Below are 285447 nucleotides of genomic sequence, written 5' to 3' on the forward strand. Positions count from 1 at the left end.
TTGTATCTCTTGACATGCACAATTTTACTCCTAGCAAAGCTATTCTTGTGTCACCTCTCTTAGATAAATTTGAAGGTGTTCTCTTGACATAAGCTCAATGCAATGTACTGTAGCTCCTTCCAAGAGCTACAAACTAAACTGAAATCTACCTCTGGGTAGAACTTCTGACCTGTGGGATGGTTTGGGCCCAGGCTGTGCAGATAGCTCTCCCTTTCATAGCATGCTAAACTGAAGCTTGAAGTAAGATGCTTCATTTGAATCTGGAGTCCAATTTAGTTACCAGAGTATCTTTTTTTGTATGGATCCATTTATTATCTTTCTTCACGCTATAAAATCTTACTAAGCCATGGTATGTGCATGGGTCTTCCCCATCTGGATTAGCTGTAAAGTACAAGTGCTCGCAGTGCTGCTGTTGACTAGTGCTATGAACTTCCTTGGCTCACCTGGCAGGCTCTCAGGCTTTAGCTTTGGAGTTTGATTTTTCAAAGTGTACTTTGGATAAAGCAGAAAGAAGTGAAGAAATGTTCAGAGATGCTGAAGCATTGTGTCACTTGCTGAGGTGCTTGTATGCCTGATTAATTATTGCCTAATTATAAACCCTCGGGATCATACTTTTCACCAGTGAGAAGAAAATGTTACACAGACTGCCAAGAAAAATCACATTTTCCATCCCAGCTGTTTTCTGATTAAATGGATACACCATGAGTTTAAAAGAGCTGTTCAGCTCTGCTTTGGGATGTTTTGCCTTTTGTTTATTCCTTTAGCGCCATGCCAAACAGAACCTCTGCTTCACCTCTCTCTCAGCAGAGGATTTTTGGTATCTAGCAGCAGAGGATAGGTACAAAGGACAGGCTTGGCATTCACTTTTTCCATCTTGGGTGTTGCTGTGTCCACTCCAGGGGAAGGGGTTCAGAGATTCAATAATGCTCATACTATGTAGCTAGGCAAAGGAACAGTGAATTTGTTGCACTTCAGAACCTTTTTTTTTTTTTTTTTTTTTGCATTTTTTTTCCATTTAAAGCAAAAAAACACTATTCTGAAAACTTGGAAATAGTTCAGATGGTTAAACTAGTCTGTAGTTCTCCTTTTCTTCATTTCATGTGTCTTTTCAAAAAGGAAGAAATCCAGTTCTTGGCATCATTGTTTACAAGCATCCTGAAGTCTTTTTTTGATGCATGTGTGGTTCAGGGAGCACCATTTTGGAACCACCAGCAAGAGAGCAGCTAAGTTACGATTATCTGCTTGAAATATGGATGCCTGCTGTGGTTGTGGTCAATACCTATGTGTGCTTGGGACTGTGGGTGAATGTGGCCTTCTGTGAGTAATGAGCAAACTGCATAAGACTTGTGTGGACTTTAAATATAGAAGCTTGATTTGCAGTTCTTGTTTTCACTGCAGTCTGTTAGCAAGAACTGTCAGAGCTTTTGAAGATAGAGAGCAAGTAAAGGTTATTGTGAAATGATTTCATGATAGACAGGAGGAAGAAGGAGTAACTTTTAAGAGAGTAGAGCTCAGAAAAGCTCAGAATTCTCAACTTACATAAATCTCAACTTATTGCTGATCTGTTATCTTGCATTTCATGCAAAAGAAAAAAAAAAGTTAATTGATCTGTTTTTTAAGCTTTGCCAAAAGTTAGGTGACTACTTGAACTGGGACTGTAACTGTGGTGGGTGTGGTATTGTGTACCTCTGTCCTAGCAGTGCAGTTTGCTATGAACATATCTATAGTCTTCAGACTGAGGAGGTGACCTGCCCTTCTGCATTGTGAGACCCCACCTGGAGTGCTGCATCCAGATGTGGAATCCTCAGTACAGGAGAGACGTGGAGCTGTTGGAGTGCATCCAGAGGAGGGCCACAAAAGTGATCCCACGGATGGAAAACCTCCCTGCATGGCAGGCTGAGAGCTGGGGCTGTGCAGCATGGAGAAGGGAAGGCTCTGGGAGACCTGAGAGTGGCCTTTTAGTATCTGATAAAGAAGGGGACAGATTCTTTAGCAGAGTCTGTTGTGATAGGACAAGAGGAAATGGTTTCAAATTAAAAGAAGGGATGTAGATTCTATATATGGAAGTTTTTTACAAGAAGGGCAGTGAGGCACTGGCACAGGTTGCCCAGGGAGGTGGTGGTGTCCCATCCCTGGAGATGCTCAAGGTCAGGCTGGATGGACTCTGAGCACCTGATGGAGGCATAGGTGTCCCTGCTCATTGCAGGGGGTTGGAGCAGATGGCTTTTAAGGAGCCTTTCCAATTCAGATAATTTTATGATTACTTGAATGATGACTGTAAATGTGTGGTTGTCATGTTTGACATCAGGTGTGTATGTCATGGCACTACAACTTTCTACAAATATATAGAAGTTGCGACTAAATGTTCTTAAAATTTGACCTTTTCTATAATGCATATTCTCAGTGACAAGTAGAACGTGTAGCTCAAGTGGGTGTTTCTGAAGGAAAATGCTGCTGGGTTTGCTTGATCAAGTCAAATAAAAGTGAGTTGCATGTTATTTGGTAATTTTTCTTTAGTAAGCAAAAACAGTGCAAACAAACAGGTGGAGAGAAAGACGAAAAAAGGAAAAAAACCCACCCAAAAACAACACACAGGAAAATGGGAAAAATAAGTATTTTTCTCATACTAAAAATAAATTAACTAATTTTATTATTAGATAGCGTGTGATACCTCAAATGAATTTTAAATTTGTGGTTTATGATCGTAGAGGACTTGTAAACTTTGAAATACAGGCGTGTTCTTCTGAGGAGTAACTGCTAGAAATAAAATGCCAGCATAACCATCCACGCAACTGCTCTTTCTTTATGGCAGCAATTTGGTATTTCTTCCTCAGAATGATTTGATTTTCTGAACCTGCTCCTTGACATCTGATTTGAAATACATAGCCTCCCTGTTTACCTTCCTTGTGATCATGATACTGAAAGAAGCTTTGGACTCCTGTACCTTCTATGCAGAAGAGCAACCAAAATGCTGCTGCTACGTTGTACCCTGGTGCTCCCTCCCTAGATTTTATGTAGCTTGTGGCATTTGATAATCACTGTTCCCTTCTGTACGTGACAGAGTAGAGCAAAAGGCAGAATGTCTCTGTGGCAGACTACTGCCATAGATTCAGCAAGTTTTGATCTCAGCTTTGCTCTTGGTCTGGAAGACAAGTTACCACCATGTGAGAGGAGCAGTTAAGGGGGGTTGTTATGGGACTGATGGATCTGTTCATGTTACTGTCATCGCTGGATCCCTCAGAGGCAGTGAAAGAAGCAAAAGGCTGCTTGTGTGCATGATAGGACAGTAGATTTTGGCAGGTTTTCTCCTTTTCACCAGCAAGGTGAAGGTTTTTGTTTTTTGGCTGGTATGCTGATTTTGCCAATTTCCTGTCAGTTCTGTGTATTATCACTTAGAATCACTTGGCCGAGCACCTTCTTTCTTGCATTTAAATCTGGTAAGCTCTTCAAGCAGAAATATTCTCTCAGTACTTTAAAATGAGCCTTTGCTCATTTATTTGTTTTTTGCCTGTGGGAGTGTTGTATATTCACTCCAGAGAGAAGAACATCTCCCTGTGTGTGCGCTCTGGGGTTTGTTGCTGAGTGTTAAACGTTTGCAGGGAGCAGTGACAGCAATGCCTCATCTTTTGGAAGGTGTTTATATATGCTAGATCGTTTCTTTATAGCTATTTTCCTCTTATAGACAAACTGTAGACACTCAAAGGATCCTTTTCCTGCTATTTAACGTGTAGAAAGAGCGTAGCGTTGACTCTAGTATCCGCACTTAGTTACCTCTCTGTTCCTTGCATCCTGTGCTCAATTCAGTCTCAGTGTTTCAGTGCCTTTTACCATAGCATCAGATTTAATAGAATATACCTGGGTATATCAGCACAGGTGGGTCATTATTCCTGGATGGAGACTGATTATGTTTAATTTCAAAAGTGGTGCAAAGGAAAGTAAATCCCTAAAATGAACACTGGCATGGCTGATGCTTGTTCTTTGTTTGGCCAGCGTACTTAACACACGCCATGGCTGAAATGAATCTGTTGCAACACCCTCATTTTCCTTTTCCTTCTTTTTTCCTCCCCTTTTTTGGTAATATTTCAATGAAAATTTTTCTTCCTGAAAAGAATAGTATTTTTGTGTTAAAAGATTTTAAATTGACCTGCACCCAAAGGTATGAGCAATAGGCTCGTGGTTTCTTCCACATGAATTTGATACTGCGAGCTGAGCTCATCTAGAGCAAGTCCTTAGTCACAGAACAGTCTGTTTTGACAGTCCTAATGATCCATACAAGTCACCCTTGCTGTACAAGAATTAAGTAATGTCTCTGTGTCAACACTTTGTAAGAGTATGCTGAAGTTAATTTGCACCACAGGTCAGAGCCCAGATTCTTTCAAAAGAGTGACACTGAGCACAACTTTTTGGATTTCTGTAGACCTTGGCTAAGTTCTATATTAAGATCTTGGCAGCACACTGCATGAGTGTCCTATATGAGACCAATGAGAAATCATAGCAGTGAGCTGTTTGCAGACATTGTATTTTGACTTATGACTCGTCACAGAAATTGTCCAAATTCATTTTACTGCTGTACAAATCATTAAGTTGAGATTTACTAAATTACCAGTGGTAATTGCCATTGCTTGTTTCTGACACTCTATTCAAAAAATAAAATAAAAATCTTTACCCAGAACTTCGTTCTTTCCTATGTGCTATGACAGTAGAGATCCACGTTTATTCCTGCAGATTTTGCTTTCAGACACGTGACACCAAAGGCTTCATATGATGAACTGAATCACATTCTCCATGAAAAGTAAAAATCTATGACAAACATCTCTGTTGTAGCTTTAGTGTCTTTCATGTCATTTGCCCCTTTATAATGATACTTTGAACTAGTATGTGTAATTTTTAAGAGAGAAGATCACTGTATATTCTGATCTTTTATAAAAATCCTTTTTTAATTGCTTGCATTAGATGAAGGACGATTCATTTTGTATGGAAATATTCAGAGAGAGAAAGGGTTGACATGCATAATTTCATGTTTAGAATGATACTGTTTTAGGTGTGTTTCCATCACGGAAATGCTGTTTGTGATATATGAAAATAAGGTGGAGAGTGCTACTCCGGGCAATATATCATCGCTTACATGTAGGCTGCATTCTAGAGGCACAACCAACTAAAAACTTTAGTAATCAAACCAAAATTTAAACTTTTCTAGCATTTTAGATCAGTAGGCTCTATTTTTTGGTTAACCCATGAGAAGATACATTAATAACAAAACCTTTGATTGCCAGATCTTGCAGAATAGGTGTTTCCACAACTATTTCTGATAGATCACAGAATCACAGAATTGTAGGGGTTGGAAGGGACCTCCAGAGATCATCGAGTCCAACCCCCCTGCCAAAGCAGGATCCCTACACCAGGTCACACAGGTAGGCGTCCAGGCGGGTCTTGAATATCTCCAGAGAAGGAGACTCCACAACCTCCCTGGGCAGCCTGTTCCAGTGCTCCGTCACCTCACCATAAAGAAGTTCTTGCGCACATTTGTTAGATATCATCATTATTAGATAAATATCTAATAAATAATATTAGTAACCAGTAATATTAACAGTATGTTATGGCATTTGGTGAATATTCTTTAAAATTTGTTTCCCAAAAGACCTGAAAAAAGTTATCGTTATCATCTGTAAGACATAAAACTGAAAAGGGACTTTCTGCAGCCACAGTGAATCGTCACTGAAATCCTACTATAGATAGTAATTCCCTTTCAGTTATGCAAAGCTTGAAGGGCTCTGAGGTCTGTTCCCAAATAACTGATTGTTAGGACGCTGTAATTTGGAGCTAACCACATAAACGTGCAAAAAGAAAGCAGAGGAGCTTTGAGATGTTTTGGTGTTTATATGTGCTTCTTTTCTTTCTCCTACTCTTCGCTATTCTTTTGAGAATTTGTAGCTCTGGATGCTGAAATGCTGAAATGGCATTGCAACTGAACGTGAACAAAAAACAGAGATGATTTGTGTTTGTTTCCTCGTGATCATATATCCACCACTCAGACCTGGTTGCTGATGAAGTTTAGGACAAAGCGGTTCAGATGTTGTCAATGCCAAAACTCTGGAGAAGCAGATAAGATTTTCCAAGTTCAGATGTTTGGTGTTTTGTGTAATTTAACATTCTTACATCTCCTAAATGAATGTAATTAACTTACATCTCAAGTGAATAATTTTTTTTTAATTACAAAATATTTCTTAATACGTTTAGTATGTTTTCTGCCTTGTATGCTTTGGAATTATTCATACCCTACAAAACAAGTTTATAGAATTCTAATGCACTAATACTTAGGGAAAATATCAGAACAAAGTGAATACTGAGTTTCCAGTGCAGGGCAGCAGCAGGTTCCAGTAGAATCCACCTTTTACCTTGGAGGACACTGGTGGACTTTATATACAGTATTTTCAGGAACCCCATCAACTAGTGCTGTCCTTGGACTTGGTCATGGTAGGATGAGACAAGTTTAAAAAATATTTAGTGGAGACTATGAGGGAGGAAAAAAAGGAGTTTGGTTGTGCTAGGATGTATAGGATGTCACTTTGGCCATTTGTGAGGATGGCTGTTAGACCATAAAAAAAAAAAACAACAATGCAAATGCTACTGCTAGTTAGGTGGGCTGTTGTACTTTGTTGTACTTTTCCTCTATGACCATCCACAGAGCTTTAATTCCTAGAGGGACGGGCAGGCTTTGTTAAGAGAAGCAATCGCAGAGCCTCACTTTTTCCAAAAGGTATATTGTGCTTGCTTGCAGATTGTTACGCTGCGTGGTGATGAATAACACTTGGAAGCAGATGTCAAAGGCATCAGTGCTCAGTGGAAATAGTACATTTTTTCCATTTTATGTCTAGTTTAGACTATATTAAAGAGGAGGGAAAAAATTTAAAAGCTGAAAACATGTTGAAACACGTTATGGTTGTGACAGAATTGACGACAGCCAGGAAATTCCAAGTTAGGGTCCTCACTCCATACTTTGTGTGCTCAGACAAGAAGTTTAACATCCAAGCCCTTGGGTTAGTGTTGGTCACAGAAGTTTTATCCTTGTTGTTATTGCATGAATGCCTTTTTGAGGCTGGTTGCTTTCCTCTTCTTTTAATCTTTCATAAAAACATATAAAGTCCATTTCTGTATCGTGTGCCTTCATACCTACTTAAAGTGGTTGGGTAACGAGGAATTTTTAAAAAATTAATCTTAAATAGTCTGCATCCCAGAAAGGTCACAGAAAATTTATTCAACAGACAAGAATGCATACAAACATGAAAACTTGTATCGCTGTTTATAAAAGCATGTGTTATTCACATAAACCTCACATTAAAATATTCTCTCTGCATGTAGTAGTAATAAAATCATCTTTATTTTTTTAAATGTGAATATTTATATCATGTAATGTGGTTTTTTTTTCTCTTGGAGTTCAAATGGAATTATATTTTTGCTGAAATGTTAACAGAAGCTGAATGAGTTTACTTTGATCCTCTTACAGAAGATGCTTGCATGGCACAGAGCAGTTCAATGTAGACACAGTGAGGCAACCCAGCTACATATTAATACATAAAATATAAATGTGCTAACCTTGATGCTTTTTTTGTCCCCCTCCTCTGACGTTGCTAGTTGTGCACTTCTCCCATGTATTAGTTTGGGGAAGGTGATGTGTACCAGTGATTGATAGGTTATACTTCATAGGTTCCTTTTGTTTTTTTTTTTTTTTTAAAAAGGTTGCTATGCTCATGCAGAACAGCTGCAGGCTACAGGAATTAATTCCTGTTGAACTGGAAGATTCTTGACTTTACAACTCCTGCTGAATCACCACGGTGTCTTCACTTACTCCACTGTCAATTACCAGAGTGCCTGAATTTGCTCTTTCACTCCTAAGCTGTGTTTGTGTACCTTCTATCTACTAGATTTGAAAGCATCCTTGTCTCCAACTGAAATGCTTCTCCTCTTAGGTTTCTTAATTTAAGTACTTACCAAGTTTGCACAAAATCCTCTGCTTAATCAGTTAAACCAGTGTAGCTCTTGGACATCCTCACCCAGAGCTGCTTTAATAGATAATCCTGAACCAAACTCTAAGTTCAAGTCAGAATGTGTGGATACCAACTGTGTAGCAGTGTTGGGGTATCAGTTGCACTGGTACCATGCCCCAAGATAATGTAGCCACACTTCCCATATTTGATGTTCTGGTTTTGGCTGTGCTATTGTGTTTGGGGGTTCTTGTTGCACAAGTTTGGAGCACAAGTTTGGAGCCATAACTTAAGAGATGAAAACCCCTTAAGTATGGCTGTAGACTAAATACAGGATGTTACGTTTGGCTGTATTGAAGGTGATATTGTTGACCAGGCCACCAAGTGATCCATATCGTTGTCAGTGACCACATTCTTCCTATTTTCTGTGCTCAGAATGTTTTTCACATTAATCCTTAACAAATATTGTTTATATGTTTCTTCCTGGTTGCCAAAAGAATGTTTTAATGTGATGTCAAGATCTTCCTAGTTATCAGTTAAGCAAGCATATTTCTGTTTCCCTATTTACATACAAAGAACTGTGATTTAGCAAATTTTAAATCCTCTTAATGTGCACCATGTTGGCTTTGTATCTTTCCAGCTTCTCAGTAAATAGATCATTAATAAGTTTGGCAAGAGTAGTTTTCTGTAATTTTCTGTAAACCTTTGTTGATTTAAGTATAAAAGCTTCTTTAATGGACTTGGGTTGAATGGATTGAATCTCTGCACTTGCTATTATCACTGTACTGTCTTGTCTAGGAAGAGAGGCTAACCAGGCTGTTTTTGCCCAGGCTTTCCAACTTAACCTTTTTAGAGAACTGGCATCCCATCAGCTTTCTTCTAGTCCTCTGGAAATTCCACTGTCTTTCAAGAATTCCAAGTATTCCAAGACTTATGATGTCGTGCAGTCTTGAATCCAAACTCCCTACCACATTTCCCTTCACAAAAATAACTATGAACTTTCTAAATTCAATTTATTTCTTTAAAGTATTTCCAATCGTATAATGTTTTGTAGAAGGCCTTTTATTGCAAAACCTAAATTTGAAGCTGAAAAACTATTTGGCTTTATCTTTAAAAGCATTGTTCTACCAAATCCATTCCAGCCCGTGATGTTATTCATTATTATAGTACTGTGACAAAAGTAAAATTTGAAGTGGACGTGTGTAGATAACTAATTGTAGGGCAAGCTGTTTGCCAAATATACCCAGGCTTGAATCTTTCTGAGTTTTCTGTTTGAAGTAAGATCATTATTTAGCTAAACACAGAGAACTAATGAGTGGTTAGTTACTGAAGGAATCTGATCGAAAGCATGCTTCTGAAAAGGTTAGTTGCTAAACATGGAGGATTTTAACACCCATGAGGTGTTTAGCAGCAAGCCACAAGTTATCAACTCCAGAGTCCCCGGAGAAAATGAGAGATCATAAATGGTATGTGTTACATGAGCCCTGGGATCAGTTGGAGTTGCTTCTTGAACTGAAAGCTTATGGTTATTCTGAGATGGGAAGATTAAGAGGAAGAGATTACAGCTAGTCCATAAGGAACAAGGTCACTGTGTGAGGACTTCTGAGTATTGTCGTCTTGAGGATCCAGTCATAGGAAAGCAACATAACAGAGGCCAGATGCTTGTTCCTAATAACGTTGATTCATGCTATAAGCTTTTAGTCATTTTTCCAAAATTTGATGCCTTCAGTTGTGTGTTTTTTCTAAAAAGCCAGTATAAATTTTCATACTTTAATAGTGCTTAGAACTGAAACTACCTCAGCAGTGTATAAATACGGCTTATGTAGTCTTCTCATGTTCATATGGAACTTCTTGTGTTTTAGTTTGTGCTCGTTGCTCCTCATCCTGTCATTGGGCACACCAAAAAGAGCCTGGCCCCATCCACTTGATTCCCACCCTTTGGATATTCATAAGCGTTGATAAGATTCTCCCCCTCAGCCTTCTCCAGGCTGAACAGCCCCAGGTCTCTCAGCCTTTCCTCAAACAGGAGATGCTCCAGGTCCCTCAACATCTTTGTGGCCCTCCACTGGACTCTCTCTAGAAGTTCCCTGTCTTGAACTGAAAAGCCCAGCACTGGACACAGTGCTCCAGTTGTGGCCTAAGAGAAACTGATGGATAAAGTACGCCCATGGCAGAGCTGATGCAAAAGCTCTGGAGTGTAGAACATCAGAGTACCTTGAAGTATCCTGTTCTTTCCCTCAGCTCATCTGGCTTCTATTATTTCTAACATTTCACTTTTTTTTTTTATATCAGTGGTTTTAATATTAAAAGAATTTTTTTTTCTGTAACATGTTTAGCAAATGTGCCTTCTGGCTTCAATCTTTTTACATGCAACCAAGAGCTCACAAGATTATGGCTAAGTTATAAACCCTATGAAAATGGGCAAAACAACCAACACTGAGCAAAACAGTAGCCAAGCTCAGTCTTCCGTGCCCCGTTTTTTTTTTTTGTCAGAGAACCTAAGGATTGACCTGACCTTAATGGCCTTAGTGGATTTTAGAAATGCTGTCTTACAGGGAGCACAACTAACCTGCAGTATCCTTGCTAAATTGTGCTGCTGGCTACATGTGGCATTTGTGGGTGCAAATGAGTTTTTGATGCTACCTTGTATTAAACTGGAAAAAAAAAATTGTCTTGAGACCAATGGAAACCACTTCCCATCATATTATCTGAGTGGGTAGGGAAGTTGGATGTTTGCAATGGGTGTTGGGTATCACCAGAGTGAATGTTTTGTTCATTCAAGCTATATGGAATTCGCCAGGTTTTGGGATTTGCTAGCAATTCTGAATTCAGCTCTAATTCACTGAGCAGCCACAGAAGCTCTAAGTTTGAGGCTTTGTTAGAAATCTGCCAATTAAAACCTGTGTACTTGTGTGGCTGCGGAGCTCCTTTTGGCAATCCTGGCCCCCAGGCTCAGCAGCACTGTAGGGCTGCTTCCATCCCTTTCTTCAGCCCTCTGTGCCATGCACTTTTCAAGAGCACTGTTAAACCCCAGGAAAACTTGACTAATGTGACCAGTGCAGCACTTGCATGGATCTCAGCTAACACTTGGCTGCTTTGTTTTTCAGTTTGGTTTGTAAATCTTTGTGCAGACACTGTGCTTCATGCACTGATTCTGATATCAGGAGTTCTCATATCTTAAAAAGTCTTTGTAGGTGGAGCACAAGCTTAAAAATACAGTAGCTCTTACAATTGGGTGCTTTCAGTTTTGCCAGCTTACAGAGTTCCTAGTGTAAAGCAATTAACACACAGGATTAACAAGCCCCTGTTATTTTCTAAAGCTGGTTCTCAAGATGATTTTGCTCCTTTCTAGAGCAGTGAGTCTTTGAGTCTTTCTGTGTAGTTCTGTACACATCTGCAGCCCCCCCGGATAATATTCTGTGCTATCATCATGATGCATTTTTCCTGGAAATAAGTGCAAATTCTGTCCGTCAATCAATAAGCGATAAAAAGATCTCTTTTTTTGTTTTTATTTTTGGTTCTTGTAAATGCTACAGACAAAACGCTGCCTCTATTGGAAACTTATTTTACAAGTGCTGTAAGAGTTTGGGAAATCTGTCAAACATTCTGAGCAGCTGCTGAGCAGAGCCCTCGGATCTGTGTGTGCTTTGGCATCGGTGGGATGCACAGGAGCAAAGAGTGAGTGGAGGAACTGGGCTTTGAAGTCTGCTTGGTGATGTTATATTATTCTTGGCTCTTTGTGCTTTGGAAAATACACTGCATCAAGTTCTCATCATTGCTGTAGTGCACAGCTTTTCTTGAGGCTGTGGAAGGGTGGTTTTAGCATTACATTCGGCTATGAAACACCTCAGTCATTTCACTGCTGAGATTGTTATTTTATTAAATTCTTGTTAGTTTTTTCCTTTATATCATTGGACTCGTTCCCCAGTTTGTTTCTTGGGGTGTTTCATGCTTTCACCACAAAGCTTATATGTACCTTCATTTGCATTTGCAAGTTTCATAATGACTGAGTCACAGCTGATTTTTCTGCTTTGTAATTAGATTCACCTGCACCCCACATTTAAAAATACAGTAATTTCACCTTCTGTTGCATCTTCTACTCACAGCTGAAAAAGTGCTTTACAGCCTTTAATGCATGTTAAGTTCAAAAAACCAAAACCACAGTTCAGGAGTACTTAAGAATCGGAAGGTGGGATGTTTTGGTGAACGTATCTGACAGTGCATTCTGAAAGGCAGACAGGAGCTTATGAGTTCTGTGCAAGAAAGGTGCTGTGCTACCAGTAATGCTTCTGCACTAGCTTAGGTAACAGATACCTGTGCTTTTGAAACAGTTTTGAAATCTTAAATGCGCTGTCACTCTACAAGTGGGTACGTTTCCTCAGTGGGAACAGCTGGAATAAGGTGTTATCTCTAATGTACACCAATGTTCTTTCTTTAGTTAAGATTAAAGCAGGAGTTCAATTTGTTAACTAGAGACAGGGGTGAGAGAGAGGGGAGAAGAGATTATTTAAGTTACAGGAAAAAGCTTTTTCAAGTCAAACTTCAAAACCCATGTGACTGTTCAAGAGACTCTTCTCCCTCCAGCTGCATCCAGAAGATTCATCCTTTTCTGGTACAAATAGTGTAGTTTGCACTCTTAACTAGAAAAGCATGTTGATTCCAAAGTGCCAAGTTCTTCTTGCCAAATGCTGCTACAGATCTAGAGCTTTTTTCTTCTTCTGTTTTACTTTTTCTTTGTTTATTGCTCCCTGGCTTGGTCGTGTTTTCCTACATGCAAACTTGCATTTGAAATTTGCAGAAGGCAGATCTGTTGTCCTTCGTTGTTGTTATTTCAGTGAATGGCTCACAGCTAAATTTCTCTAAGCCCTGAAGTGCAGCACAGAATTTGTAAGCCTTATCTCGGTTTATGACCTGATTGAGAAGAGTGAAGTCTTCTCTTTGCTTCCATGTCTGAAAACAAATAATCTTATCCCTCAAATCCCCAACCAAGCTTTAGATCAACATGTTATCGTCATCCAGAACTCAGCTTTGATAGTCCTTTAAGACAAATAGAATTAGTAAGGGATGAAAGAATTCTTGTGGGCTTGTAAATCTGTAGTAAGTCCTTGGTGTTGGCATAAAGCACAGCTTAATTTGAAACTTGTAGCAAACCCACAAGAAAATAAATGGGAAGATTTAAACTTTCTAAAAGGCTTTACAGTCTGACTGCTTAAGCACTTGAACTATTTTTGCAAATGAGCCACATCCAATTTGAGCAAAGGGTGTTGAAACAGGCTTTAACAGATTACTTTTTTTCTCCTTTTGTGCTTTTTTTTTTTTTTTTTTTTTTTTGTCAAACATGGAAGTGATTTGAGTTAGTGTTTGCTTTTGTTTTTGCTTCCTGAAATGCTACAAGTTTAAAGTAAATGCTATTATTGATAATGCATTCTAGGATTGTAAAACAGGTCACCGGCTCTCAGTGTTAGCATTAGCCATCATCAGAGGAGGGCTCAGCACCTCCTGATTGGATTCGTATTCCTTCTGTGCAGGGAGCTGAGCTGAGCAGTCCCTGTTTTCTGCCTTTCCACAGCTGATGGGGCTTTTCTTAGATGAGTTTAAATAACAAGTATGCGTGGGCCTGTGCAGAGCTGATGGACAAACAGAAAACAAAGGAAAGCAGGCAAAACAATGTAAATGAATGTATTAGAGAAAGTTGCAATTTCTCTGCGATTTTTTGGTAGGAAAATACTTCTTCATTTTACTGAAGTCCCATTTATTGTTTTCTCTTCCAGAAGAAGTAGGGGTAAAGCAGAAGTAGAGAAGTTCCTTTCCTACAGAGAGGAAAAAAATGAACACAACCTCTAATGAAGGCAAATTGCCACCGTGCTCTTGGAATGGACTCACCTCCAATTTATTGCAAAGACATACAGTGTACTATCAGGAGTTTTAAAAGCAACAGCTAAACAGTCATAAAGCAAGAAAGAATATCTGTTCCTTCTTTACCTTCTACTCTTTCATTTAAGAATTCCCTTATATCATTGCCTGTTTCCCTTTTTGACAGACAAGTGTCCACGTCTGCATGCTGTAGATGCTGAAATATGAGCAGAGGGCGCATTTGAATACCTTAGACATCAGAAAATACATAAGTCAGCACACACACTAAGGACACAGGTTTGCAAGTGTGTCACTAGCTTCAACAGAACTGCTTTGCGCGCTGTGGCATCTGTGTTTCATCATCCTGTGCTAGTGGTTCCGTGCTTCCCAATGAGAGGTTCTGACCAGGCTTCGTCAGTGTGCTCAGGATGCAAATCAGCCACCAGTCCATTCCTTTTTGGATTCCCCCCCTTGCGTTATCCCACACTGTCTGTGGAGCAGTGATGCCTGCCCATTTCTTTTATTCTAGCTTGGTATGTTAGGGACTGCCTCATCCTGCGCTGCATCCCATCTGACAGTGGCCCCATGCTTTCTCAGCCCCTCTTACAGACTGCAGTATAATACTCCTGGAAAACACTGCATCTCGTTAAAGTCTGTGGTTATTTCTGAAGGGTATTTCCTGCTGCTGAATGCACCTAGTTGCACAGAAACTCAGTTGATGTGTTTTACTGCTTATGGCAGTGAGACTTTGACCACGCTGTAGCAGCTCCCTCTGAGCATGGGCCAGGCAGCGATGCTCCATGCAAAGGACACAATGTTCACCTGGTCCTTTCTGCCAGGACTTGAACCATTATTTTCAAGGCCATGGCAGCCTATAAACTAGCACATTAGGCTGAGTCACAATTCTGGCAGGATAAATTTAATTTCTCTTTATGTAAACTTATCTCCAAAGCACTTTATCATGCTGCAACTATTTGAACACAACAGTCCTTGAATGACTGGATGTTGCAGAAGCAATTATTTACATCAGGTAGGGGAAACAACTCTGTGGTAGGTCTTTCAAAGAAATGAAACAAAAGCAAATTAGGTATTTTATTTTTGTGTTTTGTCTAAATACTGAGCTCCCTTTTGGGCTGTTAAGATCTTTCAGTTTTCCTCAGCAATTTGTCTTCTCTTTCCCAAGAGCATTGGGTCAGTTCACGCAGCTTTTAGTAAAGGTCCCATCTCTTACATAAACACACACGCACTGACATAACTTAGAAATCACCACTGGTAAACAAGAATGTTAATTGCTGGATAATTATACTCCACAAGGCAGGGGGGTGAAAGCACTGAAAGAAGCTGCAGTCTTTTCAAGACAACAATTTGTAGTTGGATTAAGCTGGAACAGACCCAGGTCCCAGAGGTGAAAAGACAGTGTTTCTAAGCCTAAAGCAACACTTCTTTGCCAGTTAGCTTTAAGTATGCACTGCCCAGTTGTAGTTCCAGACTCTCTGGAAACATTTAACACTTTAACATTAAGGGAACAGAAGCTTAACCCTTGCATTCTGCAGGCTTGAATTTTATTTAACATGCACATAATACAGGCCTAGGAAGGTATTTGAAGCATTTTTAACCGAAGCATAACAAAAATTAATTTGGTGTAGCATCTTGCAGGCATCACTTGCTGAAACCACCTCTTTTAACAGTTAAAGCATTAAGCTGAAGCTCTTTGATTTCACTGGAAGGGCATCCAGTCCCTATCCATCAAAGTCTTGCTTTGCTGTGGTTTTGCAAGAGATTTTGGGTGAACACTAGTAAAACTGTATCGCATTGATTCTTTTCTAACTATTTTTTGGTTGAAGTGAGTGTTGGCTGTGACACTCATCATGAAAGATGTCAGAGGAGGGCCATATACACACACAGGTGTGTCGTCATTTTGGACATGTGAGAGCTTTGCAGAACTCCTCTTTCCTACAAGTGTTTGTATTTCCAGACCCATAGGGGACTGCTGGGATCAAAGTTTCAAAGAAGTTAATCCCTGTTCTGGACTGCCCGAGTGTTTTTATGTGGAATGGCACAGACCGTTTTGTAGTGTGTGGTTCGTGCAGTTGAATAGCCATCCTTTTCCCTTTTGCTGGCTATTAATGCAAGTTTCAGAGAAAAAGCCTTGCAGGAAAAAAAAATTGTCCTCACAAAACCTGGGCAAACTTCAGATGGGATTGTAAAATTATTGGCTCCATTGGCAGAACTCTGAACTTTTAGATAAATATACATGGCAAAAATATGTTTAAAATCAAAGCTATTTCTCTGTCCTGCTCCAGAACCCTGGGTAGGGCTCGCTTGTAGGATCTGATGCCATCGTGAGTCCTGGAAGGAAAATGCTCTTCCAGGTTAGTCCTTAGCAGAAACTCAGGAATCTTGGTGACTTAGGGTATCACTGTGCACGTGTGATCTGCCTGGATTAGTGCCCTCTTGCCACTGACAAGGCTCACTGATCAGCTCTGCAGATTGGGGTGTCTGGGAGGAGAGCAGGTGCATACACAGGGTGTGCTGAGGAGGATGGCGTACCCTCAGCTCCTTGTTGTGAGCAATGAGTGGTTGCGTTAGAAAGATGCAAACACCCAGACTAAAGACTTTGCAGAGAAGGCCCCACGTGTCTGAAGCTCTGCATATTCACTTGAATTTGCATGGATATCTGCCAGTCTTTGCACACACACACTTAATTTTAATCGTGTGAGTAACTAGTGGGTTTGCTTAATCTTAAGCATTTACTAAATTTTGCTGTTATTCTAATTACTATATTTTTTTTATGTGGCCAAATATATGCTTAGAACTAAGAGGAATATTTGGGGTCGTCTTATGTAACCACTTTCTATAAAGCAAGTGCAACAAATCTGATAACTTCAGGCCTAACATATTTCAGATTGCTTTACACTTGTCTCTATTTAATTTGCCTAAGTTTTCCTTGAAAAATGACAAGCTGGTTAAACTTGGGTAGCTGCGTTCCCAGACTAGCAGCCTCTTCCAGGGTTAAAAGAAAAAACAACAATTGCCAGATCTTTTAATTTTGGGGCCTCACTGAATGTAATGCCTGTTAACCCCTAAGGACTGCTGAAACATTTTTGCCTCGTAGGCCCTTAGCCAAGCTTAGCATGCCACAGATGAAGTAATGCCATACCTGTCCATCTGTTCGGCCTATTGCTTTACAGTATTTGAAATAAAAATTTAATTTCATATAATTTTCTGTGACATTGTTTAGAAATAGACCATTCATATATGTCAGAATGAAATGCAAATGACCCCTTTAGCAAATGAAAGTGTGATTTCTGACTGATATTTTGTAAGACCCGGTTGTTATGATTGCTACCCAGTTGTATATCCTCACCTTCCTCTAGTAGAAAATGTAATGGAAAACGTAACCCTAACAATTACATACAGATGGCACATCCACGATTTCAGCCCTGTGTAGTGGCTTATGTTTCTGTAGTACAAGTGGTGTAAATTAAATTGTAGCTGTCTTCTGCACATGTATTATATCGTATCTTTGCTAGCATAGGAACAAGAGCCGCACATCTGTTGGGTGAGGGGACATGTTGGCAATATTGTTTATATGGCTATTGTGTGTTGTTAATGCCAGTGAGGACCCAGGGAGCCAGCTGAATTTGTGGGAAACGCTATTGGATTTCTTTACTCACCCTCGCAACAACTTTTTGTCTTTGCACTGTGACAGAGCAGGCTGCCGTGTAATTCTATCTTTGTTTTCTTGCGCACTGGAAGCAACAGCCTTTTCCAACTGGAGTTATGGGGGAGGAGGGAGCATCATGTACAGGGGGAGAAGGATTGGGTCTGCTGAAAGTGGAGGAGGGTGAAAGGGAGATTAGACCATGCACACTTTGCTCAGCCTTCAAAATCCATTTTCTCTTTTTCTCTCTTACTGAATCTTGAATAAGATTTTGGAGAGAGAATAGACAAGGCCTCCTATTTCACAGAATTACAGAATGGCTTAGGTTCAAAGGGGCCTTAAAGCCCACCCAGTCCCAACCCCTGCCATGGGCTGGCTGTCCCCCACCAGCTCAGGCTGCCCTGGTTGCCTTCCATCTGGCCTTCAGCACCTCCAGGGATGGGGCACTCACAGCTCTCTGGGCAGCTGTGCCAGGGATTCACTGGCCTCCAAGAATTTCCTTCTCACGTCTAACATAAATGTCCCCTTTTAGTTTAAAGCTATTTCTTCTTGTCCTCTCCTTATCTATTCATGTAAAAAGTCAGTCTCCTTCCTGTTAATGTGATCACTTTACACACTGGAATGCTGCAATGAAGTCTCCTCGGAGACTTCTCCAAACTGAATACCCCCAGCTCCCTCAGTCTTTCTTCATAGGGGAGGTACTCCAGCCCTCTGAGCATCCCCATTGCCCTGCTCTGGACATGCTCCAACAGCTTCACATCTTTCCTACACTGGGGGCCCCAGACCAGGACACAGTACTGCAGCTGGGGCCTCACAAGGGCAGAGCAGTGGGGACAATCCCCTCCCTTTCCCTGCTGCCACCCCTCTGTTGATGCAGCCCAGGATGCTATTGGCCTTCTGGGCTACTTCATTCAGTCAGTCTTCCCTCGTTGTCACGATTAATGTAATTCACTAAATAGTAACATTCTGCTTCAGCTCTGAACCACTGCCAGCAGCCATGGGCACTTCCCAGGTTTGGGGCAGAGGCAGGCGTGGTTCCAGCCAGCTCTGGAGTGGGCAGAGGAGCTCCCATCTGCCTGCACCTGTCTGTGCAGACATGCTCCGAAATTGCTGCTGCTTCTGTGGGCAGGAATCACCTTTCTGTTTTGTCTTCCTGCAGTGTTGGCTGTGTGTGCTGGGGTCCCTGAGCTGCAGTTGGGATGCAACCAACATCTATAAAAAATGCTGTGGTTGCCAGATGCAGTACTGCTGTCATTGCCTCTGTTTAAATCTGGCATAATTCAGCGGCTTTAGTAGACTTAGGCTTAATTTAAGCTGAGGTAAGTGAGAACATCTTTTAGAGGCTATGTAAAATGATTTGGGAGCTTGTCAGAAGAGTCAAAACATTAGCAATAGGCTCTTACCTGCTTTATTCATCAACAATCCCAGGGCTCTTGCTGCAGTGATTCAGCTAATTAAAATTCCTTTTACCTACATTTTCCTTTACAGCTTCAGGTGGCTGCAAGAGCTTTAATTTCATGCCCCAAACCATTACAATGTGCAAAACAGCTGCTGCGTTCCACTCTGCAGTGGCAGCATTTCAGCAGTAGATCCAGTGGTCCTGCTGTACACTGTCTCTTACTGGCTGATGCCACAAAGATCATACAGAGTATTTTAATCAAATGGCTAAGAAGAATGTGACATTTTCAGATACTAAGGCTCTGTGAAGTATAAGGCACTGTTTTTATTTTACCTTACCTTCTTTCCACTCCGTGTGTGTGCACACGTGTGTTTGTGTACAGACACCAACACTGAATTAGGAGCTCTGTCTAAGTATCTGGCTGGTTGATTCACGCGTGAAATACAGACAATGCCTAACATGTGAGTCGTTAGTTACTGAAAGATTATGGGCCAATCTTATTCCCAGGGAAGTTTGTTTAAAGCAGGGTTTTCTGCAGGAAAGCCTGAGACAGTAACCTTAGGAGAATGAAATGTGAAACCCTCCTGGCAATTTAAATAGGGCCACAGTTGAAAAGCAGTGAGAACAGGTTCCCTTTGTACTTCTCTGAGCTACACTTGGCATCCCTTGGGGCAAATTGGGAGAGTTTCAGCCTCCAATGTCTACACAATCTTTCATTTTTCAGGAGCAAAGAGGCTTGTTACAGAAGAATGCTTTCTGTTCCTTGTAAGCCTAGAGTGGAAGGAGATCACTGATTAAAGCAGAGTTTTTGATTAAATGATGAGGCTACTTTCAGTGATTAAACACAAAAAAAGAAGGTATTTTGGGGCCCACTTTCTGCAGAAGCTTGGGCTAAAATAGACATCTATTGAAGCACATGAGAAAGCAAGCAGCTCAATAGTCATTTGGAGTTTGGGAAGGTGCATAGCATGGAAGGGGAAATAGCAATTTTGGGATTATGCTAGTATTCATCTGTAATTGGATCACTGTTTATTTTTGTTTCTTGAGATGCTGTCACAGGCATGTATTGTATTTATCTTCGTAACATAAGACACACAATGCTCTGTCACTCATCATAGATAAAAGGCTTCGGTGTCCTTAGATAATTAGGGAAGTTTTATTAGCTATGATGAGACAATGATAAAAGGTATCAGTGCTTTGATTTCACGTTAAAGATGCTGAGCCTGGTTTTTTTGTTGTTGTTCGTGGTTTTGTGGGGTTTTTTTGGTCCATATTTTCCATTTCTTTGGACAGTGTTTAAAGCCTGTTAATCTTTTACATAGTCAAGCTACCCATTTCATAGAAGCTTTTGCCTACGTTCCCAAGACGAGCATCAGCAGCCATAACACTTATTACATACATGCCAACTGCAGCAAAATGATCTAGTGGCAGGCCAGGGCAGAAATCTCATGGATGCTCTGGTTTATGTGTATCTGCTTTGGTTTGCATGTGCGTTCCCAGGTCTGTGGAACTCCCATAAAAAAAAGGGAAAGGCTTTTCTGTTAAAATCTGTTTCTATGTATTTCACAGAGTTGCTATGCTTGCATTTTTTAGTGTTTACATGCTGCAGTCATGTAAAAAGCATAAGGTTATGGGGAAAAGGGCAGAGCTTGCTTCACATTATCATTGAAAGAAATAAAAAATGCAGAGAAATGTCAGGAGATCTTGATGAACATGTTTCTGCGGGAACTGGAAAAGAGACCAAGCCACAAACTTAAGAACCAGATCCAGATTCCATATCCTTCAGCCTCACCCCTATGGGGATGAAAAATTCAGAACTGAAATACCACAAGTTTGAACTCAGGTTTGTTTTTTTTTTGTACTTCCTTTTCCAGAGCCTGGTTACACTGACAATCTCTGAACAAACATTGGTAGGAGTTATACCTATACCTGATAGCTGTGTCTGAGCATAACAACAGCCTGCAAAATGGGACAATGCATACGTGCAATTTCTTCCTAATTTTTTCCAGCATTTTAATGCTGTGGTCAAATCTGGCAGTTCTGCTAAATATTACTGAGCTGCCTACAAAAACACTGGGAGATGTTTCCTCCTTTTAAATGAGGTCTAAGAAAATCAGAACACTTGTTTCCACTCCAGCCCTTTTACTGATAAAAGGTAAATTACTGATTGAAAGAGATGGGTAAACATGTCAGTTTTTGGACTGAAACTGGTGTTTTATTTTGGAAAATTAATTTGATTCCAAACCACTCCAACCACGAGATTATATCAGAAACTGTACTTAACTAAATCATCCAAGCCCTTATCTTCTGCTATTTGATTTTCTGTTATGATTAATATTCGTCATAAACTTGTGATAATCCCCTTAATTTCTAAATATTCCTTTATTATGTGAGAGCAAGTTATAACATACCTCTCTGGGGCACTGCAGTATCTCCTTTTCTTTACTGCGTATCAACACTGAAGGTAAAACAAAATAATTCTTCGTGTCAGTTTTAAAAGCCACTTTAATATTGTTTACAATAATTGAATTAAATCGGTTTTCAGTGGCAGTATGTCCTGCCTGTTTTGAGTTGGCAAGAATATGCACTGTACAATACAATGTGCTTATGCCAGAAGCATTTGTTTATGACACGACACCAGTTACCTGTTGTGATCTAAGCAGAGTGATTAAGACACAGATCTTATGCTGGCCTTCAGTATCACTGCATCTAAAAAAAGCAAAGCTGTCTCCACTGAGTGCTTAGAATTTCTGGGTGTTCTATCTGGGTCTTTCCAGAGCTTTAGTCATTTAATTTATTATGTAATATACATTTTAATTTATTAATAATTTATTGTGTAATATATATTTAATTTATTGTGTAACGCTGTGCTAATTATCTTAAAGCTCAGAATGTCTCTTTCCAGTTCTCCTTCTACTGACAAAATTACCCTGATAAAATAGAGGTAGCACAATTCTTTGATGATGATGGAAAGGAAAAGCCACATTTGTTATTGTAAAGGCTGCCAAGATGTAAAGGCTGAGGTAAAAAGTCACGCAGAAGAATATACTTACATCAACCTGCATCTAGCATTCTACCTTGCTGCTTTTTTCCTTGCTTCTTTTCCATATTGGTACCTGCTTGTCTGTCTGTATCTCTAAGTCAGAAGTGTCACGTCACTGTTCTGCTGTCAAGTCAGCTATGATGAAAGATTGCTTAGTTCCTATAAAGAAAAAAGCAACTTTTGAACAGGCAAGATTGCACAGTTTAGAAAAATAGCCACAATGGAGAAAATTTTGAGTAGAACTAAGTGGTGGTTGCTACACAAGTTCAATTGCTTCAGCCGTGCTGAGTCACAGCACTGTCAGTGGCCTTCAGTGACTCAGTTATGTGTAAGTGAAATGAATCCTAGTTCATTTGGCTCAGGTCAGTTATTTTATTGACTAGGATTAGAAGTGTTACAGCCTTTGACAAAAGGTGATGTTCTTAGTCTGTTCAAATTCTGCAGTGCCAAGACATCATCTTGCAGATCAGAGATCATAGATCCACAGAATGGTTAAAGCCCTCCCACTTCCAACCCCTGCTGTGGACTGGCTGCTCCCACCAGGTCAGTCTGATGGTGGTCCCATGCAGCCTGGCCTTGAGCATCTCCAGGGATGGGGCATCCACAGATGTTTAGGTATGTTTGACTCAATTCATGTAAACCTATCTTCTCTTTTTTTGTCTGTCTCAAAAGCAGGAATACAAAACTGTTAATATATCAAGCCAGGAGTAATTGAATTTATAAGCATTTGGGTCCTGTATTTTGACAAGACTCCCTATAATATATGGAAACTCTACCATGAAAAACAATTGACATTTTTAAAAGCTTTTTTTAGTGATATATCTTTTTTGTGCTCTATTCTGTTGAAATTGGCAGAGGAAATGCTCAGAAGATGTGTCATTTGGTTTCTGTGTTCTGAAATTTCCTGAGAGAGAAAGTTAGAGATGGAGGCTGTAGGCTCTGGGTAGTGAGAAGATACCATTTAGGTTTGACCCAATAGCTAATTCTGAAGTTCTAGTGTCCTGTGACTCCACAAAATGCTGTTTGGGAAGGGCTGGCACCTGGCTGCTGAGCAGTGTTCATCTATTGACCTTGACAGGAGAAGGAGAAATGATTTCAAAGTAGAAATGGGGAGATTTAGGTTGTATATAAGGAAGAAGCTTTTCACAATAAGAGTGGTGAGGTACTGGCACAGGTTGCACAGAGAGGTGATGGTGCCCCATCCCTGGAGACACTCGAGGTCAGGCTGGATGGGGCTCTGAGCACCTGATGGAGCTGGAGGTGTCCCTGCTCATTGCAGGGGGGTTGGACCGGATGGATTTTAAGGATCCCTTCCAACTCAAATGATTCTATGAATGTTTCCTGCCAGAAAAGGTCCTTTACTGACTGTTCTGCTGTGAGCTGGGTGTCGGCAGGAGGGGGCTGCTGCAGGGAAACGCTGCTGCAGGGAGAAGGGCAGGTTGCCTCTTGTAGCAGCAGCCAAGAGAGAGGAGCACAATCCAGTTGATGGGGCACAGGAAGGGAAATGGCTAAAGGTGTCCGGAGAGTTAAATCATCACAGCTGCCTTTTTCCAGCCGCTTTTGTTTTGCCTCTTCTGAATTCCGACACCTACACAATTCTCCGACTTTTAAAAACAAAGTTGGAGTTCCCGACATTGAACTCTGCAAACAAGTGTGTTCTCAATTAAGAGAAGAACTTCTGCCCCCCCTCGCTTGATACGAGTGCTTGGCTCAGATGTGCTGGCCTCTAGAGGAATCACACGAGCACATTTTTCAGAAGGTTTCCCCCTCCCAAAATCCCATCGAATGGCTGTTTCTTATAAACCAACGGAGATAATTTCATGGCTTTTCCCTTTCATGGCCACCCACCTCTTCTTCCCAGCTAGCTTTGATACAAAAAGACAAATCCTTTCCCATTCACATCAAAAGCAGGAGGGTCGCTCTGTGTCACCTACCCCGGGATTTTAACTCAAGCTATTTGGAAAAAAAAGCTGGAAAGAGCAGCTTGGTTTTAACTCAACCGCAGTGCATGTCACCGAGAGTTTTTGGGGTCACTGACAGATCAGTTTCATAGACCAAACAGATAAATAGGCACAAATTATTCTTTATTACTATTGTTTATAATTTGTTCATGCCATAAGTGTGCTGAGTGCGCTGCAGAGGATACAGGCCCTTCCCCAGGGAACACGTGTCTAAGTTAGACATATGTTTTGTATATTTTCAATGTGTATTCAAGCACCTCCAGCGCTGGATGTGCACTTTTAAAAACAAATTTAAAGTAATAACAATAACATGCTGAGTGATAACAACAGGCATGGGGGTGAGAGGAGGACGAGGGTTACAAAAATAAAGATCATGTGAATTGTTTTCTTTATGTCACACATGAGGCTTGGGATTTCTCTGTTTTTCTTTGAATGCTTTTGTCATTCCATTCTCTTTGGCGAGAAGAGATGACAGGCTTCAGAGGCTGAGGAATTGCTGCTGGAGTAAAGCAATGAGGCAAAGGGAAGGGGCTGGCCCTGCTGGTACCTGCAGCCCTGGGAGTGTTAGGGCTGCATTGCTGACTTAAGAAGGGGGGAGAAGAAAATCTGTCACAGAACTAACAGAATTTGTAGCACCTCTGGTTTATGAGGTTGTCCCTAATACAAGGCTTAGCACTGATTTTCTTAGATTAAATCTTGAAAGACCTTTCTTAATATTTATTCCAGCTGTCTCTAACAATAGTGGAAGTTTGTGAATTCAAGAACAAAAACAGAGTGAAATTCCCAGGACTCAGCACTCAGAGAATGAGGTCTGTGGTTAGTTTAGTGCTCGTTCTCATGTTATCTGTGTTTACCTGATTCCACATGTACCCAGGGCCTTTCACTTGAGTCAGTCAGTGAAGTCATCAGTGCCTGGAGCAGTCACTGCCTGCGGTGGGTGTACTTGATGTTTTGGAGCCCCTGAAAACTGCCTGATTTTCTGCTCTGAATTGTTTGATTTTTATTACATCTGAACCTGAGCATCCTTTATTGTGCATCATATTGGAACCTCCCCATTGTTATTGTTTGCTCATCTATTTATTGGAAACTTGCTGAAGGGAAACCGCAGTAGGCGTGCTGTGACGTGGGGAGTTCAGATGATTGCACAGCGAATTCTTCAAGTATTAAACGACAAACAGACTTCTAAAACAAATTCAGCAAGAAACTTTAATTTGGTGCAGGGCAAAGAAGTTGACTTGTAGGAGTTGCTCTGTCTTTGAGGCAGTGCTTCATAAAACACAGGTCATAGAATTAGAATCATTTGAGTTGGAAGGGACCATTAGAGGTCATTTAGTCCAACTCCTGAACAGATGAACAGGTGCATCTAACAGCTGATAGTGCCTGAAAACTTCCTGTTCTAGGATGCACCCAAAGATTTGTAGTCTCTTGCACCCCGTGTATTGTATATGGCATCAAGAGGCTCTTAAGAACTGCCTGCAGACTGAGGGAATCGGTCTGGCACAGGCAGCTTCACACCACCCTCCTTCCTGCCAGTGGCAGTAGGGAAGGCCCAACACAAACACACATTTGTGGTGGGATTTCCATGTGCCCTGGCTGCTGGAGTAGCTCTGGGATGGTTCTCTTTGGAAGAACCTGAAGTTACTTGGACTTAGCAGGAGTCACTGCCCTTTGTTTTGTCTGAAGAAGCAGGGTGTAAAAATAATATCCTTTTCAACCCTGAATGCAGAGTAACAAACAGTTTGATTAACAAGAATATGTTCTCCTCAGTGTTGTCAGTGCAACATAGCCCTGCAACAAGGCTTCCATTGGCATGAGTACCTTTTCAGCAGAGCTTCACATCCTGCATGCCCTTCTGCTCCAGCATTGCTCCACCGTTGCATTGCCAGTGCCAAGCTCTGTGCCTGCCAGGAGATGTGGCCTATCCACGCTTTTTGTTTCCAGTTAAGCCTTTTTCTTTCCTGGTAAGCATTTAAAAAATGTTGTGGCCTGTAGAGATAGAACAAATTTTGCATTTTTTCCACCGTGTGAGTAAGTTAGTTGTTCACAAAGCCAATTCCTTTTATCAGATGCTGTTTGTAAAAATATTTGTTATACATGCTGGAACTAATTTTTCAGCAGTTATTTACTTCTTGTAGGGACTACAATAGGCTGGGTTTCATCAGATAACTTCTGCAGCTTATTAGATGTGAATTTACTAGCTGTGAACAGTTGAATAATACGAAGCTCACGGAAGAAACAAGCTGCACCATCACAGGATACCAAACTTTCTAAATTAGCCCTGGCCAAAGTTCGTATTTCACAATCCTCTAAATAGCTTTCTTATGGATCACAGGATGAACGGACACTGAGTGAGGCAACTGAGCTTATAATATCTTCAGTGTAAGGTGAACACTTTCTAACAGATCATGACATTACCAAAATGCTATTTGAAATTAGCTCCATATGCTGTAGCAATGCTGTAAGATTTCACCCAGAATTTCATTTTCAAATGTTTTTCATTCAAGTTCACTGAGGGCAAATTGGAAACACTTGGGTATATCCCACTTATGGATCTGTTAAGACCCACTTAATTTTAACATGTGGATGTGCGGAGAGAGAGAGAAAGGAGAGGAGAATTGTAGGATGGGGTGAACAGCAATAACTCTATCTCGTGATGTCTTTGGAGGAGCTGAGCAGTGTGTATTTGCTAATGATTGCACAAATGCAGCTGTGCAAATCCACGCTCTCCAGTCCATGACTTTTTGTGAAAGATGAGATTTTTGTTTGCAGTGGGTGCGAGTCAGCCTTTGGCTGCAGTAGGGGTTAAGTGAAGGAGTGCAGGCTCTGCCACATGCGGGAGCCAGTTGGCAAAGGCCACCGGAGAAGAGCCAGCCTTGAAACGTGCTGGTTCTGTGCTGCTGCTGGCAGGGCTCTTGGCTGGGCTAAGCCTGCCTTACTGAGTGGGGTTCTGCCCAGGAGGGTTTGGGAGCGGGTGGGGAATCACTTGGTTACCCTTGTTCAGCTCTGCAAGACGGCATGCTGGTGGTGGGGTTTGGGGTGATTTCTGGGTAATCAGTGCATTACAGATTCTAATTCCTAATTCTGAATTCTAATATATTTCCTCTCTTCCTAAGGGGCCTGTATGGAGAAGATGTTGCACTGAGGAATTCATGTTTCTTACTTCAGCAGCATGAGCTGGGTAAGGGCTCCAACTGCTTCAGCAGCTCCTGGCTGTGGGAGAGGGGCATGTCTATAAGTGCTCTGTCACACTGCATTTGTGCTAATGGCATTGCTTCTGTGAACAGCTTGCGTTGCTAGTAGGAGCATACAAAACTGGGAGGTAGAAGCTATATTACTGTCTTTTTGGCTACTTGTTCAAGATGTTAAAAATACTTTGTGAACTGTGATATTTAATTCAAATAGTGTGTTGTTTGGAATAACGTTTCAAGGGGGAAAAATGCACTTTCAGTGTTAGTTCAGTTATGCATTTGCATATACCTGTAATTATTACATTACGTGCAGGTACAGTAAGTATTATTGGCATCAAGTATCTTGGTACCATTCTGGTCCTATTCACTATACTATCAAGGGTGCTGGTAGTAGTTTTGTATGTTACCTGATTTTCTAAAATTCTGTTTTTTTCATCACATTATTTTGAGCCATTTTTCTGTCCTAGACAAGATACCATTTTCCTAAGGGAGAAATGTAGAAGAGAGCTGTTTTAGGGAAGCACCAGGAAGTGCTGTGCAACAGCTAGTGCAGTTCCGACAGCACATCAGCTGGCAGAAACAAGAATGTCAGGGGAGATGATTGCGTAGCTTATCCCTGTCCATAAGGATATGGTTTTCATTTTGAAAATGCTATTCATCTAAAATCCCAAATTCTCATACCCACAGCATGAGTGTTTCTGAGTTTTGCATCAGAGCCTGGAGTTAAACACACGTGTGCACCTTTACATCTGGTGCTTTTATGAATCATTTTGAGGAACTGTTACTAAGCAGCAGCAGCTATAGCGGGGCTCCATTTTATAGAGAGGAAGGGCTGTGTTACTCATTTTGTTTCCAAAAAATTCATTTGTTTTGCATTCCCAGAAGGTACTTTTATTCTCCCAGAAAGGTCAAGCAGAAACATTGATGTAAGTCCTGTTTATGGCGATTTTGTTAGATTTCCAGCAATTGCAATGGAACATACTTATAACAAGTATGTTTCTCTCTAGGGTGATACCATTAGTCAAAATATGCTTTCTCATATTTCCACTACATAAACACAAATACCTTTCAAGATTCAAACTTACTGGTCTTGAGGATTCCCACAGCCACATCTCATTAGTGGTTCAGAAGGCCACGCTAGCCATGGTTTCAATTTGGGATGAAAAGGTTTTGTTAGGAGAAATAACTTCAGCTGAAGTAAAGGTTGAAAAACAGGATAATATTCCATGTGTGGGCTGTTGTCCCGAACAAAACAGCAACCCTGAGAAGTCTGATACTTGAAGCATACAACTCATGATTCAATGTGCTAAGGATCCAGCCAGGTTCAAGTTTGCTGCTTTGGTCTCAGTTATGATATTGTGCCCCTTCCATCTCACAACCAGTGCTCAATGCATGAGTAACATATCTGTCATCCCTGATGCAGTGTGGCCACTGACTCTGTACATGGTTTTCGTAGAATCATAGAACGGCCTAATTTTAAAAGGACCACAATGATCATAGAATCACAAGGTTGGAAACGACCTATAAGATCATTTAGTCCAACCGTCTTCTCATCACCACTGCTACCACAAACTAAACCAGATCTTGCAGCTCCTCATCCAGACGCCTCTTGAACGCTGCCAGGGACGGCGACTCCACCACCTCCCTGGCAGCCATTGCAGTGCCTGAGCACTCTCTGAGAGAAAAAGTTCTTCCTCATGTCTAACCTAAACCTCCTCTGGAACAACTTCGGCCATTTCCCCGGGTCCTGTTTGTTGCCTGGGAGAAGAGGCCAAACCCCTCTTCACCACAGCCTCCCTTCAGGAAGTTGTAGAGTGCGATGAGGTCTCCCCTGAGCCTCCTCTTCTCCAGGCTAAACAATCCCAGCTCCCTCAGCCGCTCCTCATAGGACTTGTGCTCCAGACCCCTCACCAGTTTCGCTGCCCTTCTCTGGACACGCTCCAGGGCCTCAATGTCTTTCTTAAGATCATGTAGTTCCAACTCCCCTGCTATGTGCAGGTCGCCAACCAGCAGACCAGGCTGCCCAGAGCCACATCCAGCCTGGCCTTGAATGCCTCCAGGGATGGGGCATCCACAGCCTCCTTGGGCAACCTGTTCCAGTGTGTCACCACCCTCTGGGTGAAAAACTTCCTCCTAATATCTAACCTAAACCTCCCCTGACTCAGTTTAAAGCCATTCCCGCTTGTCTTATCACTATCCACTATTCTAGAAGTATTCCTAAATATGTTGGCATCCTAGCAGAAACTGGAAAGAAGCAAGCTTCCCACTGATATCACAGGAACAGACTCAACAAATAAAATTCAAACTGCATTACTGGGAAAGCCACAGACCAGAAGTTGTAATTAACATAGCCATGGTGATAAATGAGTTCTGTATTCCCACTTGCATTTCATTCCTTCATTCACAAGACTTCTGTTGAAATAATGTGACAGTGCTAATCTAGAGAGTGTCCAGATAGAAGCAAATACCAATTCAGATTAAATGAAATTTTAGATCTCAATGAAATAATCATCTGAACATGAGCTAATTATTGAAAGGAAAGCAACAGGCTCTTAGCCTTATGTGAAGTCTCTGGAGAACTTGTCTACAGTGTATTTCAGCTGTCTTCTTTTGTGTTCTTCTCAGTATGAATAGGGCTTGGTAGGGACATAAAAATTGTTTCTATAAGAATTTCAGAAATAGGACACCCTGACTGCTACTTTTAAACAAATCTCATTGATATGCAAGGCACAAAAGTGAATAAAACTTGTAAGTATAAGAATGAGTTTTCTTCCTGCTGCCACAGTTGAAGTGCAGCTGTTTGAAATGCAGACCCCCTTCTTGGGGTCTATCAGCAAATCCATTAACTATTTCTTGGCAGCGGTATTGCTAACTGATCTTCATGTCCTAGGGCCTAAGTGAGTTGAAACACCATTTCAGGATGAAGTTCCAAGGAATAGCATTAAGGGCGTTGTTATGTATCACTATGTTAAAAACACTAACTACAATCTAGCAGGAAAAAAAAGCTGGCAAAATACTGCCTACTTCAGTCTGCCAATATTTATAAGTACTCCTGGGGCTCATCGGCATTACAAGAGAAGAATGAATCTAGTGGTTATATTATGTTCTGAAATTTTGGGGCCAAAACTTGTTTTTCACACAGCATTTCAAGAAAATTATTTTGTTTTTCCCACAGATTATAATGGACAGTTGACAATAAATCCTATTTTTCTCAGGGTCATCAGCTATAATTCATGACACCCATTCCATCCTCAGCAGACAGAATCTAGACTAGCTGGAACTTGCATAAAGCAAGAGAAATCTGGCTGGGACTGTCAAAGGCAGGCTTAAGCACTACGCTTGTTTTTTGTACAGTGAAGATTAAAGGTGACAATCGTAGGTCCTCTTTTTATATGGAATAGGTTTATTTGGAGATCAATGACAGGGTGAACAGGTTGTTCATCACTGATGTCTCTGGGTGACTACCACAGGAAAATGATTCCCTGTGCGTATTGCGGTTACACTGCAGCGTGCCTCTCGCTGCTGACGTGGTTGAACATTGCGTAAGAAAGACAGTATGGAATGACTTTTGCAAAGTGATTAAAGAATTAAATAATTACAACTTGGATAAATGACAATTAAAGATGAAAAAGCCCTGTAGAAGTAATTGAAGCTCTGGAGATGGAGTCAAACTATGCAGCGTTTCCTGTGGAGCTACAAGTAAGAAACTGAGAAAAGGATTTGAGGGTAAAATCAGGAATTTGGTCCCATGTACAAAGTAATTCTAAGGTGCTTAATTCTAAGATGTGTGTTGTCTTCTGTGTGTCTGCAGTGCTATGTATCTGCAGCTCATAGCTGGGCTAACAGAGGAAAAAAAGTGGGTATGAACGTTTCAGGTTACAGTGGATGTATTAGTAGATGCTTTGGGATTTTTTTCATTTATTTTCTGAGTTAAGAGTTAATACATTACTTGTAATATGAAGGCATCACAAGTAGTTCCTAGGACCATTATACTTCTTTATACCTTGGATTTGTAGTTTTAGAGAGGCAAGCATTTAAGTACTGTTTTTCTAAAAACAAAAACAAAAACAAATGATTCCAATGTCCTGACAAGAGCTATGTAGCTGATAACAAATAACAGACTTCCCAGGGTATTGTGGTATTAATTCTAGCAATCCAATCTAATTAATTCTGTCTTCAAAGTGATATCCAGACTGACACAGGTTCTGAAGTTGGAAAGAAATATCAGATACCAATGAGACTGAAGCATCCTCCCGGAGATGGGTGGGCATTAGTGAAGAAAAGAGTAGGAAAACACACCAAGTCAGTAATTACAGCACTGGTTTTTAAAAAATACCTAAAAATGAAGCTCATTTTTCTTACAAAGCCTCTCTTGGCAGTTTGTGGAGGAGGTAGCAGTATGTTTGAGAGTTTCTATAGCACTGGCATTTATCATGTACTTGAATGCAGTGGAAGATGTGGGGCAGTTAGCTAGAGAAGTATGTACACTACTGCTCAAGAGAACTCTGTCTCAGGAAGAGCAAAACTTGATAAATCTTCCCAGCTGAGAAGGCTGAGGTTGTGTTTTACTTTCATGGGTTGAATATCAATTTGCTTCTGGGGTCACACGAGTTCTGTGCTATATCTAAGGGTTTATCAGTAGGAAACCATTAAAATAATAATAAAAAAAAAAGTGCAGTAAGACAAAATTACATAAAAAGAATAAAATTGGATAAATAGAAAAGTGTTTACATTTTCCACGTGACTGGTTCAGTAGGCAAGAGATCATTGACTTCAATGTTGCAAATGTCCCCCTTTCAGTTAATTTTGACTGCTCCTTGAGCTGATTAGCCACTTATCATTAATTTGTGCTCATCAGACTTGAAATCCTGGTTGTTGAGTTTCTGTTATCTTGATCCTGTGCTTTTCTTCAAGCACTGGCTGGTAAATAGAGTGTTTCTGATGATCTGCCACTGTGCTAAACTTTCATCAAGAGAGCACAGATATCCTCAGGCTGAAATGATTTCTGTTCTGCAAGGCCCATGAGCAGTGTATTCAAGTCTATATCTTCGGTACGAACCAAAAGCACACTTGTGCTATTCTCCCTGTTTTCCTGAGATTTGTCCTTTTTTTAGCTGCCTTGGGGATAAAAGCAGTAATTTGAAATTTGCATCCATATTATCTGTTGCCTTCCCCATCCATATGCACTGTCTCCAAGAGCCCAGGGCAAAGATGCCATTATGCTCAGTCACCAACAAACCAGGTGCATTCGAGAGATCTAACAGAATGTTAATAAAAGGTCTGATGAAGAAGGAAAAATAAACAAACCAACTATTGTGCCTCTAAGAATTCCTGCTACCAGGAAATTAAAACATTACACGTGGCATATGCTGCCTGCCTGTGCCTATGCTCAGCACTGCTGCTCAAGTCTGAAGTCGTGTCTGCCATGTACAAAGATTTGCAAAAAATCAATTCGTAAAATCTTGTGAGTTTACACAAATGCTTTTCTCTTCTGTGCATCTCTGAGAATATACACCTGATGAATCCCTGTGGTTTCAAACAAAGCTCCAAGGAATGGCCTAATTGCCTATAACTCATTCTTAAAAGGTGACATTGACCTTAGTTTAAAAGACTCCATTTTGCTGAAGCTTCACCATATCAGAGGACTCAAAATTCCACAATATGCTGTTTTAAAAGATGAGGAAATAATTAATTGACTCCAAGTGGGTCTGTCTGCTACCAAAGTTCAGTAGTGAGAGAGAAAATAGATGATGGAGTTTGGCTGAAAAAATGCATAGATTAAAAAATACTTTTCTCACAGAATTATAATTATTTTAGAAGCCAGAAGCTGGTATCCTGCTCCTGTACTTGCATGAGAACTGCATCAACATTAAGGATCAAAGATCAAAGCAGCCTTATTTCTGATGTTCCCATTTCTGTTGGCATGTTCAAAGACAGTATTGGGCTCCATATCTGTTCTTCTCTAAGTGCACCCTGTGAAGAAGGGCCCCCTCTGCAAGAGAAGAAGTCCATCCATTGAGTTAGTCAGGTTAGTGGACTTAGCTACTGCCAGCTAACATAGTAAGGCAGTGTCCAGTGTCAGATGTCTGTGACAAAAGCATGGGGTTCGTTTGATAATTGCAGGTGGCTGGGGAAGAGGTTTGCTATTGGTATGCAGAATGAAATTTGGTTTTGCCCTTAAGAGGCATGGAATGATATCTATCAACTGTCCAAATGATGCTACCTGGGCTGTAAAATAAACAACTCAGACAATACAAATGATCATGCTTACAGTACTGTGATTTTTTGTTTCTTTATTTATTTTTACCCAAAACTGTAGCATAAATGTGTTTATTCAGATTTCTAATCTCTCCAGATTACCTGGAGATAGCAGTTGTGGGGAAAATATTTAGAACAGGTGAGCAAGGCTGCAAATGTGACAAAACACGATGATGATGTTTCATCCCCAGTGACACTTCTTGCGTCCCCAGCAGCGCAGACAGCCGCAGGTCCCTCCCTTGTCCCTCTGGAGAAGCCCTGGCGGACGATGCGCAGGTCGGCATTGTGTGGACTGCAGCTCCCTCTAATGGTACAAACTCCAGTGGTAAAAGCTCTCCAAATTGCCTATTGAGTTACAAGCAAGATGACTGCGTTTCTAAGGGCAGCACAAACTTTGCTGCAAATGGTCACTTTTTTACTTGGTGATCATTAAAAGTTTTTAAATGTTTGAAACAGCTTTGCTTGCAATCTGGGCTGACAGACCCTGTTAATACTCCGTATATCCTGCCCATGTTTCCATATCAACTTATGATTAAATGCTGAAGGGGGATGGGATGGATGAGAGATGTAAGAGAGCGGGATGCTGGTTGTGCAGAGAGAAATGGCACAATGCAAAGGCGAGGCATGTGCTGTACCATACAAAGGAAGCTGGGAAACCTGTGGCAGGGGAAGTCAACCGACTTTGGTTACAGTATTAATGGTAGGATGGATAGTTGTCATAGACTCATAGAATGGTTGGAGTTAGATGGAACCTATAAAGGTCCTTTGGTCAAACCCCCCTGCACTGAGCAGGGACACCCACAGCTCCATCAGGTGTTCAGAGCTCCATCCAACCTGACCTTGAGTGTCTCCAGGGATGGGGCACCACCACTTCTCTGGGCAACCTGTGCCAGTGCCTCACCACCCTGGTTGTAAAAAAAAATAATTAAAAAAAAATCTGTCCCAGCGTTGTACAGAGAGACCTGAAGCTGGAATGTATGACCTTGACTCTGTTCACTTCAGCAGAGCTTTGCTGATTTATGTTGAGAGAAATCTTTCTAGCAGTTTCCTTGATTTACTTTATTAACTGCAGACTGTATCATAAAGCTTTATCTTATTATGTGGGTCAGTGTAGGATAGGACCATTGTATGCACACTGCCTCCTTTACTCCTGTTAAATGAAGGAATCACACTACAGATCTGCAAACTCCTGCCAAAACTAACAAAAAATAGTTTTTCCTGGGATTCAGGGAGACGGTGTTAATGTGTAAATGTGACATCTTATGACACATGGTGGAGAGTTCCTACTGAATATGGCAAAAAATGCAGATTAGTGCCAATCACTCCTCACTACACTTTCACCATCTCCCTCTGAGCAACTGGAAAAATGGGAAAGAGAAGGGAGTGCTTTTATAAAATGTGATTCTCTGAGAAGTCACCGGTGAAAACAACAGGAACTCTTTTGAAGTCTGGAGATGCTCAGTTGCATGTAATTTTTCTTTTAAAAGGTATTCCCTAATCCTGACTCTTTGGCCCATTGCTCCTTTGAACTTCCTGAGATGGCAGCAGGCAGATGGAGCAGCTGAGTTCTGGCCTGTTCGAGACAAACCGGGAAGGCTACCGAGAAACTCCAGCTACAGCAACCCCTGTTGTCTGTCTGTGTGAGCTGTGTGAGCTGTGTGAGCTGTCCGGATAACAGCCAGGATATTAATTGGTAGCTACAGAGCTTGGTATGGCCTGGCTCTGGACCAACTGTTTGGTTTAGGGTTTTTGGTGTTGGGTTTTTGTTGGGTTTTTTTGTTGTTGTTGTTTTTTGTCTGTAATTAGCTGTTTTATTTCCATTTTTCTGAAAAATCGTATTCTAACTATTCTGCTGGAGCTGAGTTCTATGTTCTTAAAGCCCAAATCTGATCAGACTGGATGCAGTGCTCATTGTAAGATCTATCTAGGTACCTACAAGTACTCCATGTGATAGTCCGAGATACAATCAAGATAAGGATTGCTGCTGTGTTTTCCTACAGTAAGTGATAAAATGGGGCAGCTTTGGGGCCCCCAAGCCTTCTTCAGATCCCCAGGAGAGGTGGCAATGCAGGGCTCTCAGCAGACACCTGGGGTTGTTTTTGGTTCATGGATTATCCCAAATTCTTGGATATCCCTATCACTGATAAGCAGAGGGTGATATACCTGGACATAAATATGTCTGACAATAAAAAAAATCTGCTTTTACTTCACACGCAAACCAGGCTGAAAAAGTGAGATCTACACTAGGCTTGGCTTATTTTTATTTGTAACTGCTTTTTAAGCTATCTTTCCCGATACCTTCGGGGCTTACATATATTACAAGCTTATGCAAGACTTTGAAGTCAGAAATGGTGAAAGTCACTTGACCAGCTTTGATTTTCTGGAGTCGAGAATCATTTCGAAATGCCTGCTGCTGTCTGTACTCGATTTCATGTCCAACACTGGGAACATAAACTGCATTTTTCAGTCGTGATTTTCTAAAGGGCAAAACAATTAAGGATTTTCTACCATATGTAGTTTTCTTAGAGCTTTTTCTCATACGAATGGCAGCATTTGGGTGAAATTGGTAGGTGTGATCCTTTAGAATTTTCTGTGATAGGTAAATCATAAAAACTGGCATTTGTTTCCTGATTTTATATGTTTTCTTGATGTATTTTAGGTTTGGAGGTTTTTGACCATTGACAAAGGCAGTGCTGTTTTAGCTGGTATCAGTCTTATTCTGGTCTGTCAGCTGCAGGCCTTTGTAAGGGCACATTTCCTGGTGCCTGCATGGGCAGTGGCACCGCTGAGTCACCACCACACCCTTTCTTTGAGCACCCAAAAAGTTACGTTTTTCTTTTTTGAGAAAAAGCCGGAAGTCATGAGACTTATTTAAATTGCCCTAAAGCTGCTATGCTTACTTGTTTCATCTTCTTTACTTAGTGATTAGTTTTTGATGGTGGTTTTCAATAGTGCAGTTATGCACATGGGTGAAATCACAGCTTTTTGAGCTCTGAAAAGGTTTTTCCTTCTCTCTTTCAGGGTTGTGTGATGTGTGTTATCAGAAAACTGCTCCTGGTCAGAATGAATCCTGATAGAGATTACTTAGGATAATCCCATGTTTTCCTAAACCACTCTGTTAAGCTGAACGATTTGCAACTGCTTCAGTTGCTATGGAGCATAGTTATACTGGGCATCCAAAGAGGACTTTCTTTGCTTTATAAAATTGGCTGCGGCTTAACTTCACAATCAGTGTTTATGTGGAATAACATCTGTAGTGTTGATTTCTGAAAAGGGCTCAAGGTACCTTATACCACTTACAGCTAAATCCAGCTGGCAATTTCAAGTGGGGAGCTACCTTTTGAACCACACGTGCAAAAAAATATATTATAAGAATTGCCTGATCTGAAGGTCGCATGATTGTTTTGTTTGAGAGAGCTTTATTTGGGAATCTGTTACCTCAGATGAGCTTGTGTTTATATGACTAAGTCTCCCCTGGAACCCAATGAAACAAAAGAATTTTGAAGACAATCCATGTGGATCTTAGAACACATAGGAAAAACTGGATGTTGAACAAAAAAAACAGTCTTAACTTTATTTACAGAGGTATTATCTGAAAACGTCTGCTCCCTTTTACAGAGTTCCACTGCTATCTGTTGGAGAGGTTGCTTTCCTGTCTATAAACAAACGTGCATGAAAAATGTACCATGGATGTGCTGTGCTCCTGTCTTTGTGATCAGTAGTACTGACATTTTAGGAAGAAAGATTCTGCGCGTCACCTCAGGTAGGGATTTAGCTCACAAAAACTTTTTAAATCTTACTTTTGTTGAAATTTATGGCTGGTTAAAATCGTAGAATCATAGAATGGCCTGGGTTGAAAAGGACAAGAATTCTCATCTAGTTTCAACCCCCTGCTATGTGCAGGTCGCCAACCAGCAGACCAGCCTGCCCAAAGCCACATCCAGCCTGGCCTTGAATGCCTCCAGGGATGGGGCATCCACAGCCTCCTTGGGCAACCTGTTCCAGTGTGTCACCACCCTCTGTGTGAAAAGCTTCCTCCTAATATCTAACCTAAACCTACCCTGTCTTAGTTTAAACAAACAAACAAACAAACAAACAAAATGCTGGCTTCTCAACTTTATGTGGTGTGGACAAGGAGGAAGCAAGGGGATATGCATATCTTCCAACTCAAAGTCCTCAGAACACAGAATTATAGAACCATGTGAGTTGGAATGGATCCTTGAAGGCCATCAGTCCAACCCCTCTCCAATGAGCAGGGACACCCACAGCTCCATCAGATGCTCAGAGCACATCCAGACTGACCTCGAGTGTCTCCAAGGGTGGGGCAACATCTTGTGTATGTGTCCTGAATCCCCCCCAAGTGCTCTGGAAGAGGAAATGTTTCTTTCCTCTGGCTTTACTTAGGTCCTATACCTAAGCCTGTTGGACATCTGAGATTTGATGTTTAGCACTTCAGGCAGCTCCGACCAATGTACATTATAATCTCTCCAAATAACTTTTGCTATAGTAGGAACTTTTCAAAAGGCTGGTTATGCTGAAAGTTTGAACACATACTGTAAAGTTCAGGTTTTGTACTAAAAGAGAAGTTTTGTAGCCTGGAATAGATAAGGATAGTGGTCGTAGAGCCTGTGAGTGGGGCAGAGAAGGAGGTTAAGGTAGCTGTCACTTTGCTACTTGGGAGGTTCAGGTTGGATGTTAGGAAAACTTTCTCAGAAAGAGTGGTGAGATAATAGAACGGGCTGCCCAGGGAGGTGGTGGAATCACCCCCCCTGGAGGTGTTCAAGAAGCACCGAGGTGTGGCACTGAGGGACGTGGTCTAGTGCAGCCACAGGCACTGGCTTTTGGTTGGACTGGGTGATCTTAGCGGTCTTTCCAACCTTACGGATTCTATGAGTCTGTGATACTGAACAAATTAATTGACCAAATTGGAGGTTGTAGATCATCTCCATCTTAAAATATTGAAAAAAAACTATGTTTGTCATTCTAGATGCGGTCCAGGGATTTGTAGTTGATAATTAAACATGGATTTTGGCAAGAGAATGGTAAATGTAGCACCCATGCTTGAAAAGAGGGAAAATCTGGTGAGGGCAGTACAATATTAACGAAGAGGCAGAGTCACAGAACAACTTCAGAGGGAAAGAGGAAAAAAGAGGTGATTGGAAAGCATGGCAGATTACACCAGGGCTTTAGGTAGGGTACATTCTGTTAGATAAATCTCTCTTGGCAGAAAAACTAATTTCCTTAATGGGGGCAATATAGCGAGTTTAATTAATTGAAGCATTAATTCAGAACACATTCTGAATATGGAAATGACAAGGCATCCTAAGGGAGCTAAGAGGTGGTTGTGCAGCAGGCCGGGCCGGGCACGGGTATTGAGTCTGAGTGCACGGAAGGGCTTGAATGAAGGCGAGAAAATAGCTACTGCAACTGGTACTGCGTGACCGGGCCCCGCAGGGTGGTGGGTGGGGAAGCCGTTCTGCGGAGACGGATCGGTCCGGGTCGGAGCCGCGAGCTCGCTCCAGAGGACGCCCCGTCGCACCCCGCTCGGTGCCCGCTCCTGCCGGCAGGGGGCGCCATAGCGCCGCGCCGCGCCCAATCCCGCCCGCCCGCCGCCAGGCCGCTCAGCCGAGCTCCGAGCGCCGCCGCGCTGCCGGTGCCCGCTGCGGGCGGGCCGAGGATGGCCCTGTCGCGGGGGCTGCGCTGCTGCCAGCGGGCGTTCGCCTGGGTGCCCGTCCTTATCATCGCCCTCGTCGTCCTGTGGTCCTATTACGCCTACGTCTGCGAGCTGTGCCTGAGTGAGGGGCGGGCCGTGAGGCGGGGGAGGGGGGAGCGCGGCCGCGCCGGGCCTCGGGCTCAGCCGCCCGGTGCCTCCGTGCAGGTGCCGCGGGCGGGGCGGGGCGGGGCGGCGCGGAGCCCAGGCGAAACGCCTGGCTTTTCTCCCTTTCTGCATTCGCTTTGAGCCGCGCGGCAGCGGCAGCGGCAGCAGGTGTGGGCGCCGGCCGCGCGGCGCAGCTCGGGCTGCGGGCACCGGGCGGAGAGCGAAGGGCGCCACGCGGCGGGGCGGCCTGGCTGTGAGCGGGGCGGCGGCGCCCTGCCGGTCCGTCGCTCCGGTAAACGCGGGCGCCGGTTCCCAGAGCAGCAGCGTGAGGTGGTGCTGTGTCGCCTTCCGGCGTTGCACGGCAGGCTTGCACCGTAAGGCCGTTAGCCCTCGTTGCTTCGGCAACCCTATTGCTTCACGGAGCGGCTGAGGCGAAGAGCGGCTTCTGTGATCCGTCTCAGCGTGCGGCGGAGCGAGAGCCCCGAGTGCTCCGTGATGTTCCATTGCATCTCCGCAATTGCTGGCCGTTTCTTGCCAAATCCGCGCGGAACGGTGCCCCAGATGCCTGGAGGTACCCGGCAGCTCTGCAGCTGCTGGCCGGGCTGTGGGACAAACAGATCAGAAAAGCTGCTGGACTTTTGCAATACGCTGTGATTGCAGTGCCGTGGAAGCGCAGTAGTGCTTAACGCTGCTTGACTCCGCAGCTGGTAAAAAAGGCTCCGCTGAATTAGATGGGATTTGGATTGGGATTGTGTTATGCTGCAGATGCGCATTAGGCTGGCAGGAGCCCAGCGTGCGGCCTGGGGTCACGTCTCACAGCCGCTGCTCTGCCCTCACTTGTCTGCTTTTGCCTCGTCATTCTCTCTCAGGCTTTTTGTTTGCACGTGCGGATGTAATCTCTGCAGAAGTCAAAAAGAGTAGGTGAAGTCTTTTAGGAATCAAACCTTGACTCTTGGCGTGTGCAGATACCTGAAAACCAGCTCTCAGGACTTCCTTTCTCGTCCAAGTTCTGAACACTGTGTGTTGCTGTTTCAGCAGTTGCAGGCATACAAAGTAGCCACGCAGTTTTAATTTTTGACTTTTATCTTTATATTGTGCTGAGGGCTGGAAACAGTGTCGGGTGATGTATCTCAATGGGGACTGCAAGAAAGCAGGGTACAGACTCTTCAGCAGGGTCTGTTGTAATTGGACAAGGGGAAATGGTTTCAAACTAAAGGAAGGGAGATTTGGACTGGATATAAGAAAGATTTTTTTTTACAATAAGAGCAGTGAGGCATTGGCACGGGTTGCCCAGAGAGGTGATGGTGCCTCATCTGGAGACACTCGAGGTCAGGCTGGACGGGGCTCTGAGCACCTGATGGAGCTGTAGGTATCCATGCTCATTGCAGGGATGTTGGACTGATGGCCTTTAGGACTCCCTTCCAACTCAAGCTATTCTCTGTCCTGAGGTAGCTCATAGTGCTGGGATTGGAACTTCAGCCACTTGTGTGGGCAGCAGCTGACACTCCAGAGGGGACTGTGGTTCTGTGCCAGATTGGTGGTTGCTGCACCAATGAGAGCAAGAACCTGGGGTAAAAACTTGTATGCAATCTTTGCTTTGGAGTTTGCTCTTTTCTTGAGCTAATTAGGAAGGCTGTGCAGCCATTACAACATGGACTGCAGGAGGGAACAAAGCAGTGTTTATGAAAAGCTGATATGCACTTCAGAGGTTGATTTGCAACAAGTGAAAGGAAATACTAAAGTTTTCTAAGCATCTTGATGGTCTGTAATGCAGTGCACAGCAACACAGCAAATATTTTGTTTCTTTTCGTTTACATTTTTGTGTGTCAAACATCTTGCAGATCAAAATTGTTATTAGCACAGTTTTGAAAAAAGCTTTTGTTAGCCAAGGCTGTGATCCCCCATCGCTTCCCGCTTGGCGAGGTCTGAGTGAAGGCTCAGCCCAGGAAGGTGCTGTCAGTCAATGAGTTGTTCAGCAAGGTGACCTTATCCTCATTCTGTAAGGTCACTGGGGCCACCACAGCCATATCTTTTCTATTCAGTTTGGACAGTGACCCACCAGAAGCCACTGGTGTTGGTAGGCGCTGTGCAGCACGCACAGCTGCATGCTTCAAGAACTTCTGCTAGCAGGGACTGTCAGGATTGCAGCCAAGAGAGGAGGGGTTGTGAAATGTCCGTTTGTAGGGGTGATAGAAATGGTTGTGTCATTATAGGGCATCCATCTTTCCATCTCTGCTGACTGAACAGAGCCAAGGCAATTTCTCATTTTTATTTATGCTCATGCAGAACTGAATGGGGCATGGTTTTCTGTGGAGGATCGAGGCTAGCAGGAAGCAGGCTGATAAAGGCACACCTAAAGATGCAACTTGGGCACTGTGCCCAAGAAGAACCTGCTAATCTGGTCAGCAGCAGGGCACTATATAAGCAAAATATGTATCTATTTTATAACAAGGGAAAACACAGCGTAGGTAACAGTGATTGAAACATGTTGTTGGTGTCATTTGTGAGCAAACAAAGAACTGCTAGGGATGCTTTCAGTGTGAGACTTTTCTTGTCTGCTGTGTTGAAATGGAACTGTTTGTTGTTGTTGTTGTTTTTCTAAAACAAGCATATTTAAAATTAGAAACATCATTTGGCACAAACATTCCTGAGATTCCTATTTGCTCTGTAAGCATATGTTTTTTTCTTTTTCAGTGACTCTCAGCAACCCTGCAGAAAAAGGTATGCATGTTTTATTTATAGTATGTTGTTCAGTCTTTGTGTAAAAAACAAACAAAAAAACAACAAACCATGAATGTGGCAGTTACAGTACCAAACAGAGCACCCAGCAATGGTTTTCAAGCTTAACATGCTTTTGTAGTTCCCTGCCTCTAGTTGCACATCGTTGTGCTGTAACTTCAGTATGCAGTGGGAGATGCCCCTGTTCAGTCTCAGTGCTTGAACAATGACGTGAAAAGGCTGCAACCCCTTTTGCTCTTTTTTCTTTTTGCTTGAGAGATGTCCCAGTATTTGAAACAGTCATAGAGGAACTGTGGAAAGCACGGTGTTAATGATCATCCAGAAGAAAGCAGTCATTGCCAGGTATAGTCGTGCATCTCCAGGCCAGCTTCCTGTGATGGGTGCTATGCTGCTTGATTGACACCACGAAACAATTGCAAGACTTCTCTCCTTAAATATTGATTTAAATCAGCTGAGCTCCATCTGCGTGTGGGATGAGGATTGCATCTCGGAATAATGAGCTGTCGTTGATTTGTGTGATCAGTTCCACATCCCAGCACGTCACTGTGAGAAACTCTCAAAGCTGTGTTTGGCCTTTGTATACCAATTGCGTTTTCAGTCAGTCTGTGTAGTTGGAAGTGCTTGCATGTAGACTTCTCTTTTTACATGTAGTGGTGGTTCAATCTTAATTTGCCAGAATTTGAGAATTAAGTAAAGAAGATAAAATGGAGATGATGCGATTGTATAACGTGTTTAAATAAAACTGTCTTCTAACTGATCTGTTTTAGTGAGCCTTCAGTATTAAAGAAATAATTGAACAGTTTGCACAGCTGAAGGATTGCTCTGCTTTGACTTTCTGCACCGCCGTATGCCTTGGGCATCCAAAGGCTTTGCAATCAAATTTGTATATTAAGATAAGATTGCTCGGAGTCATGCTGGGTTCCACATTTCATCCAGCAGCTTACTGTGCTTTCTCAGTAATCACAAGATTACTCCTCCTTATTTAGAGGGATGCTTTCCTGTTTTTTTTTTATTGTATCAACTGTGGCAAATCTAAAGGGTGTTGAATAAGATCTATTTTTCTGGTGATGAAAAGCTCTGCTAGAGTTTTTTTCAAATGTCCTAAGTGGTGAAAAATACATCACATGGGTGAGCATTGCACTGCAGTAATAGTGCTGTGGTTGCAAGCGTGTTCCATAGCAGCCAAACCCCAGACCTGGAGATTCTGTGCTGCTCAGCAGCAGCCAGGTCTGCTGTGCCCTGCAGGGTGGCATCTCCCATAGTCTTCCTCTTCATTCATACAAGTGGCTTGAGTGAAGATGGGGAGGTGTGTGTGGTGGGTAATTCCTAACTACAGCTGCAGCTCCCTGAAATTCTGCTGTCCTCCTGGCCCTGAGGTTTAGCTGTGCCCTAATACTGGCTGCTAGTAGAAATCTTCCTTTTTTCCCCCTTTTTATGTCACTGTTGTGAAAGATTGGAATTATGCCCATCGTAAGCAAAACTTTTGCGAAGTCACTGTTCTGCTCTTGTTTTTTTTTGTTTTTTGTTTTAGTGGCCTATCTTATAATATTCCATATTCTCTTTGTGCTCTTTGTGTGGACATACTGGAAGTCTATTTTTACTCTCCCGGTTCAGCCAGGCAAAAAGGTAAGAATCCCAGCACTTCCTGTTCATTGCAGAGTGAAAGCAGGGATGCTGAAGAAAACTCAAAAATCCTTCAATCAAATTGATCTGCACAACTGATTGGTTTTGCTAAGGAGATGAAAAGGGACCTAAAGTGACCTAAAGACTGAGTTCTTTACTGTTCTGAGAATCCTTTGACAACCCACAGAGCATGATTTAAATCAGACATGGATATTACTGTGTCTATTCTATTACTGCTCAGTTACTGGAGCAACAGAATAGGGTGATGTTTGTGTGGTACTTCCAATATACGTTGCCATAATCCGGTCCAAATCACAAGAATATAATTCCAGTGTTAGCAATAGAAAACTATAGGTGGGCACAGGTTCTTGCTCATAAGAGTGCTTAAGATGTCCTTTTCACCATTACTGATGTTATTCATGAAAAATAGTAGTCTGAAGCAGCAGCAGTGGTAGCAGTTCCAAATGTGTTGTTTTGTGATCTTAATTTCACTTCTGCAATTCTTTTGGATGCATTGCGTAGTGTGCGGCCTGTCTGTCCATCCCTTATTTCTCACACCTTTTCCCATTAGAGTAATCTTTTTAGAAGGAGTGGGAGATAAAATATTTCCAGTCTTGCCTGTATTTGAGAAACTGTCTCCACTCCCCATGAGTAACTGCTTCTCTCATGACTTCTGCTTCCAGTACCATATGTCCTACGCTGACAAAGAGCGCTATGAAAATGAAGAAAGGCCAGAGGTGCAGAGGCAAATTCTTGCTGAAATTGCGAGGAAGCTGCCAGTGTACACGAGAACGGGGAGCGGAGGTCAGCAAAGCAGAGAGCTCTGTTTCTCTGAATTTAATCAAGCAGACTAAAGTAGCATATGCTAGCAGTGCAGGTTATACAGTCAGCCTGATGCCACCGCATCCACTGCGTGGTTCTTGTGCTCAGAATTTTGTGTCTTATCTGTCAGGTTTTGTGTTTGGGAAAACAGAAAGGCTTTAAGATTGCAGTGCATCTTCACTGGAGTAGTGTGTTCTGGCTTTGAGCAGCAATATGCTGTCCTCTGTACTTACAATTCAGCAGCCTACTTGCATTGTCTGAGTTTAGTAGTAGCAATAATAGCATAATACCAAAATCTGTAGTGGTTTTTCCTTAAGATGGAGTCTAGCTTAGAGATTCAGGGTGTAAGGTCCAAAAATCCATTCATGGAATTGTTCTGTGATGAAATGCATACTGCACTCCTTTCAAAGCTTCAGGGAAATCCATGTTCAGGTTGGAGGCTCTGACCTGTTTGCTTCTGGCAAACAAGCCAAAGAATTCTGAAGTAAAGAACTGCAGTTATCAAAATGGAATGTATTTAAAGTCTGGGTTAATCTAGAAGCTAGGTGGAGGTGTGTACAGTTTTCTTTTATTGCTTTTATGCTGATCATAAGCTTTACAGTGAGGGTTGTTCCCTATGTCTGCAAATCTCTGTAAGAACTATGAGCATTGCTTATCTAATTATGATCTGCAGATGTACTCATCTTTTAGAATGTTAAAGGAAAGAACATGCGTATTTTGAAAAAGAGCTGAGTACTAATATGCAAAAAAAAAAAAAACACATACAAAAAATCCCCACTTATATTGTTTGCTATTAATGTGTCTTTAATTTCAGGTATTCGATTCTGTGATAGATGCCAGCTAATAAAACCAGATCGTTGCCACCACTGTTCTGTTTGTGCTATGTAAGTTATTTTTCACTTAAGTTACGTGAGTTGTGAATAACAAAACTGTAGGGGTTGGAAGTGACTTCTAGAGATCATCATGTCCAGCCCCCCTGCAAAGCAGGCTTTCTACAGCACGAGAAAAGTGAAGTTGTTCACACACCTTTTGATCATAAAGGTTCCTCTTTTCCAGTTCCAGTCAGCAATGTATGTGCACTAGCGCATGTCACAGAAGTGTTTGCAATTCCCACACCTACAAATTTGTGAGCATTAAGTTGATAGAAAGCTTAATATCTAGTGAAAGATTAACTGATTGCCTGTAGCAGGTCAAAATAAAGTGTGATTTTCTCTTTTTATCATGTTGGGCCTTTTCATGTGGTATTTGGCAGAAGTTTTAAGTGCCGTAGGGCAGAAACCATCCTCACTGTTTTATCATGCAGAACAACAAAGTCATCTTTAGATCTTGAAAAAGTAATCAGTGTTCTGTCTTAAAATCACACTTACTTTAAAAAGCATCAGTGAATGAGTATCATCTCGAGCTTGGGTCATGTGGAAATCTGACCCATCCCAGAAATACAAAACATCTCACAGCCTTTTGCTATTGATCTGCAGTTGGCAAATCATTACCAAACACAACTCATCAATTTTTCTTTTTTTGCCCTTGTGCAGGTGTGTCCTAAAAATGGATCATCACTGCCCATGGTATGTCCTAGATCGTGGTTTGTAATTTTCTGGAAAAGGAGGCTATTTAAATCCATTTCTTCCATAGAATGGTTTCATGTGCCTCTTTCATTTTAGACCATGTACCTCTACATTGGGAGACTTATAAAATATGAAATGTATATTATTTTTGAAAGACAAATCATTCATGTTTTCTCTATTAACTGTGTGTGAAAGAGTTATATAGATGTAATTTAAAATCCAACTGCCAATTCTGTCTTACTGTTCAAACTGTAAAGGAACATCAACTTAGCCTTTAGTTTTGCTGATATAATTGTTTGAGCATGCAGTTGGTGGTTGCATCAGTAGTATTTGCCTGATTTGTTTCTGAATTGATGCCTGCCCACTTGTGTTTGCGTAGGATGATGCATGGATACACAAAGTTTATACTTTTTGAGAATTGCTGCTCTAAATCTCTTAAACTCCTTTTTTTTTAAAGAAAGGAAAATCTCAGAAATGAAAAGTAATGCAGACGGTTCCCCACCAGAACATCTGCAATATTCTTAAAGTTAGAGGGTTTTTAGAACCTACTTTATGAGACAGATGCCTCCTATCTTTTCTGCACTCCCTTGCTATTTGTTAGAGTTGCCCTGCGCTTGGAGAATTACAATGAAATTTGTTTGGTTTGTGTTACATGTAACCAAACAAGTGGTGAATCTGGCTTTGCACATGAAGCTTTGCACACAAAGGAAAGGTAACAGAAACCCCAGGTCTGATTACCTTTGCAAACAAGAAACGAACATGAGTAATTAGGAACTGCCTCTGTGACAAATTCACCAGTGGTACCAACTTTAAATAAGATCTCAAAAATATGAACTGTGCTTTTACTTGGCAGAACAAATTTTCAAGTGGAAAGCTGACAGGTTTCAGCTCTGTTTCATTTCGACACTAAGGGGAGCTATTTATTAATGCAATTGTGTTGTATAATCAAGAGGCTTAATAACCTCCATCCTGTCCAATGTAGTATTCATTGTGTTACAACTGTGTGCTATATATATCCTGATTCCAACTCTGCTTTTCTTCTCTAGGGTGAATAACTGCATTGGATTCTCTAACTACAAATTCTTTCTACTCTTCTTAGCCTATTCTTTGTTGTATTGCTTGTATATTGCTGCAACAGTCTTCAAGTATTTCATTAAGTATTGGACAGTAAGTCATGGAATCTGGTTATTTTTTTGTACCTTCTGAGTCTGGTGGGATTTAGTCACTCTTACTACTATTTTGCTTTCAGTCAAAGGAGGGACTGTCTTAGTTCCATATGTGGGGTTTTTTGTTTTTATTCTGCAGCCCTTATTTAACTTCCAGTATGTCTGAAATGCACAAAGAAAATCATCTTCAGGAATTTCTCATTGTAGAGTTAGCTTCTGGAGAAAGAAGGTATTTCCTTTTCTTATACAAATGTGTTCAAACATATGCATCTCAAATTCTTTGAAATTTATCACAGGTTTATTAGCTTAGAAAATTCAAATGTCATTCGAAAGAAGACACTGAACTAGAGCTCAGGATTGCTATCTATAAAATATTCTGGTGGTTTTTCAACATACATTGGGGTATATCATCAGATAACACCACCAAGTCACAGGTGTTGCACAAGATAAGCACAGCTTGAGTTGGGTTAGACTAACCTTAGACATGACTGTGGTTAATTTTCCCAAATCAAAATACAGCTGTTGTTGGCTGGCCAGGCCTCCTCATTTTAAAATATAAGCAAAAAGCAAAAGCCATTAACAGCAGATTTCTCCTAGATATGGAAAGAGTTATCTTCTAGGTAGAAATCTTAGCTGTCAACATTCAATGTTTTTTAAATGGTTACAAGAATACCTCCTGTGTATTTCTGTCTTATTCCAGGAAGCCATTAATTGTGGGTGGGTGGTTTTCTTTTATGTTGTTTCCTGAACTGCCTGGGCATATTTCTTTCCGCTTTGTTTGTATTGTTGTTTTAAGGATTAGGCCCCTTGCCCTTAGGGAAGAGCAAATAAAGAGGTGCAGAATGCAGAGCCTAGAGTTGCTACCATACTGCTTACTGTAACTGATGGTTTTCAGACTTTCAAAGAATATCAGTCCTCTGCTCTGATCCCAAAGTGTAACCTCCTGGCACTCATCTGTTCTTTTTCTAATTCCCATATTACTCTTTCCTTAATATAAAGTTGGCTGAAATAAAGCATGCTTCTTAGGCAGTTATCAGTTATCATTTATGTGCAAGCAATGCCAGCTGGCATCTCCAATAGAAACTGGCCTTGTATCTCTAGACCTTTTGCTTTAATGTCCCCTGTGCTGCTAACCCTGTATGGCACTGTTTAAGTAACTTAACTTTTCTGTGCATTAACTGAGTAATTTCTGGTTTTTAAACAGCTAATCACTTACATAAGTGCCTCCTGTGATACTCATAAGGCACTAGCAGGAATTATTATAAATGCTAAGAAAGACACAGAGTCTTCAATTCTCTGACTGCATACATGTGTTGTGCATAAGCTGAGAAGTAATTTTTTTCATCTTTGGGATACTCACAGCCCATCTGTAGGTGTATGCTTATGAAGATCTCTGGCACTTTACTCTTCTAACATAAAAGGAAATGGAGTGTCTCTTCTGCTTTCAGGGTCCTGCTTGGTTTTTGATTTTTCCAAACCATTTCTACTCGGATCTAGCTTTCCTTGATTGATACGGCTGTGGAAAAGCTCAGGTTTTTGGCCATCCTCTGTATTGGAAGTGGTGCAGTATTTAATGTATGCACAGGACATTCAGCAAAATGGAAATGAGACTTCAAGAGCTTGTCCCTGCCTATTGCACTGTAGACACAGAACATTCTGGTGCCCAGGTGGGAAGCTGACTGTTCTGACTCTGTCACATAAAAAGGTAGCAAGACACCACTCTTTCTGCTTTGATTACAGGAGGGGAAATGAAAGGGATCATTTCTTCATTGTCTCTTTGTGCTCTTTATAGTAAGGTGCAACTTTTTTTTAACATAAATTTGATACAACAAAATAGGAGTTTTAGAGGATAGCTTCACTAGGAATAAAGAATGTTCAGCTTTTATTTTTTCTTATCACTTGTCCTGTGCTGTTTTTTTTCTGTTGTTGTTGTTTTTTTCTAGGGTGAACTGACTAATGGACGTTCCAAATTTCATATCCTTTTCCTTCTCTTTCTGGCGGTTATGTTCTTTGTTAGCCTTATGTTTCTGTTTGGCTACCATTGCTGGCTCGTCAGTAGGAACAGATCTACCTTAGGTAAGGCTCTTCTTTAGGTGAGATGCAATATTAAGTGCTGCTATATGAAGGGAGAGGGGGAAAAGAACACACATTTTTGGTCTATTTCTGTATATTCCTGCTGGCTTATGAGGGGAGGAGGATTTAAAGCACTGGAACAATACTGTACACATTTGTCACTGCAAATAAGCTGTTTTTAACTGATGTAACAGAAGTTTTGTAAGGGAAACTAGAGCCTTAAAATACAAGTGTCTAATTACACAAATATTATGCATGTGTATAACTACATTTGCTGTGAAGTGAGTGTGGCTTTTTAGGAGTAATGGTTGCTTATGCTCGTATGCTGGAGTGCATTCTTAGACAGCCAAGTAAGGTTGGGAAAAACAATGTCCATCCTCACTGACAAAGACAAAGAAATTAGGACTGTAAAATTACACCAATGAAACGAAGGTCTCGACCAGCATGATTTTATTGAGTGACTTCTTTTTCTTTCCTTGGCTAAGTCTTTTATTTCTTAAACATTTTTGGATAAAGTTCTGTAAGAAAACACAGAGACAAGAGTTTAAGCAAATATTCAGATTTTGTATAATTATTAACTTTTAGGCTCATTTTGAGGAGCACTGAAGCTCATCCAGCCCAAAACACCAGACCTCTGCAGCAGCTTAGAAGGCAGATAAAATTGTTTCTAGTGCACTCTAGATTCTCCTCCCCCCTTTTCCTTTTACTAATTTGATTTCTCATCATAACAGAGGGTCTGTCTGTGGATGGTTGTTCCCAGTGCTTGTTCATTATATCGTTGATGAATGAGTCAATTTAAATCTCCAGTACCACTTTTGAAATATGCATTTAAGACTGACCTACTTAATTCTGCATGTTTTTATTTAGAAATTTCTACCCACTGAAGTTCAGCAAGTTTCATGCAAAGATCTTTTAACTCTCCAGTCTGTTTGATTATTTCATACAGTTCATGTGCAGGACCAAATTCCTACCTTCAGTTTGAAAGTCTTTACAGTCTTGTTAAAAAAAAAAAACAAAAACCCTTTGTATCTTTGTAATGCTAGTTCATAATCTGGCAAATCCTGCTCCCTTTAAGTGGCTGCAATGTATACAATCTGTGTCAGTGTATTTGGCATTGATTTTCTTTTTTTTCTCTGAAATTATATCTATGTGTAGAGGCTTTCTCAACTCCAGTATTTCAGAATGGCCCGGATAAAAATGGATTCAATCTTGGCTTTGTAAAGAATCTTCAGCAAGTGTTTGGAGAAGAAAAAAAGCTGTGGTTACTACCTATTGCCTCCAGGTAAGGAATAATCAAGTCTGTGCAAAAAGTTGATACAAGAGATTGACTTCTAAATCTCTGAAACAGCCTTGTGTATGATGGCAGTGATTTTGTGGCTTGGCTGCTCTTGCACATTGCTGTAAAAACACCAGCAAGCACAGTCTGTGCTAATCCTGTACGTGGGAAGTCTGGAAGTGAAAGCTTTCTGCCAGGTAAATGCACTGCACAGGGTGTTTGATCTTTCTGGACTCCTGTGACTTGTGGATAGATGTTCATTTAGAGATGCTGATTTCTTTGTCCTTCAGCCTCCTATGACTAAAGCAGTTTATGATGCTTAATTAAGGGGAAGATGTTTTGGCACTTAATAGAGCCATAGTAAAGTATACTCAAATTCCTTTAGTTATTGGACACAATGTAAAGTAACTACTGAGCACAGCAAGAAGCAACTTTTTCAAGTAGTGGTGTGTCAGTTTAAGACCCAGTTGCATCCCAATTGCCATCTGTTTTTTGCAGTCAGTGAGAAAAGATCGGCCAAGGAAACATTTCCATTAGTGAAAAACACTGACGTGCAAGTCAGAGGCACATTACCAGTGAGTATAGTAATTCTGGAGAGAACACCCAGCTAATTTAGGTTGAGTGAAGGAAAAGATCTGGTGGTTTCATCAGAAAAGAAAGGCACTTCAGTGAGCTTGTAGCTCCTCTAGACTGCTGGAATGTGGGTGTTGTGGAATGGAGACGAGCAAACGGTAACCTCCGGTTTTTCACTTGTTTACATGAATTTGAATGTCAGTCGTTTGCTTAATATCCAACACGTGAGCGCATAGTTTGTGAAGTGTAACAAAAACAACTTCTGCAATTTTAGAATTTTGCAGAAGGTATTTCTTTCCATGTTATGTACAGGTAAGTCTCACTTATCCTTCAGTAACATTGAACTAAGATTGGGAATGTTTTCTACTTGGCATCATTTGAACATGGAAGTGTAATTTCTGCCCTGAAGAGTCTATGGTATAAATAGATAAGATGGGTATCAGTCGTTCTTTAAACATAAATGTTTTCCTCAGTCTCCCCTCAGTTGTAGCTGGCCACAGTTTTTTTCCTTTATGTCTGAGGAACTTGATCAAGTTAGGCATGTGAATTCTGCTGAAGTCACTTCATTTGAACTGCAGGTTTTAACTTTCGGTCTCTGAAGAGTTTGCAGGAATTCAGGTTTGAAACTGCTTGCTGGTGATATTTGATATCTCAGTTGCCACAAAAAATAAATACAGTGTTTTTCAAAACTTCATAACATATGAAGTAAATATCAGATGTTCAGGCAAAAGAAAACTTTGTTTGCGGATGAAAGGGTAGAAATTATAATCCTTGAGAATTGCTTGCTATTATTTACAGCATCTTTCTCGGTCTTTTGCTATGCAGCCAGGGTGATGGACATTTTTTTCCAATGAGAGCTTTGTGTGAAGCTCAGAATCCTCTTCTGTCGAATGAAGAGCAGTGGGAAGATGACGGAATAGATGAGGAGCCTCATGGTAAGGAAGCCATAAAGGAAATGAGTTGTGCCTTGACCTCAGTGACTAATGCATGAATAACAACAGCTAATCAAATGAAAAAAAGCATTGGCTAAATCACTAAGTGTCTCTGACTTGACTAATGAATGCAGACTAAAAATAAGCCCTACTTTGAAGCCAGTCCCTTTTTTTAATGTAGTTGTAGCTTTCTGCTTGCAATTAAATGTGCTCAGAGGTTGTTACAGATGTTGCAGACAGGAATTGAAATCTCCACAAACGGAGTGTGTTTACGTGTAAATGCTGTTGCATGCAGCATGGTTACTGTGAGGTATGAGGTTGTTTCTACAAAAATGAAAAGACCAGTAAGTATTTTGTGTGCATTTATCCACTGAAAGTTTGATTGTGTGCATGCAAGCCCCTGAATGTGGTTTTACATTTAGCTACTTCTTACTTTCTTTGTTCACCCTTAGTACAGTAGTATAGAAATTCATTTGGTGTTGATACTGTAACATCTGTGGGTTAGTGTCAACGGCTATGTGCTACATCATCTTCATAAAATAAACATATACTGAGAGCAATTCTAGGTAAATTGCCTTGTTTATACAATAGATGTGATCCATTTCTAGAATGGTCATGTATGTTTTACCCTATGAATATTCTATTAGGAAAAGGACCTTATATGTGAATCCATTCTTTGATTTTTGCTAGATACATCCAGAATTACTTTAATGACTTATTACAGTTCTCTGATCAATTACTATTCTCTGCTTGAACTTGAGGTGATGTTCTTTTAAGGACCAAGGATGCCATCCAGATTTATAGTAACAATAACACTGACAGCAACTCTACTGCACCATTATAGTAAATACAAGAAAAAACTGTAAGGAAGAAAGGAATAGACTCTTTAGCAAGGTCTGTTACGATAGGACATGGGGAAATGGTTTCAAACTAAAAGTGGAGAGATTTAGATTGGATGTAAGGAAATTTTTTACAATCAGGGTGGTGAGGGACTGGCACAGGTTGCCCAGAGAGGTGGTGGTGTCCCATGCCTGCTGACACTCAAGGTGGGTGGGCTCTGAGCACCTGATGGAGCTGGAGGTGTCCCTGCTCATTGCAGGGGGTTGGACTGATGGCCTTTAGGGCTCACTTCCAACTCAAATGATTCTATGTAAGACAGATAGGTACTCTGAAAAGAAATATCATAATTGCACTGTTCTTTTCAGTTTTACAGAATGGTGAAAGTATGGCTGATTTTAAGTTTACTATAATTAGCGCATCAAGCAAGGGTATTTTTTAAACCAGATACTGCTGCTGTATTTTTCAGAGACACTGTTTCCGTGGTCATTTTATTGCTTCGAAATGGTTTTCAGAAACTTTGCAGTAACATTCCCTTTCATGGTATACATTTTAATGATACGAGCACAATATATGTGTAGGAACCCATGAGGAAACCAACATTCTTGGTTAAAAGGGGAAACAAGAATTTTCCATGTGAACTTTTTGTACACATGTGAAATACTGTGTGATGAGCTATTTAACCCATGCAGCACAGTATTTGCACTTCAGTCTCTGGTTAGGTCTTACTGGCAACTGTTCTTTCAAGTTACTCCACTGCAAAATAAACTACCTATGGTTTTTCCAAGGCACGCTGTATGTACTGCTGGGAAAATGTACTCTCCAGGATTTTGTGACTAGATCTAAAGAGATTTATTTCAGTTTTACTTCAAATAAACTGCTTTAATTAGTTAGTGTTTGTGTGCTAGAAAACTATCTGTTCTTCCTGTTTTGTTCAGTATATTTTGGCAGTGGTAAGGTAACACAAGTTGACTGCAAAAATAACAGAATATGGTATCTCTGTGTATTACATATGATGCTTAAAATTTCCTTTAGAAATTAATCTGAAGCTCTTCCAAGTTTTACAAAGCATAAAAACTCTGAATAAAAAAATCTGTAACTATGAACATGTTTGACAGTGATATGAACTTTGGCCAAGTCAGATCCCAGAATCTGGATTTGGAGCTTAGATGAAGTTCCACATTTTGTAGTGCTTGTGAAATAGCTGGTCTTTGTCAGTGTAAAAAATGATTTACAATTTTATTCCAAGAACCTATAAAACTGTAACAGTAGTAGAATTAGAATGTCTTACTGTCTTATAAAAGCCAACCTGAGACAATATAAAGGCACAAAAGTGAGAAAATGGGCTGAGCACACATTTTTGAATGGATGGTTAGCTATTAGTATATGGACATTGGTTCACAGTTGGATGCTCCTGTGGGTCTTGAAGCAGCTCACAGCAGAAAGGCAGCTTTCAGCCTGTCCACGATTCAGCATCACAAGCACAGTGAGGCACATGAGCTTTCAGCAAAAAGCTTGGTAGCAGACAGGGATGCCCAAATGTTGCACTGCAGGTTTTGTGTCTCTCATGACCCTCAGGTAGGGTCACAATTAATTCAATAACAACATATGTAAAATATTTTTGTTTAATTTGTTTTCAAATACAACTCTTGGAGCATTTTCTCTGGACTCATTAATATTCTGTTCTGCCTGTGCTGATAACAAATGTTTGCTTGTCATTTTTATCATTATGAAAGATGCTTCTGGGGAGGGAGAGATGTATAAGGTAAGGTACCAACTTGGTTTTTTCCTGCCACCTGGATGTTCATCACCTAGACAAAGCAGGAGCTGGTAAACGCAGAAGTTCAGATATGGGAGCTGCAACTGTTTAGTCTGGAGAAGAGGAGGCTCAGGATAGACCTCATAGGTCTATACAACCCTGTGAAAGGAGATTGTGGTGAGGTGGAAGATGGCCTCTTCTCCCATGTAACTAGCAATAGGATGAGAAGGAATGGCCTCAAGTTGCACCAGGGGAGGTTCAGGTTGGGTATTAGGAAATACTTCTCCAAAAGAGGGTCAGGTGCTACAGTGGGTTGCCCAAGAAGGTGGTTGAGTCACCATCCCTGGAGGTGCTCAGGAAATGATTAGATATTGTACTAAAGGGCATGGTTCAGACTGGTGGTAGGTGGACTGGATGATCTTGGAGGTCTTTTTCAACCTTGGTGATTCTATGATTGTGCAGCGTCCATCCTGCAGTCTTAGCACTGCCAGCTGCATCAGGATCAGAACAATAACTAACTGTTCTCTTGTATTTCAGTGGAGTCTGTCTCCTGGAGTTCCACCTCTAATGCTCATGCAACTGTTATGTAGTAGGAGAAGAGAAGGTTATCCTCATCAGTTCCTCACTCCAGCTCATGCAGAAGGGAGAGCAAACTGCCATAGAATTAACGAAAAGGGCAGAGTGCAGAAGTTTGGTTAAGCACCTGTGTTGTTCTCCTTCCCAGTTGCATTATTGCACTGTATTACTTCCACTCTAGTTATTTTGTGTCTGCATAAAGACGTTTTAAAATCAGGTCACATAGATACCAGGGTTGATGAACATAAGGGGACTTGGAGATTCTTGAGGAGCAAACAAGCCCAACTGAAAGCAAGGAGGTGAGGCAGCTTCATCTTGGGCTATTTTCATATAATGGCTTAGGTTGGAGGGGACCTTATTGATTGTCTAAGTCCAACCCATGGGCTGGTTGCCCCCACCAGATCAGGCTGCCTGGGGTCCCATCCAACCTAGAACATCTCCAGGGATGGGTCATCCACAATTCTCTAAGCAGCCAATGTCAGGGCCTCGCCGCCCTCTGAGTAAGCATTTTTTTTCCTTTCATATAATCTAAATCTCCACTCTTTTAGTCTAAAGCTATTCCCCCTTGTCCTGTTACTGTAAGACCATGTAAAAAGTTGGTCCTTCTCCTGCTTATTAACTTCCTTAAAGTACTGGAATGCCTCAGAGGTCTTCCCAGAGCCTTCTCCAGACTGAATAAGCCCAAATCCCTCAAGCTTTCCTTGAAGAAGAAATGCTCCAGCCCTTTGATCATCTTCGTGGCCCTCCTCTGAACCCATTCCAGCAGCTCTGCATCTTTCTTTTGCTGGGATGCAGTACTCAAGATGATGCCTCTCAAGGGCACAGTTTTCTCAGTCATTTTATCCACAAGGTTGTCCTTTTCTCAAATATTTAAGTGTGTCCTTACAGTTTGGGTTTCTGTTACGTATATCTTGACTTGCTAAGGTTTTTAGTCTTTCATTTAGATGGAAAAAAATATTGTGGGGAAGGGTTTTTTTTTCATTTCTTAGTGAGAGACTGAAAGCACCTGCTTCCGTAGACATGGTAAATTGATTTTTTTTTTTTTTACAGATTTATTAATGCTCATCTCTTATTCACAGGCATCTGTTTAATCTGTCTAGCCAGAGAGCTACCCCAAATCATATGCTGGCAGCTTATAAGGTTATCATATTTTTTCAAAGAATTCATCTATAATACATTTGACGTGTTGGTTGAGGACGTGGATGTGTCAGTACTGTGAATGCTTGCACTCTTTGTCTCATGGAGCTCAGGATAGCACAGCCATTTCTGTACATTTATAGCAACATCTGATCTCTTAGAGTGATTAATAATTTAATAATATGTTTCATTTTAACTTGTACAAAAGGCTTCAATGTGAATCAAATCTTTCCCAAATTGTTCTCTCTTCAAAAATTTGTCATCTGTACTAAGTTACATGTTTCCAGCAGAAGCCAACATAGCCTGAGCAATAGGTGGAAGCTGATGATTTCTCTTGATGTGATGAAGCTTCAGGTATCTAAAGGCATCTGCTTTGAATTTCAATTCAAATTGATAAGAGCCTAATTAAAGGAGCGACATGTCCTGAGATACCAGCTAATTTGGCAGAGCAGTCCTTTGAGCAGAGAAGTCATCTGTTGTGATTGTAAGGATTACATTTCTGTCCATCGAGAAATTTTAAAAGCTGCTTAGATGTTGGAAGAGAGCAGAGATGGCTCAGACAATAAAGCAGTGCACTGTGCAACGCAGTAAACTGAGACAAAAGGCTGGATTTGCATCTCTGGATTTCAGGCATGATTTACACATCTAAACTGTGTCTGGCAGAAGATGAACATAAAGCAAAGCTAAACCCTGTGTCAGTGACTGCATTCTAATTTTAAATCATGAAGGGGTACCTGTGGAGGAATCTGCATCAGTTTAACCAAATTCATGGGTAAACATATTTAGCAAAACCAATATGGTTTAAGCAGTCAGGGGAACAACTCTAAAAACGTACGTGTGGGAATTAGATCTTTTTCCTACAGGTGCTGCATGTTTTCAGGGTTTTGTTGGGTGCCTTTTTGTTTTGTGGGTTTGTTTGGATGATTTTTCTGTTTGTTTGGGTTTTATTGGTCCTTTGCCTTGTTTTTTTGATTAGGCAGTTTGTTTCACTTAACCATGCAGGTGGGGAAAGGCACGAGACGGTAATCTCCCTCGTTCCCAGGCAGGCTGTGAAGATAGATCTACATATAGATTACATATAGATTTGCATACAGATTTCTTGGGGATTATGGTGCATTAATTATGGTCAAAATACAGTTCTGCAGTAGAGCAAAATGTAATTATTGCTGGCAATTAGCAGGATGCTATTTCCAGTAAATATGAAGTAGGAGCTGCTTTCAGACCAGTTGCTATTTCAAACAGTCTACAAGTAGTTGCAGACTGCTATTAGATTGACCCCGAGCTGCTGCTTCATGAGATTAACCATGCCTGACTGCCTCCATCTCTCTCTATAAGTTTACAGTAGAAATTTCTGTTCTGCCTTCCTGTGGCTGACATCTGATCTGAACTATTTTCAGGTTTCCAATTGATTTGAACTGCATTCATTTTTTTATTCTGCAAATGAAAATGTTTAGGAATAAAATATCATGAACGTGATATATCCCATATATTAGTACATTACTATGTATTAGTATATTATCATGTATTTCTACCACTTCTGTACTAATGCAGCTGTATTCAGAGAACATGATTTCCTGGTTCATTTAGCTCTCATGCCCTCACTCCTTTCTGACAGAAGGGTTTGGGGAGAATGCACTGTAGAAGGAAATGATGTTTTTCTTGTTTTCTCACCGCTGCTTTTTTTTCTTTTTTGGTAAGGCATCAGCAAATGAAGTGCTCTATGCTTAAGAGTGTTCAGATTACATCTCACACAGTAGAACTAAAGCAATATAATTTTCTAATCAGAATGGTCTGAAATGTTCCATTAAAATGGAAAGATTTTTATTTGTCATAGCAGCTTTACAATTTGTGATATGGTTATGAAATAGATGAAGCCAATAATAAAGTAATCTCTCTTAAAAAACTGCCATTCAGTTAGCTCTGACAAGTGATTGTCTAATTTCTTTGCAATGATTCTTTAAAACACTCTCACACATTTAGTGGCAAATATATTTGTAGTGAGAAAAACAGATTTACTTATCTAACTACTTTGTCTTTCATTGTATAGATTCTGGTGAAGCTGCGTCCCTTGCCATAGAAAGGGAGACATAGCAGTTTGAAAATGGCAGCAGTAGAAAGCATGTTCAGAAAGGTCAGTATTTGTTTGTTATCTTCAAAACAGCTGCTCTGCAGGGAATCTGGTAGTTAACCGTGGACGGATTTTGATTTTAGCAGTCACCTACCTCTCATGACACTTGACAGTCATTTAACACTCCAAAGGCTTTGGTGCAGCAGTGTGCCCAGGGAGGGGCAGATGCCCCTTTGCTACAATATCATGATGCAACCATGCATGGTAGTATTTCACCAGTATGTTCAGAAATAGGTTGTTTAAGAGAACCTAAAAGAAAATAGTGGCTGCCTTGTGGCCCTGGGCTGTATGTCTGAATGTTTTGCACAAGAGCCAAAAGCAGTTTGTAAGGGAAAATACAAACCCTGCAGCTCCTATGGTAAATGCAGCTTTCCCCTAAGCTGTTCAGTTACGAGAATGAGAATCTGTTCTGTGTTTCGTGAAAGGTGTGGGAAGGTGGAGATACAATCTTGAAAGAAACCAAAGTTGAGAACAACCACACTGTGTGCTCCATGCGCTTGGGAATAAATGAAAGTAGCTTGTAATGCCCACATCAGCCATTATTCTATTAGTTTTTCTTCATTCTTAAGAAACTTGGATACAAAGACAGATTATATGGTTTGTAGAAGGTGTTGCTGCCAGAGCATCAACACAGAAAAATAATTTGTTCTGACTTTCAAAGCAATGGGGAAGTATCCTGAATATGTACTCCTGCATTAAGCTGCAGACAGTGTCCTCTTTGGTCTCTATGAGGTATTTTCACAGTAGAGTACTGCTGACTGAGATTCATTGGGTATCTTCTACTGTCCCTCTTGCAGGAGGTGGAGTAGTTATGTAGAACTTTCTTGTCTACTTGCTCTGGATGTTAAATAACTCGCACTGTACGTTAAAGCTGTGTAATCCACTGCTTAGTTCTGCACATCAGTAAAACAACTTGGGATTTTTACAAATGGGCTTCTTGCTCATTGTAGATGCAATTCCATTTTTTGCCACTGAGAAAAAAGATAACAAGTGTTTCTTCTCTAGGTAGTCATTGAGAACTATATATTGCCATTCCACTCAAAGTGCAAAAGTAGCATTTTCCCCATGATTCTGGATGGCTTTAAAATGATACTGAAAGTTGGGATTAGAAGACACATACTCCTCATCAAATCAGTGTTTACATTGCGTGTTTTTCTTCATTTACATTTCAGCCTCCCTCTCAGGAGTCACCATCCCTTCTCTCTGCATGGACTTCAGTTTTGAGAGGCAGAAGATAAGTGGATCTTCAAGATGTAGAAGCATTGAGAAGTATCATTTGATTGGAATCTGCATTCTAGAGTGCTTCTCCAGAAATCCTGCTAACCAGATGTTTCAAGGCTTTATAAGTTTAAGTTATGGAGTGAACGGAACAGTTTTACAGAGTGATTCTGGCCAATCTTCTTTGGCCTGCTCTCTTTATTTTATAAATAATATATATTTTTTATTCAAAATAGGTTTAAAAAAAAAAAGTATTGATGCGAGTGTGTTTCCAAAGGCCTTTTCATTTTGCAAAAATCAGGGACTTGAGTTCTCAAAATTCTTCCAAGCCATAATATTCTTGGGGATGGTATTTATACTGAGACTGATGCTCTAACCTCCTCAGCCAGGTGGCGTTTTCTAATATGTTTAAAATTCTGAGTTGGTTCAACTCAGTGAGATACAGACTCACTTAAATTTGGCACTAAATTGATAGTTGATTTGTGTTGAAAGAAAAAGCACTGAACGTGTATATATACATGTGCAACTGTGTATGAAAACAGAACGATCATGTTGCCAGTATCAAGATTCAAGAATATTGTGGCCACAGATGCTTTTTTTCCTGGGGCAGTGTAAATATCTTACAGTTAAGAGTTGCAGCGCCCTTCAGTCCCACTTAGAGTTACCTAAAGAGCAAACAGGAATTTTAAGCTGCATGCACAATGTGCATTAATTCCTAGGGCTAAAAGGACAGTGTTTGTATGCTAATTAGAGCATTATCAACTCATTCCCGGGCCCGTGTTTCATGGAAAATCTTGTTTGTGAAGTCAGAAAGGACTTCACAAGATTTGAATTGGAAATGTGTGCTGAATGCTTAGCTTCCACAGTCCGCTTGGAGTGTCTGTTCCACAAAGGTGGTTTCAGCCCCATAACACTGAAGGGACTTTTGATGTACTGAATTATCTCATACTTCTTCCTCAGTAGATGTATTGACTTATATTTAAAAGGCTTTTCAGCACCAAGAGGTGATTAGATTCTTTATTTTGCTCCATTTGCAATTAGAGGAATGTATTGTTATTCTTACTGTGTGGAATGGAACTGAGAATTTGCTGGCAGGTTTATATGTATTTTTCTAGATCCAAGTCGCTATTTTATCTGCATGATTCAGAGCTGGCAACTCCATCTCTCATGTTTGAACCAGGTGCATGTTTACTGAATTGGTATACTACTTTAAGATCATTTGCTAGCATTTTCTATCCTGGTTTTCTGTTTGTTCATCAGCCCGTTTGTGTCTGCTTTAATTACAGAAGCAGTTGTCATGAGAAATCATCTGATCTAAGTATCTGTTGGTGACAAAGGCCTTGGCTGCAGATTAAGACTCCTTTCTGTTTCCTCTGTTGAGCTACCAGTGGAAGTATGTTAGTGACACAGGAGAGACGTGTGGAGATGTTTTGTCGATGAGTAGACGTTTAACTACCGAATATAAACCGTGCCCTTTGGACATGGTGTTTTATACGTCAGGCTGTACTTAGGAGTAGCACAGGCCATGGACTCAGCAAAACATGCTACTGCTGAGCTTTAGTTCTCAGAAATTAGGGTGAGTTCTCCCTGTCTAACTTATTCTCCTTTCTCTTCAGAGTTCTATGGAACGCTCTTGGAACGTTCCTACTCTGGCCCTTTGGTTGGGTGGTTCTGTCACCAGGTGGCTGTTGACCACTGAAACTATTTTTCTTGTTAAATCTCAAGCTGCATTTCTCATGAATAAATCTCGTGCTCAGTTTTAAGCTGTGAAAGGCAGCACTAGAATTGATCACATTGTTTCTGGTAAAATGTATTCCGGAGGTGAATCATGAGAAGGGAGTGCCAGTTATTTGCTGTAGGAAGTGTGTAGGAATTTAGCACTGTTACTTGTGTATTTGTGCCTTTAAAACTCTAAATTCCTTCTATATAAAAGCAGGAGGATAAATTGCTGACTATTCCATTCTGCCAGCTGAAGTGTGTTTTCCAGATAGGAATATCAAAGCTGTGTGAAGCTGTGTGGATTTACAAGGGTTTTCTGAGCAGGATCTTGTGTCCTTTTGAGGTTTGGTTCTGTTTACAGCCATGTCATTATTTTAATGCTGTTTCTCTGCCAAGCAAAGCAGCAGAAGAGCTACCTAAAAGAACTGCGGGCTGCATCCCCACTTGCTGTCTAGATGCAGCACTGTTCATTAGTTAGTAAGTAAAATCCATTTTTGTCTTGTGGTTATTATTAAAACAGATATCTTTATGATAATGCAGCTATCCAGTTCGGATTTAGAAGCAGCTTTAAAAGTTTCTAACTACTTAAATGATGCTTTGGCATTTGTCCCTATCTTACTCTTATTAAATAGACTTGCTCATAGTTAGTTATGGCAAATTCTCCTTTTTCTTAAAAGCAGCTCAGATGCACAAACACTCATGCAGGTAAAAGTGACAAACAGTGTGATAGCTCAGAGCCACTTCAGTATCTGCACCAGTCAGGTTTTTGAATGCTTCAGGGTGGAATGTGAAACTGAAGGAGAAAAAACTCTGGTGTGTCTGAGTGACTGAACAAACTCCATTTTGTTCTCTTCTGCTTAATTGAAAGAGAGATACTTACTCTGCTAATTGCACTGTGCATGCTGAATTCCAGGGCAGTTGGTGCTGTGTTTTTAACCTGGCAGCAGCTCAGCACCATAGAGCCACTTGCTCACTCACTCACACCCTCCCAGGGGGATGGGGGACAGAATTGCAAAAAAAAAAAAAAACCCAAACAAACAAAAACAACAAAACAAAGTAGAACTCGTGGGTTGAGATCAAAATTATATACTAAGAAAAGGAAGAGGAAAAAAGCATGATAGTAATGATAATTATATATATATCATCAGTCTCTGAGCAGCAGCTGCCCACTCAGCCAATTCCCCATGATATTTCAAGGTTTCTTTCCACATGATGCTTTATGATATGGAATATCCATTTGGCTAGTTGAGATCAGCTGTCGTGGTTCTGTCCCCTCACTGTCAGGACAATTCAAGGAGTAGAGAAACTGAAAGGTCCTTAGCTCCATGCAGCACTGCCCAGCAGCAACTAAACATCAGTGTTCTATCAGCACTGCTTTTCTCCTAAAGCAAAACACTGCATCGTGGCAGACACTACGAAGGAAAAGTCAACTCTATCCCCACTGATAGCAGAATAGTCGGGCAGGCTCCTCTGCCTCCCAAGGTCAAAGCTGACGCAGGAAGCTGCAATGAAAAGTCTGGGAGGTGTTCACCAAAGCTGTAAGTGAGCAGCTGGATCCCTGGGGGAAAGCTGTTTCTCCAAGTATTGCTGCTGAGATCTGTTTGCTCCGTGCATTATTACAGCTGATGCTTCAAACGTCACTGCAGATGACCTAATAAGGAGAACACTGTTTTGTTCGCTTGACATTTTTGGCCTTTAAGAAACCTGTTAGAGACCTAGGCAGTGTGAAAGCAGTGATTACCTCCTGCTACCTATGGCTTTAAAGCTGGGTTCCTATTTAGTTTATTATTTGACTTTGTTTTCTTAGATTCTGTACTAAAGTTGCATACAAAGAATGTAGTATATACAGGTTCTGCCAGGTAAGTTCACTGGGAAACAAATGCTTCAGGCTGTCTGCAGGCACTGCTGCAGGTAACAGAACAGCTGAAGCATTCAGCTGAGTGCACGTTAGTTTTTTTAACATGCCCATAGCTCTTTGATGGGTAAAATGCATTTCCACTTTCACTGGTATGCGGGCTCGGTCTGTGTGATACACTGTGGAAAAGGCCTAAAGTAACTTCTGTCCTCAGTGGATATCAGACTGCCAGGAATTGCAGAAGCATCTGTCTGTGGAGAACAATTTTGCTGGCCTAGCTTCGTGTAGCCGAGGGAGGTGGGAGAACACTCTGTGTTGCCAGCAGGCTGCGGGCACAGCAGTGCTTGGTGCATGTCAGGCCTTGGGCTGCCTGCTGTGCTGCCTGTCCGCATTGCTTGCTGGGAATGTGGGAGCTGGAATACAGCTACCAGAAGCTGTAGTTCTACCAGCTGTCATCAACTAGCAATGTGAGTGGCTGGAGTGAGATCTCAGTATCACGTACCTGGAGTGTCTCTGAAAGTGCTGAACACCACAGTGAGTTTTGTAGGCTTAAATCAGGACACAGTAGTGTGAGAATTCAGCCTGTGGATGGCATACCTTGCCTTTGGCCTTTCGTGGTCTCTATTTAAGCATTTTACAAATGCTTCCTATAGTGGGAGTGAGAACTTTTCCAAGTGGATGCCATCGTGTGAAAGAATTCTCTTGCTGGATTGTACTGTCATACCTGCTGCCCTGTCTTATCCCTGTTCTCTTAGGCTAACGCTCCAAAATAATTCACTACTAACAACCACCTCCTCACCTCTCCCGTTTCTCCCATTTCCATTCAGGTAGGCTATACTCTTAGAGAAGGCATCATATTGATGCCTCTGCAGATTGTATTGTGCTAAGTCCTATCTTTGGCCGGTGAGTACTGGCCAAGGAATTAAGACTGTAGTAAGCATCACTGCACTGCACCTTTTTTCTCTTGCTGAATCGGTACAGTGTTTTTGGAGTAGAAGATGACTGTATTCCTCTGATTCAAGTAGTACTGTATGTCTTAGTAGGCTGTACTAGTGCATGTAGTGTACTGTAGCTGATGGGGCCCAGGAAGCTTTTTAATAGCACTACAGCAATGAATGTTTGCTTCCTGGAACAAGCCAGAAATGTGATTCAGCAAAATCTGTAAGAGCTGTAGGTTTTATATTCTGTATGCTGGACTGAAAGCACAACTTAGTAGATAGTTACAAAACTTAATGTGTAAAGTCTGTAAAATAATATGAATGTAAAATGTCAGGGAAAAGTAGAAACTAACCTTTTCTTTCCTGTAGTTAGATATAAAAGAAGATGTGTTGCAATGCATTCAGGGACCAGCTGCCTCCGATGCAGTCGATAAGCCAGCAGCACAGATTTGCTGTTTGCATAGCTGGCTCAATCATGAGAGTGTTGAATTAGCAGGCTAAGGAGGTACTGTTGATGTTGTTTATTAAGCCAGAATTAATTAACTCAGAGTCACATTTTCATTTCCGTGACTCTTCTGGTACAAAGTTTCAAAATTGATCCATGCTACTTGAAAATAGCTTGATTTTATTGATATTTTTCCAATTCTGTCAGCTTCTGTTTTGTTACAGAGCGCTTGTTCCGAAGCCATCAATTAAAGCATCTCCATGGTAGAGTGGCTTTTTTCATTAAAATAACGGCCTGTCAAACAGTTGGGCTGTGATGAGCATGTCCAGGCTGTGGCATTATGATGTACCCTTCCTGCTTAATGCTTATTTCCTTTTCTGGTAATTAACATTGAGAATCGTGCCTGCCCTTAGTTTTGTTCTTGCTCTACTTTTTCTCCTTTTCCTTTTGCTCTTCCTCCTGAATCATATTGTAGTTGAAATATCTCAGCTTTCAGCTGTTCACACGGTTTTGTTTGGATACTAACAAGGGGAGTAGGTGTCACTTTAAACAGCTGGGCCATGTATTTTATTTGTAATAATCTTCATGTTTGTCAGGGACTGATTTGTGATTCCTTTTGTTCAGCTTGCTTTGCTCAGAGCAACTTTCTGCACTGTTTCCTAAAAATCTTTGTTTTCTAGCTTCAGTTTAAATTGTAAACCATGTGAAGTAAAATGTAAGTTTACTTTTCAAGTATGAGCACATAAGCTGGTTATGCCTTCATGCTGCTTGAAATATGTATTTTTTTCTGCATAAGGTTTTAAGATTTACAGCAGTATTTGCTAAAGCTTTAGTGAATAACAACCACTGTTTTATTAAAAAAAAAAAAAAAGTAGGTTTCTGTTAAGAAAAAAAAAAAGGATAAAGGGATCATCCTTGGTTCTTATTTCAACTGTGCTTAAAAAACAAAAACAAAAACAAAAAAAAAACCACAATTGGTTGCATCAAATGCTAGTATCAAACAGCTGATGTAAGTCAGAGTTGTTATATCTGCTGGCATTTCTGTAATCTCAGGACTTATTAGGCTTAAAGTTCTTGTTGGGGCTACAAGAAGCCCAGGGAGGAAAAAATGTATTTGTCCTCTCTGTCTCCTTTCTGAACTGGAGTTGTGTGCTGCACCTCCTCAGATCACTGCTCTCCTCTCCAAGAGAAATGAGATTCCATGGATTTTTGAAAATGTTGGCCTGTTTTCTTTTCCCTGCCTGTTCTGGAGGACCCAGGATGTATACGAGCATCAGATTCTCGTATCAGCATCTGGCATCCTGCTGATGTAATGAAGCTCCAGGGTTGGTGCAGATGTGGCCTCCAGTGAGGAGCAGAGGAGGTATTTCTGACTCAGAGATGATGTGAAGAGGTAGGTGGGACACTTGTGCTGGTTTGAATGAAGTCCATGTGCAGGCATTCTTCTTTCACATTTATGCTCACTTGTAACTTCTGTTGTGCACACTGATTGTCTCAACTGATTCCAACTGATTTGGGATTGCAGTGTTGGAGCTGGGAGGCTCCAGTGCTCCCTATCCCAGCTTCCCTCTGGCTACTAACATAGAAAACAGAGAAGTTGCTGTAAATTACTCTCTCTGTTCAGCTGCTCTTCAGCTGAGAATCATTTGTCTGATTTGAAAATGGGTAACTCAAAGATAAAACTTAATTAACTCTCAGGATTAGATTTCAAATCTCTCTGTATGTTAGAATTCAGCATTAGAAGCTGTTTTTAATGTTGCTTTAAAATAAAGCAGTTTGGCTCGTTAGTGTCAGTGGATGGTTTTGATTTGGTCGGAAACCTTGCGTGAAGCAGGACATGAATCTACAGCTGCTTTGGGACTAGTCAGCTCCATTTGAGAGCCGAGATACTACCTCTTCAGCTGGGCCAGAGCTTTCTCTGTAAACCACTGTAGTGTAGAGAGCTTTACACATCAAAGACGACTGGCTTCTTGGGCTCTGTGCCAGTAACTGCTGAATTATTTGGAACAGTATAATAAACTTCATTTTATTGATTTATTGCTTTCGGTTGCTTGAGGGGTAACCAGTATGGGCTGGTGTTGGTATTTATAAAAATCCTGAGCCTGCAAGATCTGCATAGCTAACACTACTCTGTTCAACAATGGAATGACGCTCAGAGCTTTGTGGTTTGATCCCTTAATTTTGTAGAAAGCAAATGTTTTCCAGGGAACATTGCAAACAGTCTGCTGGCAGCATGTGGATGTTTAGTGTAGAGTTCAGGAGTTTAATGCTGTTGCCAGCATTGATACTTTTGGTATCAAAAGGGTTTTTACAAAAGCTTTGGATACTTGTTTTTACTGTCCAACAAATGTCTTTACTATGATTTTGTGTATGTTCCACTAGCATTTTCCACGTGTTTGTATGGTTTCTACAGGTGAATGTACTGTACATTCTGCTTTGTCATTTTCTATTATGGTTTATACTAGAAAGCCTGCATGGTTTATACTGTATCGCAGGCAAGGACTGCATTAAAACCATTTTTGGTTAATTTATTATACTTGTGAATTCTTATTTCCTAGGTCTTACAGTGTTTTCCCCCGAGCATGGGCTATCTCTGGAAGCCTTACACAAAATTAATTAACTGGAATTATTATTGAGTAGAGAAGGTTCATTTGTACCAAGAAAAGGATTCAGAGAATCCCACCTCCTTGTCTTAGCAGTGCTGTTTGGAGCAGCCAGGTCTTTCAGTGGGATGCTTACCTTCAGCCATTTGACAAGAAATAAGAAGCACCTGCTTGTGAGGGCACAGTATAATCCTGCATTTCCTAGAACATGGACATTTGTAACAGGAGTAAGGGACTGTATTGTTTTGATCTGTCCATTTTTCAAAGTTAGATTAAAATGAGATGCTAGCCAGATGACTTGTTGCATATTTTGTACTTACTGCCACAGATCAGGACAGAGTTGGCAAATAGATGAATGTCTAATCTGATTCGTACAGCCTGCACTGAATGTTTTGAAAGAGTGCAAATCAAAGGGGGCCGCATCTGTCTTTTGACTTTAAGCCCTGCTGCTCGCTGAACCCAACTTTCTGCCAGTTTACATTTCTGTAGAAGGGACAGTGAGACAGACTGAACCACAAACGTTTTAGGAAGAAAAACTTCAGCACTGCAGAAGTAGAATGTCTGTAGATAGTGCTTCTCCCATTCTTAATTCCCACCTCATTTGCAGACAGGGCACACACTGCAACAGGAAGACTATTATTTCAGTACCACTGATCAAGACAGCTGCAGATGTTCTACTTTTGAAGGTAATATACAGAGATCAAAATTCAGAGGTGTTTATCTTCTGGTTTTGGCCACCACCCAAGTGAAAACTGCCAGGAGTGCCAGCAACGTGGCTGCTAACAATTACAGTGAGTTCCAAGTGCACCCATCATTCTCGAGTAATTAGAGTGGCTGTACTGGCCAACCTGGAGTGATGGAAACATCAGCACTAGAAATGAAGCGTACACCTTGATCACATAGTTGTTTTATTTTGCTCTTGCAAGCAGCCACAAAACAGGCTATAGAAGAATAAATAAATTAAAGCAGAGAGTGTAGCAGTTTATACAAGTAAAACATGAAGATGCTTGACTTTGCCATGATTTGGTGTTTGTTACTGCACTTGGTTCTGTGTTGGAGCAGTAACCAACAAGAAGTAATCTAGGTCAAGTATTTCCCCCTTTGGCCAAAGAGATTTTTAAACGTGCCCTCAACCAACTCTGCTAGAAATAATAATAAAATGTAGAAAAAAAAACCAAAAAACAAAAACCTCTTACGTAATATCATACAGTCATTATCAGTTTGTTCCAAGTGTGTCAGTCCGTTCCAAAATACTTCTGTCCAAAGTGTGTTGGTGCAACTGGATGAACTTCTGTAGTTAAAATTGTGATCTCTGGGAATTCCTGGATAATAGATTTGGCACCTTTTGAGAGAGAGAAAGGCAATAATGAACGTGGCACTACAGCTGTATTTCAGCCCCACCTGTTAAATCAAGATAAGCAGAGTTCTGTGGATGGCTCTGCCTCTGTTCTTCCATCTCATTTCTGCCTTAGCTGACTGCCTACAATTGCAAAATGCTGTGGATTGTCGTGAGTTTTCTTATTTGATTTTAATCTTCTTTACCACGCATATAACTTCCAATCTAATCACCACTGTGGTTACAGCACAGTTGATTTTTGATAGCGATTTCTGCCATGGCCAATTTTTAAGAGAACCCACAAGATCCGTGTTCCTACTTCACACAAACAGCCAGCAGACCGGCCCAGTGCAATCCGTGGGCTCCTGTGCTTTAAAGCAGGAGGAAGGTTTGCATTACCTGGTGGCAGTGCTGCAGTCTGTGCTTGTAGGAATGCACAGGCTTTAGGAATCCCCACTTAAATGTACCTGTTCTCCCTCTTCTGCCCCTCACAGCCCCTCAACTTACCGTGAGGTGTGGAGAATAGGCTTAGCAGGATAATGACACTTGGTTGTACGCCATGTTCTATAAGAACTTTTACAGCCTCAATTACAGTATTACCAGTACCTAAAAGAGGAAAAAGGAAGATTTTCTCCTGTTTGAAGCACTCACCCTAAGCCAGCTGAGGTTAGTTGTCTGCATTAGTGCTGGTGTGTGGCTGAGTAGAGATACTGTCCTTTCCCAGTGGGTGACTATCACCTCAGCAAGCACTAATTATGGAAGACTTTGGTCTCCTGACGAAGGAACTTCATCTCTACATTAAAATAACTGACTGTACCAGGTCTTAAATGCTGAAGTCAGTGGAATTTATTGGAGCCCTGAGGCAAGAACGCTCATCTAAAATAGCAATTAAGAGCTTCGTGTGCACGAACAGAATTATATCTTAAACTGGAAAAGTTACTTCATCCTGATGATGTCCTGATACATTTTTAATTGCATTTAATTTTAAAATAATTTAGAAATAGAGTATTCATCAAAAAACTCTTTTAATAGTATAACAAAAATACTGTAAGGAATCTTTTCTCATATAAATTGAGTTTTTAAATGTTGCCATCAGATTGTAATGCATCAGCCTTTCTCCCACTCAGCCCTACCCAACTGATTCCTGCAGTCACGTTAACGCAGGCTGACCAAATCCCTGCTCTGTCACCTAAACCAAGCCAAACTATAATAAAAGCCACCAAAATTCAGAAACTTTCCTTTAAATACAGAACAGTGACTACCCAGGTAAGCCCAGCCGTAAATAATACGGATACTTACTTAGTATTGGGTACATAAGAAGAACTTTTCTCCTGTAAATGTCTGGTGGAAACTTAGCATAGTACACTTTTGCTCTCTGAGTTTCCTCGTCGCTCTGTATCAGGATCTTTCCTATGCGGATTGATCTACAGCAGTCCCGTAACCCTTGTTCCATGGCTTCGCCTCAAAACAGCAGGGAAAAATTGTTACGTGCTAAGGAAGGGCAGAGCTACAAGATGCCACAATTAAACAACACGGCCCCCATTCTGTATCCATGAAGAGTTCTCAAAAGGAGTTTTTCTTGCTCCCAAGTTTTTAAGAGACTGTGAGCTATTTTATTTTCCTCTGTTTAGGCAGAAAAAAACCCAAGTCTGTTCAGTGTTACTTAGTTCCCAGGTGTTAGTGTTCTCATCTACTAGCGCTAAGCAGGTTTTCGAAGGAGCGAGGTGGAAACATCAAAACAAACTATGTCATAATTCATGTGTTTGGCAAATATCTTTGAGCTTTGCCCAGACACACTGCAGTGCAGAAGAGCAGCATGGGAACCTGTGGGGATTCCCAAAGTTTCAAACAAAATAATACTGTCCCTGTCATCACTGAGCACAACTCATCTGGAGAGCTATTTTTGAGGAGGAAAAAGTCAGAAACAAACAAGGAAGGAGAGTTGTTAGAAAAGAGCTAAGATGAAATCTGCTGCAGTTATTTGATAAAATGTTGAGGAAACATTACTTGACATTCTGTGATCAAGAACACCTAAGAAAGAATGGTAACTAGCAGGTTTAGCTGAAACTGTGCTGCAGAGAAGTGTGGTTGCACTTTTTCAAAAAGAAGTAGGTTACAGGTTTTAAAGATGTATAACTCGTACTCATTCAACAACCAAAGTCTGCCTACCACTTCTCATTATGCTGACTCCACAGTTTCCCTTTTCAAATTTCACTCCTTCATACTTGTATCCTAGGAGAGGAAAGAAACCAAATGTCAGTGGCAATGATTGCTCCCTTCTGTCCCTTCCTGGTGCCCTTTCAGGACACGCTATTTTAAGTGACCCTGGTGTGAATGGAAAGGAGATGCCCCCACATACCAAGGGGACAGTGCTGAGCTCCACGTATCTCAACAACTGGCATGAGCCAATCTGCACACCACATCCTGCAGTCCTCAAGCAATGGGAACAGGACCAAAAACTACTAAAGAACTTGTGCTTTCTTTACTTGTAAATTGCTTCAGAAGTGGCACTGCTGTGAAGAATGTGTGGCCACGTTATTTATGGGCTCTGCATGTTCCCCTGCCCTGAAAAGTCCGAAGACTCCTTTAAAGGAGATGCAATAGGGTATTTCATTAACGGCCTTGAGGGATGTTCTGCTTTTGAGCCTTAAAGAATAGAAATTGCTATGCTGACAGCAACAAATGCTCGGAGGAAAAGAGTTCAGCATAGGTGAGCAAGAATTCATACATAATTGTTTGGATTCCCAAGGCACTGTTCCTCCTGGAGTTAGCACATCCAAGGCCCTTTCAGCTTCCTCACCAGGTACAGGTATTGAGCAGAAGGGCTCCCACACTGACAGAGAGCTGACACAGCATGGGTCACAGGGTAAGACTCAATGGTGTGGCCAGGAATGATGGCAGAACACAGCCTCTTCACCAGCCTGACTTGTGGCCAGACAGCAAGGTCCAAAACACCCGCTGCCCACAGCCAGGCAAGCAGCCCCCTGAAGAACCACTGAGCTTCAGAATGGTGTTACTTGCAGGGCTACTCCCAGTCAGACTGTGCAATGCAGAGAAGCTGACGGGCATTGAACTACCTGTCACCAGCTGACCTGGAACAGATATGAAGCCAAAGCTCGAGAGGTAGCTGCTAATCTACTCTAAAATGAGCAAAGGTAAGTGACATTGCCTTCCTTTGCCTTTGCTTTCTTATATTTTAGCTAGCTTCAAATGGAGTGCTTTCAGCCCATCTTTTCTGTAACTAGAAGAAGGGTAAAGAATGCAGATGATTTATTGTGAAGGGTAGTGGGGAAGGGCGCACTAATGTACAGAGCTGCTCTCAGCCTGAATAAATGCCAGTGAGATCCTCAGGAAGAGAAGGACTCACCTGGTGCAGCTCTTACAGCAGTACCTCAGGCTCAGTGTGTACTGGAGTGGCTGATACTTAGCAAGCAGCAGCTTTGCTACCTGAGTACCGCCTGCAACCTTCTGCATCTTTACAGTTAACAGGAGCAAACCAAAAGTACTGCAGTGAGTTTCCTCTTGTGTGAACACAGCCACTTCTTATTTCCTGCTTACCATCACTCCCAGCTGGCCCCCTGTTGCACCAGGGGCAGATTTAGGCTGGCAAGGTAAAATCACTTGTATAGTATTCTTTGTGAAACGTCAGCAGTTTTAATTCAACGTTACAACGTGGGCAAGTAAAGTGCACATACAATGGGAAATTTTCATTGCAGTTTTGCAAGACCAATTTGAAGCCTTAGTAAGATAATTATACGACTGTGTTCTGTTCAGCTGTGTTGTTACACATTTTCTAGCTTTTTTTTAATACCTTGAAGGGGGCTTAACTCTGTACTTTAACTGAATGTTAAATTGTTCAAGCCTTTGGTAATAGTTCCCTGCTTTGTTACATTGATTAAGCTTCCACTTCCAGTCCTACTGGGTGGAGGAGTAATTTCCCACATACCTGTTGGAGTGGTCACTGTGCATTCTGTGTATGGCAATTGATTCAGTCCCTCTTCAACCACGAGTCTGATCTGTGGAACCAGAAAAAAACAGCTTAAAGGCATCTGTTATCTATGGAGATAAGAAATGCTAGCTGTTTTTGCAAGAACCAGGCGAACACCTCACTGCCAAAAAGATCCTGTTTTACTAATAGATAGGGACTGATTTTAAAGGGTTATTTTAGAGCAACGTGTGTGTACATACACAAATCAAATGAAGGCACTGAAAAACAAAATTGGCAGGAGGAGCATTCATCAGTAATGATGTGATAAAACTGACTTGTTTTCTACCTGGCAGATAAAGGCATGAGGGACAAATCTTCCACCAGTGCTGATGAACCACCAATGTGAACTTCCACTTTGCTGATACAAAATACTACTGCAAAAAAAAGGAAAATTCCCCTTAAGTTCCCCATCAGCTGTGCCCCAAGCTACATCCACATTTCTGTGCAGAAACTGCACTGGGGCTGCCCAGAACAGCCAAGGGAACTGTAGCAATGTAAATACACCACCAGGTGCCCAAAACCAAGTCTCTTTACCACCCTTTTCCTTCTGGCACCTGGCAGGGGTGGCTACAATGAGTGCACTGCCAAGCAGCTGTGCTTCCACGCTGTACGGATGGCCCAGCTGCAGCAGAGGCAGCGATGCTGGAAACAGAGCTTGTAAGTCAGTCACACCTCCCTCCAGAGGCAGAGAACCTGCAGCTGTACTCAGGCAGAGGCACTGAAATGTGCTCACCTGGGCCTGCAACGACTGCCCATGAAAGATGCTCTGGGTATTACAGATGTAGAAAATTCTCTCTGCTAGTGAGCCAAAGATTCGTAGGCCAGAACTGCTCAAAGAGCTGCTGCCATGCCAGAGAAATCTATTACAGCAGAAGTCACTGTGTAATGGCAGAAATGAGGTGACTGCTCCTGGGACTGAATGAGTACACTGCTCGCTTCAGACAGCGCTCCTGAAGCAGCCCAGACCAGAAGGATTCCTCTGTTCTCCCATCCTGCCCCAGCTCCTAGCACACACACATACAGGAATTAGAAAAGGTCCCTTAAACTAAAATCCAGCTTTGAAGGTGTTTTTAGCAATTTTAGTATGGCAGTTTTCTTTTTTCAGGGGTGAGTTTGTGACAGCCGTGTTCAGAGGCAGTAGGTAGAGACAGTGAAGGGGTTTGGCTGGAGGGTTCAGTTCACTTCTACAAGGAGCAGAAGAGCAGGTCACACATTTAGCCAGGTAGCTCAACTGATGCAAACTGCACATAGGAAATGGGACACTGCAGTTCAGAAATGGAAGACACCAATATTCTACTACTGACAGACATCTTGCACAAACCAAGACATCCTTGATTTAATTTCAGGTTTCTGGTACATTTCCTGAGTCAGATTTGGAAGAAACTTTTTTCCCATACTGCTTTCTTGTTGACAGGGTTGGCATCGGTCCGCATTACTGCAAATTTTTGGCAGATGAACTAGTGTAGGTCTATGGTCAGATTACAAATCTCCTTGTTTTTACTACACGTATCAATGTTTTATGAGGAGGCTGGGAGGACTCTTTTGTTAACTTGTCGGTGCTGATAAAACATAAATGTTTGTGCTACACTTTCTGCTGCCCTCACACTGAGCTACAATAATTTCCACCCCTTCTCCCTGTAATGAAATGTCCAGCAGCTCTGCTCCCCCCACGTGGCTGCCACTGCTCAGAAGCTGAGCAATTACTGCTACAGCCCCACAAGGGCAGGGAGAGGTGAAGCTTTGGTCCCAGTGTGGAAGAGTTTGACCAGATATTAAAACCATGAGTAAAAGTTAGCAATAACAAGGGAAAAAAAGATCTATTTTGGAGGGACTGGGGGAACTAAAACAAGTGTTCAATTGTCATTAAAGTGTCAAGGCTTACAAAATTCAGTTTATGCATTTAATGCTGATACACAAAACTACATAATCAATGTGCTCATTTATTACAATTACACATTTAAGACTGCTTCTGCAGTAAGCAAGGAAAATACTGCTTGCTTTCAGTCTTCATTAGCAGACCTGTTAAAACTGCTAGCAAAAGCCAGAGCTTACAGCAGACAGGAGTTCCAGCTAACTACCACACAAACACCTCGAGGATGTTAAAATGTTAGTGAACCTGCCCTTTCTTGGCCAATTAAGCACATGAATAAAGACTCCTTACCACACTTAAATACCACTGAAGAAATCAGGTTTGACCAGTCCTTCAGGGTCCATGAGCAGAGGAATTTGGATTTAGGCAACCAGAGAAAGCAGGTTGGCCATACTGTCATTTAGAAGAGGTGCAGTCGCTACATAAGGCAACCAGGCCCAGTGCAGGTAGGGATGGTGAGGCTCTGAGCAGACAAACCTTGGAAGAGGCACCCCAAAAGATACCTGTGACCCGGAGCACTAAGTCTTACAGTTCTTATGCCTGTCTGCAGTTCTGAGAAAAGCAAAGCAGGGAAATTCCAATAAATTAGAATTTAAATCAATTTTAAAAAAATTATTTTTAAAGCTTCAGTTGGACTGGGTGAAACCTTTGAAAGTCCCTTCCAACTGAACTGAATACTGGAGTAGCCAATATAATCTTCTCCTAATTGGTGGGAAGACCGTAGTCTAACTGCATTGTAGGTGATAACTGCACTGATTTCCTAGCTAACAGTGATTTCTAAGAGGATCCTCTACCCCTCACGCTGCAGTTTTTCTCAGAAACTGAAGGAAGGCAGAACAGCAGGACTGTTGGTACCCTTTCATGTTCATACAGCTCTTCCCACCTCAGGATTTCAAAGCGTGCATCACCACCACTATGGGGAGAGAGGTGGGCAGGAAGGTGAGGTGACCCATTCAGCACCACACCTTGCTGCAGGAAGGAACCAACTCCTCTCTCAGCTCCAAAACCAAACAATCTGCATTCTGCTCTCTGCGGAAAAGCACTGCAGTGCTGTGAGCTGTGGGCTGCAGGGCAGTGCAGGTGACAAACACCTCCCTGTATCCAGGCTGCAAGTCAGTTTTGCTTAGTCGTTGCCAAAAACTGGACGTAGGACATCCTCTGTCTCTCTGGGAGACACCCCCTCATCCTGTTACTGGCTTTTAGCCCACAGCTCGCTGCTTAGCTCCCACTCAGCTGTATGCAGCACTCACTTGTCTGACTGGACCCAGTTTATTGGGTACCTCCTACCAAGACCTCATAAAAAAAATTCTCTGGTGTCTCAGTAAAAATGCTTCAGGCTTAGTGAGCACCTCACTAGCTCTACAGAAATCCTGCATGGGGGTCATCAACAAAACACTTGTACAGTGTGTGGCTGCGGGGCAGCACAGGTGTGAGGGCTCAGCACAATCATGTAGCAGGGCACTCTACTCAGCTATCTCCCACCTCAGCTTACAATGACTGATCATTTCCTGGGCTGGAGGCTTCCTTCCCTCACCTGCTTCTCCCTCATAGACATAAGAAGGGTTGTCTTCCTCAAGACTTTAACCTCTCCCTTGCAGCTGCAGGACCTCAACAGTGGCAGTCAGTTTCAGAAGCCTTTTGCTAACCTTTACCCCAGGTATCTTTGAATGTTTCTTACATGCCATCCCCTTGTGTAAGAAAGAAACTGGCAAAAGAAAAAATTCTACCACTATCAATCCATCAGCTTTAAAATCTCTTCCTAACGTCACCTTACAAAATACTTCCCACTTGCAACTGCCAGCTAGTAGCAAGCTTAATTTCATTCTCATTTTCCTTCTGCACCAACGTTAAAGTTCTTATGTGCTGGGAACCCAGTGTAATGTAAAATGAGAATGTTAACCAGGAACCCTTGCTGTGACAGCAGTACTGAAGGGAAGGGGCCTGGCACCTGGACTGGAGATCTGAACCCTTCAAATGTGTGGCATTGCTGATGTTGGCCTTTGTTGGCTTTCTTAATCTTATTCACACATTTAAGCAAATGAAGAAGTTAAAGCCACAAAATAAAAAAAAAAAAACAAAACAGGAAGAATGAGCTACACTTGAGCTCACACTTTCACAGGCTGTGGATGTTTCCTGTGCTGTTCCAACTTGTTCAACAGCACAAAGGACATCATGTCTATTTAAACAGTGTCTGCTGAGAACTGCTGGCACAGAACACAGCTGGGACTGTGACTTTCTGCCCGTTCCTTATGAAGCACTATTGGCAAAGAAGGATGCTCTGGTTGGTGACTTGATCAGTTGTTACAGGGATGAGTTCTGTTGGCTTGGGCCTTTACTGTTCCTGGAGAATGGGAATGGCAGAAACATCCTCCAGAAGGAAAAGTAGAGGGGAAAGCTAGAAAAGCTGCTGATAAAACGTGCTGTGATCACAGCCTTCAGTTGTGGGCATAGGGAAGCCCTGAGCAAGCCCAGATCAGGCATGGATTAAGATTGGGCGAAACCTGTCTGGTTCAGTGCTGGTAGCTGAATGCTCCCTGAACTGATCTTTGTTAGAGGGGGAAAAAAACGTTTTTCTCATCGATGAGTGTGCATCTGCAAACAGGAAACACCCTCATGAATACCAGTATAGGGGTGGGAGTGGCGTTGTAAGCACCTAATTTACACGAGTTAAATGCTGCACTCCCAGCAGTCTTTGTTCTGACTTCCTAAAATACACACCAACTTCAAACTGCTTTGTCTCTGCCAGTAACTACGCCATGGTTAAGGGCAGGTGCCCGGTGTGGGTGCACACAGAGTGGCTCATCTGTGTCAGCTGCTAATATGCAGACTGCAGGAAATGGTACAGATCTGTTCACAAGATCAGAAGTGCTTTTTCACACTAACACCAAGTTATCTCTAGCCTCTGAGCATCTGTTTTTAAACAGTCTTATTGCTACTTCTCGCTGTCCTAAAGCAGTTGCTCTTGGTATCAACAGTTTCTGGAACCCTCTGAGACCAGTCTGTAACAAGGAACAGAAGTCCCTTAGAAAGCTGCAGCCCAATCGCAGTTTCCAGTTTGGAGAAGTTCCTCTCACACCATTAATTCTTGCCTGAAAGATCCATTTTATGAAAGAGTGACAAAGCACAACACCAAGAAGAAGAAATGCTTCACCTACCAGACGATCAGCAGAAAACACGAAGTCTCCTCTACTGGCTGTCCTGAAAAAGGGAACAATTGCTGTTTTAAATCAGGGAATAATTTGAAGGACACTGTTTCATTATGGCATTTCTTCAAGGACAATATATCCCAGGGACAGTTTACAGAAAAGTTTCCTGCCAGATTCCAACTTTATCCCACACAGATCCCACTTCATGGGTTTTGTGGTGGGCGAGGAGGCTGATGGGCTGGAAACTACCGAGGGCCTTGCCTCTTATTGCTGGCAATGCTGCTGCACTGTGTAAGCAGCAATTAAAGCATGAAAACATCAGGCTGATGTTCTGCAGGTGTTCTGCTGTACCACCATTCCAGCTCAGCTCCAGCACCTCAGAAGCTTAGACCTCAGCAGCCTGATAAATGTTCCACATCTTTAAGCAGGAGATCTTTGCTTTGCCTGCTCTTACATCACTCAAACCATGGGACAACGATAACACAGATTAGATCAGTGAACTTGAGACTAAATGAGCAGGGATGCACAAGTACCACCACAAAAACACCTCTCTGCTGGCCTACAGCTTGGGTGAAACTTCTTGCCAATGTGCCTGCTTGGCTTCTGGCCCATTCAGAAGACAGGAAGAATGGGCTCACCTCTTCCTGCCGCACACTGTGCAAATATGCCACGTTGAAAGCTGGAGAGAAGTAAGACCAGGTTTTAACACCTTGTTTCCCACGTCAAGACGTTGTGGTCAGGGAGCCGATGTTTCCAGTCTATTGGCCTTACAAAAATCCTCTGAATTAACATCATATGCACAGCTGTTACATCTCTCTCTCATTGTCAAACTATGATACCCTGATATACTGTAAAGAGAGTTGTGCACTCAAACCCCAAGGTTCTGCAACATCTTATGTTCACGTGAGTGGAAGCCAAGACATTTGCCTGCACAGTCCCTGTGCAACCAGCAATCTCCTAGCCATGCTAGAAGACAATTTGAAGCAGACTGGCAGCCTCATCTTTCTCACATGTTATTCATTATTTCAAATGCTGTTTGTTGTTACTCTTTTTGCTCTTTCCAGGAATGACAGGCTCTGCCTAATTTTCTGCTACTTTGACTTAATCAGAACCAGTATTCAAACAAACCTCACCAAACCAGACAAGCCTTGCCATCATACAAAATGCTTGTTAGGATTTTGAAAAGGACTCATAATTGCCAACTGTGGTGAGAGCAAACCCAGAAAACTAACAGCAAGTAGCAAGGAGTGCAGGTGGTGTATTCCGAGTTTTCTCCAGACTGGACTGTGGCATTTCAGAAAATTTACCTAAATTCCGTTTAAGGGTGGAAAGGTAAACCTGACAGTGTCACACCTGCGGCTGTTTGCAAAGCGATGCACGTTCAGAGTGAACACTATGGATGAATACAAGATACCAGGCTTTAGTTACCCTGCCCTTGCACAGAGACTCGGATGCTCTCACAGCCGGTCCACAGAGCTGCTTTAGCCAGCTGTGCCTGGCTTTGAGGGGACGAAAGACAACAGAGAACTGCAGAGGCGTGCACAAAAATGAGACCCAAATAATTATGAAAACGACAGAGCCTTTGTGCACCTGCAGCTGGAAAGCTGTCACCAGCTTTCAAACCCCGTATCATAAAGGTGTTCATTTCTGGTGGCCAGAAAAAATGAGGGGCAGAAGCACGGCTGTACGGTGTGAGCTTTGCTGACATCAGCAGGCAGCAGGGCACAAGGGCTCATTCTGAACCTGAACTGCTCACCTCGGGGTCCAGCGGTGATGCTCACATCACAGCGGGCAAATCGTGCTTTTAATAGATGCCCGCTCCGTGTGTTTGTCTTACGTTGCACGCTAAATTTAATACACTGCAGTATCACCTCCCATGTGCCGAGCAGACACAGACGTGACCAAGGGAGGAACGCTCCCGCTGCCAGGGCAGCCGAGCACGGCGCACAGAACCATCACATCCTGAGCACCTCGCTTTGCACATTCGGCACGGGGGCACCATTTTGCATTCATTTCTGCGCTTCTGGTTTGGAACGGAGGGCTCGCGGCCGGGGGCGGAGCGGGGCAGCCGTCAGCCAAGGGCGGCGCTCCCCGAGCCGCCGGAGCAGCGAGCATCCAGCGGGAGCGCACGGCCGCCGCCGGCAGGGTGGGAGAGCGCCGGGAGCGAGGATGCGACGCGGGGCACTCGGCCGCCGGCCCCGCCCGGAGCTGCCGGGAACGCGGCGCCGCCGCACGGCGTCGGGGAACGGCCGCCCCCGCCCCGCGGCACGTCACCGCAATGGCCGCGCGGGAGGCGCTGCGCAGCGCCGCGGGAGCCCCGCCGGGAGCACGCGGCCCTCCGAACGGCTCCGCCGGACGGGGCTGCCCGGGGGGAGCGCGGGTACAACAACCCCACCCCCGTCTCCGTCCCCGTCTCCGTCCCAGCCGCGCGCGGCCGCTCACTTGTCCCTGATGATGGTCTGCAGCTCCCGGATCTGATCGTTCATGGGCAGCAGCTTCAGCTGCGCTCCGAGCGGCGACGCGCACTCCTCCGCCGCGGGGCTGGGGGCCGCCGCCGCCCCGTTGCTGGCGCTGCTGCTGTCCGGGCTGGGGCTGCCGCTGCCGCTGCCCTCGGAGGGCTCGGCGAAGCGGATCAGCCGGGAACAGCCGCCCGCCGGCGCCGTCTGTTCGTCCTGGGGCCGCGGGCCGCCGGCCGCGCCGAGCCGCTGGTTGTGGCACGGCATCGCCTCCATGCGCCGGGGCCCCCTCCCCCCGCGCCGACCGTGGCCGCCACGCGCCGCGCCGCGCCGGCCCCGCTGCGCCGCCGCCGAGGGGCGGGGACGGAGGAACGGCCCGCCCACGGCCTCCTCCCATTGGCTCCCGCCGCCGTCGCTCAGGGTGGCGCGGGGCGCTGCCGGGCTGTCCGCGCGGCTCCTGGGGGCGGCGGTGTCCGTAACGCCGTGCTGTGGGATGGGGGGCCGCGTGAGTTCGTGGTTCCTGGGGAGCATTTGTTAGCTTGTGCTCGGGCCCTTTGCGGCTCTGCTTAAAGCGTTGCCCCGGGGCGGCTCGGCTCAGGCCGCGGCAGAGCCCTGCCCTCGGCTCCCGGCCGGGCTGCAGCGGGGAGACGAGCCGCTCGCTGGTTCCGTGCGGGTGCGCTGAGCAAAGCCTTAATGAGCCTCTGCTGCTCCGTGTGTTCGCACGGACCGTGCCGTACTCTAATTACGAAGCGCTGATTGCGCTGTGTCCAGTGCTTTTTTCGCCCGTACTTCCTATTGTCCCTGCGTCGGGAGCCTTGTGGTAAGCGGGAAAGCTATGAGAAATTCTGAGCTAAGCTGGTGCAGAAATCGCGTGGCAGCATGGAAACAGCCTGGGCTCAGCGATGCCCTTCTTAGCGGGGGCAATGGGGGTGCTCGCATCTCGCACGCAGGGTTTCAGCCCACGTGAGCGCCGGGCAGGGGCTGCTGGTGGCGGGGATGCGGCAGAGCCCCGAGGGGGCACGAACACATCTCTTGTTTGACTCGAGCGCTGATCCTGCAGCAATTAAGGGACGGATATCAGTGCTTTTGTAGGCAGGTGTCTGTTAGGAGAAGGGGGTTTAAAAAAAAAAAAAAAATCAAAGCCTTGGCACATCTAAATTAACTTGTCAATCTAGTTAACAGATAACCAAACCTGCAGGAACTCTGTGGGGCTGAAACAACAACACTTAACGAGAACTTACTGTGGGATTGCAGCTGACTTGAAAATGTAGCTCAGAGAGAACAGAAGACAAAGCTGGTAAGAAGGTGGAAGGATTGCAACAGCCTGCGAAGCCATCTGCTGCAACAAACGTTTGTGTACGTTTACTTTAGTGTACCTATAGATATGTTGCTGAGTATTGGCAAAGGTCACTATGAAAATGGAACCTAGATAGCAGACAGAACTTTCAGTGGTGGGGATTGGAGTATTAGTCTCTGTTCGGTTCGCTTGGAGCTGACCCAGGGACCCTTACATCTGTTAAAGATGAGCAGCACCTGGAAACAAACAGACTGAAAGGCAACCTGAGTGCTGGGAAACTGGAGCCTGCAGTAGGAATGGGCTGCTGCAGCTTGGGAGGTGAAAAGAGATGATTTAGGGAAGGCTGGACATGCAACTATGGATTTCTATTGAATACAAATGACCAGTTGTTAGATTTACATAAGCCATTTTCTTTTCTCTTTTCTTTTTTTTCCCCCAGTGCAAGGCTTCAGAAACAATTCATCCTCTTTTGTCATTTGATATATATAAATGTGTGTGGGAAATATATGTAATTTTTAGTTCTGTTTTGCAGGGCAAAAGGAGGAAGGATGTATCTAGCAGCAACCAGCAGCAGCTGTTAGAGAGGCGAAGCCAAAAGAAGGGCAGTATCTCCTGTGCTCTGGTTTGACTGCATTTACCGTTAAGCTGAGATAACTTGCTGTCATAGTCTCATGTAGGCCATCCAGCCTAGCAAAACACAAAGGCCCTAAACAAAAGGTAGGCCAGAGAGTAAGATTCATTTTGCAATGTGTTTGGGGGTTATCTGTAACAATTTAATGCTTTATTACTTAACTAAGTAGTATCTCTGTTGGGAAACTGCGAACTGTGAAGTAGACAAGTCATGGAATGAGGATACAGGTAAAAGCTGCTTGAGAGGGTGGGACACTGGTATCATAACTGCGAAGTCTCTGACACCAGCACAGGTGGAGCTCATTCCATTTCCATAAAACTCAGAGGGCAGCAGGTTTTGCCCTCATGTCACATCAAGACATCGTGGCAGTCTTCCAGCTAACTAAATTTAAGTTCTAAATTTAAGCTAACTAAATTCAAGTTCTTTACAATGAGACTGGTGAGGTGCTGGAACAAACTGGCCAGAGAGGTTGTGGATGCCCCATCCCTAGAGGTGTTCAAGGCCAGATTGGATGGGGCCCTGGGCAGCCTGGTTTAGTATAAACTGGTCTGGTATTAAATGTGGAGGTTGGTGGCCCTGCATGTGGCAGGGGGTTGGAGCTTCATGATCCTTGAGGTCCCGTCCAACCCTGGCCATTCTGTGTGATAAATTTCTCACCTGCAGACATTAGTCCTTTTCACTGTGCCTGTATTATCTCTAAATTAATACGAATAAACCTGTTGAGACAGAACCTAAGGATAGTTTATTATTTGGAGTTTCATCCTTGTGGAAAGGACCTTGAGTTGCTACCGCAATGCATGTGAACTACAGCACCTGTAATAATTAAAGACCAGTTGCATTTTCTCTGAGTTCAGTGAGGTTTGTTACTGGCGTCAACAAGTGAGTCACATAAGGGATGAGATACACAAGAGAGTTCACATGTAAGGTTTTTCCTTTGGGCAAGTACTCTTAGCACTGATTTTGATGCCTGCCATTTTGATGCTGCCTCTTCTAGGCCAAAATCTCACGTACCTGCATGCTGCCATCTGAAAGACATCTTCTAAGAGCTCAGTGCTGCGCCAGCCCTGTCTGATGAAGCTCAGAGGTAAGACAGGTGACTGCTTAGCCAGAGTGGTACGATGAAGGATCAGGGCATGTGTTAATGGAAGTCAGAGATTATTTAATTGGAAGCCTAACTTAATCAGCATATGTGTCTAGACATTGAAATAGAAACAAGGTCTACCCATATTCCAGGGATTGTGCACTAGACATAGAATTATTTATAAAAGGACTGTTCTACAGGATTAATAAGATGATATATTAAATTCCATCTTCTTGACATTCATACAGGCGGGTCAGATTTGGTGTTTTTTTCTTTGACTTTAGGTTAGTTAACTGTCAAGACTCAAATTTCAAACACATGTAAATTGTGCTGTATCCTAGTTACTGTTCTCTGAGTGCTTATTTTTAACCAGGCACCGAAACTTCTAAAATTCAAGCTGTTAGTTAGGTGACACTGCATGGCCAGTAATTAATGTCAGTATATCAGACTTTCACTGTCTGCTTCATATTTAAAGTTAATGCTTCTGGTCCCCCGAGGACAAGACAATATGTGAAATGCAAGGGAAGGAAGATAGCGCAGAGGTTTAGACTGTTAAGAAGGCAAGTTCATTTATGCTATGGCAAAAACAATGCTTCTAAATGTTTTCTCCAGTATTGCCCTCGGTGTCTGAAAGTCAGTTCTCAGCACACTAAGACAAGGTGCACAGCGAAGTCTGAATGTACACATCTTCTTGGTGATTGCTTCACACAGCGAGTGTGCTTTTGGCATTTCTATCTTGAGTTTGTGATCCATTTAACACACCTGGTTTGTTTGTAACTGCATGAAGCTGATATCAAAGTGATAAGAAAGGAATCGAGGGGACAGCATGAAGTAAAGAATAATAAAAGTATTTTGTATCCATATATTCCCTGGTAGAGGTTCAGAGGGGGAATAGCATTATTTTATTTTTTTTTAAGAAATCACAAACTGTATGCAGGTTACAGCTGTTAGCATTGCACAACTAATGAATTTATCCTTTCTTCTGCTCACCACACAAACGTGATCCTCTGGCAGTGTTGTACAGACTCAGTATCTGCAAGAGTTGAGATTTCATCAATTCACTCCAGAGCATAACCATTCTTACTGTAATTTCCTCCCTCTCCCAACATCTTGCTGGAATTTCTCTTGTTATGACTTGCAGTCGTTGCCTCCTGTCCTTTCGCAGTGTACCTGCAGGAAGAATCTGGCAGCTTTTCTATAGGTGTGTTTAAGGCAGCAATTGCATAATCCCTCAGCCTTTCCTTCCCCAGGCTTGGACAAGCCCCGCTCTCACCCCTGAGGCAGCGCATGCCATCAGCTTGACTCCCACTATAACACCTAAGGAACTTGCAGATGCTGCTTCCTTGAACCATATATGAGGAACCCTTCTGTTGCCCACAGGTGGGTCTGTGGTTGCAGGAGCTTCTTACCTTAACAGCCATCTACTGGATGGCAGTTCTGCGAGGGGAGGGTTACCCTCTGTGAGTTAGGTCTGATTTTATTCCAAGTGTACAAAGAGTTAACATCTTTTGTGAGCTATTAGGTATGTATAAAAGGAAGTAAACCACCAGCGTTTGTAATAAGTTATTTTGAATGCCGTTTGGTCCCAGTGGACATTCCTGAAAGGCAGTTCTAGCCAGCGTGTCAACTGGATGCCTTTTCTCTGAAATGCTGGAATTCCCCCCAGCCCTTGCCAAGCAAGCCTTTACAACCTGGAAAGTCCCCAGCATGGGGTGTGCTGGGGTGAGACCTTGGTGCCCAAGCTCCTTCTTGGAAGCTGCAAGGGTTTGAGCATCCTAGTGCTCATCAGGCCAGCATTGCTGGCTGCTGGATAAATGCATGAATTAATTCTCTCCTCGATCTTTATTAGCAGCTTTCATACAGCATTCCATAGACTCCACAGCCCTATTAAATTCCCTGTGACAATTACAAGAATTTGCCTTCTGGAAAGACTAATTCATGCAAGAGCTTTAATGAGTGTTTTTCCCCCTCCCTGTAGATCTGTGCTTAAAAATCCTCTCTCATGCTGATACAAAAACACAGTTGTAGATTATATCTTTAAAAATACAGTTATGTTAGCGTGCGTCGCAGGACTGAGTCTCTTATCAAGCTGGTAATGAATTCACTGTTTGCTGTTAAATGAATGCTCTGATTATTTTTCAATGCATTGCATTACATACATTTGCAATTCCATTCTTAGTGAGGCTCTGTTGGAAAATGTGCTGATATGAAAAAAATTATTTTCATGTTCTGCTATCATTTAGGAGTAAATGGAGTGTTATCTTCCATTTTTTTGTATAACACTGTAGACTAGCCATCTGCTCTAGTCACTGCTTTCATTACTAACAGGAGAATTTATTTTTAGGCTCATAGTGTACAATGCTCGTATATTGATGCTGATCCTCAGTGTATGCTTAAAAAATTAGCTGTTCTTTATTATTTATGAAAAAAAAAAACCTATTCAGGAATAACAGAAGGAAAGCATAAACAAACTATCCTTATTTGAGGAAAAATCATGGTTTTGCTTTGTAAGCTACTTTACTTGTAAGCAGCCTAGTGAAGCTGTTCATGCTTGAGGCATTTACAGCTCAAGGAATCCTCAGAAACATGAGTGAGTCATCAAATTATTCCTCGTTGCTTCTTAGCGAGCTGAAACAATGATCAGCCACCTAAGAATAAAGGAACGCTGTGCTGCTGATTATAGGTTATTGTATGAGTTATCAGTGTGACCTCAATATTTCACTGAGATGCAAATTTTTAATTACTAATCTAGACGGGGTTGATTTTTCTTTTCTTGCTGGTCTTGAGACGTTGTAATGGGGTGTAATTTTTCAAAAGATATGTTTGTGGCATAGTGTTAGTACTATCCTGCTCTGCTCAAGTGTTCCGAGCAAGAAAAATGGAAATACTTCAAATCATTAGTCACCAGTAATGAGGGTGCTTGTGGCTCTACTGTGAGAGGTTAAACAACGTCGTTCAGCAGTTGGCATTCTGGTTAGGATAATAGTGCTGTAGCCCTGTGATATGTGTGGTGTAGATGATATGATGTGTTTTAAATAAATTGTAGCACAGCTAACAGTATGTTCATGTAACGTTGCAGCTGTCATAGTGGTAAATCAGTTTTTGTGCCTGACTCTTGCTCAGTGTTAAGATTAACAAAAACAACTTTTTAAAGAAGAAAGCTCGAAAGCCATCTTGCGATGCAAGCATACTTCTCAAAACACAGTTCATTTATGCTTCTCTTTTAATTGACTGTAAAGCATAATTGAACTGCACCTCAAATGTATATGGAGCTGCTCTCTTCTTAAAGGTAAGGTCTGAGGAGTAGCAGATCACATTTTTTCAAGAAATAAGCATGAGAATCACTATCTCAAAATCAGGACCGTGTCTTTCAGCACACACTCTACTTGTCAAAACTAATTTTATGTATCCTTGAGTGAAGAGTTCTCTCTCTCTCTTTTTTTTTTCCCCCTCACAACCTTGTCCTATTTTCCCATTTTTATTTTCTTCTTTAATTTCTTCCTATTAATTTTCCCTCTTCCCCTCCTCGTGTTCATTACCTTCCAATATGTATGACCGAGTACCACTGCTTTTATAGATCTTCTAGCCTGACTTCTGATTTCACTTTGATTGCCACAACTGTAGGGGTACTTAATTTATCCTAATACATACCATCATTGGAATTGTCAGTGTTACCATATAAAATATGGTGTTGGCCTCCTCTTGGCATACAGATTAGTTAGCATTCAGTGTTGATTCTAAGAATCTTAGAGGACCATTTGATAGTTATGTAGGAATCACGGAATCATTAAGGTTGAAGAAAACCCAGTAAGTCCATCGGGTCCAACTGCCATCCCATCCCCACCACGCCTACTGAACCACGTCCCTGAGTGCCATGTCTACCCCAGTAAATAGTCTCCATAAAATCACGCTCAGTTTTTTTTACAGCTGAAAGAAGTAAGTTCTCGTCACTATTAGTGAAGTTCATTTCAGTGCTATAATCATATTATGTGCCTTTTAAATAGAATTTAAAACCTTTAAACTGTGAATAATAAAACCAATTTCATATATTTTAACTGCTGTGTGTTAACAGGTTCCTGTACATAACTGATTCCAGCGTTTGGATTTTAAGTCATAAGCTTAGCCACTGTGTTTGTGCATATTCACCATCTTGGTATTTTATATGTAAAGCTCAGGATTTCACCACCATGCATATTCCCCTGCAAGTAATTCTCTGCCATAGTGCAAATCTCTGTGAGCACAGCCTTGATGAATTTTTACAGATAGTTTTATTCCAGTTGCATGGCTAAGACATTTCATGTATGTGTGCCAAGCTGTCAGAACTGCAAGGATCGAAATGAGGCCAGAGCTGCCACCCTTAGGAAACAGAGAACACGGAGATTTGAGGGCATGATGCTTGAGAGCTGTAATATCTTGCTGCGGTGTACTTTTAGGTTTCTTATTGAAGGACTGGAATGCTTAAGGAATGAGAGCTAGTCCAATGGAACTGGATATCGTGAGGCTTATTTCTGTGAACAAAGAGCAAAACTGTGCCAGTTTGTTTAGGGCAGAACTGGAAGAGTGTCAGGCATACAGCTAAGGCTGCATCTTTTTTGTCTGGAAGAGGAAAACCTACGCATTATTAGTGCAATAATGAAAGTGCTAGAGCAGTCCAGTTGTGAATGAGTTACACCCTTTGCGTTTTGCTAATTCTCAATCATTTAAATGTGCTGTGATCCCTCAGTGTGCATGCACCATCTCAACCGTCTCACTGAATGCTAATGAGCTTCTACCGAAAGTAATCACAGAAAGACATCTCTTCCACATCAACACCTATTACCAGCTCCAAGATTGGTTTGTTAAGCTTACTAGGGATATGCCTAGTGCTGTGTAGCTGCCTGTAAAAACTGGAAGTCACAGCAGGCTCTGTGAAATAGAGCAGTAAGATGGACTTGAGGACTATCATGTCGTGCCCATAGCAGGGAGATGTCTGAGTGTTTACCAAATACATTGCAGCTATCCCTAAGGCAGTGTAAAGACAAGGTAAAAATGAAGGAACAAACTGCATATGGAAGTTCATGTATTAACAACACGGTTCCTATAATTAGAGGCAGGCAGGAAGCAATATATTAAGAACATGCTTATATCTAGCAGTGCCTTAGATCAGCTCTGAGATTTTCTCTGCTTCCTCCAGCAATCCAGCTGACAGATGGTGTCATAGCTTTGTGGCTGAGATCCAGAAGTGAAATGCATGTCTTGGGTTTAGCTATCACTGAAGGGAATCTTGAGTTGGGATGTGTGTACCCAAGCTGTCCCCAACTTTTCATTCAGTCCTTTCTCTTCCAAGAATTTCCTGTGATTGGTAACTTTGGGTTCACAACTCATTTTAATACTCCTCCTAGGGTTTAGCATATCTCTCTCAACACTGTCTTTAGAAATGCTTTTTTTCCTTAGATGGAGTAAGCTGGAGTCATCTTCTGCCTTATGAAAAATGGGATTTCTTAATTATTCTCCTCGTACATCAGTAGAAAGAAGTCACAAACCTGCAGTTTACCTACTGGAAATATTTCCTCCATTTTGATGTGTTCTTTACACAGTGAAGCTTCTTCCATGTAAGTTGCCAACTCTGTCTTTTATGAAACTACAGATAAACATGTGATTATTACTATTTCTTGTTCAGGATTAAACAGTCATAATCATACACATACACAAGATGAGAATGAGCTTAAAAGGAATTAGGTTAGGAAGAAATTCTTTACTCAGAGGGTGGTGAAGCCCTGGCATGGGCTGCTCAGAAAAGCCCCATCCCTGGAGGCATCCAAGGCCAGGTTGGATGGGGCTTTGGGCAGCCTGACTTACTGGGTAGCAACCATCCCACAGCAGGGCGTTGGAACTGGATGGGCTCTAAGGTTCCTTCCAACCTAAGCCATTCTGTGGTATCAACTTTGGTTTTGGGGAGGCTGTGATAATAACAGCTGCTTTGCAAGAGCTGGATTAATATACTTGTTGGGAATCATCTGAACCAACTTTATAACTTTTGATAAAAGCTTCTGTTTTGCTACAGTTCATTCTTTCATTGTGCAATGCATTTCACAGTTCACATTCATTTGCAAATGTATATATATGCATATATATATATTTAATCCATTATGGCTACTTTTCCCGTTCCATTCATCTATTTTGAAATAAACAGACTAAATTAATTCAAATGTATTGCCTCCGAAATGCCTTTATTTTTATGGGATATATATTACCTCCACAGTGGGATTTGTGTGGTTCTTGTAGGGGAAAACTAAGTACCCACTTACAGTATCTTTTATTAGCCAGATGATGCTTTCAAAGTGTTGAGAAAACATTAGCAAATTAGTCTTCATGCCAACACCCAATATGTCAGGGGTGTCTTCATTTTTATTTATTTTTTATCTTCACTTTGCTGTGAGGGTTACTGAGACATCCCAGATAAAGCACATCACAGCACGTTAGGGTATACTCATGACCTGGTTTGCTGACTGTACATGTCATGGAAGGACTGGTGGCCATACTATGGGGCATACCCCTCAGATTTGTGTAATATTAGTTTGCCACACTATTTTAACATTTAATACTTTAGAATTTTAATATTGGCAACATAATATTTGGTGGGAGTTGGAGTGGAAAATGTCCAGGTTAGAGACCTTCCAGGTTTCTATTCACAAATCTCCTCTGCGATGAGTTGTTACCATTCCTGGGGTTTCTGTTTCTTCTACTAAGCTTCTTTTGTCATTTATTCTGAGCAGAGATTGATTTTCGTCTGAGTTATACAAGGAGATCCTCTTCTATAGTTAACTCTGCAGAGAAGCATATATATATTTTTTCATGGCAAGCTATTTGAAATAGTGTGTGTTTATAACAACAACAAAAACTCCCGCTATCTTTCTGGGTCTACGTCATGAGCTTCGTTGTCCTGATTTCTGACCACAAAGGTGTGTGCATGGCTCCTCCTGTCTTCTCTCAGTTACCCCATCTTGTTTTTTGCCCATCTCGTTCCCATGTAAGTACTTCTTTGCCAGATATTTGACTTCCCTGTATTTAATTTGATCCCATTAGATCCAATCCTTCTATCATTGCTCGTAATTTCTCACCCTCTCTAAATGTTTACAGCAGGGGGGTACTCACCCTTACTTATCAGTGAACTAAGCTCAATATTTAGTGCTTTTGATTGCTTTTTGAACATGAATCACCTCCTCCCCACCTGCCTTCTGATGTGGGTGCTTTTTTCAGCATTAGATGAATGACAGGGCTTCATTTTGAATATTCATTTAGAAGGCTAAATTCCCATTTGTATTTTGTGAAAGGAATATATGTATTTCTTATGTAATTAATGCTCGCTTGAGAACATGAAAACTAAATTAGACAAAAATTCGTGCTAGCCTGTACTAAAGGGAGTATTGAGTGATAAAATGCTTGTTTTCCACCCTCAGTGTTATTGTCTCATGGAAAGTGACAAGTTCTATAAATGGCTCGGTGTAAAGCTGTACGCTACCTGTTATTCTCGTTTCCTTTTACCTGAGAAAAGGCTGTAATGGTACAGTTGTGCGATACCGTGAGGTTTGACAACAGCCGTGATGTTGCGGATCTCCATTAGAAAGGCGGCAGAGCGAGGGCGCGCCGAGAGGCGGGCGGCCGGCAGCCCCGCGCTGGGATCGGTGTGTGCGAGCGCTGCCGCTGGGCGGCGCTGTTCCGGCTGTGCCGCGCTGGAGAATTGGCGACAGAGAAACGTCGCCTGTGCCGATTAAAGCGAATCCCGGCCAGGAGCAAAGCCGCCTATCAAAGCGCGGGCAGGAGAAAGCCCGCCTCGTTAAAAATCAGCTCGAAGGCAGCCGTCCCGCTCCCTTCCGTCCTTCTGCCTTTCTGCCCCGCAAACGAGCTTACAACTCTCCCTCAGGGCGACAGCCCCGGCGGCTCTGAAGAAATCTGTACGTGACTAAAAGCGCCGCGCGCAGCTCCAGCTTCCACGCCAGACGAGATCCGCCACGCGCGCTCGAGCCGAGCGGGAGCGCGCCCCGTCGGGTGCCGCCGTGCCGCCGCCCCGCCCCGCGCTCCGCCGCCGCCCCACAACCCCCCGCGCTCCGCCGCCAAGATGGTGCTGCTGCTGCGGGCGGCTTCCTGCCCGCGCCGGCTGCTCCTCGCCATCGCTCTGCTGCGGCCTCCGGCGGCCGCCGCCTGCGCGCACGGCTGGTTCGCGGGGAGCGGGCGGCGGCGGGGCCCGGGCAGCGGCACGGTGCGTGGGGTCGGGCGGGAGGGGAGGGGAGGAAGGAAGGGAAGGGAAGAGAAGGCTTTGGGCGCACAGAGCGCCGCGCCGGAGCTGCCGTCGGGGGTCGGTCCTGCTGTCCTGTGCACCGCGTCCGCTGCTGGCCGGGCGTTCGAAATCCGTGTGAGCGGCGGCTGGTCGCCTCGTTCCCTCTGAGCTCAGGGGTGCTGTGAGGCTCCGTTTTCTGGGCCTTCGGTACCCGGCTGTGCCGCGCGGCCCGGGCTGCACCTCGGGCAGCCGTGTGCCTCGTGTGAGAGCAGCGCGTCGGGGAACCTCGGGCTGAGCTGCGCCGTGCCGTGCCGTGCCGACCCGAGCCTTCCAGCCTGGGCGCTGCTGCGGGCTGGCGGCCGGCACGGGATTCTGGGAGTGAAAGCTGGCCTTACGAGGGGCTGGGTTTTGGCTGTGAGTTGTGGTAGTGGAAAGCAAAACTTCCACCGCTGCTGAGCTCGGAAGATGGTCAGAGCTTTGCGGCAGGTAAAGTCTGACGCCCGGTGCTGTATTGCGCTTGCTTATGTCGCTTGCCTCCTGTGAACGCGGCTGGTCTCTGGGTCTCGCTTTGCGCTGTGCTGGTGCTGTGGCACTGCGCTGTGTCAGGCAGCAGCACGCTGCCCCGCTTCCCACCCCCTGCTGTTCCTTGTTGTCGGAGAGCCCCGTGTTGGAAGGGCTCCTTCCAGCTGGCTTCCTAAAGCACGTGGCTTATGGCCTCTCCTCCGCAGATCTGCAACTTGCTTGCTCAGGAAGATTTGCTGTTCCACTACAAAGGTTCTTTTCATAGGGAAGTTGCTGGTAGCGTTAAACTGTGAGGGTAAGGCTTTGCTTTTGAGTCTGACATCAGTTTTGTGGTCAGCTACCTTCTAGTTACAGCATGGGGACTAAAAGACCTGCATTAAGGGAACAGTTTCATAGTTAACTGCTCCTTTGCAAATGGTTGAATACACGTTCAGTTTAGGTTTGCTTGCTTTTCTGTATTTTGGATCAGTCAACTCTTTGTTATCCCCCTTTTTTCCTTTCTTATCCCCATCTGTTTCTCAATGTTTGGGCAGTAATTCTGTTCCCACACTTCCAGTAATTTAACTTTTTAAAAGTAAAGCACTCTCTAGTCTGCTACCAGTACAGGAATTAAGGTAAATGCAAGCATCGGATCAATTTCTATAGTCTAAACAGTTTCAGTCCTTAAAATCAGCATTAAAAATGTGCTAGTACCAGAGCAACATCCATCTTCTCTGATTCAAAGGGGGCATGCAACAAGTTTAACAGTATTCTTGCACTGAGGGTTGCCACAGCTGTCTTTGTATGTTGTAAGCTTCATGCTGAAGACGAGCACTTGTAATTGCAATTCTTTCTGTCAGCATGTTACAGTGAATGATTTTGATTGCAAGTAAAGAATTGAGTACATATCTCAAGTTGAATGAGTCCAGTTTTCAGTAGTTCATATGTGTTTTTCAGTGTGAGTGAAGGAAGTGCATCTCAGACATCAAATGAATTAACTTTCCATAAATTCTCAGATAGCTATTAGTTCTGCTGGATAATAACCTTAAGCCTTTTATCCTTCTTCCAAGAGCACTGCTGTTTATGACGAGCTTCTTATTGTCACCTTGATTTATTGCCTCTGACAGGCAGAGTTCTGTTACAGATGGCAATCAAGTTAATATTACTTAGAAGAGACAAGCAGGACTGAGCTAGTAAGTTTGGGAGGCTTTTAGTATTGAAACTTGTGTAAGATGAGAAGCTGAAGCTGGTGCACACCAAGTATTTTCTCATGTATGTTAATGGGAATCTTGGTACTTGGTATTGTCCAGTATTTGAAGGAATTTCGGATGTCACAGCAAGCAAACAGCAATGTAAGCATTGTGATGTGTATAATTGCTTATTTTAATCCTTTGAATATTTCAGTTTTCATGTGAAATGTTGTGAGTTGTGCACATACCGTATCCATATGGTGCATATAGTTTTAGCATCTATAAGAGCTCTTCTATGACATTTATTGCTCTGTTGTAGGTATCAAATACGGGTTAGCTCTTGCTCTAGCTTGTTGAATGTAACACAGGGCAGTAATTGTGACATAAGTGCTTATGACCCGACCTGTTAATATTCAAATGTAGCAGACTTATTTGGATGCTGTTGATAATCCACATCCTTCTTCCCTCCCACTTGTCTTTCAGCAGTTTGATCTGCCTTGCTTTTCTGAGTGACAGGACGTGTAACCTTTGTATCCGGGAGGGGAAAACAGCTGAGCTGATGGAGTGGCAAAGCTGATGTCATAAATATCGTGGAACTGTACGGATGTTGTCAATACTGTGGAACTCTGACCAGAATCAATTAGCTGTTGAGATAAATTTGTATATCCATAAATGTAGTTCCTTCATGTCACCCTCCAGTGGTTCAAGGTGTCAGAGCTCCTTTTCTGAATGTCAGATCTCTGCTGAGAACTGCCCTGTGAAGGGCTTTGAAAAGTAAAGAAACGTGACTATTATGCTTTCTAGGAAAATTGTTGTTTTCCTTGTTTTTGTAATAAGGTTTGTCCTGCATCCAAAATAAAAGCTTAAATGGGGGAAAATAACATTCAGCTGAAAAGACGCAACAGCCTATAAGTAAGGATAACTATTTTACTATGAATCTGCCGAAGTCAAGGCACATACCGAGGAGTTTCTTTCAGTGATAACTTCAGCAGCTGTAAAAAGCATGACTTGGGAAGCTGTTGTGAAGTGGAACAGCAGAAAGTAGAAGGGACTTCATTTTTTTTCTTTATCTTGGCCCCCCAGCCTGCCGCATGGCATGCGATAGTGCGTTCATGTGCACGAGTTAATGGCATCCCTTGCTTTGAAAGCAGCTGTAAGGAGTTGCAGGCATTTTGGTTAAAGTTACTTATTTACCTGAACCCTGATCTTGTGAAATTACACTGAAGTTTATCATCTTGACATCACTTCACGTCTGTTGACATCTGTTTAAAATCTGTCATTATTTAATGCTCTTAGTTTCATTTGTTGAGGATGCATGTGCAGAGCAGCCGTGTTAGATATGCCTCCAGTTAAGTTTATGTTGCTCATACTTATAATAGCTCAGTTTATATTTGTAAAGTTAATGATTCTGCTTACCAGAGTACTTTTATCTTTTCTTGTTTTCCTCTGCTATTCATCTCTTCCTTTCTTGCTGTATGTCACTCCTAAGTTAACACTGGGATGTGACTACTGCACAAGTTTTTGAGTCCTACCTTCACTTTTCTGTTACAGTTAGCTTAAAAAAGAAAACAAACCTGTTAGGCTAATGCAGTACATTATGTGCTCCACAGAGAAGCTCCTAAGTGTGGATTTAGCTTTGTGCCAGTATGTCTAATCCCCACTGCTTCTTGGCGTTGATAGTATTTAAACTACCACCAACAGTCATAACACTTTAGCAATATGACTTTTATGTGCAATCACTACTAGGCATCTGTTTCATCCTTTAGAGTATACAGAATCATATCCAAAAACACATTAAGGGAACTTAATGGTACAGAGTTAGAAAGCACCAGAATTAAGGTACCCCCCATTGTTCCCTGACTTCTGAAATAATCAGGGCTTGCTTGTGCTGGGGTGAAGTTCTGAGATGCTACTGTTACCTGCAGCAATAAGGGCTGAGTATGCCTTTCCTTTGCAGTCTGAATTTATTGGGAAGGAGTTGTAGTGAGGGACAGGAGTGCTAAGTCTGCTTAGGGGTGTGTGGAGAGTAACAGTGTAAGCTTCAGCCCTGCTCCGCTTTTGTCAATAGTGCTATGGTCCAGTGGTAAGCCTTCCAGCCACCAAGTTGCTCACCTTGTCAGTGTTCAGTTCTTCATTTCACTGCTGAAGTCTTGGTTTTTAACAAGAGCCTGGGAGAAGAGGGAGACTTGCAATCTCGCAGGGACGTGTTTCCCCACACATCTGGTGCAAATCATACACCCTTGTCACTGTCTTCATCTCGTAACCCTGTAGCAGTTCATAGTCCCAGTCAGCTGAAGTCCACCTGGTGCAGTAATTGAGGTCGATCTGTTGTGTTTCAGCAGAACTTGTTTCTGTGATGTTTCCCCTGTACTTCCATCAAAAAAAAACTCGTGGATTTGCCACAGGATATAAATCATTAGTAAAACATTTTCGTGGTGCCTCAGTACGCTCCCCATGAACAGTACTTAGCTTCTTTCCAATAACTGTTGGGGCATCAGTTGTCTGTTCCCATGTACTAGGAATATACGACAACAGAAATGCATTCTGAGTTATCAAGCTCGATAATACTTAGGATTCATATATTCTTTTTCTTGAAAAGCCAAGCAGGAGAGAGTGGTACTGCTCAGGAGAGAGTGGTACTGCTCAGGAGAGGTTCCAGCTGTGATGTCTTAAGAAAAGCCAAAGCATAAAGTGAGCAGTTGGTTCATCAGCCCCTAACCTTCTCTATGGCATGGTATTTCAGCAGTCCTTTATGTGCATCGCTTGCTTAAAGAAGTATAAATGCTGACGTAAGGACACCAAGGATGTCAGTATGCTGCGTGCATACTGTAACTGCCTTTGCTGAATTAGGGAATGCTCTTGCTTTTGTATTGGTTGTATGGCTTCATTTGGTGTTAGGTCCTAGGTTGTTGTCAGGTGCCACAGTGGTGGTTGCTGCAAGGAGTGTTTAATCCTCCTCTTGCGTGCTGGTGGGAGCCTTATCTGAAATAACAGTGCCTTTGTAGCAATTATGTTAATTTGCAGTAACTTCGGACGCGGTGAGGTCTCTCAAATCCCTTGTCTCCTCCCATTATGTTTTCTGTTTATGAGGCTGTCGCTGTTCATATGGAGAGAGCGTTAGTTTAGATGGAATCTACTGTGTTGACAGCAAGTGACAAGGTTATCTACAATGAACTGCCTTACAGATGCATCTCCTTAATTCAGCTCTGGTCTGACAGTTCGCTCAGGCCAGTGAGCTCTGATAAGTGTGCAGTTCTGATGTTTACTCTTCCTGCGTGTGTTGCTGTAGAATGGAGGTGTTGGAAATAAGTGTGTCCTGTGTGGTGACGTTTGTCCTTTGCCTCTAGGTGATGAGCAGTTTTTGCTAGTTTTTTTTTTTTGTGCGTGTATGTGTATATTTTTATATGTGAGGTATGTGGTTAATGTTAGAACAGAGCAGTAAAACATTTAATGCTGTGTCAAGGATGTTGTGGAATCTTCACTGCTAACTGAGAAATACTTGTTTTCCCCATTGGGAAGCACTGTCAGTTAATCTGTCTGGGGAAAATAAATGGTCCTTAGAATCTTCTGTGGAAAATTAGTTGCTCTCAGTGTGGCATGTAAAGCATGCTGCAGTTGGTGTCTAGCTGTGTGCCCATGAGGTGCACTGACAAGTTTGTGGATGGTGACTACCTTGTGTCCTGCCTGCCTGAAACCTGCCGTCAGCCAGGCTGTGATGTCTAGTGGTCTTAATGCATCTCAGGGAAGAGCTGTACCTGTGATTGGCCTTGTGGTGTCAGCTGAGCTGAGAGGGATTGGAAGTGGCAGAACCTATAAGCATAACTATTTGTTGTGCAAATAGGACAAAAGAATATTTTAAAAAGTCAGAAGACAACCTGGGAGAAGACTAAAATGAGAGGAAAGGGAGAACTTGAGGACTTTCATGATACAAAACCTGATAGGACTGAGTATTAAGAGAAGGAAAAGTTTAATTGTCATTTAGAGTTCTTGATGGTTGCACGTAATTTATTTTACAGCAGCTCTGCACCAGTTTTCATTCTCTTTTCCTGTGGCCAGTTGTCAAAAAAAGAAAACCATCTGCTTCGTTACCATGTTCTGCTTGTTTACTTAAACCAGATGAATATTATCTGAATGTGAAGTGCATGTTCTGCTTTGCTCTGTTACATTTTTTATTCTCTTTTGTATTCTGTAGATTCCACCAATCTGCAAACGAAGATCATGGCAGAGTCTGATGGGAGGTCATTCAAGGCCATTATTGAAGATATCAGATGTAGGTAGAAATTTCTCTTCCTACTCATGAGGAGGAAGAAATTCTTAGGGAGTCTTTCTGTATTCTCCCTTCCCCCCCAACCCTTACAGTTTTGAAGTACAGCAAGTTAAATGAAAGTTACGTTTCCACCTCATGAAAAGAAGTCATCTTGAAGCTTCAGACTTCACTCACAGTCTTTTTAAATCCCTAAAAGCAAACCATAACCCAGCATGTTATGAAGAAGAATTCTTATCAATGCACAAATTTTACATTTTTACTTAAATTCAGGCTGCCAGACATAGAAAGTAGGAATGCCTAGAAAGCTGTGAGTTTTCCATGAGTATGTGGGGCTTTATTACTTCAAATTCCTGCTTAGATTGTGAAGTATCAAGAAACTTTGCAAATTTATTCTCATCGTTGTGAACAACAGGATGTCAGGCTCTTATTCTTGTGAAATCTGCTTGCTTTAGTGCTAATGTAAACATAAGGAAGATTCATTTTATGATGGGTTCATGGAATAATGAAGCAGTGTACTTATCTTGAATGAAGTTAAAATTTATCTATGTTTTATATTACTATTATGAGAAAACAACAGCAAAACAATGCTCATAGAACAGAGTTAAGCTAAAATGTGTTGAGTATTTTGACTGTGTCAAATAACCTTTGAAGTATTCTTTAAAATATGAAAAATGTGAAACTTTGCTTTGGTAAACTCCAAGCTCTGGTATCACACCGTGTCTATACAGTGAGATTCCTAAAGAGCTTGTCAATAAGTTTTACTGAAAGGAAGTTGGAAACACCTCACACACCTTCTGAACAAAATGCAGCCTCTTCTAATAAGCTTTAACATGTCTATTTTTTGTGGTAAGCACATTGAAATTGGAGTAATAGCAAGTTGTTATTCTCTATAGTGCATCTACTTGGATTTATAAATTCAGAATTTTTCTCTGTAATGTAAGTTGTCTTATTCATGTGACAGGAGAAGGGAGCATTTGTTTTTATTAAGCAGGTTTGTATTGCAGCTGCATGTGTACATGCTGTTCCCCTCATAGACTTTTATCTGTCATACAGTACCAGTAAGCCATTCTCAGCCTGATAGGAAAGAAGTGGGAAGTGAGTTTATCTCTTTCTTTTGACCCCTCAGCAGAGTTGTTATTTTTGTACACGAAAAGAGGATTATTGCTTAACTATGTCCCACTTTATTTATTAACGTGTTCAGTTACATTTATCTTCCAAAACTTTAACTTCTTTTCAATGTTCTTTGTTCTACTTCTTAGTTGTAGGTGTCATTTTAACATAAATGTTTAAGACTGTTTTCTTTACCTTCTGGCTAATTGGAACGTTTCCTTTGCTATACAGCTAGATTTATAGTTCTCTTATTGTTTCCTTAAGCAAGGCAAGGCTTTTGAGGTAGGATCTTTTATTAATGCAAGCTGAGTCAGTTGGAGGGTAAGGGGAGAAAAACAGACTTATGGCTGTTCTTTCTGTTGGCTTTTAAGTGCATGTTTCCTGAGGTTCTTGCAAATTAACTTCTCTTTTTCACACAGATTTCCCCAAGCTTGCAGCTGATAGAAAAGAGAATGTGTTGGCATGGACATGCAGGTGGAGGGCTTCACACAGATCCGAAGGAAGGGGTAAAAATTGCTTCATAATTATGTTTTTTTTTCCTTAAAAATGCTGAAGACTTCAAATAGCAAATAATTAAGAACTATTGATAGGTGTTTGAATGCTGTAGAACAGTAGATTCTATTTACTTCTTAATCTAAGAACTACATTAACACAGTTATTATGAACGTTTGGCAAAGTTATTCAGTTTCATTAAAATTCAATGCTAGTGTTGCATTCCTTCGTAACTTCTTTGCATTGGGTTAATTTTTTTTTTCATACAAAGCGTGTTCTATTGTAGCTTACTGTGCTCTGGTGTTCTTCTTTGCAAATGATCTATCCATGTGACTTGACATTAGCTTGTGGGTACAAGTTTGCACATCAGCTGGTGAAACTGCACTTAAAGCAGGAGGAAAAAACTAATTAAATTGTGCATGTGTTTTTACTTTGATTTAATGTTGATGCATCTGGTATACTTCGACTACATTTATAATCAGGAAGCTCGTATGTTAAAATCATGATAGGTATGTAAGGAGAGTGTCTTCATAACCCAAATGGTTGCAGTTAGAAAATGAGGTAGGCTTTTGGTTAAAGCAATGCAATGTAAACTTGGCCTTTTTAAAATTACAAAATCAAAGAGCTTGAGTTACGTAACAACTTTTGTCTTTGCATTTGCTCTGCGTCAGATGCTGTGCATGTTTGCAGAATGGTGTTGTGCAGTGGTTTATAACACACTCTGATGGCATCTTCTTGAGGCCAGCAAAGGCTGTGGTGATGACGACGTGTTTCAGTGCAGATCCTGGGTGTTTCAGGGCTGGTTTGCTCATGCTTAACTGTTCTAACAGTTTGCTCCCCATAGCCTGGCAGCTCTGGCAGTCCATTTTCCTGGGGCTGCAAAGGAATGGATCATCTTAAATTTTGGTTTGAAAGTTACCCCTTCATTTAATCTCAAACCTGTTTGTGCTACAAGCAGAAGTCAGGAGACAATTTGCTAGCATTTATTGCTCTTGCAATAAGAGGGTGTTTCATAACCTAAAATATAACCAGTTTGTTTTAGCAAGCATCTGTGATCACTTCTGAACAAGGCTTGGGGGATGCAGAAGAGTCAGGCATTTTCAGTTGGTAGCATTACTGGTGCTGCACGAACTGCAAACTAATTTTACAACCCTACTTGCAACATGCACAGGCTCTTTTGACACATTTCCTAGGAAAGACAGACTTTAAAGCTAGGAAGCTATTCATCTCTCTAATTATCCTAATTGTATATGTTCTTGAGTTTGATTATTGAGTATGATTATTATTATTACTTTTCCTTTAAGTGGAAGGGGGCATTACACTCCTTGTTGCCACTCTAGTTCTCATGTGTCCATTGAGCTTAGTTATTTTTTCCTACTCACATTTTTATTTCTCTGGGTATGTTGATCAGCTGAATATTGTCTGTTCACTGTCAAGACCTCTTTTTTTTTTTTTTACATGTCCGTGTAAAACATGTTTTAATGTATACTCAAAACTAGTGAGGGAAATATTAAAGCAAACTTGCCTTTGTATGGTGCAGTTGCAAATCACATACCCAGCTTCACAACCGACCTATCTTCAAGGCTCTGTTTGTGTTCTGTTTAAAAAACTGCTCCCCAAAATGCAGGTCTTTTTCAACTGAACCACCTGTGTGGAGAGAGGAAAAAATAAAGTGACTGTGGATACAAAAACTGAGAGGTTCTCAGCAAAAATGAAGGAAATCTGATGTGACAGTGTAGTTCTTCCATGCATGCTCGGGTGCATAAAAGATCTGGTAACACCAATTACAATGAGAGATCTTTCCCTCTAGAATTAAACTTCTAGAAAAACTGGAGATAATGCACACCAGCAATATTAAATCTGTATCTCTTCCAGTTTGCTTATTTTTGACAGCTGAGCTTGTTTGTTCCAGAAACTGATTTGGGGACTGATGTTTTAAATTCCCCCTCCTTTACCAGCTACAGGGAATAAAAAGCTAAATGCTAGGGATGAACAAAAAAAAGTGTGTGTGAAGGGCAGTAGGTGTTACCTTCATCTCACAAATAAATGGAAGATTGCACATCTGTTTTGTTATAAAGTAAATTTTGCTTGCAACATTAGCCAATGTGCAGAAGACTGAAAACAGTAACATTATTTTACTATTTTCAGTCTTTTTTGTGTGTTTGTTAGATTTCTGTCAGCAGAACAGGCAGCAATAAAAGCTGTGATGTCTGACTTGTTGCTAAGCAGTTATATATTACTTTCTTATGGAAACATTGCTAGTCACGATGGAGTGCAGATAATTAACCTGCCCCTACCACCATTTCACTTGGTTGCTATTTGGTTTGCTAGTCACTGCTTGCCCTCTGTGGTAGGACAGACAGAAGGAAGACAGAAGACGAAGTACTTTTTTTTCCCCAAAGCTTGTTTGACATATATTTAATCTGTTATGGCAGCTTGAAAAGAAATCTTACCTCACCTTGCTGTTCTGCTTGGTAAGTGCCTGTACTGTCAGGTAGTGAGCTAGTATAAGGTAGCTCAGCTGAGAAATAGTACTGCTGCTTCACTCAAAGCACATTGCTTACCATGAACTGAAACAATCTTTTTTTCTTAAGAAGTCATGATCTCATGTTCTCAGTCGTGCTTTTTCTCATGCTACTGAATTTGAAGAATTGTCTGACTCCTTTCTGAGCTGAAACACAGCAACGAACACTGAATAGTTTTCTGCCAGTTGCATAAACTGAATAGTCTCATTGAGGTGTTTCATGGCCTCCAGAGGTGGTTTGAGAAATGGACTGGGACTGTAGAGTTCAGTGCTGCAAAGAGATGGAAAAGCAGAGGAGGGATCAAGCAGTGAATGGCTTGTGGAATTATCTCATGCAGATGTGAGACAGCTTGTGCTGGTACAATGCAGATGATGATACAGCTTCCTGAGCGAGTACACAGAGAGCCAGAACTGGGTCTTTTTTCCTTTGTCAGCAATGACAGCTTAAATGCGAGTCAAGCTACCACTTCTGTCCATAGTGCTTCTGATGGATGTTCCTCCTAGCATAAAATTCATATGTGAAGTCTCAGGGCCAGCCTGCTGAATGCTTTGCAGTACTCAGCAGTTTTGGAGATTGTGAACAGAAATCATTATATGTGTTTTTAAGTGTTTTAGAAGGTGTAGAATCTGGAACAGTCCAGGACAGGAAGAGAGGCAGTATTTATTCCTTCACAAATAAGTCTTCAGTATTTTGTAGTATTTAAAAAACAGGCTGCGGCTGCCTTTATAAAGACTTTTCTTTGCTACCTGCTGTATGGTACATTTAATACTTTTCCTTCTGTCACTTCCATTTCTCTAGAAATAAGCCTTGGAAGAAAATGATACTGCCACTTGGAAGGTTAAAGTAAACACCTTTTTCTTAACATTTATATACCACAGAAAACCTAAAAAGAACTTGAGTCCATTAAGCAGATTGCTCATTTTAATTCTTAATGTTGTCACTTGCACAGTCAATTTTCAGCTTACGTTTCTGTACAGGAATAACATTTATTTCATGGTAAACTTTGATGTAGTGTGCATGCATTTTGCCTCTCCTTTGATATTTCTTCTTGTCCCTTTGCAAGGCCTTTGGCAACTGACTGACTGGCTTCTGACTTCTGTCGCGGTTCAGAGCCATGAAAAAGCTGAAATGGGTTCCTTGTTTGCAGCCAATGTACTTCTTTCTTTTTAATAGCTTTTCTGTACAAAATCTGAGTATCCTGTAACAGCATGTAATGAGAACTGCACTGGTTGTGCTAGCATCTTCTTTATTAACGGGATACCACTTTTTTTTACCTTCCTTTTTAATCTGTAAGAGCTGATCAAAGATATTTTCTGAATGTTTGAAATGCTATTTATGCATATGCTTAGCTCAAATTCAAAGACCCGTGTATGTGCTGTAGCTGATACCTCCATGTCCTCAGCGGGTAGGACAGAGCAGAAATAATTCTGCATCCTCAGTTCCCTTATAAGTCTTTGATTATATCAATTTTTTTTAAAGTCACATGAAATGTGCTTACACTTTGTAATGCTCAAATATATTTGCAATTGTTGACAATATACAATATTTCTCCTGATGGTTGTCTTTGAAGTCAGTGACTACGAATACTGAGAGGATGAACTTCCCCAAGCTTTTAAAAGCTTACACTTATAGGATTGGCTTCCCTGCTTGTCTTACTTAACAGAACTCCTTTCTCACTCATTCATGCTAAGCCTTAACAGAATTTTTATTCTAATTAGCTCTGTTCTCAAAATTGAGGTCCTAACATGTGAGACACACAAACTAGTGAGGGAAATATTAAAGCACATTGTAAAATTCCCCTTTCTCTGGGCTACTGTAGTGAAAAACCACCATAAAGTATGGACTGACTTTTTCTTCTTCCTCTTCAGTTCCAAAATATTGCCTGAAATACAGAGATTAGCTGCTACTTGCTGCCCTCCCTTCAACTTTAGATAACCTTCATGCCTTTGGTTAACTCCAGGGTATCCAACACAAAGAATGAGGTTTTGCCACTTGCATGTGCACTGCATGCTCTTTCATTCTTGCTTGGCTATCTTTGTTTCAGCTTTGGAGTTCGGTGGAATATTTCACAAGTGTGATACATCAGTGTACCTACAAAATAACCTATCCTTATTTAGAAAAGAAATTCTTAAGAAGGTTTGTTATCTCAATTGTGAGAAGAGAACTCATTTGAGGAGTTCATTTAAAAGAAAAAAACAACCCTAAAACATAGCAACAAATGAACTTAACTAGTTATGTACATCTTAAAAGCCTCATAAAGCCTGCTTACCCAGATTCAGAGGCTGTTCTGTTAAATGAAGGGATGGTAGTTGAAGCTGAGAGAAGGCAAGTAGACCAGTTCTCTTGTTGGTAGTTAGGACTAACTTCATTAGACACCCATAGAAGGAGTGCTTCTGTGTTCCTGAAAACATGTCTTAGGAGACGTTGGAAAAATAAAAGGATTTCTCACCTGCAGAACTAATAGAATGACCAAAATCTGTACAGATTGGGGTTGGAAATGCTTAAATTTGCAGTAATGCAACCAAATAGTCTGAACTGAAAATTATATTCTGTTCAATTTATGTACTATTGCAAGTGTTCAATTTCAGAGGTAAGAATTCCTGTAATGGTAGTGTTTTCTTTTTAAATAGTGCATTTAATTGCAACTTAGTGTTCTCCAGACTACTTTCTTTACCTTTTATACTTCTTTTTTGCCTTATTTTTTGTTAATATATTTATTTATTTGTTAGTTTTCCCTTTGGTTGTCTCTGTACAATGTTAAAACAGCTCCTGAAGAAGGAATAGCAAGCCCTTGCATTCTGTGCAGAAATACTGGGAGGATAAAAAAAAAAAAAAGATTTGTTTGTTCTGTGAACCATTTCAGCTCTGGTTGTCTTTCTCTGTTCCATTTTTGTTTTACTTGCACTCTTGAGAACACATTATTTAAGAACAATTAATCTGTTTTATCAGTGTCATGTGTATAAACCTAAAAACTTACAGCTGAAAGTATTAATAGGTAGGTGGTCCTAATATCAAACGTTGTGAACTGTCTCCCTATCAAATAAAGTACCAAAGTTATCCAGATCTACACAATTAATTCTTAATTACACTGTTGTTTTGCTGCGGGAGTCTCTTTATAACGTGATGCCTTTGTTTGCTCTTTTCAATAGCTGAAAGAGATAGATGCCAAAAAGATTGTCAGAGCGATGCTGTCTTATGTGTGGCCCAAAGACAGACCAGACCTGCGAGCCAGAGTAGCCATATCCCTGGGGTTTTTAGCAAGTGCAAAGGTAAGAACAAGTGTTTCATTGTGTTGTGATACTCAAACTCTTGCTACAATGAAGTCAGTGTTTATTAGATGTTAGAAGGAAATAGGAGTGCAAAAGCTTTCCACAGATTAGTGAAAGATATAATTTAAATTCAGTGCAAACCTTGTAGGAATAATTCAGAGGGGGAAATGTGAGCTTGTGCAAAAAGTGTTTTGGAAAAAAAAAACCACCAAAACACTTAGTTAAAATATTGGGAATAAAGTTTGTAAGCATCACTGAGACATGGCTCAACTGACTTCCTTCTAAATGGGGCAGTTTTTACCAAACATGAGGCTGCTATTAGCGTCTTGATGGGACAAGCTGAAGTAGGTGCTGCTTAGCAATGAGTTTCAGCACTCGAGTTAGTCTTGCTGTATTTCCTTATCAGCATTCGGCAACGTTGCTGTGTTGTGAAAAGAGCAAAGAAACAAACTTGAGTTATGTAGGCGATAAAAGAAGAGTACTTGGAAAAGAAATGTGCTCATTTATTTGAACTGAAAAGGAAAGGCCAATCTTCTGGTGCACAGCACTTTCTGGTAGAAGCAATCTATCAGGTGGTAGCTGGTACTGTCTCCAAGAGATATTTTGGTTTGTGCTGCTGTTCAGGAAGTTGCTGATAATGCAGGTGATGACTTGCAGAATATGGCATGTTTGTACAAGCAAACTTCCATCCTTTCTGTATGAAGTGCTGCTTTTGTGTATACTCAAAGCTATCTGGGAAGCTGTCTGCTCCAAGTGAACATGCTGAGAGTGTTTTGCTTTAATATACCATGTCATTACCTTCACAATATTGTTTTACTGATCATAAATTATTGGTTTGTTAAGCTTGTGTGTGTGATCTACTCTTCAGTACACCCATCTACAGATGCGTGTGCAAATTCTCTTGAGTTTCTTTGTAAAGCCTCTTATTGGTATTACAGATAGTAATCTGAAGACAATATTGAAAGAAGTTTAAAGCACTTTTTCTGTACTTTTTCTCATTTGCTTGAAGGGTGGCATGGAGTTCTTCCCCCCATTGGTTTAATGAATGCTGTTTTCTTGTGTGGTCTGAGACATTAGTGATGTTGCTTAAAACTTTTTTCACTACAAGTAATGTCCATTGTAGCAGCAGTGGCACTTATTCTCAATGATGGAAATCTCCAGGTAGGTTCCTAGTACCTGGTAGATTGCCCCTCAAGGTTTTCTGTTTCTTTAGACTTGGAAATAATTGCTCTTTGGAGTTTGTTATAGTAATGTTTCCTCACTGGAGAGGCTAGTTAGGCATTTTGGCTTTTTTGATTCCTAATTAGGCATGCCATGTCATATTGGGCTTGAACTGCAGCTGGTCAGAATGCAAACGAGATGTTTGGTTTAAAACTGAAATCTACTGCAAGAGACAAGTTTTCCCCAGTACCCTGTCAGAAAATCAGACATTCAATAATTGCTCTTTAGGGAAGTAACTGGCTGTTGGAATGTGCTAACTGTTCTTTTAAATTTCCTACTTCTAATTTAGCCTGGAAGCACTGATGTTCAATACAGCTTCCTGAAGGGAGAGAGCAGAAAAGCTGTTGAGCTTTCCTCAGGTTTTAGGAGGCACCTGTTCGAAGTGTTTTGTCAGAATGTTTGTTTTGGCAAAGAAGAGCTTCATTTAGGAAACACGGAATAAGTAAGCTCTCAACAGATGTGTGTTATAACTCTGTGGTGAAAGTTTTTGTGGGAATCTTCTAGCTATGCTTTTCTGTAATTGCAGAGCTTTATTAGAACTCAAAAATAAAATAACTTCAATTTAACACATTACCCCTCATCACCTGCACTGTATCTCCTTTTACTGTGTGGGGTAAATTTTCTTAATTTGCTTCATATTTTATATGTGCTCATGTGCACACAGTAATTGTGGCATAACTGACATGCAGTAGATTGTACAGAGCTATCGAAAGTGTTGTATCTCTGAGCCCTGAACATTGCTTTTCTTCCACGGCGAGCTAAAGGTCACTTTTCCTACAGAAAATTAAACACAAATCAGCTTACCTGTAAATTGCATGGACCATATAAAAACCTGTGCAATTTCCTCATTATCTGATCCGGGACCCTTTGTTCAGATTGCTTGTGGGGTTAATTACAATGTGCTTAATAGACCACACAAGCAGTTAGTTAAAGTTTCGCTGCTATTCAGTTGTCGCTACAAGAATGCCAGTGTGTCTTTCTCCTTGCTGCAGTCCTGGCCTGCTTTCTTTGTTTGCTATGAACTTGTCTGCATCTGAAGGATTTCCATCCTTGGTATGCATTTGCTGTAAAGGCTGCTTGTTCTTTAGGGCTTTTGCATAGAGAACCACATGATCACAATGCCTGTTACTGGTCACCTTCCATCACAAGAAATTCTTCTTTTAAGCCTTTTGGCCAACTTCTTTTAGGTTTGACAAAGGAGTTTGAATTTTTATACCTATATATACAGTAAAGTTTCACTTCTTAAGGAAGGATAGGAGCTGGGGCTCTGAGAAAAAGGCTGTAGGATAGCTTCAGTTCTAGTGCAAAACTACTACGGTAATCCTCAGCCACAGGAAAAAATCTACAACCTCGCACCAGTTTGTGGAGTTGCCCACAAAACACAAAGAAGTTGCAGATCATACCTGCCTTTTTTTGCTGCTTGTGAAATAATTTGTCTTATTTCTTATCTCTTTCAGTCTTCCAGTTCAGTAAAATTCGATTTCAAAACAAAAGCCAGTGTGTGTGCAGCTACCGAAGAGCCTGCAGTTATAATCTGTCTTGACTCCTTTAGTGGGGCCCAGTTGCCTGTCATTGAACAGATTATTGTGATTTTTGGTTCCTCTTTGTCTACACATAAGTGCTAGTAGTATTGTTAGCCTTCAGAGTGAGTTGTTTGTATAGCTTTTTATGACTGAGAGTTGACAGGATGGAGTCTGCTCCAGGGCTAGGAAGGTATTTTTTTTCCCTTTGAAGACTTGTTATATTATGACATGCTTTAAATTTTTATCTTAAATATTTATAGCCTATATAGAGTTGTGTGATGTGAAAGATGCAACAGTAAGACAGGTAAAAAGAGAACACAAGGCATTATCTGTGTTTTCAGACACATAGATTAGCCTGCACAGGTTTTATGGTTTTTCCTTTTTCAACATTCCCTCTCATTTTTTTGTCTACTGGGATATGAACAGTAAATCCTTTACTTCTCTCCTTCCCTTTTTCTTCTGTGGCACAAGAAGAAAAAGTGCTCCGACTCCTGAGGACCTGGATTAGACAAATGAATGTGACAGAATCTCTTGTCACCTCTGTCATTCTGCAGTGGTGTTTTGGCCTCCTGGTCACACCAAGCATGTGTTATTCATGAGCCAGAGAAATCTTTCAGATCGTTTGCATTTCTACTGACTTCTGATTCTGTAAGTTTCAGGAGAATAAGTTGTTTGGCTAAATAGATGAGTGTAGTACTGTAAATGTTGTCTGTGTGCAAAGATAATTACATCTCTGATCAGTTATGTGAGTGCACATCATCATTTGCACTCTTCTTGTGATTACATGGAGTTAGACAATTACAATAAACCTTTAGAAACTGTTAGCTTTTTGAGAAATTATGGATGAGAAGCAGTTTTAAAATTTTTTTTAATTCTTGCTGAAAACACTGTGCTGTAGATAATCAGTGAATGTGAAGAAGGCACGAAGCTAGAATATTATTCCCTCATTTGGACCTTATTTTCTATATTTTGATACCTATCTTACCTTAAGGGATGGAATTTTCTGTTCATACTTCCCCAACTAGAGCTGTTGAATATATACTTTCATATTGGTCCAGAGATAAATTCAGTCATCTTGATGTTGATGTTTTTCATTGGATTATTGGCAACACTGTAGACCGGTTTTATCATGTTGGAGCTCAGCCTGTCACTAATTCATCATCTTTATTAAACAAGAAGTACTGGGAAAAGCAAAATGAAAGATAAGACTGTTTGCCCTAAAAGTAGTGCGGTCTCGCATGGGAGCAGAGATGATGGTGCATTATCAGCTTAAAACAGTGCAGTCATTTTAAAAAAAAAAAAGTTTGAACTCATTTAAGCATGATGTACTGCTCTATAACCTGCTGTTAAATGTGGACTGTTAAGCTGAGATGACTTCATTGGTGCTGTTTGCTTTCCAATAAGTTCAGACAGGGATTAGCTATTCATTCAGAATTATAGATGTGAACGCTTTTTATCTGTATTTTTAAAAAGACTTAAATGGTGATTATTATCAAACTTTCAGGCATCAGAAAGAAGAGGGAAACCTCTGGAAGTACATTATAAGACAGTTGTGCACAGGAGCTTTTCCTAATGTACCTAGGTGTGCTAAATGCTGTGTGTTCTGTGCCAGCAGATCCAGGCTATGAGGGATAGCTGCAGTTTATGCAAAAGACTGACCAAATTTAGATTCTATGAATGTGAACAGGATCTCAGTGACTTCACAAATTGAGTAAGAAAGGCTTGTTCGTAATCATGTTCTCTCATCTCTCTTGCAATAAACTTTTTGAGATTAACTTTTTTTCTCTTTATGACTGGAAAGCAGACCGTGGTGATGGCTGATGAAATGCAGTGCTGCGCTGCCTATTACTCAAACGTTACTCTGCAGGAGTCAGAACAGCTACGGCCTGAGACAAGGCTTTTAATGCTCTATTGGGTGGAATTATGTTGATGTGAAAGAAGATATTTCTGTGAAGTTAAGTTATATTAATTGTGAAGGAGAACTGCAGTTTAAAGAATACGTCTTTTTTTTTTTTCTTTAAATGGACTTCAAAATGTATCTGTGGTTCTGTTTCTGAACTGCATGTAGCACAGCATTGTCTGATGAGTAAAATCCCTGCAGAGAGATTGGTGAGAACCTGCAGGAAATGAGGACAATCTGCATTACAATGCCCTTATTTTCCACTGAATGGTCTCTCCCAGGAAAACCTGCACCTTGTCAGGTTGGTCATCACTGTAACACTGATGGTAGTGTGTTCTTCTTTATTAAGAAAAAAGTGCCACTAAAAATCTGTAACTTCAGCCTTCAGTAACTCTGAAGGGAGCTTGGTTTTTTATTATACTGTGGGGGGCAGTGGGGCTTTTGGATTCCAGTGTTGTACATTTTCAAGATCTCTATTAATGCATTCTGAGTTCTTTGTGGGGCTCCATGTTTAACATCTAAGCATATTATGACAGTAACCTGTTCTTCTGCTGTTGAATAATTGAAGTTATCAGTCATTGCTGTGTACTGATTGTTTGGTGGTATTTGTTGTCTCTTTTTTCCAAGGCAGATTTCCACAGTTCTGTGGAAAGAGGGCTGTTGTGAATGATGCTCAGGGTTGCAGTGGGTAAATTTCAGAGAAGTATATTTGAAACAGGACCTCATCTTTGACCTGGTTTCTGTTTTCAACCATGAGCTAATGAGCAATAATCTCACCTCAGTGTCTCATATCTCATCTGTCTTCTCTCAGGGATTGTATGGAGTATGCTGTGTTGAGAGCTTTCTTGTCTTTTTCTATATATTTATTTTGCTTGGTATATTTCAGAGAGGAGAGAAAAAAAAGGAAGAACAGAAAGAGAATTCCTTGTGTTTGTGTTTGAAGCTCTTGCCTAAGATAATGTTAAAAACTAAACAGTAAATTAAAGAAATTAACACAGTGGTTTTCTTTAATCCTTTAGTTTAAAGACTCACTTCCAAGAATGCAGGTTTTCTCTCTTGGTTAAGTGCTACTTTTCAGTATTTACAGCAGTTTTTAACACTGAGAATATTTGATAGATCTGAGTCCCCCTTCCAACTTGAACATAGACTGATTTCATAAAAGGTTTTAGCACTCTTTTCACACAAAACCTAGTTTGATCCAGTTAACTTCATTTTTTTCAATGGACTTTCATCTGTGACTGATGTCCCTAAATACAATTGAGATCTAAGTGGGCGTACAAAACATTTGGTGGAGAGAGCTGAAATATTTTTCTAAGTCTGTTTTTTGTTATTGTGTGAAATAAATTGTCATCTGCCTGCATTTTTTTTCTTTATTACCTTAATTAAAAAAAAAATCCCTTAAGCAAGGTCAGCTGACTGTAAAGTCTTTAAACATTGCCTGTGATTATAAGACTTTAATTTAAGGTGCTTGTTCAACTGCTAGGAACCTTTAATAACTTATTTCAAAATCTTAGGTAGAAGCAGCTTGGATGAATTGTGTTAATTAAATTTAATGATATTTTTCATTATTGGTGCAAATGAGTGGTGTAATAATGAAATATTAACGAGACTTAAGATCTTTATGCTTTCTTAGAGTGTCGGTATTTTCCTTCTCTACTCCAATTTTTCAAGGGCAAATTGAAAAAAGATAATCTGGAAGTTGCTCTGGTTATGCACGTAACTGTACCTTTTTCAGATGTAAAGGAGACATCACTGTTTAGATGCATTTGGGTTTTGGTGTTCTCACAATCTAGAGATACCATGTGGTTGATGTGAATCTGATTGAGGTGTTTTGTTTGAAAGCTCATATTGTTAAAGTAATTCATAGTGCATGGTAGGTTCTAGGGAAAGCCTTCTGTGTCACTGTTGGCGTTAGTGTGGATATGAAGTTAATGCTGGAATGCATTATTTAAATATTGAGGTATAGAGTGGGCTGACTTCTTTCCTTTGGTTTAAATGGAGCTTTGTTTTAATGTATCTTTGACCTGGAGGTAGCAAGGGGTGGGTGGCTTGTTGGGTTTTTTGGATAGAAGCTGATTGTGTGTGTGAGACACAGATGACCCTGCATTACTGGGAGTAAAGACTTAATAGTCTGGAGGGTGTTGTGCTTGAGATCCAGAGAGCTGTACCACCAGCACAGTGTTTAAGACCTAATGTAACAGTAAAGCTAATTCAGAAAAAATATTCGCGTGGCATAGGTGTGTTTTAATGCATGCAGACTAATTGGTGTTCTTCTGCTTTTAGGCTATGAATATATTGGTTCCCTTCATGTTTAAATATGCAGTAGACAACCTCAACCAGGTATCTGGAAATGTGCTGAACCTGAGCGATGCACCAAACACGGTCGCAACCGTGGCAACTGCTGTTCTCATAGGCTGTAAGTGGGATTCCCAGATCTGTAAGCAGATATTCTCTGTTTTTGCCAAGGTAGAGGGATAGCAGAGCTTCCTACCTTTGCACTGCTAAGCATCTGAGGTAGTGACTCCATAGTGACTTCTGCGCTGATGTCTTACTTCCAGTGTTCTGTGAGTTCTCTTCTGATATTCCAGTTAGAAAATGAAACAATGCTTATAGAAACAATCACTGATTATAAATTCCACCCTTTGCTTAAACCAGCTGAGAGTGGAACTAATCTAAAATGCACATGCAATGGTTTATAAATGAAAAATAACAATAAGTTTGGACCAATTAAATATAAATTAGACTTGAAATTTAAAAAAAATTGAAACTATATAAAGAATGAATCTTATACATTTTCGTGCACAAAGAAGATTTGAAAAAAAAATCTTTTAATTTTTCATCTTTTTCTAGATGGCATCTCAAGAGCGGGGGCAGCATTATTTAATGAAGCTAGGAATGCAGTATTTGGGAAAGTGGCTCAAAATTCAATCCGAAGGATAGCGAAGAATGTTTTTCTGCATCTTCATAACCTGGATTTAGCATTCCATCTAAGTAGGCAAACTGGAGCTCTGTCAAAAACCATTGACAGAGGAACGAGAGGCATCAGCTTTGTTCTCAGTGCACTAGTATTTAATTTGGGACCTACCATGTTTGAAGTGGCACTGGTCAGTGGAATTCTGGTAAGTGTGTGCTCATGAGCTGGAATTGTCTTGTGTAGTAATCAAACACTGATTTTTCTTTTAGCAAAGTCTGCAAAGTCTTAGGAGAAGTAATTATTGAGTTTACAAGTTGGTTATGAAAACAGCTACTCTAAAGGGAAGTAATACACAGTTCTCAAATCTAGTTACTGTACTTGAAGTGTTTGGTTATTAGTATGCTAAAATCTAAGTCTTGCTTATGCAGTTTAGACTAAATTAGAAATTAAAATAAAAGTTTTGTTTATTTCCCTACTTTTTTTTTTAAGGATTTGAATGCAATAAAGAAAGTTAAAAATGTTGTTGATATTGGGTTAAATTTTTGTAATCTATGGAAGTTGCAAATTAAGCTAACAGCCAGCCAGCCTGAATTTCTTCTGACTTTTCTCTCCTTATGTGCTCTGAGGTAGAAAAAAAAAAACATTGCAGGCTGTTTTGCAAGGCCATTTATTTCTCCTGCTGTCTTCAGCTTTCTATTCAGATCTACATAAGAATCATTAAAACAAATATTTATGAAAACATCAACATTTATGTTTTATAACAGCAAAAGTAACTTTCTAGTACAGTATTGTAATTCACTACCTCTTGTGTATCTTTTTTTTTTTTTTTGTCTTACACTATTCCTGCTGCTTTCCTTTTGAATTTACACCTGTATTTAGTCGTAAGCTGCTCAGGCTGGGGAGGGACCTTCAGTCTTCTGGCCCATGGAGCTGAGATATCATGATTTTGGGACAACAGGGAAGCTTTTAAAACTATTACGTGTTGTGTTTTGTTTTGTTTTTTAAATCTTGTAGTATTACAAATGTGGAGCAGAGTTTGCATTAGTTACCTTGGGGACTTTGGGAGCATATGCAGCCTTCACGATAGGAATTACACAGTGGAGGTAAGGCATCCCCTCAGATTCGTCGCTTAGTGTTGCCTCAGCCTGAAATTTTGATTGTGTTAAGCCTTCATTTTGCAGGACCAAGTTTCGAATAGAAATGAACAAAGCAGATAACGATGCAGGTAATGCTGCAATTGACTCACTACTGAATTATGAGACTGTGAAGGTAAGACCAATCATTCCTGCTGGGCTCTTGTTTCTATAAGCCTAAGCAAAGTGAGACGTAAGATTTATAGGGCTACATATTTGGAACTATAGTGTATGTTTATGAAAACCATTCATTTGAAGGGTGCTGCTTAGGAGTTGTAGGTAGAGTATCATGACGATTGACAGTGGGGCTTTAAAAATCTCTCAGCTGCTGAAGAGTGATAAGTTCTTCATGACTGAATTGCCTCAACCATCAGTTTATAGAAAGTGTAAACTTTGTTTTAAAGACTCATTTCCAAAAATTATCTTCTGAATGTCAGCCTGCTACATACTGTCTTCTCAAATGACCATGTGTACTGTTTTCATCACCTGTTGCTATTTTGAGGCATACCGTTGCAATTTTCACACCAGGGAAACAAGTGTCTGTTGGATTTTCTGCTGCTTCACTTAAAAAATCATGTGCAGTTTTGAAACTGGGCATGCCTACACTGATTTCACACTGTTAGTTGGAGAACTAGAACTAGACAAAAGTAAGAAGAAAGTCTAGAGAGCTACTGTTCTCTAAACTTTGCCATTGTCACTGTAACAAGGATGTCCTAGTCCATGTGGGACATTAACTTTCTTCTTAGTACATAGTAGCAGCTGATGTTTGGCTTTGATGCTGCATGCAGTCTGATATGATTGAGAATGTCACATTTATTATTTTTGGGTATGTTACAGTATTTCAATAATGAAAAATATGAGGCCCAACGCTATGATGGATTCTTGAAGACATATGAAAATGCCTCACTGAAGACTACCTCTACTTTAGCTCTCCTGAACTTTGGACAAAGTGCTATATTTAGTGTCGGTTTAACAGCCATCATGGTACTTGCTAGCCAAGGCATTGTTGCAGGTAACTGGCCTGTCTGAAGTTAAAATTGATTGGCTTTTACCTTAATTCATAATAGAGATGTTAGTTAATCAATGGTTGATGTGACTGTTCATTTCAAGAGTCTTGTTTCTTGAGAATATTGGAGATTCTTGAAGCATTCATTAATTAATTCTTTCTCTAATTGCTCAAGTTCTAAAACGTTTTTAACAAAATCACACAGGTTACTGAGAAGTGTATACAGTAACCAGTATGATTTTGTTTAAAATGTTCTAGAAGTTTGGCAATTAGAGAAAGATCCTAACAAAATGAAACTTAGGCAAGTTTCCATTGAAGAATTTTGGAATTCTATGGGTAAAAATACTTATTTGGGGAAACAGTTTAATTTCAACAAGGGGCCTTTCTTTTTACTAACTCCTTCCCTCTTCATACTTGTAACTTATTTAAGACTGTTTCTCACTGTGAAATTTACAACTTTGCAATCACATATTTTCCACGAATTTCCTGAAAAGCTGTTTGTCTTATTTTCTAGGTGATGTTTTAGCTTTTCTGGTGAAATCCACACAAATATTGCCATTACTTTCAGTACCCTTCCAATGTAAAATATGATCTGTGAAGATTTTGTTTGCTATCCAAACTGATTTTAAAATGGGATAAAAGGACTTGATAGACTTGATCTTTTTTAGAAATACCGTGGTGCTTCCTAACAAATAACCCTTCACGTCTCCTTGTTCTCTCACATCCATTTTGTCTTAAGGCAGCCTGTCTGTTGGAGATCTAGTAATGGTGAATGGACTGCTGTTCCAGCTTTCTCTTCCCCTGAACTTTCTGGGAACAGTGTACAGAGAGACAAGACAAGCCCTTATCGATATGAATACCTTGTTTACCCTTCTCAGTGTAGATACCAAAATCAAAGTAAGTAGTAGCTTCTTTTGCTTTAAAGTATATGGATGTGTAACAGAGGTGTTTTCTAGCAACACTGTCATTTCACCCTGTTTGTTACCTTTCAGGTTTAATTTCTATTCAATAAAGAAGAGACATTGTGGAAGGATGCTGTTCTGTATCCTCTTCAAGTGCAGCTAGTGCTATAGCAGCTGCTTTTGTTTTTTACTTGCAGAACCTTTTAGTGACATCAAAAGTTGCTTTGTGAAAGCTGTGTTTGTACTGGGTTTTAATTTAAGTATTCACGCATTGCGCTCACATTTTTATTTGTAATTAATGATGCAGAATTTATTACTGCAGAAGAAGTTGTGAAGCAGAGTGTTTACAACATAAACTTTTGCCTTCTTTGGAGAAAAGGAGGAACAAACCAATGTTACTTTTGTAGCTGAATATTACTTTACACATATCCAAGCTAGAGTGTCTGTTTGCCTTTTCCTAAACTAGGAGATTGACTGTTAGTTAAGCTTGTTGAACTGCTTGAGATACTTCCTGGGTAGCATATAAAGCAGCACTCTTCTTTTAATAGGACAAAGAACTGGCTCCACCCCTGCAGATCACACCACAGACGGCTACTATCGCCTTTGATAATGTGCATTTTGAATACCTTGAGGGGCAGAAAATCCTTGCTGGAGTGTCTTTTGAAGTTCCTGCGGGAAAGAAAGTGGCCATTGTAGGAGGTAGTGGGTCAGGGTGGGTAAATGGACTAAATACAAAATTCTGCATCATTGATTGGCGTTTCTTAAATGTGCGTGTTCTTGTTTTGATTTTTATTATTTCTGTTTGTGGCAGTGTTTTGATTGGAGATTATAAGTGACAAACAGGGAGCGTAACATCAGCTTCAATCCTTTTCAATTTCAGGAAAAGCACAATTGTGAGATTACTGTTTCGTTTCTATGAACCCCAGAAAGGAAATATCTATGTTGCTGGACAGAACATACAAGATGTCAGTTTGGAAAGCCTGAGAAAGGCAATAGGAGTTGTACCTCAGGTATAACATCTTCTGTGGGAATGACAGTTTACCTGTGTTGATAGTGGTAGAACAAGGGGAAATCGTTTTAAACTAAGGTGGGAGATTTAGGTTAGATATTAGGAAGAAATTTTTCACTCAGAAGGTGGTGAAGCGCTGGAACAGGTTGCCCAGAGAGTCTGTGGATGCCCCATCCCTGGAGGCATTCGAGGCCAGGCTGGATGTGGCTCTGGGCAGCCTGGTCTGCTGGTTGGTGACCCTGCACATAGCAGGGGGTTGAAACTAGATGAGAATTCTTGTCCTTTTCAACCCAGGCCGTTCTATGATTCTATGATAATTCTTCCCAAATAGCCTATCATAATGGTAATTCTCACAGTACTGATGCAGTACCGTGGTATTGTCTAGTTCCTTTGAAAGTCTCTGTGTTTGTTTTTTTTTTCCTGGAAATATTTACAACATTTTCCTGTGCATCATTATACAGACCCAATTCCAAAAATGAGTTTAAACTGCTTAAAGCTGGAAATTTCCCCAATATTTCATTAGATTTTGTGGAAAAATACAGATTACTCTGTACTTATCTCTTTCATGGATCTGGGATGTTTTTTGAACTATCATTCATGGTTTCTTGTTTAAAATGCTTTTTTCCCCATTGTAGGATGCTGTTCTGTTCCATAATACTATCTATTACAATCTGCTCTATGGAAATATCAGTGCTACACCAGAAGAGGTGTATGCAGTTGCCAAGTTTGCAGGAATCCATGATGCTATCCTTCGAATGCCTAATGGTTACAACACACAGGTTGGTGAACGAGGACTCAAGCTCTCTGGTAGGTCATTTAGTGTGCATGGTCATTTGCATCCCTCTGTTACCTGGAAGGTCAATGCATAACTTATTCCTCAGTCAAAGCTGCTTTTAGCTTATTTAATAATAATATGCAGAGCTAGAACGTTAATACAAAAATCCATGGTTTGGGCAACTGTAGTCTACAAGATACTTAAAAGAAGGCATTTTCAGAGGATAGTGTTAAGTGAGTTGATACATAAGCATGTAGAATTCATCTAAGCAGAAAAGTACCAGTCTTGTAATGTGTTTGGATAGCGGAATGTGTGCAAATAGAATTGGGAACTTTGTGCTTTGCATGTTAAAGGCATGCATGTTAAGTGCATGGACCTTCCCCATTTGAATTCTTAAATTGAAACTTCTAGTAGCTGGAAGTGAGATATTTTACTTCTGCTGTTGTAATGCTGTGGGATATGTTGCAGTTGCAACGTAGTGGCTTTGCAGCCTGTTAACAATGGAAGTGCCTTCATGTCTTACCGTTTTGAACTGTGTCTGAAACAACATGGAAATGATGCCTGTGTATCTGCAAGCTATGGATTGATACGATGTGACCTTGGTTCTGAAGTTTAGGTTGTCCAAGTTCATCTGTAGCTGCATATGCACCATATAAAGTAGCATAACCATACTGTGTAGAACAACAGTATCACAACCTGGCTTTGCTTTGCTTTGTTTTCTTAAAACATGCTTGAAGTTTTTTAGGTAACTGAATTCACCAAAAATGTTTGGGAGGATTTTGACAGGATAGCATGACACTGAGTTGTGTGCAGGGAGTAGAAACTTAGCAAATATCGCCTGAGCAGAGGCCGCTTTGCTGTGGGGACAAGAAGAATGTGTCTCTAAATAACTCCTAAGTACACAGCCTTACTTCATGGCAAACGTGTAAGCTTGTGTGGCGGAGCTGGTTAATTTTCTTCCACCTCAAGACACAGCGTAAGGGTCAACTGTTCCCATTTGCATGTAGGATGGAGCAGTGGTGTGAGACCGTTCTGCTCTGCTGGGAATGAGGTATGCCCTATAGATAAGATGGGTCGGGTCTGTCTCAATGAGTTTGGACATTCCAAGGTATTGAGGTTGTTCAGGAACAATGCTGGCTCTTCAGAGGATGTGGGACTGGTTAGGCATGGTGGGCTCAGAGGCAGGGCCCAGGAGAACAGGTTCTGGCAGTGATGCTGCCTCTTGCAAAGACAGCAAGCTCTATGTGGCTTTTTCTTACTATGCAGCTGGTGTAGTCTTGGTTTCTCTGAAACAGGATCAGAGGTCACATTCTGTATCCAGAAAATATGTGCAGGACAAAACATGCACATCAGTGAAAAGGAAATATGGAGAAGGTTAGAAGGGAAATAAAATGTGAAGCACAAGTCTGGATGAGTGAGTAGAAGATATAAAATAGATACTAGCTGAACTGCAGAGGACAGTGATAATGATGAAAAGTTTGTCCTGCTGCCTCCCAAAAGCAGTAATTTCTAGAGGACTTGACCAACTACATGTTTGGAATGCCTTGTGGTTTACACAGAAATATAGTAGCTTGGGCTTCTTCAAGAATGCATTTCAGTGTTTTTTAGTAGATAGAGCTGTAGCAATCCCAAACACAAAACTCTGTGAGCAAAACAAAACACTGCAGCAGTCCTGAATGTGAGTGGAGAAGAACGTGAAACAAGTCTGTATTCTGCTAATGTAAAGAAAGACCTTGGATTTTGTTATCGTTGTGTGACTTTCAATCATGTTTAAGACTCACAGCTTGTCAATATCTATGCTTTAAAAGAGAGAGAGCATTAAAATAGACTGAGCAAATTGTACAGTTCTATTTGCTACTGAGTTCTGCTGAAGCCAGATAAAATTTGAACTGCGGGATTATTATCAGCCTTTTAAATGATTTGTTAAAGCATGTTCTCTCCTAATAGGTATGGAGCATTAACAAGAATGTAATTATATTAAATGGAATATTTCACAGTCTTGAATGAAACAATGGAGGACAAGTGCATGAATGCGAATGTTTGTATTGCATGCCAAATGTTTAGCAGATTTTAAGTTCTCAAATGCACCTGTTTTCCTGTCTGTAAAACTCGTCCCGAGTTATTCTTGGGTACACACTGTCTGTAAGAGTTGTGAAGCAAGGAAACAAGTCTGAAAATTGGTCACATCAAAAACCAAAAGGCGGTAGGTTGCATAATGAGGGTGGTTTTCAGTACCGTGTTAATTGTGTTCCTAAATGGAAATTTGCTTGTTAAAGCTGTTGGGTTTGGTCATAGAGGACAAGAAAGATAGATGAACTTCAAGGAGAGAACTGAAGGAGTCAAAAATACATGTCCAGAATGCATGGAATAGAACACAGCAGGCATGAACAGAGTATGGTTAATTTGTGAGAGAAAATGGGATGTATATTTGTTCGTGTAATGCATGAGGCATTAGTTTAGAGCAGGCAAATGGGTGCATGCCCGTTGCTGTGTGGAGTAAGTTACCATGCACTGCCATTATTAGCTTCCTGTGTGAGGCTTTTGCCTTGCAGCATGTGTGAAACAGTCTGATTTGCTTTTCTAAGACTGTAAGCCATATTGAATCACTTTAGATTTACCAGAGTGTGAGAACTTACACAACCTATGCACAGGCCTTCATCAGTAGCAGCTATGATCTATACTGAAAAAATGAAACAAAACAACAAAACAGTCGTGTTTGCTGTTGAATCTGGAATATCCTGCAGGTCACGGTTATAACTTCATCTTTTTTCCTCTTCCTTCCCTCTCCCTGCTTTGTTTAGGAGGAGAAAAGCAAAGAGTTGCAATTGCTAGAGCAATGTTAAAGGAACCACATATTTTTCTCTATGATGAAGCGACATCATCCTTAGATTCAATTACAGAAGAGGTAAATTGGGATAAAGAAATGTAAAGCTTAAGTGGTGTAATGATGTCTGATTCTGATCCTTTTTCCTTGTCTGTTCCCTCTCGGAAAGAATTCTATTCTTATTGTCAGATTGCTGAAATTAGTTTTCTTAGGGTTGCTGTGAAGAGATCCTATGCTTGGTCCCTTTTCTTAAAGGCCAGAGCAGAGGTACTGTGTCTCTGCCCACTTAGAAACGTGGTAAAAGGATATCAGCTGTATCTCTGGATATACCTTCTGTTTTATACTGTTGGAGTCCGATTCACCATTGAACATTCCTTTCTCAATGCCATTATGAACACCCAGTGTGGCCGAGGACTGTGTGTAAAGCTTTCCAGTTCACGTTAAAAGGTGTTCAGATGATGTTTAGCATCCAATACAATCATCTTATAAATAATTGTGACGTCGTGCAGAGCAGAAACTCTTGTTTGTTGTGCAGCATCTTTCTGAGATGCAAATCAGGTAGGCGTAACCTGCAGCGCTGGTATTAATTTGTATTCATTTCACAGGAAGGGCTGTGAAACATCAGAGTGTTGTGACATAGATGTCATGACACTACCACAGTAACTGCATCAGGCTTCATAACTACATCTTTGCTTAAACACACAACTCTCAGCACCAGCAGTAATTTCACAAACTGTCATCAGAAGCTAGAGCTAGAGCTGTGTTTGTGTTCACTTATGCAAATTATTGAGTGAATTTATTGACGTATAATCACTAAATTACTTTCATTTTCCAGGTGTAAGGAAATCAGAGTACTAACTGTACACCTATATAGCACCTCATTCAAATATAGTACAGCTTCCCCATTGGATGAGAAACATTTGTAACATATGCAGTTCTGCTTGATTCTTTCTTTCATTTTCCCCTGTTTATGGCAAGAATCATAAAGCTGAAAGCTTTGCAGCAGAGCTGCACTTTAAAGACAGCAAATGAAAATGAATCATTTTCATTTCAGTTGGAATGTTTTCCCTGCAGAATGCTTGCCTTTGTCAGAAATAAGTGGGCATTTCACTTACTGTAGTGGGGACACAAACTCCCCAGTTGGTGCTGCTTGCATCTGAGTGCAGTTTGGAATGGAACACAGTTGAGCAGTCCTGAGGTGTATCTATGTTGACATGGTATTGAGAGGTTTTTTTCTTAACTTTTCCTTAATTGGAAAGTCATTTTTATTATTATTTTTATGTCTTTACTGCTAATTATGTTGGTTTCGTAGCATGGCTGCACAGGAGAGCTTTTCCTGAAATCAAGTAAAGCTTTGTACTGTGGGATATCTGCATTTTTTTTGTGAATGAAGACTTTTTTTGTTCCTTTTCCCCTTCCATTCCTCATGTATTTATTAGTCCTTTATTAGACTTCATTTTGTGCTTGGACTCTTTCTATTTCTTCTGTAGGTATAGCTTAGCTCTTTCTTATTGCTACGGTATAGCATTAGATGTATTAGAGGAATTTCTCAATGTTCATTTTCAGTAACTTGTGTATTTCCAGATTTTATTTCTTCTATACAGTCTAGGAGCATGTAAAAATATGTCTGTATTTTAATCTTACAGAATATTCTCAGTGCTATGAGGGATGTGGTGAGACACCGAACATCAGTTTTCATTGCCCACCGGCTCTCAACAGTGGTTGATGCAGATGAAATCATTGTGCTGGATAAGGTGAGGCTGGTGCTGGCACCTGTCATTCCCACATAATCTCAGTGTTCATTTTAGAGAGTCTGTGTCCATTCTGAAATACCAACCTCTGCCAAGCTACTGAAAAGTCTTTCTGTGGAGATGAGCCATGTTAGGAAAATCCAGCTCTCTTTGCAACTGACAGTTTTAGTTACAGAAACTTGCACGTTCAGCTCTTGTATGTTGCATGCATTTTTGTTTCATTTGCATTTTAGCTACATGTTCTTTATGTGGATTCTGGCAAATTTCACTTGATGCTTTGGGACTGGCTTAATGTTACGTGTTTCTAATCAGATTTATTACATGCTGCTGTCAGATTGGGGGAACGCATTATGAAACCAATTGATGCTTTATTCTCATTACTCAGCGAGTGCCAGTTTTTTCGAATACATCCATTATTTTTTTTCATTTCAAGGGCAAAAGAGAGTCCTATGTGTTCTGTTTCCATGCAGATAAAGCTGTTTAGGATTGTTCAATCTAATTGTTGCGAATCTCAACCCCATTCTCTATTGTTCCTGCAGAAAACTGTAATTATTCCCTTCCTGTATGCTTCCCTTCTGTGGAAAGTTTCAGTATTTGATCTACTAATATCACTGTTCAGCCTTTGCATAAAATTCACTGTCCTATGTTCGTTTTCTTCAGTTGCCTGTAGCTGGATATAGATATAAAAAGGATATTTTCTGTATTCTTTTATTTCAGTTGAGATATATATATATATATACATATATATGCTTGTGACCACAGATGTGTTTAGTGACAAAAATGTGTGTATCTAGAAGAAAATAAATCATTCCTGCAATGCATTAGATGATTTCATGGAGAATTAGAACAAAATGTTATGTGAGGGTCACATTTGTGATTATCTTTGCTGTACAAACCTCAGCTTCACATGAGGTTAAAGTGAAGTAGTGGAACTCATTTATAATACTTTTTTAATTTGTTTTTTCCACTTTGGTTTTTTGGCTGTTGCTGAAAGATCTTTTTCTAAGGTGTATCCTTGGTGTAACTGCACGTTACTACATCTTGCAAACGTGTTTCAGCATGTAACAAGGCAGTCTCCAACTTTTTGTTTTCAATGCAAGTTTTTCACAGCTTCTGAAGAATGTGTTTTGTGCTACCCTGTAACTGTTAAATTAAAAATAAAAGCACAACCTAGAGCTGTAAAACAGCTAGGGTGCTCGCTTTCATGAATGATTTTAGTGTAATAGAGATTGTAAATGAGTAAGGCAGTGTGGTGCATTACTTTTCAGTTGACAGTGCCTCAGGAGGCAGCACTGGTGCTCAGCAGAAAGTTGCTTCTTGCCCCAGTTTGATGGACAAATGCTGTGCTCATTCAATGACTGTAATGAGGTGATGAGGTGACCATGGCTGTTTTTGCTTGGCTGTACAAGTACTGCATTACAATTTGAGTGTCTTTTCCTAGATAAAATCAGAATCGTTCTTAAATGAGTAAACAAACACTACTAATGACATTGATCTTCATGCTGCAAAGCTGAATGGAGGAGATAAATTTCTAGGGATTGTTCAAGATTTATTAAAAAAAAAAAAAATTAATCATTCAAAAGCCCAGTCTCTGCTACATTGAACTCTCTAAATTAACCACTCCATTTTTAAAATAAATTCTGCATTTATGTTGGTCAAGTGTGTATTTGTTCAGATTCCACCAGCACGACTAGTAATAAAAGTGACAAGACCCAATTTTGTTTCCCAGCATGTTCATCAGCAGCTGTCACAAGGAGGTAGATTTAATTGTAAATCAGAACTTGGAACTAACACAAAATCCATGTAGCTGTCTTTTCCCAAAAGAAAGAATAGCTGGAGAACGAATACATTATTTTAATTTGAAGTCAGCAAATGTAAATGTATCTTTCAAATCAGAAGGATGAGAGTCAGATTGGTGGGGTTGGTGTTTTTTCTGAAGAACACTGTTGCTTCAATGTCTGTAGGATTTGAATTTTCCCCAACTCTGCCTTCCCATTTCCGTGATGATAGTCAATAAATCAGCTTTGCTCTTCAAAACAAAGAGCACAGATGAACTAAATGCACACAGTTTTCATGATGGCACTTAAAATGACAGAAGCAACTGAGCACCCATCTAAAAGCACCATTTATGCTAGTTGTCTCTAGTATTTGATTTTAAATGCTTTCTGTTTATTAGTACAATTCCCTCTCTGCATGCTCTTTTCTCTTAGCTTCAATGTAGCTTATTTCTTACCAAGCCAATTACCTGTTTATTTTGTTAGGTTTGTGGGCCTTTTTCTGGTAGCAGTTTATCACACTGCTCCTCTTACAGTGTTCTGTGCTTTTTTTAAAGAGCTCTTTCAGTTTAGATAGTAAACTTTCTCATGTTGGTGGGCTTTAAATTTTGTCCAGGTAGACAGAAGACATCTGTACTCCTGCTTGAGAAGAACTCAGCTCCTTGTTTTCAGCACACAGCATAACGACGTGTATTTCAGTGCACACGCAGTCAGCTCTTCATTGCTGTCCCTGCTTCTAATTAAGAATTATTGTAAAATTTTGGCCCGAGTGCTGGCAGCACTTATATTCCCAGAGGTCTGGTAGTACTGTTACTCACTCACTTCCATTCTTTTGCAGGGTAAAGTTGCAGAACGTGGTAGACATGCAGACCTTCTTGCAAGTCCCAGCACTCTCTATTATGAAATGTGGCATACGCAGAGCAGCAAAGTACTAAATAGTCATAATGAGCCAAACTGGGGAGAGAGAAATAACCAGATGTCTAAAGAGGAGGAGAGGAAGAAACTGCAAGAAGAAATTATCAATAGCGTGAAAGGCTGTGGAAACTGTTCATGCTAAGTATGATTCTGGATTAATCTTTTCTACGCAAGATAAACAGTGACATGCACCTCTTGTTTGGTTTTTTTAAGTCACCATTCAAAAACCTCCTGGGTTTTGCAGTTCTTGGTTTTTACAGTTACTCTGAGGGGCATAATTTCAACCAAAGGAGTTATAATTCTGCATCTTTACAAAACTAAAATTCACTGGCATCTGTAAGAGCTAAGCTTTTTCATAAACTTCAAATGTCTCAACTAAGAGTGTATTTAATGGCAATTTGTAGGCATTGGTCAAATCTTCTGGTAGATGCTCAAGATGGATTATTAAATTGCAAACAGACTTGTCCTTGATTTACGTTATTTCTTACTGTCATTGATGGATAAATGTCATGTTTTAATTGGGCTAAGTTGAACTCGGTTGCTGTTGAGGAAGATGCAGTTTAAATTCGTGAGTGGTGGTCTAGTAGGAAGTCTTTCCTGTAAAGAATAAGAAAAGCATCAACAAAATATTCAAAGTTCTTAGTAGGAACCAAAGCACTGGAATAATCCACCTCAGAAAACACCTGTGCTACTAGACCATCAGGAAATGTATTCCTTCAAAAGAGAATTCAGTGTTTTTAAGAGCTATCAAAAATCTAGAATTGATAAAATATCATGTCACTTCATGGAAAACATGCAAAATATTGTATGCAAATATAAAGAACCTTTTATTTAAATGAACCTTCCCTTTTATTTAAATGAAAAACAGAAGTCCAAGATCAGGATTCTTTATCCTCAGCATCTGCTTGAGTAGGCAAAGCAGAATGCAGTCTCCCTTTTTCACTTCAGTCATGGCATTAGGGAGCGACTGGCACGCAGTAAGAACTGTCAGGATTTTGTTGTCACTGGTGGGAGAAATCGACCTGGATAATGTTGGAAGCGTTGCAGTCATCTCCAGGCCTCAATAGTCAGAACTTCTTCAGTGTCAGGAAAACCTCAGTCTTTGTGATTCCTGGGACACTACAGGATTGTGGTTTTAGGCCTTCTCTCTCCAGGCATGTTGACCATATTTATTTTTCACTAGCTACTCTTGTATAATTCCTTTTTCACTTTTTTTTTTTTTAATTTAAATAAAGCATCCTTCTCTTGGATGCTGAAAAACAACTTATTTTTTTTCTAAGAAATTATACCAGTATAATTACATTCATATAATTGTGTTAGTAAAATTATGCAGAATTTCTCAGTATGGGCACTTGCAAAGCACTGAATTTTGATGCTGCTTGAAGTTTATTTCTGAATAGTGTTTATTCTTTTGTATTAAGCCCTTCTTTGAAACCAAATACAGGAACAGCATCTTAAAGGAACTGAAACCTTTGTTATCTTTTCTGCTAGTCACTCATTTTCTCACTATTAAAATGACAGGGGGGAAAGAATCTGTTATCAATCAGCAGTTTAAAATAATTTTAAAATTGTATCAAATGCAAGGACTCTTATTTTCGTCCTTGGAGTCCAGAAGCAAAATGGAGCCTTACTAATGAATTGGCAGTTCAGAATTCTTGTAACTTAACATTTTATTTTCACCAATTTTTAGATTTTTATTTTATTTTCTGTTTAGTTTCTAACAGCAGCGTGGCTGATTAGAAAGGTGAAGTTTTAGAAATGTCAGAGGTCTGAAGGAAGTGTTTTTTACTTTTTTTTCTTGATGGAGAGTTTCGCATATTGCAGGGCTTAGATAGTCTATTAATTGACTGAAGAGAGCACAGGAACAAGCATTATCATCTAAACAGTCTGAACCCAAAGCCATTTTAATACCAAATTTGATTGTAAAGGTAAGTTTTCAGGTGAGCAAGTGATTATAGAGAGCCAATTGTTATGTGATCACTGGGGATGGAGTCTGCAAGCACACCAAGAATTTTTAGTATTACATGCTGGGGATAAGGACTGATATCAGATGGTAAGTACTAGAAGTGGTCAAGACTTTATTTAAACTGGCAGTGGGTTAGTTACAGCTGTGAGGCTCTTGCCTGTCTCTGCCATCACTTTTTATGCCAACCCAAGTGCTGCCGTTTGTCTGATGTTAAGCAGAGCTCTTAACAAAGGTGTTTCCTGAGAGAGGATGGTAGTCACAGAGTACTTGTTTGAGAGAGTTCTGCAACCAGATTTGGAGATACCTGAAAACTTCCTGGCTTTGAGTGATGTGCTTGTCTATCTGCTTTTAAGGCACGGGTTACAAAAGTGTGTTTTCCCATGGTAAATTTAGTAACAGCACACAAGAAATGGAAGAAAAAAAGAGTACTGGTTTAAAAAAAGAAAAAAAGTTCCTCCTGATTGCCTTCCCAAGTTAAATGCAGAAAAACTCATGGAGAGAGTTGTAAATGAGCAAATGAGGATTCTCGGGCATTGGCAGTTTTGCACAATCCTATCAGATGGGTGCAAGAATAAAGCAGTGAGTGACATGTCTAGCTTGTGAGCAGGGCAGCTTGGGGAGGTGGTAGCAGTACTTTGTGAATCTGTGCTAGAAGGTAAAACTTTTGCTCAGACCTCTTTGTTTAGGATTTTCATTCATGTGCAATGGCTCCAAAATGTCACCATTCTAAGCAGGCATTTAGAACACAATGGTGGGAGAGTCGTGGCTTTGGAGACTCACTGTAGTTCTCTGACTGCCAAGATAGCGTATGATATTTCTTTAAAAAGCTTTACAGTTTCATACAGGAAACTGATATAACCTCTGAATTTTGGTAATCCTGCTTTTCTGTCATCTTGGAACATTGCTTTTCTAAACAGAAGCTTTTCAAGTTCTTGAAATGTTCCTGGACTTCGAGATGTTTTGTTTTGCAAAATTTAAGTTGTCTACTCCCATTGTAAGACCTTTGTTTGCATTTTTAGAGTGAAAAAAAAAAACAACAGTTTTTTCATTTTCATTTTTTTCATTCTCTCTTTCTAAAAGAAAAGTGTTTGTGGAAAAATGGGCATAAAACCAAACTGCTTTTGCAGTGGGTAGTCATCTATTAATTACAAACTTACCAGTTTCATTTGAATTCCTGTGCATGAACTTCTAAGGACAATACACTTTTGGCTATTCTTACCTCCACGTGAGCAAGCTAATTAATGGTTGGTGGAGAGGTAATTTTGTTTTGGTTGTTAGAAATGGAAATTCATGACTCCTGGCAGATGATCCCTCAGTTTCCTCCCAGCAGTGCTATTGTATGGATTAGCAGTTACCAAATCTCTTAAAATTTAGTTTTTAAATTATGTTCAAATCTCCTTTTGGAACAGAAGTGTAAAATATATATTGTACAGTAAGCTGATACATATGCAAAAAGAACAGCTTAAGATCATATGGTGTAAAAATCCTGATGGAAGACTTCTTACCTTGACTCCTGTTGTTTGTCTGTGTGTAGATAATTGTTATTAAATAAAGGATTTATCTTTGTGAATAGAAATGGTCGTCCTGGTAAAATTATTTTAATAACAGCTATGGGAGTGTGGTTCTTCCACCCAGAAAGGGAAGCTCTGAATTGACCCTTTTAGTCAATTGGCAGTTGTGTGCAGTGCTTGGAAATGGCAGTGAAAATGACAACAGATTATAGGGCTGTGGGCTGGCATAAGGCAAACAGTTGCAGATAATCAATCAGAAAGGTGAATTTGCACAGTACATACAAATTCTGTTCCTCTTGGCTTTACAGCCTTTTAAACTTCAGTGTACTGAGTTGCAAAATCTCTTTACAACTCCCTGGAAGGAGACTGTGGCAGAGTGGGGGTTGGCCTCTTCTCCAGGTAACAGTAGTAGGGGAAGCCTCGAGTTGTGCCTGGGGAGGTTTGGGTTGGGTATTAGGAAGAACAGAACAGTGAGGCACTGACACAGGCTGCCCAGTGAGGTGGTGGAGCCACCGTCCCTGGAGGAGTTGAGGGAAGGTCAGGGTGGCACTGAGGGATGTGGTTAGTGGGCCGGGTTGGTGGTAGGTGAGTGATTGGGCTGGATGATCGTAGTGATCATCTCCAACTGTAAGGACTCTATGAAGGGCACTCGTGTTAGGTGCGGCGTGCTGGTGAGGGGGAAGGTGTTGCTGAAAAGCTTGCCTGTTTGTTTCTTAAACGTACATTTGTAAAAACACAGCGTAGTGAACTGTTTTACCTCCTTAGCACTGAACTAGAGAGCATTAGAACCAGATCTGTTTTAAGAAATTGCCTGAGCCCTCTTTTGAAGTGACAACGTGTCTAATTTCCGACTGGATTTCGTGTTACATAACTCAAGTTTCTCACTGTGAAACGAGAGAAGGAAATGTTATTTGTGTAGCTTTGATAGTTCTTCTAATGTATCTGCACTGCGTGGATCTGAGCTGCTGTAACCCCTGCTCCTGCTGTCGTTCTGTTTCAGAATGATGTCACTGAGCACTGCGTGGTTGTGCACTGTGTGGCCATAAGGAAGGGACGTGAGATCCTGGAGCAGGCTGCTTTTGTCGTGTGTGCTGGATGAACAACTTCCAGCTGTTGTTTCTGAGGGTTCACTTGCTTCTCCTTAACTCTTCTAACAGTCCTTTGCAGGAATGCTGTATAAATGCTTACTGACAAGAAAAAAAGTCATTAATGAAAGAGCTGTAATGGGAGTATGTTGCTTTTCTTCACGTGTGCACCTAACTTCTATTAGTGCTGACTTCTATTAGTTGCATGTGCGCATCAAGGAAAACAGTAATTACAAATCTAGCATTTTCTAATCTTTACATAAATTAGGAATCATTCTGAGGTTACCATGCTCATTTAACATCCCATCTGTGTTCACGCAGTGGTTGCAGAACTGACAGTTTAGTATTCTATTGATTATCTAATGTTTCACAGTGGGGAAAAATGTAATGCGGCGTTTATTTTGGGTAGTCAGGCATCTAAACAGCCTCCCCTGCCTTCAGCCCTGACTGCTGCTGGGAGTGCTGGCTTCAGCCAATGTGCAGGACAGGAGGTCCGATGGCAGCGGGATGTGTTTATAGCAGCACGCTGATGTGTTTTTGTATCTCGTGGGAGGAGCCAGGGCATTTTTCTGAAATAATGATTAAAAGTGGTGTGAAGTGATTTGGCAGTACCCTGACATGCAGTTGTCTTATCATTTCAATGACAGTTTCATTAAGGAGAGAGGTCAGTCGTGAAATCTGAGCATCCTGTAGAACTGAAATTCTAGAACGTGGCTGCTACGTTACAGCACTGTTAAGTAATTATTATTTATTTTAGAAAATCCTCAGGTGGTTAATGCCTAAAAAAATGTATTTAAAATCCCTATTATGGTTTTTGATCAATTTCTGCAGGTGTTGAAACAAAACTCAGGGAAAAGACGCAAGCATTTTGGAAGCTCAACAGCAACCCTGTGGTCCTAGAAAGGAAAATCTATGGCCTAAGGTCAACCCAGCATCCAGTTCCCTTTTGTCTCCAACCAGGGCACTGCCAGAGCCCAACAGGGGCACTTGAAGTGAGAAACAGTCCTCTGCAGGCAGACCTGCCTGACCCTAGGTCTCTGGTCATATATACCCTGTGGGAGTACTGCTGTATGTAAAGTATTGCTGCATATTGTTCTGTGGGTGTGTAAGGAAGGAGCCTAAGACACCATCAGACACAAAGTGCTTTTCTAGATGGCGTGTGGTCAACCCTGCCAGTGTCCCTGTTACCCAAAATATTGCTCTTTATGCTGGCAAGCTGCCTGCTAGGCTGTGTAGCTTCCTAAGTTGACTTGGAGGCATGTCCCAGAGGGTGAATTGTGATTAACTGTCTTAAACAGCTGAGCAGTAGTGGAAGTAAGGCTGATGGAATTCAGCCTGTGAATTAACTGAGCTACTATACAAGCTTCCTATGGCTACAGTGTAATCACAACTTTAGACATATTAGTGCTTCATTGTATGATCTCCTTAAGAAGTGCCTGTTGTGCTAAGTTGCACAGTAGATATTTTATTTGAGGGGAAAAAAAAAGTAAAGCAGTTGTGTCTTAAGACAGAATTTAAAATAGCATCTCCGTTGTTGAAAGACTAATGTGACATCTCAGCTCCCCCATATTTCATTTCCAGTTTTCAATGCTTTGTAGCCCTTTATAAAATTGTCAAGTAAAGCATTTATGTCACACCAACTTAAAATGTGTCTTGTAAAGCTATCAGCCTTATCCTGGAGAGTAGAGGGGGAAAAGAAGAGATTTTCTTTCCTTTCATTATGGAGAGGAAGAAACAGGCTGGAACACAGTATATCAGCTTGTACTGTGTCCTTTGAATGCATTGTAAAGTGCTCTACAAGTGTCATCTGAGGATTTTACTGGCCTTGTGCAAGCACCAATACGTGCTCAGAAATGCAGAGGTTGAAAAGATGAAAAGTTTTCATTTCAAGCTAGTTGCAGCAAATGGAATGTGAAGGTCAGCCTGTAATTAGGAATGAGCGTTTCATGTGCATCTGATGCATGAATTATGTGAAGGGCTCTGCTGCTTTCTCCTGGAATGGAAACACGTGTCCAGGTATTTTCACATGAGTGTAAAAATCTTCATTTCTTCAGTGATCTGAAAAAGAGCCGGGCTGTTTAAGAAAGCTAATAATAACAGTAATGAAAAAAGAGTTTATTTACAAGGAAAAGCAGGGGATGTTTTCTGGTAATACATAGTGTTTGCAGAATTTGTAAATGGTAGTGAGTGACACAAATTGCTGATGCTATGAAGTGATTGAAGTAATATCAGATATTTGACAGGATGTAAGGAGGAGAGGACAAACAGAGGTGTTTTAGGCTGCTGTATTTCTTTCTGTCCTGTGCAGAGTTCACCTGGGTTTGTCTCAGCCTGTGTGGGGATTGAGCTGGTCATGGATTTCGGGTGTTGGAACCAGAAAAATGCGCACCAAATTGGGACTAATGACAATCCCCCAGTCTCAGCAGAAGTTCTAAGGAGCAGCTTATTAAATATTTGAAAGTTAAGCAAAGGAACTAAAGTGCTGAGTAGTAATATTTTAGGACTTACATCAGGGAGCTGACGCATGAAGGAGATGAATGTGTTGTGTCTTTGGCTGGCTCTCCCACATAGCAGGTGTCACAGGTGTCTGTCCCACTGACGAGGGAGAGAGACTTCGGCAGACTTCAGACTTGTAAGTGGTTCAATTTAAACTCCTGTGTATCTATAATGTAGAAAGAGTGTCTGTATATACCTGAGAGTGGCTTAAAGCAGAGGCTGGGAAGGAGTTGAAAAGATGAATAACCTGTAAAAATGTACAGTGGAACTCCTGAGGTTTACCTTTGGGGGTGTGGAGGGAATCAATTCGCAGTCAGTGGTATTTAGTGTGTGTGTGCCACACAGGGTGACCCAGCGCAGTTACTGGGAACACCCCTTGCCTGAGCAAACAAGGTTTCTGAAGTTTTTAGGGTAAAAATAATGACCTTATGTTGGACGGAGCAAGAACACTGTGTGTGTGTGTGTGTGTGTGTGTGTGTGTTTTACAGTGTTTAAATACAAATGGCTCATGAAGAGAAACTCAGAGGGGCAATGCTGCAGAGCAGTGGGGAGAAGGATTTTCTAAAACTGGTCCCTTAACTGCTGGGCTTGGCCTCAAGTTTTCCTTGCAGCTTCTTAAACGTTACTTTACTTTGCTCTGTTGCCTCTTTTCCCTTTCCTATCCCCATAGCTCGACTAGAATTCTCCTATAATTCCCCCTTAAAAAAAATTCCTGTCTGTGAGCTTGAGGAAACACGACCAGCTTGCCACACAGGGCCAGGCTTTTCCTCTCATGTGCTGCTTTCAAAGGAACTTAGTGGGTGACCTGTGCAGGGGGATGCTGCACAATGAAGGCCCTTGTGCTGCATTCAGACCTCTCGGGCAGCAGCTGTCCTGCCAGGAGGGGTTTGCTTCACCGAGTGCTGTGTGGGGAGCTCTGCCACAGCATCTGCTCCTTCCAGTTTGGGAGGGCAAGTAGCCTGAAATATGAGGAATCTGTGAACAGCCTTCTTGGTGCTGGCTTTTGTTTGCTCTTGCGTATTGTTTGGGCTGTACAGGCATCCAATCCTCAATAGTGTCTGTGTGTGATCAGGTTACAGAGCTGTGCTTCCAAAATGGCCAGAGAGCTTTGCAGAGGGCAATACGTGTGCACAGTTCTGGCAGTGTAGATTCTCAATGTCACATCCACCAAAAATAGTGTTTGCCAGAACCCTGTGCTTCTGCTTAGCGCTGCTACCAAGAGTCCACCTGTGCTGAGATGTGTTTGGTGCTGTATCTTTGTGTCTCAGAACTCAGGTCCCATCAGCCTTGTGCTTTTCCTGTCAGTCCCCCTGGAATTTTGGATGCCAGAAGTCTCCAGCTGCCCTCAGAAACCTTCTGTCACCACATGTGGAGCTCTGAAATCATACCTACTGAATCCTAGTTAGGCAAGGCTCACCTGTTGCCTGACAAGAGATCTGTGTACGTGCTGACAGCTTATAATGTGTTAGGATGTCTTTTTTAAATGCCTCCAGCAAAATCATCAGCTGGAATTTCCATCAGCTATTAGATTCTAAACTCCCCAGGTACTTGTAATGAGAAGTGGCTGTAGGTAAATAAGGTTTCGAAGGCTTCCTCTGTGTGTTCCACGTGCTGGGTTCGTGTGTGAGTAACCATAGTGCTATCAGACACAGCTGGATTCTGCCACGATGCAGCAGCTCTCAGCCACAGTCTGGAGATATTTATCTACACAGCAGCCTGTGTGCATGCCCTGTGTGCAACACACACTAGAATGGTAAGGATTGCTCCAAAAGTAATGCCTCCTATCTTATTCCATTGGCCCACAGTGTCAGAGGCAGGTGGTTGCAGCAGTGGTAACAGCAATGTGAAGCACAACCCACGTTCTGGATGGCCACATACAAGCTGTAACACCACAAAATGAAGAGCAGCTTGATCAGCTCATCTGTGCCGAATTGGCTAATGGTGGTGACTATGTTTAATAAAAGCATTCTGTAGCTGAGAATTTCTCTATCAAATAGTGTTGTTGTGCTCTTTGTTGCTGTTGTAGTTTCCATGGAAATAAATAGAAGGCATTACTTTTTGAACAACCTGTGTACTACGTATCCTTTTCGTAGGCAGTGTGTGTGCAAATCGTGTCTAACACTCAGTTCCTAATTCATATAGAAAAGGCCATCAGGCCTTGAGTGCATATATATATATGTATATATATATATATAAAATAAAGGTAAGCATAGAGACCAGAGTTAATGAAAGGAGGAAGAGGAAACAACTGAAGGCAGACTGCAATACTGAATATATTACCTACTATAAATAGCGTGGAAGCAATTTATAGCAAGTCAAAGGCAAATAACACTTGTTTTCTATAATTCTCTTTTGATTTCAATAGATTAACAACTCCAGAAGATGTCAAAAAGTGTTTTATATTGATTATGTTCTGGTTTTGCTTGCATTTAAGGCCCCCAAACTTTCTAGTTATTGTTTGGTTTACTGGAAGGAAGTCTTAATTCTAGCAAATAAATGTCCAAGTGATTCTAATAGGTGTCTAGACAAACAAATCCTATAAATGGCTGTTTTCAGTCTCTGATATCAAGGTCTTGGTGGGAATTTATTCGGAGGAAATACAGGCTCGTCTCTGATTTAGACCAAAGCTGCTTTACTAGTATTAAAAGGGTGAAAAAAAAAAAAAAAGTAGAAAACTCTGCTAACTTGCATAGGCTTTAAAATTCATTGGACACATCTCTTAAGAACTTTACTTAAAGGAATTTTAAGCTCTTTTACTAAATCTGCAAATTACAGCTGTTTGACAATTTGGATTTAGTCTGACAGCTCGCATCGGTCAGAACGTGATGAGCAGAAGACTAAGAGGCTGCAGCGCCTGCTGACAACTTATGGTTCTCATGTAATAACAGTCAAGTAGAAAATGTTGAAAAGTCTGTAAACTGCCTGTGATGTGTTGAACACATGTGGTCGTGTTCCTGTTGGCTGCAGTGAGATGCAGGTGGTCATGGAAATGGAGTGGTGGCATCCCAGAGTGGGGGCAAAAAGTCTTACTCTAGGACCCGTGTTGTCATCCTGGTGGATTTCTCTATAAATGGCCACATCACATTCTTAAAGCTTGAGAGTGACTAAAAATAAGTTTTAGTACAGTGTAAGTGAGGTGTAAGCTCAGAGATGTGTGTGTGTCATCTAAGCATAGAAGGCATTGAACTTGCATGATCTAAGCGTAACCAGTTGAGTAGAAGAGCTGTGTCTCTTAGCAAGAAAAGATTCCTTGGTAGATTACTTTGTTATGTGTCTGACTGAAGTGCATGGTTCCTGGCAGAGAGCAGGATTCTCTCTGGTATATTTTGAAGGCAACACCAGCTTGTTTTAATGCACACTTGTTCTGAAGTCGTCATTACAGAAAGTGTTATAAGAGCTGTTAGAATGGCTGTGCAGGAACTTCAGAAAACATTGGTTTACCATTTAGTGGCAACATAGCCAACTGAATTCAGATGGTGCTCTTCTCTAAAACAAGTGCTAAAAAAGGAACGTGGCCACACAGGAGTGAAAAAAAACCACCAACGTAATATCCAGTGAATTATCCAACTGTTGCCACCGTAGTTTTGAGTCACAGATCATACAACAGTTAGCAGTAGTGAGAGCAAATAGGTGAAGGAAGTTCTTAGTGCTAAGTTTCTTTGTGCTGTTTGACCCCAAGTTTGTAATCTGCATCAGGAAAGAAAGCCACTGTGTTTGAAGAGAACTGGAATAATGTACAAAAATGGTCTCACAACTGAGAGTGCACTTTTGTCCTTCATGGAAGACCTCTAAATCCATCCAAATGTTGGGACTTCAGTCAAGGTTAACACCTGTGGGTCTCAAAATCCTGGTGCTGTCATCACAGAAGGCTGTGGATGAAAGCTGGCAATTGAGACCTTGCCACAAATTCCATAGATCAATTGCCTAGCTTCTTTTTGCTGTGAGGTCAGGTTACTTCAGGCAGTACTGTCATTACCTACTCTATGGAATGAAATCACAACTTTGCGTGCGATTGTCAGGAAGATCCCAAACTGCAGGCTACCCAGCAGAACCGCTGCCCTCCTCTTTGGGAGAAAAGCTTGTGCTATTCTCTGTGGAACAGTAGATTAGAAGACATTAATTTCCTTACAGCGATGCCTTGCACAGTGTCCTGTGAAAGAAGATGACCCCGTAAGTGTTTACATTGGTTTGTGGAGCTTTCAATCTGGGGGGCAGAGGAGTCTCAGCACTTGAGAACTCCTAGGGCTTCAGTGCAAAGCTGAAAATCAGGCTAATTTAAACAGAGTCCATGCTGACAGCAAGCTACAACTACAGGCCATGTGATGCATTGCAGAGCTAACCGAGCTGCCCTGTTTACCTAGGACAGGCTAATAATTGAATAAGGATTTTCCCCCTTTTTTACTGTTCTTATTTAAACTAGATGCAAGATGGAAAGGAGAAAAAAAAAAGCATGCATGCATGCTCTGCATTTCCTAGAGGAGGAGCTAAGTAAGTGTTGTGGTGGAGATGGGAAGTGATCCTTTTGTGCTGCAAGCTGAGCAGATGAACGGCAGATCTTCAGCATCTCTCTGGAGGGAAAATGTGATACCCAGTGACTGAGTTACCAAAACAACAAACAGGCCACCTCTGACTATAAAAAATGCCCTTTAATCTTTACCTTAGCCTTTATTGTTGGGAAGTTGATGAGAGATGAAAGAAGTATATTTAGTCTGTAGTTCTAGTTGTGTTTCTTTTTATTGTCAAAAGTAAACATTTTGTCCAAGGAAGGAACATTTTGTCTAAGTTGGTTTGCATGGGTGCAAAACTTTCCTTTCACTGATATTAAAATAAATAGGGGGCTCTCATTGAACTGCAGCTTGGTTTTTGTTGTGTTGGAAAGCATTTTTTCTGCAAGGAGATGATTAAAATGCCATATATCCTCAAATTAATAAAAATCCCTTGTGAAAATGCTGAAACTAAATGGAATATTTCCAGAAAAATCAAGCATTGTTATGATGTTTCTAAAGCGTGTGTTAAATAATCCTGTCTTCCAAAAAGATGCTTAGAGTCCTTTGGATAGAGTAGGCATCTGCCAGAGTAGAGTCACACATAAGATAACATGATTGACCATTTTTGGCATACGATGGTCTAAATTGGCTCATCTATTGGCTGTCAGTCTCTGCTGAATTAGATCCAATTCTTTGTAGGCACGTTTCCATCTGGTTAAGTTTAGGACTCAAGCTGTTTATATATTAAAAAAAAAAAAGTATTTCATACCAGTAATGCTCTCTGGGAAAAGGTTTTTCTTATGTTCCTAATGCGTTTCAGAACTATTTGGTTTTCCTTACTGGGCAAAATAACCTTCTAAAAAGTGAAAGAAGATGCACCCATGTTTGAAGATCCTTGCAACACAGACAAAATGGAAATTCAGATTTTTATTCATGCACACTTATATGATTATATGCCTGCATATAATTCTGTAATGTGCTATTCTTCTACATTGAAAAAAAAAAAAAACAACCAAACAGATTTTAAGCCTGCTAATATTTTAGCTGTGTGCATTAGGAAAGTGGGATGAATACATGATTGGCCTTGCATTATTTTTATTCTGAATATTAGCCATCTGGCACTGTGTGCTTCAGTATTTAGTGCCACAAATAATAATGAAAAATATGGTAATATCTCATGATGCTTTAACATAAAAATATAAGACAGAGGGTATAAAGCTTTGGGCGTATAATCTTAAAGCTGCCAAAGCAACTTCTCCCCTCTGCCCTTGTTTTCCATAAATGACTCTTTGATTGGAGACAGTAGCGGTAATACGAAAGTCGCTGGTTAACGCATGCTAATGAAGCTGCTTTTCTTGTACTTAATGAACTATGGTCCTGAGGAAAAGCAGGTAGTAAACCCCCCAGGATTTGTACCTTTCTATTCATGTCGATGTGGGTGCAGCCAAGATGCACAAGGAAATGCGATTTGCCTCCTGTTTCCATGCAGCCCGCCCCAAACGGAGACAGGAGCGTAACATGAAACATAACAAGGCTAAACAGAATTTGAGTTGCCATCTGTTGGCACGGAGTTCTCACCAGCTCTTTTCAACTCTGCCGTGCTCATCCAGGATTTTAGATGCACGGCAGCTTGGCCAAAGCAGTGGTTAGGGCCAGAACCACCTACTGCTTGTCTGCAGTTCATCGGCTGTGCACGTAGCAGAAGCATCCCGTGTAACCTGGTGCACTAGATTGACTGCCTGCGAGTGGATCAAATCCATGATGGATGCACAGCAAGCTGGCCTCTTGCTGGCCCAGGAATTGCTGCCCGAGCAGTAGATTTGGTGAGCAGGGGCTGTTTGGTGTATCGGTCCCACTTTCCTTCACCTCCACTTCCTCCTTGTGTGTATCCTGATCCTTTTGCTTTCTCCAGATTTTGTTCTAACCTGTGCTCTGGCTCGTTGCAAATACACCAGACCATTCTTAAGCCTTTTTTGTAGTTGCTGGGTTGTTTGGGTTTTTTTTTGTGTGTGTGTGTGTTTTGGTTGGTTGGTGGTTTTCTTTTTTTTCTTTCCTCTGCTAATACAGTAGCCTCCCCTAAATGTCCAAGGGTGTGAGGCCTGCCAAGGAAATGGAAGAACACAGAGCCCTCTGTCCGCAGAGTGTTCCTCTTGGCCAAGGCACAAATGTGTGCTTTTATTTCCTCCTGTTCAGAAGCCACAAATAATCAGGTGTTTGGCCATGGGAACATGGTAAGATAAATGTGCGATCTGAAGCAAGATTTGTGATTTAAAGTTGAAGTGTTGGGAAAGAGAAGGGAGAGAAAATAGAGAAATAGGTATGGACTAATTTGGGAGATCAGAGCCAATTAGCAACACAGTTTTAATGTTGTATTCAGCCATGGGAGCCTCAGAGGTTATTAATCTGCTGGAACTTTCTGACTTGAATGAGGAGGGTTTTTCAGCCTTGTGATGGTGGGGTGAAGGAGGGGTGCTGGGGGGGCTGGAGGGCGGTTAACCAGTGGAACAAGAAGCGTATAAAGGAACAGGGAAGACCGGAAAACAAATCTGGGCCCCTCCTTACTTTCTTTCCTCGCATGGCCTTACCAGGCACAGCAGGAGTTTGTCTCCCCACTGGCTCTGACTTTCACCTTTCTCAGTGTTCCCAAAACATCACGGGTCAGGACAAAGGGAAGGCATGCCTGAGCAGCGTTGTGTTTCTCCAGCTCCTCAGCATTCTGGAAAGGGGTACAAAAACACCAGGGAATGTGGAAGGAGTCTTTTTGCCACCTGTGACCTTGCTAGTGACAGACCCTGTAGTGCTGCATTTCCATGCTATATGATTAAGCTGCACAGCTTGCAGGGGTGACGGGCCAGGAGCCATTCTGCACATGGCAGTTCATAATCCCAGCTTTGTTTCTGCTTCAGGAATTGCTTTGGCCTCAATAGGAGTGAATCACTGTTTGGAGGCTGAGAATTCTTTTCCACCACCAGCAGTCAGGACTGAATCACACGTGAGGACCGGGGGAAGGAGGCAACAGGGTCACTTGCCTGAACCAAAGCCCTGGGCATGGAGTGCCTTCTATTCCCTGTTCCAATTGCTTTCGCCCTACTAACAGCACAAAACCCTCTGTGCAGTATGCTCCAGCTATGGGTCTGCTGTCTTCTTTCCAGCCCAGTCCCTGCCTCCATCTCCAAACAGAACTGTTTTGGGCAACTGTGCCTGGATAACAGACCTCTCCAGGGACTGTTTTTCCAGCACATCCCTTCACACCTCCTGCACCCTCTCCTTCCCTTCATGTCTCTCCCAGGCACCTGAGAAAAAGCTGCGGCTCTGGAGTGTGAATGTAGCTGTTATCATCATCCAGGTTCTGTGGCCATGCATGGTGACTTCCCTTCTCGGGCGTACCAACAAGCAGTGCCTGAAAGCAGTCGTCTGAGCAGGAAGGTGTTGTTTGAAGGCAGCAGGAAGAATAGGACAGGTGTAAGCATCATCTCTGCCACACCTGGGGGAGACTGGCTGCGCTGCATTCCAGCCACGCTATGCCAGGGGGTTAGCGGTGCAAGGAGGGCAGTGCCATGTGCTGGTGGATGGCAATCGCTCCTCCCATCGCGGCTGGAGGATCATTCTGCCACAAGGAGCTCCCTTAGCACCTGTTCTTAGACACGCGTGGCTCTTAAGTGGCACTCTGGAAATTCAGTATCCTCCAGCCAGGGCGGGTGGCTGCGCTTCCATCACGTCAGCGCGCCTGTAAAGCTGATGCTCATTTCTGTTAGTTTAATCTTTCTGCGGAGAAAACGACCTGCGGGGTGAAGTTAAAGGCAGCGCTGTGGCGGGCGCTGGGGATGCGCAAAGCTGCGAGGACCGAACTCTGCAACTCCCGCAGCGACGAGCTGCTGCCGGGAGGGAAACCGACGGCAGCCGCTGTGCGGGGTGCTGCACGGGCGGTCGCGGCTGCGTGCGGCGCGGCCTGGGCGCGGCTCTTCCCGAGGAACAAACGCGTGGCTGCCCGCGGCGCAGCGCCGAGCCAGGCGTGCGGGGCGCTGAGCTCGGGGCGCTCCGGTGCCCCATCGCGTCACCTGCAAGTCCCGGTGGCACCTGCCCGACCTGTCGGAGCGTAAGCCGTGCAGCGTCGGGGATGGAAAAGCAGCGGCGCTCCGCGCGAGTCGCAAGCGGAAACTTTAACGTAGGAACCTCCGCTCGATACCGAGGCGCGCGGTAACGGAGCCCGAAGGCTCGCGGCGATGCCGCTCCTCCTTCCCCGCCGCAGCCGCGCCGCGCTCCGGGTCTCCGGGTCCGCTCCCCGTTTCCCAAGCCCCGCGCTGACCCCGCGGGCGCAGGTGCACAACTTTCAGCTCCGGCGCTCGGGGAGGGGCGGGCGGGGCCGCGGGGGCGATGCCGCGGGTCCCTCCTTCCCGGCGCTGCCCCGCGCCCACCGGGGCCGTACCGCGGCCCGGCACCGCCTCCCGCCGCCGCCGCCGCCGCTCCCCCTCTCCCGCAGCACCGCCGCGGTGCGGCAGCGGCCGCCCTCCCTCGTCCCTCCCTCTTCCCTCCCGCAGCCGCGCCCGGCCCGGCCGTGCCCCGCGCCGCGATGCCGCCCCTCCCCGCCGGGGGCACGGCGGGCCCAGGCGGCGGCACCTGCCCGCGGCCCGGCGCCAGGTGAGCCGCCCCGCCCCGCACCGCCACGCCGCCGGAGGGGCCGCGGCCGCGCGCCCTTTATGCCCAACGGCGGCGCGGTGCGCGCTCCCGCCGAGCGGCCGGGGCGAGGGGGGGTGGGGAGCGGGCGCGGAGCTGGGGCCGGGGGGGCGGCGGCGGTCCCGCGGCGGAGGGAACAATGGCAGCGGCGGCTGCGGAGCGGCGTCGGGGCGGGAGGCGGCGGCGTGCAGCCCGCGGGGGGCGGCGGGGCGCCGAGGGCCGGCGGCGGCGGCGGCGGCGGCGGCCGTGGGGGGGGCGGCGGGGAGGGGGAGGGGCGGGGGCCGGCGCGCGGGGGAGGGGCGGGGGGGCGGGCGCGTCCACCTGCGCGCGCCGGGGCCCGGGGCGCATGGAGCAGCGCTCGGCGCCGCAGCCAACGCCGTCACCAACAACGCCGCCGCCGTCGCCGCCGCCGCCGCCGGGCGGGCGGGGGGACCCCCGGCCCCTGGCGGCCGCCTCCCGCGCGGGTCCGGCGTTGAGGTGAGTCCCGGCGACGGGAGCGGCCGAAGGGGGGCGCGAGGCGGGCGGGGGCGCGGAGGAGGGGGCGGCGGGGGAGGAGGAGGAGGAGGAGGAGAAGGAAGAGGAGGAGGAGGAGGGGGCTGCGCGCGGCCCGGGGCCGGGGGGTGCGGGGCACGCGGGACGCCGGCGGCCGCGGTCCCCCGCGCGGGTGGCATCGGGCCGCCCTGCAGCCGTAGGCCCCGCGCCGAGCGGGGCACCGGGAGCGGCCCGGCGGCGCTGCCCGCGATCGGGGCCGCCGCATTGTCTGCGCCGCGCTCCGGCCCCGCGGTCGCGGGCGGCGGTCGCCGTTTCCCGGCCCCGGAGCGGCCCGGCCCTGCCCTGCGCCGGGAGCGGCCTCGGACCCGCGCGTTGGGCTGCGGGGCGGCCGGGCACGGCCGGGGAGCACAAAGGCTCCGCCGCAGGTGGGGAGCAGCCGGGCCGGGCTGCGGCAGCGGCCGTTGTCGCATCGCTTCTCCCGAACGCGTCTGACAAAAGGAGCGGAGCTGCGAGCGGATAACAATTATGTAAGCCCGTAGTAGGGTTTGATGTATGTCAAGTCTGCTCAATAAATCAGCCCGCTCGGTGAATAAATCTGCCACGCGCCAACGCTCTATTATTTTATTTCGTTTTATTTTGAAGGGATGGAGGCGGCCGTGCCCGGGATGCTGCGGCCGGGCAGGGGCAGCGCGGGGACCGCCGCTGGGCCGGGCGGCGATGGAGCTGAGCGGTGGCGGCGGCCCGTACAGAGCTGCGCCGATCGGGCTCCGCTCGTTGCGGCGGGGCCGGTGAATAATTGTTTCCCAAAAGCTCCGAGCGAGCGAGGGAAGAAAGCGAGCCCTGCCGGCCCGCGCAGCGTGCGGTACCTTTGTGAGCGCGTATCCGACCGCGGGGAAAGGCGGCCGGCTCCGGCGCTGCCCGGCTCGGCCAAATGAATGGAGCAGGACGGGACCCGGCCTGCCCGTCCCTGTGCCGCGCTGCGGGGCCCAGGGGCTTCCCCTGCTCTCCTTTTCTTTTTGTCTGCTGTCGCCTTTTGGAGCAGGGGCTCCCGCTACCCGTTGGACGGTCGGTTCCGAGTGCTGAAGGTCTCTCTGGGGTATAAAGGAAGGAGAAGGCTGCAGTTGTTCTGTTGTAGCTGAGCGCGGTCAGCAGTGCGGTGTGTGGGGCATGTGGTGGGCCCTCCTCTTCGCTGATGCTTTGTGCGTGGCTTGGTGCGGCTTTTTCCTTTCTGCTTTTGGGAAATGAGGTATGGGATGCAGAACCAGGAGGGAGAAAGTGTCCCCACACAAAGCCCGTGCAGGCTGGCACCCAGGGGCAGGGCAGGAAAGCAGCGGTGCTCCTCCATTGCATTGAGGTGACAGCAGCCATGGCCCTCTGTGCCCATTGCCCTGAGCACAGCGACGAATGGTCCCTGTAAACTTTGTGCCCTGCTGCAAGCAAACGGAAAGTGGTTTTGGGAAATAATCTGTCTCAGAGGAAAGAGCTGTGTGCATATCAGAGCTCACCCTTGTCCCGTGCAGTGCTGCGGATGTTGCTTCTGTGCTCAGCCCCAAGAGCAGCAGGGCAAATGTCAAACACCACAGGATTGCAATTGCTTCTCAGAAATGACCGTTGTTGATCTGTGAAGGAATTAAATAAATACATACATTTGGAGAATTAGGAACAAAATAGCATCAGTGAAATCCACCTGTTACATGCAAGGTGCTGCGCTCTCACCTGTCAGCAGGTTGTGCTTTCTGTTGCTGCTGCATCTCTGAGCTTCCAGCCCCATTGGAGCAAGCTCTGTGCCCATCTCTGTGTGTTCTGCCAGGTGCTGGCATGCCTGGCTTTGTGGCAGAGCTGGCAGTGAGCCAACGTGCTCCCCCAAGCATTGTCTGTCCCAGCAAAGGGCCGGCCCTGCCACAGGGGTCAGGCTCCAGGTGCCTTCACTGTGCTGGCACTGCTCGTTGTTGTGTATTGAGGCTGTTGTCACACTGAGTGTGCAGGAGGCTGTGAGCTGGTTTGAGCATCCGCACTTGGGCATGGCTTCTTTCTGCAGGGTGCATGAGCTCAGGACGAGCTGCCCTGCTGTTGGTGCCCAGTGTTGGCTTTGCGGTTCTGCAGCCGTGGACGTGCACAGATTTGGGATCCGGTGGAGCTGAGCTGCAGGAGAGGTGGTGCTGGGAGCTGCTGTGTGCAGAGCAGCTCTGATCCCTGCTCCGTAATGAAGGCTCCATGCGGGCGGATGGAGGGTGGCTTTGGTGCGGCAGCGCCGGGTGGATTTTGTTTGCAGTTCAGGGGAATAGCATGTAATCTGTGTAATGCTGCTTTTGTGTGCATCTCTTGCAAATTGACGTCTGGGGAATGGCACGAAGCAAAGGCTCTAGACCAGCAGGTCTCCGATATTTTTGTAGCAGAACCTTTTTATTCAAAGCAGGTGTCACGGAGATCTTTCATCCCAGGCTTTCTTTCATCCCTGGCGTTTGCTAGCTCGTGTTAAAACTTTAAATCTCGACAATTCCTCGTTTGCAGGTGTTCCCGTGTCCCTCCTAGGCAGGCGATGCTGCGGCCCTGAGCTGGGGCTGGGGCTTTGGGACCGTGGCAGCCCTGCACAGCACGGCTCAGCCCTGAGCCCGGGCAGAGCCCTGACCCTCAGCTGTTAAGAGGGGTTGGTTCTGCAGCACAAGCTCATCCTGCGGTCCTGCTTGGTTTAACAAAGCTCTGGCAACTCTTACTGTGAAATGCCCAATTTGTGTGATATTTCCAAGCTCTTGTCTGGATAGTCTCCCATGATAGAAAATTCTGCTGGCAATTTCCATTCATTGATCACGTTTGTCTCATTTGTCTTTTTTTTTTTTTTTTTAATAATTTTTGTGTAGTGCCTTAAGAACGTGGGCGGATGTGAGGTTCCTGATGGATCCTTTCCAGTTATTCCACCGTTGTCCCTTAGTCTGACCATGGTAGGTTTGTCCAAAAGGCCTGGCTCTGCTCACCTGCTCCATTCGCCAGACCCTTTCCAACACCTTTCTGAACAGTCATTGCCATTACTGAGGTCGCTGTGTCAGCAGGTGGCTCAGCTCAGTCATCCCTCTGTGCACGACCCAGTGCATGCTTCTGCTTCCCTGGACCACATGGACCGGCCGCTGATTCCCAGCAAGGCAGTGGCTGTGTACCTGGCACACGTGGCACGTAGCTTTGGGGTCGTTTGCGTTCAGCCCTCTGGCTGGATGAGGGGCTGTGGTGCTGAGCTGTAGTGCTGGAGAACTGTGTGTAGACAGGAGGGGCCCCATGGATTTTGTTCTCTGCACAATGTGCCAGTGAATGGCTCGGGCCTTTGATGGAGAAGAGAAGCTGAGGCTTTATGGAAAAGCCTGTTTATTGGCATTAATTATTTTTTATTAGTTACAGCATCCGTAGTCCATTGGCAGTAGAAGAGCCCAGAGTAAGAACATTAAATCTTCAGAAGTTTTTCAAAGCTTGCATTTTTCATAAGAAGCTTGTGAAGCTTCAAATCTAAAGCTTCCAAAGCTTTTTTTTTTTTTTTTTTTTATTCTTCAGAAGTGCCACTGAAGCTCTTTTTTAATTTTTAGCATTTTGGCTGAAGCTATACATTTATATATATAAAATAATAGCGCTTTCCTATCCATTGCGTCAGGATTCTCACGTTGTGTGAGCAGGTTGTCTTGGTGGATTGCCATGCCTTAAATGTGGAGAGGTGGGGAGAAATTCGGGAAGGGCAGAAGGGGAAGCCTGCCGCTAACCGCCGTTGTTCAGTTCGTGTTAAAGCAAACACAAATCTCGTGTTCCCGCTGCCTCTGCGGGGAGTGCTGGCGGTGATTTCCCATGGTTTGTTTATATCTATCCGAGGATGCCCACTATATCAAAACCACCTGTCCATGTCGCAGCTTGTCCTAGATTCCCTGTGCGTGTGATGTATTGGTTCTGAAACACATCGGGTAGGCGCTGCCAGCTCACACAGGAGTACGTGGGCTGATGTGGGTGGTGCTGGGGCATTGGACCCTCTCTGGCCCCCGGGGCTGGAAGTAGAACTGGAGCCATTGGGTGACCCGCGGAGACGCCGTCAGCTGGAACCTCCTGCAGGAAAATAATTTGTCCTAACCCAGTAACCTTCGCTCGCTTAATTGTCGTATTTGTCTGGTTAGCTTATCGCTTGATGGGGAGTATGTGCTGCAGCAAAAACGCTTTTGTTTATTGTGCATGCTCCTTTCTTTAATGTGAACTAATTCCTTGCCAGGCTCTGTCTCCATTTGAGCTGCCCTGTCCCCGTGTTAGCGGTTAACACACAGCCTTTTTGCACTGTGCTTTCAGGAAGTCAGTGGTTTGAAGGTATATATTTTTGGGTTGGCTTGAGCAGAAGGGCTGAGAATGCATTGGGCAGCTCCGTGTTGGATGTAGGTTCCCCGTGGGCTCAGTGTTGGTGTCGGGGTGCAGCAGCTGTTCCAGCTTTGGGATGCGGTGCTTTGTGGCCTCTGTGTGCAGGGTCTGTTCTTAGGTAGCTGTGGGCTGTGACGTGGTTACCACTGCACGAGGGGTGGATGGAATTATTGATTTCTGATTAACACCTTAAGCAAGCATGGTATCCCAGTGCCTCTATCAGTTTTTTTCTCATTAACAACATCTGTCCTTCCTCCCTCATTTACAACGCTCACCTCTGCACGTACAACCTGCGTGCTCAGATTTCCTCTGGCCAAATGCTAGTGTGTGTGTGCTGGATGAGTGCCATCCTCTAAAAGTTGGCTTGGGGTGAATTTGAAGGGGCCATCGGTTCACTTCCAACCTTGGCAGCTGGCCGTGGTGCTGGGAATGAGCAGAGGAATGACACACAGTTGTTCCCTTGGGTTGAACCCAGCCCTCAGCACTGTGGGTTGGGGAGTGGATGCTGGCGGCCGCTCAGTGCTGGTGGGGGTGTTGTACTGTGTGTGGTGTGGCCATGGTGCGGGGTGCTCCTCTTCTTTCCTTGCTGTCTGACGTGTTCCCACATCGCTCTGTCTCTCCTCGAGCAACTTCTGTGTGTTTCATGGTAATGGGAGTCAAAAGAATCTGTTTGATGTTATTTATTCAAATCTGGAAAGGATGGTTGTGCAAAGACCAAAGAAAAATGGTTTTAGTCTGACAAATGCCAAGGGTTTTTTTGTTTTGTTTTTAAAGCCCAAACAAACCCATTGGGATCCTTGGCTGGGCACATAATAGCATGAAATAGACCATTTCTTTCATTTCGCTCCTTAAAAATCTCATTCTTTATGCATTTAAAGTGGGAGTTGAGGCAAAAACAGAGTTTAGCTCTGTTGACCTATATTTATGAGAAGAGAATGCTTGCGAACTATTACGAGAAAATACGTAGTGCTGTTTGCATACTCCAATAAAATGAATACTCGTACTAAAATTGCTTTTGGGATTCTTCATCTTCTTATGACACACTCGAGCCCTTTCCATCCAGAATCAGGTACTCGTGTCCGTACCACCTGTGTTGGAACTTCCCATCCGCAGCCGTGAAGCACCGATGAGGAACAAGGAGCTCAGAATGAGTGAGGAGCAGAGGTGGCAGCGATAACGTTCCTGGTTTCAGGGTGTAAAGGCAGACCTTTGTTTATATGTATTTTGAAAAATTCAGCTATTTTTGTAGTGTTCAATTTAATGGTGATCATGCTGCTTCTTGCATAACTGCGGCACAGATGTTATTTTTTGTAATGTTGCCTGGCTTATTTAAAAGGGAAAGGGAGGAAGGGAATTTATGCTCTTTGGAGATGAATATGTGGAGCCCATTAGTTACAAAAAGTGTGAAGAGCTTGTTACAGCTGAAACTAGCACATCTCTGAAAAGCTGATCTGCCGAGTAGAGCTCTTCAGATAGAGAAGGAGTGTTGTGTCTTCTGGAGTTGTTGTGCGTGTTGTCAGATAGCCTAAAACCAGACCTCATTGAAGTATTTGCACACTTGTTTAGAATCATAGAACCATAGAATGGCTTGGGTTGGAAGGGACCTCAAAGATCATCTAGTTCCAAGCCCTGCTGTGGGCAGGGCTGCCGACTGCTGGATAAAGCAGCAGATCAGGCTGCCCAGGGCCCCAGCGAGCTTGACCTTGACCTGCACTAGGTTTCACTGGCAGCAAGAAATTAGGTGCAGCCCTCCAGTGTCCTGGTGGAATAGGCAAGAGAACGTTAAGGGGACTCGTTTTGCCCTTTCTAATGACATAAAAAAAAAAAAAAAAAAAAAAAAAAGTAATGCAAATAAGCATGGGTGAAAGTGGTAAACGCTGTATTTATATTTAATGACGTTGAATTAATAAGCGAGCTCCTGGTGTTTGGGGTCAGCGCAGTGCTGCTGCTCCATGGCCCACCTCTTGGGGCCGTGTCGAGGAGCCAGCCAGCCCAGGGAGAAACAGAGCCCTGCTGACATGGCAGGGGAGTGAAGTGAGTTATTTAACAACCCTTGCAAGCAGAACAGGTGAACAGTTACAAAAGCTGTACAGAGGGAAACCTGAGGCTATTTTGGACTGGCTTCTGCCTGGAGGAGCATGTTCCAGTTGGGTTTTTATTTGGGTGGTGTTGTCCCATTGGCCAGAAGTGCAGCAGGGACGTGGGGCTGGGTTTGGCTCTGAGGGCCAACGCCACGCGGGTGAAGAATCTGGGCCCAAAGCAGAAGGCTCTGCTGATGCAAGCTGTGTTTACTTTTGAAAATTCAGTTTATTAAACTCAAGGCTGCAGAACTCTGGGGATCAGTGATGCTGTCTGAACATCACCTTATGCACCGCACAAGCAATTTTTCAAAATTACTTTTTTAATTAAAAGTTGTATCGGTTTAATGCGAGTTAAAGGAAAGTTCACAGGCTTAGCAGTGTCTGAAACGTGCTGCAGGTTTGGGAAGAACCTTCTCCTGCTTCTCTGGGTTTATCCAAAACAGCCAATCTGTGCACGAAGAGAGCGGAATCTCTCGTGCTGTGCGTCCAAGGAGATGCAGCATGGAGGTGTTCATTGATTACCAGTCAGGCTCTGTTCTGATATCCTCTGCCATGGCTGCACAGAGCTGAATTTGGAATATGGACGTAAGGAAAACAAGAAGGGCTCGAGGTGCGGCAGAGGAAAGTCAATACAGAAGTTATTTAAATGTCAGCTGCCTGGAAGAGATCTGCTCCAAAGCTGCACAGGGAGGTCAGGTCTGGGACGTCATGCCTGAGCACAAGGAGTGGGGAAGGCTGCTGGGCACAGGGCTGCCTGTGAAGGGAATGGATCAGGGAGGAGGAAGGCATGAAGACTCTACCAGCTCAAAATTATATCTGGCAATTTTTTTTTTTTTGGAGCAATTAATTGGAGAAGCACGTGGCTTCTGGATATAGGAAGATGGTGGTTGTAGTTAGTGGGCAATCTAATCCATCTGAAGTGTTATTCATCAGCACAGTCAGTTGTCAGGGACGAGTGATGCTCATCACTGGTCTGTTTATTGCATTCATAATACAGCACGTTGTTTTCTGAATGTATCTGCAGTGAGCACAGGACTCCTGGAGTTTGAATTTCATTGGCTAGATAAAGCCAGGAGGCCCAAGTTGTAATTACATGGTGTTTGTCAACGTCAAGTAGGTTTCAGTTTGCAGGGAACTTGATTCTGAATTCAGCGTTTGGAGATGAATAGCCACCTTCTGAATCTCATGGCCATCCCTGGTGTCGCCATGCACCCATCTCACATGCTCAGCAGTCACCTCGTGTTGGTCTCTTGGTCCTGTTGTCCGCATAGCAGCAGTGCCACACGCCGGGTCACAAAGTGCTGGGTTGTGCAGACAACTACCCAACTAAGTCTGGTGTGGTGCGAGGGCTGCTTCTCTGCCATCTCACGTGAACACACATCGACGTGTAGAATTGCATTTGTTTGTATCGGTCATACATTGTGGTCTTGTGCCACGCTGAGAGCAAACGTGCATTTATTAAAAGCCATCACAGCCGTTGCAGATGCTTTGCTCCTGCAGAGAGGACGAGCGAACAAACAACCCGTGACGAGCGTTATTTGCAGCATTCAATGCTCAGCTGAGTGTGCAGCAGAAGAGCCCATTTCCACCAGGAGGTGATTGGTTGGCTGGAGGGCAGGCTGAGCTGTGCAGGACAGCATTTGACAAGCAAGCAGGACAGAAGATGGGTCTGGACCCGTGCTTTGAAGCAGTGAACACAAGCAAGTTTGCATTTCATATGCAAAGTGTTCCTGCGACCGTGCTGGCAGCAGGCCCCTTCTGTAAGGGTGTGTGGCCCCAGCACAGCTTCAGCTGAAGCCTTTTGGACCAGCCAACTGTTGGGCATTTTGCTTTGCATCTTTTTAAGTGCTGAAAAATAAGGCAATTTTTGAAGTTTTGTGAGCAGCAAAATGACACAGAGGAACTATCACACTTAATTAAAAAGTTCATGCTATCTTCTGAAGCTTTCTGTTCCAGTAAAAGGTAGAGAGATCTTTCTGAGCATTATTGCTGGCCAGCACTGATTTCCTGTATTAAAAAAAAAAAAAAAAAAGACTCATTTTTGCAGTCTCTTTAAAAGGCAACCAGAGAGTCAGCTGAACCTAAACTCAGATGGAGCAGAGATATGAGGAACAGTTTCTGTAGCACTTGAACTAGACATTTCTGGAGGGGATCCTTCCAAGGGTTGGTCTGGGTTGACTGTAGTTGGTATCCAGATCCTCAGATGCGACTGGAAGTTGGATTGAAAATGAGGGGAAAGAACAAGGAGAGGAATGCAGAGGGGAATGTAGAACTAATGCTTACAGGAAGGAAGACACTGTATCTATTCCCTTAAGCTCACCTGAAAGAAGTGTATTATCCTCCCTTGTGGACTTGTTCTTCTCCTGGTCTCTCCTCCTTCTCGTCTCAGTCTCCAGTTTCAAAGGCAGTGCCCCGTGCAGGCAATTTTGCTTCTGGTGTCTGAGTTCATACAGAGGATGAGATGGAAACAAGGCAAACTTGGTTCTAACAGCTCTCTTCTAATTCTGCTACATAATGGAGATGAGCAGTACTTACATAATGTTATCCTGGGATGCTAATAGATTTAATAACCCAGAAAGGTGGGAAGAGGTTCAGAATTATCTATTAAAACTGCATCTAACTAACGAAATTTATGGGAAGCTCATCTCTTCAAAGGAGGGTCAGATGGTAGACACAAGACTTGTGCATGTGTGTGGAGTAGAAAACAAGATAAAGTTGTCTGTCCCAACCAGCATAAATCTCCCTTTAAAATTAGTTCTTGGTTGCTGTTGGATTGTGCCAGTTTTACATGGGCTTCTAGTTAAGCTCTTGTAAAAATGTAAACAACACAGACTTCATCTGATTATTTTTTTCCAAATGTAGATATGTGCTGTTCTTAGGGATTATAACAGTGTATGTGCCCACTGAAAACAATCAGTTCATTAATGCTGTTTTGTTAGCCCTTGCCCCCCTCTTGCCACGGTGATAAGGGACCTTAATTAGATCCCAGAACAAATGCTGGTGAGTTCGACAAACACGAGGAACGTTGGGAGGGGGTGGAGAAATACCGAGATGTTGTTAGCAGATATATGCAAAGAGCTGTCTGCTGCAGAGGAGAGGCTGCGTTGTATCAAAAACATTGGTTTTCTCTCCCAGGAGCAGAGCGTGTGCTGGTAGGCTGTGAGCATCTGTGGACGGTACGTGGAATTGGCACTGGCAGCCTTATGTGTGTCAGATCGAGCTCCAAGGTGTGGGCACCTGTCCATCTGCCCAGAAAGCACTGCTGGCGGAGTGATGGTCAGAAATTCAACATACATCCTCGTGTGTCCTCTGGGCGCTGGTGATGTTCCCTGATGGGAAGTGGCCAAATGGCTGGGTTGATTCACGTGCCCCACTGTGCAAAGAGAAGTGTCCGTGTGGGAGGGAGGAGGAGAATGGGAGAGCTCGTGAGCACGGTGTGTAAATGGGAGGGGGAATTACGATGCAGAACGGCAGAAAGGGATGTTGGCAAAAGCTAGCTCAGAAAGAGAGAGGCAGCTCTCTGCTTGGAGCAGATCTCCATGTGAATTCAAAACAGCAAGCACACAAACACAAGCATTAAAAAAACTCAAGTGCTGCATTTTTCATTAAGAAATGTTAGGCTCTTCTGCTTGTTTTCTGATTGTTGGGTGATCAGGGTGTGCATTCAGGACTTCCTCTGCAGCCATTCGAGGTGGAATATTAACTCCCAGTTAGAATCTTGGTGTTTTATTAACTGCATTTTGACTCTGAAACAAGGGGATTGTGGCTGTCATCTCTCCCCCCCCAGTCTGTGGTCATGTATCTACGTGCTGTCTGTCTGATCATGCGTCATTCCCTGCAACTTCCTCTACCAGAAACTAAGATCAGGTTGTCTCCTTACGTCTATCGTAGGGAGTATGGTTTCCAAGTCATGAGACTGTAGTTCTCTGGGCATAGTATTTATGTATTTATTGTATCAGATTTTCTCTATTGCACTACACACATCTCAGTGCGTAGAGGAAGATGTTTCAAGTGAGATTTGTTGCATTATGAGACAGTGGTGTGTGTAAGGTCAAGGACTGTCAGGCAACTTAAAATTCCAGAATAGGCTATCCAGCAAGCCAAGTGAGTCAGGAACTTTTAAATATGAAAAAAATGTAATTCCTTTCATTTAAAAAATACACAATGTGTTACCTTCTGGGAAGCATGCATCAAACTGCTAACGTGCAAGTAAATGCATCAAAGGGAGGACTCCAGGTAAGATGCTACATGATCTGTGGCCTTGGGGTGCAGGGGCTCAGTGCCACACATTGCTTTTCCTGCAGTGTGTGCAGGAAAGAGAAGCTGTTTGGAGTTGGTTAGCTGGGTGATTTGTTGTGTGAGCACAGGCATTCTCATTTTCCACTGTTTTTGTGTGTTGCTAACCATCGTATCCAGGATCTTCATTGGAGGCTAACAAAATCTCATGTTCAATTCTTGCTGTCTTTTCAAAATCTTGGAGATACATCTTTATTTTTTTTCCATGTTTACCTAGAGAACATGATAGCCTTAGGTATCCAGGACTATCCAGTATTAGCTTGTATTTTGCAAGAATGGAAAACGGGCTTCTTATTGGAATGGAATGGAAAACGAGGTTGTTCCATTTAAACCTTTCTGTTTCCCTTCACAAGGTGAGGGTAACTGGTATAAGATTAAACAAGAAGACTTTATTATGGTGTAGAGACAACTTCATGGGAAGGAGGTTCAGATAAAAACATACAGGGTGCTTATAGTTAGAATAGCATTACAAAGATGTAAGGGTAGATGGTGGGAAGACCCTTGAATAGTCAGGTGGGTGGGCTGATGGAATGTGGCTGAAGGTGAGCAGCAGTACCGCTGCCTGCTGCGGGATGGGAGCTCAACATGAATTGTGAAATGCATTTCCCTTCTCCAGAAACTTGTAGTCCTCAGAATTAATGTCAGGTAAATGTTACTGCAGAACCAGAACGAAGAAACGCTTGATATTGTTGCAGGTTGTGGCATCGTTAGCAGTAAGTACCCCTAAGACCAGCACTTTGCAGAAGGTGCCCTTAGGAGCTGTGAATCTGAGTGTCTGTGGGAGCCTGGTTTCCACAGAAGTTGATGGGAAGCCTCGTGGGTCTGGATGGGCGCTACAAGAGAAGCATGAGGATGGTGGAGCCAGAGTAACTAGGTTGGAAGTGGTCTTTAGCAGTGTTAAAGCTGTATGGATTGCCTCTGTGTTATAAGAACGTGGTGCAACATCTGGTTGTTCTGGGGAGGAAGGCAGAGAATAAGTCCGTTTTATGTTTTAACACTCGTTTGAACGCTTATATTCTGTAATTTAAAAGGAATAAGGTGAATATCTACATTGTTAATCCATTGTAAGTTAGCAAAATTGGTGCTTTGTAATGTAATGTTTTGATGTTCAATTTCAAATCATTCCTAAGAGTGCAAAGCAAAGATACAGTTGTAAAAAGAAAGCCCAAGATGAGCGCACCTTGGAAATGCACATCTCTTGTGTGTTTGGGTATGGCGCTCTTACAGTGATGGCTTGAATGATGGAAAGCTGTGCTGCATGCCAAAACCTTCTTTTGAAACAGTACTCGGCCCTGATCTGTGTTATTGCACAAAATCCATGGTTCACCTCCGCTGAGGACATCCAGCCCCACAGTGAGCTGTTAGCACATGGATACTCACATGCTGGTATCCAAACGGGTGGAAAGAGGTCATGAATTCAGCGACTGGCTGGGGTGGAAGCTGCTCTTGGATTGCTGGCAGGCTCCATGAGAGCGGGGAAATGCCAACATGCAAAGCATGTTCTTCCCCACAGCACCTGCCTTGCTGCTGCTGCCCTTGTCTGTGCATGGAAGTCGCGGTGGCTTCCTGGGAGCCTCCACTTTAATCCTTGGTCTGGTTTCCACCTACTTCGGTTAATGATTGTGGAGATGAGCTCTTACTGCCAAGTTTTATTAACCTGTGCATGTTGGGAAGCCAAAATGAACCTGGTGGGACTACAAAGCCCAGGGACCCTGCCTGAGCCCCGTCACTTCATTGGCAGTGCTCCAAGAGCTGGGTTGCTCACAGGTCTCTCATGGAAAGATACTGGGTTTGCAGGGTATGAGACGTCATGGAGACGTGATGATTGTTTTTCTAGCTCAAAGGAGGGGTCAGTTATCTTCCCTGCAGGCAGCTGGCTGTACACATGGGCAGGTATTTTGGTGAGGGGTGGCTGCTCCAGCGCTGCCCTCCAGCTGCAGCAAGCAGTGCAGTGTAGCTATGGGTCACACTGCTTGCTGTGGCACAGGAACAGGCTGTACTTGCATGATTGCCATCAAACTGATGAAACTGCATCCTTGCAGAGCAGGAGCTGGGCGAGGTGCTGGACGTGGAGTTGGGGAAGTTGTTCCCAGTCCTGCAGGGCCGCATCCCCGCCTGCTGTGCATGCTGCAGAATGTAGCCATGCATGCACTCCATAATGTGCATTACGGCCCTGCTCTTGTTATGCAGCTACCTGGTGCTCATTGTTAGTCAGCAGATAGTCAGACCAGTAAACGTGCACAACTGTTCAAGGAATTAAATTGGCCAAAAGTGGTGGTGTGAAAGGGGGGAGGAGGGAATAAAAGCGATAAAGCTTTGTAAAAAGCTTGATGGTAAGCAGTTTATAAGCAGATGTTGGGAGTGTGAGTTTTACTCGGTGTTCTCTTGAAACCTTCTAGTCTGCTTTTCTCTGTTCATGACGGAATAACAACACTATTTCCAAGTCTGCTGTCAACGATCTCCTGTGCGCTTTGCTTCATAAAAATTCTTTTTGTGACCTGTAAAAATTTCACCAAGAAACATCACATGTCTGTGTGACTGAATGCTCATCCATTTTAGCCATGGTGTCTGTTGAAGAGGGGGCTGTGGCTCCATTGAGTGTAACGCCCCTCAGTGACTCTTTGGATTCCTTTCTGCAGAAAGTAGAACGGGGTGAAGGAAGCCCGTGGCCCAGAGCTGTAGGGATGGTGCAGTGCAGGCAGTGCGAGGCACTGAGCTCAGTGTTCCAGCAGAAATGCTCACATGCTCCCATCGTGCCATCCCATGGTTTCCCATGGCTGCCAGGCCCTTCACCTGCTCTTCTCGCACTGGGGGTTCCTCCTCCCCCACCCAAGGAAGGCTAACTGTGGCTTGCCAATAGATTGGCACTTCACTTGCTAAACTGTGTGGTTGACCTGAAACGAAGGGCTGGTTGGTCATCCTTGCCAAAGTGAGAGATGTTTCTGGCATGTAGGGGCTGGTGCAGGGCCTCTCGTGGAGGTGTTTCTGGGAAATACAGTCTCATTGCAGCCAGCCATGTCAGCCAGGAGAATGGTGAAGGAGAATCCCATTCCTGCCAGCTTGGATGCAACAGAGATTGACCTTATCCCCACATTTACTGGTTAAATTTGACTTGAGTCTTTCCCTTCTTCCTAAGCTCCCCATTATGTTTTTAAATGCATGTATTCTGTGTTCTTGATTCCTGTCCTAAAGCTGCATAGCATTGCTGTAAAATATAAAATACCGTCTGACACTTGCCATTTCTTTCTCTGCATATGACCTCTGGAATAATTCCAAAGCTCTGGAAAAGAATGAGATTTTCAGTAATGGCTACAGGCATTAAGGGCACAAATACCACAGAGTATCAATGGGATTTATGCTCCTAAGTTGCTGTAAGTGCATTTGAAAGTCACATCCAAAATGGACCATTTAGAACAAGATGTGCTGTTAATGTTTTTTTCCTAAAGCAGAAGTGTGGTATAAGTGAACAGGAGAATATAAGGCGATTTAAAATATTATTTTTGCAGAAGAGGTTTTAAATACATAATTATTACAAACAACTGAATCTTGGAGAGCTTTTCTAGTCAGCGTTGGAGTTTGGTCTGCTGATAGTCATCCCACCTGGGAGAAACCAAGGGCCTAAGCTTTCAGGGCAGAACTCCTCTACTCCATTGTTAATCAAGAATTTTATATGTATTCCTACTGAGACAAGAAAATATCCCCAGTTTCCAAGAAATGTTCTAGTACACTGATTGTTAAATGTAAATGAGACCCTGTCATTAAAATCCATAGATTCACAGTGCTAAATGACAAATTGCATTTACCACATCGCTTAATACACCACTCTTTTATTTTAATGTCATGAAGGTGTGTTGCTGCTCGGCAGTGTCTCCCGAGCTTTGCAGGGTTCCAGCTCTGGTTTCTCCCTCCACCATTGGCAGCTTGCTTTCTGCTGGCTGCTGGATCTCCTGGAGGATGGAGGCGGGCTGTGGCTGTGTGTTCAGGTTCCTCTCTGCCTTTCCTGCCGGGCACCCAAGCCGTCCGCTCTGATCCACCACGCGTTCCGAAACCACACCGTTCTGCCCTCCTTCCTTCTTGGTGCCTGACCAAATTTCAGCACTGTATCCCTATTATAATGCGATGTTCATTTCTGAAGCCTCTTTTCTGAAGGAAGGTTATTCCTTTGGGGACGATTTTCAGCTTTTTGCCGTGTCTGAGCTGCTGGTCCATGGAATCCCTTTGTATGGATGGTGCGAGGCTCTCCTATTAGCAATTGTAGTTACATATTTAAACATATTTCACATAAGTAATTATGCTTTATGGCCTGTAGCCAGACTGACTAATTCTTCTTCCTAGAAGCTCCAGAAAAATCTACATACGTAGAACTTGGCGAAAACTTCCCTTCAGCTCCTCTGCGGCGTTTCCCTGTGGCAAGGCTGTACTGAGCAAATCCAGGTGGATCCTGGCAGGCAGATCTCACACCAAGTGCTCCCGTCCACCTCTGCAGCCTTCAGGCTGCCTGCATGCTGGGCTGGGGGCTTGTTTGGTGCAGGCGGAGCCCCGCACAGCACTGCAGACACCAGCCCTGCTGCACAGGCGCTGCACAGGGCATGGGGCTGTGGTGCAGCTCTGCCAAGCTCTCCCTTGGCATGGGTAAGGTGCAGAACTCATGCGAGGTCAGAGGGGATTTCTCAGATCTTTCACATCGTGCTGTCCTAAGTTAGGTTTAAAATGTGTAGCTATTAAGCAGTAAAAGCAACACATGGCACCTGCAGAGGTCAATTTAACTGGTAGAGCAGCACAAAAATACACAAAGGACCTATGTAACAAAACCTAATGGGCTTTAGCTTGAGGGTTACCAGAACCCGTATCTTCCAGATTCTGCTATTGCTACGTTTCTGCAGTTCAACTCTATTTACTTATTGCAATTGAAGCACAATATGTGTACCTATTTAGCCTTTGAGTTTCTCTTTTAACTCGCTCCATATAAAGCAAGATGCAGCATTATTATTAAACTGTTCTTGAGGCTAAATATTGCGAATGCCATTCGTGTCTGCATTTATTAGCAAAGTGGGAAGGGGGAGAAGGGTTAGCTCGTCTGGTTTGCTTGACTTGCATCAAAGATAACTTGGTAAGGGCAAGAGCTTTCAATAAGGGTTTGAAATTGCAGAATGAAAAGGTTCTGGAAATGATTATAAAAATCAGACTGAAATCACTCTGAGAATTGTGGAGGTTTTTATTTTTTTATTTTATTTTTTTGCATTTAAATTGGCGTTGAAGTGTAATGAAGACAGTCAGAAATAACCCCTGACGCCCACACAGGGTATATATAGAGACTGTATTTACTCTGCTGTGCAAGCATCTACTGCAAGATGGCACATTAAAATGTGAACAAAACAGCACATCCACGCTCCTGGATGCCGCAGTGCTGTTACAATCTGATAAACAGTTTGAGTGAGGCGTGCGTGCTGTGTGCATGCATTATCTCCCGTAACGCTCCGTGCTGCTGCTCGGCGGCCACCAGCTTTGTGTGTGCGTGGCTGGGGCTGCCCTTCCTCATCTCCCTGGGGATTGCTGCACATTGGCCAAGGCCAGCGGTTTGCTCTGCAGCGCTCCGATTTCCCCACTTGCCATCGTTTTGCACTGGGTGTTCTCTGTGTGTGTGATGGGTTGCGATGGGTATTTGGCAGGGCATGGCATCCTCAGTTTCCGTGGTTGTTGCATGGTGCTGGTTTGCTCTCCAGCAGCAGTATTTTGCTGGTATGTTCTGTTTTCTGTTAGGCTTAATCTTTCTCTTTTCCAGCACGATGTTTTTCCTAGTCTTTGTAGGTATTTGTATGGCCTTCAGTCTGCGTGGTAATCTCTTAATTCATTTTGTGCCCAGTGTATGGCGGGGTGAGATGTTAGCTGTCGAGACTCATCTTGAAGGATACACTAACTCCAAATATATCAATGTATCGAATTTGGGAAGAAAAGACAAGCCCATTTGTAAGCGGCCAGCCTCTTCTGCCCCTGGGCCACTTCACCTCAACAATGTCGTACTGCCTACGTTAGCAGGTGATAATTTAGCTTGAAAAGCACTTAGAACATCCTGCAATGAACATTTTTACATTCAAGTGGATGCTGGCTTTCACATTTCCATATTTCTGTATACCTCTGCAAGAAGCGCGTTATGGAATTTTTGCATCTGAAGTTAATTACTGGCATTTAAGACGTTTTCAGGTAAGTAATCACAAGAAATGAGTTCAGCACGGGCACCCGGTGCTGTGGCTGAGCCGTGCAAAGCTCAGTGGGGTGCTGGGGCAGACCAGGCAGCAGGGTGTGGTGTGGGCTTTGCGGGGGCTTGGCTGGGTTCTTTGGTTTTAGGCAGTAAAAGAATCAGCTTTCTGGTGAGCAGATAGGCAGCTTTTATCTGCTGTGCAGCTGGTTTGGGGGATGCAGACCCAAGCCTCCAATTTTTGAGTTCTTGCTCTAATTAAAAGGCGTATTCCTTATAGTTATGGCGCAGAGGAAGAAAAAAAATATGTGGCTAGTTGTTGGCAGCTGCTTGTGTTTGCAAAGGAGCATCATCACCTTCCAAACTCATGGTTTGTAGGAATGCTTTTTTACCTCCACGTGTTGTGAGTAGCATTTAAAATAAGCAATGCTGAGAGAAGACCATCAGAGTCCTTGTATTTTTCCCAACTATTCTGGTGAAGGTATCTGTAGAAGTACATTCAGAGAGTTTTTCCTATTTCCTATAGATTTTCACACACAGCTGCAGGAGAGAACAAAGGATTCATATTGGAAAAAGTATTATTCCTGAATTCTTAGGGCAAAAGTGGGACAGACGCAAATTAACTTATATTAACGTATGTAAATTAACTTTTAAGTCCCTTAAATTATAATAGACTTTAAAAAGGCAATTTGCCTTTTATTTTATAATCTCGTCCAGATACTGTTGTGCGCTATGGCCAACAACATGAAATGATTATATTCACGGTGTGTTTTTCATCAATAATGAGCTCTGGGCACGGTGACTTAGAGAGAGAAGTGCAGGAGGGCAGCAGAGGTTGGGCATCTGCTCTGCGCTTGGCTGCAAGGAGGATAAAACAGCCCAAGGCAGGCAGGAGAGCCCAGCAGGAGCTTCGGGGGGACCTGGCAGCTCTGGGAGGACCAGGGGGTTTGGGAGGGCTGTAGGCATGGCTTTGGTCTCCGGCCGCTGTTGTTTCAGAGGAAGCAGGGAAGCTCAGCAGCCAAGGTGGATTTCCATCGCCGGCTCCCCTCTGTGTTGTTACAAGCGTTTGCAGAACATATGGTGTGCAAGAAGCACCCTTTCTCGGTGAGATCCCAGCAAATTCTCAGCATATCAGGGTGAGTTACTTTTAGAGCGTCTCTTAACTCTTCAATGGCTGGATTTCCATCCCCTAGCATTACAGGAAAGCATATGGTTCTTTCCCCCCCCCAGCAGTGTTGTGGTTGGTTTTTTGCTTTTTCTGGTTTTGTTTTGTGTGTGTGGTTGGTTTTTTCTTTTTTTTTTTTTTTCTTTTTAGTTTCGTTGGTTTGTTGGTTTTTCTTTTTCCTTTTCCCAGAGCAAGGCAGAGGGAAAATACTGAATTCCACCGCCGATCGCTGGTCAGCTGGCCTTTGGGGGATGATATTATTTTGCCTTTGCTAAACTTTTGCACGCATTTGAATGACGGACCCCTCAAATGTTGGGTTATGTGCAGGCTGGGCTCCGACCATTCTGTGTGCACTGAGGGATTGCTTTAGCCCTTCATGGCCAGCAGTACCTGCCTGAGAGTGTTTTCTGCCTAACCTCTACCTTTCCTCTTCCTCTCAAAGTGAGGCTTCCCAGCCCATTTCTGATTTTTTATTCTTGGAGATGTCATGCCAAACATAAATATTTCATGCTAGATTTACATGTCTTCCTTACCATTGGACAGCTCTGCTTAATAAATAAGAAGATAGAAAAATAGGTGCTGCAGTCATTTGTGAGAGAGAACTCACATTTTAATGGCTACTCTAAAGACAGGTATTTTCTGGTCTATGTCTGTTAAAAAAAAATAAGTCTCAAGACATTGAATAAGTGAGGATGATGAAATTGAAGCCTGTTATTGTAAGTATAAACCAGCATAAAATCTGCACAATGAGTAAGTTTTTTCAAAATGTTCCTAAACCTTAAAAACAGTCAATAGGCATGTTTTGGGTTTTGTTTCCTTGATTGTTTCAAGTCACTTCTTGGTGTCTCCAGCCTACAAACGTGTATGGGATCAGCGGTCAACAATTGCAAGGCATAATATCATTTAGTTTTTTTCATAAGCAGTAAAATATGTGCATTATTAGCAGTGGTGTTTGCTTTGGAATGTAGCATGAAGTAGATCTCAAATTATCCTGGGGCTTTGATTTCTCGGTGCCGTATTTCAGACTTGAGCAGACCTCCAGCACCAGGGTTTGTACTCATATGGAAGTACAGCAGTGAGCATAATGGAGTATATCACGTTATGTCTGTCACAGCAATTAAAAGCTATGGCTTAATTTTATTTTTTTTTACCTTCTTGACAAAAACATATTGATCTGATTTTCAAATATTGAATGATTTTTTTGTCGTCTTTTCTTAATTTTGTTCATTTCTGACTGCCCTTTATCCTCAGATATTGCCATATCCCATAAACGCTGGGACCTGTGGGATTTTTTCCACCTCACATGTGGCAGGTGCATATGGCTGGCATACAGTGGTCCTGTGTCCTGCTGGAGGCGGGGTGGCCTTTCCTGATGTCTCTTTCCTGGTGACCACGATCCATGCAGTGGAGCCAGAGGGTGCTTGGAAGCTTGGCTTTTCCAGGCTGCCACTTTGACAAAGCCTGCTGAATAGATCTATGCTGTCTATGCTAACTCAGTATATGAAGATAGATCTTCTTGCATCCCATTAGGATTTTTTTAAGTTTTTTTTTTTTTTTTTTAACTACCAAAGAGGAAGATAATGCTGCCAGCTGTCTTGGAGATGAGATAGGTAGATAGTTAGTGTATTTGTAATGTTCTTTTCCCTCCCCCGGCCTTTCTTTCAGAAATACTTGAACATAGCTGGAGTCTGCAGCTCATTCTTAAGGATAAATTTACCTAAGGCTGAAATACGGCTTCCTCTGAGGTGAATCAAAGTGGTTGTTACAGTTTGATTCAGTACCAAGGCTGGAGAGTGTCATCTTGGGTTGCAGCCTCAACACTGCTAAGCAAAAAAAAATATGTATACGTATATATTGTTATGTGAAGTAATGAAGTATTCTGGAGCCCTGAGCCTCTGCTCTAAGTGCCAGCTTCAGCCATAATCCCTCAGACTTGCCTCATTTTCTCTGGCTGACAGTGATGATGTACATTCTCAGAGTTGACATAAGAGACAGTTAAGTCAAGCAAATTGGTAGCGTCTGCAATGGTTGAAGTTCTTAAAGGATAACAAAACAGATGCTGAAAATACAGCATGGAGGGTATCTGCAGCCCGTCACCTTGCAGATTGGCGTTAATTATTGTGCAGTTGAGAAAATCTGGGGAAGACGTGTGCTTCCTTGCACTGTACATGAGTCCAGGGTACGTATGCAGAGTCCAGAAGTGACTTTGGCTATGTGTATTTGAGAGCAGAGGGCTCATGACACAGCCTCTGCTTGTCCCAAAATGGAATTTTTGTAAAGCTCACGGCCTGGAATCATGGTTGGTAGAGCATTTGCTTTCTGGCACGGCCACAGGATCGCAGGCAGAAACACACCACCTCCACAAGCAGGAGCACAGCATGTTGGTGCCAGGTTCGGGCGGGCAGCTCGTGCTCCCCAGCATCCCACCATGTCCTGCTGCTCCCCCGCAGCACTCAGTGCTGGCTGCTCACAGGTTCCGTCTGCTGCGGTGTGTTGGAGTGCCGGTCGTCACACGATAGCTGGAGACCTAACTGTGGTTTCCTTCTTGGAGATATTGTTAATTAAATTTTTTATGAAGGAGCTAAGGCACACCAGCAGTGATCTCCTTTCAAGCAGAAATGTAGCAGGCAGTTCCCAAAGAGACCTCATCTGCTCTCTTCTCTATGAAAATCAATTAGTGTTATGAATGTGTGATAGCTTCTTAAAAAAATCTGTCATGACGGAGAAGGCTTTACACCTTAGAAGAGTAAAGGGAGGGATGTCTCTGGCTCCTCCTTCCTTCCCTCTTCCTTCCCCATTCTGCTGCTCAGCGTTGCCACAGATGGGCGTCTGCTTGGACTGTCTTTTTGCTCAGGTTCTTCAAGTTTTTGACTTCTGAAAATTATTTTATAAAGAAAAAACAAGCCGAGAGTTGTTTTTCTGGGTAATGACAACTTACAAATCAAGAAATCTGTGTTTTGCTACTTATCATTTAAGCAGTGTTCCCAGGTAAGGGGAATTGCTAGGGCAAATTCTTGTCTGGTATTTAGGAACTAGCACTTATCATTGGGTGACCTGAGGTGTGTTTTGTACAGGTGGCATCACCATCGCTGTGTCCATTTGTGCTCCTAATTAAGAGCTTTTTTCATTCCGTTCTCGTTGCTGGCTGTACGTTTGCTGTTGAATTCCCTATCCAAACTCCAGTGCTGATTTTTTTCTCACACCATATTTCTGCCTCTGCCGAGCTGCAGACTAAAGAAAAATGTTGTACTTATGTGCTAAAATGCTTAATAGCTGTGTACCGCTTATAGACAAAAGATCGTTTTCTCAGCATGACAGTGTTACTGGAGTAAATGACTTCAACCAATCAAAAAGGTGATGCTTGGAGTGTATATTTTTGCCAAAACCTTTATTTTCCATTGTTGCTGATACAGTATTTGAAATCCGGAATATGCTTTCAGGTAATTTATTTTTTAATCAAAATGTATTTAAAAAGAAAAAGAGAAAAAAAAAAACAAAACAACTACCAGTGAAAATACAAAGATTGCTTTAGAAAGCAGCTTCCCAAAAACACACAGATCAGAGAGGAGCAGTTTTCCTTTTTACCTGAGATACACAGAAGGAGCAAAATTTGAGTATGTGGTTGTCACAGCTTTTGTTTGCTGTGTCACAGAAATCCCTTTCTGCCATGCAAAATGTGTGATTGTGCAGCCTGTGACCTTTATAGGAGGCGGTGTTGTTCCCTTCCAATCAGTACTTATGAAATTAGTGCAGATCTTGGCTGCTCCTGGTTGGCGTCCAGGAGCAGAGCCATCCCAACAAGCCCCAAATATTTTAGGCTTCCCATCCCCTTGCAGAGCTCTTGGAGAAAGAGGCAAAGGAAGACGTGAGTTCTGAGTCCCTCGCTGGCAGCCTGCAGCCCACAGCTCAGCCTTCCTCTGCATTCCCTTGTAACTTCTCACCTGCAGAGAAGGGGCAACGATTCACGCATAAGCTAAAGGAGCGTCACGAGGATGAACCGTTATTTGAGAAAAGGTTTTCAAAGTGCTTGGCTGCCTGGGATCTTCCTGATTGCCGTGCTGGGCCTGGCAGGGCTCTGTGCTGTTAGCAGGGCAGGCTGTGCCCATGCCTTGTGCTGAGGGAGCGGTGCTCTGCGGCGCGGCAGCAGGGCTGGCAGAGGCAGATCACGTTTAAATTCTCGCATAGTTTTTAAACATTTACATTGAAGCAGAGCATTAATGATCCAGTGGCTGTTCCACACCAGGTTGTGGAGCATTTCAAAGTCCTGCAGGCTACTGAATTTTGTATGTAGGCAGGTTGAGCGGATCTTTAATTGAGCTCACAGGAGAAAAAAAAAAAAAAAAAAAAAGAAAAAAAAAGGAGCGTGAGGTACAGCTGTGAGAGGGGAACTTTATGCTGTGCTTTGTGTCTGTGGAAAGCAGAGACACAGTGAGCATCCTCCTCTTTCTGGTGCAGCAGTAGCTGTGCAGGATCCAACTTACACCTTTCTTCACCTATGCCAAGCAGTTTGCAGAGCCGGCTGCGATATGTAGTTTCACCTCTTTCTGAAGTTCATCTTTAAATTGTGTTTATTTTTGTGTGGAGGAAGGAGCCGAGTCAAAATATGCGAGACGTGCTCGTGCTCTGCAGGCTCCTTGCAGCAGGGTGCACGTGTGGCTGTGCTACCAGGTGCCTGTGGTTTGCTGCTCGGGTGGTGGTAACAGCCCTTCCCTTACACACAGTTGCATCACTGGAGATGGCTGGAATTACTGCTTGCCTGCAGGCTTTGAAGTGATCTTGGGGAGCAGAAAGCAAAAAGGGGATCTTTCACTCAACAGCTCTTTGCCCTGGAGTTCTCTCATCACTAGCTTGAACCTGCTGCATTTCCCTGGTCCCACTGCAACATCTGCTGGACAAACACCCTTGGGTCAGCTGGGCATCTTACCAAACCCAGACACGTGCCAGTAATTTAGTAATGTAATGCTGTCTGGGTTTTGTTATACTTAAAACAACCAGAAGCCTTTCCCAAAAAGCCCTTCAACAGCCACATTGAGATAATATGCTTTGTAAAGAGCATCTCCAGAAATCCTTCAGCTGTATAGTTTGCATCTTAATGGCGTAAACAACCCACTGCTTTGTAGCTTATGTGTCCCTTCTATTGGGACAGTATTTGGTAGGTGGCTGGATGCACACAGCCAGGCGCCGTGTTTGTCAGGAGTGATCCAGACGAGGTTCTGAGTGGTCCTCCTCAGTTTTCAACCTATTGCTGCACATCAGCTATCTTGTTTACAGAACTCAGATGTTGCAGCAATATGAGGATCGATTCCTGCCTGCCCTGCCCGCACTGCCAGCAAAGCCCTGCACTGGGGCTGACAAGGCTTCTCCCACTTGTTTTGCGTCGCTGCCTGCTTCCATCAAACCTGCACTGGAAGAGGCAGGGGTCCTGTGATCTCCTAAAGACTGAGCAGCAGAGCATGTGCACAGGGGGCTGCACTTCTTTACACAACTGGTCTCTGCTTAGACGCCGTCAGATGTGGAGTCTTTAAACTTGGACTTTTTTTCACGGAATTCTTTAGGGTTTTAGTAAAGGAAGGAAAAAACCTTCTGTCTCGTGGAGCTCAGTGCTAGACAGCAAAAAGATGCTATGTTTTAATAAGAAGCTGTTCCCTTTCTTCTTTGCCTCATAGAGTATGCACATCTCGTGTTGATTGAGCCGTAAGTCTCCTGGGCACCTTTGCAAACACAGCCTTGTTCTGTGGGAATTGCTCTGTGCTTCCTGTCCTCAGCCACTCGCCTTGCTCTGCACGATGGAGGCATGGTGAGCAGTGCCTGCCCCGGGCCACGAGCAGCCGTGTGAGCACGAGGCACTCTGCACAGTGAGAGATTCATGCTCTGCTGTTCCACGCAATCTCAAAGGCAGGACATGCTGTCTCATTTTTGGAAAACCCAGACTTCCCAGAGCAAAGGTGTTTCTAAGGTGCAGTCATTCATGAGATAGCTGCATTTTGAAATGAGTGTGCCTCAACATTTTAGGGCTGGTGAAAGCTCCCCACTGGGCTGGGCTCCTTCTGGCCTCCTGAGCAGCTCAGCTTCTTCAGGTTCAGCCTGCAGCTTGGAGCCCCTTAGGTGAGGGGAGTGATTTGGTGATTGCTTTCCTTACAGATCTGAGCGCTAGTCACTTGCTGAGGTTTGTGGATGCATGGGAGAATGGATTGGAAAATAGAGAGTTGGCGAAAATAGCTTTGGTGTGATGAAAGCTGCTCATTTTGCTGATATGCTGGACACTTACAAAACAAAGGATGCTATCCCCAAGTTTCATGGCTCATAATGTAATCTTTTCACCATTGAATTTAATTGCTCCTGTGGTGTTTAATGGGAGTTGTGTGGCTAACTCCCCTGCACTGGGCTTTCATGAACAAGCAGGGGTTAATATTAAAGCAGAGCACATGGCTTTAGAAATAGGGGGAAGCAGAAGCAAATTACGGTGAATGCTAATTGTTTCTATTTGAAAATTCTTGTGGTGTTTTTCTGTGAACACTTCCATTAAGTGAGCATTAGGTGGGTAGCAAGACTGCTTGCAGAATGCCTCGGCCATGCACACAGGTTCTACTGCGTAGGGCTGCAGAGCTGCCTTTCTGTCCTGGGGGGAGAGGCTGGGGTGGGCTCCAGGTTTTGGTAAAACAGTGGGGAGGGAACAGCTTTCTAAAAAGGTGGAAGGGAATCCCAGACCCTTCTGTGTTGGATAGCAGTGGGGTTTCTGCTATGCTGGGGCAGAACTAGGGTATGGAATTAATTCCATTGTATGAGACGTAGGCTGGTACCTGTATCAGAATCAGCCTTCCCAACTCCATCAGTTCTGTAGGCATCGCTGGGGCCTTTTGTGCAACTTGAGTCTGACCCTATCCTGATAAGAAAAAATATATATATGTTTTCCTGATCACAGCATATGTGGGAGCCACACCTAAGAAATAAGTTCTCAGGAGCAATCTGCTGGTGACGTGGGATCGGCATGCGCTGCCAGCACCCAAATGCTGAAATTTTAACTGGATAAGAAGTTGAGTCCCATCAGAGTAGCTTGGGATCTGCCACGCACCCGGGCCCCCCTCTCCTCCCTCGTGCACTCTGGTGAATCTGCTAATTAGACTGGAAGTGGAGTGCAGGAGATGCTTCCGTGTCATGCTTCAAACCTTTCATCTGGATTGAGCTGTGGCAGCTGTACTGAGCACATGAGAGGTAAGAGGGCAGCTGGCAAGGTTCGCAGCAAGAGTGGGAAGAATAAAGCCATGCTGCCAGCCCTGGGCTGCCTGCAGCAGCAAGAGGGGTGTGTGTGCATCTGCCAGCACACACAGACATCTTGGGTCGCTTTTCTTCGACTGCGACTGCGCAGACTGCAGCGTTTCAGGGCTTCCCTGGCTTCCTGGTGCTCTTTAGAAAAGGGTTTTGGCTTTGGCCTTGCTCACACAAGGAAAGCTGGCAAAATTAATGGGGGGTTTGAATGCAGCCATGTGTTTGGCTTCAGCTGTGCTGGGGGTCGGTGGCAGTTCTGCTGCCCTGCAGGGTCAGCACTGCCCATGGTGTCGCATCCTCAGCATCAATTCCCTCCTGCCACCATCTACTGCATACACTGGTTAGCTTAAACCATAAACAAATACTTCGTTTAAAACAAGAACTTTACAATCAATAACTTTTTATTAGATCTTCAGGTTCTTTAATCCCCCTGCCATAGTCTCAGATTAAGCACACAAGAATTAGGTTCCAGGGACTGATAGCGTTGCGTGTATTTATCCTTTTGTTTGTGTTGACAGATAATCTCATTAGTGCTCCTCTTAGTAGTTTGGTGGCTGTGATTGCTTTTATTACAGATGTCTGGGGTTAAAACAGCTAAGCCTATCTGAGCACTTGATTATACCTTTGGTGCTGAGCACCTCCCTCCCCTCCCAGGCAGTGGACAGAATGCTGATGAATGTTCGGGACTTAAATACTTTTTGGGGAGAAAAAAAAAAGGAGGAAAAAGATGAAAAAAGCATATAGTTTTAGGTAAATGCTTGCTTTGACGTTAGAGGCTTTTAGACCCATTAAAATTGGCCGCAAAATGGTCTGAGCTGCTGACAGTTTGCCTTGTTTTGGACATTGAAGGATGTAGTTCAAAGCATAAAATGGTGAACTGAAGCTCTGGCCTGCTGGGTTTTCTGTCCTTGCCGCTGTGAGGATGAATTTTGGTCAGGTCACGTCAGCTCACTGTCTTAGCTTTGCAGTTTATAAAATGAAGCTACCAAAAGCATCCTCCCCAGCGCTGTCGTGTCTCTGGGCCGGGGGAGCTGGGCGTTACATCTGTCTGTGCTGTGAACGTGGCCTGCACTGAGCTCAGCAGGCACGGAGATCTGATTGCTGGAAGCAGACTTTGTAACGGAGCAACCTGCACATGGCTTTGGAATTTGACATTGGATTAGTGTTAGAAAACAGTGGATTGTAGCCTAGAGAGAGGTGGCTGAGTGTTGCTGACTCCAGTTGTTTCTGACGAGCTTCCCCTAAGCGTGAGGCACCGAGCGGTGTTTGGTTTGTTTGCATCAGTAGGTTATGAGACTGCGTGCCTATTCCAATGAGCCTTTCAAATGCGTGGCACATCAGGCTCTGAGCTGTGATATCATCATACCCAGCGAGCCTATAAAAACAAACCTTAAAAATGCAGCTACAATGCTGTCTTTTTTTGGATGCATTTCTTCCTCGGTATTTTTTCACTACTTGAAACTGCAGAGGTAGTTAAAAGGGGTGAATAAGTTTGTGTGAAATGTTTAATTGCTAAATTCTTAAGATTGCATGTGCGGATAAGCAGGCTGTCTTTCAGTTGTCTCCTGTCTTCTTGGGAGCTTCTAGAAATGCAGACAACTAAAATTTGAACTCTCTGTTAGCAGAACGCAGTCAGCAGAGAAGCCGCTTGTTTTGCACCCTGTTAGCTGCAGAGAAGTTTCATTCCCCTGGCCGGGATGAATTTTGTTCTGTGAATCAGAGCTGGAACCACAGAGGTGTTTCACTGCTGCGTCTTTGCTCAGGGTTCCAGCAAAGGTGAAGGGTTTGGGGAAATAGCCGTGGGACAGTTCATCACTTAGAGGTGCCTTGAAATACAAAATGGTGCAAAGTGATGTTCCCATTCCTCTTCCAGCCTTCTAAGATTTTTTCCTGGGGCTCCTGGGCTGCCTGTTTTGCTGGCTGCAGGCTGGTTTTCCCTTGGACTCCCTTCTTCTCAGCCTGTCTCAGTGCTGGGTCTCTTTACTGGTGAACTTGAGAAAGCACAGCCTCTCTGCCTGCATCCCCATTCATGCATGATAACGTTCTGTCTGTGAGGAGCATAGGGGCTTTCTTCATGAAGTTTCTGAGCAGGGGAGGACGGGGCATTGAGATGGTTTGCTGAAAGTCTGGTTTCTGCTTGCTGCTGACTTGTCAGGGCTCAGGGGCAGAGAAGAACCCAGATTAGCTCAGTGGAGATGGAGTTTGCTTTGCACAAAAGTATGAAGTTAACTTCATTCCCAGTAAATAACTAGAGAAGGTCAAAATGCTCTTTTTACCCTTCAAATTCTGTCTTGAAATATTTGCTTTATATTAATGTATGGTCATTCAGTAATGTACTTCAATCAGTTAAAACCATTACATTTTCTTTCCTCTTCTGCCATCTCCTTTCTCTGACAAGAAACATCCCGATGAGAACTATATTTTTCCCTGAAAGTGACGTACTTGCTGTGGTTTCACCCAGCATGGAAGGTCACTGTGATTTAAAGGAATTAGCAAGGTTTTTAACTACTCAGGGGCTTTGACAGCTTTTTTTTTTTCTTCTATAAAACTTGTTTTCCTGGATAGCCACTTACTTTCTCCCTTCTGAAAATGCCTATAAACACTAAAAGAGAGTCATAAAACCCTTTATACACTTTTTACGTTTTCAGGAAATACAAAATCAGGGTTTTTACTCCGAGGGGTAGTCATGGGAAGTAGTTTTCCTGTTTTATGGGTGCGTGTTTAAAGGAGCCGGATCAGGACCTCAGACCTTTGTGCAGTGCCCTCTCTGTTCTGCAGGTGCCGGTCTGAGTTAGAGCAGGGCAGCCTGCTTCTTCAGAACACACAGCGCATCAAAACCCATCACACTGCAGAGTGGTGAGGTTGGGCTGGGAGGTCCTTGGGAATGTGGTGCCCTGTACGTAGAGAAGGGAAAAGGGAGTGCTGTTTCTTAAATGGCTGCTGGATGGCTTGACTTCCAGTTCGGTTTGGTTTTGTTTATTTATTTATTTGCTTCATCCCTTTGGCTACGTTGAAGTTCCAGAGATAGGTTTTTCAGGAGGGTTTGTAAGAAAAAGAAAGCAATGGCCACAGAGATTAATGGCAAGAGATATCACCTAAGGAAATATAGCTGTTATTTTGTAACAGAAAGTAAGTGGTGTTTTTGTGTTGCATCTCTCACCAGTGTGTTTTTTGTTCTGTCACTGACACCACTTCTGAGTTTTTCACAGAAATCTTTTTTTCCTGGCTTTTGCTGTGCTGCTCCCTATTAATCTTGGAGAAGATGGGATTTTAGAGGAAAGCGAGCGAGTGGACAGGTGAAAATGGCATTTGGGGAGGCATTGGGTGGGCTGGGATGGATGGGGTGTGACAGGAGGCGATCCTTCTTCCTGAGGAACAGCACGTGTACCTCACAGGATTGATTTTTTTTGACTGACACAGGAGCCTGTATAAATGCATTATCAATCGTGTCAAACGCTAGCTGCTGCCAGTGTATTTATTTAGCTAGAGTTTACCTAACAAATGTGATGTTTTGAGCAAACAGAATCACAGAATTGAAGGGGCCTCTGGAGTTCATTGAGTCCAACCCCGTGCTGGAGCAGGGGGTCAACGGGAGTGTGCCCCCATCGACTTGACTCCCACATTTCTGATCTTCATAAGCAGCGCTCAGATCCCCTCTCAGCCTTCTTTTCTCCAGCCTGAACAACTCCAGGTCTCAGCCTTTCCTCATGCAGGAGATGCTCCAGGCCCCTCATCATCTTTGTAGCCCTCCACCACCCTGACAGAGGGTGGTTTCCCCCCAAACCTTTTCATAAGCAGTTCTGTGAGTGAGTGAGTAAAAACCCCGTTCGAAGAGAGATCCTGAAGGAAGTCCCTGCTTGTGATAACTTTGGCAAAGTGCCTTTGCTGTGGATGCCATGTGTTGCTCTGACCATGATGTGGGCACACTGTAGCCCAGTTGTGTCTGCTTGTTAAAGCTGAAGTGTTGTGGTTCTTTCTTTTTAATGGATTAGTGCACAAAGAATGAATTTCCATAGCTGATTGTGTTGCGTGTCTCTTCTTTTAAACTAGGCGTGCTAAAGATACCCTTTCTTTAGAACAGGAAGCATCAATGGGTTTTGCGCAGTCTGAATTCTCTTGGTCACTAGGCATTTCAAACCAAAATGAAGACCAGAACCCCTCCTATAGAACAGCAGATTGAGATGTTATACTACAAAAATATTCTGAATAATTGGGCAGTATCCTGTAATTTCTTGAATTGAGAGCAAACGAAATCTTTTTGTGTAAACTCTGTATGTCACCCATGTTGACGACTGCTAGATGTGGATTAAATGTTGGGAATTTATTTCAAAAACTTGATTATGGCATGTATAGCAGCATCGTCATACATGGCACTGCCCTAAAGGGAGAGAATGGAAGTTAGCTTACCATTTCCCTTCACAAACAAGTTTGCAAGGTTTACAAATTTTTTCTAAATATTATAATTATTTAGAATTTTGAGGTGAAATTGTTGCGTTACGTTGGAGGCCATTTTCCTGCAGGGATTGCTCACAGTTCTTCCCCTGGCAATGAGAAGGAAAGTGCACAGGCTGTCAGTGATGCTGAAGTGTCACAGTGTGTTAGGGAGTGCAGCATCCCTGTATCACTCTCGTGTGTGATGAGAGTCTGTATTTAGGGGACTTCAGCTCTGGTAATGCTCTGATGCTGTCTGTGGGCACACTGACTGAACTGCAAGCAGCAGAAATTTGGCTGTAGCTTGGTAACATGTGTGGCACTGCAGCAGCAGACAGCAGCTTGGTGTCTTTTCTTGCATCAAATGGGGGTCTTTCTGCAGACCTTTTGAACACTGGTGATGTAGGGGGTGCAGCTGGCTGTGCCACACGTAGCTGTGCACCAGGCCTAGCCCCAGGCCTTGGTTGGAGGCAGGAGATGGTGGCTCCTGATGAACCGGGAGCTCAGGTGGGATCCAGGGCCTTCATCCTGGTCACAAGGGGCAGAGCTGGCAGCTGGCTGCCTTCTACTGCTGCTGTGAGATTGACTGAAGTGTCCAGAGAAGCTGTGGTGCTTTACAACAGAAATCTGCTCACAGCAGACTCAGGAAGGATGAAAATCAGAGATGGCTTGGTGAGGTTAGGAGAGGTTTTGTGTTATGGGGAAGAAATCTTACAAATGCATGCAGGAGCTGCTTTTGATGCTGGTAGGGAAGTCATGAGGAGAGTTTGCAGTCCTTTGATTGGGAGTTCTCCCAAACCAGTGGTGGGAGATGCAGCGGAGTAGCAGGTACTCAGAAATGAATTCACAGCTTTTTTTTCCCTGTTGAAATATTGTGCAGCAGAGATGTACTGTGAAAGCACAAGATGGTTTCAAGAAGCAAAGAACAGCCTATTCAGCAAACAGTCATTGATGAAAAGTGAGGTTACTTTTAATTTCTCATACCATAAGTATTTCATGTATTTTTCATCCTTAATGGCATTCTGGCTTGTTATAGGAATTAAGCACTGTGAGTTAAAATAACAAATCTGCACTATGCTTTGCTGGGTTTTAAATCAAAATGGCATTCTTCTTTCGTGAGCCCATAATCCTTTCTTTTATATAGTTTGATGCTAGCCAGCTCTTGCTTCCTGAGGCAGAACCATTAGATATCAAAAATATAATTGCTCTCTATATGAGTGTTCCTTTGTAGCCCATCCCTTTCATGTTTTGAGGCTGCAGCACTTTTATTTCTTTAAAAATATTCTATTAACTTCTTCTGAATTGCATATCCCAGCCTCCATAGGTAACAGGTCAGTGTGTTGTTGGGATGCGGCAGAGAAGTGGGACTTCTGTATTAGGATTTACTTTCTGGTGTGGCAATTCAGCTGGAAATTGTGAGATTCACAGACAGGCGAGTGTAATTATCCCATCAATGCCAGTTGGGAGTTAATTAATCTATAGTTCCCCACCTGGCATCCAAAGTAGAAACTGTTTGGGGTGAGGAAGAGAATCATAATGGCCTATCTTACACTTGCTAGAGTGTTGGAGATTTGGAATACGGATGTTGTAATATATACATCATTTTCTTTAATGTATTACAGGAGTATTGCTATACCTCATTCCACATCTAAATATATGGGGGGGTGTTATTTGTATGGACAGGTGTTTTAAAACCCCAGGGTGTCTTTTTCTTGCTCTTCTTTCCATTCCGTGTGTGTAATTAAGAGCACTGCCGAGAAGTGCACCGCGTGCTCCCCTGCCCATGCCGTCCCCTGGGAGCCGCAGTGCCGCTCGGCGAGGAGAGGGAAGGATTTAAGGAATTCATACGGCCTGTTCCCGAGATCAACAATTGCCACTCTCTTCCTGAAGGTTAAAATTATAAAAGCCCGAATACACAGACATTCCCTTTAATAATACAGGCCCGTTTTCTCTAGTCTGCCAGAATTCAGAGCGTCTGGTGGTTTCCATGGAGAGGTATATTTCTTACAAGGCCCAGCTATTTTTGCAGACTATTTTGCAATGTATTTGAACTTGCAGTCTTGTGTGCCATTTCTCTTCTCCTCCCCTAGCAGTGCAGTGAAATGCTGCCAAATTCCCATTAAGCACTGGCAAAGAGCAGGCTGAGGGCCCAGGCCGTGTCCCTGCCATCCCGAGAGCAGTCTGTGTGCTGTCCCACCCTGGTGTCCTGGTGGTGGCAGAGATGGGGCTGCCCCTGCTGTGCACCACCAGGAGGATGCAATGATGTGCTGCTTAGGAATAGGCAATTTCAATGCTGCTGTATCATATAATGACTTGTTCAGAGTTGTATATGGACTGAATGTCAGCTGTTTTTTTTTAACTGACAGCCAAGCTTTCTCTGATTGTGTAATAATATATGAAGTTTTGTTTCACAAACACGGTTTGTTCCATAATTGTCTCATTAGAACTTAAACTGCACTCCTAGTGCACAGCTCCTCCATTGCTTTCTTGTCATGGCCGTGAGAAGGGAAACCTCAGAAGGATGTGACCAGGCGCTCTGCTTGGAGCTTGTCTCCTATTGCCTTGGTGTTGTCCACTACAAGTTTAATTACTGTGTGAGAAGTACTTTTTTCAAGTGGAGCCAAAATCTAGGATTTAAGCCAAAGTAAATTAACAGTTCTCAGAAAACCTGGAGTCCCCAAGCCAAGAATTTCAAGGCTTTTAGGCATCTCTGTGTTATTGGCAGGCATTGCGTGATGTCATGTGGTAGAACAAATGGACACCGAAAAGCTGAAGTCAACGTTGTGCCAGTTTAGCAGGGAAGATTAAAACTGATTAATTTAGGGAGGCCAAACTGGAAATAACGCGTATACACAGAAGCAGTGGGGTTATTTCATAAGCCATATCCGTTCTTTTCCATTAGTGGCAAATTTCCAACCTTCACTCTTATTCTTGGTTGCCTAAATTTGCCCTATAGCTGTTGTTTTGTTTTTCTTTTTAATGTTGTATGCTTTATTTTTTGATGGATTTTTTTTTTTTTTTTTTAATTTAGGAGCAGAGAGACTGCTTGTTTGTGAAGTTGTGGCATTCTCTTTTTCCCCATAAATTGCCATGCTACTCAGCCCAAACTCTGAATTTTGCATAAAATAACTGCATTCATGAACTAAACGGGGAAGTCCTACTGGTTGGTGGCGTACAGCTGACATGCACATTTTCTTTTGAAGAAAATTGATGATGCTTAATTTTACCTTGTGCGTGCAATTAGGAGGACTGTGTATGTATAATTCAGTGCAGAGCAGGTAATAAGAATTCCTCTTTGTGTCTGATTCTTGCAACAGACATAAAGCCCTCAGAAAGGCATTTCTGGTGCAGCTCGGGCTGTGGTTGCTTTATTTGAGGCAACCACTTCAGGCACTGTGGGGCAGGGCAAGGAGGACACCTGGCTCCTACACCTTTGGATGGCTTTTAGGAGCTGTGTAAGTGGAAGAGCTGTTGGCCCCACTGTGGTTGCCCTGTGCCTCAAACCGTCTCCTGCTCCGCATCCAGGCTCTCACCTGCACTACAACCCTATGGATCCCCTGTGCTTCTCTTCCTCCTTGTCAGCACCTCCAGCATCTCATCTCAACTTGATTTAGTGCCTGATTGGCAGCTCTGCCTGCAGTGGGGGAGTGGAACTAGGTGGTCTTTGAGATCCCTTCCAACCCAAGCCATTCTATAATTGGCTGTTACCCACTAGGGCTCTGCTGTGCCTTGTGTTGAAGGGGCACTGCTGCTAAGAGCATGTTGGAGGTAGTACACATCCATTTCTGTCTGTGTGGGGTAAGGCTGGTGAGTGTTCCTGCCTTGGGCATCTCTGGTGTCATGCAGGGTGTGCAGTGATGGCACAAATCTGGCTGTGCTGCTCAGACTGTGTTCGGTCTGCATGCTGCTGTGTGTTCCTGGGGGCATGCAAACTTGAGGGATAATAATAGTAGAAATTCTGTCCCTAATTTGTTAATGTCTTTATCCAGTTTAAGCTCTCGAGGAAGGAAAAGCAGCAAAGCCCACCTAGACCTATACCAGCTCTTTTCCATTGTGCCTGCAGGGAGATGCCAGCAGGTCACGGGGATACAGACCCCATCGCAGCCCTGCCTGAGTGGGTTTGTGTTCCAGATCTTGGGATGCAAGAGAGGCTGCTGTGGTCCCATTGGACTCCTCCACTCCATCAGCATCACCTCTGCAGCCTTGCTTTTTGCCTGCACACCCACCAGAGATACACAGTTTGCTTCAGCCAGTGGACAAACAGCAAAGTATGCTGTGAGCAAGGAGAGCAGGCCCCGTGCTCTTCTGGAGTAAAGCAAAGCATGCAGCTCTAGGTTTGGTCGAGACTAAGGAAGAAAGCTTCCTTGTTTTTATTTTTATATTTTTTATTTTTGATACAAAGGCGTTGCTCAGTACATGTATGTGTGTTGTCACAAAATGCCTGTGCTGAGGAAGGAAAGCAAGGTGGACTGAGGGGAGTTCTGTGAAATATGCATGTGTATGTACGTGTACCTACAACATGAGAGGTGCTGCTGCAGGAGTTAGCTGGGTGTAGCTGTGACAGAATCCACGGAGAAAAGAGAAATTATGTATTACAACCAATGTGAGTGACTGAATTCCTTGTTTTGATGTTTACTGTGGGTGTCAAGGATGTATAAATGCAAACAGCACATTCATGAATTATTTTGGGTTGCTAGTAGGTTTCTGAAGAAAATCATTTGTAATGAGCTTTATTTATGCACTAGAAATAAAGATGGGATTAGGAGAATATTGAACTGTAAATGCACTGGTGATTTTTGGCTTTTGTGCATAGCACAGAAGAATCTCATCATTTATCTCTGTTCTGATCTTGAATATGCAGAGCTGGCTGTGCCTTTTATGCAGCAGCTATTTTAGTTTGCAGCAGTCTGGCCTTGAGTCTGCAACGCGAGCTCGCTGCAGAGCCGGCAGCGCACCTCTGCGGGCCTCTCCTCGCTCCTGTCGCTGGCTCAGAGGCTTTGCCAGGCTCTGTCACTGCACCGTGATCCACGTCAGCCCCTCTGTGCCTGCCGGAGCCCGAGCAGATGTGCACAGCCCCGTTTGCCTGCTGCTGGGCTGTGGATGTGGCAGCGTGTGTGGCTTTGCTCTCTGGCTTCTCCAAGGCAGGAGGAGGGCTCTCAGGTAAGGCAGCGGGCAGGTGGGGCTGGAGCAGGAGCCTGTGTGGCAAGTGGGGAGTGGGTGCCACACATGCACATCTGGCTTTTCAGACCTGCTGCTGTGCGAGGGTCTGGCTGTGCCTTCCAGGGCTGCCCTGACTCTTCTGCTTGTTGTTGAGGCTTCTAGGCAAACAGGCCTATGGGAGGAGGGTTGGGTGTCAAGGACAGCCTATATGTGTTACGAGCTCTTCTGTCTGAGGTGATCTACCTATGGAAAAAATGGAAGTTTTTAGAATAGCATGCATTGAATATTGTCCTTGGAGGTATTCAAGAAGAGGGTAGCTATGGTACAGAGGGATGTGGTTAGTGGGCACGGTGGTGATGTGTCAACAGTTGGAGTGGATGTTCTTAGAGGTCTTTTCCAACCTTAATGATTCTATGATTGTGTGGGGCTAACTTGGTGAAGTCTTACTTTAGGATGTGCCTGAGTTCCCATTTTGGTGAGGCCTTAATTTGCCTGGAGGGAAAGATGCATCAGGTAGTCTTTGGAGTCGCATTGCATTAGGAAATTTGCTTTTTTTCTGTTGTGTTTGAACAGGACCATTGAACATCCTTCAGTGATTAGTGCAGTGGTAGTGCCACAGCGTGCGTGGTGCTGAGAGCACTCACATCCGCAATCACAATTTCGCACAGGTGCAGACAGCAAATATTTTTTCTTAACAAAAAATGAATGTAGGCATATTTTTCATTTGCCTTTTCATACCTCTGTGCATACCGTTTTTGGAAGTTCCGAGGTTGGTGACAAGCCAGGTGCTTTGGGCTGACCCATTGTATTGCGTGACAAGATCTGACCCTTTTGTGTTCATGTTAGCAGGTTCATCACTAAGTGCTTTCCTTGCAGGCACTGAGCCTGGGAAGCAGCCTCTTCAGCTCTACCATAACCTTGTCCATTGAATGTGTTTGTTTTGAAGGAATCTGATGCAGCTTTGGGATTGTTTTCTCCTGGCTAGTGTAATCCTCCCAGCCCTGATATTACCAGTGGCGTTCTCTGAGCAGCACGGATTTCTTTTTTTTGTTTGCTTCATGATATTTAGCCTTTTAGATTTCTGTGAAGCAGCCTTGCCCCCGTGTTGGGCTGTTAGGAATTAGACTTTCACTTTAATTTCATCACCTTGAAAGGGGACTGCCAAAAACAAAGAAAGGGATTCGGTGATACGGATCAGCTTACACCAAATCAGCATTGTTGCCTGAGAATATCTCTTGCAGTGAGAGAAGCTTGAAACCTGCAGGGTGTCTTTTTATGAAAAAAGCAAAATATATACTTATTTGTATGCATAGACCACCTAGGGGAGTTTCTTTTGAATTTTGCACTGTTTTAAACACTCATTGATGTGAGTGCTTATTGCAGAAGCAAGGACAAATAAGATGTACAGTAGCTGAAGGGCCATTTGTGTCTGGAGGTGTGTGCAACCGGAGTAAACAAGGCTCATTAGAATGGGAGGAAGGAGGAATAGCTGTGAGGACAGCCTGCCTGCCCACGCCGTGCTCCCGGTCTGCACGAGTGGAGTTGTTTTGCCCCTATTAGTGAGTTGTTTCCTGAGCTACATAGAATACGGATTTCTGGGTGTGCCTGCTGCACCTTTTGCTGGTTACAGACCATTCTGGCTCATGTCCTGGTTGGATGGGCATCAGAGTTCCTGAAGAAGAAGTACTTGGATCTAAGTTCCATTAATGAAACCAGAGGTACCTGTGGTCCTGTAGGACCCGCTGGGGCCCGGACTGCTGAATTGTCTCCTTGGCACAGGTGCAATGAAGCGTGCACTTGAGTAGTGCTGCCTGTCTGCAGGGCTCGCAGGGTGGTGTGGAATTTCAGCACCCGCCACACTAAATTGAAGCCGGTCCAGGGTGGGTTGTAACAAGCTTTTAAGATTGCATGGTAGCTCAAAAGTGATTTGATAGATTCAACAGCAACAGCAGGGAATGTTAGTTCAGCAAATTATGACCACTAATGTGGTATGAAAAGGTCACTGCAACCCACCCAAACCTACCAGCAGCTCTTAGCAGTGCGCCGAGGGAGCCGGCAAGTTTTGGTTGAGTGAATGAATAGCCTCTGAAAAATAACAACCGAGAGGCTGGCGTGTGCTTAAATGCCTTTGCTAGCCGGGCACTTGCATTTAGAATTTTATTATCCATCACTGCAGATTTCTGCCAACAAGCTGAAGAGTGGCTGTAAGCTTTTATAGCTACAGGTAGAAGTTTCCCTTCCCTATTTCTTTCTCTCACATCTCTAATAGCTGTTTTCATGTCTCAGATTTGAAATACATGGATTCTTCTTGAAGACGGTTAAGAGAAACACCGCAATGGCATGGGATGGTTTTGCTTTTATGTGGAGGGGGAGGCTTGGAGGTTCGGTCTCTGTTTTCAGCCCTTTCTTTTCTCCCTCCTCCCTTGGCCAGCAGTATCTGGAGCCCTGCAAGGATGGCCCCCACCATTAATTCCAGTCACTTAGCTGGGGCCTGTCCTGGGACAGCATTCCACACGGTGAGATCTGGAGAAAAGTGCTGGTAGGAGTGATGCCCAGTGGGCAGCAGCTGCGGCATAGGAAAGGCTGTGGGCATGCAGGGCTGAGAGGCAGCAGAAAGGTACCACTGTGCTACTGCAAGGATCATCTGCTCTTGGCCATCAGATGCTTCAGAGGTCTGTTCTTTGAATTGTTGTGAAAGGTTTGATTGTTTTTGTTGTTTTTTAAATGGACTCAATCACTGTGGTTTGTAAAATTGATTCCTTGCTGCCTTTTCCCCAGAAGGTACCATTACACGTGAATAGACCTTTCAAATTCAGCTCCATTGAAAATAATGGAATTAGTCTGTGCTGTTGTTCCCATTAAGGAAATCAATCTTGTTTTGAAAACCCTTGTGCTTTTGAGAAGAGCAGAACTTGACAGAAGGATCTACCTTTGCTGGCCAGGGTCCCCCTACAGACATTGCTCCTGGTGGGCATCCCCTGATACTTGCCCTCCCCTGTGGGGGAGATTTGCTGTGGTTTGGGAACCGCGTTTCCTTGAGTAGTTTTGTGCTACTGTTCTTGTTAGTTTTTAATATAATTTTGTCTTTACACTCTTCCTTTATTTTTTTCTGACATTTGTGTCATGTCATAGACTAACAGTTACATACTCCATGGTTTTATTTTCGGTAGTGCTACCCTCATGGAGCACAACTAACAGACTGTATTTCTGAGTTGTCTCCTGCTTTTCCTCTGCCAAATATGCTGACTGCTCCTCTCTGCTCGTCCAGGACAGCTTATCACTGCTGGTGGGTCTTTGATGGCCTCTTTCCAGTGTGTCTTAGCCCTTTTTGGAGCCAGTTCTTTGCTTTCCCTTGTTGGATGCTGAGTCATGGGGATGTCCTTGCTGATTTGTTGACTGGAAGTGATGGATCCATGGAAGCCATGGATTTTCTTGTTGGCACTCCTGAGTAATGTAGTATTACACTGGCTGCTTTTTTCTTTTCTTATTTCCCTATCTGTTCTGCTAAATTTATATATATATATATATATATATATATATACACACACGCACACATAAAGTAAACAAGGAAGCTTCTGTAGAAAATAAATCATTACTGAGAGGGCAAAATGACACTAAATTGGCAGCTTTGTAGAAGGTATGATGCCTTTGATTGATTAGTTGTCAAAGAAATGTAATGTACTGAACTTGGTAAAGATTAAGGATGTTAAGATGGTTGAAATCCAAAATGCATTTGTGTTTGGTGTTAGGTTTAGAGCCTCTTCCAGAATTTCAATTTTGAAAATGCAAACTATTTGTTTTGTTCTGTTCCTTAGGAGCCCTCTAGGTATTATGGAAAATTTGAGTTCTTAAAAAAAAACAAAACAACAACAAACAAACAAAAACCAGTCTGAAAGTATTTAGTAATCACAGTTTATGAATTAGAGAGAGAGACATTATTTTTTGTGATTAATAGCGAGTTTCTGAGGTACATTAGACACTATTTACAGAAGCTGAGCACCAGAAATAATAGTAGCATTATCCTGAACCTCGTAATTACTCTCAGGGTCCAATTTTACATTGTGTCTAATGCTCAAGAAATAATAGCAGCACATTTTTCAGCAAATGCCTATTTAGGTATTTAGATGGATACATGTACAGCAGGAGAAAATATTAGTTAAACTAAACAATGCCTTTTGAGAGGGCGAGCAATCTTTTTCTTGTTTCTTTGTGTTTTGTTTTTGTTTTATCTGTGTGCTATTTCTTTTGTAGCCACACGGTCCCTTCTGACTGTCTCACTCCCCCATTCCTTCTGGGAGAAAGGAGTTCACAAAAACAAATACCTGAGTTTTGCATGTGGAATCCTAGTCCCAGCCCTCCTCCATGCCCTGCATAAGCAACCTTTCAGAGCCTTTCACTCTCCTGTCTCCCTATCTCCTGGATGCCTGATCTGGCCTCCCACCGTTCTGCTTCCCTTCTTTCCAGCTGCTAATAAATCCTGCTTTACCTAACAAAGCAGAGCAGAAAGGAGCCAGCAGGCAGTGGGGGAGGTGACAGCCTCCTGACACCCAGTCCACCTGTTCCCTGCCAGGGGACATCAGGTGTGCTTCTGCAGGTGAACAGAAACACATCCTGTCCTTGGCCTAGCTGATGTGCAGCACATGAGCTTACAGCACTGACCATCTGGGCCCCTCTGTGCCCTTACATTAGGCACAACTCACTTGTCTCTGTTTTGATCATGCCTACCATCTTTCTGCCAGCCTTTTTTGGCTTGTGCTGCCAAATTCCATCACTCCTTTGCTAAATACTCAAATAAACATCTTGATTTCTTTCCCAGGGAGAACTCTTTTGCAGTACCTGCACAGTACTGGAGTATTTTTTTCCATCACCTCCCTGTGCTGCTGAGAAGGAAGACAAATGAAATGCCCCATACCTGACAACAGTTAAGCTAGGTGGCAGATGACTGTCACATTGACCACTGTGGTCTGCTTGTCTCTGTTCTGCTCTCTTTTCAGAAGTGATACCAGATTGGTCTTTGAGCTGATTGAAATCATGGTTATATTCCGTGCCTGCGCAGCACCAGCAGCCCCGACTCAGGCTGTGGCACTGCCGTTGTCACTGCCATGAGCTCTGTTTAAAGGGCAGATGGAAGAACACGCTCTCAGGCTTGTGGCAGGTGATAGAGCTTCTCTGCCTATTGTAATTTGTCAGAAACTACGACCTTCATTCGGACTTTGCTTTTGCACGTTGCCCCGTGTGAGTGGAGGTGAGATGGCGAGAGCCCTGGTTTCCCTTGTGCAGAACTAAGAAATGTTAGTCAAAAAACTTTGTTGTGAATTTTGTGAAGTGCTGTCAACACAACAGGTTTTTGTGTCGTCCGTGCTTCACTTCTTGTTCTAAAAACATTCAGGATGAAGCTTCGCATTTGCATTTAGCACAGCTTATTTTACTGTTATCTCTGTGTGTAGAGGGAAATGATGCTTCATCTACACGCCAGCCAGCAGTCCCATTCCTGGCACTTGGTGTGCTGCAGAACTGAAGCACAGGGACTGCAGGGAGGTGGTAGCCTTGAAAGGCAAAGGCTGCTCTAAGGAGCCTGTTCCCAGGCTGGGAAGGGGACACCCTGGTGTCCGTGCCCAGCGGTGTCTGTTTTCCACTGAAAGTTTTCTGAATGGTGATCGTCTTTTGCTTGGCTGACAATGAGATTGCATCAGGTCAGGCTGGTGACCACTCCCTCGTGGGGTTCCCCAGAACTTCGTTTTGGGGCCAGTTCTCTTGATTGCTTTTAAAGATGATCTGGACTCTGGAGCTGAATGCATTCTATATAAGTTTACGGATGATATTAAATTGGGAAGAGCTGTTGACCCCCTGGAGGCTGGAGAGGACTTAGAGTGATATCTTGACAAGGGGGAGGACTGGGCAATCACCAACTGCATGAAGCTCAATGAGGGGAGGCTGAGAGGGGCCCATGACGGCCTGCAGCCTGCCTGTGCTGCTGCCTGGGGTTGCAGTGGCAGGGCACAAGGAGCTCACCTCGCCTGCTGGTGTCTCGGCTGAGTTCACAAGGCCTGGCTCAGAAGGAAAGGTCCTCGTGGCTTCCCAACAGAGCAGGCTTGAGATGTGAGTCACGGAACTACAGTAAATGTGGAGCTGCAAGGTACCGCTTGTAGAACTGCATTTCAGAGTGCCACAGCTCTTTAACTGATTTCAGTAATGAATAATTAAAGCATAAACACAAGAACAGTAAATATTTCATTAAAATACTAAACAGAAACAACAAAATCTGTTGAAGACAAAGGAATCCTTGTATTTTTATTCTTTCCGGCTATCAACCCCCCACCCCCTCAATCCCCCAAAGCTGCAGAGCCCTGTTCTGCGCCAAAGGGAGCGGGGCGATGCGCGGTCATCACAGCGCTGTCAGGGATTAGAAATTCCTCCCTGCTTATTAACTGCTCTCCTCTGAATATTCCTTCCCGGATTATCTTGTGAGTATAATGATTCAGATAATAGCACGTGTGTTCCTCCCCCAGAAATGTTTACAGACCTTTGTAAACTCGAGAGGCTGGGAAGTTTCATAGCTGGTCTGCTGAGGAGAAATGCGTTCCCGCTCTAGTCAGAAGTTATGAGTTCAAGAGAAGTTAATTAGTGGCTACCATTAGTATATGGAGTTGCGCTGTGTATTTGCTGTTAAGATGAATAAAGCCTTTGCAGAAAATGTCTGATTAAGGATTTGAATAATACTGGATAAATAAATAAAATAAAGCAAGTCCTTAGAGTCAGTTTTGATTTTATTTTATTTTTTCCAATGTTCTGGACTTTTGCAAAACATAAGATTACTTAGAGGCTTCACAGTTAGAAGTCGAATTAGATGTTTGTTGAGGTTGTGTTTATTAATCAAGACAAGTAATTACAAAATGCTGTTCATTTCCAAAAGGAATTCAAGCAACCCTCACTACGGCCCAGCTATGACGAATAGATAAGTATGTGTAACTGGTAGGGGGAGAATGAGCATTCGAGGTTGATGAAGATCTAATTTCCACTGAAAAATGAAACCAAATCTAATCTGAGGAATTAGAAACAATAAAGACAATGTGTTAAAGGGTGTTTATAGGCAGTGTTGATCTTCTGCATTGAAGTCTCCCTGGCCTGCAGATCGGGGGGGGCCTGTCTCATCTCTTGTCAAATGATTGCAGAAACAGATCTGTATTTCACTGCTGACAGTTCTGCCTCTCTGTCTGCAGCTACCTCACCTTTAAGGCTGATTTTTCTATATTCAAAGAAAAGGCATTAAATGATTATGTGGTCATCGCTATGTCATCTCTCCCGAGAATCAGAGTGGAGAACTTAGGCTGGACCAGATTTCCACAAGACTGAAATGCTAAGATTGTTTCCGACCTGTTTTCCCAAAACTGTACTGAGTGGTGCCCAGAGATGTTCACCGGTAATTGCTCAATTAGTCACTGTGGCTCTGGTGTCGGAGGTCACTTGGGATTAAATTCAATAAAAGACTTGGCTACTGCAACATCATATTTTGTAAGTGCTCGAATTCCTGAGTGGAGCCCCAGAATCTGAGGTAAGTGCTTTAGCTGCCATACGGAGTGCATGTGGAGAGTTTAACATTGAACAAGGTGATTGTTTCTAAAAACCAAGAAGGTGGGAGGGGACAGCAGGGACAGTTCTCTTCTTCTCCATTGTAGGGCAACAGTTCAGGACTGGGGGGATGCAGAGGGCAGCTTCAAGCTGTGAACAAGCATACCAGCAGACTTAGGGGAGCTACCAAGCACGTGGGACTCTTGGGTCACCCTTTTTTGACTTGTATGCTTGATATCTGCCAAAGCTCATCAGTAGTACAGAAGTCCTGTTCTTTGAATGGCATTTTAACCTAAGCACTTAGGTTGCTCCTTCAGAGATGTCACAAGGGAGTTCTGAGTACTGGCTGATGCTTGTCAAGCATTTGAAGATTAAATATGCTGCATGTGAACAAGTTTTTGCTTTTCTTGTATTGGACTTGGATACCAAGGTGATAAACATGGTATAAATATCTTGAGAGAAATGCTGAGCATAATAATTTTATTGATCTCAAAAACTATAAGATCTTTCTGCAACTTTTAGGGTTTTTTTTTTGTTTTTTTTTTTTTGGTGTGCAATTAGTCATTTATGTCCCAGTAATGGTGCAATTATGTTTTCAGCGGAAGAATTAGGAGGAGATTATCATTGTACATTGTAGTAATGATACCATTACTATCACCATGATACCATCACGTCCAGTGGTTGGCGACCACTAGCAGGGGGTTGAAACTAGATGATCTTTGAGGTCCTTTTCAACCCAAGCCATTCTATGATTGTATGACTAGTAAAACAGTGTAATTTGTGAAATAACAGTTAACATCTTCCAGTTGTTTGGTTTAAGGTGGATAGCTCTGGGTGGGATTAACACACAGCATATGTATTGAGCACTTGTTGGCCCTGCAGGAGCTGTGGTTTACAGGCTAATGCTTTGTTTTATTTATGATAAACCTCTGCTTAGACGACCTTTTAGAATTGTTTTCTTTTGTGTGTGGGGTTTTTTTTTGTTTTTGTTTTTAAAGCTGGCACTAATAAAGAAAGTCTAGAAACAAAGGACCCTTATCCTTTAGTTAAGCTTTTCATGAACGTGAATTTTTTTTTCTTAAACAAACAAAAACCTTTAATTAGAAGAGGGAGTGCAGCTTTCAAATAGTGTTGGTATGGTTTAGTTTGCAGCTTGCTCATACTTTCAGAGTCACACCTGGGGAACAAAATGCAGAATGCTTTTGTGAGATGTGCTGCAGGAAGGCTGGTGCTCTGCTGCGGTCTGGTAGTGATGCTGTGAATTGTTCCTGATGCATTAAGAACACCTAGAGCCCTTCAGCTCCACGTGTATGAGTAGTCCTACACTTATTAGTCCCTCTGCTCATTTTTTGTTCCTCTTTTTTTATCTGTCACAATTTCTGAAGTGTACACCAGTTTTGGAAACATTACAAACTGGCTTGATTAAATGGTTTTTCCTTTACGAAGTCTTTTGATTAGCTGAAATTCAATATTATAAAGTTATCCCCTCTCTTCTGCAAGGAGCAGGCAGGATTAATGATTGCTTTGCCTGTGAACGGTTTGGTGGTGAAACCTTGCGTGGTTGGAAATGCACACTTATTAATGAGGTTCCCATTAAGTCTCTTACAAATACTGATGAATAGTTAGATGCTCATCATACAGACACTTTGTCTTGCGCCTCGAGAGTAATTGTTGAGCAGCTGTGCTTGAATCCCTTTCAACACAGTTGTTTCTTGGTTCTGCCTGAGGCAAGCGGATGATGCTCTGCAGCTTGACAAGGCCCCGTCCCAGAGGGATGGAGCTGGATAAGTGAACTGACAGAGGTTCCAGTTCACAAAATGGGCTGGAGTGATTAAATCTGGGGTGGTGTGAAGTACTGGGCTCCTGGCTTCTTTTCTGTGGAGGAAGAGGAGGGCACCACGTTGAGTGAGCGCTTACTTGTTCAGGGCTGGCTCAGGAGAAAGCTATCCATTTCCATTCTGTCTTCTTCCTCAAAACACTTAAAGCCAATGTTGCATGTTAAAAAAAAAATAATAAAAAAATCACAATTAAAATATTAATTATTAGTGCTGAGAGTGTTTTGAGCCATTTTAGTATTCAATCGGCTGTAATTAAATACTCAGTGAACACAAAATTAGGTCATATATTATGTAAATAGGATGAGACATCCACTAGCTCTGACAACAAATGCCTTGGAGTCCTTCAGGGTGTAATTCAGGACTGGACTTTTAGAGCCTAATTGGTTCTGTCTGACCCCGATTCCCTTCTCTGTCACATGCCCACCTGAAGGCAGGGTGAATACCAGCAGGCTGCTGGGGATGCTTCCCTCCCCGCCTGCAGGCTGTGCTCCAGCCATGTGACGTGGTGCCTTCTTCGGACACGAGCAGAATGACTTCAAGCACATAAATGAAATACCAGAATCAAAGAACTGGTGCTCAGTCGTTGGGCTGAATGAGGCTCGGGGCGCACGGCGCTGCCCGGAATCGTGCCCTCTATTCTCTCAGCGTGACATTTGATAACTTTTATTTTAGCCTACATAATTACAAATGCCAAACCCGATTTTGCTCCCTCCAAGGACAGCAGAAGCAGTAGCAGGTCCGTTGCTATTAGTCAGAACAATTACGTGGCTCTTCAAAGAGGAAAAATAAAAAGCAGAACTTGCAGCTCTCTGCCTGCCAGTGACAGCTCCGTGCCGCTCGGCTGCATGAAGCCGTGCGCTGTACACATCTGGAGCCACTCCTTCCCGGTATCCTCCCCTCGTTTCAGATTCATTGTGCTGCCTCCAGAAGTGGCTCTCCAGCAGCATCCCCGTGCCTTTCTCCCAGCTCTGTTGTTATTTTTAAAGCTGAACGCAGGCCTCTTGTGCACGAGGCACGTGAAGAGGAGCAAGCGCGGGCTGTGCTGCGGCAGCGTGGGGAGCGAGCGGAGCTGTGGGCACCGCGTGCTGACCTCGCCTGGTCCTCCATCACCGCGCGCTTCCCACCCCTCCCTGTTTTGTTCTCTGTGAAGCAGGCTGTAATTCAGAGCTGGCTGAGGGGTGATGCATCACATATTCTGTTTGAATCCTTCAGATATTAGTTTTCTAGACTGTGCGCGGCTCTCTGCTGCTGGCGTGCTTCACGTCATGGAAGAAAGAGATTTCAGTCTAATGTACTCGGATTTTTGAAGTGAGACAGTGTCTTCTCTAGGCCCTGCCTTCTGCTCTGCCTCCCAGCCCCAACTCAAGAACCCCTGTTTTAAAGAATTTCTTTTCATAGCTCCTGAATGGCTCCTCGCAGGGCCCTGGCAAGAAGCAGGGTGGGTTCATGTGGGTAGAGGGAGGCCAGCCCTGTCCTTGGCAGTGAGGCAGTGTGTGGCTGGGGCTGCTCCCCAGCTCTGGCTGCTGGATGGCAACTGATCTCTAAATTGCTCAATGAGTTTGTTGCTGTGAAGGCAGAACCATAGCATATTCCACATTGGAAGGGACCCATAAGTATTATTGAGTCCAACTCCTGGGTCCATACAGGACCACCCAAAAATCAAGCCCAATGTCCGAGAACGTTATCCAGATGCTTCTTGAACTCCAACAAGCTCAGTGCTGCAACCACTGCCCTGGGCAGCCTGTTCCAGTGCCCAGCAACCCTCTTGTGAAGAACCTTTTCCTGATAGCCCACCCAACCCTCCCTTTCACAGCTCCATGAAGTTCCCTCCAGTTTTGTTGCTGTCACCCTGGAGATACCTGCCTATATGAAACCTGCTCTGTGCACCTTGAATTTAGGTGACGGAAGTCACAAGGAAGTGACTGTTTGCAGCTTGTCTGCAGGCTTGACTGCTTGCAGCTTCGTACCGTCAGGAGGCATGGATTTGGCTTATCAAGCGGCACTGGACTTGCTAAGTGGTTGGCAGACATTATAGAAAAGTGAGATGCTATTCATGCTGCTGTGGATAAGGAGTTGGAAAGCATTGGTTTAAGATTGCAAGAGGCTAAGAGGAAAATTGAAGTCATGGAGATAACGATCATTGGACCTAATGCAGTTCTTGCTGAGAATGCCAAAGACCAGGTTGTCAGCTGTGCAGAAGTCCAGTTGATGATCTGGAAAATAAGTGCAGATTGGGAATTATCATCTCGGTGGGAGAATCTCGTGGATGTACCGATGGAGAAGCAGAGAGATTCATTTGCTTGTTGCAGTGTGCTGGCTGAGCTGCATAAACGTGAGGTGAAATTTTTTCAAAGTGCTTCAGGATGTCATAAGGGCATCGTGTTAGTGAAATGTCAAGCTAAGCAGTGACTTCCCAGGATGATAAATCAGTGCCTACAGTATTGTTAAATGGCACGGTAACTCGGAACAGGTCCATACACTGCAACTCTAATGCTGTGAAGACTGTGTGTTATTTCTGTTGGATTTGGGTTTATCCTTGTATTAAAAAAGAACTGCTGGGTTGGCTGTTTGGGTTTGGCCTTGGCTTTCTCCTTGTATTAAAAAAATAATCAAAAATTATCCAACGGAAATGCTTGTAGGGTACTCTGGCTGCTTTTTATCAACAGGTTATTATTATTATTTAATAAATATTTTCCTTGTCCATAGTCAGGTTGGAGCCTGGAGGTTTTCCATAGGCTTGGGTCTTTCTGTAATAGGAGAGAGTCTGGGGAGGAAGGATCGTAGCCTAGCTAAAAGCCAGCATAACGTCCTGCAAGGCCTGGCCGTTCCCAAGTTTGTATCTGTGCAGATGCAGCTGTTTCTCCATGTTCTCTAGGACTTCTGTGACCTGGATGGCTTATTGCCTGTGGGGTGCTGGGTGAGCTGGGATCCAAGCCCTCGTTCCCAGCGTGTTCCAGAAGCTGTCCCTTGCCTCCACTGGCAAAGCTGCCTTCTTTCTGTTTTGCCATCTGGTTTAACTCTGGTTTGCTGCACTGTGCCACGTGGGAATACATTTCTGTATGCCTTTCAAAATGCAGAACGTCTTTGTGATTACCTGTGAGATTGCTTGGGACTTTTATGTGCTTGCTGTGTTGTGCAAGCTCGTAATACATTCACAAACAAGCCACAAGCTGGGACGAAACTAGGTCACTGGTAGCTCTGTACTGGGCAGATGTTGGCTTTTCCTCATTCATCCTCTGTCCTCAGCGATATAATTGGGATGTTAGAGGTAGCTGAATGTTGCTGACCATAGCTAATTTCTATTGTGGGCCCATCAGAAGGTTGAATTTTGGAGATCCGAAATGAGAGCTTTCCATAGATGGAGAGCGCGGGATATTTTGTCTTTGACTCGCAGTGGGAGGTCACAGCCTTTTGTGCTCACAGCTTTGAAACCAGCACAAACTGGGGTGATTAGCTCCCTTTTCTAATGAGTACACAAAGCTGATTGTGAATGAGCCAGTGGGTTCATTGTGAAACCTTGGCCTGCATTTAATCCCTTATGTGAGACCCCCTTTTACGCAGAGATAGCAATTGGAATCCAATTTACACTGGGCTAGGCATTAAATCTCCTTACACTTGCAATACTGCTAATCAATAAGACTGAAATGCAGCTGCTGTGAGGAGCCTCTTCCCTTCAGTTATGCCACTCACTTTGTGCCGCAGTGTTGTGAGACGGAGCCCTTAAGTGGGAAACACTTTGTCTTCCTAATACAGGAATAAACAACATCTCGCTTCCTGGCAAAACACATCCCAAGCGCTGTATAACAAACAAGAGATATCTTAAAAGTCCATCAAGAGACGCTATGGTAATTTCATAGGAACGGCCACCTTGCTTTTAGTGAGAATTATCTAAATAAGAAGATAAAAGGAAGAAGAAAGGGAGCTTGACGTGTAGAGAGACACATGAAAGGTTTCAGGAGAGGCTTTCTGTGCTGTGCAGATGTATTAGCAGTTGAGTTTTCTGGCGAGCACCTTAATAGCAAGAAGAGTTTCTTCCTGTCTAGTTTTAACAAGCAAGGCTTCTAAAAATCAGGTTTGGGGTGCATCAGAGATCAATGAATGACAGGGAGGAGAACTTCCTATGCATTGAGTGGGAGCTCTGGTGGGAGAGGGAGGTCCTCTTGGAGCCTTCAAGCTGGCTGGGCTCCTGCTTTGTGCCTTGTGCAGGGTCAGGGACGGTTGAATTCTAATCCCCACCTATTGCTTTCGCTGCCTGCAGCCCCTTAAAATATTAATTCTGCTTTTTATTCACTGGTGCTGTTTAATACCTGAGGCACAACGATGATCTGGAACGCTTGTATTTTGTTACAGTCATTGTTTTGGGATTATCTAGAAAGCTGACACTGGGCAGGAAATTAGTCAGTATATACTCCCATTGTAACCAGTATGCCAGGTGTGGATATTTAAAAAATCATGAAGTAGCCTCCCCCAAATCAGGTGGTTTTCTTGTTGTTGTTTGTTTTGTTTGTTTTGTGTTTTGTTTTTTCTTGTTTTAAAGCACAATAAACTGCACTTGCTTTTTATTTCTCACCTGCTTTGTGAACTGTTGGGAAGCACATTGGTTGCGTTTCCAATCTTATTTGCAGCTACAAGAGTCAGAAACATCGTTTAGAAAAAGCGAGTTGCTTTTTAATACATCCTAAGGAATTTGTGAACAGAAGTGTTAGGACAAATACTACAGAACTTGCTGTGAAATCACAGGAGCCCCTGCTGCTGCTGAGCTGAGCAGGGTATAGCCGCGTCCCTTCCTCGTGCAGCATCCTACCTTGCTTTTGCTAGTGCACTCCAGAGCCCCGAGGATGCTCTCAGCTAACACAACTCTTTCTGTCCCAAGCAATCCCAGTCCCCATCGGATGCAGCTTCGGAGCCCCACAAGACAGCTGTGAGAGCAAAATGCGAGGGCTGCTGTGCGCAGCGCTGCCTGGGCAGCAGCCTCAGAAGCAGGGCAGCACTGCAGCACTGGTTGCTCTGCTCCGACTGCTTCCAGCAGATGAGTGCAGCCAACCATGCAGCAGCTTTCCCCAGCCAGCAGCCAAACAGGCCGTGGAACTTTAAAGGTGTACTTTTGGAGGGTGGCACTTCGGGTCTCAGGCGGATGGATGGTGTTGGTGTGTCCAAGCCATGCTTCATTTAATCTGGTTACGTATCACTGACCTTTCCAGTCTGAGCCCTTCTCCTCTGCTCTGAGCCTTGCTGTTGTCTCAATTGAGTTACTGCAAAGTTGTCTGAGCAAGGCCGAGCTGAAAGGCCAGGGGGAAGTTACAGCGGGTGCAGAATGGAGCTGCCTGCTTGCTGGATGGCAATAGCTGCAGGGAATGGATTTGACTTGATCTTCAGCAGTTCACACTTATTTCCACATATAAATTAAAAAGCAGAAGAAAAAAAACAAAACAACCCAGCAACAACACATGCCTTAAGCTGCTGCTCCCTTTTTAGAGATGCTGGTTATCTTTGGACAAGCTGCTGAGGAAGACAGGGCTGAGCTGTGGTTAGACACTGATGGTCACAGGCTCTAAACATTGCTCTTGTCCAGGGGTGCAGTCCTGACCTGGGAATGGATCCCATCAGAAAATGTCTAGTTGGTGTTTTGGGCAAAGCTGATGCTTTAAGATCGAGGGTATTTTATTGATTTTCATTTATTTATTTGTCTGTTTTGTAGAAATGCACCAGTCTGCATTAAGGCCAGATGCCCTGAAGCGTGCAACCAAGCCTGCTTAATAAGCAAAGCATTTTGGGGCATTTGATTTTTGACCTCATTCTCTGTGAGAAGAGTTGAACCTGGGCACTTTGCCAGGGAGCACAGTTTTGTGGAGAGAGGATATTCATCTTACTTGGCAGAGAATACATGGAAATTTGTATGATGACGCCTTTCCAAGAACTTTTATTTTCTGTGTCTGCAGGACTCTGCCCCAAAATCAGATCTCATCTGATGATACACTTTCAACAAGATGATTCTGACTCTTTCACAACTTCCATGTGTAAATGTGTTAATGTTTTGCCCAGCACATTATTTCTAACACGCTGAACTTTCATTGTGTTTTCGCAGTTTGGGTTTATGTTTGACTCGAGGCTTTCTTTACAATTTTTGCTGCCTGGTAGCCTTACAACTGCCCCAAGATTATAAAGAAAAAGACACACAGCCAGCCTGCCTGGTTTTGTTTTGCAGAGATCTTTCTTTCTCTTCCCAACCTCCAAGCCCCCAAATCTGAGCCCCAGGGGAAAATAGGGAGTTGCTTCCTCAGACCTGTCAACTCCTTGTGCTTTCAGGATGAGCCTAATGATGTTGAGCCCTATATGATTCTTTCACACTTGTCTACTTCAATCTCACACCACAAGACAAGTAGGTGCTGTGCAGAGGGAGGGATGAAAGTCATGCCAGGGTAGAAATCTGTAAAGTGTATGCTCTGGGTGCAAGAGATTTGGGATGAGATGCAAATCCTGCGTGTAGCATGGCTGGTAGTGGTGTTTTTTTTCCCTGCAGTTTAATATAATTTTCATTTTGACACACAGGAAACCAGATCAGGCTTTGGGGGTGACGTGGAGGATAAGAGCGAGGAATTACGCCGGGTGCTGGTGTTAGGGAGGCAGGAGCAAACAGCACCATTTGGGCACGGAGGGGAGAGAATCAGAGCTGAAATACACAGCCACCCATGTGGCTGCATGCAGGGGTTGACCTTTTTTAATCACTTATGAGACTACTTCTCCTAAAGACGTGTCAGTATTTGTATAAGAATACAAGAGCTGCATTAGCAACTAGTATAGCCCTTTGTCCAAGCGTTTCCTGCAGCCCAACGTGTCCCCTGCCCCTTTTGCACTGAAGATAGGCCAGAAGTGTTGCCAGGGTACATTTTGGGAACAATTGGTGCTCAGCGGCTCCATAGCATGAAGTCTACTCGTGCTTTCCAGTGTTTGCTTTTCAGCTCATCTGCAAGCTGTTTCCTCTTGTGCTTTCTGCTGAGGTGGATTGGGGGGGTTGCATGCCCTGCTTCCCCAGGAGGGAACCACGAACCTTGTGCTGATCTTCTCTGTAGCCATGAATTCCGTGCAGGTAGTGTTTGGCAAGTCACACCTAGGGGCTACAAACATACAGTCACATGAAGACGGGGCTTGTTTGGCCTTTTGCTGTTCGATTCATTTTACATACATATAAAATGCAAATCAGATGTATTGCTGTGTGTGTAAGTAGTGCGGCTGCCTCTTCTCCATCTTGTTTCTGCTCCTTATGGGTATCCATTAGCTTGTTTTATATAGGGCTCTGTTTCTGTTGTACCAGAACAATACCTAAGGCCACGCAGATGAGCACTGGAGCACCTGCTCCTGGATAGCTGCAAGCTGGGCAGACGTGGTGATGGGACTGCCTTCTGAGCACAGGGTCCTATGGCTGGGATACACAGCTGGATGGCAGTCCCCAGTCCAAAGGGAGACTCAGTGAGTGAAAGGGGTGAAAAAAAGCAGGATAGGAAGGCACAAAGCAGAGTGTGATAGCACAAGTCTTACCAACGGCTTTACTGCTTCATCCTTGCTTTCTTGTTTCAAGATAGCTCTGGGTCTTTTTTGCTTACAGCTCATTTGAAACGGGATTCATTATCACAAATCTGGATCCTAGAGACTCTGCTGAATTCGAACCTTTGTGTGTACTTACACAGCTGCAGCACACCAGGTACTCGGTCACTTTTTTGGAGACAATTTCGCCAGCAAAGCTGATGTCAGGCCTCTGCGTAGTTAAAAAACCAAATTGAAGCAGCCCATTGTGAGGAATCTGAGAAAGTGCTGTTGGCAGCCAGGTTCTCAGTGAATGCTGGCCCTTGCCCAATGATCAAATGGGTGATTTACTATGTGCTTTTCCCCATTGCTATGCAGCAGGCCAGAACTGTTGTGTGGATTTTTTTTTAGACCTCTTTTATTGGATTTGTGAGCTCTCTTTGTGGTTTGCCAAATGACCAGCATTAAAAATGACATTCTTTGGCTGTAGGTCTAAAGGTTGTGATAGCAAATCAGAATTTCAGCGTCGGAAATTGGGCCTCATAAGAAGCAGACATAAATCAAGGCAGAGCTGATTAAATGCACTCTTTTGCAAAGCGTTGTCGTGGGGCTAAACGTGTCTGCTTCTCCTCTGAAGTTCCTGAGGGGTCAGAAAGCGTTGGCAGCAGAGGAGGAAAGCATGTACTCAGGGATAGCAACCAAGTGCTCTTTGTCACTCCTGGGGCGAAATGGTGCAGTGAAGACCACTGGCTCTGCAACATGGAAAACACCAATGGTCCTCCTCAGCTTTCTGTCTGGATGGCACATCACCTGCTTGAAAATAGCGGGGTGTGCAGAGCTCCTCGTGTTCATTACTGACTTCTTGAGCTTTTCCTATGGCAGGTCTGTACCCGTGCTGGTCCTGACACATAAACAACCAGCAACGTGATCTCTGTGCAGGATAGAGGGCACAGCTCTCACCCTCCAGTGTCACCCGGCTCGGCTGTCACCTGCTGAGACAGCTCCAGCCCCACTTCTGTCTGCAGGCTGTGCAGCACAGGCTCAGCGTAGCAGGGCTGGCTTCTCTGCAGCAGGCATTTCAACTGCAGCGAGGCTAAACCCAGCTTTTACCACCACTTTGGAGACAAAATGCATATCAACCACTCTTTTCATCTCCATTTCCTCATTGCTTTTAGTTAGCACTCTTCAGGCATTGGAAATCGCAAGTGCACTCCATTCCAGCCTACTCTTTCCAGCTGGACGATGAGAATCAAATCATTTCCTTCATCCTCTTGTAGCTGTGAGACCTGCTTAAGAGAAACATCAGGTATCTATTTATGAAAACAGAGTAGAAGCAGCAAAATACAATTTAAAACGTTGGCAATAAGATGTTGCCTTGAGGACTTTCTGAAAGCTTCACCAGGACAGCCCTGGTTCTGGAGCACCTAGAGATGCATCAGCCCTACTCTTGGTATGTGTTAAAACAATATTATGCTAGCGCATACCTACACCAGCAATGGTGCTTTTAATGAATATGCACTGCGCTGAACATAACATCTAGATGAATCCCCCGGGGACATTTTCTTTTTTGACTGTTCCAAAATCCTGTTCAAGCGGATTTGAGTTAGTCATCCAACATCTGCTTGCTCTTCGTTCCTAGCAGTATTCATTCAGAGGTAAACTTCCAGGATAACCTTTGCCAGCGCTTCCCTAAATACTCAGTGATATGCAGGGAGCATAGGAGAGTGCACCTCAAAAAAATGTAGTAGGATGCAATGACAACAGAGCGCAGCTGCCACCTGCAGATTGATGCTCGCAGGGGGACCCTGTCCTATGGGCTGTGCCTGAACGATTCTCTTTGAACCCTAAGAAATTGGTTCACTGATTATTATTTTTTAATTATTATTTTTTACTGTTTTGTTCCCCTCCCTTCATCCATCATCTGCAAAAGCTTGGTTTATATGTTGGAAGAGAAATGCTCTGAGTTGCAAGGAGCCACAGCGGCTTGGTGCACTGAAGACAGAGGGCCCAGTGCCAGCATTGCTCGGGAGCATTTTTCCTTAGGTACAGAACAGTAGTTCTCTCTTTCTTCTACAGCTTCACTCTTTCTGGTATCTTTTTTAGAATTCAGCTTAGGCTGCAGACTTCTCTGCATCATTAAAACTCCTGTCCCTGTTTGCCCTGGTTAGTCACTGTAAATGAGCTGCTGCGTTTGATACTAGCCCAGTGCTAATCTACTGCTACTGTTAATAATATTAGAGTCACAACAAATAAATGCTTCCATCCTCCTGTACTTTCTTGAGGATGGGTTTGCAGCCCTCTCTTTCCATCCCAGCATACCCAAACCAATTCACTGTGAGAATAGAAAGCGCAGGATTTCATTGTCATAAATTTGAGGAGTTGACGTGTGCGTGCCAGGAGCTGCAGCAGGATAGGTAGAACACATGGTTTCTTATTTGAGGCTGCCCACTGTTTCCCACTAGCGTGTGCCTTTTCATTAGGTGATGGTAGGCATGCATTTTAAAAAGGGAAAACGTCTCCAAATAGTGGGGACGGTTGGAGTCAAATCAAAACCAACTTCATTTTGCTTTGTTTCCTGATATGTTGTTGGTGACTTTCTTCCCCAGCCAGTTGGGGTCTGCAGTGACAAGTTCAGTGTGTGAATCGCTGGAGCAGATGACTTCAGTGGCAGAGGAGCTTTTGCAGACAGAGCAGGGAAGGGTTTCCTGTGCTGCACGTGAACAACCATACGGTTGGTCCCTGCTTCCCCTTCAGTCCTGGGCTCAGTGGTGACAAAGAGCCAGCTTGCAGCAGTGCCCTGATGCCCAGTAGTCCTTGGTCTGACTGTATAGAGTATGCAGTGGATAGTTAAATTAGAGTTAATTCTTACTTGGTGTACTTTCTTTTTCGTCATCAAGCTGTGACTTTTTTTTCCCACTGCAAATCAGGCATTGTGGTGGGCTGCAGTCTCAAGGGATTAATGCTGCAGGTTCCAGTCCAGTGTTCTTTTACCCTGAGATGCAAACAGTTATCTTAGGTAATGGCTATTTTTGTACAACAGTTTGCTCACCAGGAGCAGGACTGAGACCTCTGGTAGCGCGTTGTTGACCGCTGAACAGCCATCGTGCAACTCGGATTGCTTGTTTTCTTGTAGTCCCATCTCTTTCCAACCAGGCGGTTCTGAGCAGTGCTTCAGGATGCTCACCAGCTGAGCGCATCGGTGCAGACATCCCTGGATTCCCTTTTTTTTGTTTATTTAACAAACCCAGGCAAACCACTTGGACACTGCCTTGATACGGAGTTGGCTCTTGGCTCGCTAAGCTGGGAAGTTTGTATTAATCAGCGCTCCGCAGTCAGTGTATTGTTGCTTCATTAACCTACTTGTTTTTAAGTACCTGTAAATCACAGAGAGGAGAAGTCATGCTGGTAGCTGAGAAAGCAGCCCTGTTTGTAGCATCTCTGAATCGCATTGCTGGTTAGCGCATAGTTGTTATGTTTTTCTTACCTGTGAAATTTGTGGTGTAGCTGGAAGGACATTTCAAACATGTATATCCAAAATTGCAAGTGTTGTTGCTTTTAACATGTAAGGTCCCTGAGGATATTTGGTTCTGGAAGACATCTATTCTCTAGCTGTTATTTCACTGCTCATCGGGTCTCATCTCAGGTCTCGTTGCTCGGTAGGTAGATTTTATTTGTCAGTATGCTGTATCTTCCTAAAGAGTCAGGGAATTGCAATAAAAATGATTTACTACTTTTATTTATTTTTTAGAGAATCATTACTGGAGTTGTTAAAGGACTCTAATAAATGTTAAGAGCAGAAAAATCTTTACAGGATCTATAGGAGGGGAGGCAGTTGGTGTCATGTTGGTCTGACTATTGGACCTGTGTATCTCTAGCATGGATGTTGTCCAGTGCTCATGAAGAAGGGCTGTGGAGGAAGGCTTGAGGGCATGGGGATGCAGCTGGTGGCTCTGACTGGCCCAAGCTGCATGCCCAGCATTGGGAAACACTCATAAGTGTTTTTTTGCATTTCCATCATTTCCCACAATTGCAATGTCAGGATAGGAGGGAGAAGTAGACGTTTTCTGCTTCCTGGCCCTCATCACACAGAATCACACATGTTCCAGTGGTGTTTGACTTTGGTCTTTGTTGTCATTGGAAATGCAACTGAAGACTATAGTTTAAACTCAGATTTAGGGCAGAGAGCACCTCTGTGCAATCAGCCCCCAGGCACAGCTCGTATTGTAGTTTGCACGAGGTGTGCAACACACGTTTCCTTGAAGCATGGTCTGTTACGCAGTGTGAGCTGTCAAGTGCATCTTCTCTGACTACACATAAGCATCAGTTCTGAAATGTGGAGAGCTTTATAAATGAATGATATTCCCTAGGAGAATCAAATACATATTAACAAAAATTTTTAAACATAACAAAGAATGAATGATTGAGCTTCAATTGCATCTGATTACATTTGATAAAAGCTTCAAAAATCAATTGTTCTTACAGAGTTGAATTTCAGTTGTGTTTTTATATGTGCCACGTATGGATTTGGCCCTTCAGTGCCTGGCTTCTGGGTGAGAGTTCCAAACACAGATAAATGCAGGCGGTCTCAGCAAACCACCTGCCACGTGCACTTGCTCCCAGCCTGCCCCAGCTGTTGAGAAGCGCAGTGTTGACGATAAACATAGGTCTCAGGTTTGGAAGGAACCTTCCCCAAACTCCTAAAGCACAGAGAACCGTCTCTAGATTAATATTTAGAGCAAATTTATTAAATGAATAGGATTTTTCCAGCATGGAATTTTTGAAATTAATTTATCAATCCCTTGCCTGGCAGTGCTAAAAGAGACAAAAGGGAATGTGTCGGTAGCATTGAGTTTTATTTCAGAGAGATTTTTTTCCCCCTTTTTTGAGGGGAGAGAAGGGCTCACCTAACAGCATCTCATCTAGCTGTTCTGTGGCACTGCACAGGATGCTATGTGCCCTGACCTTCCTGTGCCACGTGGTGCCTCGCCATGCCAGGCCAGGAGCCAGGCTGGGAGCTGTGGGTTTGGATTTGTGCACTGGCAGAGTGACGGATTCCTAAAGCATCCACTTCCCCCAGCAGAGCTCGCAGTTAATGCGCTGGGAGGGGGGTTGACAGTGTATGCGTTGCTTCTTGTTACTGTTTTAAAAATAACCCAGCAGCATCCCCACACCCCAAATGCTACCGAGTGCAGGGAGCAGCACGCCTGACGCCGAGGCTTTTGGCACGGCCTGCCTGCACAGGGATGCTGCCGAGTCCCCTGTCTGCAGCCTCGCGATGGCAAGCCTCGTGCTGGGAGCTGCAAGGCACTGGGCTGCTTCTGATAGATCTGCTTGCAGCAGGCATAGGCACCGCTTCGTCAGAAAGGTGACAGCTCATCATTAGCCAGTTCGGTCACATATGTTACGGCGGTGAGTGATGTTTGATCAAGTGAAGCTCAAGGTAAGACATGAAGAAATAGGTTGTAAAGCATGCTTTGTTAATACAAAACAGAGAGGTGGCTCCCTGGCATCTAATGCAAACATCTAATAGCTCCTATTTTATCCTCATCTCCCGAAATGTGCTAAGCTTAAGTGGAAGCAGCTGCCTCCTGCGCAGAGCGAGAGCCGGCCCCAGCCCAGTGCTGAATTAGCTGCGTTGTGCCTCCCAGTGCTGCATTACGGCCACTCCTCCGTCAGAGGCATTAGCAAACGTGATGCTGTAATGAATTTGTAAGCGGGGAGTGGGGCTGCGAGTGGAATGCAGCAGGGCTGTGCTGGGCCAGGTGTATGGGGTGGGGGAGGAAGGTGCTCCAGGCTGGGTTTTGCAATTAGGCCGCATGGTGTAACTCTTTTGTTTCGCAGAAGCCAGCTTTATTAATTGATGTAGAAGGTTGCTGCACGCTATTCATTGTTTGATTAAAATGCCTGTATAAATAATTAGGCCTTCTCTGTTTGTTTTATTTTTGCACCCAATTTGCATTTTCATGCAGAATGAAAATGAATTAGCAAATACATTTATTTTCCAAATTTTTTAACCCATCGTGGCTCTTCCCTGGTCAGCCACTGCTGGTCCAGAGCCCAGCAGCTCTGCTCTTCCTTTGTGTGCTTGGGGGCTGTCGGTGCGTGTTATGGGGGGATCCTCCCATGAAGGAATAACCCAGAAGCATAGGGGCAGCCCCAGGCTGCTGGGGCTCTGCTGCAGTGAGCAGCTCTCATCCAGACCCCAATTTGCACCCATTGACTTCATGGGCTATGTGAACTGCTGGGAACACCACTGTTGTGCTGCAGGGGCTGGGGGCCTGGAGCACATCCATGGTGCCAGAGCTGCGCTGCTTGTTGCATCGCAGCCTGTCTGGCCTTGTTAATGTAGGAAAATCTGTCTGCTGACAGGAAATCTGAACCAGCCTCCTAGTCAATATGAAATCTTTATCTTAGGATGAAATTGCTTTGAGTTGTAAACCGGCACACTTGATTTCCGTGCATTATTTGCTCTTTCTCAAGGAAACTGCTGCAGTGTGATGCAGAACTCATTGGCCATCGTGGCTGCCCTACAGATGTGGGTCATCCACACCAGGCATGGTTCTTCCCTCATGCACGTGCAGCTGCTTTTCTGTGTCAAATTAGGTGTGCACCCTTTCATGAAGCTGAGCACTGCTCACATCCTGTACGATTCATGATGGACAGATCCATTTGCCACGGTATTTCCCCCCCTCCCCTCACAGTTTGGCAGCACAGGCTGAGTGCTCACCCCCTGAGAGCAGGGAGAACTGCTTGCTCCCTGCTGCTGGGCAGTGCTGGGCTGGGAGGAGCTGTGCTGAGCTGCAGAGCAGGCTGCAGGACTTGTGTCTCTTTGCTGCTGGCAGTGACTGTGCTTTGGGAGCATGGGAATGGTGATGCACGCCCGCTGGTTTGTGCTGGGGACTGTGCTGCTTAAAACCTCCATAGCAAGCTGGGGTCTGGAAATCAGTGCCCTCAGTGTTGATCTCTCTTTTTCCACTTGTAAAGACAAAAATTAGAAGTGAAAAACATATGACTCTTAGATCATGAGGAGTGCTTGGTGTTGTTGTGCATGGCCTGAGCATCGGCACCCAAAGTCGCCTCTGCTCCTGGAGCGGTGTGGGGGAAGCTGGGTGGGTTCTCACCTCCCGTGGTGCTGCTCTGCAGCCCCACACAGGTGCTGGAGGATCTGTCCTTCGGCAGCTGCGGCTGATGGGCCCTTCTGGAAGGGCTGGGCCAACAGTGCGCATCCTCAAGTTTTTCCAGGCGCAGATCGATAGGCAAGCACAGTTTAACAGCAGCTGCAACAACAACAACAGAGAAAGCTTGCTCTGTGCGGCTGGTCTCCGGGGAGAAGTGGAGAATTGTCCTCATAATAAGAGAGGCTCAGTTTGGAGTAAGTAGCTCTCCCTGGGAAACTCAGGAGCAGGGGCAGGCAGCAACAGAAAGCAGTGCTGTTGGGCTCTCGCTCTCAGCCGAGCTCTGGTGCAGCGCTCCCCACTTCGGGTCGTGGCAGTGGCAGCTCTGTGCTGTGGGAGCAGATCTGAAGCAAGGGCAGAGCCGGTGCCTTTCTCCTTCAGGTGTGCAGCACTGCATGGCTGGGAGCCGCTCAGGCAGGATTCACAGCAGCATCACACTCCTGTACACAGTGTGACTGTGCTGAGCCGTGGCCGTGGTGGCCACCTGCTCTGCATAGCACTGCCAGAGGCTTTTCCTCACTCCACCATGTCCCTAGCAGTCCTCCCCCTCACCTCACCTATCCTCTGTGCTCTGTGGGACAGGACGTGATGAGATCTGCGTGGGGTGGGCACTGCTGTTGGCACCTTGTGTCCATTGGATGTGGCACATCCCAGACTGCGTTGGTCCCTTTCCTGGCTGGGTGTGAAGGCACCAGGACCCCCCAGCTCCTCATGGAGGTGGAGCACAGCCATGGACTGCGGTGCTTTGAAAGCATGTGGCCACAGGGACCGATCTTGGGAGATGCCCACACATTGCTGCTCTTACTGGTCCCCCCAGCATCCCTGCCTGTGCCAGCCCACATTGTCCTCTGCCAGAGCCCAGTTATTTTCCCAGGGAATGGGATTAAACTCCAAACAGATCCTTGTGCCTCCTGGCTGAGGTTTGCTGCCTGCTGCCAGCTTGCTTCTGCTACTGTAGGGTTGTAGTGTGCACCAGCAAATCAGTAGAGCACAGAGACTGGTAGTAGGAGCTTTGCACATCTCCCCCATGCTGCAGTATTTTCTGTTTTCCTCGTGGCTCAGAACTTGTGTTTCTTTGCTGAAATATCCTTGTGGCATGCCAAGAAGCTGGTGAGTGCTGTGCAAGTGCTGGATACGTGCTGCTGTTTGTGGCCACCCAGGTTAGCTCTGGCTGTTGTTGAGCTGCCACTGTCCTTGCTCTGCAGTGCTATTCCAGTGAAATCATGGCATGGAAGATTTGGATCCAGCATAATATTTCTTTTTCCTCCACCAGAATCCTCTATTTATTCCTTTTGCGTTCTCTGCCAAACAGAGAGTAGTCAATGGGTGGAATTTTTTGCAAGAAATTTGAAAAATTCAGACTTTTAAATTAAAAAAAAAAAAACAACTTGAGAACACAGCTTTAGGAACGTGCATGTGTCACAGAACAAGTTGTAATGCACACAGCCAAATCCAAGTGATCCCACCCTCCCTTTTTCCTATCACTTACATGCAGCCAGCCTCACACAGCCAGCACAGCACTCTCAGTAGTAACATGATGGGGCTGCATGGACAGGACCATACCCAACAGGGCTGTGGCACAGTATGGTATATGGTGTGTGCAAGGTGCATGTGACAACCTGGGTCATTTTGCCCAGAGAGGTGGTGGTGCCCCATCTCTGGAGACACTTAAGGTTGGGCTGGATGGGGCTCTGAATACCTGATGGTGCTATTGGTCTCCCTGCTCACTGTAGGGGGTTGGACCAGATGACCTTTAATAATCCCTCTGAATTCAAATGATTCTATGATTTGATGTCCATCGTTATGAAAATGCACACTTTGCATAAAATTGCACGGGATGAATCAGATGTTCATTTTACTATGTATGTTGCTGCATTCATGAGCTTTCCAAGTAACTTTCTGCATATATGGTGGGCTCCTCATTGAGAAGGTTGCACTCCTGAACACTTGAGTGAAATGTTCTCCTTGTAAATTGAATAGCAGGGAAACATAAATCTGCTTAAAAGAAAAAAAAAAGACTTTTCCAAAACTTTCAGAATGTCAGAAGTATAAAACTTCCAACTGTTTACATTGTTCACATCTTTCCTTAAGAGTGTCTTTGGTGCTTGGATAAGATGTTGGTGACTCCAGAGCAGAGAGCAGTGTGCTGTGTTTCGGAGACGTGCCACTAGAATTGAAGCCATGGGAATATGTGTGGTGATCCTCCACCTTGTTGGACAGAATTACACTTTCTCTGCCTTCGTCTTAAAATATTTTGACTTGATACTGCAGAAAAATAAGCCAGTGGAGACTTACTGTACAGGAGGTAGGGCATAAATATTTTTAGTCTCAGAGTGAGCCGTAGTGCTGCGTGGTTCTATGTAATCTGGCTTTCTTTTTTTTCCCCTCTTTTTAAGTAATGGGTAGCCTTATCGCTTCAAGGAGATGGGGGCTAAAGAAGCTGCTCTGGCTGTTGGTGTCTGCAGCACAGAAACTGCCCCACGCTGCCTGGATGGGTGAGGGCTGAGGGTTTCAGCTGCTGCCTGCAGCTACCCCTCACCTCATGTTGTGTGTGCATCAAACTGGTAGTGTAGGCCTGTGGCCCTGCAAGTCATTATTTCACAGGGTGTCTTAGGACCATGCAAGTCACCGAAGGAGAAGTCCAATCCATTGCCATTGGACAGGGCAGACCCCAGAGAGGTTCCCCAGAGAGACCCAGAGCTCCGCTCTGCAGCTGGGATGTCCTGGTGCTTGCTGGCAAGGCTGGGGGTGGGTGTGCATGGCACAGCTCAGTGAGAAGCAAAGGGTTTGGGTTGGTTGGAAGGACGCTTATTAGTTCCATTCCTTGTCATTCCAGACGTGGCTCTGTGATGGTCTGTGTGATCCTTAGCCGTGCGTTAATCTCAGCTCCGCCGAGGTTCACATTGCTGCCCTTCCACCATTTTAGTGCAAGGTTTCCGTGCATCCCAATTGGAAATAAATTTCTTTATTACACATTCTTTGACCTCAGCATGTTTGTAACCCTCATGGTTATTAGAGGGAAAAAGGAGGACTTCTGGGAATAATTGCCTTGTTTGTTCTTTGTCTCCGAAGCATTGATACCTGCAGTTCTGTGCTGAGATAATTAAATCTTAGAACCACGATCACACCGAGAGAATCTCTCCATTTCTGTGGGCAACCTTTTATTTTTTCCTGGAGGTATAAAAGTGTGTTTTCCATGTGCAACGCATCTCCATGGCTTTTGGAAAGCAGTTACAGCACGTGTCCGGCTGGGACCGTTCTGCACAGGGCTCTGGGAAATAGCTGCTCCTGTCACCTTTGAAGGTAATGAGCTGAAAACCTGTGTACAAGAGAGGAGTCAGGTGCTGCTTCTTGTTATCCATAGTGAAAACAATTTTAGAAACCACTCCTCTCATAAATACTGTGTTTTTGGGATAGCTCTTCTTGTGTTCTGCATTGCCAAGTGCATTGGCATGAAAGCAGCTTTCCTCAAAAATTAATCCGAGCCTGCTGTCTTTTCCTGATGGGGTGACATGAGCTGCTGTAAGCTGCTGCTGAAGCTCCATGAGAAATTTAGACAAAAAAATTAAGAACTCAGAAGGAAAACGCTCAGATACTTTGAAAAAAAATTTTGGATTGAATGAAAATTACCACTCCTTTCATATCTTTTTATGCTTTGTCCCTTCTTTCTTTTCTTAGGCTGCTTCTCCATTCCTGGTCCCATTTAATGGTGTGAAATAATGAAAAATTATCCAATTTTCATGTTGGCTCCTCCTGGAGGAGGAGAGCAGCCCTCACTGCCACCACCTTTCTCCTGCTGCACTGCACGCGGGATTGTAGAAAAAAACAGATTTGCCTGCAGTGTCGAGTAGGTTTATACAGGAACTGGTACATTTTCCTGTGTGTTTTCTCTCCTCTTTCCTTTCCCTAAGGACACAGCAAGATATTCTTTGTGTCATCCAAGTCATTGCAACATCTTGTTTTCTGGAGCCTACAATTCATATGGAGAAACTTGGTTGTGCTGCACAGAATATTTAACAACCGAAACAAAAGCAGAAAGAGGCTTGTTAGCAACCAGGGGAGATTTGTCATGGGGGGCTGCCAGCAGCAACCACTGCAGTCACCTCATGCATCACCTTCCCCTCGTGGCAGCACAGTCCTGCTCTCCTTGCATTTAATGTTTCTCTGAGGACAGGTGGAGGAAGGTGCCCTCCCCAGGCCCCCTGCCTTGTCCTCTTAGGCGCAGTGCTTGTTTCTCACTTGCTGTCCTTACACTGGGTGGTGGTTTTGCAGGATTGCTGTGCTTTCCTTCAGGAAGCTTTCACAGCTCCACGTCGGCACTGATTGACGTTTCTGTGTCTGCTTTATTGCAACTTCTGGGCTGCCTTTTCCAGTGGAAAACACTGTTCCCCTTAAATTTGAAGGTGTGAAACAAACTGCTTGGCTGAGGCTCACTGTAAATCTGGTCTTTGCAAGCAACAAACATTGGTATTTTCACATCACAAAAGTTTACTTCTAGTAGCATTTTCAAAGGGGAGTTGCTTAACAAGTTGCTGTCCTTACTGAGGGCTGTGTTTGTGCTGCAGAAGGTGTGCACAGGGCTGGTTTATTGACAGCAGTCTTTAGAAGATGCTGCAGGCTTAGGTCTGGCTCAATCTAATTTAAATTGTCTTCTTTTGATATAACACTGGCTGAAGTTACTTGGTATGCTCAGTAAGCAGAAGAGGAGCCATGTGCTGGGATCAAATGCTTCCAGATTTAAGGGCTCAGTGTGAGCCAGCAGGATCTCCACAGGCAAATGGGATTGATAGGCAGGCTTGTTTCCTTGGCGGGGCTGGTGGCACGGGCAGGAGCAGTTTGGGTTATTTAAAGCAGCATCCATTGGATTTGGTGACAAATGGCTGTGATGCATCAGCTTTCATTACCTCACCCTGAACATGGCTAACGTTGTTTTTCCCTTTGCTTGCCTTTGCAGCATGCTTTGCCATGAGCAGTGAGCTGGAGCTTTGGGAGAGCGAGTGAGGATGGAAGTAAATCCTTCAGTTTGGGTCAGTTCTGGGGAGCCATGCGTATGTGCCTTGCCTTTCATTTCAATTGGCAGTCCTGACCCTGCTTTCACATTAAGGTACTTAAGTGAAAATCCATTAATAGATTTTGTATCACTCTATAAAATAATAGAAGCTGATGTCAGAAACCAGATATAGAAGTTCCCAGCTCAGTCCTGGTTGGTGCACAGCTCTCTGCACTGCACCTTTGTTCAGACATTGTCTGGCCCAGCCTGGTTCTCTTGCACTGGCACTTGTGCTGCATCCCCTGGGAGCTAACTGTGCATCCTAACAGGGCAAGGAGATCTCCATCTGAAGCTTTCTTTATTAGTAATTTCATTCCGTTTTTCCTCCTAACAGCCCCCCATGCTGGTTTCTTCTGCTTGATGTTTACACTCTTGAAGCATGCAGATACGTATCTTATCCTGCTATGCTGGGTTCTTGCTTGCAGCCAGACGTATTCAGATCTTTTCATCTTTCCTTAGAAATTTTTCCCTTCGAACCCTTAGACTTTTTTTTTGTTTTGTTTTCTTTGTACGCTGTTCAATTTGTCAATGACTTTCTGGTAATGAGGTGTCCAGAAGTGAATACATTATTCCATTTATGGATTAATTACATCTGTAGAGAGAGGAGACTGCAATGTCCTGCTATGTGATCCCTGCTCCTGTGTTTTCTGCCTCTGAAATCAAGCTGTCTTTTTAGCTGCCACGTCTTTCTGCCATTTCGGGCCTCCTGCCCTCTGCCTCTCTGCACCTCCCTGCCTGCATCGCTGTGTTCCCAGCATCTCCATCTCTGTGTGCCTGGACTTTGGGTGACATCCTCTTCAATATTAGGTTTACTCTTCCAAACAGAAATATCTGTATATTGAATAATATATTCTATTATCTTTTTCCATCTTCTTTCAAATCTGGCAGGCTTGGAAGCTCCTCCTGGAGAGGACAAGGAGTGATGTTGATAAGGGCGGTCCTGAGAGAAGGTGGGCACCTTCATTATCAAAGATGTCCCAGTCAACCAAAGCAGTGCTTTCAGGTGCCAGTGGAAAAGTGTCCCTGGGCTGTGGTTCTCTGTGAACTCTGCCCTTTGGACCAAAAATCGCTTCAGTTGGCTTCAGTTCTTACAGGCACCAAATCCCAGTTCCTCCTACAGCAGGGAGACTCGAGGATGCTCACATTTTGCGTGATTCTTCCTTTTAATTTCGGGACTGAGTCTCAGAAACGCTGCCGTAATCCATGTGGCATTTCCTTTCTTCTTTTCATTAAATAAATTATTTGCTCTAACAAACCAAATGTGCATAACGAGGTGTTCTCAGCAAATTTGCACTTCTTGTAGCTTGCTGAGCTGCTACCCACAACAGAGAGGTTTTTTTCTTAATATTTTTCCTTTCTTTTACTAGGAATGAAAGTTAATTGCATCCATCCGTTGAAGTAGTTTTCAGACTTAGGTATTACGTTTATGTTTTGAAGGAATTTGCTAAATTTCCCTTTAAAAAGTAATTCTTCACAACTAACAACAGTTGATTCCTTTGGTTAATTGCACAGATTGAGTGGTTTGGCAGATGTCTGCATTTTCCACATACTCCCTTTTTCTCCCCTTCGGTGGTGGCTATTTTTACAAACTTGCCATCGCTCTCTGATAGCACAGGCATCTTTTCTTAATTTACTTTTGAAGACAAATTTAATAAAGGAATTCCCTTTCTTAGCCACATTTGAATTATTCTTTTTATTTTTTTCTTTTATTAATTCGCCTACTCCTTCTTAACCAGGTTTTCGTCTGTGTGTTTATAAATAAGTCCTTCATTCCTTAATCCTTTTGTCTAGCATTAACTCATGCAGAATTTTGTTTTTAGCATTTAATTGACTCTGAGAATTAAATGTCCAGGCAGTTCTTGTTTGTTCTCATCTCTGCTCCCAGTACTGTTGCTAGTAACCCAGCTCTCACATACATGCACTGAACGCTTTGGGTTTGGGGAAGGTTCACAGTGGAGGTTGTTGTTGTTTTCTTCTGGTTTTGTTGGAAAAGGTTTGCATAAATTGTGCTATTCTTCCCTGTTTGGCACATGGCACGTTGTCAGCACCGGGGGAATTGGTGGAGTTCCTTTTTCTGGCTTTATGGGTTGGTCTGGGGTGCCAGGTTTGGAGATGTACTGAGGACATCCTATGGAAATGGAGCTTATGTTTCCTTTATGGCTTAACTTACAAGGGAAGCAAACAACCTAGTATTCTTGACTTGACACAGCTTGTAGCTACTGGTCCCAAATTATAGTAAGTCTGTGATAGAAAGCAAGACCTAAGTGAAGTCTCTAACAGTTGGAGCACCAAATTGCATCCTGGACATGTTCAGGCTGCCTTGGAACCGTCCTTCGTCACTTGAAACTCTCTGCAGTGGATTGGTCTGGGATGTTTTTAATTTGATTTGCTGCAAAAGGCTGCAGCCTTTTCCAGTTGATGTTTTTTTCAGTGCTGATGACACCATAATTCAGACAACCCGATCTTCCCTGTTGAATTTCAGCTTATTGGTATTATAATTAATTTTGACACGTAACACCACCCCTCCAACTTTCCCTCTCAAATCTATTAATGTGTAATGATGAAAGGTGTGTTCTATGCATAATATTGTTTTAGGGTTATAGATCTTACGCCCCTGTTGTCTGAGATGCATAAATGCATTAACTCCTCTTAGCTGTGGCTTGCTGAAGACTGGAGATGATCTGAAGTTCCGTAGCTTGCGGTGACAATATATCTTAGTCTTAGATGGGAAGATGCGTGTTTTATTAAAGCTCGAGCTCCAGTATTTCAGTCCAATGTCTTTTCAGTGTACTTTCTAGCGTGCTAATTATAAGATACTGGACTGCATTACATCATATTGAGCCTTACTGCTCCATAGTATTTATAGGACTGCAGCTTCCTTGGCTTCGTTTTCATGATCTTACAAAATGTGCTGAAGGCAGTTGGTGGCAAAGGAAAAAAAAAAAAAAAAAACGCACACACAACCCTGCGTGCATTTGTTACAGAGGCCATTAGCAATTACATCACTGGCATGTTGGTTAGATTTCATTTTCCTTCTGTACTTAGTAAAACTCCAGAAAGAATGCCCATGAGGAATTAAGCTATAAACACTCTGGCGGAGGAAGTGCGTTAAAAGCAATTAGCAGAAATTTAACAAAGTAGATGAGAATCAGATCTGGGCTCTCCGAATTTCTGAGGCAGGGCTGGGGGCTTCGTGCTGCTGTCAGTGGGAGGAGGGAGCCCTGGGCTGGGCAGCTCCTGCCAGCAGCGTGCCCCTGAGCAGCCCTCCAAAACTCTGGGAAACACATGTTTACACAGCCGAGGGTCTTTGTGTTGGTTTGGTTTTATGTTACTCATGACAGTGCGTTTGATGGAGATGCCAATTCCTGACTGCCTTTGTTTTTTTTTCTCTCCCGCTTGCATCCTCGTTTTCTTTTTTTTTCTCATTAAAGGCAAAGGGAAATGGGCAGATTGTCCTGCCTGGGGAGCAGTGCAAACAGCTGGCGTGGTTTGGGAGTGGGAGCAGGGGGAGCACGATGAGTGCTTGGAGGGAGCGAGCGGGAGGTTAGGGGAGAAGTGGCTTCACTTGACTCTGCCAACAAAATGGAAGCAGTGGTGAAAGTGAGCGCCTGATCTGCAGGGTGACAGGCTGCTTGCCTTTGGGAATCACACTTTGCAGCACGCCCTCGTCCTGGTGTGTGAGCAGAGCCTGGCTCCAGGCTGGCGGGCTGGGAGGTTGGCAAAGCGCAGAAGTTGGTTCTGCAAAGCACTGGGATGGATCACAACGTTATTACGGCAGAAGCTGCGCCAGAGCAGCCTTCGAAAGGGCAAGGCACAGTAAAACACGGCAGCTCCAGCAGGTTTGGGGTGCTGGAGGGCAGGCAGCCCTGTGCCCCTGTAGGGGTGCAGGACACGGAATGCAGACATTCAGAAGAGGCCAGGTTGGTAGCATAGCACTTGTCACAAAGCACCACGGTGTTTCCTCCCAGCCGTGGTCATTCATACCAGCAGAGGCATAAAAGCACCTCCACTCCCCTCCCCACTCCTTACAGCCTGCCTGGCAGGCCCTGGGCATGGGCAGGAGGCTGGGTTGCTTCCTGCACCACTGCATCCCAAAGAGCAGTGTAGCTGCAGCTATTGGTTATCCACATTCTGCAGGTATCCGTGAGTTCTCAGTCATTTTGAATGGTCTTCTGTGTCATGCCACCAATTACCTTCAAATCTCGGTTCCTTGCCCTGCCAGGCACTGAAAAGCACGGGCTGAGCACGTCCCCACAGTCCTGCAGTGGTATCCAGCCCTGCAGCAGGAGGTGGCCAGATATTTGCAGGGAAATGAAGGGAATGCTAAAGGAAAAACTGAACAGGGCAGGCACAAAAAGGCTGTAAATTGCGGCAGATGGACAATAGAAGAAAGTTTAAGTAACAATTTGTTCTCCTTTACATAGGTAAATGCGCTTCATTTAAAAGAACCCAACAATTTGGGAAGCTGTACTTGGAAATGCAGAACTAGATACTACACCTTGGGAGAACTAAAATTGGTAATTGTGCAACCTCTCCAACGTGTACACAAGAAAACAAAAGTGAACAGTGATTGACAGAGTTAATCTGTTCTTAATGGCTGCTTTATTTAAATATTCATTTTTCTCATTTGCATACTGGCTCTCTTTTGGGTCCCCTCTCAGCACCATAGTTCCTGTGCTGGTGATGGTGGGTCGCAGTCTGGGATATCCCTGGTGCACGGCAGCCAGCAGCTCCCCAACAGGACCCCTCCAGCAAGCCATTTGCACAGCAAGAGCATTTTCTCCTCAAACTAATACCAGAGCTGCTTCTGTGTGCTGAAGGCTCTTGATGAGGAAGATAAGAAGAAGAGTGTGGGACTGATCCACGTTGAGGCAGCATTCTCAAGGTGTTTCTCACATTCTTTTAGGAGAAGGAGGAAGGCAGTCTTTCCACTGGCTGCATGATGTGACTGTGCATGTTGGTTAGGTGCTGGAGTTGGCCATTCTTCCTGATTACTGCCAGTTATCCCCACATTAGCAGATCCCCTTACCCAGGGCCCTTGGTGCTGTGCTGGCTGGTTGCCCCAGAGGCTCAATGCCTTGCTTGCCATTGGAATTTCCTTCATCTCTCTGCTCTCATGGGAAACTTCAAAAACTTGCTCTTCAGAGCTCCCAGCTCAAAATCCAGTGGGGTAGTGTCTGGAGGAGATGGCTTTCTCCTTCCTGCCCGTTTCTATGCCTGCCAGGCATCCCTACATTTGTCCCTGGGACAAGTGCTTGTCTTTCCACTGGGATTTTGTAGAACTGGAGAATGAATGCTGATAGACACAAAACGTTAACACGTAGTAGCACAGGGTCCTTGATTTAGGTATGAAATACATAATAAATAAGGCTAACTTCTGCATTAAAAGCAACCCAGGAAAAATGCCATTATTGTCCCTCTAAAAGAAAACAAAATGATATAACCACAAACTCCACCTTGTCCGTTTCAAATAAATGAGCTTGAATGTCTGCAATTTCTTACATTTCTCTGTAAAGCTTCTTTAAAGCTCAGATTGCATTTTCCAATGCAAATTTCTGATGTCTGTACTGCTCGTGAGAAATGCTGCAAAATTTGTTTAAAGGATCTAACGAGTCCTGGGCTGTCTGCATCACACAGCATCTCCGTGCTGCGTGGTGCGCATCAGGCCCTGTTAAGTATTTCTACATTTCTCTTCAAAAGATGCCATAACCATCAAAGACACTTCTATAAATGATTCTGAATGTGTGGGTTTTTTTCTCCACAGCTAGATCTGCACATCCAGTGTATTAAAGGAAATGTGTTTTCCTTGAAGGAGGTAGTTCCTATGTTGGAGTTCTTCTTAGGACATCTGCACAGCCCATTTATTTTATTTCATTTTGCCCTGTTTTACCCATTTGTTGTTATTGTTGTTGGTTTTTTTTAATGAAGTTTGATGCTAAAGCAATTGATAGAACCAGAAGAATTCAAACCTTCATCCCCAATGCTAGCACGTGTTCTGAGGAGCAAGCAGCTCCTGTTGGCCTCGGAATGACACTACCAGTGCAGCTGTGGCTAACACAGCCGCTGCTTTTCTCCTTCTCCAGACTGTCTTCTACACCTCAGATAAAAATCACATCTTGTTATTAGTGTGAGGATAAAGAACAGATGCATACAGTAAAATACAGCTTATTAAACTGCGGCTTAGATTGGTTAATTACTTTCCCCGCGTTAATAGAGGATCAGGGCTGCGACTGTCGTTTTTAGAATTCAGCAGGTTCTTCTCTGCCTCTGTAGAAGTGACTCAGTACAGTTCTTGCTTTGATTTACAAAATTGGATTTTAATCTCTTTGAAACCATTATGCTAAATCAATTTTTAACATAGCAGAGCATGGAGGTACAAAGCCCCTCTTGTTCTCTTGTTGCTAACTCTTTGGATGAGTGAGCACCGTATAAACAAGACTTAAACGGCATCTATGTGGAAGACCTTGGGCCAGCACAGACATCCAGGTTTGCTCTGTTGCGGTGATTAGCTGCTGTGGGGCACACAAAGAAAACACAGGTGAAGCTGTATTTGCTGCTGCTGCGAGAAGCTCCCTCCGGTAAGGCAGGCAGTGCAGGAGTGCACTGGGGGGCTGTGTGCTGCCTTCCTCTTCGCTTCCTCATTGCTGAGGTGGTTGGGAAGCACACAGAGGGCTCGATCACTGTATTTGGGGGTTTTGTGTGTTGTTTTTCCCCTCCCCTTAGCCCAGTTCCAGAGCTGTCATGGCACAAGATGAATCACTCCTCTGATGTTTTGGGTTTCTGGCACCAGTAGCAATTGGGCAATCATCCAAATCCAGCAAGAACTCTGCTAGTAATGAATGGAAGCTCATATGATTTCATGTGGGAAGCACGGTAAAGAGTTTTAAGAAGATGTTGTGTGCACATGCATGCACGCACTTCTCCTCTATTCTCCTCTTCCTTTCTGAAATGCATGGCATCCCTCTATCTAGCTTGTATATCTTCAGGGTGGGGATGGCCAAAACCCCTCTGAAATACCAGAAATGAATCTGAACTGCAGAGTATCCCCAAAGATCAGATCATTTTAGACCCATCCTTCTTGCCTAGTGCCCATTTTGAGATGCAGATTGCGCATCTTGCTTGGAAGCCTCTCCCAGTAACAGCTTCCCTGCCCCAAACTCTCTGGGGAACAAAATCTTGAATTTGATCATTCTACAGTTGTTGTTGTTGTTGTTGTTGTGGGGTATTTTTGTACAGCTTGGAGCTTGAGATACTTCAGAAAACTTAGAATGGCCTAGGTTGGAAAGGACCACAATGATCATCATGTCTTGACAGCTGCTGAGCCTGACCCCATCGTTTTTCCTCACTACCTGGAATATTCTGGACTGTTTATTTCAGCTTTCAAGTGAAACGGGCATCTGGTGCTTATACTTGGCCAAGTTCACTTTTCCAAAACCTTATAATAAGCATAAAAGTTAATTGCAAAATAAATAGAATTGTGTGGGAATATCAAGAGAGAATAATCTTCTTACTCCTTAAAAATCTCTTTTAGGAAAAAGAATGTCTGTTGCAAGATTTGGGCAATTTGCTCCATAATAAGTCTCATTGCTTAAAAGCTGAGGATATTAGTGAAACAATGATCCTGAAATGAAGTAGTAGTTTTATTTGCTTGTGATGGCACAAGTCTGCAGAAGGCGTACGTTGCATTCATTCCTTGCAGTGTCAGCATGGTGTGCCCCTGGGCTGCGGTGTGGTGCATTGGCTGGAGGCAGCAGGCATGGGCAGGGGAAGGATCCTTTTACTCTTTCCTTTCTGTGCCTTGCCACTGTGATTAACGGGAATGTTTTGCTCCTGTTGCTCCTCCTTAGCCCCAGCAGTGCCGTTGGATGGGGACGTGCAGCACGTGTAGGGTTGGCTTTGGACATGTGGTTCTGGGTGGTGTTCCCAAAAAGCATGGTTGGTCTCCGAAGCCCTGCTGGAACACTTTTCCTACAGCACAGCATTAGACCAGGACCTGCCAACTGTTCTTATGTGGTGAAGGAAGTATTTGTTCCTCTGTGCATGGCAGCACAGATTTAATGCAGGCTTACCACGCTTGCACGACTGCAGCATAACGCTCGTGCTGCGGGAAGGGATGCCAAAAACGTGGGAGCGTGGCACATCTTCTGGAGTGCAAATAAAGGAGCTCTTCCACTTGGGAATGAATGGAGCAGGGCAGGGGCACCTGGAAGGAAGCAGCTAAGGAAATGCATGAGAGCGAGCCCTGCTCCCATCCTGCCCGCAGCACGCACTGCTGTGGGCGGTGCTGGCTTCCTCGGGATTTCTGTGCGCTGGGCTGTTCCTCCCCCTCCTCCCAACAGCACACACTCGCTTCCTTTTCAATAGCGCTGTGATTGAGGTCCTAGGGGCTTTTTTTTGTGTTAGAAAACTTCCTTCTGGTCCCCATCTTAGGCCAAAATGGCAACTTCTACCTGCTTTTAAACTGCATCAATTTAACTGAAGAGTGAGCACATGAATTTGCTAATAATCTCTGATTATTCTCTGCTAATCTTGCAGTTGTAGAGGCTGGATCCCATTGACATTCAGCAGATGAGTTATTAATTATTTTCCTTTATATCGCTTGCCCTTCATGCCAGATTTCTCAACACCTTTTGGTCTACATTGTTAGTGGTACTGTCTGACACTGATTAGTTCTTTATGCTCTCCTTTCCTCACCTAGGTAATATCGTTCGGCATGCCCCAAATCAGCTCCATTTACTCAAGGTATGACTTCACCAGGCAATGAACCACTGCCATATTTCCCCTGTGAGCGGCCGTGTGCTGGCTGTGGCATGCCATGGCACTGGCATGGAGTGCTGGGTGCCCGGCATCGCTGTCACTTTGCAGCGGTGCTGGAGCAGAAAGATGATTTCAGAACGCTGCACTGCTCTGCTTTGTTATGAGCCAGGATCCCAAAATAACCACCTTTCAGTTGGTAAAATAAATCATAAAATTCTGTCAGATCTGAAATGCAATGGTTGGGCAAATTAATCCATTGTTGTATTGTTATAGCGCTCTAATCATATTTTTATACATCCCAGGAGTTGGAACTAAGAAGCATTTTGCTGTCATTGCAAGCACAATAATAAGAATAGTCTTAACAAAGTGACGTGCACTAAGTTGACTTTCTGCAATACATTTCAGCGGAAATTACAGATGCTTTTTACATTTCATTATCATTAAGGTACAAATAACTTTCTTGTATTGAAAACCAGGCCTACTTTATCTGGTTTAATAATTATATTGAGGCTCATTATGGACACCTTGTTTGTAATTCTCTTTTCTTATTGAATTCTAAATGAGTTATTACAGAAGTATCTACTTTAACAGATGGGGTATATTATGGCAGTGTTTAGTTCCAGTTGATCTTTTCCGAGCAATACACTGAATGATCTGGGGCTGAATACAACCGAGTCAATGACACCCATCTCACTGGGAATGCTGCTGGTTGGAGTGGCAGCTGGGAGGGAGCGGAGCGTGAGTGGGCTTGGGGAGGCCTTGGGACTGGGAGAGGTGTGGGATCTGCATCACAGCAGGAGAAGCTTCTCCAGGAAAACATCTTTGTTGGTGTCAAGGTTGTCTCATTCACCAGTGGGATATTGCTTTAATGGCGTTCTTTCTTCCTCTCCAGTTTACATAATGAGATCAAACTAATTAAACCATGTCTAGCTCTGGGAAAAGATCAAAATGTGAGCTCTTTTTATTTCTTTTTATTAAAACCTTCACCCTGTAATAGAAGATTATAGGAAGTACTTTGCTACCAGTGCATCTTGCTCATTCCTGGCAAAAATAATAGTTCTTTTTTTTACTGGTGCATGCCTGGGTTTAATTGTTTTTTCTTGTAGCTTCTCATGTTTCAGGAACTTGTGGTAGGTAGGCAGTCAGTAGGTGGATGAAGTGAAGCAGCAATAGCAGCAGGTGAGGTGAGATGTCATATTCAAAAGCCAGCTACATTAAAGCCTGGTGAGAGGTTCTTGGTGTCATCCCATGATGTTTCCGAGCAGTTGCTCTGGTTGGTGCAGATGCGTGACACATAGCTGACTGTCCACTGCCGTGTAGAGGTTGGGAGTTCCTTGATCCTTGGACATTTTCTCCTGAATCTGCAGGGCTTTTTTTCCCATTAAGCTTTGTTTTCTCCTCCTTTTTTTTTTTTTTTCTTTTTTTTTTTTTTCCTGACCTGAAAAAGCAGAGATCTTCATCTTTCTGGCTCACCGCTGTCAGCACTCCTACTCCTTGGAGTTGAAACTGCTGTCCCAGGTGCTGCTGCTTGTTGCCTGCTGGGTGTCCTTGGGCACTGGGTGATGGCCATTGCCTTTGTGGTAGAAATATCACAGAAACACTGTGATTCCATGGCCACAGCCCTGTAGCTGGCACGAGTCTGGCAGCCCCTCTCTGTGGGAAGGTGATGGGTCTGCGTCCTCTGCTTCCAAGAGGATGTCCTGGTGTGGATCCCCGTGCTGGCAGTGTCCCATGCAGCACAGTGCTGCATTCAGCTGTACCCAACGCTCGCAATCAGATGTCATTTGCTGCAGCCACCACAAGTCCAAATGAGGAGAGGCTTTACAGACTGATAAAGGCGAGGAGTTATTGCTAATATTAATATATTACTGTATTAGAGCACGCTAATGGTATTTTAAGTTACTGTGATTTCAGAAACATGGAGAGGAAATGAGGGCTCTCCCAGGCCTTCTCCCTCTTTAAAAGGAAGCAAGGTTCAAGTATTATTTTCTCTTCCAGAGGGGAGGAACAGCTGTGCCAGGGCTGTGAAGTAAGTTCATAATGATTGAGTTGAATTGCAGAGTGCATTTTAGGTTGCATTCAAATCAGGGCAATTTCACTTCTCTCAGTGACAGAGCAAGGAGCTCTCCTCTTTGGTCGTTGATGTTGACTTGGAGAGGCGGAAAACAGAGTAGCGAAGCTTTTGTTTCAGGCTTGTCATGTTTCTTTGCACACGATGGCATGTCGGCGTCAGCTGTGCCCTGCCTGCACCACAGGCTGCAGCAGGTAGGTGGCCAAAGTGCTGCATGGGCTGTCACAGCAGCTCTCTAGGGTAACAAGTGTGGGCCTTTTTGGCTGCTGGTGTGGGCCTGCTGCAGTGGCCACAGTGTTTCAGGTGGTCACCATCCTTCAGCCTACTGAAGGAAATCTGCAATGGGAAACAGGATCTGAACTGGCCACGTGGAGCCCATTAGGGTCAGTCATTGTCTCCATCTCCAATTCCTGTGTTCTCGTATGGGGCATGTGCAAAAGAAGTCTGGCATGGAGCAGACCAATCCATCAGTGGGTACTTGCTACACTGCAATTTCTTTGCCCATGCAACTTCAACAGCTAAGCAAATGCACTTAATAGTGTTTTTCACTGGATTTCAGTGGTTTGAATGTATGTGAAAATTACAGCAAAGGCATCATTTTTTTAACAGCTGTGTTTAGTTGAATAACAGATTTAGAAAGTGCAGACTTTAATTAATCTGTGTTTTCTGCTGGGATTTCAGTGCCATCTGATTTACTTTTCATGGCTGGAAAGTGTAATTGTAGTTTTTCCCTTTAGCTGCAAGTTTATCCTCCCAAGAAATTGATTTGGTTCTTCTTTTTCTTAAAGAAAGCTCGATATCAGACTGATGGTACAGGTGATATGCAGACAGCAAGGATGGGAACTGCTGGACAAACCAAGCAGGAAGGGTTTTTGCAAGAGCGATGTGATTTTTGTAGTTGGGACTATGGAGACTCCTCCTCTCTGTGCTTGCAGTTCACTGCAGGACATGCTGGTGTGAGGCCATGGCACAGCTCCTCAGCTGTTGTCCCAAAACCTCGCTGCAGAAGGTGGCAGTGGGTGTGCGGCATTTGGGAGAGCTGAGCAATGGGTTGTGGGACCGGGATGATAAATTGCATTTATCATGCACTGTTGATCTCTCATTATTTCATCTCTGTTGAGATTCATGTGAGTGCTACAAACGCTCACAGAGCTTCAGTTTGGGAATTCATTTTCTTTAAAAATCAGCCCGCTGTGGAAACGCATGCTTTTCCCATCCCTCCTGCACTGAGATGGGACAAAAGCCTGGAGCCCAGCATGGGGCCTCTCAGTAAAGTTGCTCCTTTCGGTGTCTTCTGCCCTGTAGAATGTCAGTGTGAGGCTCTGTCATCAGACCTCACCACTGGCTTTCTTGTGCAAGGAAAACTGCTGCTTGTGCGCCGCAGTAGCAGTGGTTCACTTCCAGGAGGGCTTGCTCAGAGCTGGATTAACAAGGATGAAGTTTGGACAAAAGCGGGGCACTACTACTTGTGTTTTAGAGGAAGCCTGAATCATTGTGGTTACTGTGAGGTGTACTCTCCTCTCCCGTATATTTTGTTAGGTTGGCCTGGGTTTCATGTTGTTGCAAAGCCCGCAGTGTCTGAGGAGAAGCAGTGCATTTCAATTCACAGCGTACTCTTAGGATGGCTGCTAATCTGAAGATGAAAAAAAAAATCTTGATGCGTTTTAAAACTGACTTTAATTAAGGCTTTTCCTTTCATCTCACCAAAGCCCCGAATTAGCTCCTTCATTCTCCCACAAACATGGGTGGGCGCAGGAAGGAGCACAAGCTCTTAGACCAGCGGGTGACCCTGCGCTGTGCGGAGCTGGGCCTGGCATGGAGCTGAGGGGAGCAAGGCAGGCAAGGCTGGGAGCTGCCACCTGCATGCTACAGGCTATAGCTTGCTGCCGGGCCTTCTCCCACAGCCCCTAGAGAGGCGGTGGGGCCAGAACCCACATGGCATTGTGTTGGAGGTGACCTCATTGCTTGGCCACTCAGCTGGCCGTGACCAAGGTCCAGATGGACGCCAGGACACCTTCATCTGGGAGAGAAGCAGAAGTCTTCCTCCTGCAGAGCGTTCTGGAGTAGGGAAAGCGCTGAGTGTGATGGAGCTGGGCTGCAGGCAGGGCTGGGGCTGCCACTACATAGGTAGCAGCCTTCCCTTGATGCAGCCACACCAGTAAATAGCCACAGAGGGGATTCCTTTTTCTGAGCATTTTTATCCTCTGCTAGTTCATAGGAATGGAACCCACGAGCAGGAAGGTGCGAGGGGCAGCGAGATACCCCTATGCTGTGTCACTCACGTGGCTTTGCCTGGCTGGCAGCTCGCGAGCAGTGCTTCAGAGTACAGGCAGTGTTTATTGTGAGGAGAGAGGGAGCAGCACGCAGCAAGCACAGCTCCCTGGCTCCTGCTGGGAAGAACACGCTGCACCCTGGCCCTGTGTGCTGCTGCCCAGTGCACCCCACTCTGGTCCCTGTGGCCTTGCTGGGAGCTCTACGAGAAGCACAGCAGTATAAACACCAGCTTTTATACAGGTGTTACCTGTGGTTGGTTATATCTTCTGCTTGCTGCTGGATAGAGGATACAATATCCCCCAGCTGACAATTGCAGGACCATGCACCTCTAGTGCTGGTGACATCTTCACTGTGCCTTTCACTGGTGCTCATGTCAGCTAATGCTGGGACAGGCTGCTTTCCATGCTCCTTTGCAAACATCAGAATCCGTGGCCATGAGCAAAGTGGTGAGCCTACCAGCCTGGCCCCCAGACCTGGTGGCTATTGTAGTTGCACTGACACCCCTGGCTGTGCAAGGGATGCCATGCAGGGAGCATAACACTTGCATGCCTAAGAATAATAATAAGAATGGGTTCATACAGCTGAAGTAGGTTGCTCATTGCATCCCAGGCCAGCAGTAAGTGTGTTCCTTGTCACTGTGCAGGTTCAGGGGACAGCATGAGGTTGTTTCACATTCGCCAGCACACTGGGAGCAGCACTGAGCCAACTCTGCCTTCCTCCTCAGGGTGGCCCTGTATGTGCCAAGCAAACCGCCTCCTGGCTGGCAGAGCCCATGGCTTTTGTCAGCTGGGTGCTGCCTTTGCTTGGGAGTAGCGTGTGGATCCAGACCCATCCCTGATGACAGTGGGTGCCAGAGGGGCAGGGACCCCCAAATCCCAAACAGCCGTGATGTACTGTGCGGCTTGGGCAAAGTGCGTTTGTTGCCTTGGAAACAAATAGCAGCACTGAACAACTAAATGAAATTTATGGAATCAACTTCAATAAATCTTGATGATAAATGTGCAAAAACATACACAATTTGATGAAGATCTACAGTATGCAGATGTGAGGGATGACAGTAAGTTGCAGAACTGCTTCGGATCCATTTTTGGGCTGCCACAAATGCGTTCCTGGAATATGGTTTTTTTTGTTTCTGAGGAAGCTGTCTGTTTCTTTTCATAGATATGGCATTTAATTTTGATTTCCCGGGTATCTTTTAGCTTAATTGGCACGCTGGATGATTGCAGTGTGTTGTTTTGTCTTCTGCAATTCCTGATTCATATCTAACTCAGGATAAAAATAAAATCGGCAATTGTGGCAATCTAAGAGAGCAAAATGCAGCGAGCACCATGTCACACGCCCCGCATGGGTGCAGAATACACCTCCTCAATTGCAGCCCTTGTGCAGGACGGCTCCCTGCCTCCTCTGGGGCTGCGCTTTGTCGGGGCGGTGGCAGCGAGGTGTGGGGAAGGGCTGCTGTGCCAGAGCGAGGAAGGGAAGGATGCCTTCGTGGTGCAGACGCACAAAAAGCTCCAAGCATTGTTTTCTAAAATAGATATTTTTGTTTCTGGTTTGACCTGCGGATCGATAAAGGTTCGGGAATATCAGCGGGCTTGTCTGGAGACCGTTACAAACCTTTAACACAGCCCTTAATGGAACTTGATGTTTTTCCATTCATTCTCATCCTGCTTCTCATTACAGCGTCTTATTTTCATGTCTCTCTGCTACCTCAGGAGCGTGGGGTCCCAGCCCTCAGCCCCTTACTGGGCTCCTCCAGGTCCCAGAGATGGCTCCTGGCCTGGGGCTGCGGTGTCCCTGCTCTGCCTGCAGGTAACGCAGCACAGCCAGCATCCTGCCTGGGCGGCAGGCTGTTCATGGGCAGCACTGTGGTGCTTCATAATGCGTTTTGCTTGGTGTATTTCAGTCCTGGGGTGAAGCATGGAGTGCCACACGGCAGGGGAAGGCGGCACACCTGTCCAGTGCCATCCCTGCCCTTGCACAGGGCTCTGGAGCACTGCATGTACGTGCGCATGGTAGCTGGTCCCTAACCTGCAGTGCAAGGCAAGCTGAGCTCCACTAGGAGCTAAATTTAGTGACTCGCTAGCTTCTTCTTGATATGTTTTTATAATTTCATTGTATTATGACACTCAGTTTTAAATTTGCATGAGTAAATGAGCTTCTCACTAAGTCAGGTAAAGAGATTTTTCACTTATCTACCATGAAATAAGGCATTAGAAACCAGGAAGAATAGAAAGCAACGTATCCTTGACATATTTCGTTTACATTTTTTTCAACTGTGCTGACTGAACACTTCTAATTATTAATGATATAATAAAGCTATTTGTACTGCATATAGCGGGCTAAATAATTTCACATTATGAAGACTTTTTGTAATTAATTTACTGTTCTGCGTGAGAGCAGATTTTGAAAAACACACATTTACATTTAATTACACACTAAATCTGAATGCTAAGCCACAATGAGTGCAAGTTGGCCTTTCACCTCACAGTAGGAAGGCCCATGGATGTGGTGGATGCAAGAGAACAGCTTTAGGCATGTTCCCAGTGCATGGGGAAGGCTCAGCACTGCTGCAGGGCCCTGACACCAAGGGGAGCCCAGGGCACAACCCCTGTTCTGCTCTCCCAGAGTTAAGGTCATCTTGAAAATGCATCTCAGCTTTCTCTGCAGGTGAGGCCAGTAAGAGCTCAGCAGCTTGGAGACCCACACTTCAGTGTGTCTTTGTCCTTCCCCAAGCAGGAGGACCCCCAGCACCACCCCACCACCTCCCAGCCCCACCACCTGCTGCCTGCTTGGGTTATTGATTCGCGCTCTCTCTCTCTCTCTCTTTTTTTTTTTTTTTTTTTTGCTGTTTCATTAATAGTGACAGATGCTTTTAATTAAAAAGAAAAGACAAAACAAAATCCCGCATAAAACAAAAAGGGAATATTCTAATTTGGCGTGACATTATGAGGCAGAATGGCTCCTGGCATGCAAGGTACAGAAAAGGTCATCTTCCCCGACTGCAGCCTTTGCAACGGTGGAATTAAGTTCAAACTCAGGCTGGTTTTGAAGTCTTAAGTCTCTCTGGGGATTCCTTTCATAACATCTTCGAACTGGATAACACTACAGTAAATGAAATACACTGCACTGGATTAAAGGGTTATTTCCCCTGTGTGTCAGGCTGACACAGAATACCAAACCTCAGGTTGCCTCCAAGTTGTCTCTATCTGCTGATATCCTCTCTTCTTTCCCTTGCAGCTCTCAGAGTTCTTGCATGTGAGTTTGTGATTATTCGGTTTCATTGCTTTGTGAACGTGGAACAATTTGGTGCAGCGAGGAGCCAAAATGAAGCAGCTAAATGGGAAGGGATGGAATGGGCTTATAAATGTGAAAGAGATGATGCAGGAAAGAGTGGAGCTGCCTCTTCAGTTCTCTTATGTTGCTCTGTAATTTATACTCAAATCCCGAATCCAGATCTCTCTGTGTTGCCGCTCGTTCTGGGCAGCGCAGACCTGCAGTGACAGCGGGGATGGTGCATGCTCTGCACTCTTACCTGCGTGGGCCAGCAGCTGAAGTTTGCCAGGGGAAACTGCAGTGTGCCTGTGGCTTTGAGCCTGCCAAAATCCTCCTCCATCTTCCTTTTCCCCACCACAAACCCTAAAGATCAATCTGAAATAACAGCCTGTAAAAGGCTGGCTATACAGAAACTCTTCCAATGATGAAAAAGGAGAAGCTATTTCTTCTTCCTGCTTGCCTCCACCCATCGTATTTTGTCCAAGGCAGCCCAAGGCCACCTGAGGTCATGCAGTTGTCTCACTAAGCAGCAGTGTGTATGGAGATCAAACACCCTCTGCATTCTTCCTACACTTGTTTTTGGTGACAAACAGGGCGCTGTACACAGACATGGTCTTGCACGCCGATGTCTGCCTCTGATTGCTGTTCCCTGTATGAATCCCTGGTCTCTGGCTGAGCATCCTCCTGCCTGCCGGTTTCCCTCTACGTGCTCTCCTGGCTGCACTGAGCGGCCCCCAGCAGCCCCAGTCTCCAGGGTGCTGCCCTGCGGCCATGCCCTCACTGTGGGCCCACCTGCCGGCCTGAACCAGGGGCGTTATTCCTACATGAGTTGTGTGTTTGGTGGAGTCTCACTGCAGAGATCCCACGTGCCGTGTCTCCTCTAGCGCCAGGTTCCTCTGCTTCCCAGTGTTACTCACATACTTGCTGCACACGTTAAACACACACGGGAAATGATCATTTTCTGCTGCCCACGAGTAATTTGCATGAGCTGCGTTTCCAGACGAACCTCTCACCAGGTGCTACGTTTTGTAGCACTAGAAGAAACGATAACACATGCACTGCTGGGCGCTCCCAGCAGCATTCCGTTGCAGCGTGGCAAGGTGGAGGTGCTGGGTTAGCAGACCCGGCTTCTTGTTTCTGCACTGTCCTCCATGCCTCAAGCAGCTCTATTCATTTGTGCTTTCCCTTCCCCGCTCTGCTAAACAGAACGGAAAAGCTTCCTGCCTTTGTTAGCACTCTTAGGGTTTGGCCAAGGCCGGTGGGCAGGGGCTGAACGCCACACTGCTTATGGGAAGCACTGTTGGATGTTATGCTGGCACTCTGCAGCATTAGTGCGTGGTTCTGTGTCCCAGTCTGGAAGCCCCGGCTCAGTTCTTTCCATGACCGAGCGCAGTGTCTGTGTGGTTTGGGAAGTGCTGCTTTTTGGCGGTGGTGATGTTTGTACTTGTGCATAAAAACACCAGGAAGCATTTCTGTAGGTGTCGCTAATTTAATTTAATCTGATGCGTATGTACGGAGAGGCCTGTTCCGCACTAAAGTGCTTCTCTTTATTTTGCAGTCTCCATCGTCATCAAATACAACTCCTTTCATTCTCCTCCTCCATTCACCTACCCAAAGACCAAATCTGGAAATAGTAACCAAAAGAGAAGCCCACATCACACACAAAGCAGAGAAAGGTTGAAGTAATTTAAGGGTAAGTAATTTTTCACCCTTATTCTAACTTAAAGCTTTGTGCTCAGGGTAAAGCTGTACCAGTAAGCGTGAGGCGGCGTAACAAAGCTGTTAAGCATATACAGCACTGCTCTGTCAAACTGACTGAAAAAGCTGAATTGGTGATGAAAGCCAGGGGTAGCGGCACCTTTTGCAGGTGAGAAAGCTGAGTGAGCTGGGAATGGTGGATGCCTGCACCATGCAGTGTGGCTGATGCCTTTTGCTCCGTGCGGTGCCGGCAGTGCACTCAGTGCATACCCTGCACGTATTGTGTTTCCACTCACTTTCTTCCCTAGACAGACAGGATTTATGTTTGCTTGGATCTGAAAACTTCGCTTTACACATCTGGGTTTTCTGTTTTATTGCTGCTTTTTTTTTTTTCTTTTTTTTTTTTTTCCTGCAATGTTTGTTCATGCAAAATTCATATCTGGGCAGGGCATCTCAGATCCCCGCTTCTGAGTCAAAAAGGGAAAGTATGGAAGTGAAAAGAGAGATTGTATCACTTAAGAAATATGATTCATGAATTAATCCTCGTCTGCTACACCATCTGTGGCGTGTGTTTCAATACCAAATCCTCTTTTTACATCTCTTTAAAAAGCCCTTTCCCCACTGGCTGCTGAGCACCCCACAGTGCCGAGGGGAGTCAGCCACTCCCACAGGTGCGCAGAGATCTCAAGGAAGGTGGGTTTCCCTCACCCTTGCTGTCACTTATGGTGGCCCCAGCAATGCCACGTGGCCACAGCCTGGCGCTGCCCCTGGCATACAGTAATTACAGCCCCAGTAGCTCCCTGGCACTGGTGGTGCTGATAGATGGAGGCCAGCCAGGAGCTTGGGGCCGGCACTGAAATATTGCGGGTTTGTTGCCTTTCCATTCATTTTGCTTTCACGCCTTTCTGCCTTCCTGACTCATGGCCGTGCAGCCTCTGCTTGCAATTTCTATTTGCTGTGGTAACACCCCCTGGACAAGACAGGAGTGCCTGCAAGCACTGATGCTTGCTGATGCTTGCAGCTGCTTTTTAAGCTTCTTTTTTAATTGAGCATCTAAAGGCAGGATAGCAACAGAGTGGAAAACAGCAGTGATGCCTTTCGCTGTGGTAGGAAGTACAAATGAAGTATTCAGTGAAGGCAAAGCAGAAAAACCACATTGGGCAGAGCCCCAGGGGCTGCGGCAGGGTCCCAATGGGAGGTGGTCATCTGCACAGCTAGGTGCCAGGCCAGGGGTGCCAGACCAGTTCCAGAGCTTGCTGGTCCCTAGGAAATGCTTCCCTTGCCCTTCCTTTGTCCCACATCTGCCCACTGTCTGGGAGGCTGTATGGGAACTGCTGAATCATGGCCTGAACTTCTGATTGACCATCTGAGGTGAGCACTGAGTCAGCCATGGGAGCACAGGTGAAGGCAATTCACCTTGGTACCAGAAGGGGTGGAGCCTGGCTCCACCTCTCCTAGACCCCATTTAAGAGCTGACTGCCACTGGGAAAGGATCTCTTTTGGGGATTGCTCCTATTGGAGTCTTCTCAGCAAGCCCAGGACAAGGGTAGGCTTTCCATCCATTTTTCTTTAGTATGATAACTTGTATATTTCTTAATTATAACATCTGTATATTTGCTGACTATACAGGGCCCTTCAAGTTGCGGATGCTTTGCTGATGGGAAGTGCAGCATGAGCCCCAAGCATCCCAAGGCTGCTGTAAATAGCCTTATGCAAAAAGAAGCGTCAGCAATGTTTAAGCAAACATTTAACCCAAACTGGACTTGCAGACTGCGTTATTTCTGAATGAAAAATACCTGCAAGAACACAACCCTGCATCAACACTCAGCTTTCTCTTTTACTGCACACCTGTGCTTTCACTAGGAACTCTAGCTGGCTTACTTTTTGCCTTTGCAATATTTTGCAACTGTCTTAAGGCATGTTTTGTAGCTGTTTCAGTCATTTTTTATCTGAGTTCTAGAGCTTATGTACTGTGATTTGTCCTGTGCTGATGTTTGGAAAGCTCGGGCTTTCCCTGGGTCTGTTCTGGATGTATCTCACCAGCAGTCACAGTGCTGATTCCCCAACATAAAGGGCTTTAGATTCTTTACCTTGAGAGATTTCAGATTCTTTACTCCCTCCTGCACGGGGGTAGTGAGGGACTGGGGAGCATTGCTTCATGGCCTGGTCATTAGGACCCTGGCAAAACAGCTGCCTCTTTCTCATCAACAATTGTGCCATGAGGGAAATTAGCTTGTTCATACCTCTTGGACAGGGAAAATTAAGCAGTAATAGGTGGAAAAATAGCATGGGTTGTGAGATGATAGATGCCTAAGGGATGAAATTAAGCAGTACTTTACGATGAAGGAAGAGGTTTTGGCAATGTATCATTTACATTGGACTTCTTTTTGTTTGGCAGAGGGCTGGTATTGCTTTGGAGGGGTTGTCCTCCGATGTATTTCACCAACAGACATCAGAGCATTCTGCAGGTCCTTCTCTCCTCCAGGGGAGGGTGCAGTGTTCCTGCTGGTGGCAAGCCTGACGCTTGGTCCCACAGTATGGTGGGACTCCCCTTGCCATGCGTGCTGGCTGAGCTGCAGGGGGACAGCCAGAATCATTAAGCTTGGAAAAGGGCACTAAAATCATCTATGCCAACTGTCATCCCATCACTATACCTGCTGAACTGTGTCTGTGGGACTGCTAGTTTTTAACTCTCCTGGGGGGACCCTGAGCAAGAAGGGAGTTGGGGGGAACCCTGAGGTGTGGGACCGGTGGTTCCCATACCTGCAGTGGGACTCAGGGTGCTCAGCACCCACGCAAATGAGGCTGTGCTGCCTGGCACGTTGAAAACAAAGTCATTAAGTAGCTGTTGCATTAAGACTGCTTTTATTCATGGAGTGTAATGTGATTCATTTGCCCTTTTGCTCTCATGTTGAGAAGGCAGTCATCTAGTATGCATCGCTGGCTGTAGGGAGAGTGTTTTGTTTTTTTTTTTGTGAGGGAGCAGACATTTTCATCGAGTGCAGTGGGGCTGCAGGGTTGTCCCTTTCTTGGTGATTGTCCCTTTTTTGGAAAGCAGCCCCGTTGGTGGAAGTGCTGAGCTCAGGCCATCTCCTTGCCCCAAGATCCTCCTTGTTGCTGTGCTGGTGGTGCTGTGGGAGCCCTCTGACAGCACCCTGGGGGCAGGCACAAGGGGCACACTGGGTCTTGTGGCCAAGCTCAGGGACCTGCGTGTTCCTTATTGTCCCCAGGACACCCAGTGCCAGCAGGGCACGGGCCAATGCAGGCTGAGATGTGCGGTGGGACCCCACTATTTGGGGGGGTCCCTGACAGTGGGTAAGGAGGTGGTGAGTCCTTGGTGCTGCAGGTGGCTGCTCGCGGTTAGGTGAGAAGTTAAGTGCAGCTGAGGGAAATCAGTCCTTCCTGGAGTTACAATAGGAAACAAGCCAAGTGAGGGAAGAAGGTAGAATACGGAAGAACAGAAAAATGCAATTTTTTTTAATGTTAGCATGGGGAGCATTAACTAAGTTGCTAATTTCAAGATCAGCAGTGAGTAAGGCAGTTTGAGTCACCGCTTCTTGTGGCGGATGGAATCAGAGCGGTACAGCTCCGCATGTTGGAGCTGAACCTGCAAAGTAGGAAGCAAGAAATTCCTTTTTAGCCCCAACAATAGCAGCCAGCACTTCTTAAGCACAGAGATCTGAACAGCATCTGAGCCCTGTGACAGATTCCAAGCAGTCATGATGCACGGCACAGGGACCATCTTGAAGTCCTCAGGTGACAGTGGGCTTCTAAAGCTACAGGGTCATGCTATGTGTAAAAATCAGTAAGGCATATTTCAGAAGCAAAAGGCAAGAGGAGAGTTACTGCAGTGCCTTGTCCATCTCCCCTCCATTACAAAGAAGCAGCACGTTGGCCAAGCCAACACGAGGCAGGAGGCAGCCAAGCACAGCCCAAGGAGCGGGCCAGGGAAAGGCTGTTCTGCAGGAGCTGGGCTCTTCCTTTGGAAACTGTCCTATGCTGTGTTGATGGGGAGGTGCAAGAAGAATGGGTCTGATGTGGTTATGGATACGGAGCAGGGGGTTTTGGAAGAGCTTGGGGCTGAGAGCTGTTTGGGAAGGGGGATTTTTTGCCTCTGGTTATTTGGGTAGACAAAAGAGGAGAAGTGCTTGGAGCTGGGGAGGTAACAACGCTGACCTTCCCTGCTCTTGTTTTCAAGCAAGAAATGCACAAATCGCCACTGATACTGCTGAGTGGTTTCCTGCTGCTTTGTGGCTTGATTTGGGTCCGCTGTTGTTCCCAACCTGGTTCCCGTTTCTGTTATAGTAGCACACAAAAGCAAGCAAATCCTTGCCTGTGGAATTGCAATTGTTTTGTAAGCGCTGCCCGATAGAAAGACTGCTTCACAAACACCTTCACCTTGCATCGTGCTTTAGATCCTAAATGGATTTTGAATAGATTAATGTATTTCGGAGTGTTCTAGAAAGGTCAGAAACAGAAAAGAGGATCTAATAGCAGTGTAGCAACCAGCTGGTTCACTGGGTTTCATTTTACTGCCATAGTAACACTATGAGCCACAGTATTAATACCATGCCCACTGAATGCCATCCCCCCTTTTTTTTTGGTCAGAAAATAAGCCCATAAGATATTTTCTTCCTCAAGAATTTCTATAAAGCAGTAATAGGCTTTTTGGAGGGGACTGTCCTCATACCCAAAGATGTAAGGTGGGTAATTTACAAGGCAATGTGCAAATGCCAAATTGTTAGGCAGAACTGCTGCTGATTTAGAAGGCAGTTAATGCTATAAATGTGCCAAGTGCCAGTAGAGTGTTTCTACAGATGGAATAACTGGAAATATTGGAGAGGTTCCAAAGGTTTAATCAAATTCAACCAGTCTTTTTTCTTTTTTTTTTTTAACTGCAGAATTCTCTAAGGGATGCAAGTTGCAATAGTAGATTATTCCATTGCTTTTAGTACTGGGGGAGATTTTCATAGATGCACACAAAGCTTTCAGGCAGTCGTGTCAGCAGGTACACAATCAGGACAGCAGCAGCTATGCTTGAAAGCCCACACTGGTGGCATTAGCAGGAGCATCCTCTTTAGATACCATGGCAAGAGGGACCTTAGAGGCAGGCTGATCTGCTGCACGATGGCAGCGAGGGAAGGGGTGTGGAAGCAGATGGTGGCACAATCCGGGTTCCTGTGCCGTGCTGCTGCCACACCTGGGCAGGTAGCACCGGGGCTCTGGGCATGGCAGCCTCTGTGTGGCTCAGCATGCAGTGCCGGGGCACACATATGTTTCTGCACAGATGCACACCTTCCCCTAGTCTTATTGACAGCCTTTCCAAGGCTTCTTATTTAGCCAGACCATATGTGCTTGGGCATGGAGCTAGTGCGATGTGGAAAGAGCATCACATTATCCTTGGGCTGCAAACACCAGCAGGAGCGATTCTAAGCAAATTTTGTCTGCAAGATGTAGAGCTCTCAAGCTTGTATCACAGGGCATTCATGATGATTGAACATGATTTTTTTTTTTTTGCTCATTTGTTAAAACCAAATTCCAGAAAGCCATTTCCTTTTGTTCTATTGCAAAATTAGCTCTCCTTGTCCATGCCTTAAACACAACAGCAAAGCGTGGATGAATGCTACCAGGGAGAAGAGGAAGCATTGGGGTACATCTGCAGGTCGGGTTTTGCTGCTGATGAGGTGACAGGGACCAAGATGTGGCAGGGCTGGAGGTAACTCTGTTGGGTTTCCCCTGCAATTGGTATGAAAAATGTAGAGCCCCACTCCCTGCTGGCAACATGGTTTTGCTTAGGGGTGGCACAGCTACGAACCGGAAGCCATAAGGAAACACTGGACATGAAGTGATGCTTTGACAGCACTAAAGCTTTTCTTGTGTTAGGTTTTCTTCATGTGACATTTCTTCAGTGAGATTTTATTTTGCAGATGGCCCGTTTGGATCCATTAATTGTCACTCCTTTCGTTCTGTAAGCTGCCTGCTTTTCCTGGAGTGCTCAGTATCAACCCCTCTGCTCTCTGCCACTCTGGAGCTGGGGCCTGTGCCCCTCCCAGTCCTCTCTGCCCGCGTTCTGCCAGACCCCCGCGTCGCTCTGTGCAGCATTTCTCACTGAATAAATTGCTACAAAGCTATTAGCCTCAATGCCACAGTCTGCTGCTCCTGCGTTCCTGCACCCACCTCCACCCCACAATTGATCCAGCCTGCTGTCTGTTCTGCAGTCAAGAATGCCGGATGCCACTGCGCACAAATTGCTTTAAAATTGAATTGTTTAAAAACGTTTTCTAAACATCCCTTCCCTTTGTGGCACTGTCTGTTGTGCCAGCCAGGGCTGGGAGCTTGCACTGATCACTGCTGGGCAAAAGGCAAGGGAAGATTCTCAATTTCTTGTTTGTTGGGGTTTTTTAAATTCAAAGCAGAAATTAAGAACTATGTGACGGTGTGAATCGGATCTTTGATGTGTGCTGTTGTGTACAATCTGTGTCCCAGATTGTGCACCCAGTCCAAACGCTGAGCTCATGTGCCTCAGCTCCTCGCTAGCTCTGCTGCTGTGCTGCAGTTTGGGCTTCCTGCTACTGTATGTAGTGCTCATCAATGGCTTTGCCTTCCCAGCAGTTCTGTCCTGAGAGGGCTGTGGTTTTCCTGGTGACGTGGTTGTGCTTTACCAGAGGTGTTCCAGAGATGCACCTTTTGGGTCTGGTTGGCAGTGTGGGGGAGCACAGGTGTGTAACCACTGCAGCGTCCCAGTGGGAGGCTGGCAGCAGTGCGTGGTTGTAGCATTTGGTTGGGAGTACATCCCTCTTAAGAACACGAGGCTTTTGGTGGAGGACCATGGCCACATCACTCCCCTCCACAGGTGGGGCTGCAGAAGTTAAAGGCACTGTAGAGCCCACGAGTGAGATACACAGGGATTGTCCTTGTATGCATCCACAGCAGTTTTCTGCATAAATAGGAAAAGGGCTTTGCAAGTGTCTTGGGAAGAAGATTTGGAAAAAGTGAATAACTTCTCAGATAATATTGAGTCTCACCTTGAGGAACATTTTATTATACAAATGCTGGTACAGCACTTCCAACACTTCTTGATGTTTCTTTGTTTCTCATTTCCCCCCAAGAAACTCCTCATCGCTCCAGATACCGGCACAAGAGCCCTTCTGAAGCAATATTTACCTCAAGTGCTGCTATATCTGGATCCATTGATTTTTGTCAGAACATCATCCGTGCCTAACTGGAACACCAAGTATTGAGGAGTGATGCAGTTCTCCCTTCCTGCAGGCCTGCCCTGTGCTTACGGCTGAGGATGTGCCATAGCTGAAGCACGCTTTATAGAGTGACCATCTCAGAGCATCCCTGTGCTGTAAAGCCCTGTTCCACATAGTCTGTCCCCAGGAGGTGCCAAGGGCCTGGCTCAGCAAATGGAGAGGTTTTGTTCTCAATGCCCTGACATCTTCATGGCCAGCTGGCATTGCATGGCAGCATTTGCCTGAATTTGATCTGCCGTTAGGGCTTTTATTTTTCAATGGCTTACTTTGCAGTATGCTGCAGTTGTATTACTGAGGTCTTGCAGTGTACTACCAGGGTTCCTCTTTGCTACCCTTGCCCAATGCTCCCTGCATGCTGCAGTCACAGCCTTTTTGTCCATTTTTCATTTTCCATCGCACAGTGATGCACGTCCTGGTGAATGCACTGGCTGTGTCCTTCTAACATTTGCACACCCATTCCTGTGTTATGCTGAAAGTGTTTGAGCGGATTCCTGCAGGAATGTCTCCCAAACCTCCCTAAAAGCTCTTCCCTTTATCAGCAAAAAGTGCACGTGTTTGGCATTATGGAGGTCTGTGGCCTCACCCTTGTAACCACTCTGCCCAGCCAACCTCCCCGTTGTCTGCTGATAGCACTGCAGCAAACTGAATATAGAGTACATCATTGTGACATCTGTACGTGCTTTAGTTTGAGAACATATTTGGGCCTTTGACAAACAATAGAGATAGGAAATTAGCATGGTTGATGGGTCCTGTATTGACACTCCTGAAGCTCACCCAGAGAACCTAAATAAACTTGTACCAATTGAGTTACAAGTCTTGGTTCAGACAGGACCACTTTTCAATGCAGACAGCAGTTCAAGTCTTCATTTAGGTGTTGTCATTTATGTTGTACCATCAAGCAGGAGGCTGTCGTACTGCTGATGTTTACGGCAGGCTCAGAAATGTGCTCAGCAATAAACCATCTGCTGGGAAATTCCTGCTTTGCTGCTGCTTTGGGCTCAGGTCTGAGCGAGAGGTGAGCTGCTCCTGTTACCCTGTTGTGATTCCAGCCCTACTTCTCATCTTTTGATTCTTTTTTGCATCTGTTTTTTAAATGCTCTTATCCTTGGGAGTTCTCCCAAGGGCAAGAGATGTACATTTATGCAGACAGTATTGTGCATCTGTGCTTTGCAAGCCTGACCTTGTGTGCTGCAGCTAGATGCCATCTCCAATCTGCTCAGTGTATGTGGTGATGTCATTTACATGGTCATGTTGCCCTCCCCTTGCTGGGGAGGACGTGAGGGTGGATGACACGAGGTGCTTGCCTGAGTGGGCAGGTGAAGCACTTCTCATTGAGGTTAACAAAGGCAGCATCACTTGGGGAGTGTGTGAAGCCCACATTACCCCAAGAAAGGCTCTGAACCAGAACCTCCTCATCTGAAGAAGTCCAGTGACTGTTGCTGTCCTTTGCAGGTCTGGTACTCCACACATCTAATGAGGTTTTTCTCCAGAGTGAACAGATCTTTCCCAAGAAACAAAATATGCAAGAGGATAAAAATCTCTTCCAGTCTTTGTTGATTTTATTTTTTTTTTTAGTACAATGTAGTCATTCATTTCCCTACGTTATAGTGTCTGGTGGGGATGTGGGGCCAAGCTACCCTCTCAGGACCCAGGTCTGCTTCTTGCTGCTTTCCATCTCTTGCACGCCCAGAGCTGCTCCTTCCTGGCTCTTGGCCAGACAAGGATTTCAGTATTTAGGGGACACTTGGCCACCCTTGGTCTCACAGGTTTGTTAAACACAGGAGAGCTCAGATCACATTCAAATGGCAGACATTTGAAGGAGCTTGAGACAGTGCTGGAGGACTAAGTAATAAAACTGTGTCTACTACTTTGGGGAAAAAAGACAAAACTATTCAGTTTGGCTCAAATATTTAATTTTTGGAACTTAAGGGTTAGATATTAATATGGGCTTGGCAGAGAGTTCATCACTTATAAGGCTGCACTAAGAGTTCTTCACGTGCTGAGATCAGTGCTTGAAGTCAAACCTGTCTCTATTGAAATTATCGTCTGAACAAATAATTGGCCCTGATGAGGAGGTGACCAGGCAAAATGTAAATGTCTATTATGGTAGGAGGTCCTAAATGTGCTGGTGGTCCCTTCTGGTCTTAAATCCTGTGAATATCTGTAATGTTCGGAGACAGCTTTCCCAGGGATTGAGTGGTCACCCAGCCTGCTGCCTCATCCCTGACAAGGAAGCCAGACGTGATGTTGCTGTGCTTTTTGTGGTACTGTGTACAGGCTGGCCAAGGAAAAGCAATCCTCACCTTGTCAAGATGGATAGATGGAGTGCAGTTGCATCTTTCTTCTTAATATTATGTACCTGCATCTGTTCCGATAAGGAAAAACAATCCTAACTGCAACCTTCTGAGGGATTTGTAGTAAATGAGAACAAGCACAAGAAATTTAGAGGGATTGTGGTCAAAATAGTAGTGACAGCTTTAGTCAAAATAGGGGAGTTTAGGGACTTCCAGGAGCGTCTTCAGTGAGCGTAAACCTGCAGTGCACATTAAGCAGTGCCACAGCCGGCTGGCTGTGTTTCTGGTCTGGCTCAGCACCAGCAGTGGGTGGGCTGTGCCAGGCTGTCCTGGGGCACAGGGCCCCTCCTGCAGAAGAGGTAGCAGATCCCAACCAGGGATTGCGAGAGCTGCCGCATGGCTGGTGCCGAGTTGTCAGACGTGCTGTCGTGGTTGCATTGCTGCCGCTAACTGGCACCAGGATTCGGTTGGTCGTGCAGGCTGCCTGGCTGGGCTCCACGAGTGCTGAACTGAGTGCTGACAGCATTAAATGATCCTACTGCCCCAGGCTGCGTGCTTCCTGCACGCTTCTTTTTCTCTGCGTTTGCACCTCTGCTTGCACGCCTGCGGTAGGCGAGGGGTTAAGTGTGTCCTCTCGGCTCTTCCAGTTACCCCGTCAGGACTGTTGAAAAATTAGCTTCTCCCCACTTGCAGCTCTATAATTAGGATACAGGAGTTGTGGGGAATGATTTCACAAAGTGACTTGGTGTACTCGCCCATGCACCCCAGGGAGCCAGGCAATTATGCATACATAATTCTACTCTTTGAATATTTTCTCTTTCTCTGCATAATTTCTCTCTATTCATCTTTCCAATGTCCTTCTGAGATAAACTTAGAAGTCTCAGCTTTCAGAATGCAAAAAAAGAATCTGATGACTGCATGCTCACTATTTGTGTCCAGAGCAGAAGGACCAGGAGCTGTGCTGGAGAAGCCCCAGCAGTGCAGGGCTGCAGCCCAGAGGCTGGAGCAGCGGGGGGCTCCTTTGCAGCCCCAGCCTGCGCCGGTGTGGCCAGAGGTGCTCACCACGCTCCATCAGGTCTGGCGTTTGGAAGCCCGGGGACAGCCCACATCCATGGCTGGGCAGCAGTGGAGGCTGTGGAGGAGCTGGCTTTCCTGAGCACGGCGTATTTTTGTTTCTAATCTCCTATTTATGCTGTTCTCAGTGAATTTATTGCGGCGCGATAAGCAAAACACAAAGTAACTGCCAGCGTATTGCTACTGTCTTCAGTCAGTTTATCTCTATAAACTTGCTGTTGACATGATGCAATTTCTCCCTGTTGCAGTGTAGCCGTATAGCAGCAAAGTTGTGATAAAAGACAACTTGTTGAAGGGATTCTTTGTCATACTCCTGAATCACCCGCAATTCCTTTTTTCCCCAGTGCCAGAAGCAGGTACTTTGCAATTATACCTACACTTGATTCCTTTTTTTTTCTCCCTCTCCCTCAGCAATTCATATTCCCTATTGTGCTCTCATTCATTTTCTCTCCTTAGGTTTCTTTTCCTTCTCCTTTTTTTCTTTTTTACCCAGCATCTTCTCAAAGCACTGAAGCTGGAACTGCATCACTGCGGTTAGGCAAGGCTGCTGCTCTACTTCCTGAAGAAAGCTCATTGTGTGGTGCCATGAGAAAAGCTTTAAGCAACACAAGGGAATAAAGGCACTGCATTTCTCTGATTTTTTTTTTTCTTCTCCTTTTTTATTTTATTTTATTTTTAAGGAATAATACATAAGCTGCTGGGAAAGGGCAGGAGTGTCTCCTGAATCTCTCTGGTTGTGTCTGTGAGGCTGTGAAATTCTAAGGAAACCTGCTTTTCACGTGGAGGCTTGAAAGGTGGACCACCCCACCTCCACGCCTTTGCTGCTCTCTGCTTTGGTCTCGTGTGTCTAACAGTAAATCCTAAGATCGTGCCCAGACAGCGCAGAATCACAGCTTACCAGGCAGTAGCATAATTACTTCCTTTTTTTTTTTTTTTTGTACCAGTTCACAGCAATCTAATGTAAGTTTTGTTTCAAGTTGTCCTGCAACCAGCAATCTTCACAGTTGTTTTAGTGCCTGCACGCTCAGGTAACAGAACCCTGTTAGGTCCTTTGGTGATACAGTGAAATGAATGTCAGCTTCATGCACAGAGGTAGATTGGTGTGCAAATCAGGAAAGGATAGAGTTTGTGCCTTGCAAAGGGAGGAGGGCTGCCACAGGTTGCAGCTGTAATGTAATGGCCCAGCCACGTCTCAGGGCTGCCCATAAATACCTTTCTTCCTGTCTCTGCACAGGAGCTGTTGCTATTATCTAAACCACGGTAATTAATCAGCGCATGGAGACAGCATGAAGGGAACTGAATTTCTGTAATTTCTCCTATTTTTCATAGTCAGCTGTACAGCGGGATGCTGGAAATGCCATCATGGAGCCAAACTACTTTCATAGTTGGGCTCCCTCCCGTGCAAACCAGTTCTGTGAGAAGAGAGCAGGTCAGCTTGGAAGTGGGGCATGCAGCCCTGGGTCCTGGGGGGACGCCTGGATAGCACACGTGCACAGTGCCTTCCAGCTGCACCTTGTTGGCACTGCAGTGCTGCTTCATGTCTGGAGCCCATGAGAGAGAATCTTAGAATCATAAGGTTGGAAAAGACATCTAAGATCATCAAGTCCAGCTGTCGACCTGTCACTACCATATCATTAACCACATCCCTCAGTGCTGCATCTGCACGGTTTTGCACGCCTCCGGGGCGGTGTCACCCCCACCCCCACCGCAGGCAGCCTGTGCCAATGCAGCACTACTCTTTTTGAGAAGAAATTTTTCCTCATATCCTACCTGAATACCCAGATGTGGTGTTCTGGCCAGAAACCAGCCTGTTCCTTGGCAGTCTGGCAGAGGGAACGCCTCACAGAGCTGCGCGTGGCACAGAGTATTTCATTACCTGCTATCAGTACCTGCACTTGTATGACCCACTTCTGCCATGGAATCTAGCAGCAGGTGGGAGGTAGCAATGCATTATTTGTTTCATCAGCTTGTTTGCTTAACTTTTAGCTGGCATAGCACTTAAATAGAGCATCTCCCTGGGTACATCTCATTTTCCAGGCGCTTGTTCCCATTTGCGCTGCTCTCCTCCTCCTCACATTCCCCTGCCTGTGTTGTAGCACCTGTTGCGTTTTGCCACAAATTAGAGCACAGTGTGTTCGCAGCAGGGATGGTTTGTGCTGCTACTTTGGGCTCCAGTTGCCGTTGCCACAGGGCTGGGTGCTGCCTGTGTGCCTTGGGGACCACACGCAGCGAGCATCTGCACAGGGGCTGTTCTTCACCCAGCACTGTTATATACCATTGGCACCTTGAAAAGCTCTTGCTGCCGTTCCTGGAAAACCTTTGAGGCAGCTTTCCTGAGTAATACAGAATCTGGACACTCAGATAGCTGGAGCACGCTGAAGGCAGTCAAACCAGAATCCCTTTTTTATCACAATACGCTTTGATTAAGATCATTACAGCGATGGGAGCAGCACTACTGTTAGCACAGAGTTGGTATTTCTGTCTCACGGGCTGCAGCTCAGTGTTCAAGCTGTCAGCCCAGATGCAATTTAAGAAAAAAAAAAGAAAACTAAAAATGGTTTTCATCCATTGAAGCATTTTAGAGCTGTGTTTTTATAAGAGAGATTTTAACTTGCTCTGGAATATTTCTATGGGTGATGCGCATCTGCGTGTTGTAAGATTTTCAAGACTTTCAAAGAAAATCTTGCACTCCTTTGGCTTTCCTGTATCTTGCAGCATGATGACGTGCACCGGCATGGGACCTCCGCATAGTGAACTGGTGCAATCTACACCTATTTGCGCACTCTTCTGCCTAAGTCCATTTGCCATCTAAAATACTTTTTGTTTCATCTGGGGCTCTGTAAGAAGGGGGGATAATTCGGTGCCCTGCAACTGTGCATCCCGAGCAGATCAGCAGGGTTCAGCACAGCCACCCACAGGAGGAAGAGCTGGGGTGATGTGCAGCCAGGCTGATGGAGAGCTGCAGGAGGAACGGGGCCGATCCCTCTGTGTGCAGCACTTGTGGGACTGGCTTGAATTGCATCATTTAAAAGAACACAAATCTTTATTCCGTTTATGTGATTTTGCTGTCTGAGCCTCCAGGCCATATCTGGGATGTGTTTTAAGTGCTTCTTTGCAGCCCAGCAGAACGGGCACAGTGTTGCATTGCAGGTGATGCTGTCATGTTGTTGCCAACTCCAGGAGCGTAAGCACTGGCAGGGCACCAGGCAGACGAAGATGGTGGTGCCAGGGAGCGGGAAGCACTAAATTTAGATGGTTTGAAACCCTTCACTTCTGCAGTGCTGCGAGATTGTTAACTGAGGTGAAAAAAATTGAAGTACTTTGTGAGTTTCAAATTGATAGCATCCTTTAAAATCTTAGCATAAATTCAGTGGCACTTCACCTCCCGCATACAATCGGATCTAAAGAGCGAGAGTAACTGTGTCATTTCTTCCTGAGCTACGCAAAGAACCCGTATCAGGGATGTATTAGTGAAATATTGGCGAATCATCACCAGGAAAAGCAACAGCGTGCTGCAGGCAGAGGAGTTGCAGCTGTGACCTGACCTGCTGGCAGCATTCAACCCAGAGATCTGCTCGCTATTCATAGAAGTGCTGCTTGCTGAGAGCAGGGAGGACCACAGCCCGTCAGCGGGTGGAAGTGACCAGCAGTGACACCTGCGTTCAGCAATGGGCGTAATGGGCATGGAGATTGTGCAACAAAACATGCGTCATTTCCCTCAGGCTGAAGAGGTTTGATTTCTGATGGGCTCTCGGTGCAGCTTGATGTGGCCGGGAGCTGTGGGCATTTGTCAGCTGGCAGACGGACGCAGCACCGTGCCCACAGCACCTGACCCTAAAGGAGAGCTGCTTTGTGCTGGCAGGGCATGTCCTTGGTGCACAGCAAAACACCAGGCCATGTTTTGTGCTGTCAGCTTTTGGAGGTGCCTTCAGTTAGCTTAAGCCTCTAGCTGTGGTTCCATGCGTGCTTGGGGTGGACTTCCTTCACTGATGCTGTATACGTGTCCCTCTGCAAAAGCACCACTCAGCCAAAGCCCTCTACCTATCTGCGTTTGGGCTGCATCTGCTTCTTAATGCAGGTTTCCATCATTCAGGGATCTTTCTGTGCACGCTTCTTCCCCGTGCCCTTTCCCATGGAGCAGGATTTACAGCCGCAGTTGATGCAGACGCGTGGGAGCCCTGGGCTTTGCAGAGCCATCGTGCTGCCATCTGGGATTTCTGGAGCTTCCTGAACCTGTTGTGCGTTGGGGTGCTCTGTCATTTCCAGAAGGTTATTCCCGGCCAAATAGCAATGAGGATGGGTTGTAGATTATTCACCAAGTGGTTTATTTACTTCTTTTCCTTAGTGATCAGTTTTTTGCTATAATAAGTCACTCCTCTGTCAGGACTGTTGTGTTTTTCAGGTAGGGGTGAACCTGACCCCTGATCCCCAAACTTGCCATCCCATAGAGTCCTATGAAAGCGTATCAAACTGGAGGTGAGCCTAGCTGTCACTCCTGGGGTGGAAGTCACACTTTGCTTGCCATTAAAACCATTCTGTTTTCTCAGACAGTTCATACCTGATCTGAAATATCAACAAACCTTCAAATAAGCCTGGATAACTTGACCCAAGCCCTTCGGAGCTCTGTGTGTCCCCATGCACAGGGCTGACCAGCCACAGTTGCTGCTACACCTGGTGTTGCCAGCTCTGCCTTGCTGTGCCTGGTGTAAATTGGCTCTTTCTGAAACAGCTCTCATTTCTTTGGGTCTGCTTTCAGCACTGCAGCCTGGAGCTTGCTGCAGCCCATTTACCAGTTCCTGCTCAGAGATTTTTAGTGTGCACCAGGACATCATGTAGGTTTAACAAAGTGGCTGAGACATGCCATCCAATACCTTCTCCATTAACCTCTCAAACGTGGCATGCCAAAAGCCATCACTTTAAATTGCTGCAAGCCTTGTCCTGCTGTGAAAGCAGCCTTTCTCCATCCTTTGGATGGACTTGGACGTGCCAATCCCCATTTTTAAGATCCAGGGTGAAAAATCAGGCACTGCCTGCTGCATCATTCACAGCATCATCTCTCTGTGGTAACGGACAGGAATCCCCTCAGTGACTTTAGGATGTTGTGCTAACATTGCCTTAAACGAGAGCTGTGGACACAGCTCAGGCACCACTTTAATACTTAACTTCTGTGTTGCTGGTTGATAAGTTTCCCCTGTGAGCCGTCACTTTGTCCCCAGTATGCAGCTGCTTGCTTCCTCATTATGTGGGCAGGTCCAAAGCAATGAGGGGAGCAATAGGGGATGGTTCAGGATGGGTGTTTGGGTGCTTTGGTGCATGCATACACAGCGCTCTGCTTTGTCCACTAACACCATCTCTGTCCATTAATTTGATGTAGGTGAGGTTAAATGAAAACTGCACACCACATTTTACTGGACTTCCATCAAATTGCTCCACAGTGTGTGTACACTTACAGTGCACACAAATATGTCATTCCTCTCTGAGTGAAAGTAATTTATCAACAAGTGGTCCTTGTCCCTTTACCATGTAAAGTCTTTGTGAAATACACTTTTACAGCAAGCTATGATTTGTGCAATGTTTCTCCTGTTACAAATATGCTGTATTTCTCTTTTAAATGTTAAGATACAGAAGAATGAAAAGGAAGCTTGCAGGTCTGAATAATTTTTGAAAGGGAAAGCTATCCATTGCACAGACCCTCCTTGAAATGAATAGATCTGCATTAAACGTGTTCTTGAACTTGGTGACAGACTTTGATTTAATCCATTGTGCAGACTTTTCCACCAACATAAGTGAAATGCACAGAAGGGAAGTGCTGGGTGATTATTCCTTCCTTCGCCAGCTTTGTGTTTGTCACCTTGGTGGCAAGGGAATTGTTCCCCTGTCCTTGCCTGTTGGTGAGGGCATTTGGTGATGGGGGTACCCAGTGATGGAGGTACCCAGTGATGGAGGTACCCAATGATGGGGATGCATGGCATGACCAGAACTGGCTTTGGGTTCACATCTGGAAGATCTTTGCTTTGTCTGGGTGAAGCTCTGCATCTTGATTTCTTTCTCCTCTTAACTGCATAGCTGGAAAATAATACGCAGGGAAAGAAGAAAGTGCTTTTAGAGCACACTGTATGCTGGGTGCTTCGATTGTTCAGCTCTGTAGTGCTCTTGGAGTTCAGGGTTGGAGTGCTGGGAGGGAGGCAGAGCAGACATCATCACCCAGGAGCAAACCACCCGTGTACCTGTGGCGTCTCTGTCTCTCCTGGTCTCCATTAAAGGGCTTGAAGGCAAGTTAGCATGAAAGGAATTTAATATCTTCTCCTTATTCTGCGTGTCAATGTTTCCTTGAAGGGTTATGTTATTTTTCAGCTAAGTCTTTTCCAGGTGCAGCTGATGCTTGCGCTGTAAAACTGTGTGGCTGCAGATCCTTATTGGTAAGTGCCACATACCAGCAGCCCAGGGAGGTCAGTACTCAGTGCTCCAAACAAGGCCATCCTCTGAAAGCGTGCCCCAGTGCTTAGGGAACTAAAGCATCATTGAAACACAAAGTGGTGTTAGCACTGAATCGGTGCGCAGCCATCTGGAATCTCGAAATATCACCAGGAAAAAGCCACGGAGGCGACAGCATGCAGATACAAGTGGGCAAGATGAAAAACTCAGAGCAGGAAACTTGAACTCAGCATTTCTTTGCTGTCTTTGGCTTCTGGCTTAGCATGATGTTATTTTAATACAGTTGCATGGCTTGATTTGCTGTGATTAGCAGAGCAATTTGCAGTGCGTTCTTCAAAAATTGCTAATCAATTTTAGCTCGAAATAGTTGAAAGCTCCCATGTAATTGACGGCTGCTGTCCAAAAAGAACTACATAGTTTGGAAAATTCTGAAACAGGATTCAAGTTGTTTTCATAAAGCATGGGATCCCCAAGATCTCCTTCAATCTTTGAACTGCAGACTGGGGAATAAGAACCTCAGCCTGAAGGGGACCCTGACTTCACCCTTGGGGTTACACTTGAACTGACTGTAGTTTTTTGGCTTTGTCCTTGTCTCTCTTTCTAGGTGCAAGGCTCAGAATTTTATCCAGAATGAAGCTGGGATTTTGACTGGTTCAGAATGTGTTCTGTTAATTCTTTTTTAGCATTTTCAAAGAGAAGGGTTTTTTACGTTTAGTAGTTTCTGTGGTTTGTATCAGTGCTGCTGGTTAGCCTGAGATCCTTTCGCAACCACAGTGGGCACTGTCCTCGAGGGGCTGAGAACCTGGCTGTGTGAGGAACCTGAACAGAGATGAGTTATTTGGTTTTGAGGAAAAATGAAGAAAAAGGGTGATGGTTCGTGGAAAACAAAGTGGGGCTTTGCATGAAGCAAAGGCAAACCAGCAGACCTAAAGCTTGCTGCACAGATGTGGATTTCCTCCTGTTCCATCGTTTCGTGCCTCTCTAATACAGTGAGCATAGATTTGGATACAAATTTTATATTTTTACTGAAGAATTGATTTTGTGGCTGCCTTAAGTGAATAAAGCTGTGATGTATTAACTAGTGTCAGGCACAGGATGTTTACCTATTTATCTTCGCTGTGGCAATGCCTGTAGTACTCTTTCCCTCTGTTCTCCAAGACTCGTTAACGCTGCAGACGTAACCCAGCTCCTCCTAATGGAACAATCGCAGCCGCTCAACTCGCTATGCAGAGCAACACCTCCAGCAAAAGCTGATAAATGCCTTTGTTTATGATTTTTCCTCCCACTACGCTTTCACAGGGAAAGGGCAGGGAAACATATTGACATCCTCCTGGCTGCAGAAGGGTGGCCGGACGGGATGCTGCGCGCTGCTGGTGGTGCTGGGCTGGTGCAGGCGGAGCACTGAGAGTCCTGGGCTCAGCGACTCCGAGCTGTGCGGTGAATATGAGTAATAATCCATGACCTCACTGTGATTAGAGATGAAAGAAGGCTGATGAAGGGACCCCGCCGTGACACAGAAAGGAATTAGACATTGTCTAAAGCCAGGGCAGTACCGGAGCATTTGGATTTCACATCAGAGATTCACGGGTGAATAATTCAGCACTTGAAAAAATGCTTCAGCCACAGTGTGACATCTCCACATATTCTTTCAGTGATATCCAAGACTTTAACTAAACATTGCTTCCTAGGGAGTTGGGGCAGCTGTCCAGATAGTTCTCCTCTTAAATATCAGCATTCCGAATTGTTACCTGGATACAGGCGGAGGTTTGGACCGATATCTTAGGAGCTGTGGGCTCTCCCAAGGCAGGATTTTGCCTTCAGAAGTCGCCCCCAGTGCTGGGCTGAACCCAACATCTTTCTGAGTGAAAATTAAGAGACGTATCTTCATATTTAATTGACACTCTCAACTAATTGGGTGAACCGCTAAGGCATGCGGAGTTGTGGATGGGGTTGTTTGGGAATTTTAAATAAATGAACCAGTTCTCAAAGGCAAATGTTGGCACATTTATTGAATGTGAATAGAGAAGTGGAGGAAAACTAGAGTGTGTATAAAACAGCCTTGTAAAATCACTTGCTGTTTTATAAATGCAGGAGCCCTATAAACTAAACCAGCCACTTGGTTTTAAAGCCTCATACAGGGCTGTGAAATCTCTGCCTTTGGTTAAACGTGCAGCAGTCCGGACGAGCAAGTGTTAATGTGTTCGTGCAGCCCTAACTCTGCTCCCTAGAACATATACATTATAATAAGTCTTTAAATAAATGATCACATATTATTCCTCAAATAATTCATCCTTTTTCTGAATTATTAGCTAAAAATGGATGGTATCTTATAATCATCATCAATTCAGACACCTTATCAGGCCCGATAACTTCTTTTCGCTGTGTGATAAGTGTTTTGATCATTTGCTTTTCCTACCTACCCCTATTCCCTTTTTAGTCAGAAGCATTAGCTCCTTCAGATGCACATCACGGGATGAGACTTTGAAGCTGTTTTCCCTGTAGGATGCGGTGCTCCAGCTGTGCAAGCTGGCTGAGCCCACTTGCTCTGCCATGAAACACGCTCAGGTCAGTGGGTGCTGCACAGGGCTGTGTGCACATCTCTCCTGCCTTCACCTCATCTGGGGGACCCAGTAGGACTGGCTAAGAAATCAGCTTTAATGGCTGAGGGGTTCCATGTGAAAGAGGGATGTAAAGCCATTCTGGGGACCACTGTCATCTTTGCCTGCTCCCTAGCAGCTTGGCTCTTCTGGATTCTCGAGGGCTGCTGTGACCCACAGCCCTGCAGCCTGGGTGGTTTGTGAATGCTCCCACCTGGCACAGCTGGGCACAGCTGGATGCATTTGGGTACATCTGGGCACAGCAGCCACACAGAAAAGGGCCCCCATGTGCACTGAATGGTCCCTGTGTGACAATAGCATGAAGGAGCTCTTCCACCCCTCGTGGCAGCTCTGTTCCTTGCCCTGCCTCATCCAGGCACTCAGCTTTGTGGTCCTTCTACCCGTGCTTTTAAGAAAATTCTGTGGACTTTATAAATGAGCACTTTTTATCCCACGTCCATGTGTGTTAATTGCTAATAAGAGAAAAATGAGCTTTTCTAAGATTTCTTTTTCACTATAAAATTTCTAATTTGAAAGTATTGGAAAATAGACATTTACCTCACGAGGGTTACTGCAGCTGTCCTGATGAGCTTTCCTGTCCTCCTCCAACACCAACCAGGTTTAATTGCCCTCTTTAGTCCAAACTTCAGTGTATTACAAATTCATACAGATATTTTTTTTTCTTTCTTTCTTTTTTTTTTTTTAAAGCAGGTTGTTAACAGGAACGAGAAGAAACTTTTCTAGCAGGGAATCTTGACGTTTAGAACGGAGCCCTTTCTTCAGCATACCTCTGTGAAATGTGTTTCCTCGTGCTATTCTGGCTCTGTATTAATCCATGTCTTTAAACAACATTTTACACACCGTTCTTCAGCTGAGTTATTTGATAATATCAGTGTGCAGGGAACCGTGAAGCATCTCTTTTCTTAGAAAGCTTCAGTAATATTAATGTACTTGACCTTGGTCTCTCGTATTTCCTGATTAGGTTCATAGGAAGGCTTTGCTAAGCTTTTAAGATACTGTCTTGTAGACCTATACGTAAATACTGCAATAGAATGAGAATTTTGGTAAAATAATTTTATTTAAACGAAGCAATTCTTCCCATCAAGAAATCTCCACCCTGCACTATTCCTTAATGTCTTTTGTTGTTTTAGGCTAGACTGATACATAATTAGCTTTGGAGAGGTCCTTGTGTTTTTGTAGTGTTAACACCCCTACATCTCACTGCATTCTCAACCCCTGCAGCTTTACAGGAGCTGGAGTTTTTAATCACCCAAGCCTCGTTTTCTCAGAAACGTGGGCCCTTAACTTTTCTGATTCATCTTAACTTTAGATCTGGCGATTGAGTGAGAACGACATGTTCAGAATGCTGTTGCTTTTAAGGAGAGGAGTGGTGCTGTGGTCTGCGTGTGGCCATACCGAGATGGCCAGGGCTCCAGCAGGCTGAGCACAAGCAGGGAAATGCAGGCAGTGAGGCAGGGGTGCTTCACAACGGGCCTCACTTCCCCCGTTCTGGCCCATGTTGTGCTTTGTGGCTGGCGGCTGCGGTTTGCGGTTTGAAGCTCTGTGTAGTCAGTCCCTCTTGTCCTGGCCCTGCCAGCCTCCCATCACCATTTCTTAGCAATTTGCTCTTAGATACTTCTGACAATCTTTGCGGAGATGTTGTAGCATGGGACAGCATAGAGCAAAGCTGTGCTTTTCCTGAGCATTGGCTCCATTTTGATTTCCTAATTACTAAAATCGGGTCTGCTAGGAAATAACGAGCCCAGATTATTTGTGACCTTCATAAAGCTGCAGAGCAAATCAGCTCTAAACCATGTGCCTGCACCGTGGTGCAGGGTGTCTGGGTCCTTCTCTTGCGGATGCATTCAGCCTCACATTCTGCTCCTTACCTAAATAATGAGCTTTCCCACTGCTCGCTTGGATTCTCTGGGCTGGGGTCAGTGGTCTCTTTTCCCAAAGCACTGCCCTGCTCTGAGGCCAGGTCTGCACTTCCCGATTGCCTTTCCATCCCCTGTGCTCCTTGCTGTTTGTTGCTGGGCGCAGGCTGCCCTTGCTGCTCCCATTTTTTCAGCCTCTCCAGTCTCCATGTTGCTGCTTCCATATTCTTCTACCCGCACGGTTCCGGCTTTCCCCAGTTCCCCTCAGCCTCACCCCATCCCCTTGCACACCCACATTGTATCAACCTTTCAGCCCGCTCTCATCTCCTGGTACTTCTGGGTTTAGCAGCAATCCCTTCTCTACCATTAAGCTGAAACGCGCTGTATTTCAGACATTCCTTCATGCGTTTCAGCTTCTTGAGGCTTTTAATTGCTGCCTTTTTCCCTTTATGATATACTGCTGTTCATGATGTGTGAGAATACATTTACAGAGAAAGCTTCTTCTGTATTTTATGTGTGCTGTGTCAGGAAGGCTATAATTTTGTTCACTTCCTTCCCTTTTCCTTAAAGTTGTTTGTGACAGGTCTTGAAACACTTGCACCTTAAGTCCTCCCAGAGTAAGGTCAGAAACTGCCATTTATTTCAGAATCTGCTCTAAAATAGTCAGCTCTTAATATCGTGTCTCAGGGTCTGCTGGAGTTGGGGCTCGGGCTCTGTGATAATTGTTGCATCTGCTTTCAGCTGAGAAGAAAGTGGAGGCTTGCTATGAATATTAACAAGCCATCCATCCTTTACACCTTCTGGGAACACACGAGTTCTTAAATTGTTTCTTCTTCTCATGATTTTTGTGTTCTCCATTTTCTCTGCAAGCTCTTTTTTTATCAACTTCATTTTTTCCCGTTTTTTTCCTAATTGGAGGCTTTTATCCATATTTATATTTAGACTGCCAAACCTACTCGCAGCTAGCGTTTATTCTGCTGAACCCTACCTCCTCTGCAGGCTTTAGATATCTTGCTGCTGGAATGAACTCTCTAAGACCTCGGTCTTGCCTTTCTCCTTCACTCAGCCTTTTCTCCCATGGTCATCATCATTGATAGGACAGAAGTGCATCAAACTACAAGGAGATTGATTTCCTCATGAGAATTTTCTAGCTTTGAAACTGGGACCCTAAAATTTGGCATCCATCCATGACCCGGGGATAGTGGCCATGATGGGCACCACGATGAGCAGAGTGGGAGGATCATTTCCCATTGCATCTTTCCTTTGGAACTTCACCTTTTGAACCATACTGGTTCTGGAAACCTCATGTATAGTGTGTTGTTGTTGTTTTTTTTCTCTATCTTATGGCGTGCACGGATTTTATTGGGACAAAAAGAATGGGGAAAAGACACAATGCAAAGCCTTGCTGCCCTGGTGAGCGCAGAGGAAGCACGCAGCACGGTGGCCTTGCTTTGGGAAGGGGCAATGCGGTCAGGGCTGCAGCCCGGGGAGCACTCTGGGAGAGCATTACTGCTGTTTGCATCTGATTCGTGGCAGATGGCCCTGAACTCGATCTTCTAATTCTGCCTGAGAGTTAATGAAGTCCACCAAGGGCAGAAGATGTTGTTAGGAAAAGCGCAGCATGTTCAGCATCCATTTGTACTGCGGAGAGAGCTGAATTCTTTTCTACTATTACTCCACTGAATGTAAATATCCCAGAGACATTTACATGGTATTTCTTTTTAAGTATATAATGTTTTCATTCAAAAGTATCATAATTCTTAAAAGACCTGTCAGAGGCTCTGACATGTAATTAATTTCTCTAAAGCTCTTTTTCTGAACGATAGAACTGCACATATAGAAGTCGTTCCAACACCTGCGCTTATTCACAACTCTGCAGAAAAAAGCCACATCTTCTGCTTCGCTTCTTCCCCCACTTCTCCATAAAAAGATTTTCCTTCACTGTGGATACTCCTTCTCCATCCACCCTCATGATCTACAACAAATAAAAGCACTTGGTTTGTAAAAAGTGTGTGCAAATAGGAATTGGCACGCTGGGCTTTGTCTGGGTGCTTGTGACCTTTTGTTTATTCAGCTTCAAGCTGAAACACTCTCACGACTTTAATTATGGAACAGCTATCATTAACCCATAATCTAGTCCAGCTAATACAATTCCCATTTGTGTAGGTGGGCTTTCAGTCAGTCTAGTAGGCTGTTTATTTTTACCTGGTGGATTTTTTTTTCTCCGCTTGGGTGTATATTAAGCTTCAACAGGATGATGCTGGTGCTGGGGACATCTGAACGAGGAGATGCTCACAGCCATGGGCATCATCCATGCCACCAGGCACTGGTTCCGTGGCAGGCATGGCCAGCTCTGAGTGCCTCCAGGCTACTGCTGAGCCCATTGCTGCTGCAGGGGTTCAGGAGCCAGAGCCCACTGCCTCTCGAGGGAGAGCACGGGCAGGAGGAAGGCTTTCTGCAGGGCTGCTCCATGGGCAGCTCCTGGGCACATCCTCTCCCCACAGCACCACTGGCAGCAGCGAAAGGTGGACCCTCACATGTGCACTGTGCAGACAGCCTTCAGGATTCCCCTGCTGGGGAAAAAGGTGTTTTGGGGGTGAGAAAGAAGCAAAGCAGCTTGGTGCTGTCTTTGTGGAGGACAAGCTTTGAGCAGAGGCATTTTTCCCTCACAGTTGTGTAAACCTCTCACCCTTGTAAAGCGGATACAATAAGAAAGTGCTTAAATCCAGGCTGTATAAAAATGTGTCTGTTTTAAGTGCACATAAAGCCTGTCCTTTACTTGACTAGAACATGGAAACATGCCCAGATGTTTTAGCTTTGTAATTCGAGCATTTCCTCCTCTGTTGTAGGTAAATAATTGGCACCCCTCAGTTTTGTTTCCTGTAGGGAGTGTTGTTCGTGTTGTTGTTGCTTTGCATACACACTTTGTTGAATTCATAGGAAAAGAAATACATTCATTTTACTCCAACCAGCTGACAAAATGTGTCATATTGCGTGTGCTTGGGCTGTTGCCATGTCACCAGGAGCAGAGAGCTCACAGAGCCTCAGCTTGGGCATTGCTCTGACTACGTCTGTCTTCTGAGACAGATGCTCCAGCAGTAGCAATGCCCATGAAGCTTCTCAATCACCAGGTGGTTTTTTAAAGAAAGACACAAAAAACTGCTGGGTTATGTGACCAGCTGGGCTGAAGAACACATGCTCCAAGGCCATGGACCTGCTTCCGAGGTGACAGAGGTAAATGAGAGGATCCACTTTCGGTGCTGTGTTGGTGTTCTGCCAGACATCTGCACACGATCTTGTTGCTAACAGCTTTTGCACAACCCCGTTACCATGAGTAGTGGGAAAATGTACAGGAGACGTGAGAAGGGGAGAATTTTCTCAGCTGTGGTGGTGAAGTTTTTTCTGAGGCACTTCCGCTGACATCAGCTGCGTGACTGAAAGGGATTTCTCCAGGTCACAGAGTTCTGTGTGCTGCTATCACAGGCAATTGTTTCCTGTCCTTCTGCCCATTAATTTGTCCATCTCTTGCTGAAAGCAAGTTGGATTATTTTCCAGCTCCAGTGCCTGCTTTCTGCAACTCCTTCCTTTCCATCTCCTTTCATAGCCAGCACATTTTTCAGTTATGCCAGCTGTGATCTTAGCAGATCCCAAAGTACACGGTGCAGTCGGGATGAGGCTGTCCTTAGGAATTCTTCCTTGTGACTGAACCACCCTGCCTGCCCTTGAAGCCCAGCCTGGCATGCTGTGCTCCTGCTCTCCTCCTCCAGAGACCTGGAGTTCGTCCAACACTGTGGCTTTCACCATCATCTTCCTCCACCCACTCCAGCTCCAGTCAAGTTCATAAACTTCAAGCTGGTGACTGAATTTCCTCCTGCCGCTTCTTCATAATAGTGTGACCTCAGTCGTGTGTGTCTTCAATGGCTGGACGCTGTCTGCAAGCCGAAGCCTCTCCCCTTTGTTCTTCTGTCTGCATATGGCTCTGTTCAGCTCTCCTGCTACCCACTGTGTTCTCTGCCAATCACCTTTATACCCCAGTTCTCTGTTGGTTTAGCTTTTCTTCCCGGAGACCCAGCTGTTCTTCTCCACTTTGTTATTCCCAGTCTTCAGTTTCTTCTTGTTCTGCATTGTGTCAAGCCTCTTTGTCAGTTTTATTTCATAGTTACTGGTGTTTCTCCCTGTCCACCTTGGGAGCTGACCTTCTGTGGTCACGGTGCTTTGGAGAGGTCTTCTTGTTCAACAGGTCTCTGCAAACCTTACATTGTCTGTTTCATTTGCACTTCATCTCTCTTCAGCCATATCTGAAGATCCCCTGTCTGAATTTGTTTCAGTTCTTTCCAGCTCGTTTCTAGAACTCAGCTCCGTGCTCAAGGTACTTCAGTCGAGGCAAACAGTTATCTGCAGTCACAGCCCCTTCATTCTTGCATATCATCATCCTCTTTGTCTTCTCCAGTCTTTGGATTACATCCACCAGAAGCTTTCCTTCTGCTTTTCCCTCTCTCCTGTGCACTCGCATCCCAAAAAATAACAAAAGGGGATGAAAAATCACCCCGGTTCTCTACCTATAGGCTGTCTTTTTCTGCCTCTGACTGTCCGACTGCTTGCTTGCTGGTAGCTTGGCTTTTGCCCAGTGAGTCCCGCTGTCTCCATGAGGTTTGCCTGTGACACGCCGGTGAGAAATGATGAGGGGCAGAAAGCAAAGCTGCCCTCACATCTCGCTTGCAGATCCCACTTCCAACATGCGCAGCTGGCAGGCAGCCCCAGGGCAGCACGAACCACAGTCACAGCCCAGCAGCAAGAAGCCAGCAGGCAGGAATGCGTCTGCAAACACACACGTAAGACCTTGCTCCTTTCTCCTTCAAGAAGTCCCAGTGGCAATAGGACGATGCCTTCCTAATAATGCCTGGGATCCTTCTTTGTAAGCATGCTGGTGTTTTATGTCCACATTAGTTTTCTCTCTGGAGATCTTTTGTGTGCACTTCAAATGACAAATCCACACTATTGGAGAATCATTGTTTTTGCTTTTGTATTATGTTTTATTCATCGCAAGCTCTTATTTTAATGTGATTATGTTACCAGTTGAAAACAGGCCACATGTGGCATTTTACACCAAATTGCTATAAACGGATAAACCCTGGCAAAAAATCAGGTCAGCAAACCGGTGCAGAGATGATGCTTGTGCTTCTGAGTGATGTGGGTGGATGGAAGATGTGGCCATAGGCCTCATCTTGTTTTGCTGCTAAACAGAGACTTGATGTGCAGAATTAATCTTTCTGCAGCAAGTTCTGGATCATCTCTTGTCCTTCAGCCTGGTTCCTATAGGTTAAGCAGTGAATGGTGAGGAAGGGCTGGTAGTATCCTCATCTACATTGTGTACTTGGATAACATGAAATATTGCCGTGACTCTCTTTATGAATGTTACTGCTATTAAATATTTATATAATGGACATACTCAGAGTCCTGTCTAGGGCTGAGGCCATATTTCTGTGCCCATCCTTTGGAGAACAGCAGGCTGAGCAAAAGGTGGTTCATTTTACACAGCACAGAAGGTACCACGTGCATTACCACAAGGTGCAGGGGAGGCCAGCATGTCAATGAGGTAGAAAATAATCTGGGAAATGAAAAAATTAAAGTGTGGAAATTCCTCAAGTCCAGAGTGTCTGAAGTGAAGTGCTACAGCACGGCCTCTCCATTTCACTTTGCATCTGCTGGTGACCATGTGGAAAAACCAAGACCAGAATTATCAGTGTGCCACAGTGCCGCCATCCCCACGGCTGGGGCCCAGCAGAGGGACTGCAGTCAGATTGGGTGCCTGCTGGGTGCCATGTCCTGCTCTTGGGGAAGGAAGAATGCCCCAGCAGGAGCTGGCATAGATGGGACTCTCCTGGAGCATTACCTCTGTGCTTCAGAAAGACCAGAGTAGACAGGAATGCTGATCTGTCTGTGTTGTAAAGATGCCAGTCTGATCATCCACAAATGCTCTTTGAGTGCTTTGAAGTGAACCCGTGAGCAGCAGGTTGAGATGTGTGAGCATCCATAGCCAAGTACTGTGGACTCCAGCCCGACCCACCTACAGTCAGTTCACATGGAAGGTCTCTTGCACCTCTCAAACCATGAAGGTGTGCAAAACCCATCGAGCAAATTACAGTTCTGTTGGATATCCTTAAATAATAACTCAGCTTTTCCTTCACACAAAGCTTTCTCATGCCACTAACAGCACTCCCAGCTCGCTGGCTCACATATTGCTTCACCCTCTCATTCAATGGGCCGGTGTTACTAAGGAGGCATGATGTTATAGACTGTTCCTCAAAAACACTGAGCAGCTTTCATGCTTAAAAGTTAATCTACTTCAAGTTACACATAAGTACTCCAGCCTGGTGTGTGGTTTGGAGCTTGGAGCTCCTCAGCTGAGCTCAGCTGCCTTTTGTCAGCCTTGGTGGCAGCCCGGGGTGCCAGCGAGGGAGAGAAGGCTTACTGGAGGCAGCGATTTGTCGTGAGCTTTGAAAGATGGATTTGCATCGAAGTAAAACTCGGCGGGTTAGTTAAATATTCTTCTAAATATGCAAAGGAATTGGGTTACTGGTGCTTGTTATTCTTATCTTACTCTTCGTGTCACAACATCTTTAAGTTCGGTGAAGGTTTTGCTTACTAAGACGGTTGTAAAGATTTCACATTAATTAAGAGGCCTTCACTGCAAATCTGAATATGAATGAAGTTTGGCTGCTGAACCCAGGGCAGTGAGTACTGTGGGAAGACGAGGCATTGACAGGTGTTGATTTAAAAACAAAACAAAACAAAAAAACAGTGCTTCCATCTATTACCTGTTCTGAGATAGAGAGGAAGTTGAGTTCAGGTTGCCAGAAGTTACAAGCAGATTCGGTCTTTGCTTTCTGGTTGAAGAGGTGTGGTCCCACTCATCTGGTTGTTCCCTGCTGCCTGTGCCAGGACTCAGCTGTGTCTCTCCACTGCACCACGTTCCTCTCCTTGGGCGGGCAGCGATTTCAACATGGGGCATCTTCAGCAGAGCAGTGGAGAGAACCTGGCCCTGATCTGGATCCTGGGTTTGATGCCTCCAAGAAATGATGGATGCAAATAGGACCAAGATGAATTTTAACATGGTATGGACTGTGAGTGCTGGCAGGTGGCAAGGGAACGAGAGCAGCTCTCTGAGGAAGGAGTTCTGTGTTTTCAGTGAAAGATGAGGCTAGAGATACTTATTGCAGAAAGCTCCTTAGGTGAAGTTTCTCGTGCGTGGCAGTGCCTGGATGAGGAGAGTGCTATCTGGCAGCTTGCGCGAGCTGTTATTACTCGGGACATCTGAGTTTTTCTTCCAACTCTGCCACAGAATTGCTGTTGTCAGATCTGGGGTGAGTCCCCTCCTCTCTGTGTGTCTGCTAACCTGTCTGCCAGATAGGGATAATAACGCTTACCTGCTTTTGCAAAGCAATTTCAGGTGACATGAAAGGCGCTTTGGAAGTGTAGAACACCACTCCACCTTCTAAAGTGGGACTTTGGGGAAGGAAATTGGGATATATATCATTTTAACCCTGCTGAAATGTGTTGGACTTGGCTTTTGGAGTGGAAAAATGAAAATACGATAGCCTAAATAAATAGCATTTGTCCTCTTAAGCAGGGCAAGGGCAGCATGTAATGTCGTGTGTTTATTTTTATTGTTGTTATTTTTTATTCACGGTTCCTTGAGCTGAATTTGGGAATTGTACTGACTGTGGTTATGTTTCTGGAAATGTGCAGGTTGGCCAGATGCAGTGGGGCATGGAATGAACAGAAAGAGGTTAAATTGATGGATGACCAACAAGAGCAGGATTGTGCCTCAGAAGACCAAGAAACTATCCTGATTAATGGGGTGAAAGAAAATGGTAAGGAACTTAATTACAGCACGTGAGGGAGCAGTGACAACTCACAAGCCAACTTATTTTTCTAATTCCTTTCATATATTTAATTTTAGTGGTTTGCAAGTATCTCTACAATGTGGAGCAGTAGAGTAAATGGATATTTTCTGTACTCCAGCTATGGATGTACAGCTTTTTAGGTCTTAACAAGTACTGCTTTTGCCCATGCATATGCATGGTTGGAAATGTTTTTGTGCACACGCAGTTTGAATTATAGATTTTAATTTGGTTTCCTAGGGAAAAAAAGTCTTATGAGATTATGCATCCCCTCTGTTGGGAATCTTTCCCCCTCTTCACAATTACATAAGCCACTCTCAGGCAGATTTGATGGAGGATTTTCAGTTCCTACAAATTTAAGGCAAGTTGGAGCTTGGGCAGAAGTAAGAGAGCTGGGTTGGCTGTGACCGGCGGGGAAGGTCAGACCTGGGAGCTCAGTGCTACCTTTGTTCTGCAGCCCATCGCTGGCCAGCTTGGCCTGTAACACCTGTGTTCAGGAGTTGTACTGCTGGTCATGGTCACCATTCTGAGAGCCCCTGCAACACTGCTGGGAACAACCAGCCTCTTCTAGCAGCCTGCCCCAAGGATCTGACTAATGTTGGCGTAATCTATTCCTTACTTGCTTTCAAAAACACTAGGTAGGTAGGAGTAGCAGGCGCTGTGTTGCCTGAAAACCTGATTGAAATAAAAGTCCTCAGAGCATTTTTTTGTGTCATTTATTTGGCCTTCCTGTCAGTAGCCACAGTAAGTGCAGCAGCAGTCTGGTGTTGAAACACAGCTCAGTGTTTTCAGTTCTTTGTGTTTTCATGGTTAATTTCATGGCTTTTCAGAATTTGTATTGACCTACAAATCTTGCACTGTGTGTAAATTGGTCCCTGTAAGGTGTCTAGTATTCTGTTCTCCAGTGCCGTGTGTGTTCAAATCCTTCTGTCTTGTCACCGTGAGGTTTACTCTAGTGAGAATGCACAGAGGCGAATGTTGTTCTCATTCATTACTGAAAACCTGGAGCAACTCCAGACACGCAGGTGCCCTGAGGTCCCCACAGCATGTGCTGGTGGCAGGTGAGGAGTACGCCGGCGCTTTCCTGTACGATGCAATTCTGAAGATCTCTGTCTTCACCAGCCCATCGCATTCAGAAACGCAGACATGAAGGCAGGATGTAAAGCCACTGCTTGTGGCAGCTGCAGGAGCTACAAGGAGGTTTTCCAGCCACGCTCCCCTCATCTCATCTGGTAGACAGTACCTCCTCAGTAAAGACTGAGGTGATTTCTAGAACCTGACACCACCTCTGTGAAATTCAATTAAACGGGTCTTAATTAAACATTGTCGTGTAGGAGTTGCTGCTGAATCCCAAGCAGCGAGTCACTCTAATGCCACCACTTCCCTGTTGATGACATAGGGGCGTTGCTTCCTGAATCATCTCACCCTCACTGTAAGCTGGTGCTCACTGCACTGGTCAGGCTTAATCCAGAGCAGCCCGTAGGCTGCTGTAATGCATCCTGGGGATGGATGGGCCTCCTTTTGGAGCTGATTCACAGTGATCAGCGTTCCTCTGCTAAGGCTGCCTGTCTGATTTGGGGCAGTTAAACCTGAAAAGGTTTTTTGGTGTTCCAGTGTTTTTCTTTTTTAATGGCAGTCTTCTTGGAGTGTTATTTACTTTGGAGTTTCATTGATTGCATGCCTGATTTTAGAACAATAAAACCTCTACAAAATCAAGTTTGGGTATTTGTATTTCACAAGAGTTAAGTTCACTTCTACAAGTGTAAACCTTAAAAAAAAAAACACCTACAGACAATATATTTTATATTATAGCATCACTGTGTAAGACTGAATTTCAGCTCTCCGCCTCCCCCTTTCTTCAAGTGCTGCAGCATTCATAGTCTTCTTTTATCCTCAAATTTTCCATGCTTCCTCTCAGCTTCTTTTATTTGTAAGGTGGAAGTACATTGGTTAATTTGTTTTGCTGCTTAAGGAAAAAGATACCACCTCTGCATTTCTAATCTAAAAATGGTGGGAGGAACCCGAAATGAGCTTTATTTTGCTTTTTAACCCTTGTTGAGGGAGGGAAACAGCACCAATTTTCAGCAAGTCTGTCTGTTCAGGATGCATACAGGCATTGCATTGCATTTCTTATTTGGTTTGTTTAGCATTTTTTAAGTTGTTCAAGCCTATTCTGTAGCTTCCTCTTCCTGACTTAAGTCTTCAAGGATGGCTCCATTCCTGAGACTACCGGGAGCCCAGAACTAGAGGCAGCTTTTGGGGCCAGATCGGTGGGATTTTGGGGAACGCGTGCAGCAGAGCAGCTCCGTACTGTATAGCGGGGTGCTCCTTCCATGTTTGCCAGCTCTGTGTGAGCATCCCAATCCCAGCTGTGCTGGAGAAGCTGCTGCCCCATCTTCCTGGTTGGGCCAGGGCATGCCCCTCCACGTTCTTTTCAGTGCTCCTCCGCTCACAAAGAGCAGGGCCTTGCCCCACAAACCCGCAGCTTTCCATGAAATGGCCAAACAGGTAAGACGTGCTGGGATGTGAGCACTGGGACTCACCTTGAGAGTAGCAGAGGTCTCTGGTTATTATGAATCACACATTTGTGTATTTTTTTAATATGGAGATATCAGAGCATGTTCATGGATGAAAAGACATTTCCATTTCAAGGGTCATACCATCTGCTGAGCCAGAAGCCAGATAAATAATTTTTACTTTGCCATAAAAATCTACTATAAGGCAAAGAAAATAAAAATCCTTAAGCTAAAAAAAAAAAAAAACACCTTACATAATGCAAAAGACATTTTAAAGATTAGGCAAAAAGGAAAGAACTGCAAAAAGAGCAGTAATTCTAATAATTGCTTTAAGCTCTGCACTGCTGCCTGCTTTCCCTGCACACGGACAGTGGCAGGAAGGCTTCTGGATTTAAATCAGCCCAAACTCTGTGACCCTGCAGCAGCTCAGGTGCGTTTCAGCTGCAGGCACTGCCAGGAGGATGTTTTGTTTCTTTAAGAATCTTATTTTTCTATTAATTTTGTAAATGTTAATGGGAACATTTTTATTAGCGTTGTTTTGTTTTTTAATAACCTTGTCAGATTTGAAAGGCAGTATCCAGGTAACGGTATGTATATTAGGAGGAAAGAACGGATGGTTTCGGTTTTTTAAACATAATCTTGTACCTCTTCCAGCTGGCTGTGGGGGGCAGAGTGTTTACCTCTTTGGTTTTTGTACATCACGAAATTAATTAGCTCTGAGAGTGTGATCTTGCGGGAAGGAGCCTGCAACCCTGCAGAGGGGAACAGTCACCCCTGAACCCAGGGAGAGGGGGAGCAGGGTGACGGGGCCGCAAGATCTGTAAACTCTCCTTTTTCTCCCTTCCTCTCCTCCCACTGCTCCAGAGCTACGAACCTCGGACGGCGAGGAGAGGCCATACAGTGTTGCCGACACCACCGACGCCTTCCCAGCCCTGACAGCAGCCCCAAAGGAAACCCAGGCGTGCCACCGTGTGCTGCCAGCCCTGCCTGCAAAGAAGCCCTGCTCGTTGAGCCCGCCGTCCCCACTGCGGCTCACCGATGTCCCTGAGCACACCTCAGACGACTCCTCGGCACACGCCATCTCCCTCACGTCCTGCGTGACGAAGGGCATGAGCTCCTGGTCTCTGCCGGGCGACTGTGAGAAGGCTCCCTTCAGCATGATGGAGCCTGGAGGCATGTCCGCCCTGACCGGAGACTGCCTGATGCAGCCGAGCAGGACCTGCCTGGGCTGCTTCATTGAATCAAAGGACGGCATTGATGCGGAGCCGGGAATAAGCTTGAAAGTGGGGGATATAAATAGGGATTATGACACCTGTTCGGTCTCTGATATAGGGATTCACTGCATGAGCACAGGAGAAACCATGAGATATGGGGATCAACTGCTTTCAGACCAGCTTTTAAGCTTCCCTATGCATAAATCGAGGGCAGCGGACAAAAGAGATGCAGAGAAATCTGACAGTGATTCAGAGGACCCCACTCAGAAAAATTATTACGAGGGATTACTATTAGACAAATGCAATGGTGAGGAACCCTTACTAACAAATCCCAACCAGGAATGGGGCTATTTTGAATCTTTCATTAGTGAAAGTAAAATTGAGCTGCTTGACCTATGCTCCAAAAATGAGCTTTCTGTAAATCTGTTTTCTGAGGAAGATGTGGATAATTACATGTTTGATGATGATGATTCGACCTTGGGAAGCGACGTCTGCTCCTTAAAGATCAGATACGAGTCGTTCCAGGACAACGTGCGGGAGAAGACCACCGCCCTACAAGAGGATGCCCAGTTCAACTTCTTCCCCAGCGTCTTCGGCAACTGCACCAAAAGGGACAGCAGGAGCACCCTGAAAAGGGGACTCGGTGGTGCCACCGACCCTTCTCAATTCAAGTCCGAAGAAGGCATCATCTGGGGGGAAGAGGAGGAGGATGGCGAGGAAGAGGATGGCGAGGAGGAGGAGAAAGCTGCCTTAAATAAATCTTGCAACAGCACAGAAGTGGTGCAGTACGTGGGCCCCAAAAGGAGCCACTTCTTGGACTCTGTGAATTCCACAGAGGACTCTGGGGAGTTCAGCGATGACAGCACATGCACAGAGTCCTCCTATGATGTGCTGCGGGATATAAAGGACTGCAGCCGGTACCTGTCCCGGGACCACTCCAGCTCCTTCATCCAGCAGAACTACGGGCTGCGGGCAAAGAGGAAAGTGCGATACAGTGATGACTACCTGTATGACGTGGACTCCATTGAGAATGAGAAGATCCTGGACAAGAAGGAGTGGCTGCCGGACGGGCCCAAGGAGGAGGATGACGACGAGTGGTGCCCCAAGAAACGGCGAAAAGTCTCTCGCAAGGAGCCCCCTGTTATCATCAAGTACATCATCATTAACAGGTTTAAAGGGGAGAAGCATATGCTGGTGAAGCTCAGCAAAGTGGATGCCAACGAGACAACTGTTACCCTGAATGAGGAGCTGCTCAGTAAATATGAAAAGCTGGCCCCATTGAAGGGCTTCTGGCAGGAGAGGCAGCAGAGCCGGCTGGATTTGCTCAGATCGTCTCTCTACCACAAGCAGAATTTCTATCTTAACGGTTCAGATGCTTCGTTCCTCCCTCACCCACGGAAGCGAAAATGCAAGCTAGCAAACAGGCACAGGATTCAAAGAATTAAAGCCATTGAGCAGTCAGTGAACAAGCTGGGCTCTTGCTCCTCTGATCACAAGCAGCCTTGCAGCAGTAAGGAGGATGCAGGCCTGAAAGGGCTGCAGGCATTAGCCATTGCCACCCCCAGCTGTGCAAATGGATTACACGTAAATGACATCACGGACATCGCTGCTGTGAAATGCAAATCGCAGGAACGAGAATACAAGGGGACGGAGAGGAAAGTGCTCCGCCGGATCAAATTCAAAAGTGAAGCCAGGTTGAAATGTAAGAAAATCAAAGCTGCTGCCAGCGTGGCAGAGGGTTGCCCGGCTCTGGGAAACCAGGACTCTGCAGTGCATCTGAAGGATGAAAACGTTCCTTGTGCTTCAGACAGCTCCCATCTCCCAGAGTGCCATGAGGATAAGATTGCTAAAAATTCTCCTTTCCTACCATCCACCTCCTCTTCAGACAAGCCTCTGCCATCTGCTAATATCACTACCAATGTACCCCTGATCCCTGGAGGGTATCTGCAGACCCTGTTAGACGCTTCGGATTTGTCGAGCAGCACCGGCATCTCATACTTCACACAGCATCCCTCTGAGCAGCAGCACCCACTCCCCAGCATCATCCCAGCAGACAAACCATTCGCTGCTCTGCAGCCATCGCAGAGCTGTGTGCTGTCCCCGCCGTCTGAGTCTGAGCTGCAGCAGTCTCCTGGCCACCTGGAGATGGAGCAGAGCACCTTTGGCAGTGTGTGGCCGGCCAGCAAGGCTGCTGGGAGCAACCGGCAGGAATTTGCTGGCGAGCTGCAGGATACCGCAGCACTGACAGGCGAGTTTGGTGGTGCAGCAGGCACTGATGGCCTCCCGGCCTCTGGCTACCCTCAAGTCAATCTGAATAGCAGCAAGTTGCTCTACCAAAAAAATTACATGCCGGATAGCCAGCAAGTGCAGCCTGATGATTCTTATCAGTCGTGTCATTTTAATAATGGAGAGGGGCGCTTTCATTTCCAGCGAGGTACACTAAGTACAGATGATGGCAGACTCATTAGCTTTGATTCAGTGGGTTCATTGTCAGTTAGTTCTAGCAATTACAGCTCTTTAAAGTCCTGCGAAAAGGATGGTGACGATGATATTAATGACGATTTCTTGGCCCACTGCAGTCCCAAGCTAGTGATCCAGCAAAGCATAGATGAAATAACCCCTTTGAAGGAGTCCACGGACCTTTTAGACATTTCCAACTTCACACCCGATAAGTTCCGCCAGTCATCGCTCTCGGAGATGTCCCCTCCAGACACTCCCAACCTTTCCCCACAGATAGCTGGCTCCGACACCAAGCCCTTGGGCACCCTTAAGGGCTTCCCAGAGAGTGCCCAGGCTGCTCTGAGCAGCTCCGAGAAGGTCAAGTGGAACTGCGGGGTCTTGCAGACCGAGGAGCAGGCAGATAATGGGTTTACTTTAAATAATCACCAGTTTCAGTTCCATATGTTCAACGATGAAGATTCTGTCAGCCTTCTTGAAAAAAGACCATGCTTGTCAACATTTAATGAGCCATCTGGTCAAATTAGCACCAATAGCAAAGTGTCGAAATCTAAGAGGAAAAGTTCATCCAGCAAGAATGCGGGTACAAACCAAAGCTCTTCCCAGAAAACCACTAGGAAAAAATCTCCCAAAACCAACAAAGGCACCGACAAGCCGCAAGGGAAGAACTCTAGGCAGGCACCCAAATCCACCAGGAAGGGGAAGAACGCAGCGAGCCTCAGCAGCGAGAAGGCCCAAGTGGGTGGCAGCAGGGCCGTCAGCCAGCTGGCCAGCCCAGCCTCGGCGCCCAAGGGGCTGGCTGAGGGCATTCAGCACAGCAGCCCAGCCACTGGCAAGCTGGGCAAGCGCAACGGCCTGGCTGGAGAATGGGCACTGGGGAAGGACAGTGGCACAGCCTGGTCAGAAACAAGCCTTGGGAGCACCACAGGCCTGCTGGATGATGACCAGAGGGAGTTCGAGGAGCCCTCCAACATCCTGTCCAACATTGCCTCGGGAATGGCAGACGTCCAGAGGTTCATGATGGCCTCCATCGAGCCCCTGTGGGGACCTGTCAACCACAACAGCGTGCCAGACATATTCCGATCACCCGAGTCGAACAGCCTGAAACTGAAAACCCTTAAAATTTTAGCAGGGACGCCCCAAGAGTCTAAGAAGAAGGCGAACAGCAGCTCGCCGGGAGTGGCAAAGAACCATAAGTCAAACAACAAGGGCTCGAGTAAAAACAGCAAAGCAGCCACCTGCGACCCTGGTCGCCCCAACTGTTCAGCTGGGTACAATACAGACATTCACTCTCCCTTTTTTGATAAAAACTATAGTAACCTGAGCACTTTAGGCAATAACGGACCTACCCATAAAAAACTGTACCGTCATAAATCAAGTTCTAAATCGCTGAGGGATGAGAACTGTAAGATAAAGCGAACAGACCGGGAACAGACCCATAAGGACCCACCTGTGACAGCTTCTTTTGAGAAACTGAGGTAATGCTGCACCAAACTGGCTGGAATGCCCCTTTAACTTTCCTACTACCTGCTAAGCCCGCTGTTCCTCATTTTTTCCTTCCTGAAAGCAAAAGTTGCATGAAAAAGACATTCCCCTTTTACAGTTTTTGGTTTTTTTTTTCTTTTCTTTTTTCGTTTTTTTTTTTTTCTTTTTTTCTTTTTTTCTTTTTTTAAATGCATGAAAATACTTATTACTTGCAAGCTACCTAAAAGAATGACCAATTTTCTGGCTTGGCTGGGGTTATAAAAAAAAAAACAAAACAAAACACTAACAAGGCTACTCTTTTCTGCTGTTTGGCTTCTTCAGTTTTTAATTCCTTATTTATTGGGGGGGAAAAAAAAAAAAAAAAAAAAGATTACACGATCTTTTTAATGATTTTGAAAAGGAAAGACTTTTTTTTGAACATTTTGTAAAAAACAAAACACAAAAAAGAGGTTATGCATCCAAAAGCCAAGATCTCTAAACTAAAGGCTCTTTAGTTTGAAAATGAAAACTCATTCATAATTGAGCTTCATGTGGCAATTTTGAGTGCTTTCTAGCCCCCTCTGCTGTTTATCTCCTAACCTGCATCATAAAGCTTCATCTCCTGTGTCAGAGTTTAGCACATTTGATCCTGTCGTGGTGACTCCACACAAGCTAACTAAGATGGCATAAAATGTTTGGTTTTTCTGCAGGGAATCAGACTCCATTCTTCTTAAAGCAGAAACAACATTTTTGGTTTTTCCTGTATTTGAAGAAGAGACTCCCTTTTCTAGAAAAAAGACGTTTGATGTTTCTTTTTTTCGTTTGGTTTTTTTTCTCATTCGTTCCTTTCAAAATATGCCTTGTGGTATGTTGAAATGTAAGTGCTGAAACGAAGAGTTTGAAATTGTGGGAATTTATTATTTGAAAGCGAACCTAATCTGGTATTCTCTGTGAAAGACTGTTTTAAAAGTCATACTGTTGTACAGTAGTTTATGCACTATTACCCACAACAACAAAAAATTGTGCCAAACTATGAACAAGTGACTGTATTGTATATATTTTTACTTCTCTATCAACATTGGGTTGTGAGTGTTTTCTGCAGCTATGCCTTTTGATTTTACTAGATACATTCCAGTTAAGTACTAACCACCCCCTTTGAAAGCACCTGTAACTCACAATGAAAACAATATTGTTCACTTATACAACTTACCAAAAGTTTTATGGACATAACTAAAAGTGTGCCAAATTTACTTACCTCATTTCATGGATTCACCCTGTGGTTTAAAGCTCATAAAGAAAAAAAAAAAGAAAAAGAAAAAAAAAGGAAAAAAAAAAAGGAAAAAAGGAACTTTGAAACTGATGCTGGGAAATTGTAATGTCCTCTCTTTAAAACCATGAGCAGAAAAACATAATGGTTAAATGTTGAGTTTCATTATAGGAGAGAGTTGAAATGGTGAAGGAGTTCAGAAAACACTCCAGGTAAGTTTGACAGGAACTCGAGTGTCTGCATCTAGAGACTACGAAACAGCTGCTTTTCAAGTGTCTGTTTTCTTAAAGCAAAACCTGTAGCTGAAGAGCATTTGAAATGCAAAGTTACATTGCTAATTCTTTGTATCTCAGTTTTATATATTTTATAATAACCTGGGATAAATTCTAAATAATTATAAAAACGGAACTAATATGTTTCATACATTTATTGCTATTTACTTTTACTTTGAGTAGTTTCTTAAATATTTTTGATGCAGAGCCTGTCAAAAGCGCTCTCATTTCATATCTTTGGTGTTTCCTAAATGTCTAACCTTGCAATGCCAGTATAGTTTGAAATTTTGAAATCAGAATCATTAGTTTAAACACAACTCCGAGCCTTTCCTTTGATTCAATTCATAACGTAGGGAGGAAATCAGAACTATTGGTGATCTCACTGATCAGGGCCGGTTCATACATGACTGGACTTTGTTAGACACCATTAAGTATTGAATGCTAAAATATTATTGAAAGGCCTTATTTGTAACCCTACTCACTGCACCCTCGCCCTTCAAGAAAATAACAAACAAACAAACAAATAATCTCTTCCTTGTGCAACTGAGAGCCTGTGCATTTTGCTGCTGATTTCATATGAAACCTTGATATGCAAGAGACCTGCTAGCTGGGAGCTGTTGGAAGCAGGGGGGTGTGAGGCTCAGACACACTTACGCAATAGAAAGGGGTGAGGAAATGGAGCCTTAATGTAGCCAACAGATCACTGTCATGCTCACAAGCATAGGGTGGTGTTGCACACATCACAGGACTGGACTCGGTTCTCTGTACAAGCCCATGCTGAAAGCCAAAGCATCAGGAGTGGCTGAACACAAGAGTTAGGTTGATTTAGCAAAAACATGGACTGTTTCTCATTGAACACTTGGAGATGCAAAGTGTCAAACTGGCATCGAAGTGTTTGCAGTAGTTGTGGATTCTCAGATCTTGAGATATAGCAATTCACAGAATCACAGAATCACAGAATATCAGGGATTGGAAGGGACCTTGAAAGATCATCTAGTCCAGTTCCCCTGCTGGAGCAGGAACACCTAGATCAGGTCACACAGGAACACATCCAAGCAGGTTTTGAATGCCTCCAGATAAGGAGACCCCACAATCTCTCTGGTCAGCCTGTTCCAGTGTTCTGTCACCTTCAACAGGAGAGTACAGCACAATGCATTACATTTTATTTGATGAAAAAACAGCTGGTGCAGGCAGGAGTGAGTGTCGATCCCACCCTGCCTCTGGAGTTTGGAAGGTACTTGGAATCTTGGATACAAGCACTGTGCAAGGGCTCCAGCCCTGGGTGTTTGGCTTACCTGTGCCACGGTGCTTTCTCCTGCATCCCACTGTAGCTGTCTTTTCTATCCATACAGTCATTCAGGATCCAAGCCCTCAACATGTTTGTCCCGCACACTGAAGGGCTCCTGGCTCCATTCTTTGGTATATTGCAGCCACTGCTTTGCTACTGCAGGCCTGGAGTGAGAGTGTGGCATGCATGTCCCTTCTTTTTGATCCAGAACCATCCTTTGAGAGCGCTGGCCACTGGCCCACACTGTTCTTCATGATGAACGTTTAAGCTATGTGATCCATAACAAAGTAAGTTGTACTGGAACAGGTAGCAATATTTATTGCATTTGAGAAATGTGCAATAGGGCATGAATATGAGTCATAAGACATATCGGCTATTTTACTGTATATCATAGAATAGCTTTGGTTGAAAGGAACCTCAAAGCCCATCCAGCTACAGCCCCCTGCCATGGGCCGGCTGCCCTCCACCAGCTCAGGCTGCCCAGGGCCCCATCTTTCCCCTCTTTTAGTTTAAAACCATTCCCCGTTGTAAAACGTGTGTAAAAAGTTGGTCTCCCTCCTGTTTATAAGCTCCGTGTAAGTACTGGAAGGCCACAATGAGGTCTCTCCAGAGGCTTCTCTTCTCCAAGGTGAACAAGCCCATCTGCCTCAGCATTTATTCTTAAGAGAGATGCTCCAAAATACAGAAAACCAAGGAATAACACAACTGCCAGACATTTCAGGACAGCGTTAGTTACAAATGCCTGCTGCCTTCTTTGCTGCTCTCCCTTCACTCCTTTTTTTCTTTGCCATCTTTGGTTGCCATCCCACATCCCCAGCAAAATCTCTGACCACGGAAATTTTCAAGACCCCTGATGCCTTCTCTGTGTCTGAAAGTTATACCCCTGTCAGTGTGCTCCAAAATTACCAAATCTGGGCAATTGCCTTGAGCCAAACATTTGTCCTTCTCCCTTTTGATTTTGATCTCCACCTGCCTATCACTACCTCAAGATTTTAATCACTCCCACCTTTGCCTCATTCCTTGTCATAGAACTTCAGTTTTTCCCTTTCCTGCCCTTGTCAGGATTGTTCAATTTTCATTTCTCCACATGCTGCTTGCAGCCCTGGGATATTTGTCCCATCTTTCCTCCACCCTTTTTCCATGCACCCCTCAGGCTCATTCAGTTCGGCTTTCTCATCCAAAACTTGTCTGACCCCCATGCACTTCCAGCCATCTTTTGTCAGGCTCCTGGCTGTTCAGGGTGATTAATTCAAGCTACACAAAGGTGTTCATTCTGCATCATCCCTTAGGATGTCTATTGTACTTGATCTTGTTCCACTCCTGCTGTAGAGGCATCGTGTGAAGGAACCCTGATGTGTAATGCTTTACTCTTGAACTGTGCCGTGCTGGACCACGGCAGCTGGGCAAACAATAGTCAGCAGCAAAATTAGAAAGAAAGTGGCTGCTTACAAAAAATGACTGTAAAAGTGGGCTGAGACCAAGTTTAACACAATCCTCAGTAGAGCGTGTGTCTCCCACAGGACAGAGAAAGCAGCCACTCTCCTTTGGGGAATATGTAGCAAGGACAATGTCCTTCCACGAGAAACCCTACAGCAAGCTGACAGCAGCCAGCTCACCCTTGATAGCCACAGTTTTGCTGGAGGTACTTGCATATAGAGGTTTTGTGAATATAAAAATATCTACGATGGGGATTCAAGTAATCATTAAAACAAAAAACAACAAAAAAAGCAGGTTTACATCTCGCTTTTTGTTTTTAATTTCTAAGCATAAGAGGTTTTCTTGAAAAATGGAGAGTTGTGAATTACAGACCAGGTTTAGCAAGGTATCTGATGGAGGGAGGTGAGCCATGCCACACGGTTCTGCCTGCTGAGCCCAGCCCTGCATGGAGAGGAAAGCCAAGTTCAGTCACTTGTGCAGCAGTTGCCGTGCAGCTGGTTTTTTAAAAAAATCAAGATCACTGTTATGTTTTTGGCATTACAGCTCAAATGAGCCAGGAACCAAAATCAAGACATTCTAAGAGTTTTAATCCCATGCCTGTTGGACCATGTTATTCCTTCTGTGAGGTCCCAGTCTAGCAAAGCACTTGGGCAAGAAGCACCTGCAGCAAACGGCCACCGCTCACCCGAGTGCTTTCCTGGACCACAGTCTGCTCTGGCGTGAGCCAAGAGAAAACTCCATTGAAATCAGTGTAAGTGAGAAAAGGATCAGGTGTATGGACTTCAGTCGGTGCAGGATCAGGCCCTTGGTCTTACTTTCTCAACTGAGTGTGTTGGAGTTTGCCTGTGCAGCTCCCAGAGTCCGGTGGCAGCTGCATGGTTCAAGGCGCTGACATCTATTTGAGAATGTGCCTCTTTATCTCTTCAGCGTGTAAAATAATGCAAAAAAGAATATATAGAGTAAACAAAGTACAATGTCTGTGGTAGAAGCAAGGCTTTTCAAATCTGTTTCTCAGGTAAACAAGTGACACTAATGACAGTGGAGTAAGAGCCATCTAAGGGAATTCAGATCTAGAAAAGGAGGATGTCCTCCATCCCACAGGATACTTGGGTTGCCAGACACGTTTACTGAGCCTTTGAACACTTGGTGCAAAAGGAAACAAGAAATAAAGTTTGTATTCACCGTTGCCCTTCGATAGATAGGAAAAAAAGAAAAAAAAAAAAAAAAGTATGTTTCAAAAGCACAAAGGGAAGACTTTAAAATAAAATAGAAAAAGGAAAAAAAAAAAAAAAAAAAAGGATTCTGGTTAAACTCCTTTTGTCTTTTACTCCCCGTGGGAAGCAGGGTAGGAATTGAAGGAGATGCTCTGTTTCACATCCCACAGCGCCGGCTGCGGCTGTTCTGACTGCTGCCTACAGAGATTTGAATGTACTGCTCCTTGAGTTAACTTCCATAGAACTAGAGGCACCTCGCGAGTAAGTTGCTACTGTTTTATGGTGCTAAAGAAAACTTTTATCCCCCTTGAGCATTTAAGAAATATGAAATGGCCCTTTTTATGAATGTAACATATCCATTTCTGTTTAACATTTTACACTGCAATTTTAACATGTTTGGAAATTATTTGCCTTTTTTCTTTTAGAATAAGCTTTATAAATATTCTGTAGAGTCAATTGAAGTATAATTCTTAAGGATCACTCTAAGACGCCTACAAAATCTTGTATATTTTTAAGTGTGCCAATTTGTAAAATATTTTGTAAGTGTATATTTTTCTTAGAAAAGTGCTGTGAAGTGTTTGTATGTGTGAGGTTTCCCTTTTTTTGCACCTTCGGGTGTTAATAAAAGGATGTATACTTAAAAGTTTCTGGTTTTAAAAACCAAAATACAAAGAAAAATTAAACTTTTGTTGGAAATTTTGTAATAAAAAGAAATGTTGTGAAAGAGTGTAGTGATATTGTGTAAAGGAAACTGGAAAATTTGTGAGCGCTTTGCTGTTTTATAGATCCTCTTGTAAATTATTCTTGTAATATTTTTGGTTTTGTTGTTCTTGTTGCAAAGGTTTTAAATATTTGTGACTGACTCTGTATGGTGAAAATGTCATATTGTTAACTTGCTGAGTTTTGTTATATTGTTTATGGAATAAATAAAAAAAATTAAAATCTCATTTTAAGATCATGTATGAAGAAGAAATTAAAACTGCCATTTATTGAATATTAGAAATTGTTTCTTTAAACAAATTGCTGCCCTCAGAAATAAATCACTAACTGTCCTACTGCCACTCGCACATGCACTCGTGGTTTCAGCCCTTTGGTTTAATTGGGCTCACATTAATTACTATAAATCACATTGGAAACAGGGGTGCAACAGAGGATTGGAAGAAATGGGAAAAAGTGCTCGGATGGCTTTTACTTCTCCACCTGAGGCTTTCTGCATTGAAAATGGAAACTTGGGCAGGAGCTGGAAGTAGTAGGGATCTGCCTCCTGGGGCAGGTCTGCCCAGGGCACAGAGGTTCCCTGCAGCGCAGGCTGGTTGGTCTTCTTTGTCTCTTGGAAAATATTTTTTTAAATTGCCATTCCTTTCATTAGCACTTCACGTTGATGGGAATGATGAGGTGAGGTGTCTCTTTCTGCTGGAAGAAAGCTGGGTATGGTGCCATGGGCAGTGAGCACTCACCGGGTTCCTGGGTCTGTCAACGAGGGAATGAGAAGCTACCTTCAGAAGTCAGATCTGGCACCTCTATGAACAGACAGCTGCCTGGATTCATGGACAGCCGCAGACAAGCACTGCCTCTGAAGCGCAGCCCAAAGTGATTGCACAAGATTTTGATGTTTCCCACGTTGTGTGGTGCCAATGCTGGTATGTCAGATGCAGAGTGATGAGTTGGAACTGTTGGCTGGTCTCTGTCCTCTGATATGTGCAAGGTGGTAGGGCTACTGGCCTGAGAGAGACAAGTGCTACCACTCTGGAGATGGTTTCAGCACAAGTGCAAATCCTGCACAAAAATCAGGAGATTGTGCATGCAGCAACGTGCCTGGCATTGTTAATGACATCAGGGTGCAAGAGAGAGAATGCAAATGCTTTCCAAATCCTGAGCAGCATCAGGTCAAGGTGACTGAGAGTTTTAGATTTGCTGTGATTTATGGCCAACAGCGCCAGTGTGGCTGCTGGACTTGGGCTCTCACTGTGGGCATGGGGGGGCCACACCACAAGGGGAAGTCACAGGATGGGATGTGCTGAGGTGCTGCCAAGCACAACAAACATCCACAAAATGCTGCACAGCCAAATGGAACTGCTCATTGGAATTAAAAACATTGCTCTGACTTCCCTACTGCTTCCTCCAGCCCCAGTCCTAAAGTTCTTTCAGCTTCTGACCCCTAAGTCCCAATGGAATTGTATTTGTTAGGAAACATCCAATTTCTTGGCCTTTCCTACAGCTGCGGTTCCTCCTGCATACATAGGGCAGCACCTGTGGGAACCTCACTGCCTCCCATTGATGTTTGAAGCTGAACCTGATAATGTTTAGGCTGCTCCTCAAAGTCAGTATGTTGTTTCAGTAGTTCCTTTGCTATGTTTTCATGGACTGTATTATAGAGATTGCAGGGGAGATCTACCAAACTAGTTGCAGTGTAAACAGAATGAATGATGTTGTAAACCCATTGAGCAGCTGAGGGGTAAAGCACATTTTTAAAGGCCAGTTTCACACACAGCTGTACCCAAACAGGCTTTTGCAGCTTGTTTCCTGCAGTCCCGCCTCCAAAACCTAATGCTTATACCATGAACACATGATAAAAAAACAATTCATGTGTTTACCAGCATGCTGCATTGGTAAAGTGAGAAGTGGGAATATGCTGCCCTTTGCACACAGAGCAGCACTGGGATCTGACAGAAATCACATGTGCTGTAGCAATTACAGGAGATAAGATTTGCTTCATGTCAGCCTCCTGGAGGTGAGGAGGGATGCTGGCAGCCATGCCAAGACAGGTTCTGGCTCTGCAGGGACCACCTGCCAGACCCCAAACTTCCTCCAACCCAGCCACAGCCACATAGGCTTTTACAGGTCTCAAATTGCAGGTGGGAACAGCCAGCACAAGCCACGTGGAGTTGGTGTTGATAAGGGCACGCAGGCTTTCACAGACAAGTTGCAGGTGTTTCAGTGGGGGGTTACACCTATAGCAGTATTACTTCACAAACATACTTTGTGTTGCACTGGATCAATAAAACACTTAAACATGCACTTTATCTTAAGCATGTTAGAGATTATATCACTCTTTAGCAGAGCATTTAAGTATGTGCTTAATTTAGGGATTTAATTAAGGATTTTAATTGTAGACTTCAGTATGTGCTTACCTGTTTGGCTGAATATGTGTGAGACTGCTCCATGCTGAAGATTTCTACATACAGAAAGTGACTAATTCCTCTGGAATGAAAATGCTACATTATTCTTGCACAGTGCAGTTAAAATGTAAATAGGAAAATGCAAGAGACAGTTAACTCGATTCCTCCAGCTGAAAGCATTATCCATGACCAAATCTGAGTTGATTAAAATCTAATATAATTAGTTTTCACCTCTAAAGTGGCATTACAGATCAATAGAACAAGGCACTTTAAAAATGAGTCTCCAGCTCATAAGCTTTAATTATGAGAAAGGAAGGATTCACACATGCTCTCTCACTGGAGATAGAGACCTTGAAATGTAAATGGCCACCAAATAATGGGCTGTGAAGCAGTTTCTCCAGTCATTAGTGTTTTAAGCTGATTTCCTAAGGAAAGAGAGCTTCAGCAATTTGCATCATCAGCCTGCCTTTGGGGTCACTTCCATAGCTTTTGAATTCCCTGATAAATTTCTCCTAATTGGGGAAAGAGGGGATTCCAGAGACACAGAGCTCCAACAGGTTTGACACCAGCAAGCAGCTGGTCTTCCACTTCTGCAGGAGCATTGGTGCTATAGAACAGTTTGTTCCCACCAGCACTGGGACCACCTTGCTGTGGGGCTGAAACTTCACTTCTGCTTTCCTGCACTGCTGATGGTTTGGGATGCTCTAAAGCTCCGAATACACATAGGTCTGAGTTATCTGCTGTGACATTTATTTTATTGCATGCCTGGAAAGTGCATGTAATTTAAATGCACAACAGTGATACCAGTCTGAACTACAGGAGTCACTGATTTACTGCCAAATGCAGTGAAACGTCTATGTTGTTTCTTTGCTTTTCTGCTTCTTTGGGTTTTTGTCATTTTACTGTTCCTTGCTGAAGTTACATAGTAAATGATGCAAGGGAAGATGTGGTAGCTGTCTATGAGGTTTTGGAAGATGTAAACTCTTGCAGATGTGAGAGAAGGAAATGAGACTCAGAATGTTTGGAGGAAATTGAAAAAAGGGAAAATGTCTAAATCCTCACAATGCAAGAAAAGTATTCTAGCAGTGTTTGGTGGCATTCTGCACCATGTCTCTCAGACCATAAGAGTCATTACATCCCTATGTTGCCTGTGTCCTAGGTGTGAGGAAGTAACTGGGGAGGCCAGCTTATTCCTCTTCTCTTTTGGTTTCATTATCTGCCAATCTGCAAAATCCTTATTTTTCTCATTTCATTGAATACCCCCCTTCATTTTTATCTCTTGCCACCTAAAAAACTGTATCTCAAACACTCCCCTCCTTCTGTGCTTCCGTCTCTGCACAGCATCTTTCTGGTTCCTTCCAAAAGAAAGGAACATCTGTGCTCTTCCTCCTCCCCAGCATGCCTTCCCACAGCCTCTGTTCCCCATTATCAAGGCAAACATTTCTTGTCTGCCATTCTCTGCTACCCTTTCATTTCATGCTCCCTGTGCTACTCCTGAACAACCTCAATCCCTTCTTCCCACCTTTCTCCATGAGCGTTGGTCAGGAATCATCATCCCAAGTCCTGGGACAACAGCTGAAAATTGGGGTCACATCGAACCCACTGCTTTCTACCACACATTGATGTTTTACCCCTCCAGCTCTGCTCAAGAGTGTCTCCATCCCTACATTTAAGGATACAGACAGGTTTCATGCCACATGGAATCTCCCTATAGCAATGCCTCTGTCTTTTTGCTGGCAGAAGTCAAACGAGTTGAGATGTATGTTACCCACAGCTTCTGCCTGTGGAGGAATGAAAGGATAGGTCTGCTCTGGGAAGGTACTCGAGATGGAGATCAAAGGTGCCACAACATTCAATACAGCCTCACAGAAACAATCTCGGGATGGTCTTGGCTCCATAGCTGGGATGGGATAGCAGGGCAGTTTGGTCAGCACAGGAACTGTCACTAGCTGCAAAGGTGTTCGGTGTTGTGGCTGAACATGGCCTCTGGAAATGGCTCAAGAACAGGAGATTGGATTCTGGATAATAACTTATTTCATACATACTGGCAGGAAAGAGGATCATTTCCTGCTCTTCTGGGTTATAGGGATTCTTGAAGGGAAGTGCAGGTTTTCATGAGAAAACTGAATCCAGGTCTTAGATTGTCCTTTGCTTTACTGTTGCTTTACTATTGTTACTTGCTTTACTGCAATGTGCATGAATGGAACTCAGAGGAAGAAATGGTGTGCTAAAATCAAAGTCTTTCTGTCTCTGGTATTAAGATATACCATAAACTGTGTGAGGTTGACTGCATTTTCCTTTTCAAGTTCATATATTGAGGTGTCTTAACATGTATAAAGGGGAGCAATTTGACACCTGGAGAGGGAAGGGCCACCAGAGCCAGAAGGGCTCAGGAGCCTTTCCTGGGGTGAGCCATCCCAAGGCTCCCCCACCAACCAAAGGACAGCATGGTCTGATCCCAGGCATGGCCTCTGTGCTACAGAGAGACAAGCATAGGTGAGTTTCTGCTGCATTATGCATCACTTTTTTTTTTTTTTTTACTTTTTTTTTTCCCCACATGAAAGAGCTATTTCTAATTCCTTTATATACCTGCACTGTTTTTTCCCTTTACCATTAAAATTCACTTAGAGATCTTCTAGACTGCATGATTATGCAAGATTAGGCTTCTAGCCTTTCAGTGGAAATAACAATTGAGTGGGTGGCTATAAATGCAGCTGCAGACAACAGTGAAAAGTATCTGAGGAACATGTTCTCTGGAGCACAAGAATTGTTATAGCTAGGTTGTGTGGCAGAAATGGCTTGGGAACGCTGACTGTAGGCTGGCAAAGTGGGGACTGGAATTGAGGAAAAGAGGAAACTGAGCTTGACTGAGCACTGTGTCCTGTCTGAAATTGCAGTGCAAGTTGTTGCAGCGGCAAACAGCAATTGTCTGTGGGAGTTGGTTTTGTCTATCAAAGCATTCCCACTTCAGAGAGTCACTCAGCATCGCTGAATGCTCCTTCAGATGATGATCTAGAGCAAATAACTTGAGTAATGCCTGACTTACCAACCTGTCTATCACGTGCCATGTATTTCTTATCTTCTTGCATGCTGCACATCTCCTATTCTTTGAGAAGACGGAAAAGAGAAGCCCATGCATTTAGAGAGTTGGAGATAGAAAAGACATCTTCAGATGTTTTACCGAAGTGGTGATGACCAGGATCTCTCATGCCTTACATCGTGCAGTGTAGTGTGATCATAAAGCCTTTACCATGCAGCATGCAGGGCTGTGATTGACATGCTCCTATTTCAGTGCACTGATGGTACAGAGGAAAATATCTGCCAATTCTGAGCAGTGTAAGGTGCAAAACCAACAGATGAGTCAATCTAATTTAAATCTGCAGTGCACCCGTATGATAATAGCACATTATTATACCCTTTACATGATTATCTCTATGTAATATAGTTAGTCTTCATAACCTTTGGTACATCATGTTATTTATTCTTTCATCTAATGTATTTGGAGTAACTTGCTAGCAAGATGCAGCCCTATTTATCCTTTTAGGGACGACAATACCAGGAATAAATGTTAAACTAAAGGAAGCGATTTTAAAAAAAAAAAAAAAAAAAAAAAAAAAAGCAGCTCTATTTCTGCTATGCTGAAATGCATTTCTTGGCAGCCCTAGAGATTCAACAGTCTGGTATTTATCATGATGAAACCCAGAAATGTCTGATGATTACATGAGGACAATAAAGAGAAAGAGCACAAACTGCAGGCTGAGAGATAAGGGGTACGTTTTGATGGTAGGCAACTGCTACAGCAGTGGTATGTTGAGTCGGCTGCCGGGGGCAAGGATCAGCAGTGGTGATCAGCAGCTGTTGGAGGCCACAGTGCAGACACAGCTTCTGGGATTTCTCCCTCCTGAGGAGACGAAAGGTCAGTTGCAGCTGCTAATGGAAAATCTCCCTGTGAGCTGGACCTCCATTTGTCCTAAGGAGCTGCAGTATAATTTGTAAGCCTGCAGAGAGAAGCCTCAACCTTGCACAGATGTGTGTGCTCGTGCATAAAGAATTTGCACATGAAGTTGTTGTGACACTCAGTGCCTGGGCAATAGCTATGAACAGTGTCATCAGAGGTCCAGGCTGAGGTGATGGTGATTCATTACTCTGTACAGAGGGAGAAAACTCTCCATCTTTGAGCAGCTGCATCTCAGTGACAGAAGTCCCTCGACTCCCTTTGCTTTGTGTTATTTTTACGAGCACAAAGTCGAAGAAACACACAATCCTTCTGTTTTGGCTTTAGTTAATCTTTTATACCACAGAATATTTGACACACGATTCAATGGAATGACAAATTGCACTCTAGAGCTGGCATTTCCTAAAGAAAACTCAATAAAAACATGCAGGCATGCTGCTCATAATATAGAACTTGTAGGCTCTCATAGGCAGCAGGATGAGTTTCTGCCTGGAAAATTTGTTAGGCGGTTGCTTCCCAAATCCTCTCTGGCCCAGATAAGACCACCAGCCTCTAGAATCAATGATCTGCTCTCGTAATTCACTGCACAACAGACCCTGTCGTTTCACAGGGCCAAGGGCATCAGAAGCAATTAAAGAAAAATGAGAATTGGTTTGAAGAATGTAATAATCATTCAACTAGCTGGGGAAAAAAAAAAAAAAAGAAAAAAGAAAAAGGATTATATCCTTGATATACTAGAAAGAATAACATATGCTCTCTAATAAGCATTATGGCACCCACAGAAGTAAGCCTGAAACCACAAGGACTCGCACTTAAATGATTTGATTCTGAAGAACAAGAAAACAATATGTTGAAAATCAATCCAAGCAGCTAAAAGAAATGGGCAGGGGAGGGGTTTCTGTCTCCACTCTTGGCACAGGCTAAGAAACCAAGTGCCTCCCAGAACTTGTGCCTGTCTCTTCATAGCATTATGTTGCCTCCCAGCATATCGTAGAATCTCATAATGGCTTGTGTTGCAAGAAACCTTTAAGATCATCAAGATATCATGCCCAGCTAATTTTTCTAGTCACCTCTACAGCTACTTCTGGAAATACACAGTTGTTCTTTCTTCACAGCTCTCACATGCCCTGTCGTGTTGAACGGACATGCTCAATGCTGCCTTCCTGGCCAAACAGACGTGTCCTGTTGCAGTGGAGCACTGCATCTCCAGGTTGTTTTTTCCTACATATGGGGCTCTCCTGAGATGCCTGAGCTTGCAGCCTCCGGCTTCTCCTTGCTCTAACCGGGGATCAGCAGGACAGATAAACTGATTTTCTTGAAATGTTCAGAACAAGTAACACTTTTCTTTCATGTTCCTGATGTCCCTGCTACAGAACACTTACTTGAAACTCTGTCCACAACAGAGTAATTAAGCAGCTCTGCTAATGGGGTGTCGGAGGATGGGCCTGATAACTGCTCATCCAGGACTGTCTTCCCCAGTCCCAGGCCCTCCAACATGATTCTCCTGCAATTCTCTGAATTTCTTTCTGCATTAATTTCAGCTGGTCTTGGGATTATTTGTAAAATGGCCTTGGGGAACTTGTTCAAAGGCACTGCCGCCACAGACGACTTTGCATTTTAAACCAAAGCATTTCACTCCTATCTGTCTGGACACATGAGCTGCTCAGCACTGCTTCATTAGGCAAGTTATTTTTAAATTCTCAGAAAGAGCAAAACATTGAGAGAAGAATTATCATTTGCTGTTGAAACAGCTGCAAAAAAGAAGAGGCATCAGCTCTTTGTGGGACCCCCTGCTACTCGTGTGATTAACCAGATGGCAGTACCGAGAGGCACCCACTTACACTCAGGAGACACATGAGATGTCAGAAATGCCATCCAAATGTAAGGATTGGTGGGGGACCACCAGAACAGTGGGTTTAATGTAAATAAGAGGGGGCCATCAACACTGAATAGGAAAATGTCTGTGAAAGATTTCTCTTCCCCCCCAGCCCTGTCCTGTGTTTCCCCTTTTTTATTCTTCCCATTTTTCTCCTAGGGACAATAAGTAAAATATTGGGGAAAAAGAAAAAAAAAAAAAAGCACTTTAAAAACCTTCCATTCTAACTTATCAACACAAATAATAAAAAATAAAACCTGCCCAGAGCCCTTATTCCCTGGAGAAACAGTTAAAAGCCAGCAGGCACCCAGCACTTTCAAAATGCCAAGGGGCAGCAATAAGCTGTTGTTATTTGGAGGTACCCTTGCATCATAACATGCTTGTGTTTCTTAGCAGCTGATACCATTCTTATAGCACGGAGTTAGAGCAGAAGGCACAGCAATAAAGCTGTTCTGGTAGCTCTTTGTTTTTTTGTTTTTTGCAAATGTTGATTGTCCCACACCTTGCTCAGAGCAGATATGACTCATCCTGACAAGGTGAGACAAAGTGCTGAAAAGCTGTAGTCAGCGATGACCACTGCCTACATCTAAAAATGAAGGTGAGAGAATTGGGAATGGCCCTTTCATGCACCTGAGAGTGCACACATATTGTTAAATATATTCAAATGATGGACACTGCCATAGCAGGCAAATTGCTGGTGAGCTATTTCAGTGGACAACTTACGCCAATGCTAAAAGTTTTCTAGCAATGGAGTGTTGATACCCAGACAGATAAAGCCAGATAAAGAAGTCTTTATGTTAAATTTCTCATGCACACTCATTGAGGCTGCATGTGAAGTGTCCACTAACCTTTTCTTTCTTAATGAACTGTGCTTCTTGGGTGTTTCTTACACAGGTGTGCTGCCCAGCCCCTTGGAACTCTTCCTCTGTTCCTTTGTTCCTTTCCACAAAAGGACTGTGGGATCCCAGCAGCACTCACAGCCATGCCTACAACAGAGGTACAAACCTGTGTCATCTTCCTTTGTGTCCTTGCTTTTGGCTTCCAGGGAAGCGTTAGAAACTCTTATCACAGCTGATTATTCCTCTTGGGAATCCCCGTTTTCTAGGACTTTGTCTCCTGTCCCGCAGTCCAGCTGCCATTTTATTCTTAGGCAGATGACTTTACATCTGGTGGCATTTAAAAACATGTTGTGTGCTTAGGCTTAGCTCATTAAGTGATCCAGATGAGGTTTTGTATCAGTGACCTGCCCCAAACTTTGGCTTGCCTGCAAACCACCAGTAATGATTTTGTGCTTTCTTTTAGGTCACTGATCACATATTAAGTGGTACAGGGTCAAGAACTGATAGCAAGGAAACTGTGCTGTGCTCAGTGATGAGTCTGCTTACAATTGCACTCTGAGACCTGTCGGTTAGTTTTCAGTCCAATTAATACTTGTCATATGACTTACATTGTTCCTCTTTCTCAGTCAAAATATTGTGAAAGACAAGATCAGCTGTCTTACCAACTGCAGGTTTATTATATCAGCAGTACTACTTGAAAATCATGATATTTAGTTAAATTGACAAAGCCTAGTTTTCCTAACGTTGCAGTATCTTTTGAAATGGTATATCAGTGAGGCTTTTTAACAGCCCTGTGTTATTTTGCTTGGAATTGCTATCAGTATGACAAGAATATACCTCCTTTGTTCAGATAAAAGTCATACTTTCCCCCACAGGTCCCTGCTTTATTGCAAGAAGTAATACCCCCACCATGTCTTATGCAGACAGGCTCGTCCTTTTCTGCCTGATACATAGACAGGCAGAGAATTAAGAAGGTAGCACATGGAGGGATGGTACCCACATGAATACATAACCTCTCTTGAGAGAGCAGCATTGTCTAATAAAAAGATCTCCAATCAGAATTTATTTAAGTCTAGCAAATTACTGAAAATGCCTGTTTAAAGTGCAAAATTCTCCTCCTCTGGCACTTTAAATCTCTTTGATGCTGATTAAAAAGTGACCAGCTTGAGGTATTGTTTGAATGGAAATATTTTGTTGTGCAAGACATAAACACAGAACTTTCCTCTGCTTGCCTAACAAAGGCAGCCTGTAACCAGCATCGTAAAGGAATGTAGGCAGTACTGAGGTAGAAAATAGCAAAGTGTTAGGAATTGTTATAACCTTAGATTTCCTTTCAGGTTTATTTTGGGCTGGTATATTAGTGTAAATTGGATTCATTTGCCTGCTCAGTACCTGGCATTGCTAACACTTGGAATATAGAAGGATTTGAGGGTTTTTTTGGTTTTTTTTTTTTCTTTTTCTTTTTTGCTTCAGGTTTAGAAGCTCCCAAGAGATTTTGATTTTTTTCACCTCACTGCATTTGGATTATTACTTATCTATATTGTGAATAAATTATTTTAATACGTTTCTAGAGGAAAAAAAAAAAAGCAAAAAAAAAAAGCAAGCATTTTTCCTCATCTATCACTGCATACCAAATAACCAGTTTTTAAGACCTTAGGGGATTTAAAACAAATTTATTTACCCTCATTGAAGGAAACGACATTAAACTTACCATGGAAAAGTGCTGTAATTCTCCTTTGCTGTACATACATTACCAAACTGAAAACACTTAAGGATGAATTACACCAAGATTTTGCTATAGGTTTGGGATTTTTTCCTTATTGCTGCAAAGTTCTCAATGCAAATATATTTTCCCTTACAATGTGTTTGAAATACAGTGCTACCCTGATCTTATTTTTTTTTGAAGCTGACAAGGAGATATGCATGCACAGGCCATTAATTGTTATTAATGTCAACTGGGCGCTGAAATCCACTAAGTGGTTTTGAAAAATCAGAGCTCATTCTGCATCTGATGGACCCTGTGAGGGTAGTTGTGTATCATCTCCACTCAGTCTTACTGCAGAGGGTGTGAAGGAGCTTGTCCCCAGTCATCTGCCCCAGTCCTCTGCTACAAGATTTTACCGCTGAAATGAACCATGGATCAGCAGAACTCAGCTGCCATCTCTGCACATCACTGGATGTTCATCTCCCAGCAAACTGCCATAAGAGTAGGAACTCACTCATGGAAATAAAGTATAGTATTTTTCATTCCTCTGGTGCTGTCCATTTGATAATGTTCTACACTGTCAGCTGGTTACTCAAAGTATATTACTGAGGGGAAAAGAAAAAGACAAACACAATTTGTTTGTCATAAACAAATGCCATAAAATACCATTATAAAATACTCTGAGACTGCTCCAGGAGCATTATTTTATATCTTGTTTCAAATGGAAGAATATGATCCACTTCCCATTTGTTGAATAATTCTAACATTTTGCTGCTTAGGTACCAGTGTATAACAAAACCACTTTTATCCTGCTCTGACATCGTCTCATATTCAGAAAAGTTAGGGAGCAAATACTAGGTTCATGTTCATGTATAAGTCACTGTCATAGTCCCATCACTGCCTGCTTCTTCAGTTCTTTAAGGTCCATCATTGGAGTACTCTGATGGATGTCCTGCTGATTTACCGATTGCCAAAGCTGACACTCAGTGGCTTATCAATTGACAGCACAAAGCTTTCCGTGATAAAAATGGATCAATTGTGCACTGATCATCTGCTCCCTGAATTACTGATGTTTTACATCAGAATGATTTTTGCCTAGATGGCTGCCAAACAAAGAAAGCTTACATACCGAACCATGGGATATTTCTCTCTTCAGACAATATTTTCTACAAACCCTGGAGTCTATCTACGTGAAAAGATCTATTCATCATGTGTAGAAAGATCAGTGTAGTGTAAAGATTGTAGGGGAAAATATATTTGTATTGAGAACTTTGCAGTATTGGGAAAAAAATCCCAAACCTATAGTAAGATCATGGTGTAGTTCTCCCAATGACCAACATTTCAGCACATTAGAAAGTGTAGAATTGGTTTTTTACATTGAATTCATTCTTATTCCTCCCCTTTTTTCTACTTTTTTTTTTTTCTAATTTTACTCACATCGATTAATGTGATTAATGTTTGACCCTGCAGTAAATCCTACGATATTGCACAATCCACATGGCAGCAATACTGCAAAGTACCAAAGTGATTTAAACTTAGTCTCTCAGCTCCCATTTGCTTTAAATAAAACATAACAAGTTAACCTTCTATAAGCAAGTTTTATGCTGAAGTAGGCATCACCAGTCCATCGTGTCAGCTGTATCAGATATGATCCCTCCACCTGCAGCTGGAATAAGCTTCCACATTTTATGCTCTAATTCAACAAAAAAATATAGTTGGGGATGTACATCTAATCCAGATGGAACTGGGATTGTTCCTTTAGTAATAGTTTTGACATCATGGCCTTAGTTCTACCAAGTTTCCAATCAATTTCCTTTCGTGGTCTCATCCTGTAGCAAGTAAAACTGATACGAAAAAAACCTGCAACTGACCACTCCATTCTCTCCTGCTCAAGCACTATAGCTGCTTTGGAATTGCTATATTCCAAGGGAAGAAAACAAAGATGTTCAACAAGACCAAATGCCAGGTCCTGCACTTTGACCACAACAACCCCAGCAACACTACAGGCTTGGGGCAGAGTGGCTGTAACACTGCATAGAGGAAACGGACCTGGGAGTATTGATTGATGCTCAGCTGAACGTGAGCCAGCAGTGTGCCCAGGTGGCCAAGAAGGCCAATGGCATCCTGGCTTGCATCAGGAATGGTGTTGCCAGCAGGAACAGGGCAGTGATTGTCCCCCAGTACTCAGCTCTGGTGAGGCCGCACCTCGAGTACTGTGTCCAGTTTTGGGCCCCTCACTGCAAGAAAGACACTGAGGCCCTGGAGTGGGTTCAAAGAAGGGCAGCAAAGTTGGTGAGGGGTCTGGAGCAGAGGCCTTATGAGGAGCAACTGAAGGAGCTGGGATTTTTCAGTCTGGAGAAGAGGAGGCTCAGAGGAGCCTCTATAACTACCTGAAGGGAGGTTGTAGTGAGCTAGGGGTCAGCCTCTTCTCTCATGTAACTGGTAATAGAACTAGAGGGAATGGCTTCAAGCTGCGCCAGGGGAGATTTAGGCTGGACATTAGAAAATTCTACTTCTCTGAAAGAGTGGTCAGGCACTGGAATGGGCTGCCCAGGGAGGTGGTGGAGTCACCGACCCTGGAGGTGTTCAAGGAACATTTGGACATTGTGTTGAGGGACATGGTTTAGTGAGAACCATTGGTGATGGGTGGATGGTTGGACTGGATGATCTTGTAGGTCTTTTCCAACCTTAGTGATTCTGTGATTCTGTGAAGATGATTTCCAAGGAACTTTACTTTTTCTAACGTCATTTTCAATAGATACTTCTGAGACAGTAACATGGGATCTTTTCCAGCTTCTGTGGGAATCCCTTACATCCTTTGCAAAGCTTTATCCTTTCCTTTTCCTTAAGCCTGGCACCCCAGCCCCCTTGGGTTCAAAATCAAGCTTGTGGTTTTCTCTCTCCTACCTCTCTCTATCTTTTCAGTCATGGTTTTTTTCCTTCTGCACCTTATTGATTCCTGATCCTGCTCCTCCACCAACCTGCCACAAGGGAGATGCACTGACCCTACAGGTAACACAAGTTGAACACAATTTTAGTGAAAGCAGAAGTATGGTGACATTTAACCTAAAAGCAGGCTTACAGAACTGGGGAAGTGTAGTGCTTAATTTAAGCTTACACTGTCAAATAGGAACATCTGGCTTTTCTGCAGCGTGACTCATCTTCAGCACACAACAATGGGGCAGTGTAGCCTCTGCTAACAAGGCAAAGAGGGTGAATGTCGTTGACAACAGCCTTGCTGACGTTTTATTCCTTAAGAACTGGGAAACGCTGGCAATCTCCAGCCTCGTTGCTGGTACCTTCACCCACTACGGCTCGTACCGGTGGTAACCGTGAGGTAACACGAAATGGCCCCACGGCTCTTGGCAGACACGCAGACCATAGCACTCCTTCACACCAACAACATCGCTCGTGGGCTGTGCTGAGCCCTGCGGTAGCAGGAGGCTGCGAGCAGACAGGTTGCCCCAACCTCCCCTCACCTCCATACCAACAGCCCCATCCCCGCCGCCTTTGCCCCTCTTCAAAATGGCGGCGCCCCTCCCCTCAGCACGGCGCTTGGGCCTCTCTACCCTCCTCGGTGGTGCTCCACTCTCCTCTCGTTGGTGCGCGTCCCCCGCCCCGCCCCGGAGGCGCCATCTGCGCGTGCGCAGAGGCCCGTGCCTTTACTTCCGCTGTCGGCGGCCGCTTCCGGGCCCCCGTTCCTTGGTAACAATGGAGCAGAAAATGGCCGCCTGAGAGGGAAGGCAGGGCGACGCTGCGGCTGCTTGGGGACGGACGGAGCGCGGCGAGCCGGCACCGAGCCCGCTGAAGACCGGAGAGAGCAGCGGAGCGAGAGCTGAGGAGACGGCGGCGGGCGGTGAGTGCGGAGGCCCGGACGCGGGCGCTCAAGATGGCACGGGGAAGGGAGAGGCCCAGGCCCATGGGAGGCGGGGGCGGCCTCCGCCCGGCGCTGGGGGCGGCCAGGAGTCGCGGACTCCTCAGCCCCGCCGTGCGGCCCCGCTGAGTGGGCTGCGGGCGGCCGAGCCGGGCAGGACGGCCCAGGACTCCGCGGGGCTCGGCGGGCCGCAGGCGCTTGAGCGGGGCCGTGCTAGAGCCGGGGGCCGTGATGGCGGGGTGCCTGAGGCCGTGCCCTGTTGCTCCGGATAAGCCGGGTCCCGTCGCCCCGGGGATTTCTCCGCCTTCGCCTGGGGCGCGTGGTGGAAGAGGGCTATTGGAGCTCCTCAACCACCGGGCAGTTGAGTGGGCGGGGGGCTGGGGGAAGGGGGGGTAACATTGGAAATGGTTCTTTTTGGGAGAGGTGGGGTGGGGGAGGATTATAGGCACCGCCCCAGGCTTTGTACTGCTTAGGGCCTGCTTTGGGATTCCCGGCTCATCGGGTCAGTGCTTGCAGGTTAAGTTCCTCGCGTTAAGGCAGAAGTCCTGTTGGGGGAGGTGAGCGGGAGGAATTCTTCGTACCGTTGTGCCTTTTGGGAGGGTCGGGATCATCGCGTGACCCGTTAAAAGCTGTTGTGATTGCTATTACTGTCTTGTTTCTTTTCACTTAATCGTAATATTTATTCTGTTACCTTGTTTCCTGTGCGAGTTTTCCTCCTTTTTTATTACTGTCTACTGACATTTGGAGTCTCCGTTTACTATATTTCAAAACTGTTGTCAAGTGTAACAATACAAATATATCACTTTAGTTTCAATTATCAGCCTTAATGGAGGAGTAATATCAAGTTGTATAAGGTGTACTTTTTAAGGTTTGTTGTTTGTTTCGATTTCAGTGTGTAATAGGAGTTTGACAGAAGATTTCGCAGCACAAGTACACTTTTTAAATTTAATGTTCTTGTTTGTGTATCTGTTTTTCAAGATGTTTTACAAGCTCATGAGGAGTTGGTAAATAAGGATTCAGTTGGGACTGTATGCAGTAGGGCAGTTGGATGTATGATGTATTTCTCCTGTCCATGTTAATAATATTGGTTATTTTCCAGTTGTAAGTTGTTGTGAAAACGCTAGAGACGCTCTAGTACTACTCTGTTCCATAATGCTAGTTGTAGTGACCTGACCAAGTGACTTTAGACAATTAATCATCTGAACTGAAAGTTTGATGCTTAGTTTTGTTGGCATGACCATTTAAAAATGACTGCATTCCCTCTACAAGTTTACCATTTTAGAATGAAACTAATTGTAGCTTGGACTTTTGCCACCTCAGCTGCTAACAAGGGGCAGCACGGCACACATCATAACATAAAGAGATGTTGGTTATGTTGGACCACTAAGCGTAACAGTTACAGTACAGTATTTTGCTCATCAGCGATTCTGGCTACATAAATGTTTTGTCACTGAGAAACCATGAGCACTTTTTCAAGCTTGTAGTTGTTGCCAACTGTATCAAATTTATTTTCCATATTACTCAGTACGTGAACATACCAAGGTGTACTAGAAAGCAGTGTTGCAAGTTTCTGGTCTTCATTACATGTCTCTTTTTTTATTTTTAGGGGAATGAGTAATGTGATCCTTAAATGGAAGTGTTTTTAAAAACACCCATGTATTAATGTACTTGGCTACTTTATTTCTCTGTTCACTATCCCTATGGAAGTGTTTCAAAATAAGTTCCTTAATCCTGGCAGAATGCTGTTAGTTGCAGTGGAAGTGTTGCACTTTTTTTTTTTACAGCCATAATTTAATGACATTTACTTCATCCCATAGATTGCATGTGAGTCCAAATTAATGAAACTTAAGAAGTTACTTGGCTATTCTAAGTATTTTTTAGAGACTTCAGTTTCAGTGAAGTTCTTTTGCAGTTCTCTAAGTCTTGGTGAAAACTTATCCACTCTTTAGTTTGAGAAACTTAATGTTGAAGGGATGAGGCAGAACGTGAACATCTGTTATACTTTCTGTGGTGGTCTTGTGCATCTCAAAGCCAATACTTCTGAACAGTGCACTAGTGTAAGAACTTCAGAGAGAAGACTTCTGTATGGTGAACTGGGTGTAGCCTGAAGCATTGTACAGACTCAGTTTTGCATTTGCACAGATTCTTAGCTACTGTTAAAATCAGAAGAAATGCACAAGGCCACGTTTCCTTCATGCTGTTGAGATCTGTACTAACGAGGCACTGGTTAGCATCTTTGCTGTTTGGCAGTGTTGAAGCTCAGCTTTTCACTTTTTGCAGTTGTACAGTCTCATGAAACCATCTGATGATAATTGGTTGTGTGGGAAAAGTCAGCATGCACTTTCTCTTAAATTAGTAACTTAAAAGCATTTTACTTAGAGCAGTCTTAATTTCAGTATGCCAGGTGCTTATGCATGTGATCTTCAGCTTGTCTGTCTTAGTTTGTCATCAGAAACTGAATCCATCAGAAATGGAATGCAAGTCTTGCAGGTAGGTTTTTAAAGTCAAATGGGTTTTGCTGAGTTTTTTTTTTCCCCATTTTTATGTTCCTTGGATACTAGACAAGAACAGCAGCAACAAATCCATGCACTGGATTTCTGATGTGGGTTGTATCTGTAGTGAAATTGTCATTGTTGTATTGGCCTTTTAGTAGAAGCTGTACTAGCAGTTCTGTGAGAATGTGAGAGAATGCAGAGTTGGGTTTTTTAGTGGATTTTTACTGGCTTTGTGCTTTCAGTAAACAGAAGTTCTCTTTCCTCAGAAATCAAAACACTGTGTGATGGGCATCGGTTCTGTGGGTACAACTTCCTTAGCTGTCAGTCCTGTTTACGCTGCTGTCTTTCAGTGTCAGCACCAGTTACTTTCATGCAGAGTATTACTTCCCTGGAGCTTCAGCCTAGCTCTCCTGCCTGCTGAACTAGCAGGAAGATCACTGCTGGGAGAGAGAGCAGTTTTGTGAGACTTCTCCCAGTGCTGGAAAGTTGATAACTCGAGCATGCTAAGCTTTCTCTGAGGTCATATCACCTCAATTTGAGCAAAGAAAGCAGTACTATCTTAATTTTATTTTGAATTTCTATGTGAAAAATACTGTTTTAATAAGTCTAGGTTATAAAATGTGATTTTGTCTTATATTCAGAGCTCTGCTTTCATGCCCATGTGCTCAATGTTCTGAAATTGCAAAGTTCCACCCTTCTGTGTGGAAGATAACAATAGAAACCTGTAGTGAATTAATACGTGTTCTAGATATATTTGAAGTGGGGACAGTGGGCACTTACACAGTGAGATGGCAAGCGTTTCATTCCTTCATACCAGTCTGTTCTGTCAAAATGTTTTTATTGTTATTATTTTCAGCAACTGTTCTGTAAAATTGTTAATTTGCTTTCTGTTATTTAAAATGTATGTTCTGAATGACATTTTGCTTTGTGGGCTTTGCTTTGGAACACACTGGAGTGATGAATTATCCGAATCCATGTTTAACACTCCATATTAAGCTGGCATTTAAATTTTATAGCAGTCATAGAAGACATTTTCTTTCAGCTACTAGAAAGTGATGCGTGCTCCATAGTAATTTTTTGAGGCAAAGAGGACATAAGGGAGTTCTTGAGTGCTTAGAATTTGTAGTAAGTTCAGGAAGATATCTAATAATCGTATAGTGTCTCAGAGTATCTGTAGAAGGCAAGAGTAGCAGGAAAAAAGTGTATCCAAAATTCTTGATGCAACTTTGCAAACTTGAAAAGTTTATTACTAATCTTCATGTTAGAAATGATAACAAGTTAATTGTACTTATGCTATCATAGCCTTCAGTCTCTTCACAAAAGACCTGTGCAGCTTTACAAAAACAGCAAAAATCTTGATGTAATGAAGCTCCATGTATAATTCAAATAGCTGTTTGAGTCTACTGTTTTATGGTATCTTTTTCCTTTAATAATAGAATTCACTGACAGTTCTTGCTTATACTTTTGAATTTGTAGTCTTGAGTGATGAAATATTTAAGATGAAGATGTACTTCCTGTTATGTCTCTTTCTGCCAGTTTTGAGTGTTGAGAAATCAGATACTGACTAGCATGGAAAACTATTCCTCCTCCTTCTAGGAAAGCCTGGTACTTGGACTGGGGAAGGTAAAAGGGAGTAGATACTGCATGTAGCTGGTTCTGTTTTTGCTTGAACAACCCGGAATACCAGAACTGCCCATTATAGCTCAGTTCCTGTGTCATTTGAGAAAGGGAATGGGAGAGACTTATCAGGCTGTCCTGCCAAATGTGGTGGTATGTTAGAGCTGCTGGAGTCAGAGTTCACAGAAAGTGTTTTCTACAGACAGCTAAGTTGCTCTTTTTATGTAGAGCTAAAATGTCCTTGAGGTATCTTCAGTGAAATTAGGGAAAAAATAGTTAAC

General features: G+C 43.9%; 5 protein-coding genes and 3 long non-coding RNA genes across 32 annotated transcripts in view; 5 read left to right on the plus strand and 3 right to left on the minus strand.

Annotated features, from left to right (window-relative positions):
- Positions 1–19549: 19549 nt before the first annotated feature.
- Positions 19550–22028, minus strand: LOC149915991 (uncharacterized). Of its 2 annotated transcripts, none has more exons than XR_016470999.1 (3): positions 21952–22028; positions 21310–21356; positions 19550–20626 (listed from the first exon to the last, which is right to left on the minus strand). It is a non-coding gene; the product is annotated as an uncharacterized LOC149915991 (long non-coding RNA). The 2 variants fall into 2 exon arrangements; XR_016470998.1 differs by having other exon boundaries at positions 19550–20692.
- Positions 22029–22436: 408 nt separating this feature from the next.
- On the plus strand, positions 22437–61160 carry ZDHHC15 (zDHHC palmitoyltransferase 15). 14 transcript variants are annotated; one of them, XM_090150130.1, is made up of 16 exons: positions 27066–27080; positions 33028–33118; positions 33540–33658; positions 34836–35347; positions 36967–37111; positions 41861–41887; positions 43437–43531; positions 44212–44332; positions 45165–45234; positions 45883–45915; positions 46962–47082; positions 49025–49157; positions 50310–50436; positions 51829–51938; positions 58292–58375; positions 59545–61160. In XM_090150130.1, exons 5-15 carry the CDS (start codon positions 37021–37023, stop codon positions 58333–58335), a joined length of 972 nt encoding a protein of 323 aa, XP_090006256.1. In that variant the 5' UTR covers positions 27066–27080; positions 33028–33118; positions 33540–33658; positions 34836–35347; positions 36967–37020; the 3' UTR covers positions 58336–58375; positions 59545–61160. The 14 variants fall into 14 exon arrangements, with proteins under 14 accessions (XP_090006263.1, XP_090006253.1, XP_090006252.1 ...); XM_090150134.1 differs by having other exon boundaries at positions 34836–35057; XM_090150136.1 differs by having other exon boundaries at positions 33540–33624.
- A 6879-nt stretch (positions 61161–68039) lies between these two features.
- Positions 68040–80277, minus strand: UPRT (uracil phosphoribosyltransferase homolog). Of its 2 annotated transcripts, XM_031594443.2 has the most exons (7): positions 79933–80273; positions 77500–77542; positions 72433–72502; positions 70656–70718; positions 69786–69947; positions 68994–69092; positions 68040–68492 (listed from the first exon to the last, which is right to left on the minus strand). In XM_031594443.2, the coding sequence occupies exons 1-7, from the start codon at positions 80220–80222 to the stop codon at positions 68386–68388; spliced, it is 834 nt and encodes a 277-aa protein (XP_031450303.1). In that variant the 5' UTR covers positions 80223–80273; the 3' UTR covers positions 68040–68385. The 2 variants fall into 2 exon arrangements, with proteins under 2 accessions (XP_031450303.1, XP_090006265.1); XM_090150139.1 differs by lacking the exon at positions 70656–70718 and having other exon boundaries at positions 79933–80277.
- Positions 80278–80365: 88 nt separating this feature from the next.
- On the plus strand, positions 80366–88924 carry LOC116229750 (uncharacterized). Of its 2 annotated transcripts, XR_016471000.1 has the most exons (5): positions 80366–81302; positions 81776–81960; positions 82869–82958; positions 83568–84335; positions 88389–88924. It is a non-coding gene; the product is annotated as an uncharacterized LOC116229750 (long non-coding RNA). The 2 variants fall into 2 exon arrangements; XR_004167087.2 differs by having other exon boundaries at positions 83568–88924.
- A 2111-nt stretch (positions 88925–91035) lies between these two features.
- On the plus strand, positions 91036–126590 carry ABCB7 (ATP binding cassette subfamily B member 7). 3 transcript variants are annotated; one of them, XM_031594442.2, is made up of 16 exons: positions 91036–91194; positions 97096–97173; positions 98700–98786; positions 104447–104566; positions 111494–111626; positions 112061–112329; positions 113139–113227; positions 113306–113393; positions 114095–114269; positions 115003–115160; positions 115714–115877; positions 116046–116175; positions 116810–116981; positions 119751–119854; positions 121420–121527; positions 124138–126590. In XM_031594442.2, the coding sequence occupies exons 1-16, from the start codon at positions 91054–91056 to the stop codon at positions 124354–124356; spliced, it is 2235 nt and encodes a 744-aa protein (XP_031450302.1). In that variant the 5' UTR covers positions 91036–91053; the 3' UTR covers positions 124357–126590. The 3 variants fall into 3 exon arrangements, with proteins under 3 accessions (XP_031450302.1, XP_090006266.1, XP_090006268.1); XM_090150140.1 differs by lacking the exon at positions 91036–91194 and adding an exon at positions 91241–91698; XM_090150142.1 differs by lacking the exon at positions 91036–91194 and adding an exon at positions 92562–93677.
- A 13717-nt stretch (positions 126591–140307) lies between these two features.
- On the plus strand, positions 140308–260555 carry NEXMIF (neurite extension and migration factor). 3 transcript variants are annotated; one of them, XM_031594441.2, is made up of 4 exons: positions 140308–140397; positions 222981–223115; positions 252403–252527; positions 255938–260555. In XM_031594441.2, exons 3-4 carry the CDS (start codon positions 252452–252454, stop codon positions 260224–260226), a joined length of 4365 nt encoding a protein of 1454 aa, XP_031450301.2. In that variant the 5' UTR covers positions 140308–140397; positions 222981–223115; positions 252403–252451; the 3' UTR covers positions 260227–260555. The 3 variants fall into 3 exon arrangements, with proteins under 3 accessions (XP_031450301.2, XP_090006306.1, XP_090006305.1); XM_090150179.1 differs by lacking the exon at positions 140308–140397 and adding an exon at positions 140817–140910; XM_090150180.1 differs by lacking the exon at positions 252403–252527.
- Positions 260556–264831: 4276 nt separating this feature from the next.
- On the minus strand, positions 264832–280741 carry LOC116229747 (uncharacterized). 4 transcript variants are annotated; one of them, XR_016471010.1, is made up of 5 exons: positions 280299–280741; positions 280088–280186; positions 275485–275622; positions 268818–270586; positions 264832–264913 (listed from the first exon to the last, which is right to left on the minus strand). It is a non-coding gene; the product is annotated as an uncharacterized LOC116229747 (long non-coding RNA). The 4 variants fall into 4 exon arrangements; XR_016471011.1 differs by having other exon boundaries at positions 268818–268887; positions 280299–280739; XR_004167085.2 differs by lacking the exon at positions 268818–270586 and having other exon boundaries at positions 280299–280739.
- A 98-nt stretch (positions 280742–280839) lies between these two features.
- RLIM (ring finger protein, LIM domain interacting) overlaps positions 280840–285447 on the plus strand; it is a 14754-nt gene continuing 10146 nt past the window's right edge. The window contains exon 1 of one of the 2 annotated variants that reach the window (XM_031594439.2): positions 280840–281036. The gene's annotated coding sequence lies outside the window, so the exon portion shown is untranslated. The remainder of the gene's footprint in view (positions 281037–285447) is intronic. The other variant, XM_031594438.2, reaches the window with a different exon arrangement.

This window comes from Phasianus colchicus, chromosome 14 (genome assembly GCF_987193195.1).
Source record: "Phasianus colchicus chromosome 14, bPhaCol1.hap1.1, whole genome shotgun sequence".
In the NCBI taxonomy this organism is placed as follows: Eukaryota; Metazoa; Chordata; class Aves; order Galliformes; family Phasianidae; genus Phasianus; species Phasianus colchicus.

Coding starts and splice junctions, on each gene's coding strand:
- NEXMIF (XM_031594441.2), top strand. CDS start 252,452: ATGGATGACCAACAAGAGCAGGATTGTGCCTCAGAAGACCAAGAAACT. Junction 252,528..255,937: donor TAATGGGGTGAAAGAAAATG/GTAAGGAACTTA, acceptor CCACTGCTCCAG/AGCTACGAACCTCGGACGGC.
- ABCB7 (XM_031594442.2), top strand. CDS start 91,054: ATGGTGCTGCTGCTGCGGGCGGCTTCCTGCCCGCGCCGGCTGCTCCTC. Junction 111,627..112,060: donor AACTGCTGTTCTCATAGGCT/GTAAGTGGGATT, acceptor ATCTTTTTCTAG/ATGGCATCTCAAGAGCGGGG. Junction 119,855..121,419: donor TAGATTCAATTACAGAAGAG/GTAAATTGGGAT, acceptor TTAATCTTACAG/AATATTCTCAGTGCTATGAG.
- UPRT (XM_031594443.2), bottom strand. CDS start 80,222: ATGGAGGCGATGCCGTGCCACAACCAGCGGCTCGGCGCGGCCGGCGGC. Junction 69,948..70,655: donor AGTCAGCATAATGAGAAGTG/GTAGGCAGACTT, acceptor TGCTGTTTTGAG/GCGAAGCCATGGAACAAGGG. Junction 68,493..68,993: donor CCTATTCTCCACACCTCACG/GTAAGTTGAGGG, acceptor CTCTCTCAAAAG/GTGCCAAATCTATTATCCAG.
- ZDHHC15 (XM_090150124.1), top strand. Junction 37,112..41,860: donor GATTCTGCGCGTCACCTCAG/GTAGGGATTTAG, acceptor TTTCTTTTTCAG/TGACTCTCAGCAACCCTGCA. Junction 50,437..51,828: donor TTACTACCTATTGCCTCCAG/GTAAGGAATAAT, acceptor TTTGCTATGCAG/CCAGGGTGATGGACATTTTT.